We start from the raw sequence: 287,664 nt of genomic DNA, 5'->3' as shown, positions 1-287,664 counted from the left end.
CACCACTGGAGCTTCATTGTTAATTGTCTTTTTTAGGGGCACAAATATACAGCCTTTCCTTTCAAATTCAGGATGCCTCTGTTTATTTATGCTGCTGAATGCAAACTCTTTGGAGGAGGCATCCCTGGAGCACTGGGAGGAGGTGCAGGGCTCTTCTGGATACCATGAGAGCCCACCAGGCATTTTTGGGGCTCCCAGCAAAGGGCTGCTCCCTCCAGGAGAAGGGAGGGAGAAGAGGAGGAGAAGGAGGAGAAGGAACACGTGCACCCCAAACCTCCTGAGGCAGAGGAGCTGAGCCAACATGCAGATGAGGGACAGCACAGCACGAGAGGGATTTTCACTGCCCTGTGTGTCCCTGTGTGGCGCAAGAGGAATTCTGGAGGAGTAAGTCACAGCTGCTCTGTCTGAGCTGCAATGCAGCCCTGCCACATACCTGCCTCCTCACATTCCCCCTCCACGCTCCAAACCTCGGCATTTTTAGCATCTTGTTCCCCCTCTTTGTTGTCCCCAGTGAGAAGATGGTGTGCAGGCAGCAGTGAAGCCTTTCCCTGACCATCAGCTGCTGCCCTTCAGCCCTGCAGCTGCTCAGATCAGAAATATGGGGCCAAATAATCCCCTTGGACAGCCATCCATTGCCAGGTACTTCAAAATAATCTAAATGGCTCCTTTACCTAAATTCATTACAAGAAAGTAACTCTTCTGCTTATTTCTGAGGCACTGTTGCAGAGAAAGGCAGCAAAAACAGAACTCACTTTCAGCATAGGTCCCCATTAAAACAAAAAAATTGTGATCAAGAAGGACTGAAAAAAAGTCTTAACTATGTAGATTACCACAGAAAAGAGAACTTTGCAATGTTTCTTTCTTTATCAGTTTTTTTTTTCCTTTTCCCTTCCTAGCTACTTCACTCTTGAGCACCACAGCTAGTTTTCCTCCACTCCTACAAAAAACCAAAAAACAAACAAAACAAAACAAAAAAACCTGAAAATATCAGAAAAAAATATCTCAGACGATTGCAGCTAGATGCTGATTCAATTATCCTTAAATTGATACCTAACTCCCCCTTTTGTCTCTGGCTCACCGTGTGCCAAAACACACAGGAATAAAACCACAGAAAATTGTGAGGACGGACAATTCCTAAAATAGAACCAAACACACGGGCACAAAACAAAAACCAAGCCAAACCTATTTTTTTCCTTTTTCTCTATGAGTTAATGATGTGACAGTTTGGAAATGAGCCATGCAGAGGGGACAGAGAATTAAAGAGGAACTTGGACTGCAGAGGAAAGTTTCAGCTCTGTGCTCTGACCTGCTGGGCTTTGGCCACTCCAGATCAGAGACTCCCCCAGGTGAAGCTTTCACTCACACTGGGAATATTCATTCCCAAATGTCGAATTGGCATTTTCCCTGCTGCCTCTGTGCACCTCTGGAGGAGCCTGGCTCTCCCTTTGCTCCAACCTCCCATTAAGGAGTTGAAATTAGCAATGAGATTCCCCATTAGCCTGCTTTTCTCCAAACTAATGAAACCCAGCTCCCCCAGCCCCTCCTCATACATCATCCAGCCCACTGAGCACAAACCACTTCTAATGAAGTCTATTTCTACACTAACAATAAGTAAAATTTAATGAACTTAAATACTCTTACATAAGAAGAACTGCTCTAAAAATACAACCTTTCAATAGAGCAAAATGTGGCCAGGTTAACAATTTTGCTCTGGGTCCCAGAATGTTAATTTAGCAAGAAATAAATAACTCCCAGCCTTTCATCTTATCTTTCTGACAGATGTTTCCCCTATAAAAAGGGTGTCATAATTGTTTTTGTCAGTGTTATAATTAAAATTGCTATGCAGCTGACATACAGTTTTTAATGGTTTCCCCTAGGATTATAGCAGATGTTGCCTTATTAGATCAGGGCTCTCCTGGAGTAAGAAATGTCATTGGCATAATCAAGACACATCTTTAAGCCTCTCAAAGTAGACTGTCACAATTTTCCCAGTAACATTTGACCCTAAGGGATGAAATATATCCTGCTTTTCTACGGAGAAAGTTTTCTGAGGAGTTTGAAAGAAACACTGAAAAAAAATCCAGTTTTTTCTACAGCCAGAAATAGCTGGAAGATACAGGAGGGAGCCCTGACAGCTGCACCAGCAAGGCCAAAGAAACTGTGGCTTTTTAATGGCAAAAATATTCACAGGCAAAGGTAAAGAATCAGCTGAAATCTGGTGAGGAGCTGCAAAATAGCAGTTAGTGGGCTCTTATTATAGGAAAAGTTACAACCCAATGACACAAGTGTTTTTAAATAAAGCAAGGTGGAAGAGCAAGCTTGATTCTAAAGGCAGTTTGGATCCCTGGTGTTCACTGCAAATCCAGGGAAGTCAAGGGGGAAGCAAGAGGAAAGGGTGGCTCCAATGGTCAGCCAGCTGGGAAGGGCACATGGGTCCCTTGTCTGCAGGCACACAAAGTGTTTAATATCATAAAATAAATAAATAATATAATAAATAAATAGTATCATAAATAAATAATACCATAAACAAATAATTTGTAGGTGATTTCGCAAGAGAATCAGGCAAGTTAGGTGGTTCCAAACTAAAAAAAGCCACCCAGTCCTGCTTGTCCACAAAATCAGGGGGAACTCACTTGGACAAAATAAATCCAGCAGAAAGTAACTTTACATTTTGGTGTCACCGAGCTCCTTGCAACTTTCCAAGGGCCACCAAATTTTATTTTTTTTTCCCCAAGGTGTGAGGAACGCCAACTCTGTTTCACAGGCTGCAGCGTCAGGATTCGCAGGCTGCGGCTTCGCCGTGCCGCATCCCGTTTTATATTAAGAACTCCCCAAAATAATTGCGGAAGGTGCGACATGACATAATCCCTGAAGTTCCACAGCACCCAGTGTCGCAGTTTGCTGAGGAAAATCACAGAATCAGGGTGGAAAAGATGGCTTGAGAGCATCGAGTCCAACTTTTGACAGTGCACCAAACCGTGGCACCGAGTGCTGAGCACCTCCAGGGATGGTGACTCCACCATCGAATGCCTTAATCAACCTTTCTGTGAAGAAATTCATTCTTCAAGAAATTGTACAAATAGACTATTTCCATTTGTAATTTTAGGGGTTAACGCTCCTAATCTCACCCATCTCGACCAGAGGCGTTAATTAAAAAACAAGCATGGAAAAAGTCCAGCATGAATTAACTCACGTATAGCCAGGGAGTGGGGAGGAAACAAAATTAAAAAACCAACATCCGTCTGTCGGAATGACATAAAACACCTTTTTCTTTTCCCCCCACTTTTCCTCCCCGAGCCGCTCTCAGCATCCCCGGCGCTGGCGGAGCGCGGCTGTGCCGGTACCAGCGACGACAACAAGCGGAGGGGCCGGGCTTGAGGGAGGCGGGTCCGGCCGCCTCCCCCCGCCCGCTGAAGAGCGCCTGCGAGGGCGGCCGGGCGGCACAGCGCGGAGCGGAGCCGGGAGGCGGCAGAACCAGCGCGGAACCAGCGCAGCATCACCGCGGGCCGCCCGCGCCCACACACCGCGGGCACCCGCCTGCCTTTCCCCGCCGCATCCCGCCCCTTGTGTGCCCCCCTGCTTTGGCCGGGACTCTCCGCCGGGATCAGCGTTGCTGCTGCTGCTGCTGTTGTTGTTGTTGGCCGGCGCGGCCGCATCGAGGATATTTTGGCTCGCCCAGAGGCAGCGGCGCCTCGATCCCTTGGACGCCGCGTGTGGGGCCGGGGCCGCCGCCGGGGAGGGAGCGCAGGAGCGCCGGCATCGGTGGCCAGGTGAGGCGGGGGAACGGAGTGGGGGAAAAGGGTTCATCGGGGTTCCAGGAGCCCTCCTGCTCCCCTCGTCGCTGCTGCTTCCGACCCGTGGGCCCCGCGGGTTCTCCCCGGGGATGGCGATCAGAGCCCCGGCCTTCCCCGGGTGCCGTGAGGGGTTGAGGGGAGCGGCCCCGGGCTCATTCCCCGGGGGATGCCGCGGCCCCGGCAGGAAGGGGTTAATGGGCAGCGCGCTCTGGATTTGGTTAGGAGTTTAAAGGGACTTAAAAAAAAAAAGAAAAAAGCGAAACGCTGGGCTGTGTGATCTGCCCACCGAAGTTTTTTATACGTGGGCGAAGCGTGTGTCATGTGTGTGAGGAGCCGCGCTGGCTCCCGGCGGAGCTCGGGGGCTGTACGGGGCACGCCGCTCTCTCCTACACTCTTCCTAAGGAGGCTACTTTTTCCTCTGAAAAAAAATTTGCCATTTAAAAGAAAAGCAACAACCAGCCATCGTATCCTCCTGCCCGCTATCCCCCTTAAAAAATTCCCTCAAAAAGCCAAGGAGGAATAATACTGGAGCGACATCAGATCCCTCAACGCGCTTCCCTTGTCCATGTGGATGCTGCCCAGCTGTGCCCAGCTGTGGGCAGGCACCTGGCTGCTGCTGCTGCTGCTGAAAAGAAGGCGATCAGAATTCAGGAGTATTAGTTAATAAGTGCCTGATCCTGTTGACCCTGTTCTGGTTCACCCACTCAGCTATGCGGGGGTGTTGAGGAAGGTGTCCTGCCAGTTAAACCAATTATAGCTGGCAAGTCGCAGTCATCAGCATTAGTGGAGGAGTTGGAGGTGAGGCCCAGTCACACCGTGTTGGGCCGTAGTGGCTTTTCTGAATTAAAAAAAAAAAAAGACAGTTTTCTAAGTCCAGCAGAAAGGCAGGTTTAACCCTCTGTGCCAATCCGCGTTGCCTTTCCAGCTCTGTTTGTCTGTAAGGGTTTCGTATCTCAGGGCTGGAAATTTGTGCTGCTCATGGGGAGAGAGCTGATGTGGGATGAGCAGAGGGTCTAGAAATTCCTCGGCTTGAGATATTCCACTGGAGTGTTGCAAAACATGCTGAGGATCTCCATGTGTTTTTCAGCCAGAGCTCGGGGTCTCATTTTTCCAAAGCTTTCCTTTAGAACAAACCCAGCGTGGAGAAAAACGGGCTTGGGTTAATGAGCAATGCCGTGTAATCAACACTTGGTATAAACCTTTTGTCTTAGGGCCCTAAACGACTCTAAAGAAACAAAAAAAAAAAAAAAAAGGCAGGAAGGAGAGAATCCTTTTTAGTGGATGGGGAAGTGCCTAACAGGATTTGTGGAGAGGTCAGAATTGCACACAAGTGCCAGGAATCTTATTTGTACTCCTAACCAGGGATCAGACCTCAACTTACAGAATATTCACAGAATATTTCCTCAAACACTCAAATCCCCAAGCCAGATATCCCTGGCCACCAGAGCAGAATTCAAAGGCAAAACAAAGGGTGTTGGAAATTGCCATATAGTTTTTAAAAAGCCCAGCCAAATGCAAGGATAAACAGTTGTTTAAACTGTGGCAAATTTAATGAACAGATTAGGATGCTTGCTGAGTGAGACTCACGCTGTGTGAAATTCTTTGCTGCTCAATGAGATGTGTAATTTAGATCAAATATTTGTACGTGCTGTTTGAGGTAAAAAACATCATTCAGTAGATTGCGCTTTTTGAGTAACATTAATGAATATTCTTTTCAGTGTCAGTTGATTTATTTTGTTTCAATTAGAAGGCCCAGTCAAGTTGAAATAGGCCTTTCATGTTAAGGACTCTTGCTATTTTTTATTTTTTTTTTTACTTTTATTTTTAAGTGATCAGCTATTTAAAAGGATGAAAGGGTTCCTTGTCTTTGGCTGTTAGATGTTTTTATTTTCCTCTCTGGTTATATGGACAGCTTTTGAATGTGTTGCCATTTTCAACAAGCTGGGCTTATTTTAAGATCCTAATTTACGATTTTTTTTTAATTTTGAAGTGATTTTTTTCCCTTGTGTTAACAGGGTGAGTGAGAGATTTGGCTTGTAGTAAGTGACCACAGTTTTTGGAAATCTTGATAGTGTCCTCTGTGATTTAAGTACAAGTGCATGTTTTCAGGCAGTTGCTGTGGAGCAAGGGAATTCACCCAATGCTGTGAAAAAAGGGAAGGAAAATTAAGAGTGTAGCTTGATAAGGTATCATTCACTGACACCTGCATTGCTGCATCACGATAAACCTAAACAATGGCCATAAAAGTGGCTTTATTCCTTATGTTTGATCTTTCCCATTGGATATGAATCTTATCACTCTTCTCCCTAAGTGATATATAGGGGGAAAGTCACACAGGCCTCACACAACTCTGTTCCTGGTGATAAAGGCAATATGATAAAGGTTTGACTTTAATGGCATGAACATATTGGTAGTGGTCCCATTATCAGCCCTTTAAAAAGGGTATTTCACTGCACAAACCCCTTTTCAATTGAAACTTAAGCCCTCTAAAGCTTTATAAATGCTTTAATCCCGTGTTTAGAAAATGTACAAGATAATGTGGTTTGGAGTAAAGGAGTCAAGGCCCGAGGTTGGGGACACTGGGAATTGACTTCTCTGATTATTCGTGAGGGGGTGAAGGTGTATCACAGTGTCACTCTGTCACTGCTCTTCCTCTGAAAGCCAAAGTCTGAGGTGAATCATGGCCTGTGAGAGGGCACAAAAAGAACACGAAACTGATTTCTTCAGATAATGGGTGAAAAGTTGGAGCACAGCCCAAAGAGACAGGTACTCAGTGAGCAAGGGGTTTTCTGTGGGCTTTGCAGGCAAACACAAATTCTGTCAAAGCTCTCCCAGCTGAAAAACAAGGTGGGAGCTGCCCTGTGTGCTTGGGAGGTTGGAAAAGCTTTCCCTGTATCTCACTGCCAGAGCTGGGTCTGGTAACATCTGGTAACATCTGCTTCCCCCTCCTTTGGCTGTGCATTTAATGGCACCCCTCTCCTTTTTCAGATGAGTGACTTTGGGGTCAGGAACATGGATCAGGTGGCTCCAGTGTCCAGCATGTACAGAGGAATGCTCAAGGTGAGTACCCTGGAGCTGGCAGCTCCAAACCCAGCTGGGGCAGCTCCCAGCAGTGCTCCTGTTGTGTTCCTGCAGTGCTGGAACAGGAATTGGACAAGAAGTGAGCACAGGTTTCATTGCTCCCCTCTGATCTTCTGCCAGAGCGTTCCCACTGAGTTCCACAGAAAAAGCAGGGCTGAAATGGGAAGGTGCAAATCTTGAACCCCCAGCCCTCTCCCCCAACAAGGCTTCCTCTCTCCATTCCCTAAATTTAAAAGAGGTAGCAAGAACTGAGCTCAGATTTGCTGGTGTTGGTGGAACTTGTGCCAAAATAAAGGTTAAAGGATGGGCAGCAGGAGATCTTTAATTTGATGAGGCTGGCAGAGGGCTGTCCTGATAGGACTGATCAGGTTTGGTACCTTCCTGAACCTTGTTTGGATTAAAACTAGGTTGTTCACTTCCAGCTGTTATTAATGGAAGCCAAATACATTGTAACAACTCCAAAAATCATTGAATTTATTTTATCTTTACAAAGGCTTGTGTCTGTTACCTTGTTTTGAAAGGAATTTACAAACTGAGGTTTGTAAATTTACAGTCTCTTACGACCGTAAATTTACAAACAGTATTTTGCAGAAATTTACAATTTAAATTCTTACAGAATTTACAAACTGAGGTTTTTAAATTTACAGTCTCTTAAGACTGAGCCTTTAGAGTACCTGTAAAGGCTCAGTTTGAAGTCCCCCTACCTATTCTTGCAAGTTGCTCTTTAATCCCAGTATCAGTTTTTTACCCGGCATCGATCAGTGTAAAGGTTAGGGAGACCCTTTCTGTTCTCAGTAGCTTTGAGGAATGGCCATGCTTTGAAGAATCAGTGAGGCTCTGGGATGCTCACTGCTCTGATGCATTATCTCCCTTCTTAACCTTTTCTTCTCTTCACAAAAAAATCCAAGAGATCCCCAACTTAGCATCTGTGTGCCCTTAGCACAGTGGTTGATCTAAGCTGTTCAGTTGTCACAGAATTAAGTCAGAGATTTGTGTTGTGCTCTGCTGTGGCTGTTCACATTCCATTTATTTCACCCTGCAATAATTACATGTATTGGAAAGCCAAGCAAAGTAGTTGTGAAACTGATAGGACGAGCAGGATTCATCCTGCATTGTGTTTTGCCTCTTTTACTACTATGAAATGAAGAACATGCTTGCGCATTAATTTTCTCCCTTTTGAAATCTGAAACCAGCACGGTATGGATTTTACTCATTCACATGCCACAGCATTTTTTCCAGTGACTCAGGAGAAGGGTCATTTACACAAAATGCAGGAGTTTCCAGATTGTGTTGAAAGAACTTGCCCTTTCTTTTAGGTACTAGAGATGAGTCAGAGCTTTTATCTAGTAATGTATAAAGAATCTTTTACCAGCAGATTTGGTAGATGTTAACTTTTTTTTATTCAGACATGAGCCTTTCCAAGGCTGCCTTTGACTTAGAGAGTATCTGAAACAGAGCTCCACAATTTGTCCCTGCTGTCCAGGAGATTTTTTCATGTAAAAATCAGGGAATGAGAGGGAAAATTAACCCTAATTTGCTGTTCCAGGAACATAGTTTAGGTTGCTTTTTTTTATTGCACATGAATACTGCCCTGAAAAATCCTTGCCTTGTCCTCAGCTAAATCCACTCCTTTGGCACAAGCTGGCAAATGAGTGTTTGCCTAAACCAAACATTTGCAAGTTGCCTTTGTCTCCAGCCATGGGCCAGCTGCAGCTTTCCAGAGCAATGTTCTATCCTCAGGTGCCTTGAAAAAAATCTCAGGGGCAACTTTTATCCATCTTTGCCTCAAGATGTTGCAGATAGGGTTTCCCTGTGACTGACAAGCAAGTTTCATAAGTTGTTTTTGAAGTTATTTCCTCCTCTGCTCACATTCCTTCTGCCCCCCAAAGACTGAAGTGGTTGGGGGGAATTTAGTAATTTCATACCAGTATTTCTGGCATATTCAATTGGCTCAAGTCAAGTTTGAAAGGAATTAGGTTTTCAAAATATAACAATATTTCTTGAATGTCAGTATATCAGTAGAAACCACTTTTATCTGGAACATTTTTATCAGTCTTGTTTATCCTTTGCTACAAAATGAAAGTAGAAGTGTTTCACTGAGCATCTGAGCACTTGAAAGACTTCAAATTGTGGTTGCTGGCAAATCCAGTAAGGCAGAAGTGTAAAAGTTGCTGTAACATCCTTCCTCAAGTCCTATAAAGCTGGCTGTGTAGCTTCAGTTGATGTGGTTCAGATGAGTTTTATCCTTTAGAAGAAAAAAACAAATTCATAAATCTACTGTAGGTTTTGTACTGGCATTTTCCCCATAATTTACTGATCTGCCATCAAATCCTCATCGAGTGAATAATCAATTTAAAGGGTTAAGGAAATGAGGATTTCTTGAAAATGCACCTGGAAATAAATATGTATTTATACACACATGAGCATTGTCTATTGTTAAAAGCCTCAATTACAGGAAATAAACCCAAGAATATCTTGATTTGGCTTTACTGTAAGCTGCAGCACATCCCCCACCTCGAGGGCCCTCATCGGTGGCTTTTATTCACGTAGCAGAAGCCGTGCCCTCATTGTGGTTGCATTTCAAAGCTGCCTCATTCAAGGTAGTGGTTGTGCATGATCTCCAGATCTAGGAAACCAAACCCAGACACTTCCTAGCAGAGGAGTTCACAGCTCTGCAGCAGAATGCTGACGTGGTTCTGTGTTTATTCTGTTCCCCTGCAGCGTCAGCCAGCGTTTGACACCTTTGACAGCTCCAACTCGCTTTTTGCTGGATATTTTTGCTCACTCAGTGAAGACCAAACGCTTCAGGAAGTGCCAACAGGATTTGACTCCACTTCTTATGGTAAATCTTCACTTTGCTCCTTAGTCCACTTGGTAGAGCAGAAATTTTTGGGGTCTAACATTTCCTGGGTGGTTTAATACACAGACTTCTGTGTACGTGCTTGGTTTTGTTCATGTGAGTTTCTTTGTGGATAGTTGTTGTTTTCTGTACTGGAAAGAAATAGGAACTGGGATGCAGTAGCCTAATAGTCTGATTTTTCATGGAAGAAGCCTTAGGAGTTTAAGCAGAGCTAAGAGTTTAAAAATCTTTAAAATGAGGATTTTATGTGTTTAAATTTGCAACATCTCAACCATAATTCAAGTGCACATATTCTGAAAGCTTTTTGATTCTCTGGTGTTAAATCTCAGTATGTTTTATTCCATACTTTAAAAAATAAGGTAGGGATGCTTTAAGATTTTTTTTTAATTATTTGTGTGTGTGTAGGTCAGTATCCCACCAAGAGTGCCCTACATATCCTTGCCAAAAACCCCTGACAAAATGTAGATATTTTACCTGATGCTGCTTTTATCTCCCCTTAGGGAAAGGAAAAAAAACCTCAAGCCCTCAAACCCAGAAAACCACAGGTCCTTTGTTCTAGTGTGATTCTAATCAGTCACCTGCTCTGGTCAGCAAAGCAAGTGCTTGCAGATATTAGGGAGGGTGTGGTAACAGCAGAAGTGAAGCACAAGTGCAGCCTGTAGATAGTCTGGGAGAGCAAGAGGAGCTGCACAGCTCTGAACGGGCTTGGAATCTGCCAGGAGTGACTGGGACAGTGGGAGGTGTCCCTGCCCATGGCAGGGGTGACACTGGATGGGCTTTAAGGTTCCCTCCCAGCCCAAACCATTCTGTGACATCATCCTGTGATAAAATGAGGCATCTTCTGGTAAAAATTGACCAATAAGAAAAGCTGAGTGGGAGCTGAATTTATCCTTAAAATAGAATCTTCTTGCAAATTTGAAAGCCAGTGAAGTAGATCAGTGATTTTTACTGACATATAATGGTGCCAGCTTTGTGGTTGGATGCATTATTCACCCCCAGCTTGTTACAAGTCACACTTGTTTGGTCCAGATGATGGAATAATCCATTGCACCATGTGCCTGGGTGATGAGATGTGATAAGGTCTGAAATGCAGTGTTGAGTAGTGCAAGCTGGCTCTTCACAACCCTGCTGTCAGTTACTTAGCTCTCAAATTAAATAAAGATTGTCTGGAGTTGCAAAGAAGTCTCAGGGCAAATTATAGGTGGTAAAAGAGGAATAAGCAGTCTCATTTCCCTTAAAAAAATAATCAAGCTTCCCTGCAACAAAGGCACTTTATGTAACTACTGAGAGTAAATAAGGATCTATGCATGGAAAGCTGCAAAGCTTTAATTAGTGATGCAATCTTATCAAACGAGTAGCACAGAGATTTTAGAGCATGGTGATCTCTGTTTTTAAACCACCAACTTTTTAGCATTTTTTTTTTAATTCTTCAAACAGTAAAAGCCAATCAGTCCTTTCAGTGCCCTGAAGTTAATGTGTCTTCTTCCTCCCCTCCACCCCTTTTCTTTTCTTGCAGAGTCGAACAACTGTGAATTGCCTCTGTTAACCCCGTGCAGCAAGGCTGTGATGAGTCAGGCCCTGAAAGATACTTTCAGTGGTTTCACAAAGGAACAGTGTCGGCTGGGTATCCCAAATAGTAAGTGTTTGCTATTTATAAGCTCTTTTTTTTTTTTTTCCTTTTAATGCTAAGGAGGAGGCTGAATAGCTGCTCTTTGAAAAGGAAAGAATGATGTCAGTAGGAAATACAAGAATGGATCCTATGTGAATCTGGCACAGCTTGCCTTGGAGAGGCCAGACTTGCTGGTGTTAAAAATGGGTGCATGGAGAGCTCATGCTTTGGCAGCAGGAGAGAGTCAAGCAAACTGAGGGCATCTCTGGTTGAAAGTGAATGCAGAAAGAAAAGAGAGAACTGAGTTGTTTGGGTTTTTTAGAAATTCAAGAATACATTCATTCTGAATTCATTCAGGACTCAATAACTTGGCTAAACAATTTTAGGTTTTTTTTTTAATTTACTGTTTTTTAAGGAAGATATTTGACAAGGGCCAGGAGTTATCTCTAAACGTTGGATCCTTCCTGTCTTGCAGATCCCTGGCTGTGGACTGAACAACAAGTTTGCCAGTGGCTTTCATGGGCTACCAATGAGTTCAGCTTGGCAAATGTGAATTTCCATCAGTTTCTTATGAGTGGCCAAGATTTGTGCAACCTGGGCAAGGAGCGTTTCCTGGAACTGGCACCTGACTATGTGGGTGATATTCTGTGGGAACACCTGGAGCAGATGATAAAAGGTAGTTAGAGAGCCAGAAAAAACTTTTGGTTTAGGGCTCTCCTGACAGAAATAGAAATGGGACTCAATTTCAACACTGGTTTCACTATGAAGGGTTTTATTGCATATGAGAACTCGAAATAAACTTTAAAACTTGCTTAATAACAGCATTATCAGCACTGTCAGTACATCCTTGGTATGCCAAGCACAGATGCAGATGGCTGCAGACATTCTGTGTGCAGGCTGAGTAGATCTGTGGGCAGGTTTTATTTGGGAAAATCACTGGGATAAGTGAAATCGGGGTACGGCCACTGTAAATACCCCATAAATAAAACAGCTAACCCCATAAATACAAAGTTAACCAACAGCTGGACCTTAAAGCACATTGCAGTTATTGTTGGTTTTAAGTTTAATGGGAAAATTCAATTGGTGGGATGGTTTTTAAAGCCTGTTGGGTTTTGGTTTTTTTTTTATGATTTCTGTCATGAGAGAGAATGCAATACAAATAGAGCATGGTACTAAAATTTTTGTGAATTTACCAAAATACTCCCAAGAGTCAGGAGCTTTCCATGGCATACAGGTTGGATCTTTAAAACTATAAAGCCAATTTTTTTCTTTTTCTCCTCTCCTCAGACAGCCAAGAGAAAACACAGGATCAGTATGTGGAGAACTCTCACCTCACCTCAGTTCCTCACTGGGTCAATAATAATTCCTTAAGTAAGTGTTTTTAAAAATTCATATTTTGCATCTCTCAGTTTATTCTAAGCACGTCACAGATTCAGGGTAGAAACAAAAAGCACCAGAATAGTTACTGTGCTTGAGGAGAACATTTGACTTCAGCTGCTCCAGCCTTTCCTTGTATTGTTTGATTGTCACCTGATTTATATCGGAAATCGTTTGAAGAGCAAAGGCTTTGAGAAAATGAAATTTCCTCTTGCTATGCCAAGCCCTCCATGTGTGGAGCACAATGACCACTCCCATCTCTAGCAAAAAGAGGCAAAAACTGAGAGGCAGCAAGAATTCTGTTTAGGCCTTTTTAAAGGCTCTGAGAGTGTGCTAGAGCTGTTGGGAGTGTGTGGGATGCAGTGCTGGCTCCCTCAGATTGTTTGATTGATGGTGTGTTTTATTCTACCACAGTCAGCCTTCAGCTCAGCCTGATTACACCACTTAATAGGGAGAGCCTTGCTCAAAACCACTTAAAACTTCCCCAGTTTTTTCTGTAGTTTCCTTGAAGAATGAACAATGGGCATTTGTGGCTGGCAAGTTAGAGGGGGATTTGCAGAATCTGATTTGGTGTATTTAGTGTATTAGTTTGTTTAAGGGTCTCCAGGGGAAAAATCATCTAATTCTTTGGTTTCTTTTTTCAGCTGTTAACGTAGATCAGAATTCCTATGGAATGCAAATGCCTGGATACCCTAAACCCCTCAGTTATCCCAAACCCAATCTCCTGACTGACGTCTGTCAGACTTCCACGGCACCGAATCTCCTCAACCCAGAACAAGACTTCCCATTGTTCCCTAAAACCCAAGCAGATGCTGTTGGTGTGAACTACTGTGCAGTAAACCAAGATTTCCCAAGGAACAATCTCAATTTGCTGATGGATAACTCTGGTGAGTCGTTATCTGCATGATAACCATGGGGACCAAGGCCGTGATCTGAACGCCTCTTCCTCCTTTGCATGATTTATATGGACAGGCTGGATTGAGGGAAAGAAACCATCAACACTGTCTTCTATTAATTGTTATTTTATTGTTGGATATTTTCATCCATATTTTCATCCATATTTTCATCCATATTTTCATCCATATTTTCATCCATATTTTCATCCATATTTTCATCCATATTTTCATCCATATTTTCATCCATATTTTCATCCATATTTTCATCCATATTTTCATCCATATTTTCATCCATATTTTCATCCATATTTTCATCCATATTTTCATCCATATTTTCATCCATATTTTCATCCATATTTTCATCCATATTTTCATCCATATTTTCATCCATATTTTCATCCATATTTTCATCCATATTGTCTATATATTTTCATCCATATTTTCATCCATATTGTCTATATATTTTCATCCATATTGTCTATATATTTTCATCCATATTTTCATCCATATTGTCTATATATTTTCATCCATATTTTCATCCATATTGTCTATATATTTTCATCCATATTGTCTATATATTTTCTTCCATATTGTCTATATATTTTCATCCATATTGTCTATATATTTTCATCCATATTGTCTATATATTTTCATCCATATTGTCTATATATTCTTGTATTTGTATTTATATTTATTGGTTTTATTTGATGCAGGCAAGCTGAGAGAGCACGAATCCAGTGACAGTGGTGCTGAGAGCTATGAGAGCTCAGATTCCATGCTGCAGTCCTGGAACAGCCAGTCCTCCCTGGTGGATTTGCAGCGTGTGCCATCCTATGAGAGCTTTGAGGATGACTGCAGCCAGTCCCTGTGCCTGAGCAAACCTACCATGTCCTTCAAAGACTACATTCAAGAGAGGAGTGATCCTGTGGAGCAAGGGAAACCAGTTATACCAGCAGCCATCCTGGCTGGCTTTACTGGTGAGTGCTGAGGCAAAATGGTCACTCCTATTTTTTATGTAACATCAGTGTTCCCTCCGAGCGTGTGCCATGGAGGTAGAGACCACTAGTCACAAATAATTTTAATTTTATCTGTTACTAAACAAAGTCTCAGGGATTATCCACCCAAAGCAAGAACAGGCAGGCACATGAGATCAAGAAAAAGCCAAATGCACTTTTGATCTGTTTGAAAAAGAGGGGAGCTTGGACAAAATCTCCCAGATTTGGAAATTCCCACAGGTGTTGTTAAGGCCTTGTTGCTGTAGTCCTTGCTGAAATAGGTTTTTTCCTGTAGGATCTTTGCCAATCCAAAGACTTCAGGACAAGCCCTGGAGCTCAAAATGCAGCTGTTTGGGAGGTGGGAGTGAGGGTTAAAGGATCCATATGAGAGGGAAAGCCATAACTTTTGTCAAATCCTTTGTTTCCATGAAAAACATGACTTCATTTTCCCATGGGTAATAGCAGGTTTGTGCTATAGAGTAAAACCTTAGGTTTCTTTCTGATCTATAAAAAAGATAAATCAGATTAATTACCAGGTCTGTGATACATGTCTGGTCACATACATTGCTTGTGGTTAGAGCTGGCAGAGGTATTAATTTGTGGTTTTTCTGTCTCCTCTTTCCCAACAGGCAGTGGACCTATCCAGCTGTGGCAATTCCTTCTGGAGTTACTGACTGACAAGTCCTGTCAGTCATTCATTAGCTGGACAGGAGATGGATGGGAATTTAAACTTGCTGACCCAGATGAGGTATGTGGCTAATGGGGGTGAAAACAAAGATTTTGGAGTCTGATCTGACCTCTGTGGGCTCAGTCTTGGATATAATGTTTGTTTAGCTGCGCATCAAATGTGGTAGTGCTGCTTTTGAAGTATTTTGGGAACTTCATTTTTTAATAGTGATGCATTTTCACTTTCTGATACTGTTGCCAGTAGGAAAATTATTGTATTAAGAGATAAAAAGTCCAGTGAAACTTTTAGATTTAAGAAAAAAGAGGGGAGAGGAATAATGAACTGCAAGGAGCTTCATAGCATTGAACTTCCAGTAAAGAGTTGTCCCCTGCTGCCTGGTAAAACTGTTTTTTTGAGAGAGCAGATTGAGCCAGAGCTCCAGGAGTGTTTGGACAAAACTCTCAGGCACGGGGTGGGATTGTTGGGGTGTCAGTGCAGGGCCAGGAGCTGGGCTTGGATCCCTGGGGTCCCTTCCAGCTCAGGATATTCTGTGATTCCTGGGCTTGCCCTGTGCAGGGCCAGGAGCTGCACTGGTGGTGGAGTCACTGTCCCTGGGGGTGTTCAAGGATTAAAGACTGGATGTGGCACTCAGTGCCATGGTCTGGATGACAAGATGGTGTTGGGTCTTAGCTTGGGCTTCATCTCAAAGGCCTTTCCCAGCCTGGTTGATTTTGTGACTCCTTCCAGCTGAGGATATTCTGTGTTTCTTGGGGTGGTCCAGTGCAGGGCCAGGAATTAGACTTTGGTCCCTATGGGACACTGCCAGCTCAGGATATTCTGTGATTTCTCCCTAAACCTGACCTCCTTAAGCATGTTTTGGCCCATCCCCTACAAACTGGTGTCTGTCACAGTGAGGGTGGCTGTGACAAACCTCTCTGGTTCCCTGACTTCAGTGTGAGGGTGGCAAAAATGAGAAGGAGCAGATTTGATGGGGTTGCCCAAAGGGAACTTTAATAAAGGGTGAAAACAACAAATGTGGAGCACAGTATGAGGGGGCAGGATCCCCAGACCTGAGATAAAGGGGAAGCAACAATATAGACACTTGGGGGTAGAACATTCTAGAACAATAACCATAGAGAGGAAACACGTAAGGGGAGCAGAAACCTGGACAAAATCCAGTAGGGGAGCAGAACATGGACAACTTAGCATAACAACATCAAAGGCTTCTGGGGGAACTCTCAAGCTCACCCTAAGTTAAACAAATGATTCCCAGGGCTTGAAACTCAAACCTGGGTGTTTTGGAGAAAAATCTGTCTGACTCTGGTCCAACTACCACTTTGCTGTCAGCCACCTCATCGTGGAGCTGCTGTTGGGGTCTCTGGTGGGATCAGTCACCAGCTCTTCTCTTGCGAAGTTGGGCCATCCAAAGCAAATAAAACGCTCTGACCGAGAAAGGGTTTTGTTTAATCAGCCACTAAGAAGAAGATGAATGGAACAAATTCTGAATGAATTTTGCTTTCTGGCAGGTGGCACGGCGCTGGGGGAGGAGGAAGAACAAGCCCAAGATGAACTACGAGAAGCTGAGCCGGGGCCTGCGCTACTACTACGACAAGAACATCATCCACAAGACGTCGGGCAAGCGCTACGTGTACCGCTTCGTGTGCGACCTGCACAACCTGCTGGGCTACACCCCCGAGGAGCTGCACGCCATGCTGGGCGTGCAGCCCGACACCGAGGACTGATCCCAGAGCCTGGGAGTCCATCTGGAGTCACCAGTGGTGGGGACAATGGCCGGGAGCCACGGCAGCCAGGCCCGCCGCGCTCGGGGGAGGCAGAGCGGGAGCTTCATCCGTGTTGGCAGCGGCCGGTGGGGCTCTGGGGAGGGGGCACAGCCCTGGATGCTCCTGGGGGCAGCGTTCCAGCTGCCTGCCCTGCCCCACACAGCGCTTTGACACTGCCCTGGAAGGATGGGTTGGCTGTGGAACCAAAGGTTGGCTGTGAGAAAACCCAGCAGAGCTCTGGCTGGGATGTTTTTGAAACACCGCCGTCCTCATGCAGTTTATTTAAAAACAAACACAAGCTAATTTATTTGAAATGAGCAGTAAGGAGAACTGGTATTACTTTTGTTTTAAAGCACGTTTTGTTATTGTTATTATTATTGTTACTACTCCGGAAATTTGCTGCATAGGTACATAACCAGATGTAGCAACTGTTAACATAAAAAAACCCCACCCTTTAAAAGAAGGGAAGGAAAATCATACCATTTCAATATTCAATTTGTATATATTCTGTGATTCCTTTGGAAACTCTGATGTTCCTATTTAACAGATACTGTATAGTGTAAATTAAACTAATTGTATGTGTGCTTTGAAATAGGATGAATGTAAACTCATCAAATGTGGGGTGGGAGGGGGTTTCATGTTTGTCTGGGATCTACAACCTTCTGCAAATATTGAATTGGCCTGAGAGACAGCAGAAGTTGTATGCTCAGTGTGCATGCATTGGGGGGGCAGGGAGGGAGGTCAGGCTCAGGATTTTGCCAGGACTGAAGCTGGCAAATTTTTGTGCATTTTGGCATTTTTACAGGAAACTAATGTTGTATTCTGGGACATAAAAGGGCCTGTTTGTGGTTTCTTCTGTAACTGAAAAATAAAAATATTAATATGGGTAAAATTACCTTTTTTTCTTTATAAATGGCATATGTTTTTCAACTTCTATGCATGTACTTTTAAAAAAAAAGTTTATATACAAGCCTTATTTTTTCAGTTCACTTGTCTCTTCCTGCAGTTTATTCTGTATGATTAAAATATGAATTCTATTTTTGGAAATAACTGTGACTCCTTTTCAAAGATCAGGAGGGTTTTATGTAGCAGCTATTTTTACTGCAAAAAAAAAAAAAAAAAAGAAAAAAAATCACTGGAAAAACGTACTTTGTAAGAAAGCTTTATTTTTTATCTGAGCTTGATGTACAGTTAAATGTGTTGTACAGTGTGAGAGGTTTCAAAATATGACTCTTCATTAAAACCTCTTGAAAAGAGAATTTTGTGTGTGCTTTTTGATCTGGAAAGTTTCAGAGTTCCTTCTTTGTTTGTTTGTTGGTTCAATTCTTATCCATCCTTCACCACCCTCAACAGCTGCAGGATGAAAAAAAGTAACCCAAAAAAAGAAAATAACCAGCCAGGCTTGGGGCTTAATGGAGAAAATACTGCAAGAATGTGGAGGCTGGATGGATGCAACCGCTCTCTCTGGATAGAAATTCGAGTTAACACCTTTGTGTTGTGCCTCTGAAAGAAAACTGGCAGCTCTGTGGTGTGAAAGAGCTGGGGGAAGATATGGAAAAACACAGGTGGGAAGACAACTTTAGCCTGAACTGTTCCCACCCTGTGCAAAGGAACCCTGCTGCCTCCATCATCCTCTTCTTCATCCCTCCACCTTCCAGACAAGCAGGAAATGCAGAAACATTTCCACACATTTAAAAAGTGAAAAATACAGATATTAAATAATGCTGGCCCTAAGCCTCTTGATCTTTTCACCAAGCTGTGTCTTGCTGTTGCTTTTGATGTAGTCACCCTGTGAAAAACCATGGGCTTGGGGTTTTTGGGGAATGGGCCTTTCTAAATGGGAGGAGTTCACAGGGTAAGCCCTAAACAGCTGCAAACTTATTTTTCCTTGTCCTTCAGCCTCAGTTTTCCTTGTCCCTGGAAAAAATTTAAAAAAAAAAAAAGAGTAAAGGAATTATAAAGGAATAAAAGGAATGAAAAAGGAAAAGAATCATAGAATGGTTTGGGTTAGAAGGGACCTTCAAGATCATCCCCTTCCAGCCCCTTGCTCTGGACAGGGGTAGTGCTACGTGTGGTCCTGATCCTGAAGGAATTATTTATTTTGTGTGAAAATAAAGTATGGGCTGTCAGGATGAATGTGAAATTTTTTTTTCCCTTTCTCTCACCATGGCTGCAGAGCACTAATTGTCTTCTCAACCTGGTCAAGTCCCACTTGCAGCCTTTTTTTCCCTGAACACGGAATTATTTCTTTATTTAGACTGAAACCATGGTTGCCTCTTGCGTGGGTGATCATTGAAGGCTCCAAATTAGAGGCTCAAGGAAAGTTGTTTATTTTCCTCCCCCAGTAGAAAAAAGAAATTTCATGGTAGTAGAAGTATCCTGATCCATGCAACCCACACTAGGGTGTTTGGAAGAAGTAAAAATATTCAAGAAAAACATTGGGACTGCCCGGGGGGGTGGTGGAGTCCCCATCCCTGGAGGTGGCACTCAGTTCTCTGTGCTGGGGAGAAGGTGAGCATGGGGCACAGCTTGGATTTGATGATTTTGGAGATCTTTTCCAACCTCAGTGGTTCTGTGTGATCCATTCCATGAAAATCTGCCCTCCTGCACTGGATTGGGTCCACACAGGGGTTCAAGTGTAGCCCAGGGTGACCCAGAAGACAATCATTAAAGGATATTTTGTCCCAGCACACACAGAAAGCCCTGCTCTGTGTTCTCAGCCACCCAGCATCAAAGAGGCTGTTGAAAGGAGTCTGGCTGAATTCTTCACCTTCTTCAGGACATGCCTCCCTGGGCTCCCAGCTGCCAGCTTTCCTCATGAGACTGCAGTCAAAATAAAGTCTTGCAGTTGGCACCTGCCCATGGCTGGCATATCACCTCTAATAACAGAGTTTGACTTCAAAGCTTTTGCCTTTTTTAAATTAAAAACAAAACAAAACAAAAAAAAAAAGAAAAATGTAGAATGCCATCCCAAGTAAAACATCACCTGTGGGTTGGGAAATCTCTGAGCTACAAATGCTCAGTGTCCAGGGGACTTTTCTGGGAAACATCTGTCAGCTGCTCCTCATTCTCACACTCACCCTGGGTCTGAGGGCCACACAGGTGAGGAGTGAGGATGGGGCAGATGATGGATCACTTATCCCAGTGCTTTATCCTTTATCTGGAGGCAGGAGGACTGAGCAAACCTGGCCACTCCCTGCTGGTGGTTCCCCAAGTGAGCCCCCATCCCCTCACAGTGCTCAGCTTCTTGGAAGGGACACCCTGCCTGTTTCTTTTCCTTCTAACTTTGGGATTTCTCACCTTGGCCAGCCTAAAAGGAAGAAGCCCCTTGGCCACTCTCTGCTGACTTGTCCTCAAGCACTGGAGGCCAGCAGCTCACCCAGGCTCTGAGGTGAGGGCACACCAATGTTGTGCTCAGCAGCAGAACAAAGCTGTTGTAGCTGTACCCTGATGCTTTTTTTGGCTTTTTGGCAGTCCCTGCACACTGAGCTGATGATTTCAGAGAGTTGTCAGCAATCCATCTCCTGGTAGCTACCCTTTCCAAGTTCAGCATCACATACACTCAGCTTGGGTTACTTTTCCTTGGGTGGATTTCTTTAAACCAACCTACACTGATGCTCACCTGCCACCTTTCTGTGTGCTGTGAGGTCCTTCTGGAGTTCCTCACCAGCACTCTGGCATTTGGCTACTGAAAATACTCAGCATTGTCTGCAAACCTGGAGGTTTCTCAACCCTGAACTTTTGGCCCTGCTGGCTGTTCATATGCCAAGGACCAAAGGGATGGATGCAGGATTTTGCCCTTCTTCTGTTTCTAGTTCCCATCTCTTCCATGGCTCTTTTGATGTCCTTTCCAAGGCTGACCTAAATTTTGATGAGGTAAAGAATTGCCAGACCTTGGCCATGTGATGGATGCAGGATTTTGCCCTTTTTCTCTTTCTAGTTCCCATCACTTGGCCATGTGATGGATGCAGGATTTTGCTCTTCTTCTATTTCTACTTCCCATCTCTTCCATGGCTCTTTTGATGCCCTTGCCAAGGATGACCCAAATTTTGATGGGGTAAAGAATTGCCAGACCTTGGCCATGTGATGGATGCAGGATTTTGCTCTTCTCCTCTTTCTTGTTCCCATCACTTGGCCATGTGATGGTTGCAGGATTTTCCTTTCTTCTATTTCTAGTTCCCATCTCTTCCATGCCCTTTTGATGCCCTTTCCAAGGTTGCCCCAAATTTTGACAGGGTAAAGAATTGCCAGACCTTGGCCATGTGAGTTTATCTTGTGTCTCATGTTTCTCTTTGTTTCTCTGTGTGAAGTGGAGCACAAGTTGAGCCCCCTGTGTTCCCAGCACCCCGTGACTGCAGCAAAGTTCATATGCCAGACACGTGAATGCTCAAAAGGCTAAAGAGGGAATAAAAGGTGTCCCTGTGAGCCAGAAGAATGAAAAAGTCACTCCAGGGCTCACAGCCCTTGGGAAAGGTAGCCAGGAACTCATGTCCAACGTTTGCCATGTGATGTGCCCTCTGCAGCCACACAATCAGTGAAGTTATTAAAAATAAATAAGATTTGCTGGTCAGTAACAGCTTAATTTGCTCTGTGCAAATTGAGATTTTCAAGTGATAAGGTTTTGGGTATGAATAAAGGAGTTATTAAGTAATTCTGTGCTTTGGGGAAGGAGCATCAGAGCTTGACATTTTTCTTCCTTCTGGCTCTACCTCTCTTGGCATTTACAACGAGGTGAATGATGAACTCAACAAAATATGAGTAGCAAGTATAACAAATGTAATGAAACCTCTGCACATGCAAAATGTGGGGGTGTTGGAAGATATTTTTCCCAGCTGCTGTGTAGATAGCTAGAAAAATTGTCCAAAAATCCCATATATAGAATGTTTACCATGGTTATCTGCATCATGATGTAAAATGAGGGAGCAAATGCAAAATACAATTCCTCTAAAGCCTGCATACCCAAAACCTATTTGCTCTTTATTGTCTTTCACTATGAGCAGAGCCAGAAGGGAAAACAGGTTTGTCTGTGCATTCCTTGGGCTGTGGAGGGAAATCCAGAGCTCAGAGGGAGGTGGGCAAGCTAAGCCAAAATCGTGTGGTTTGAGAATGGAGGGAGATCCCACCACGAGTGTGTGTGGGGCTGGCTCACCCCTGGGCTTCCCTCCCAGGGGCCAAAGGCAATAAACAGAGGGGTAAAACCTGCAAACCCTCTGGAAATGTGGGGCCATGTCCTTCCTTCTGGAAGAGCAGGGTTGGACTCATCCTCCTGAGGCCAAGGGGGACAGCTCCTGACCTTCTCCATGTACAACTCACCTGCATGGTCTGGGGTGGGATTGCTCTGCCACAAGAGGGTTTCCAGAGCCCTTCTCCCACCTTTAACCATCTAAGTGAAGTGCAGAAAGGAAAGTGTTTTCCATGGAATATTTGCAGGTTGAAAGTCTGGTGCAGTGAGCATAATTCCCCTTCTCCTTCATTTCAGTGAGCATAATTCCCCTTCTCCTTCATCTGGATGTTCAAGCCTGGGACAGTGGAAGGTGTCCCTGCCCATGCAGGGGTTGGAACTGGATGAGCTTTAAGGTCCCTTCACACCCAAATCATTCCATGATTCTGAAGCTAAATAAATAAATTTAAATAAATAAACTCATTCCTGCTTGGCTGCCTGTTTTTGGCCTGCTGTATCTTGAATCAAACTTCATTTCTTTGTGTTTCAGCAGATGCAGTTCTCCCATTTAGCTTCCTGCCATTCCCAGGCAGCTCTCCTTCTCTTGCAGGGTGCTTTTTTTTTTTTTTTTTTTTTTTTTGCTCTGTGGAAGGAGAAGAGCTCTTCCAAGAGAAATATCATTCCTCCCACAAGCCTCTGAACAGACCTGTTTGTTTGTTTTCCCCATCCTGAGTGCCAGCCCTGGGAGATGCCAGGAACACACATCTTGCTGAAGCCAGGAGTGGGTCCCAAATCCCCTTCTCCCACACTGCCCAGTCCTCCCTGGAGCCACTGCTGAGCCAGCAGGGACATCTCTGCCTAAGGATGGTTTGGAACAGTTCCCCCAGTGTCCTGTGCACAGCACTCCTTTTCTTCCTCATCAGGGCTCCATGCCTGCTGGCATCCCCTTTTTTATTTTTTTTTCCTTTTTTTAAACACATACAACCATTGTTGTTTATGTAGGGAAAATTCCACTTTCTCCTCAAGGGGCTTTGCCAGGTTTCAAAGGCTTGGGGTGTATCTTTCCCACAGGCAGTGCCTTCCAGAATTCACAGATCTCTCCTCTTTTTCGTGCACATGAACATGGTTTGGGTTTTTATTCCCTGTTTTTAAGCACTGTCTCAGCTAAGCCCAGTGCTGAGATTGAGTCCTCATCCCACAGCTGTGACAGGGAAGGAGATTCCTGCTGGTGAGGAGTGGACAATGAGGGTGATCCCTGTTTCCCTTCCCTCTCTTGAGTATCTCCAGCCTGCAGCAGCTCACAAATGGGGGATTTTCCATCCCCGCTGCAGGATCCCAGTGCAGACCTCACCCAGGTCACTCAGTCAGTGCTGCTTTGTCTCATGGTGGCTTCCATGAGGCCACTTCTCCAGGGGTCAGCACAGCCAGGTCTCACTGCTGGCCTTGCCCTCACCTGGGTGTTTTCCAGACCTTGAGGACTCCCAGTGCCAAACTGCAGCTGAGGGAGCAGACTTTCCTCCTCCACTCTGCTCTTGTGAGGCCCCACAGCACTTCTGCATCCTGGTCTAGGTCTAGGCCTGCTCTAGGTGTAGGCCTGGCCTAGGTCTAGGCCTGGTCTAGGAATGTTGGAATGAGGGTGGAGGAGGCCACCAAGATGATACCAGGGCTGGATCCTTTGCTCTGGAGCCAGGCTGGGAGAGCTGGGGGTGCTCACCTGGAGAGGAGAAGGCTCCAGGGAGAGCTCAGAGCCCTTCCAGGGCCTGAAGGAGCTCCAGGGAGAGCTTAGAGCCCCTGACAGGGCCTGAAGGCGCTCCAGGAGAGCTCAGATGGACTGAGAACGAGGCCTAGAGGGACAGGACTCGGGAGAATGGCCTTAAGCTGAAGGAGGACAAGGTTAGATGGGATAGTAGGACAAAAATTCTTCCCTAGGAGGGTGGGCCGGGGCTGGCACAGGGTGCCCAGAGCAGCTGTGGCTGCCCCTGGATCCCTGGCAGTCCCCAAGGCCAGGTTGGACATTGGGGCTTGGAGCAGCCTGGGACAGTGGAAGGTGACCCTGCCATGGCAGGGGTGGCACTGGATGATTTTAGGATCCCTTCCACCCCAACCCATTCCATGATTCTACTCAATAACCCTGCCAGGGGTAATTCCAGCACTTTGACCATCATTGTGTGACTTTACCCAGCTCAGCCGTGTGCTGTGACTCATTCAAAAAAACCAAAAACCCATCAGTGGAGAGCACAGAGGTCCATCTCTGCTCTATCCTCCCATCCTAAGTGAGCAAAGCCTTCCACTAGCAGCAGAGAGATGTTTATGGGAAGCAGGATGGTGCTTCCAGCTCTCTGCAGAGCACAGCAACCGGAAAAGCCAGCACGGAACAGCCTCTCAGGGAAGAGCTTTCCACTGCACTGAGATTGGGCCCGAGATGTTCATGTTTTATTACATCCATTTTTCTCCAAGAAATATTAAAATGCTCTCACTCTTTGAAGGGAGGGGGGAAATAAAGCACAGGAGGTGCCGAGCTGTCCCTAAGCAACGTATCAAATAAAACAATAAACTGCTCGCAGGCAGAATGGCTGTAAAAGGACCCACAGCACTTGCAGGCTGTCAGGGGAAGAATAGGAATGGAAATGATTCTGAAAATTATTAGTAATACCTTAACAACAGCCCCTTAATAACTCCCACAGAATCTTCTGTCACCAGCACAGCCGAGCTGCTGCTCCATGCCAATTACTGTCCCTGCATTTCCCTCTGCTCCAGAGGGAACTGCAGAGGATCCAGCTGAGACCTGAGTGAGATTCTGCTGCTCTTGCAAGTCCCCACTGCAGCAGCAGAGGTGGTGTTGGGTGGAAGCTCCCCCAGGTCCCCAGAAATAAGAATTTAAACGTGAATCAGAAAAGGAACTCGGCCCTGCAGTTTCAATCCTGCAGTTCCGTCACTGTAGGGACTTCCCTTGCAGGAGCATGGAGTGACAGGACAGGGGGCATGGCTTCAAATTGAAAGAAAGTAGAGTTAGATTGAGTATTAGCAAACAAATCTTCCCTGTGAGGGTGGGCAGGCCCTTGCACAGCTGTGGCTGCCCCTGGATCGCTGGCAGTGCCCAAGGCCAGTTAGACACTGAGGCTTGGAGCAGCCTGGGACAGTGGAAAGTGTCCCTGCCATGGCAGGGGTGGCACTGGATGATTTTAAGGTCCCTTCCAACCCAAACCATCATGATTTTACGATTCTGCAACTCTCACATTGCTCACAGAGGCTCTTTTTGCTTTGATTTTACATCCCAGACTCTTCCAGTCGCGGATCTGCAAACACTAAAGGCAGGGAGCAGGGAGAACAGAATGTGGAAGCTTTTTTGAGTGGCTTCTGCCTTGTCACTGCAGCCTGGCAAAGCCTTTCCCTGCCCTGTGGCCACCACTTGACTCCTCATTTCCTACAATGCTTTTTTCTCCCATTTCTGGACAGCCTGGGCGGGGTTGGGAATACGAGTGGAAAGAGGGTCATGATCTTCATTGTTCCTTGTTCCTGTGTGTGGGAGGCAGGAGAAATAAAGAGATCTGGTCCTTAGCTGTAAATCAGAGCAGCTCCATCCAGGAAATACCCAGAGCACCTTATCAGTCCCTGACAGCCAACCCAGCTCCCTCCTGCCCTTCCTGGCCTGCACAGGGGGACAAGAGGGGACAGGGACGGCCTTGGCTGCTCCAGGTCCCAGAGCTCTTGGAGAGCTGTGCAGAGCCTTTGTCTGCAGAGAGGGAAACAATCAGGTCCTAAACAGGGCTCAGGCATCAAGTGGGACCTGCATCCTGGAGGAACTCTGCTCCTAGGATGGGATAAACAACGCCAGGGGATGCTACAGGGAATATTGCACTGTCACATTCACATTCTCTGAAAAATTCCTTCACCCTGGATTTTTCTCCTGGGAAGCTGAGAAGCCTCAGAGAAAAAGGAAAACAATAATTATCTCATTTGATTCTCCTGTGTTTTGCTTATCTGGAATGTGTTTGGAGATTGTTCACCCACAGGTGATTGTTTCACTGGATTCTGCTGTGAGTTGTTTTCACTCTTTAGCCAATCAGGGCCAAGATGTGTCAGGACTCTGGAGAGAGTCAGGAGTTTTCATTATTCTTTTTTTAGCATTCAGGGAGTATCCTTTCTGTATTCTTTACTACAGTTTAGTATAGCATTCTTTAATGTAATATGGTACCATAAAATAATAAATTAGCCTTCTGAGAACATGGAGTCAGATTCATCATTCCTTCCTGCCATGGGGATCCCCACAAATACAATATTGCACTGCTGCTTTTCTGATTCATTCTCCCACCTAGAAAAGCCCAAAGTAAAAATAGCTCCAGCTTTCCTTTTGGGCCTGGAATAGGAGGGAGCAGGGAGCATGAACTGCACAGAAAGTGTCCTTGGGGACACTTTTCCCTGCTCTGTTTTATCTGTGGATGGGACAACCCTGCATCCCCTTGGATTTCAGGGCTATCAAGCCACCATCCCTGCAAACGGAGAAGAGCAGAGCTGCTCACCCTGTCCCCAGAAATAAATAGAGGAACAGAACGTGGTGCCTGGGTGAAGTCATGGCTGCGAACACAGAGTTCTCCACCAGGTTATGAAATCCCAGCTGAGCTGCTAGGAAAGGGGCTCAGCATTGCAGCACGGCCTCTCCACACTCCACACTGCTGCTTTACTATTAAAAACCGAGGAAGTTTGCAACAGAAAACCACATTTGCAAAATGTGGGACAAGATTACATCACTGTATTGTGAATGTCCTCACTCTTCTGGCTGTGGCAGGCCTGCATGTCAGGAACAAGTGCTCAGCTCTTGAGCAACCATGTGTGTCAGCACACAGAAAACCTGGCTAGGCATTCAACAGTCACAAGGAGAAGCTAATTATAACATTTTAAGGTTTTTTAGAATTGTTTTAAGGCTGCTTTTTTCTTACCTGTAGTGTCAGGCTCTTAAGTTTAGGTGTTTTTAAATGCAGCACCCCCAGGGAAGATGCTTTGTGAGCAGGAGATCTGTCTTGGTTGAATATTTATCTGTCAAAAAATGCATGTGAAACCAGTTTAGATTATTCAGATTTGTGCCAGACTTGTCTGTTGCTATAGGACACAAAATAAAACACTGTCATTTCCAAGGTAAAAAGAAGGAAGTTTAATTTCTGACTTCAACATTTATAGACTTTCAAAAGTGTCAGTGGATTAGAGGATGACAGTGCCACCTCTCCAATGACACTGGACAAACCAACAGCCCATCAAATTTCTCCTCCTCCAGTAAAGAATGCAAAACAGTAAGTATTTACAGAAAAATGCCTGAAAATTTTCATTACAAGAATGTAAACATCAAAAAACTTTTAAAAACTTAAAAAAAAAAAAACAAAAAAAACAACACTAGTCCCTGGTTCAGCTGGGAAAAAAAAAAAAAAAACTAAAAAAACCAAACCATATAGGATGTATTTGTAGACTTATATTTCAAAATGTTCTACTGAAAGATCTGCTTTTTCATCCCAACATTTCTGTCCCTCCCTGATTTTGCCCAAAATGAGAACTGAAACCAGAACATCCCATCCTTTACTTTATGAATGAAAGGTTTAACTGGTCAAAAGGAAACTGTGTGTCTGGGGGTGGGGGGGAAAGCCATCAAAACAAAAAAAAAAAAAAAAGAAAAGAAAAAAAGTTTTAATTCTTGTGTTTTAAACTTAGAATGTTTGATGTTTATCAGACTCTCATTTGAATGACTTAGGAGTGCATGAAAACCAAGATAAGGTGGTTTACATATTTCCCTTGCTGGAGATGGGCTGTTTGTGCTTGCAATGTACAAAGCACTTTAAGCTTTACATTTTAATGTGACATATTTATGGGAAATAAAGAAACAAACTACTTGCATCATCATGTCTTCGATTCTAATGCAAATTTCCTTTCCTACTGATGGAAAAGACAAATAAAACCAAGGCTCAGCCCATGGAAGTCTTAACAGCATCTTCCTTCCTTGGCTGTGTTCATCTTTCTCTTCTCTCAGGATATAAAATCAGTCCTTGTTACAAGCCCCAAGTCTGGCCAAGGCCTGAATTTCTATGGAGAAAGACAAACAAACACTGAAAAATTTCATTTAGGGAAGTAGTCTGTTCCTTGGTTGTTTGCTTATTCAAAAGGAAATAAACAACTGTGTAGCAATTCGTGAGCAAATCTCAACAGATAGCAGGAGGATTTTAATTGGGTTTTCCCCTTAGATCTGCAGAGTGCTAAATCTGCTTTTTAGCTTGGTGAGTCAGGTTTGTGATTATTTTATTATTGGTGTCTTTCTATTTGAAGCTTCAGGTGGAAAAATAAAAAAATCCTATTATTATCCATGAATTCAATCCCACTACACAAAGCATTGCCAACAGGAAAACTGTCTGGATTTGGATTCAAAGGCAAGGGTAAACTCTCAATTACAAACATTTCGAGTGTTTTCCAGGCCTGGAAAGTTTATCAGCTTGGAAAACATCCCATTCCTGAAACGAAACACAGCGTGACCAAACAGGAGCAATTCTCAGAAACATTTGTGACATTTGTGTTCCAGCCTGGAACTCAAACTTCTGGATATGGCAGGAGAGGGCACCTCAGGGAGTGCCCAAAGCTCCCAAGAGACATCCAAGGTGCTCCCTGGGGAACTTCTGAACACCTCCAGGGATGGGGACTCCCTGGGCAGCCCCTTCCAGCGCTGGACCAGCTCTTTCAGTGAAGAAATTCTTCCTGAAATTTCTCTCCTGGGAGGGAAACGAGTCTGGTGCAGAAAACTCAGCCTTGTGGATCATTTCTGAGAGCTGCTGATCATCAGGGAGGGGGACAGAGGGGACAAATTCCTGATACAGGGACAAATTCCTGATACAGGGACAGATGGAAGCTGAACTCCATAAACTCAAGACAACTGAGTGTAAAATCACAAAACTTGGGAAGAAAATTGGGCAAGGGAAGAAGAAACTTTGACCGTGATTATGTTTCTTTCTAGAATAGGTGTGCATAATTCTAGAATCATGGAAGAGTTTGGGTTGGAAAAGGCTTCAAAGATCATCCAGTTCCAACAGCCCAGGCTGCTCTGGGTCATCCATCCTGGCTTTGAACACTCCTAGGAGCAGCCACAGCTTCTTGGGACAACCAGTGCCAGGGCCTCACCACCCTCAGAGGGAAAAGCTCCTTCCTAAAATCCAATCTAACCCTGCTCTCTGTCAGTTTGAAGCCATTCTCCCTCATCCTGTCACTCCAGGCTCTTGGAAATAGCCTCTGCTCACAGGATGAACTCCCCATAAACACTCCTGAGCCATATGGCACAGAGTATCACTAGAAAATGCAAATCTGATGATGGAGTAGCTGATAAAGATTCAACAAAACTCAGTGTCTAAAAATTAAAGCCAGATATGAGTGTTCTGGGGAAAAATAAGCACACTTGTCATAACCAATGGAAACAAAACTTCATGTTGTGTGCTGGATTCTTCACCTCTAGAAATGCCATCATCATTTCAGGAAGGGGTTTTTTCAGCTGATGTGCTCAGGATCAGATGAGAATCAGTTCAAGGAAAATTCAGTTCAAGGAAATCCAAGAGATGACGTGGTGGGTCTGATATCAGATTGTGAGATCAGGTTTGGCCCCTGCTTCTCTTTGAGCAGGAAAGGCAGCCCTGGGACTGTCTCAGAGGAGTGACAATGACAGAACCTACAACCCCACAACAAGAACCTGAATTTATGGAGCATTGCACCAAAAAGTGAGGCAGAAACTCCCCCTCACCCTTTCTTTTGCTGTCCTCTCCCCACACCCAGCACAGCTTCTCTGATTCCCCTAAATTCTCCCTGCTTTTCTCACCAAACAGAGGCCTCAGCTTGGAATGCAATTTGATGGAGCTTTGTTTGTGCAAATGCCTGGACAGACCTTCCACAAACTGTTCCTCCCAAACATCCCCAGCAATGCCCAAACACGCAGAAGCTCCCGCTCTTGCTCAAGACCTTCTGACGTCTCATTAAAGAGACACCGCTGCTTAATCCTCATTTGTTCCATGCCTTGAAAAGCAGTGACATTTCAAGAAAAAAGGGGGGCAGGTTTTGTTTCTGGAAGTGTCTGTACTCTTTCAGTTTCCTGTTGTGTTTCACGGTAATCTCACCCTTAATAGGTGCAATTTTTGAGGCTGCGCAACTCCGCCTGCAGCGCTGGATTTTTGTGTTTGGGGCGTGTTTGACACAATTGCAGCTCCAGCACAGCCACCACTGGCCAGGGGAGTCCTCCTGACAGCCTGCCAGGCTGAGACCACACGTGTAGTAGCTCTTCTTTCAATATCCAGCTGCCTGATCAGCTCAGAACAAGCTGCAGGGCTCACAGTTTTGTGGACAAAATTGTAAGTGGGATAATGCAAACTCCTGGCTCTAAACCAAAATCAGAGCTCCAGCAGCCAAGCTCAGCTCTTGGGGCTGGATGGGAATAAGCAGCTGGGTTTGGTGCTCCAGCCTGGCAGGAGGTACCCCTGTGAGCTCAGGGATGGATGGAGATTTTTTGGGAAGCAGTGGAGTTGTCAAGGGACTCAAAGCTGCCACAGAGGATGATCAGGGGCAGTCACCAACCATGTGAAATTCAGCAAGGGAAAATGCCAGATTCTGCACAAAATGAGATGTTGGAGTCCTGGATGCTGAGGATTTGAGACTTTCTGTGCTGCCAGGCACTGACCCCCAAGAGAACACTGCATTGACCTGAAGCCCTGGAGAAGCTTCCAAAACGGAATGACAGAACTGGGATTGTGGATGTGGAGTTTGAATAGAAGTGTGTGATATCACAGGGTGGGAAACTCAGACTTTAAGAGTTTAGAATACAGTAATAGATATAAAACAAGATAGAGGTTTTAAAGTGGTAGCTAGTTATTCTTCTTCACCTTCTTCTCCATGGGTTTGGGTGGTATTTTCTAATTAGACAAAAAAGTCAGCATCACGTGACACCAAAAATTAATTATTAGGTTAAAAGTAAAAATAATTTAAGTGTCATTTCTTAATTAGGTAGTTTAGCCTTAAAAGACCTTATAAAGAAAGACAGTGAGCCATTTTGTGCCTTGCTAGTGAAATACTGCCGAACTCACACCTTGTCTGTGATATAGATAAGAAATAATAAACACCTGAGTCTGAACATTAAATATTGTCTGCAATGCTTCAATCCCAACCTTGACAGAGGCAGAAAAGAAGCCAAAACCCAGCACTGGGGAATGAGATGCTGAAGAGCAGTACCATGGAAAGGGACCTGGGGGTCCTGGTTGATGGCAAGTTGGGTGTGAGTGATCCCTGGGAGCCAGGAGGGACATCCATTGTCCCCAGGCCCAGCATCACTGCCTGGGACAGGGAAGGATTGTCCCACTCTGCTCTGGGCTGGGGACGCCTCACCTTGGCATTGTGAGCAGTTTTGGCCACCAAAAAATAAAGAAGACATTGAATTATTCCAGAGTGTCCAAAGAAGGGCAGTGAAGGTGGTGGAAGGCCTTGGGGGAAGCTGTGTGAAGGGCACTTGGTGTGTTCAGCCTGGAGAAGAGGAGGCTGAGGGGAGACCCCACTGCAGTCTGCAACTTCCTTGTGAGGGGAAAAGGAGGAGTCTGGGGGGTCTCTGTGGTCAGGATGACCCCGAGATGTGTCAGAGTCTCTTTTCCCAGCCCAGGAAGGAGTCAGGATTGTTCTGTTGTTGTTCTCAAGGTTGTTTATTTGCTGTTATCTATCACATTCTTTCCCTGGCCTGCTGAGGTCAGTCTGGCAGGTCAGTCCATGGCACACTGCCCACCTTCAGGGTGGTGTTGTCTTTTAATACTAAAAACTACACGTACTTTATTTACAATTACAATAATTTTATTTACTACATGTGCTTTATTTACAATAATTCTCCAATACCTATCACCTATGTTAGACAGTCTGTCTTAAACCTTAAACCAATCCAGAAGTGCCACCATCACCCAGAAGGTGGAGGCTAAGAAGAAGGAGAAAGAAGGACAAGGCACACCCAGATTCCTCCATCTTAGGACCCTGAGCCCCCATTCTAAAAACCGCAAAATTCTACTTTTCACCCCGTGACAAACAAACTATCTTTCTACTTAAACTTTCGTGGCTTGTAAATCCTCATATAAGATTGATAATTTTTTCCATGGGTCAGAATCCCTAGCTCAGGGGTCCTGGGCTCTGTGCCAGGGTTTCTGATCCCCCTGGGCAGGGGCTGGAGCCCTCCAGGACAGACAGAGGGATGTCCTGGATTCCAACAGAGGGGCAGGCACTGATCTCTGCTCTGTGGTGACAGGGAACAGCTTGAAGCTGAGTCAGGGCAGGTTTAGGTTGGATATCAGGAAAAAGTTCCTCACCCAGAGGGTGGCTGGGCTCTGGAACAGGGTCCCCAGGACAGTGATGACAGCAGCAAGGCTGACAGAGCTCAGGTTTGAGCTCTCAGGCACAGTGACAGAGCTCAGGTTTGAGCTCTCAGGCACAGACTGTGACTGCTGGGGATGGAGCAGGATCTGGACTCGATGATCCCTGTGGGTCCTTTCCAACCCAGCCTGTTCTGTGATTCTGGAATGGATGGAAACCCCCATCTCCATCCAGCCCTGGGAATTACTCACCCTGCAGACACTCAGGGAATTTGCAGGTGCTGCAAGGAGCAGGCAGCGTGCCAGCTCCAGACACTTGGCCATGGCACCACTGCCCAACTGGAGAGCAGCCTCACCTGAACAGGCAATATGAAGACAAATAAGATATCTAATCACAGATCAAGCCCTCTGCTTTACTGATAGTGGGGACAAGAGGAGAAATACCAGCAGAGGTGGCACTGCCAGGTGAGCACAGTTTGCACATTCCTTGTGCTGGGGCCCACCTGGACAGGGCACAGCAGCCAGCAGGAGCCACAACACACAGGGCAGAAATGCTCTTTGCTTCCATTCTTGCATTAGTTTCCAAACCTGGGGCAGCAAAACAAACAGCAGGAGCATCTGTGCTGCACTTTGAATCCAATCCCTGTGTCAGTAGGGTCCTGCATCATTTCTGTCACAAGACTGAAGGGTGCAGCAAGGTAACAGGATCCCACGTCCCATAAAAATCTGCTTTTCTCAGAAATGAGCCGTGTGTGTCAACATCATTCTCTGAATCAGGCCTAGACAGCCACTGTTATCCATCACCCACAGACCCCTGTCAGCCAGGGATTCCAGAGGCTGACAAATCCCTCATGATAAGGGGATAAATGGTAATCAGCTGTGGTGGTGAAGGTTGGGCACACATTTATTGCAGATGCATCTGCTGGGGCAGCTCACGACACGCCATGAGCTCTTGGAGTGCTGCAGCCCTGTTCCCTCTGAGGAAAATGGAGAGGACAAGGAAATTAAAAATAAAAAGCAGCTTGTGGTTTGCATGGTCTGTTTCATTCCAGTTAAGGATCACAAATCAAATGGATTCTTGAGTCACAAACATTTCCTACAAAGCAAAAAGCAAAGGCAGATTTGCATTGAATCTCATTTCAGAGCTTTGTCACTGTTGGAGGGAGACACTCCTGTGCTCCTATCTTGGCTGCCCAGCTGAGGGGTTCAGCACAAGGAACTTGGCAGAAACGCTGCTGAAGACAAGTAACAGGTCATTTCAAGCCCTGTGTGTTAAAACCTTGTGAAACAGGAGTACTTCAGTAGGAAATAGCAAAGAAACTGCCCAGGGCTGGGCCATAAATGTGATGTCTCAAGGAAAGTTACACAAATGGTTTGAACTTCAATAAGGAAAAAAAAGACCCAACCACACACAAACTCTTTAGGAAATTCACCTTTTTCCTGTCTCTGTGTCCCTCATGAGGAGTACTAATCCTCTTCTACGCCCACAAGCCACACTCTTTAACCTGTGGGGGATTAGGGTGGCTTTCTTTGTCTAACTCATTTCTCACTGTGATACCCAAGAGCAACAAAAACCCTCCAGACAAGGGACTTTTCTTTGAAACCTGCCCTCAGGTGAAACCAGGCTGTGACTCACCCCTCAGGTAGCCAGCTTAGGTGGAAGCCAAGAACATCTGAGGTGTCAACCAGAGGTGACCAGAAACCCAAGGTCATAAAAATACCAGAAACTATTTTTTGTCATGGAAATAAAACCAAAAAGATCTCCTGAGCTTTTCAAAAGCTACCTAGGAGTCTGCTTCCCAAAAGGATTCCTGGCACAAACAAATCCAGCTGGATCAGCCTCTCTGACCCTGGAAAACTCCTTCCACTTTCTTCCAAGCACCTCCCTCTGAGAGTCCTTGCATGGGCACAGAGGAGGACAAAGCTGAAACTCTTCCCAGACTGCCTGAGAGAAGAAATACTCACTCAAGAAAAGCCATTTAAAAATGTCAAGCAGTGGGGCGTGCAGGCAAGGGGCAGAGCAACAATAAGAGCCAATGCTTTTATAGTTTTTTCCCTGCATGTAGTTTGTGAGAATTGATCTTACTGGGAGCTGCTTCCACGTAGTGTGATGTGACCTTACAGAAATGAATGATTTTAGGAGGCAAATGCTGTTTTGTTCTGTTGTTTCTTCTTTTTTCATTTTTTTTAATCAAAAGGTTACTCCAGAAGTAAAAGAATCTTACATAACTCAAAAAAAAAAATTCTGTGAAAATAATGAAATCTAAAGCAAAAGAGGCAGACTTCTTTCTACTGCAGACCTCATGGTACTTTCACAGACCCAAGCAGAAGTGAGGAAAAATGTTCCTACATTTTTAGTGCTCGGTGGATTCTGTTGACACAGAGTTAGGGGTAAAATGTGCTGTGCAGTTCAGCTGCAGATGTGATACCAAACTGTCATGGGGCAGGGTTGAAATCCCGGTCAGGACATCCTATTTTGCTTCTGATTAACTTCTGGTTTTGCTTTTCATGTGATGCCCATTAAACTGTTTGGTTTGCTGACTGAAGCAGGGTTTTCAGCTGCTGAGTCCTTCCAGCAGCTATTTAGTAAAACCCTTGACATTCCCAGTTGGATTATCCTGATGCCAAGAAATCCAGAAAATAGTTCAGGACACATTTCCAAGCCTTTCATCTCTGGGTTGCCAGCAGGAATGTATGACTTGAGATCTGTGGACTGCTTGGTATATGCTCCCTTACTAGAATTTCAAATAATATCCCTTAGAAACAATAATAAACTCAACTCAGAAACCATCCAGGGCTGGAAAGAAGTTGTCCCAGTACTCCTGCTGAAAATTGCCTTTGGATCTCAGTGTTTTGATGGAGCAGAAGTGCATTGTTTCCTGGCTAAATTAAATAAAAGCAAGTCTGTGTGCATTCATTCCTGTGCCCACGCTCACTTCCCTTCAGTCCCTCACTCCCTGAGGGGATCAGGAGGACAGGAGGACGTGCTGCTCTCTGCTCCAAATTATTTATTTTCTACTGTAGAGAATCATTTGGAGCATGCAAAGCCCCATGTAGAGCCCAGTGGGTCCTTCTGGTGACCCCTGGGTTTATGATGGTGCTGCAGGGTGATGGAGGAGCAAATCAGAAGCAAATTACTTGAGAGTCTCTTTTGCACTCATTCCACAAAAATATCAGTGAGATAAAACTTCTGGGGATAAACTTCTGCCTCTGAGTAAGTGGCTACCACAGAACAGCAATTTCTTTTGCAGGGGCCAGGGGAAATGTTGTTTCATCGGGGAATTCCAGTAATACCAATTTTTCCATTGCAGCTCACCCTGAGTGATGCCCCTGGAGATACAACAGCTTCTCTTTCACACAGACTTTGTGAATTCCAAGTGTTTCAGCTTTCCAGATGGAGGAGATTTTGTGATGTGATGTTGTGCCCATGCTGGCAGCACTCCAGGCAGCACCAGTTCCTGCACAATGCACTGACAGAAGTCTGGGTAAATGGGTGTGGAAAATTGGGTTAAATTCCCTACATGCCGCCCTTAAATCAGCTGAAGATTTCATCCCTGTACTGGTCAGAAGATGCAAAGTTAAGACAGGGCTCATAAGTATTATCAGGCCCTGCAATGAGATCTCTTATGTTGGTAAAGAGATGCTCCTGACCTAAATTTGGTGCTGCTGCCAGCACTAACCCTAAATATCTTTGGGGCATGATTTGGCAGTGAGAGCATGTCTAGATGTGGAAAGCCAGGTGTCTGCTAAGGAAGGCAGGAGCCTCCCCTGAAATGGAAAAATGCAAACCCCCTCCCTCTGAATTGCTATAAATTTTAAATTAAAGGGCTCTCGGGTAAAAAAAATATGGGAGAAGGAATAATAGTTCTTTATTAGGAAAGATAATAAAAGGATAAAATAAACAATGCAGTAAACTCAAACAACGCTGACAGAGTCAGAACCCAACCTGACACCCTGTGGGTCAGGGTGTTGGCAGCAGCCCCATTGGAATTGTGGCTCAGCCCTCCTGCAGTGTCAGGGGTGGCTCTGCTGGAGCAAGGGGGATCTGTAGAGAAGGATGTATTCTTCCTCTGAAGATTCAGTGGCAGAGGCAGCTGCTGTTCCTGTGGGGAATCCAGTGCAGAAGCCGTGCTGGTGTTCCAGAATCTCCAGATTATATCCAGGCAGGAATGCTTGGCTCCTCCCACTGGGCTCACATCTCCCAATGGGATGCTACGGTTCTTATCAGCCATGCAGTGACATTCAGTAGCTGTTATCAGCAGATGTCCCCCCAGAGGGAGGGTTGGGTGTGGAAGAGATGAGGAAAACTGCCCACTTGATAAAAGACAACTGCCACACAGATGGCAAAGAGAATACAATTTGCTTGGCAATCCAGGACAGAACGTTTCAGGGACTGTTCCCAAAGGGTGGATTGCACACAAAGCCACCTTGTTTTGGGTGGTGAGCCAGTTCAGCAGCACAGACATGGGTTGGTCTGTGCCTTGTGCTCTCAGGAATATCCCTGGTCACATTTAATTTACCACTATAGGCCCAGCCTGTGCTGCTGCTTTGTTAAAACAGGTTTAGAAGTGAGTTCAGTTCTTCCACCCATTTGGTGCCAGTGTGGATCATGGAGCACCCTGTGGTCCTGGAGGGAGAAGAGATAAATGTTTGTGGCAGCTGAGTTGGCACAGTTAATTCCTCAAGCAAAATCTCAGCCAATACACTGAAAAAAAAGTTTCCATGTTGGTTAAAAAAAAAGTAATTTGGCACTGAAAACCCTCCAACTTACAAGGTCCTACAATACAGGGATAACTTCTTCCTCTCTGTTGTTTGTTTGTTTTTTTAATTGAAATCAGACTTTTTTTCATTGAAGTGTGTAGGGGGGAGTAAACACAAAGACTGAATGTTTAACAAGCATGCCTTGGAAAAAAATTAGAGAGAGAATGTATGAATATACGTAAATATGATCAACTTTTACATTTATGTATGGCTCATTGTGACCATTCAGTACCTGAAGGGAACCTGCAAGAGAGATGCAGAGAGACAATTTCCAGGGGATGGAGGGACAGGACACAGGGAATGGCTCCCACTGCCAGAGGGCAGGGCTGTGTGGGATCTTGGGAATTAGGAATTGTTCCCTGGCAGGGTGGGCAGGGGCTGGGATGGAATTCCCAGAGCAGCTGTGGCTGCCCCTGGATCCCTGGCAGTGCCCAATGCCAGGTTGGACACTGGGGCTGGGAGCAGCCTGGCACAGTGGAAGGTGTCCATGCCATGGCAGGGGTGGGAGTGGATGATTTTTAAGTTCTCTTCTACCCCAAACCCAACATTCTTTGTAAAGAAAGGCACCCCAGGATCTGGGAGCCCCCAGCCATGGGAGCACAGGGCTGCCTGCTGCACACCTGGAGCCAGAGTCTGGGCCAAGTGAGGCTCCCCCAGAGCCAAAGGAACCGTGGAAGCCCCAGGGAGATGGCAGAGGAGCAGCCATGCCCCTGCCATGGAGTTTGAACCTGCCCTGCAGCAGGTAGATAATGTTTAGGACTTAATAGCAGCCAATAACCTTTTATTGTCTGCAAAGTGTTTTCAGAAGAAGCTGGGTTTGAGGGAGTGTAATCTTTCCGAGAAAAGCAAGCCTGTTCCACTAATTATCTTTGACAGTTACATCAGCCTTCAGCTTGTTTGAAAGGGATGATGGAGGAACAAGCCTTTGCAAGCTGAAGCCTCTCTGGAGCACGAAAACTCTTCCTTGCCCTCTAAGAATAGCATCCATCTCTCCCAGTCAGCATTCCCTGGAGACTCAGAGCATGCACAGAGACCTGCAGGAGCAGTGTCTGTGTGTGCTTGTGCATCTTTGCCAGCCCTTCTGCTCAGCTAAGACCTGGAAGGTCATCAAAACCTGAAAAGACTTGTTACATGCTGCTTATAACATCCAGAAATGTTTTGGGTTTTTTTAATTTGCAGTGGGGAAGGGGAGGCAGGAGCTCAGCAAGGAAGATGTCCACACCTAAGTTCCTGCAGTGACCACTCTCAAGAGCTGGCCAGGCCAAAAGTGACCCCTTGGGCACCAGGGGTGTTTTCCCCTCTCCTGTTGCCCCCGTGGGCAAAAACTTGTTACAGGCTGCTTATAAGGTCCACAAATGTTTTGTTGGTTTGTTTTTTTGGTTTTTTGTTTTTTTTTTTTTTTTTTAATTTGCAGTGGGGAAGGGGAAGCAGGAGCTCAGCGAGGAGCCAGGCTAGGCCTAAGCTTCTGTAGTGACCACTGCTAAGGGGAGGCCTGACCAAAACCTGACAGAACTTGTTACAGGCTGCTTAAAATGTCCAGAAATGTTTTATCTTCTTCTAATTTGCAGTGGGAAAGGGACGGAATGAGAGGAAGGAGCTCAGCAAGGAAGATGGCCAGGCCTAAGTTCCTGCAGTGACCACTGCCAAGAGGTGGCCTGGCCAAAAGTGACTCCTTGAGCACCAGGGTGGTTTTCCCTCTCCTGCTGCCCCCATAGGCAAAAACGTGTTACAGGCTGCTTACAATATCCAGAAATGTTTTGGTTTTTTTAATTTGTAGTGGGGAAGGGGAAGCAGGAGCTCAACAAGGAAGATAGCCAGGCCTAAGCTCCTGCAGTGACCACTGTCAAGAGCTGGCCTGGCCAAAACCTGACAAAACTTGTTACAGGCTGCTTATAATATCCAGAAATATTTTGTTTTGGTTTGTTTGTTTTTTTTTTTTTAATTTGCAGTGGGGAAGGGGAGGCAGGAGCTCAGCAAGGAGCTAGGCCAGGCCTAAGCTCCTGCAGTAACCACTGCCAAAAGCTGGCCTGGCCAAAGTGACCCCTTGGGTTTCCTCTCTCCTGCTGCCCCCCTGGCCTGGGGACTGAGCATCAGCTGCTCCAGCCTGCAGGTATTCTCCTCCTGCCCTGCAGTGCCAGAAAACAGCATGGAGGGGCACAAAGCTGGAGAAAACTTCCACTGCCCACAGGAAACCCTCCGGAGTCACCAGAGTGGGATCTTTGCCCTCTGAGCATCTCCTGTGGTAATACCCACGGGTCATATACTGAAAAAGATGTCAGCAAGGATGAAGGCACCCAAACAAACCTGGCCTTCCAAATGAACCTGGCCTTCACCTCCAGTTTTGGAGGCTGAGAGCTCCCTGGGAAAGTCTAGGACCGGCCAGAGTTTGGGAGAAGGACTGACACCACGAGGTCACTCCAGCTGAGCTGCTCCCTGACATGTTCCAAAACAACCCAGAGAAGGTGACTAAGCCTGGTTGGTCTGAGGAGCACAATTTGATACTCTTGGTCTTGTTGGCCTTGCTGCAGGACTCTGCAGCCCACCCAAACCCGGCCTGGTGTTAAATCCCATTTGTGCTCCCCATAGCTGGAACAGGCACAGCTCCTGGGGGAGGGAAGTTTCTCTTGCTGCCAGGGCACTGAGGGGATGCTCATGGGGACCACCCCTGCCAGGGGGAGCAGGGGACAGGCAGAGGGTGGCAGCTGGGGCCAGACGCCTTCACAAGGCAGCAACTCCCCAGGCAGCTCCTTCTTGCAGGTGCAGAAAGTAAAGGCCAAGGGTGTGCCAACTTTTACAGCACTCCCTGGCTTTCATAAATCTGCTTTATGAGCCACCTCAGAAGTGAGGCTTAACACCTGAGGTCCTGACCTGTGAGTAAAGCCAGGACAGGGAGCAGCCTTGTCCTCAGAGCTGCCTGGGAGCACAGCCCACGTCAGCTTTCCATTTATCTGTCTGCAGGAGCAAAGGTTTGAGCAGAGGGAGAGGGAGCAGCCCTCATTCATCACCTGAACCGTACATACCCCACCTGAATCACTGTCTGGGCCTTATCTGCAGCCACTTGTGTACAGCCAGCTTTGAACTCTCCTCCTCACCATCACCTGGGCACACCTGGGAGCTCCAGGCTGGAGCAGGTGTAGGGAGAGGCTGGGCCATCCCCTCTGAGGCAGGATCTTGTCAGAACCCAGGAAATTCCTCTGGCTGCCCTGGAGGACTCAAGCCCCTGCCCAGGGGACTCAGAGACCTTGGCACAGAGCCCCAGACCCCTGTACCTTTGATTTAGCCCTTGGAAAAAACAATTACCAACCTTTATATGAAGAATTACAAGCCATGGCAGTTTAAGTAGAATGATAGTGACAGGGTAAAAAATAGATTTTTTGGGTTTTTAGAATAGGGGCTCAGGGGGCAAGATGGAGGGATCTGGGCATGTTCAGCCTTTCTCTTTCTTCTTCTTCTTGGCCTCCATCTTCTGCTGTGATGGTGGCACTTTTAGATTGGTGTAGAGTAGAAGCTCACTGTCTAACATAGGTGATAGGTATTGGGAAGTAATTGTAAATATTGTACATGTAGATTTTTGTATAAAAAGATAACACTACCCCAGGGGCAGGCAGAGTTCCTTGGACTGTTTTGTTGAGTGGACCTCGGCAGGACAGGAGAAAAAATTTTATAGCTAAGATACAATAACAACCTTGAGAACAAGAACTGAAGAGCTCTGACTCCTTCTTTGACTGCTGGGCTGGGAAAAGAGACTTTGCAACTTTTCTTGGGGTCACTCTGACCTGCTAAAGACCCCAAGAGGATCTGGGCAAAGAGAGGGACTGAGCAGAGACAGTGGGGTCCCAGAGCTGCACAGTCCCTTTCTGCCCATCCTGGGACTTCCAGGACCAGCAGCAGTGCAGCAATGCATGAATTCTGCTAAGGTGTGGAGGGCATTGCAGAAAGCAGCACAAGAGCTGCCCAAGCCAGCATTGAGCTGCTGTCAGCACCTGTGTGATGTTTTATAGTGAAGGATTAACAGCTATCATTACAGCTTTGGCTTTTCTAGATGTTTATTTACAAGCTGGAGAAGGCTTTTTAAGGCAGTCAGGATGGATGTGGGTAAGCTTCTTGCTGAGGGAAAAAAAAAAAAAGAGTAAGAATGAGATCTAGCAGCAAAATGGAACGGCAGTCAAGAAAAAGAGGAAGAGAGGGGTTGGACAAAAGAGAAATCCCACAATCCAGAGGAGCCCCATGCCATCAGAAGCTGATTTCTTTCCTGCTGGTGCTGAGGGCTCCGCAGTGTGTGGGTGCAGCTCCTGGCTGAGTGCCCACAGCGTGGGAGGTGTGCTCAGTGCCAGGGTTCAGGGCTGCCAGCCCAGCCGTGTCACCTGCCCCGGGGACTTTGTCCTTTCAGCCACGAGCTGCTCTGCTCACCTCCCTGGAGCACACAGGGTGCCCTGGCTGAGCCCTCACCGAGCACAATCCGGGAATCTGCTGGCACAGCTCACCCTGACGTGTAGTGATGTCACTCTCAGGACAGAGGTGCCCCAGGGTGCCCAGGAGGGCTCAGGGGTTGTCAGAACCCAGGACATTCCTCTGGACTCGAGACCCTGGCAAGGGGCTCAGAGACCTTGGCACAGAGTCAAAAACACCTGTGCCTTCCGTTTTAGTCCATAGAAAAAAATTACCAAGGCATTAAAGTTTGAGTAGAATAATAGTTAATTTGTCACAAAGTGAAAATGTAGAATTTTGAAGTTTTAGAATGGGGGTTCAAGAAGAAAGATAGAAGAATCTAAGCGTGTCCTGTCCCTCTTCCTCTTCCCCTTGTCCTCATTCTTCAGCTGTGATGGTGGCACTTTTACATTAGTTGAGAATAAAGACAGACTGTCTAACATAGGTAATAGGTATTAGAAAATTATTGTAAATAAAGTACACATAGTTCTTAGTATAAAAAGCTAACACCACCCCAAGAGCAGTCAGTGTGCCTCAATCCAACCTGCTGGACAGACCTCAGCAGGTCAGAGAAAGAATGTAACAGATAAAAAAAAAAAATAAACAACCTTGAAAAACAAAACTGACGAATCTCAACTTCTTCTTCTGTCACAGAGCTAAAAGAAAAAGACTTTCTAATACCTCAGAAACCATTTCAACCACAAAAACCCAAAAAGGGGTGGCAACGGAAAGTGGCTGCAGAAGAGGGACAGAAATTTTGGGAGTGAAGTGCAGCGGAATTCACACCCAGCACAGCAATGCTCACCAGCAGCACATTTACAAAGGCCCGGCACATAACCTTGGCCTGAGCTGGTGGGACAGGAGCCAGCACAGCTCCAAGCCCTCCCTCCTTGGCTGTCCAGCTGCTCAGGGCAGCGCTGCAGCCCTTGGGCTGGGCTGGAGGCAATCCTGCAGCCCAGGAGGGGCTGTGGGCTCAGTGCTCACTGGGATGCAGCCAGGGAAGATGAGCCAAGAGCTCCTTGTCAGAACCTCCAAAATCTCCTTGTCAGAACCTCCAGGAGCTCCTTGTCAGAACCTCCAAAATCTCCTTGTCAGAACCTCCAAGAGCTCGTTGTCAGGACCTCCAAAATCTCCTTGTCAGAACCTCCAGGAGCTCCTTGTCAGAATCTCCAAGAGCTCCTTGTCAGGACCTCCAAAATCTCCTTGTCAGAACCTCCAAGAGCTCCTTGTCAGGACCTCCAAGGGCTCCTTGTTAGAACCTCCAAGAGCTCCTTGTCAGAGCCTCCAAAATCTCCTTGTCAGAGCCTCTAGGAGCTCCTTGTTAGAACATCCAAGGGCTCCTTGTCAGACCCTCCAGGAGCTCCTTGTCAGAGCTTCCAGGAACTCCTTGTCAGAGCCTCTGGGAGCTCCTTCTCAGAGGCAGGGAAGATGAGCCAAGAGCTCCCTGTCAGAGCCTCCAAAATCTCCTTGCCAGAGCCTCGAAGAGCTCCTTGTTAGAACCTCCAAAATCTCCTTGTTAGAACCTCCAGGAGCTCCTTGTCAAGAGCCTCCAGGAGCTCCTTGTTAGAACCTCCAAGAGCTCCTTGTTAGAATCTCCAAGAGCTCCTTGTTAGAATCTCCAAGAGCTCCTTCTCAGAACTTCCAAGAGCTCCTTGTCAGAGCCTCCAAGAACTCCTTGTCAGAGCCTCCAGGAGCTCCTTGTCAGAGCCTCCAAGTCTCTTTCTGGTGTTCTATACCAAAGCTGATGGTGCATATCTCCTGCTGTTGGGAATGTGGGATGAGAAACTGAAGAAACAGCTCTTTTAGCCCAGTGGCAGTATACCCTGAGTGAGGACCTTTGCAGAAAAAGATTGAGGCCTTTTCAGAAAGCCAGTTTTCTCTAAAAAAATACAGATCTAGAATAGAGTGTCCCTTATGAGCTACACACATGGCTGCTGCAGGGATAACTCTTCCTATCTGTACAGCCTTCAGGAGCAATGCAGCAGCTTCAGACATTCTTCTTTCCAGGGCCTATTTAAAAAATATTTTTAAAAAATTATCAAAGAGCAAAGTATCAAGCATGACAATTTAGCCACAGGTTACTTGAAGGCACCCCTGAGCTGCAGCATCTCCCAGGAGCTCTCTTGGTGTTCATCAGGACAATGGAACTGCACAGACACCAAAAGCTACCACTGAGACCAAGGAGTTTTTAGTTTCTAGTTTAGTTTTTAGTTTTCAGTTTTAGTGTTGTGACACTTCCCAAGAATTTAAGCTTCCTTCAGGACAGAATAAGAGAGTGGCAACTTCTCTTTTATTTCTTTTTCACCCTGAAAGGAGAGAGGTTTGAGGTGTTTTTGAGGGTCCCTCCTGCCCAGTCCAAATTTCACAGAATCACAGAATGCTTTGGGTTGCACAGGACCTAAAGATTATCTTGTTCCAACAGAATTGGACATGGTGAGGTCACACCAACAGGTCACAGAGTGCTGCTGCACCATTCAGGGTTTGCTGGGGACACACACCCTGTCACCTCTGTCACGAAGAAAACTGAGCTCAGATGTCACTGGCTGTGACAAGGATTACAGAAATGCCTTTTCTGGATCTGAAGGAGGTGAAACTGTGACCTAACATGTTCTGCACGTGTCCCAGGGGCTGCGTCCTGCCATTCATTCATCTCTGGTGAGTCACAGGGAGCCTGGGGAAATGCTCAGGGCTCTCTACACGTGGCCAAGCAAAGCCTCTCACCAGAGCCAAGGCAGCGCTTTCAGCTGCCCAAGCCAGATTTTATTCGTGTAACATCCAAGCCCAGGAGATGCAAAACAGATGTAAAAGGATCATCAAACACCTTATCCACAGGTGGGAAAGCACTGGGAAGGGAAGGAGTTAAATCTCCCTGCAGCTGGCTGAGGTTGCTCATCAAAGAGTCAGAGAATCATGGAATGGTTTGGGTTGGAAGGGACCAAAGGTCCTGCCCATGTCCAATTCTGTTGGAACAAGATAATATTTAGGTCCTGTGCAACCCAAAGCATTCTGTGATTCTGTGAAATTTGGACTGGGCAGGAGGGACCCTCAAAAACACCTCAAACCTCTCTCCTCTCAGGGTGAAAAAGAAATAAAAGAGAAGTTGCCATCTCTTATTCTGTCCTGAAGGAAACTTAAATTCTTGGGAAGTGTGTCACAGCACTGAAACTAAAAACTCCTTGGTCTCAGTGGTAGCTTTTGGTGTCTGTGCAGTTCCATTGTCCTGATGAACACCAAGAGAGCTCCTGGAAGATGCTGCAGCTCAGAGATGCCTTCAAGTAACCTGTGGCTAAATTGTCATGCTTGATACTTTGCTCTTTGATAATTTTTTAAAAATATTTTTAAAATAGGCCCTGGAAAGAAGAATGAAACTGCTGCATTGCTCGTGAAGGCTGTGGAGATAGGAAGAATTATCCCTGCATGTGTGTAGCTCATAAGGGACACTCTATTCTAGATCTGGGGTTTGTTTTGTTTTGTTTTGGTTTATTTTTTAAGAGAAAACTGGCTTTCTGAAAAGGCCACAATCCTTTTCTGCAAAAGTCCTCACTCAGGGTGTACTGCCACTGGGCTAAAAGAGCTGTTTCTTCAGTTTCTCATCCCACATTCCCAACAGCAGGAGATATTTCACACACCAGGATTTCAATATTTGCAGTTAAAAATGGGGCTTGTGCTTCTAAGTTAGGGAAAGCACTGGTAAATATGTAGATTTTCAGATGTGTGTTTTCGGATTTTCTGCAGCCATCTCCTCCTCCTCCCCAGAGCTGAGCTCCCAAATCCTTAAGCAGCAGATCATCAGCCCTGGCCCTGATTTTCAAACATGTCCACAAAAGGCCAAGGCAAGCCTGACATCTTCCTTGAGCTGCTGCAAGGAGCTTAACTTAAACACTCCATTTAAAAATTAAAAATAAAAGTGCTGGCCTCCCAAACCTCCCCTGCTCTAAGAGTTTGCCAGCACTCCTCAGCCGCATTCCTGGGAACATTTAATGACAGTTTGCTTTGCTCTACATGCATGGGTAATATATAATCCTTGTGCCACCACTTGCTTTGAGTGTTCTTCATGACTGGAGGCTTTTTTTAAATTTTTTTTTTTCCTTCTTGCTTTTGATCTCAGGGAGACTGTTATTCCTGTAGTAGCAAAGCTATTTGTCCTTTTAAGTAAGCATGTGGTAATCCACAAAATCCATGATTCATAATGAAATTGGCTTCAGTCTGCAGGAGTTTAATGGTTGTCTCAACCCAGGACAACTGGAAATTTTGGCACAGAGCTCTGCAGTCCCTCCTTGAAGTAATAACCTCTGAAGTGTTGGACAAACTGGGTAGCTGATGATAACCAGCATAAAACATGATATATGGCATAGCTCTGGGTAAATTAGAGAGTGCTTTAATTTGAGCTTGTGCAACCATGTTTAACAGCAGTGCTTGTTTTGACTGTGTTAGTTGTAAAATTTATATTACAATTGGGCCTGACTCTTAAAGATCTTTGAAGACCACCAGCCATGCTGTGCTCTCCACTAGGCCAAGGCATATGGAAAAAAGCAGTGTATTTTGAATACATATAATTATATAGACATATAACTATAACTAACATACAGGTAACATATAACAATAAATATAGATATAAATATAGATATAAATATACCTATAAATATAGATATAAATATACCTATAAATATAAATATAAATATAAATATAAATATAAATATATGATATTTCGACTTTTGCTCTTGAATTACAGAACTAAAGGTTCTATAATTCTGTTCTGTTCACACCAAGGCTGCACAGGGAGCTGTAACATTTTTAAACCGTCTTTGGGGTTTTTTTTAAGTGACATGTATGTTCCTCTTGTCCCATATACTTGCTGTGCAATATATTTATGTCTTTGTATTTAAATAGAAAGCCATGCTGGCACTAGAGAAGTTAGGCTGACGCCCTTTTAGGAGAACACAACCCCTTCATCATGCACAACCTTAAATGCACTTGCTGTGCCCTCAGCACTCTGCTGAAATGCACATTTAAATGCCATTCCAGAGTATTTCACTGAACCTGCCACCTGATCTGCACCAAAAACCTGTCCCCTGCTTCAAAAACCATTATAAATCTAAATCATACAATAAATATCTTATTTATAATATATTATTTATAAATGATAGGTGGTCCAAGACATTCTTTTAACTTGCAGGAGGAAAGAAATGTCTGTCTGTAGCTGTGGCTGAGCACACACAGCCTGCTGGCTTTGGTGAGTGAAGCTGAGCCAGTCCTTTGTTTCTTTTGATCCATTAAAGCCTGGGCCCGTTTCCTTCTGTCACAGCAACATCACAAGCAGCAGCATTCAAAGCAATGTTTGTTTTCTCACCCCTTGTTTATGCTCTGGCTTTCTCAAGGATGTTCCTGTTGGTTTGAAATTTCCCAGGATTAATTTTAGCTCGCAAGTGATTTTTTTGTCCTTTTTTTTTTTTGGGGTTTTTCTTGGAAAGCCAAACCCAGCGAGCGCCTGAACTGAACAGGGACTCATGGCACTCTAAGAACAGACACTGTGTCCTTTTAAAAGCAAAAAAAATGACAAGTGGTCTTTGTCTTCTGCTGCCCCAGGAGGAAAAAATAGCCTGTCCTTAAATAAGCTTGGAGGAAATCAAAAAAGATCCACCAGATGGGAGACCTGAGAGGAAGAGGAGAAAGAACATGGGTGTTGAAAATATCCTTGCACCAAGAGTTTCATGTTTTGGGTGCTTATCTACATTTTTGGTGCTTATCTACATTCTTGGGTGCTTATCTACATTTTCTCACATTTAGCTAAAGTTGGAGGGAGCAAATCAGTAAATTATGTGTGCAGCACAACACAAAATCAGCTCTTCTGGTGGTTCTTCTCCTGAGCAGTGCAAGCTTGGCTCAGAGGTGGAAATGGCCGTATGCATCTCCTTGAGGCTTTGAAAACACCCACAAAACCTGAAAGCAAACACATAGATTTACCCAAACACTGCCATTTTTTGGCATTTTCAGCTTCCTGCAAAGCACCTTTCATCTGAATAGCCCTGAGCGGTCCATGCCTGCGCTAGACCCAGAAATCATTTTTGTTGCCAGTTGCAAATTCACCACCAAAATTAAGGAGAAATGTCAGAGTTTCCAGGAGCCACTGGGAGACCTCTCATCACCAGGAGCATCCCAGGTGTTCCTGGCTGTCCCTGTCCAGGCTGAGTGTCACCCACAGCACCGCCTGGGTGATGTTTTCCTTTCAGGATCAAGGATTTTTCTGGGTGGAATTGCCTTTCTTCTCTTCATCTGGAGCACTGAGCTCAAAGTAAACCTTCACCATTGGGGAGCCAGCAAGGGTGGGGTTTTAGGTCGTCATATTTTGGATATTTTGTAAATATTTGTCTCCCTGCAGCAGCCCCAGCTCCTCCCTGTGCTGGCCCCAGAGCTGGGGCAGCTCTGCAGGTGGGAAATCACCTGAATGGGACAGAGGGACAGAACTCTCTCTCCTGGCCTGCTGGCCCCACTTCTCCCACCCTTTTTTCCCAGCTCAGGTGAGCAATCAGCAAAAAGCAGCAGAGCTTCACCTTCCCTTCTCTTGGATGGTGCAATGCTCCAACCCCACATCCCCATGGCTTTCTAGCAAGGGAGTGTGGTGAAAAAAATGACAAATGCACTGCCTTTTCCAGGTCATTCCCACTGTTTCCCATGAAACCCTGATTTCCCATGAAAACCTGTGGTTCCTGGGTCTTGGCCCCTTTTCCCTGGGTCTTGGCCCCTGTATGGGCATCCAGACCCCAATCCAGGGAGGAGATGTCCCTGCTGGGGCACCCTGGCTCTCCTGCACCCCTGTGGGAAGTGGGCACAGCTCCCTGCCAGGTAATCAGAGCCTTTAATCCCAAAGATTCTGTATTTCAGCCCTCTGTGGAGGGGAGGAAGCTCTTCTTCCTCCCAGCACCCCACCCAGGAGCAGTTAATCTCCATCCAGAGCGGGCTGGAGAGGCACTTGAGCCTTGTGTAAACGTGAGCAGATCAGATAAAGGTGATTTAAGGCAGAGGGAGGCACAAAAATTGCCTCAGCCCAGGGTTAAAAAGGTCTCCTGAGCCACTGGACACGGCCACATCTTCTGGAGATCTTTCAAAAAACACTCCCAGCAAATGCTGCTCAAAAATCCGGGCTGAGCAGATGATGCTGATACAACAAATATGTTATGACATAACTTTTTTTTTTTTTAATTTACTCAGGCACATAAATAGCTTTGTTAATTGCCATTCCTTTTGAAACATTGGAATATGTAAGCAGTGTCTGCCAGAAGAGTGGGGAAATATTTCTGAATTTCTGTGGTAACAAGGGGGACCATGTTTGCAAACACCACTTAGAGTTCTACAGTGGAAAATCATCTGGAATTGGCTTCATTTTTTTACAACTTGATCTTACCATGAGCTCTCAGGTCCACAAAAAGTACCATTACCTCTTGTGGTTTTGTGGTTGAAATTACTTTTGAGGTATTAGAATGTATTTTTTTTTTAGCTTTGAGACTAAAGAAGAAGTTGAAATTCATTGGTTTTGCTTTTCAAGGTTGTTTATTTTTTTTTATTTATTACATTTTTTCTTTGGCTTGTTGAGATTTGTTTGGTGGGTTGGGTTGTGGCACACTGGTTTTGGGGTGGTGTTAGCCTTTTGTACTAAGAATTACGTGCATTTTATTTATAATAATTTTCTAATATTTAATATTTACGTTCGACAGTTTGTTTCTATTATAAATTAATTACAAAGTGTTACTATTACAGCAGAAGATGGAGGATAAGAAGAAGGAGAAGAAGGATAGGACACGCTTAGATTGTTACATTTTGTTATTTGAACTTCTATTTTAAAATTTCAAAATTCTACTTTTTCACTTTGTGACAAATTAACTATTATTCTACTCAAACTTTTGTGGCTTGTAAATCTGCACACAAAGTTGGTAATTTTTTTCTATGGACCAAAATGGAAGGCAGAGGTGTTTTTGACTCTGTGTCAAGGTCTCTGAGCCCCTTGCCAGGGTCTGGAGTCCTCCAGGGCAGCCAGAGGAATCTCCTGGGTTCTGACACATACCCAAGTCCAAGAATTCTGGGGAAGCAGAAGAATGGAAGATTTTGTTTAAAACAAAAAGACAGCATGGGGAGAAGCAAAATTTGGTTTCACGTAAGGGCTCCAGGAACAAAAACTCAAACCAAACTGCAGCAGAGGCAGGAGATGGGGATGGGGTGGGGGTTTCAGCAGGGGATGTTCTATCCCTTCAGTGTCACCCTGGTTTTTTAAGATTTTCTAAGCCTTCTGATGTTGACGTTCTTGTAGTGAACTTTCTCACACACTTTCTGTAAATAACTCATTGTTTTGCATTCTTTTATGGAGGAGGAGAAATTTGATGGACTGTTGGTTTGTCCAGTGTCATTGGAGAGGTGGCACTGTCACCCTCCAATCCACTGGCACTCTTGGAAAACTCCAGCTATAAATGTTGGAGTTTGAAAATAAACCTCCCTTTTTTCTTCACCTTGAGAACAGTGGTGTGAGCTTGTGTTCTTTCTCGTCCTATAGCGACACTACAGAAACTACTGAGGAGTTCCCACCTGAATTTCAGGTGCTGGTGCCAAAGGATCAGCCCGGTGCTGCCACCATCACAGGGTCTGTCCCGTGAGGAATGCCTGCGCACCACAGGGCTCTGCTCTGGCTCTGGGGGAGGATGACCAGAATACCCCAGAGGTCCCTTCCAGCCTGAAAGCCCACCCAGCCCAGCCTCACCACCCCTGCTGCAGCAAGGGCAAGCCCACACAGCCCCAGAGACCCTCTGCTGCCTTCCTCCACCCTTCAGCACATCCTCTTTGCTGCCAAACCCACAGCCCTTTCCCACCTGGAGCTGCAGTCCTGGGATGCTGCTCCCAGTGAAGCCACACAGGGCTCCCGGGGTGTGGCCAGCTGCTCCCTGGCTTTTTCCCTCCTTAGATTACTTTGTTCCTGCCCGTGGATGATGGCCATGAGTAAGGCTGCAGCTGCAATCCGTGGGGATTGCACACAACACCCCTCACAGATATGCATTTTCCCCGCTCAGTGTACACACGTCTGTCCAAACTACAGGGTTGGTTTGTGAGTCAGCACCGGGGGGCAGAGGTCACCTCCAGCTCATGCTGTAAATCCTCACCTGCCTCCAGCACCTATTCCTCCTGGAGTCTGATCTCCCCACCTCCTTTTCCTACTGACATCACCTCCTGTGTGCCACAGACACCACCAGCAGCACCGCTCTGACCTCTGCCACCCTGGTGCCAACCCTGAGTTTCCCACTCTTTCTGGGTTTTTTTTTTTTCCTGTTATTTTTCATAGTAAATTAAATCAAACTTTCTGGAATCAGTAAGAAGTTTAGATTGGTGTTAGAACATTGGTTGCCCAAAGAAACTGTGAACTCCTCATCCCTGGAGGTGTTCAGGACCTGGCTGGATGGGACTCAGTAATCTGGACTAGTGGAAGGTGTCCCTGCCCACGGCAGGGGATGGAAAGAGATGATCTTTAAGGTCCCTTCCAACCCAAACTATTCCATGATTTCATGTTGCTAAGCCATGAAAGGAATCTAAGTTTGAGAGATTTCATGTTTCATGTTTGTAAGCCATAAAATAAGTTTCAGAGATTTCATGTTTCTAAGCCATGAAACTAATCTAAGCTTCAGAGATTTCATGTTTCTAAATATTCAGTGATTTCATGTTTCTAAGCCATGAAACAAATCTGAAGTTTCAGAGATTTCTTGTTGCTAAACTATTCAATTATTTCATGTTTCTAAGCCATGAAATTAGTCTAAGTTTCAGAGATTTCATGTTTCCAAACTATTCAACGATTTCACATTTCTAGGCCATGAAACAAATCTTAAGCTTCAGAGATTTCATGTTTCCAAACTATTCAATGATTTCTACACCATGAAACGAATCTTAAGTTTCAGAGGTTTCATGTTTCTAAACTATTCAATGATTTCATGTTTCTAAGCCATGAAACAAATCTTAAGCTTCAGAGATTTCATGTTTCCAAACTATTCAATGATTTCTAAGCCATGAAACAAATATTAGGTTTCAGAGATTTCATGTTTCTAAGCCATGAAACAAATCTAAGTTTCAGAAATTTCATGTTTCTAAACTATTCAATGATTTCATGTTTCTAATCTTTCACAGCCTGAAAAAAAAGTCTTCACTCATTAATCTGTGCCTCACCTCTGCCAAATGAAGAAGTGGAGAATAAATGCATTTTCCAGTCTGACAATATGAAATCTACCCACTTCTCCTGTATGTCAAACAGCTGAATTTGAAAAACACAGTGATTCACAGTGTCAAAAAATAAGTTATCAGAATCAGAGATTGGGCTAGGAGAGGACATGCTGCATCAGGCTCCTCCCTGAGTCACTCAGAGCTCAGCTCCTGGCATTGCTGTGTCTCTGCTATCGCTGCCATCTCTGAGACATTTCAGGTCTTGCCCAACACCCACCTGGGGCCCAACCTGTCCCTGCCACCCTTTGGCCAAAGCTCCTTCTTGTGCTTCTCATCTGCCTTGTTTTGTGTTTCTCTCCCTCTATTTCTGCTTAGACCTTCAGTTTTCACAGAATCCCTGAGGCTGGAAAAGCCCTCCCAGCCCATGGAGTGCCAGCTGTGCCCATGCCCAAATTATCAAATATTAGGCGCAAGAGACTGAGGAAAGGAGCAAGACTTGAAGCAGGCTGGTCTCATGGTTGGTAAAACTTGGACCATCAGAGGAATGGAAAGGAGTCAAAAAAATATACGATTGAAAAGACACATTTTCATAGAGATTGGTGATGTGATTTTGGTTATCAGCTTGCTTTCTGCCCACAGCAGCTGTGGCTGGAAATGTCCAAGGCCAGGCTGGGGCTTGGAGCAGCCTGGGACAGTGGAAGGTGTCCCTGTCCATGGCAGGGGTGGGACTGGATGAGCTGTAAGATCTTTTTGAATTTAGTCCTAATTGTAGAATCATTTAGGCTGGCACAGCCCTGCCAGCCCATGCAGTGCCAGCTGTGCCCCATGGGCACCCTGTCCCAGCCCAGAGCACTCAGTGCCACCTCCAGGGGACACCTGCAGGGATGGGCACTGCAAAGCTCCCTGGGCAGCCCCTGCCAAGGCCTGAGCTCCCTTTCCGTGGGCAAATTGCTGCTGCTGTCCCAGCTGAGCCTGCCCTGGCCCAGCCTGAGGCCGCTCCCTCTGCTCCTGTCCCTGTTCCCTGGCAGCAGAGCCCGACCCCCCCGGCTGTGCCCTCCTGGCAGGGACTTGTGCAGAGCCACGAGGGCCCCTGAGCCCCCTTTGCTCCAGCCTCAGCCCCTTCCAGCTCCCTCAGCCCCTCCTGGGGCTCCAGCCCCTGCCCAGCTCCCTCAGCTGCTCCTCCTCACAGGGTGTGATTCACCCTTTAGACCCTTCCCCAGCTTTTGGACTTACCCTTACTCACATCAATCATTTTTTCTCTCTGCATTTCCTGGCTTCAGGTTTGTTTGTCCATAGTGGTGTGTTGGAATTATTATTATTTCTTGCTTGCTGCCACAACTGGAAAACCCTACACTATCCTACAATTTTAAACTTGGGCTACTGCAAATTCCTGCTTTATTTTTATGATCCTACTTCTGCCAGAACCTCAAGGAATCCAAATTATTCATACTAATTAGGCATCATTAAATCTAATTTTAACTAATTTTCTTCCTTTTTGTTCAGACTTGCAGAGGAGATGCACAGAAAAGTTACCTATGCAAACCAGTTTCTGTTTAGTCACAGGTGTGTACAGTGTGCCACAATTTGAATCTCAACCAACCATGCTTGTCCTGTGGGTGGATTACAACTTACAAAAACTGTCTTTTAAAGGAGGTTGAGTAAAGGCACCAAGTCACCATAATGAATAAACAAATACACCTTGAAATTCCACTCAAGGGGACTTTGTAAGGGAAAATTCCTTTCCTGAGTCACGTTCTGATCAAAGGAAACCCAGGAAATCTTTCTGACAGCAGGTACCGTGTTCTCCTCACTGATGATGCTGGACAAGGGAATCCCATAGAAATGCATTTCAGTAAAATTGTCTTTTAACAGAGAGAGGCAGATCCTGGATTCAGGAAAACATTTTTTTCAGCTAAATATGACAAGGGACATTTGGTGGATGCTTTTTGATGGCATTTCACAGGTGTTTCTGGCTGCTGGCTGGTGGTTCAAGTTGAGTGACCCATCCAGCAAATGGAATGGAGCAAATCTTGCCCTGTAGGAGGACGTGGCCTCCTTCCATTGCTTTTGGAGTGGATGAGCTGGACACTCCCATGGTGTGAATGTCTGAATCTTCCCTCTTCTCTTAAAACAGATGGCCATAAAGGCCTTGGAACAGGTTGCCCAGAGAAATTGTGGCTGCTCCATCCCTGGAAGTGTTCAAGGCCAGCTGGGACAGGGCTTGGAGCAACCCGGGATAGTGGGAGGTGTCCCTGCCCACAGTTTGGAACTGGATGGTCTTTAAGGTCTTTTCCTACCCAAACCATTCTGTGATTCCACAGGAGAAAGACTTGAATGCACATTTTTTTGTGTGTTAGTTACTATTTTCCCTCTGTTAGTCACGTATTTGCTCATTTCAGGAAGACAGGACTGCAATCAAGGCCTGTTATTTTTCGACTGCAGGCACCAAAGGCAGCCTGAAGCTCTCCTCTTCTCAGAGTAAATATTTCCAGCACATGGAGGGAGAGGCTGCCAAGGGAAGGGAGCAATAGCTGAGCTGCCTCTCTGAACGGGCTGACAGATCCCTCCAGTCCCTCATTGCTCAGCTCCCGGGGCTGGCTCTGGCAGCCTCCACTCCAGAGCAATCCCGAAGCCAAGGGAAGCACGTGCTGGGCTAAGGTGAGCCCAAGGTTGGCTCTGTCAGTCAGGGAGCAGGAGCACCGTGCCAGCAGCACTCACACAATTCTCTGGCTCGGGTTTTGAAACCTCTGCTCAACCGTGATGATTCAGCAGCTGATTGCTGTTCATTTACTGGAAACTGCTTCTCATCACTCAGAAGGGAAAAACAACTGGAAAGAGTTTCTATCGCTCAGTTTTACAGTAGGCAAGACAACTATGGTTGACTGCAAACTTAAAAAAAAAAGAGAAGCATGAACTGGAAAGCTCCAAACTCAAAACATTTTTTTTTACCTTCAGCAACCATTGGATTTTCATATTAATATAACATTCCTTTTATTTGCTTTCTGGTTTTTGACCTTCTGGGTGCACAGTTCCCATTTTTCTCTGATCTCATCAAGGCCAGAAACTTCACAGTACATATAGCCCACCCCCACAGTTACAAACACACACAAAATTTCTTCCTACAACCTCGAACTGAGCACTACAAAGGAAAAAAAAAGCACTTTTGCAAGATCCTAGAGAATTCTCAAGAGTTCCTGTTGTACCTGTCATCCCAGCCAGCGTGTCAAGGACTAATTTGAGACCCTCCAGAGCAAAACCACGAGTGGCTGGCACCTGTGGAAACAATTTTTAACAGCAGCTGCCACACACAGCCCATGGGAATGCAGGAATATGCAAAGTCCAGTGCTGAGTTTGACTAAATCACTTTGTAATTCCAGATGGTCACATCCCTGGTGTCACATCAGTGGTGTCCAGTCCTGGAATTGCCACACTGAAGAGCAGTGGCTTGATCTGGTACCTTCACTGCAATATTTGGATGCATCACCTGTCCACTGAAAGCCTGGCTCCTGCCAGGAGAGTTCTGCCCACAGCTTTGACAGAGTTTGCTCTTTGGGGACTTAACCAGTGGTTGGGAGATCAGGGTGTCATTTTACAGGAGCATTTTACAGTGATGGATTTTCACAGTTCTGTGTTGCTGCCCAGTTGCTGCCCAACACAGTTCTGTGTTGACTTCAAAGCCCAATGTGGTGTTGTGAGGTCCCCAGGACGAGGTGAGAGAGGAGAGTTTGGCTCCATGTTCTCAGAAGGCTGATTTATATTATATTATATTATATTATATTATATTATATTATATTATATTACATTACATTACATTACATTACATTACATTACATTACATTACATTATATTATATTATATTATATTATATTATATTATATTACTAAAGAAAGAGAAAGGATACATCAGAAAGCTAGAAAAGAATGAATAATAAAAACCCATGACAGACTGAGAGAGTCCAACACAGCTGGCTGTGATTGGTTGTTAAATTAAAACAATTGACATGCTGGGTCAACAATTCTCCAAATCACATTCCAAAGCAGCAAAACAGGGAGAAGCTGAAGCTTCCCAGGAGAAGAAATCCTGGTGAAGGGATTTTTCATAAAATATCACAGTGATAGCCCAAAGCCCATTTGCTAACTCAGACACAAAAGTGTAGAAAATATTTGTGAAAAATCCTGTTTCTTCAAGTCTTTCTGGCCAGGTCATCTGAATTGAAGTGCCAGCTACCAGGTACAAACATCTTTTGCTGTAGTTGGGAAAAATGACACCAGCTACCCCAGCCTCACCCTGCTTGCTCTGTCACCAGCCCAGCCATGTCCTGTGTAACCACATTTCTCTTCACAGAGAAAAGCAGGGCACAACTCCCCAAGGATATTCTGAGATTCACATTCTCTGAACCTCGGAAAAAGGAAAAACAATTCTTATCTCATTTGCTGTGCCCATGTTTGGGCAAAAGTAGAATGCAATGTGGAGATTGTTTTCCCAAAGTGATGGTGGTTTATGTGTAGACTGTTGGCCAGCAAACAGTCACAAAATTCTGTGCAGCTGTGTGCAGTTGAGTGCTTGGCAGATTCAGTTTAGATGTAATGTAATATAGATGTAATATAATATAGAATAATATGGTATGATAAAGTAATAATTAGCCTTCTGATATCAATGGAGTCCTCCTCATCATTCTCCCAGGACATGGGGCAAAAATGTCACTGATAGTCCTGGAGCATGACACAATGCCAAGGAGGGCCCAGCCACTGCAGCTGATTGAAATCCACATTCCCAGGGCAGGTGTCTTGTTGCTTGGCTTGGTTTTGCTCCCCTCCCGTGCTCACATTTACATTTCCATGGCACAGCAAGGCCAGTGGTGCTGCTCACCACAACATCCTGCTGCACACAGTGGCCTCATCACGTCACCTGTGCCACCCCAGCAGTGCAGCCTGCCAGCCAAGGCTGGACAGGCACTGCAGCATTTTTCCAGGGCAAGCACGTGCCTAAAAACCTTCCACTCCACAGGGGTTGTTCCATGCAAGCTGCCTGGCTCGGTGACACTTCAGGCCACATCCTGCTAAGGGCAGAGTGAGATGTTTTTATCAGGTGTGTAATGGTTGCTAATGAAGAATTAACAATTAAGCAGTGGGAGTTGCAGCAGACCATCCCACTTAGGTGATAGCATCTTGGCACAGGGAGCATCCCAGAGGGATCACTCACTGCCACTCTTTCAGTCTCTGTCACCAAGACACAAAACTCTGCTCAGCTCACTCCTTCCAGGCTGAGGGAAGCTTGGTCACCTGTTCTATAGTTTGTCACTGTAAAAATACTTTGTCACCTGTGGCAGGTGGAGTGGGCAGCCCTGAGGATCCTCTGAGGCTGTAGCATCTCTGATATAAGAGTTTCTTTGAGCCAGGTCTTATAAGTTCTTGGAGGTTTATATCACACCCAAGAGAGCTCAGCTACTTTTGGAGGCATAAAATCAGCAGGATGGCTTCTGTTGAAGTGTTGGAAACAAAAAGGTTTAATAAAAGGCAAAATAACAAACAGGGAAAAACTGAGCCAGGTGCAAGAGGGTTTTGCTCTTGGTAAAACACTTCACAAAAGCCAATAGTTTCTTTGTTCACGTTTTTCCTAATAAATTGCCCAAACAAAACTTTTTGGCTCCTGTCTAATTAGCTGTCCTTAAGTTTGAAATCTCCTATGCCTATGAAATGCCTTTTCACCGAATCAAAGAAAGAAACTTCTAAGCTTCTTTCCTTTTTAAGAAATCAAAAAATAGTTTTGTCACTCCATGAACAAAAAGCAAATTCCTACACATCTCCATGGGTTCAGTCATGGATCCCACAGCTTCAGACCCATCCCTGGCTGCCACAACATCTTTCACACATTCCTTTAAAAAATGTGGATTCATCAATGTACATAACAAATCCCTGAAAATTTTTTTCTTTTTTTTTTTTTTTCTCCATGTGATTTATATCTGGAAATATTGCCACATATTCAATAATAGGAGCAATGACAACAGTGGTTTGTGCCTGAATCCTCATCTGCCTTTCCATATTTCTCCCAGTGTCTTCACAACTGCTGAACTCCTCTCTGGCCAGATGTATCCCACCTCCATAAAAATTAATTAAATTGGAGAGGTGTTTTTAAAAATTACCTGTTTTCTCGTGATGGGCAGAGTGGTCTTTGTATCCCTTTATGAATTTTCTTTATATTCCTTTATATATTATGTTTATATCTATTATTCCTGATAAATTTTGAACCTCTTGGAAATCTGTTTGCATCCTCTCAGTGGATTCTCCTCGTGCAAGCTCAGGATCCAGGTGGGTTTTGGGTTGCAGTTTGTGAGTTCCCAGAGCTCCTGAAGAGAACTTTTATTTATGGGGCACATTTAGACACCCCAGTCCTGGGTGTGGGAAAAGCCCAGCCCAGCATTCCCCCTCCTGCTCTCAGCCCTGCACACACCTGAGGCTTCATTCCACCCTCCCTCTTGTGGGAAATGTATAAAATTTTTGTAGATTGTAGAAAATTTTTAAAACTTATAGAAAATTTTAAAAAATTGATAGAGGGTTTATATAGTTTATATTTGTATGTAGTATGTATTTGTATTTTTATTATAATTTGTTGAGATGACAGTTAGAAAAACTGAAAGTTTAAGAATTTTATTATTGGTTTTGTTTATAATTAGAAAGTTTTGGTTTTGTTCTGAAGTACTAGTAACTTTTCCAGGCATGTAATTATGGTAAAGTTCTTTTTTTAAATACATTAATTTGGAAGTTTTTAGCTTATATTGTGTTTTTAGGGGTAATAAGTTGGGATTGTTTGGGAGATGGTTGGTGATTGTATATATTGTATTTGGCTTAGGTTTTTTGGGTACTTTTTATATTTAATTGGTATGGTAAGTAACTTTTATAAGGTGAAGTAAAGTCTTTATTTTGTAGGACTTTACATCTTATTTTAGTCTAATTAGTTTTTAAAATTTTTTTAATTATAAGAAGGTATAATAGGCGGGTTTTTTTTTGGTTTTTTTTTTTTGTGGGACTAGTATGTAATGGCTTAACTTTTTCTTTAGAACTATTAGAATCTTTACTCTTTTTTTTCTTTTACAGACATGTAAATTACAGGTTATCTCACCCTTGTATGTATTGTCTCAATTTTCAAACGAGGCTTAAATGGAATAAAAGTTTTTAAAACACCTCTCAGTTGCCCCATCTCTGGGTTAAAAAAAGCTTAATCTAGGTTAAGAAAGGGTTTAATCTGGATTTAAAAAGGACACCTCTCCCTCAGGTTCTCCATTCTGTTGGTTTCTCCAGGTCTGGATTGAAGGCGCTTGAGATGATATTTCTTGTTTGGACTCAGGTGTTTATTGTTTCTTATCAGTGTAACAGCCTCACAACCATGAGTTCTGCAGCTTTTCATTAGCAAGGCACAAAATGGCCAACTATCTCTTGTTACAGGGTCTTTTAAGGCTAAACTATCTAACTAAGAAATGACATTTAGATCATTTTCCCTTTTAACCGAATAACTGATCCTTCCAAGCCTGCAATGCAGATCTCTCTATCCAATTACAAAACATCACCCAAACCCCATGAAGAAGAAGGAAGAAGGTGGAGAAGGAAGAAGAAGGTGAAGAAGAGCAAGTTCCCTCTGCCCTAAAACCTCCATCTTGCTTCATATTTATTACTATATTCTGAAACTCCAAATTTTAAGTCTTCCACCCTGTGATATTACACACTTCTAACTAACTACCCACTTATATTCTTAGTGCTATTAATTAATTTTGGAAGCCTTTTCCATAGGAAGCCTTTTCCATAGTCTCAGGTCAGTTGCGGTGTTCTCTTGTGAGTCTGCCTTTCAGCACAGAAAGTTTAAAATTCTCAGCATCCAGAATTCCAACCACTCTTCTCAAAAATCACCCTTGCCACCATCTCCCCTAATCTCTGACCTGCTGCTGCACCTGCTTCCAGAGTTAACCCTTCCCTCCCATCACTGCCTTGCAATCTCTTTCCTCTCTTATCCTATTTTCCTTGCCTCACTCACCCAGGCTGTAATTACATTACTCACAGTGGGTCAAGCAAATGTGATGTCATAGGTTGGTAAAAACACTGGCCAAATTTACCCCTTGCTGAGCCAGTAGGATCTGAATTTTGGCCCCAACCCCATGAGCAGGCACATACCAGTTTAATTGCACCCCTGAGTCTGGTGTGACCTGCTCTGGGACCGTGCCCATGTGTGAAGGGCAGCACGTGTCACACACAGGGCCCCAAAAAGACCCTTTGCAGAAAGATCCTCTCCAGCTGAGCCTGGCTCTGGAGCTCTGTTCCATCCCACATCAGGCTCTGCTCTCACACACAGGGAGAACAGGAAAGGGTCTTGTGGCCCCAAACCCTGAGCATGCTCATGGAACCTCAAAATGAGAAAGAAGCAGAGAGCACAGACAAAATAAATATAAAATAATCTGGTGGAAGGCTCCCTGTCCATAGCAAAGGGGTGGAACTAGGTGGGCTTTAAGGTCCCTTCCAACCCAAACCACCCCATGACCCTGTGAAAATCCAGCAGCCAGAGTTCTCTCAGTCCCAAAGGCACAAAAATTGAATCCCAGTGCATGTCCCTGTGCCTTAACATTCATTCATCCATCACCACAGTTATTAGCCAGGCCTGAGCTGTAACACTTTATGGCTTTTAGGACCTCTCACTTAACGGTATCTCCTGTGAACTCATCCACTCAGCAACAAACTGTTAATATTGTGATAAACTCTGCAGGCAGGGAGCACCAGGTTTACACACAAACCATGGGGAAACTGAGGCAGGGTTAAAAACTGCTCAGGGCAGGTGCCTCACTGAGCCCTGAGACAGCAGAGTGAGGCCCAAGTGAGAGCCAAAGCATCCAACAGAACCTTTCCCCTTTTTCCTTCCCTTCTCCTCATCCCAAAGCACGGCTCTTGCCATTTCTACAAAGAGTTTCGTAGATTTTTGATTTTGTAGGAATTCAGTCCAATTCTGGTCTGCTAAATCAAAGATGTTCCACGGGTGAAATAAGCCTTGGATCAAGCCTCAGGAGAAGGGATTTTTGTGGATTATTTATTTTTTTGATCCTTTTGTATGTGGACCACAATTAAAAAAAAAAAAAAGTAATACAGGAATAGTACACCAGAGATGGTATCTCCCTAGAAAAGGACCCAGCATTTTTATTTTGGAGCAAAGATTCAGAAGTTCTCCAGCAGGTAAAAATGGCTTTTCCAAGAAAAAGCTTGTCAGATTCAGATCATTTAGCCATATGCCCGATTTTTTTTCTTGTTTTTTTTGGTACACTTTGTTTTTAACTGAAGTAAAGCCATGAATGCATGCCAGCCCTTTATCTTTCCAAAAAAGGGGGAGAAACTTAGTCCCAATATATCCATCATTCCCAATTCCTCTAACAGCCTGGAAACATCAAGGAAAAGGCCCAGTGTAATGAAAGAAAAAAAAAGGGGGGGGCAACTTTATTTGGAAAAAAATAGTAAGTCAAACAAGCTTCCATATGTTTACCATAAAAATAACCTAGACTCCACCTTGGGGTGTATAAAAATACAGGCTACAGATTGTGTATTTTGGCATTAGTTAAAAAATGCCTTTGTAAACATGCCCTATTAAAATTTAACTGCAGCTTTTATCATTGACTCAAGTAACATATGAAAGGGCTTGAACACTTATCACAAAAGCAGTTGTTTTATCAGGGCTTAGTAATAGCAGTGATGGATTGTGCAATTTGCAGGGCATGCCTGGTTTACAATTGCAGATGTGCTGGTAAGTACTATCATATACATCTGTAAAGTCTCCTTTAAAGTGTATCCAGAAACATTAACACCTATTAAAAAAAAAAAAAAAAAAAAAAAAAAAAAAAAAAAAAAAAAAAAAAACAGGTTATAGGAGCAGCAGACTTTTCAATCCTGCAGATAAGACTTAAATTAACACAAGAGGCTTGTGTCCAGATTTTTGGCCAAGAGAGGGACAGTGCAGGTGGTGCTTTTTAGTGGTTGCTGGGATTAAATTAGGACAAATATCCCCAGATAGTTTCGGATTGAGGCTCGGTGTCACTTCTTGGCTGTGGTTTTTACAGTATCAAAATAAATGTTGTAAGAGCCCATCCGACTCATCGAGCTGTCGTGTCTGGGCTCTCCCCACTCGGTTTGGATTTTAATGAGCCAGAGAGGCTTGATCTTCTTAAGAAGTAGCTTATATGACTCACTAATTTTGCATTAGGCCAGAAATTGCCTGGCTAAGCACTCGTGCCACCCACGGGCCTGTGGCAAATCCTTGGCATCCCTCAGTGCCAGTGACAACCCGAGATCAAGCGAGAGCAGCAATGAGCTCACTTGGACCCTGCACTGCTACCAGAAATTCCTTCAGCAGACACATTCTAAGCCTTACAAAGTAGTCACTGTTCCTGCCCCAAAAAGAGGGAGAGTTTTGATGAAAGGGTGACATTAAATCATCACTGCTGCCAAAGAACAGATGAGGAACTGCCTGGTTGCTCTGATGGGGCAGCAGGAGCTGAGTGAGCCCCACACACCTTGGGTTTGAGGAGCTCACAGAGGATCAGACTGGTGTGAGAATGATGCCTTGGGAGGAGACTAGACAGAATTAAAGAATAAAGCAGGGATTTATTCACAGCATCTCCTCCATGGATGCACCTTGGGCAGCACCAGAGCCCAGCCAGGGCTGCACCCAGGATGAACCAAAATGGCCCCAAAATGCACGGCCGGGCACGGGCTCTGTCCCTGGGATCAGTTCTGCTCCATTTGCACCTTGCAGTTCATTGTCCCATTCCAGCTTTAGCCCTGCAGTCCCACCCTGCTTGTTTTTCTCTCTCCAGCCCACGGGGTTTGTGCTCCTGGGCTGAGATTTGGGTCATTTGTCCTTGGTGCCCAGCTGGAGCAGGAATTGTTTTGTCTCCCTGCTCTGTGCACAGAGCTCACCATCCCTCAATGTGAACCCAGACCCACACACTAAAGCAGCACAGAATGTGAAAAATAGAAAAGCCCAAACCTGAGGCATCAAGAACAGGGTGGCAGGGTGGCAGGAGGGACTTACAGCCAGTGTCACATCAGGGGTCACCTTGCAGCAGCAGCATCATGGTGTATTTACACAGGCACAAGACACCAAAGGGTGCAGCCACCAAGAGGTTTCCTCCTTCAGCTTTTTGGAACTTGCTCTGTTATGTTAAAAAAAAAAAAATAAGGGGCTGCTACTTATTTTTAAAATTGAAGGCTTTCTGTATTTTGACTGTATTGCCTGGAAATTCCTCATAGGAAGGTCTGCAATTGCACATAAAAACAATAAATGCCTTTTTTTTGCTTTTGAGTGGAAAAGCTTTCATGATCACAAAGGAGAAGAAAGCAGGAGGAAAGTTCAGAAGATCTGCAGGTGGACAGCACAAAACCTCCTTTGACTGAGGGGCAAAGACAGTTGCTCAATAAACACTCCACTGTTTTTCTTTTTTTGGGGAAGGGGGTTTGGTGGGCTTTTTTAAAAATGAGTGTGAGATTGGGAATTCAAAGGATTATATTCAGCACAGTTTAGTCTCAGTAGAACACATATTCCAAGACCTGCACACGTTGCCAAATGTTCCAGTCCATTTCACAGAACTCGAATATATCACTTCTGTTGTTGTTTCTGTTGCAGGAAAAAAATCCCCTGGATGCAGGACAATGTTTGATTTTGCATCAAAGCAGATACTGGCACTATGTGGATTAACTAATTACCTCCGTTTACATAAGGAGAAGTTTATTTTGGTGGGGGATGAAAATGACTGGAAAATACGAGTCAGATATTTCATCTCTTCTTTTCCCAAGTGCCAGGCACACGTGCTAACAATATCCCCCAGCCATTCATCACACCTTCTGTTTGCTGTGCCTTAACCCCATGGAAGGAGTGCCAAGCTGGGAATATGAATTCTAGACATTTCTGATCCCAAAGAGTATGTTTGGGTTTGGGATTTTTTCCCCTTCTTTTCTTGGAGAATGGAAAAACAAGGCGGTGTGTTCATGCCAGATTATTTTTGGAGGTCATTAATGCACCAATGGGTTCAAAGTGAAAGGATGGAAATTTCAGTGAGATATACAAAAGGAATTGTTCCCTGGGTTTCCACAGGGTGCCCAGAGCAGCTGTGGCTGCCCCTGGATCCCTGGCAGTGCCCAAGGCCAGGCTGGAGCAGCCTGGGACAGTGGAAGGTGTCCCTGCCATGGCATGGGATGGGCTTTAAGGCCTTTTCCAACCCAAACCATTCTATGGTTCCATGATTCTGGGAAAGGGAATAATATCCAGCAGGCCATGCTGATGAAAAGCTTTCAAGTGGCAAAGAGCCAGTGGGATGTCTCAGCTCTGTGATTGCAGGAGGGTGTCTCCAGTCAGCTCAACGTCACCAAATCCTTGCCAGAGTGGCCCCACAAGGCCACTTGGGGTAACTAACCTGTGTTTGCACTTTAACATCTGCTCTGCTTTATCAGTGCATTTTACAGCCACTGCTGGTAACTGAGTTGTATCACTGCCCTGAGGTACCTCTGAACTCCAAGGCTGTTGCCATGCACAAAAAAAATTCCCTGAGGCAGGTGGGAGAGGAGGCACGGGGAGGAGTCTGGAGTAATTCTGATTATAGGATCATTCTGAAGAACACCCCGGGTAGAGCAGCCTGCTCAGGGGTGCAAGGAACAAACCCCAGTGACAGCCTTAACCAGTCCACAGGGCTGTCCCCTCATTCTCCAGGTGACACAGAGGGAATTTTGAGGGGCATCTTTTTCCCCATCAGCAGTGAGGGGCACTCAGGAATTGCAGGCCATGCCTGTGAAGACCTGGCCCTCAGCAGTGCCCTGGGGGCTCTCTCCTCATGCTCAGGCACAGCAGAAACAAGGCAACCCTGATTTGCAAGGCTGCAGGGGAGAGAGCTGAGCTGTGCAAGCAGAGGTTTCACCCTCAGCACTGCCAAATGAGAACTGATTTTTTTTTTTTTTTTTTTTTCTGCTGCTGCTGCAGGTTTGACTTCCAGCAAAACTTAAATCTTGCTGTGGTCTGGTCTATTCTCCTGGCATTATTCATTTGGGTATCACCTTCAATGTTTCCTCTGTGCCAAAGCACCAGCACCCTCAGCAGGGGCATGTTTCAGGGGGTTTTCTTTTCTCAAAGAGCATTTTGGGGAGCATTTGGGCACACTTTTGCATGAGAGATGCTGTAAATTCAAGGAGCAAACAATACATATTCATAAAGCACTGATGACTGCAGTGAAGATCTGAGACATCCATGCTTTCCTCTTCTCCCATGGCCGTGGAGAGGACCTGCTGGCTTTGCTGGGAGCAGACAGGTCCCTCCCCAAGGGCATTATGCAGTCAGTTGGTGGCCAAAAATCCAGTTTCAGCTGTGTGCTTACACAGATTCAGGGGAAAAGGTGTTTTCCAGCATGGGCATGCTGGTCCTGAGTCTCCTTATGTTCCCTACCACTTTTTATCCCAGATGCAGGCAGGGTCCCAGCCTTTATCTCTCTTCCTGAGTTTGCATTTTTAAGCTGGGGATTATGAACATTGTGGGGGTTGTGAACAGGTAACAGGAGGGGATCTCTTGTACCACACATCACAGAGGGAAAGTGGTGACATAGGTGCACAGAGCGACCATTTCTCCTCAAATCAGCCCAATTCCTGCTGCAAACCCCTGGGGAGATCCCCCCTGCCCATGTGGGGTCTGGAAAAATGCAGAAATTCCTCATACCACCAGCAAGCCCATTGTCTGGGCAGCATTTAAAGGCTGGGATGAATAATTGCTGAATTGTGGTGAGCTGAACAAGGAGAACACCCACAAGAGCACGGAACGTGCCATCTATGGTTCTGTGGGTGACCACAGCCATTCCTCCATCCTCCCTGCAAACAAATTGTCCAGCAAAGCCACACACACAGCTCCAGATGGGTTTGTTCTGAGGGTGGCACTGAAATATCACCAAATAATTCCTGGGGGATATTCCTTTCCTCTGTGCACAGCTCTGGGTTTTGGGGAGAACCTGGCACGTTAAATTCCAGCTGGCACAAGCTCCCTGGAGACGATGGGCACACCTCAGGGTGGGTGGTGGGGCTCAGCATGGCTGCTGATGTTTGTCCACATCGCCGCTCCCAATTTATGGAGCTTTGGAAGCATCTTTCTGGTCACTGGCACAGTGAACACCCAAAAATGCTGTGTCCATCTGGCGCCTGTCCAACCGCCCTGTGTGGTTTTCCTGCACGTCATGTTTAGATCACAAACTCTGGAAATATTTTATCTTCAGAAGGAGCATCCTATCACTGGGAGGGGTGTATCCTTGCTAATTCATAATTGTGATATTGCCAAGGAACTTATGGAAGTCTGGGTTGCTCTAATTATCTAGACATTTTCCTGAGTTTTTGTAAGCCATATTTTAGCAAATTGCAGTATTTTTGCATCTCAACCCTTTAAGGAAAAATTTAAAGTTCTGCAAATTACAATTTTAACTCCTTTATTCTATTTCCATTTTTTCTCTATCCAAAGATAACCTGCAAATAAATAGCAGAGACATAATATAAAAAATTGCAGTGAAATATTGAAGAGGGAGGAGATAATGAGTTTGCTACAAAAACTAATAATTAATGGCTTAATATAGCCCAAACCTACTTGAAAATGAGAGTTGCAAATTTGGAGAAAAAACATGGTTAATGTTATAAAACAGAGGTTAGGATGAGCTTGTTTCATGTTTAATAAATGGATTTTTTTCCTAGTACCTGATCTAAACCTTGCCCTCTGTCAGTGTAAAGCCACTATCCTTTTCCTTAGCACTCCATACCTTTATTAAAAGTCCCTCTCCAGCTCTCTTGGAGCCCCTATGGGTGCTGGAAGGTGCTGGAAGGTCTTTCCAGAGCCTTCTCCAGGCTGCACAACCCCAACTCTCACCAATAACCACATGTATTCTATTAGGGACCAATAGGGAAAAGTGCCCAGCAAAGGAACAGCCTTTAAATCCTCCCATTTGGTGTGTGCAGCACTCTGGTGTCACTGTCACAGCCTGGCAGATCTGTCCCTGGGAATGTCCATAAAGGTGTTTAGGGACAGGGTTTGGTGGTGTGTCACCATCACATTTTCTGGAAAAATCCCTCAGTCTAGGATTTCTCTCCTGGGAAGCTGAGAAGCCTCAGAGAAAAAGGAAAACAATAATAATCTGATTTGCTTCTCCTGTGTTTTGCTGCTTTGGAATGTGTTTGGAGATTGTTTACCCACAGGTGATTGTTTCATTGGTTTCTGCTGTGAATTGTTTTGACTTAATGGCCAACTGGGGCCAAGATGTGTTGGGACTCTGGAAAGAGTCACAAGTTTTCTTTGGTATCTTCTAGCTTTCTGTCTGTATCCTTTCTGTATTCTTTAGTGTAGTTTAGTACAGTATTCTTTAATATAATATAGATCATAAAATAGTAAATTAGCCTTCTGAGAACATGGAGTCAGATTCATCATTCCTGCCTTTGATGGGGTCCCAGAAAATACAACAGTGGTGGGTCCATAGAATCCCAGAATCCCTGGGGTGGAAGAGACCTCCAAGACCATCGAGTCCAGCCCAGCCCCAACTGAACCCTGGCCCCCAGTGCCACATCCAGGCTTTGTTAAACACACCCAGGCATGGGGACTCCACCACCTCCCCGGGCAGCCATTCCAGAACTTTCTCACCCTTGCTGGAAAAACCTTTTCCCTGCTCTCCACCCTGTGTTTCCCTTGGTGCAGCTCGAGGCTGTGTGCTCTGGGTGTGTCAGTGCTGCTGCAGACAGAGCCCAGCCCCAGGTGAGCACAGGCACCTTTCAGGAGCTGTGCAGAGTGATGGGGGCAGCCCTGAGTCTCCTTTTCTGCAGGCCGAGCACCCCCAGCTCCCTCAGGGCTTCCTCACAGGGTTTGTGTTCCCAGCCCCTCTCCAGCCTCGTTGTCCCCTCTGGATGTGCTCAGTGTCCCAAGGCCCTTCCCAAACTGAGGGGCCAGAGCTGGGCCCAGCACTCCAGGTGTGCCCTCAGCAGTGCAGGGGCAGAATGAGCTCCCTGCTCCTGGGACAGCCAGGGACAGACACAGGGACAGGCACAGGGACAGACACAAGGACAGACACAGGGACAGAATGACCTCCCTGCTCCTGCTGGCCACACCATTCCTGATCCAGGCCAGGGTCAATGGTCAGAGTTGAAGATATTAAAGGACTTTTCCCACCCAAACAATCCCATGATCACCAGCTGTGTAAATCAGTGAATTTTCCTCCTGCCACCAGAGCCACACTGGTTCACATTGCCAGCTCAAGGCACATGAAATCATTTCAAATTAAAGCACAGGGGAGTGGGAGGGAGGGCAGAAGCAGGACACAGGTTTAGTTTTTATAAGGACTGGTCAGGCTGCTCTAAATTTAGGCTGACTGCCTTCCCAAGCCCTGCCAGCACCATCCCAGCCATGGGAAAGGGCTGCAAACAAATCCCACAGAATGAATGAAGAGGCAGGTGAGTGCAGGGGAGAGGCAGGAAGGTGTTCTGGAAATGGCTCAGCTGTCTGTGGCCTCTCCTGTGAGAAAGCTGAATGAGCCTGCTGGCCCCAAAAGAGATCATTTGACCCCTTTCTGTTTCCTGAACAGTGTTTCCATACCCACAGCTGGAGGATTATTTGGGATATCACACTGTTTATGCTGCCTGTGGCCTTGGTATGAGGTGAAAATCAGGATAGTTCACTGCCTAAGTGACAGGAGATGTGCTCTGATAAGCCAATGATGGTCCCCAAGCCCCTTCTGAATCCTCAGCCATTACCCACCTTCAAAATTGTGAATTTTTGAAGCCATTACCACCTTGTAAATCCTCAACCATTACCCACCTTAAAAATATGAATTTTGGAAGCATTACCACCTTCTAAATCCTCAACCATTGTCCACCTTAAAAATGTGAGTTTTTGAAGCCATTACTCACCTTAAAATTATGAATTTTTGAAGCCATTACCACCTTCTGAACCCTCAGCCATCACCTACCCTCACACACATCCTCCATGTCCTCCCTCAGCTAAAACTGAGCACTTCCAGTTACCCTGAAGGGTCTCAGAAAAGGTAATTCAAGGGAAATTGCTGTGGCAAAGCAAAACCAGAATTTCTCAGCTGAGAAGCCACCATTTCTCTGAGGACAGGCTGACACTTCACTGAGCCCTGCTGTGTGAAAACGTGGCAGTTTCACCTTGTGGAAATCTCTATTTGTACCTTCTTGGCAGCTGAGCACCTCCTAAGGCTTGGCATATGGTATCATCTGAAGCACAAAATAAAAATATTGCATCCATCTGTACTTCTACTTGTTTTGGAGAGCCAATTTCTACACTCAGAAAAGCAGGTTGGTTTAAGACTGCATTAAAAAAATATTAAAAACTCATTGCAATGTCACAAAAACATTTTCATTAAGTATTTGATCAGAAGAAACACTTCCAGAGAGAATCACATTTACTCTTGGGCTGTTATCCAAGTTGTTGGTAGGATGAATGGGCCCTAACGTGGAATTAAATGCAATTAATGCCTATGGCAAGGTTCCTTTGAATTCCTGTGAAATAAAGGAGAATTCATTCCTCATGTATTAAGTCTATTCACAACCATTAAGTGCATTAGTTACTAATACTCTTACTCCTGCAGCATTTGTCAGCCCTTTTAATGTCTAGAGTCCAGGCCAATTAGAAAATAAGACTGGAACAACTGGAGATAAAGTGCCTTTGAAATTCTCAGTTTCTCTCTGCTCTTGCCTTAATGTCAAAAAGTGCTTTACTGGGGCAGGCACGCAGCCAAATCGTGCCTGGGGAAATTCCCTGCCTCCAAGTTATCTATTTAATTCCAGGGGCATTATTCTCTAATGGCCCTTCCTGGTACTTTCTCTTTGCTTCTCCATTTAGCTGCGCTGCAAAAGTGCTGCCTTTTCTTGTTTGGATTTCATGTCCTAGGGGATTTTTTTCCCCTAAATCACTGGGCAGCCCCCCAGACTTGGAAAACTCTGGGTTATTTCTGGATGTGTCCCTAATTTCTAGGGAAGGCTTATCTTGCCAGCTCCAACCCCTTTTCCCTACCTGACCCCCTCAAGAACAAGACGTATCGGCTGCTCATAATTCACGCAAAACGTCCAAAGTTTCAGGGCAAAGAGAAACAAGCTGAGTTATTTTTATCTCCTCTCCCGGAATAAATCCCCCCACAGTTCATTTCCAGGCATCCATCACCTCACACCAGAGGCAGGGCTTTGGGAATGAAGCGAGATCTAAGCAGAGAGGCCTCCGGAGCATTAACCTGCTCCGAGTGGGATAGAGGCAAAGCAGGACCACATTCCACCTCCAGAAGTCAAAACCTTGGTACCTTTAAAGCAAAAAAAAAAATTTACCAACACATGCATGCACCGTTCACTTAATTAAAAACCATCACAACCAGCTTTGTTCTCTGCTCTGGGTCTGTCCGCAAGTGTTGGATACCAAGGACAGATAGGAAACACAGCACACACTGAGGAGAGCTTTGGGAATAATCTGAAAACAAATATTGAAACCACAATAAATCCTGCCCCAGGATGACCACAAGCTGAACTGCAAATTTTGCTGCAGCTTATCTCGTTTTATATCACTTATCCCTGCATCAAATGATTCTTGGTCTGTGAATTATGTAAATTCATGTAAATTACAGCAACCCCGTCTGTGTGCACCAGCCCTTGGCAGGAAGTCATGTGTTATTGTTCCAGCTCTCTGAGATGAAAGTGTAAACTCTTAAATGCTTCAAGAAAGTGTATATAAAAATAAATAAAAAAATAAAAATTTCTTTCCTTGCTGTAGAGCCAGTTTTCAATATTTGGCATCCTTGCAGGGGACATTCCTGCTTATCTGGCTCATCTTTGTGTGGGCCATTAGCATGAGTCAGGGACTTAAAAATTATCAAATATTAGGCCCAAGAGACTGAGGAAAGGAGCAAGACTTGAAGCAGGCTGGGCTCATGGTTGGTAAAACTTGGACCATCAGAGGAGTGGAAAGGAGTCAAAACATATCCTATTGAAAATACACCTTTTCATAGAGATTGGTGATGTGCTTTTGGTTATCAGCTTGCTTTCTGCCCACAGCAGCTGTGGCTGGAAATGTCCAAGGCCAGGCTGGGGCTTGGAGCAGCCTGGGACAGAGGAAGGTGTCCCTGTCCATGGCAGGGGTGGGACTGGATGAGCTGTAAGATCTTTTTGAATTTAGTCCTAATTGTAGAATCATTTAGGTTGGCAAAGCCCTCCCAGCCCATGGAGTGCCAGCTGTGCCCCATGGGCACCTTGTCCCCAGCCCAGAGCACTCAGTGCCACCTCCAGGGGACACCTGCAGGGATGGGCACTGCAAAGCTCCCTGGGCAGCCCCTGCCAAGGCCTGAGCTCCCTTTCCATGGGCAAATTGCTGCTGCTGTCCCAGCTGAGCCTGCCCTGGCCCAGCCTGAGGCCGCTCCCTCTGCTCCTGTCCCTGTTCCCTGGCAGCAGAGCCTGACCCCCACCTTGCTACAACCTCCTCTCAGGTAGAAACCTTCACTTTTTTTGCTCCTGCAGTCATGGAAATGCTGATTTTCAAGAAAAAGCCGTGGCACAAGAGCTCCCAGGCTCCCTGTGCTGAGCTGGGTTCAGCATTGGCTCTGAGAGCAGAGCTGGCGGCAGGTTTGCTCCCAGCCACAGCTCCCCATCATCCTGGCAGCCACTTACGAAGTCCTCGCTGTACTCGGCCTCCCAGCTGCTGTTATTTATTTCATTAGTAAACAGCATGTTTGCAGTGCTTTCAGAAAGTAAATTTCCAGTTTCTGGGAAATAGGAATGAAGCTAAATTAAATGAAAACTTTCACAATGTTTCCCATGGAATAGAGGCTGTGCTGGCTTGGCATTTTTGCCAGTAGTTCAGGAAAAAAAAAAAACTACAAAACAGGCCTTCTGTGCTGAGCTTGAGTGTGATTGCACTTGAAAATTTAGTTTTAGGTTTGAATTTCTCTCTGAATCACTCCACCTTCTTAAATATCATACATGGATTTTATAAGAATGAAAACTCAAGCTTCACAGGCCTTTTAGACCTTTAATGTGCATTTTTAAAGCAGCACATAAATATCTTGAATTTGTGCGAATTCATCCTTCCACCTGTCCAAGTGTCTGCAAGGGACTTTGGAGCTTAGTGCAGAGAATTATGGCATTTATTCCCTGGGGACAACCCCTGTTCCTCAAATACAGAATTTGTAAAATTCTGTGGAAATACAAGAGAAAGAGAGAGAGAGAGAAAGGGAAAGGGAAAGGGAAAGGGAAAGGGAAAGGGAAAAAGCTGCATTCATACCAGAGAACCCATCTAGAGAGGAAATGCAACTCCCTAACACCACCCCAACCTATTAACTTCTCTCATATCCCATTTTTTCCTATTTTTTTTTTGTTTGGTTTGGCTTTTTGTAAGTTTTGGGGGTTTTTTATTTGTTTCTTTTGGGTTTTGGTTTTTTTTTATTTTTATTTGAGTCAAAAAGTCATGGCATCTGGCAGAAAAAAAGGTGTGTGAGAAAAATGCTAGCCTGGTATATTGCCTCTTTCTCTCTAATAGTCAGGAATATGTTTCCAGATTCATAAAAGGAAGAAGGAAAATCAGATAAGAAATCAGCAAACCAAGTGCAGGAAGCAAGAGAGGAAGGGAACAGCAACATCATTGTGTGAAGGGTGAGTGAAGCCAAAGAAGCTTCACCCAAAGCCATGGAGGTGTTCCCAATCCAGCAGCAAACCTGAAGGCAAATATCCCAAAAAAGGAGAGGAAGGAAGAGGAAATATCCCCCAGCATGGGGAAACCATTGGGTGAGGAGTCAAGGAAAGATTTTTAAATGCTGGCTGTATTTCATATCAAACCATAAAAAAACCCTGCGGTAATGAGAAGAGCTGGCTGAGACCTCTCCCATAAATCAATTGTCTTGGGGAAGGGGGGAAGAAAAAAAGCCCCCCCCCCCCCACAAAGAAACACAAAAACAACAAGAGATCAAGATTTTTCCCACACTTCATACTGTTTTACACAGTTACAATAAAGGATCTCCAGGGAGTGCAGCTGCTTTGTAGAGCCAAGACATGAACTTGGAAAAAAAAACCCAGCTAAATTGTAATAGAGCTCTAGATGTTGTACTCTGGGAAAAAATCCCACAAATATATATATATATATATATATATAATTTTTGTGTATATACATATATATATATATAGCTTTTAAAGAAACACTCCTTTAAAGAAAGAATGAGGAAAAACAAACAGAAAGGAAATGCATTTTCAAGCATCAATGCCAACCTGCTGAGAAGGCTGCTACAGAATTAACTTAGTTATTTAGATTACTGTTTAGTTCAAAGAGCTGTAGGTCTTCGTGGAGGAACTTATTTGGTGAAATATATCAAATTTTATCCAGGAAAGAAGGAGAAAATATTACATGACTGGGCAAGGCTCCTTGTGCAGACATGCCTGTAGTGGATGGAGCTGAGAAGAAACTGTGACAATCAGAGGCAGCTCCAGATTTCAGAAGTTTATACCAGTCCAAGCAAAGACTTAAATTTAGGTCCCTAAATGTTAATCACAGCTCTGAGAAGCAACTGACTGCTTGAGTAAATCAGATTTCAGCTTTACAGGTGTTTAAGGCATAATTGTGGTTAATAAAATCTGAATTAAAGCAGAACTGGGATTTTCCTTCCAGTTCCTGGCTGACACAGACTTTTTGAGTAAGCACGGCCTCAGAGGCCTGCTTCACTCTGCTGAAATGGTGATAATAAAGTTTCTTTTGTCTGTTTAGCTCTTAACCTTTTTCTGCAAGTGCTTTCTCCATGTGACACCCCCGTGACACCAGGCTCTGCAAATACAGACTCACCAACGGTGTGGAATCCTTATGACTAATAGCAACTCATTAAATGCACTCCAGGCACATTCTGCACTGTTATTTAGGCATTAAACAATAATATTAACCATCAAGAGGCAGCCTGGAAGCGTTCAGGGCCAGGCTGGATGAGGATCTGGGTTCTGGTGGACAAAGCTGAAGCTCAGGAGAGTTGTCCCAACATCCCTCCATGGCCACAGGAGAAGCATGGGGAGGAGCCAGGGGCTATCCCACACCAGCTGAAGCATTCAGAAAGACAACTCAGCACTCCTTCCACTTCAGCTGAAGAGCAAACAGACACCTGGGCTGAACTTTGAGCCCCTGCCCTGGTTTCTAAAGCTGGGAGTGGAAGCTGGGTTTGAGCTGCACTCTGTAATTGTGTTTAATGGCAGAGCACCTTGCAGACACTCCAGAAGAGGGGAATTGCATCCTATTTGCATTTGTTTCTGTGCTGTAAAAGGGATTAAGGGTGACTGGCTCAGAGGAATCCTGCCTGATAAGTCTCCTGGTGCTGCTCCCTGGAAACATGGCCCACCCTCCTTCTGCAAAATAATTACCAGGTTATTGACTCTATGAGAGAAGATAATTTAAATTAAAAAAAAAAAAAAAAAACACCAAAGCACAGCACCCTGACTTACACAGTGCTAGGATGTGATGTCTTGATCTCTAATTTCTATTTCTGAGACACCAGGAGAACACTGAGTCACAGCACACATGGGAAACTTCGCTCTGGGTTGCGAAACTCCTCTGCTCTCCTGCATGGAGGGAAACTCAGAAGTGTCATTAAACTGAACCAACATTGTATGGCTGAAAGGCCATCTTATACTATGTAAACAAACAGCTTTTAGTCCCAGAACAAGAGGTCATTGTGCAAGATTGTGCATCATCACTGCATGCCTCAGACACCACTGGCCTGGTGTGACTGAGAAAGAAGCAAAGTCCTGATAGCACTGGTTCATGTTAAAGTAAAAAGTAAATTAACCTGACTTGGACAGAGATCTCTATTGCTGGTGCAATGTGAGATCCTGTAGTCTTTCCTAGAGGTGGGCCATGAGAAAGAGATTCAGGTTTGAAACACTTCCCATCCCTTCAGCTGCTGGACACCAATCCCCTGGCCTTGGCTCACACCTTGGTGCGCTCATATGCTGTGAACTCCAGCCAAGTTCTACCCATTTTCAGAGGGATGCTTTGGTTTATCCTTTAAACAGGGCTTTGGTTTATCCTTTAAAGGGGCCTTTGGTTTATCCTTTAAATGGGCATTTTTTGTAGGAGTGAGCTGCTACTCCTCAGAATGAACTGGGGGAGAGAGGTGATGGCACGGATGCTCACCCTGAGAGTGACAGTGCCAATGACGTGCTGCAGCTTTCCTGGAGGCAGGAGGAGAAGAGCTGCAGCTTCCTCAGGCTTCCCACAGAGCCCCTGGCACAGGCTGTGCAGGAACACCTGCCAAGGAAGTGTCACCCTCTGGGTGTCCCTGCCAGCTCTCTCCACCTCGGGGGCTGCAGCTCAGCTCCTGGGCACAGCCAAATAAAGGTTGCTCCAGGTGCCAGCAGATTCCAGGCAATGAACACAGCCTGTACAGAGGGCTGCCTTCACCCACCAGCTGGAGAGAAACACAGCAGCCATTGAAACTTATTTTAAAATATGTAGAATTTACCCAGAAATCCTTTATGGCCTTTTTGCTCAAACACTTGTGCTATTTGGGCTCAGGATAATGCACAGAGAGATACAGGTCCCTCAAGACTTGTGCATAATTTAAAGTTGCTGGCTTGGATTTTTCTTTCTAATACACAGAAGTCCCCTGATTCACCTTGGGGACAAGTGTCTGGGCTTTGAGCACAAAAAGCAAATTGTCTTTTAGTCTCCAGCAGCAGCACCTGGCACTGCTGCCAGATGAACAGGGGGCTGGCTGTGCCCACTGGAGAGGCTTCCAGTTGGGAATTCAGAACTTCAGAGGCTGGTTAGGTTCTGGGGAGGAAGACAGAGGAGCTGAGGGACATTTATTGAGGATGAGAGATTTCAGAACTGCAGATGAACAGCCCAGAATGTACTCATTGCCAGGCCCCTCATGGTTCCCTTCAGCTCTCTCCAGAAATGCAGCTCTGCACACTGGTCCTCTTGTTTTCACTCTCATTCCAGAGGTTACATCCCCACTCCTTCATCCCTCACCCTTGTTCCAGTCCTGGCCCTCCATCTGCATCCTGCTCTGTCTCCTTCATGTCCCATCACCCTCACCCTGCTGCTGGCTGTGCTCTCCCATTTGCCCCAAGGCTGGTCACTCCACTTTGCCCTTTCCCATCCCTCTCCCCAGATCACAACTTTCCATCTGTTTCCCACTTGCTTTGTGCATCATCTCTCAATCCTTGTCTTCACACCCAGTCACTGTACATATGTGTTTTTACACTTCCCAGCCTGTCACCAATGACTACTTTTGTTTTGCTGGGACCCACTCCGAGCTCCTTCCTCGCTGTAACTCAGTGGCACAGCTCTGATTCCTTCTCACATGCCTCCAAATCCCTCCTGCTGCCTCCTGCTTCCCAACACAAGGTCTGCCCTGGCCACTGGCAGCCCTTGGCACATCTGACACTTCTTTTGTCCCTTCCTTACACTACTGATGCCTTTTGTTCCATGACTGCACTGACCTCCCTCCATCCTTACCCTGTCCCACTTTCCAGCTGTCCTGAGGGATTCCTACCCAGGAATCTACTCTGGATCCTGTATGAGAAAGCCCAGCTTCCTTCTCATCACCTCTGACTCATCACTACACTCTTCCATCTGTCTCCACTTCTCCAGAGGGAAGTTTCCCAGTTCCACATGGCAGAAGATGAACCAGGAGCCCACAGACCCTTCTGTCACTTTTGGTCCCTCTTCCTCTGTGACAGCACAGTGAGATTGAGCACAAAGGAGAGGAGATTTGTTGGTGGCTTATCTGCACATGATCCCCCTCTTAAATTGTCTGCTGATTTCCCTTGGAAGGAACAGCCCTGCCTCTTCCAACATTTTTCTTTTCATATTATAATTGCACTTGATTCTTTCTGATACTACTTATTTTTTTAAAACCCTCTCCAGCTGTAGACTGGTCTCTTTTTTTTCTTCTATCTTCAAGTCCATTCACCATTTTCAGTGGTTCCTTTCTTCTTTTCTCATTCTAGGCCCTCTTCTAACAATTTCCTGCCATGGGGACACACTGGAAACACTCTCAGTCTCATTAAATAAGCTCATTAAATGAGTTTATTAAATGAGCCTTTCCAAATCTTCGCCCAGCCAACGTTTTTACTTGTACTGCCCTTTACCCTGAGCTGCAGTTGTCTGCTGATTCTGTCCCTAGATTTGAAACTTATTTTAGCACATGAAAGCAGGACCCATCCCATGTGTAACCTGGCCTTTAATCCTTCATGTTAATTCTTGTGGGCAACCTCCTCTTCAGGGAGGATCTTCAGGGCTGGGAGAGACTTCATGGGGATGCCAGGCCCATCCCAGGGAGCTGGGCAAGCTGGGCAGGCCCAGCCATCCTTTATGAACCATTTTTGGCTACCTAGGTTTAAATAACCTCCAGTGACAGAGACTGCAGAGCTTCTCCAGCCACTTTAAACCTGATTTTGCTATTTAGACTGGTAGAAAGTTGTTTTTTTTTTTCTTGATGTCTGACTTATTCCTGCCATAAATTAAGCCTGGGACTTCTTGCCTTTATGACCACAGAGAAGGAGAATGGATTCATCTTGGCAGCATCCTTTTATATTACAATATTGTGTCCCATTCCTCACTTTTCTAGACCAAACCATCCCAGTTCCTACACAACCATGCCCATCAAATCTCTGTTCTCCTTACTTCCCATTCCAGCTGTGGATCTTTCCTGGAGCACAGTTCATTCACATCCTTATTAATGCTCACTACAGCAAACAGATTAGTTCAAATCTCCTGCAGACTCTTTTGCTCCACATAGCCCAGAGTTGAAAATTGTTTTTTTCCTGAAGAAATTCCAGGGAGCAGGCAAAGCTACATGGTTGTTTTCTTCTCAGCTAAGCCCAGTACTTTACATAAGACCTTGTTGAACAAAATCCCATTTTTCACCTGGTTTTTCTGACACCTTTATATCATTTGGGATTTAACCAGTAAGATCAAAGGTCCCTGTGGTTGCTTTGTCCAGCTTACACAAACTCCCTCTGTCATCTCTCTAAATTATGTGGTCTCCCACCCATCCAGGCAGCTAAAAATCCCCTCTGTGGCCTTTCAATCCCTTACATCTGTGCTCAGACAGCACATTTTTTTTCTTTAGCCTTAATAAATAAAAGCTCCTTCTGCTTCCACACATCTCAAATACTGCAAAGAGATGGTTTCCCTCACCTTGGCACACCCTGTCCATGGGGAATTTCCCTCACTCTCACAACAACATCAAACCATCAGCATCTCATCATGGCTTCACACACCATCCCTCCTGGATGCTGGGCTTGCAGCCTGCACCATGTTTGGCCAGCAGTGCACCTTCCATCTTCAGTTTGCCAATTCCCAAGCACCTCTGGGTTTTCTCGCAGGTTCCCCCTACATTCCACGGCAGATTTGTGGAAAGAACTCTCAGGAACTTCATTACCTTCTTTAAAGTCTTCTTAAAACCTTTGTTTTTGCCAGGAAAGCTGCAATAAATAAATGCAGGAAGAAGTACAACAGTGAATGCTGAGCAAACCCAATTTCCTTCTGATTATTGTCCCCTGATAGCACTCCTTCACATGCTGCCCTGCACTTCTAATCCTAAATTTTTTTGAAAAGGAGCTTCTCTCTCTCCAATATCTGACTGTACTAGAGCCAGTCCAATGGTGTCCCAGTTTCTGACTGATGCTCTAGACAGAACCTAACAACAGATACCCCAAAGCCATGGCAGACCATGCTGGAAAGTTCAATTTGATAGAGTGGTTGCAAGTGGTTTGCAGTTGACCACAACCTGGCCCTTCCTGGATTGTCAGGGTGATGATATCAGCTCATTTCCCAGCAAGAGAAGATGTTAAGAAGACACCAAAATTAGCTTCAAAGTAAGCTTGATGTCATTTTCTGCATGGCCCTCATGTGAAAAGAAAATTCATCTTCTAAGGTGGCCCCTTTGGTTTGAAAGTAAAATACCCATGGAGGGCAGTGGAGGGAAAGGAGCACTCTTGTGATAAAGATTTCAAGGAATAAAGAGAAAATTTCAGTTTTCAAAGCCCTTGGACATGGTGCTGCTAAGCAGAAAGCCCATAAGGAAATCCAGCAGTAAATAAAACATCATTCTTTCCTGGTTTCAGCCTGAAACAGCCCACACTAGTCTGTGTCCCAGACTGCAAGGCAAGATGTATTCTATTTGCCATCTGTATGGCAGTTGTCTTTTGTCAAGTGGGCAGTTTGCCATATCTCTTCCACAATCACTTCTCCCTCCAGGGAGATATCTGCTGATAACAGCTATTGGATGTCCCTGCATGGCTGATAAGAACCGCAGCATCCCATTGGGAGATGTGAGCCCAGAGGGAGGAGCCAAGCATTCCTGCCTGGATATAATCTGGAGATTCTGGAACACCAGCACGGCTTCTGCACTGGATTCCCCACAGGAACAGCAGCTGCCTCTTCTTCCCCTGGATCTTCAGAGGAAGATGCACCTTTCTCCAGGATCCCTGCTCCAGCAGAGCCACCCCGGACACTGCAGGAGGGCTGAGCCACAATTCCAATGGGGCTGCTGCCAACAGCCTGACCCACAGGGTGTCAGGGTGTGTTCTGACTCTGTCAGTGTTGTTTTAGTTTACTGCATTGTTTATTTTATAATTTTTATTTTCTTTCCTATTAAAGAACTGTTATTTCCTGCTCCCATATTTGCTGCCTGAGAGCCCCTAATTTAAATTTTACAGCAATTCAGAGGGAGGGGTTTTACATTTTCCATTTCAGGGGAGGCTCCTGCCTTCCTCAGCAGGCACCTGTCTTTCCAAACCAAGACAGTCAGCGACTTTAAAAGGTCAGAAAGTGTGAGCACCTCCCCTTGTTTTGCAGGAGCTGCACTGGCCCGGCAGACCTGTGCCTGTAAATAAAGGACAAAAAGCAGCTCGGAAGGAGGACAGAGGCACTAAGAAAAAGCCCTCTGTGTGTAGCAGCAGTAGCAGCACTGGAGCTGCTCAGAAGGCAGTGCTCTGTATTTGTGTTTACATATTGATTGTTTTGAAGCCTCTTTCAGTTCCAGGAATGGGAGACTATAAAAAATGATATATATATTTGTGGTTTGGCACCCAAAGAGAGCTTCAACTCATGCATCATCACTGTCTGCCAACATCTGCAAATTATTACATGTTGGTTTGGTTTGGGGGAATTTTTTTTAAGCCTCAAACTACGAAACTAACGTCACTCGGTGGTTGCACCTACTGCCGAGGAACAGGGTGGGACTTTGGGAAGTGATTTTCACCAGGGCAGGTCACTGAGTTTACTAATAAACAGGATTTTATGGTAATGCCTGCTGCACTAGGGAGCAAATTCTAGCTAAATAAAACTCTGACAGAAACTTTAGTTGGCTGTCAAGAATGACTGCTGAGCGAAGACATGGAGGTTTACTTCTGAAACCACCTTCCAGTGAAAAACGTAACTGCAGTATGGCATGAGGACACCTCAGCCTGTCAGAGGAGGGAAATGATCTGCACAGAGGGTTTTGGAACCATCTGTGTGAGCAGTGGGGAGCTGGCAGAGCCTGGAGCCCCAAACACTTGGCAGCGATCCGTGCGCAGAAAAAGCCGATGCCAGAAGAGCTCACCACAGGCTTACACAAGCCCAGCAGATCCCGTGACCGGCACACAGCAGAGCAGATGTTGTGCACAGGGAACCATCCCTAACCAGAATCTGCCTCAGGCACAACTAGGGAAGGAAGCACCATCCTGGAAAATTAAGCCACAGCTGCCAGGCAGCAGCAAATTCTTGCTCGGAATGGATCAGGTGGCATTGAGATGTCAAAGTCAAACCTCGTCAACCTCAGTGAACTTAGCAAAATTGTTTGGTTTTTTTTTTTTTTTGCTATGAACAAGCAGTGATAGGCAAACAAGAACATTGTGACATGAACTTCTTGCAGGTCTAATTTCAAGATCACAGCAGCCAACCCCACCTCTGCATGGAAAAATGGTGCTTTGTGAGGCTGGGTGTGTGTTTGCACAGAGAACAGGCTTGGTCATAGCACAGATGGGTAGCCAGAGCTTATTTGGATTGGAGTAGAAAAGGAGATCTAAAAACTAGGATGATAGAAAAGGAGATCTAAAACTAGGATGATAGAAAAGGAGATCTAAAAACTTGAGATTAAAAACTCAAGTTAAGTCTCTTTTTCTTTAACTACATTTCAGGCTTCGTTGTCTTCATTGCCATTTTAGCTTTACTTCAAATGGAATCTGTCTGCAGCATGGTCTCAGTGTTAGCCTGGCATGAAACTAAATTCATCCCCTGGTTGAGCTTGCTTTCCAGGATAATTTTATCCTAAACTTTCATCAGGCCCACAGCACTGAAGGTTACTGCTCTGCTTGCTGCAGGCCCATGGGAAACACCCAAGCCACAACAAAAGGTCTGTGAAGAGAAAAATTAGAAATGCAAGTTTGCAAAGCCCACGCTCTGTAAGCCACAGTGAAACAGCTGAATCTGCTGTAGGGGAAGATGTAAAGGCCAGAAACAGATATTTCTGCATGGACATGACTCCACCAGCAGGAGCCATAAAAGGTTTAAACAGATTTCCCAGAGAAGCTGTGGCTGCCCCATCCCTGGAAGTGCCCAAGGCCAGGTTGGACAGGGCTCTGAGCAACCTGGGATAGTGGAAGATGTCTCTTCCCATGGCATGGGGTAGAATTGGATGATCTTTAAGGTTCTTTCCAACCCAAACCGTTCCATGATTCTATGACAAAACATCAAGAAGCAGCTCTCCTCATCAGGAATATTAATTAATTAAACCTAGACCAGGACAGTGATCCTCCCCTCACTTGAGCTGGACTGAAATTTTGTCCATCCAGTTTCAGCAAGGTTTCCTCTCTCACTCACAAGATGAATCCCAGCTCAGCACAAATAGTCAGACACCTTCAAATCCCCCAGGTTCTGGCTGCTCTTTTTACAATCAAACACAATAATTTTTCCATGCCAAACCATGGGAACGCAAGCTACTTTCCCCTGCTCCTGCTGAAGGTGAGGAGGTTTTCCTTAGTCCACAAGTCACCATGTAAATGGCCAGGTTTCCAATTGTCACCCCTGTAACAGAGCATGGCAAGCAAGTGCTGCCTCTCAGCTGTCACAGCTCAAAGTCCAGATTATTATTTAATACATAATCTTGAATGGGTGAGTCATAAACCAGCCTGCTTTTCTGCTAAGGGAATAGTAACTTTTGGGGAAGGAGCAAGCAACTTTTCAGCCTCCTGCAGCAGGGCTGGATGGAGCCCTTCACATTTTAAACCCTGAAATCCCATGTGGGATGTGCTGAGGGCACTGTATGACTCCAATCATCTCACTCCCTTCAAAGAGAAATCAGAAGAAAATGAAAATATCTCAGACTTGCTTTATCACTCATGTTTCTCAATGCACTTGCCCATCTTCTGCAGCCTTGGGGTTCTTATCCCTTTTTTTGAGTTCTCCCTGAGATCTGCAATCTCAGCTTTAAAAGTCACAGGAATTTCACCTCCCCATACCACCTTAAATCTCCCCATTGTTTAAATTCTCCCTCCCACACAACCTGACTGTAAACAGATGGTAAAATTCTGTGTGATGCTGTGTACAGTAAAATCACCTGTTTGCTGCCCGGGCATTATCAGTGATTTTCCACAGGACTCCCATGCAATCCAGCCTGGGTTTGCTGTGTGGCAGCAGGGACAGAGCCTGGCTGGGCAGGGCACTGGGACACAGGGTGAGCACAAGCAGTGATGGGTGACAATCCTGGCCAAAGGGGAATGGGGAGGGCTGGGGGAGAATCCCTGCATGGCCATGGGGTGAGTAGAGGGTGTTGTGGCTGCCCTGAGCATGGAACTGCTCCTCAGGATGGTGGAGAGGGAGTCTGGGCAAGACCTGGCTCTGCTCACTGGCTTTTCTGCCCAGGTCAGGGGTGATGCTTCTGTCTTTCAAGCAGAGACTGGGAGGGAAAAGTATCTGGAAAGTATCTGGAAAGCCCAGCTGAGACAGCCAAATCAGGAAAATCCTGATTCCCCTGCTGAGACAGCTTGGAGATGGGTCAGGATGCTCCCAAAGACAAAGCAGAAAGAAGCAAATGAAGAGTTAAGCAAAGCTAAACAGGAGATGAACAAAAATAGTCCCGAACGTCTGATACCCCATAAATCCTGTTCTTCAGTGAAACATGAGTGCTTTGCAAGTCTGAACCATCTGTTAAGACCTTTCCCCAGTCAGATCTGGAGGCCAGGCTTGCTCACACAGCGTCCATGAGGATAAAACCCCTCCCAATCTGTGTCACTGGAGCCTGGGCACAAGGAAGGAGCCCAAACCCACGTCCCCAAGCTCTGCAGGGTGCAGGCAAGCACTGACCCAGGTCACAGCAGCACCCACACAGTGACCTGGCTCCCTGACACCTCATGAGGGCCAAGCTGTAATTTAGACAAAGCTGGTGATTTTCTATCGGCTCCAGCAAGCTGAAGGGGTTGAACCCATGAGCTCACACGGCTTGGCGTCATCTAACTCAGCTGGCAGCACCAAGGGGATGAACTGCTGGTGCCCTGTACCTCAGCCATGGCAAAGAAAGCTTGAGAAATAGCTCAGCAGCCCTGTCCTGTGGGCAGGGTGGGGGACAGCCTCTTTTCCCAAAAGGAAATGGGCTCAGGTTCCACCAGGGAAGGTCCAGGTTGAAAAACAGGAGGAATTTCTTCAGTGAAAGAGTTGTCAAGCATTGGAAGGAGCTACCCAGGGAGGTGTTCAAGAAACAAATGGACCAGTGTTCCAATTTTGTTGAAAAGGTGGTGATCCATGAAGGCTTGCACAAGATAATTTTGGAGTCTTTTCTAATTTTAACCATTTTTGGAATATTTTCCAATTTTAACCATTCTATGAGTCTGTGTTTCCTGGTCAACAAAGGTGCTGCTGGGACCAGGTAGGACAATCCTGTTCCCAGATCTGTCTCTGCCAGATGTGCCCACTCTCATTCTCCAGTTCAGTGCATCTCCTCCAAGCCAGCACAAAAAAATACAAAATTCCAATTTTCCTCCATGCTGCTTTTACACTCACACTCCATTCCACACTTCCCATGGGGCATTTCTCACTGGATGTACTCTGTTGTAAACTCCAACAGATGCTTGCCAAAAATAATTACATCCAAGACAAACAAACAAAATAGCCCCAACAGCATGGCTGGAGTTGGTGTGGTACAATCGTTGTGCGTTGTGGTTCGCTGACCGCTCCATCGCTCCCCTGTCATTACTGGTAAATTATTCAATCTTTTATCAAGGAAAATGCTTTAAACATGCAATCATCTATTGTTTGTCTTGTGCTCTGAAAGTGTGTGTGGCTGTGCCAGATATGTCCTAAATTCTTTGGTTTTATCTGCCCAGTTGTACACAGACGCCAACGTAAATAAGTACCAGGTACACACACACACACACCTACGAGTAAGGTAATGGATCCAACCCTCTTCTGATCTTTCTCTTTCATCTCCACGGAAAGAGAAGGGCAAAAAAACACTGTTCCACCTCCACTCTGCTCACACAATCCCATCACCACCAGCTTGCCCTGCTCCAGTTCCAGTGGGGATTTTCCTGAGCAGTGTGGGACTGGGATGTTTTTTAGCACAGATTTACCGAGCGACCTTAATGACCAAATGGCATCAAGGCTTTGAGGGGTGAGTTCCCAGCTGGGAAGGTCTGCAAGGGAATTATGTGTATAACTGGAAAACAAGAGGTGTGGGCATCTTGGAGCTGAACATGTGTTGGAGATGGGGATTCCTGGCTGGAGTAAAACCAGTTTTCTACTGGTTACTCAGGAGGGCAGAGCAGTTGGCACTGACTCTCTGTGTCAGGCTGGTTCTCCCCATTTCTGCCTGCCTGTCCAGGAGTGATGTCTCCTGGAGCAGCTCCCAAACACCCCAGCAGCTGGAATCACCACCCTGCTTGCAGAGGTTAATGGGACAGGCAGATTTCCAAGTGGGAAGCTTTGCCCAGAAGTGGGTTAGCAAGAGGGCGGGGAGGAGACAGGCCCTTGCAAAAACAAAAATTCACTTACCCAGCAATTGTGACTGGGCAAGGCCACTCGGAGTGTGACAGAGGCAAAGCCCAGCGTGACAGATGTTATCTAATATGGGGAAGTGGAGCAGGTCACTCATCTCCAGGGAGGATCTGCTGCCCTGGAATGGTGCTGGTGGGAATCCTGCACTGAGGGGTGTCCAGCTCAGGCTGGGTGCTGTACTGAGGAGCAAGACTGTCCCCCAAACAGGAACATGAAATCATAGCATGGTTTGGGTTGGAAAGGACCATAAAGATAATCCAGTTCCAAGCTGTAGGCAGGGACATCTTCCACTTGAACAGGTTGTTCCAAGTCCCATCCAACCTGGCCCAGCTGCTCTGGGCAACCTGTGCCAGGGCCTCACCACCCTCACAGGGAGCAATTCCATCCTAATATCCCATTTAATGCTATTCTCTGTCAGTGTGAAGCCATTCCCTGTGTGCTGTCCCTGCATCCCCTGGCAATTGTCTCTCTCCAGCTTTCCTGGGGCTCCTCCAGGCCCTGCAAGGCCACCCTGAGCTCAGCCCAAAGCTTCTCCTGTGCAGGTGAACAATGCCAGCTGTGCCAGCCTTTCCTGCCAGCAGAGCTGCTCCATCCTCTGCCCATCCTGGAGCCTCCTCTGGGCTCTCTGCAGCAGCTCCAGCTCCTCCCTGCGCTGGGCCAGGGCTGGGGCAGCTCTGCAGGTGGGAAATCACCTGAGGGGAAACAGGGGCACAATCCCAATCCCAATCCTTTTCCTGCTGGTCACGTTGTGGGATCAGGCCAGGGCACATTTGGTTTCTGATCCCAGCACACACAGACAGGGCACATCCAGCTCTCACCCACCAGCACCCCAAGCCCATCTTTTCTGCAGTCCAAATGCCAGGGCTCAACTTTGATTTATGCCTGGTGTGAATAAAGTCACCTCATCTACTTCCATCCCATTCCTAATTGTGCTTCCCCACCCCAAGACACCTTCCCACAACCCCTTTTATCCCTTCTGACTCAAGTTCATCAGAACACAGAGGATGGGGAAGCACCACCACGACCTCTCTGCAGGCCACTCACACCAAGAGAAGGGGAAAAAATCCCCCACCAGTTCCTGGCAAACAAGGACTGAAACTTCTCTTCCAACACTGACACTGAACATAAAATGAAACACAAAGTGCTTTTCTCTCCCCTGACAAACACTGCTGTTCATGTCTGCTCACATCTATTTCAGGCATCTCTGCTTATTCCAGGCAAATCTCAGCTCTGTGTAGGTGGGGCAGGGATGATTCAGCAGAGGAACCTGCATGGCTAGAAATGCTCTATGCCTATGGAAAACAGAAATTTTGTGGACCCCTTGCTGGCCAGGTGACAGAAATGTCCCTTTTTGTCCTCACAAGGTGGTTCTGCTGTCAGCAGCTGCTCCTCCCAGCAGTGCAGGATTAAATAAAAAGTGGATTAAATAAAAAACGGTCTGAATGAAATAAAAAGTGCCACATGACATGACAATACCGATGCCTATGTGGTGTTTTACTTGTTTTTTTTTTTTTTTACTTTTATGGGACAGCACTGAAGTTTTCCATACCTACCAGTCAGGGATCACAGCACTTTGGTGATAGATCCATCATGTTTCTTTAGGTGTATCCATATATTTACACAAACAATATTTAATAGAAGTAGGAAAACCTACTTATTTAATGCCTTTTGTACCAGGAAGCCAATTTATGAGTTTGATCAATCTGTTAGATTTTTACAGCTTGATTATTAAACCAAATTAACTGCCACTGTTACACACAGTTCTTGCATGAGACATATCACACACACCCACAGATATACAAATATTTACTCCTGAGAAGAGCTGACCTCTATTAATGCACAAAGATTCTGTACTAGTCTGATTTAAATGTCATACTGTGAAAAAAAAAAAAAAAGTCATGGGAAAACATCCTGCAAATAGCCATTATGTCCATGAAAACATCTCATTATCCAAAATGGAGTTATGTTTAAAAGTGTCTTGTTTATTTAAAGCTCAAGTCCTAGAAATAAATTCCACACTTCTCATTCTCTTCAGATAAATATTCAATTACTTAGCATGTTTATGGCACTGGAATGAATACTGGAGTGTTCTGTTGTTTTTAAAAAATAAAAATATTTTTTTTAAAAAGTGTTGCAATGACAAGCAAAGATTTAGTAGCCATTTTATTTGCTTGAATTGACCTCATAGGATGTGATCTTGGAGAAAGACAGGCTTTTTGCAGGGCAGTGATTTAAGACATGGAATTCATTGCAAGATAAATAAGCAGGAGCCACACTATTTTCAAATCTCTCTATTTGTGCCTATGTGAGGTCTCCAGAAGGAATAAAATGACATGGATCAAGAGGCATGCAGCTGACTTGTCACAGGGCTCTGGAGGAGAAGCTCTCCCCCAGCTCAGCTCTCATTAGCTGTGAAGGGCTGATGCCTGCAGTTTTTGGATGGAGTTGCAAAAGAGAGATGCTTTTGCCATTGATGTCACGGGGTCCAGATGTGAGGAGATGAGGAGCAGGCTCCTCACCACACTGCAGCTCTGGCAGAGGCTTCCAGCTGACAAAAAGCCTGAAAGCACAGGGTGATGCTTCCAGCAGTTCAGGAATTCCACCCAAGTGTTCTGAGGGTCCTCTGGCCACACTGGCAGGGAAGTTGTTCCTGTGTTTTCCACCAGATCCTTTTCTGCAGCACTTTGTCAGGGTTAGAAAAGTGATTCTCCCCTGACTTAGATACTGACATGCTGTAGCTATTTACCTTCCATAACAAAGATCAGACAATCAGAGGATCCTGGAATCCCCAAGGAGGGAAAAGCCCATCAAGTCCAAGCTGTGCCCCATGGGCACCTCGTCCCCAGCCCAGAGCACTCAGTGCCACCTCCAGGGGACACCTGCAGGGATGGGCACTGCAAAGCTCCCTGGGCAGCCCCTGCCAAGGCCTGAGCTCCCTTTCCATGGGCAAATTGCTGCTGCTGTCCCAGCTGAGCCTGCCCTGGCCCAGCCTGAGGCCGCTCCCTCTGCTCCTGTCCCTGTTCCCTGGCAGCAGAGCCCGACCCCCCCGGCTGTGCCCTCCTGGCAGGGACTTGTGCAGAGCCACGAGGGCCCCTGAGCCTCCTTTGCTCCAGCCTCAGCCCCTTCCAGCTCCCTCAGCCCCTCCTGGGGCTCCAGCCCCTGCCCAGCTCCGTTCCAGCCCCTCCTTGTCTGATCCCCTCTAAATATCTAAATAGATCCAGCACTTCCCCTCAGGGAATCACAGAGCTGGGGATCAAACACACCTGTGCCAACCTGGGCTCTGAAGCAGAGCATTCCCAAAATCACTGAGGTCTTTGAAGCCCCTTCTATGGCTCCTGCCTAAATATGATGCCAAATTCTCTGGGAAAATACTACTATGAAATGGTGGTGGTTTTGTGAACTCACTTTAAAAAAACCAAGGTGGGCAAAATCAAATTAAAGAAAAACAACAATAAAATGATTTCTTCTTAGCCTCACACTCTCAAGACATCAACAGCAGCCCTAAAAATGTGTCCAGAGGACAGGGCATCAGAAGAGCCATGGTTGGCCATGTCCCCACAGCTGCTGGAGGAAGCAGCCAGCGAGCACAAACGCTCTGCTCTCCAGTCAGCCCTTCCCCTCACTTAAAATTCCAGAATAATGAACACTTCGCACAGAAGGGAAAATTTTCAGCTCTGACTCACGGGATTATTGCTTTTTGTTTATAAGACACACCCACTAATTTGACGTTGGATGCACGAGGGATCCATCAGGAACCGCGGGCGCGTGACGAGCGCCGGGAGCTGCGCAGAGCACAGCTGGATTCACCCATCCTGCCTTTCCCTGAGCACAGCTGGATTCACCCATCCTGCCTTTCCTTGGAGTCTCCTTGGAGCTCAGGGACAGACCCTTGGCGTGCCATCAGACTGTTCCTCGCAGCTGGCAGCACATGCAACAGGAAGTGCAACCACATTTCTCTTCACAGAGAAAAGCAAGGCACAATTCTTTCCAAGAATATTGGGGTATTCACATTCTCTAAACCTCAGAGAAAGGAGAAACAATTCTTATTTTATTTGCTGTGCCTGTGTTTGTGCAAAAGCAGAATTCAATATGGAGATTGTTTACCCAAAGTGATGGGGTTTTGTTTCCTTGGCCTATCAAGGCCTATCAGTGTGTGTGTGTGTTTGGACTGAGGGTGACAATCACGAGATTCTGTGCAGTGGAGTGCTTGGCAGATTCAATTTAGATGTAATGTAACATAATATAGTGAAATAAAGTAATTAATTAGCCTTCTGATAAGATGGAGTCAGATGCATCATTATTCTCTCTCCCCTCGTTGGGGATGCCCTGCAAATTCGATAATGAAGCACAGGGAAGTTTAAGTTTTGCAAGAGCCCCAACACAGGAACTGCAAAATCCACTCCTGCACTGGAGCTGCTCCTGCTCAGGCCCAAGGCTCCACCTCGGACTGCAGAATTAAATCCCAGCTGACATTTTGCTCCTGGTTTTCCATGCAGCAGGGTCACAAAGGGTGCTGCAAGCTGACTCAAACCAGAGGAATTGTGTAACAGCCCCATGCAATGATGGGGATGGCTCCCTCCTGCATCCAAATCCTCCTTCCAACACTCAGGAAGAAGAAAAGGACCCTCAAGTGGGTGTGAAGCTTTGTGCTGCCAGAGTGTAAATGAGAATCAGGCCTGACAGCCTTTAAACAGCACACAGCAGTGCAGAACCAGAGGAGAAGGCTGTCGAACTGAAATACCAGGGATTTAGGCAACCAGAAATTTGGAAGCAACAAAACAACCAGTGGGACTGAGGTGAGGATTGATGCTAGCATATCTGCCAGCCCCAAAAATAAGCAGTAATGAAAATGCAAAATGAAAAAACCATGACCCACAGTTGAAACCCTGAATTTCTAAACCTTAATCCTGACCAGTTAATTTGGTTTATTAACTCTGCAGGCATATTCTGAAGACTAGCTTGAGCTTTGCCCCAAAAATATGAGATCTAGGACCAGGCTTTGCTGGAACCGGGGACTCCTGGGCAGTCAGTCCCCTCCCTGAGGGGACATTTTAGGAGCCAACCATGGCTCCCAGGATGACCAGGACAGTTGGGTCTCCTTTGTGGGAATAAGATTCTTCTAGGAAGCCACTCCCACTTTCCAACCCCACTTCCCAATTTCCCATCTGCACTCAGAGGGCAGAATGCCACCTAGTGAGCTCCTCTTCCTCCTCCTCTTCCCTGCAGCCCCCAAGCCTCCCAACCCTGCCCCACTACAAGGGGACCCACAGCAACCACCCTGCTCCTCATTTCTGTCTCAGTTCTGGCAGCACCTCCCAAATTTTCCTGCTCCCTTCCAGGCTTCCGTCACTGCAGGAGTCACTGCTGTTCCCACCCCACGATGCCCATTTTGGATCAGTTTGTGCCACAGACCAGGGCACCTCACAGATCCAGGGCACAGGCCAGGGCAGCAGGTACAATGGGAACCCTTTAAAGCTGCATCCCTGCTGATCCCATTTCCATAGGAGGTTTTGGCAGGGAGAAACAAGATTATGGAAGAGACATGAGCTGTTTTGTGAGGCCTCATCTGATGTAACCACTGCATTCTTGGTATGGATTTTTGGTGTTAATCATAGGAAGAGAGGTTTTCCCACTCTCCCCAAAACCAAATTTCTGCAGGCATGTCAGGAATATCCCTATTTTCCTTTTCCTTTTCTTTTTTTCCCCCCAAAACCCAACATAAAGAGAACAGGTCTCACTGCATTTTATTTCTGGAAGCTGGAGAGATTATTGAAGCCATCCTTCACAAGGAAGAAGCAAGCTCAGCCAAATTCTAGGGATCCCTCCTCTCCTGAGAGGCCCAAGTGTAACAGAGATGCAAAAAATGCCTCAGTGAACATGTCTGCAAATAACAAACATTTCTAACCAGACATTCACCCTTGGCCATGATATGGCATCATAATGGAGCACCAGGGGAGTAAAACCAGCACTTAACAGGGTTTTATTCCCAGGAAATCTGCTGGGCAAGCAGGGAAAAGAGGCAGGGTAGAAGATGCTTGGAAACCCAAACAAAGCCAAGGCAGCAGATCCAGGCTCAGCTGAGCTTGGTGTTGTTGTAAAATAGGAATGACACCTTGCACAGGTAATTACAGCCACTTAAACCCTCATCTGCATTCCACACAATGCAGCCAGGGAATAAACATCATCACCTCCTTGTCTGGAGCTGCTGCCCGGGTTAACCTCCCACCAGCCCCAGTTAAAACGATTAATATTTAAAAGCCTTAAATCCACTGCTTAATCCAGGGTTTAGCAACTCCCCAGTGGATCCCCACCATGCCCAGTTTTGTTGTGGAGGACCAGCAAAACATCCCACAGCCCAAACATCCAAACAATCAAATTTACAAGAGCGTGTAGGACACAGGACAAAGGAGAATGGCTTCAAACTGACAGAGAGTAGGGTGAGAGTGGGTATTAGGAAAAATTTTTTATTTTGAGGGTGGTGGGACCCTGGCACAGGTTGCCCAGAGATGTTGTGGCTGCCCCATCCCTGCAAATGTCCAAGGCCAGATTGGATGGGGCTCTGAGCAGCCTGGGATAGTGGAAGGTGTCCCTGTCCACGGACATCCTTTAAGGTCCTTTCCAACCCAAACCATTCTGGGATTCTATGAAAAGGGGGGGTTAAACCAGGAGCAAAGCAAGGATAAAAAAAAAAGAAAAAAAAATCGATATAAGAGAAAGCTTCCTGGGAGGAAGCCAACCTGTATCTTCTGTTGACCAAGAAAAAGGGAGTTTTGCAATTTGTTTGGGATAATTCTCTGACTGTTTCTAAGTCCAGCCAGGACTGATGTCCAGCAAGAGCCCAGCCGGCAGTGGCTGGGACAGAGCAAAGCACTGGGAACTTTTCATCCCATGACTTTCTTGTGCTGATGCAAGTTGGTGCAAGACCACTGGAGCTGGTGGAGGTTGTGTCTATTAATATCCCTGGAGGATGAATCAGGCAGATGGAAAATACTGCCTCACTGGGAAAATCCCACTGCCAGTGACACAAAACCTCAATGGTGAGGGAAAAGAGCTCCGTTCCAGCTCCAGAGCAAATTCACTTCAAATTAGGTGGGGCCCTGTTCCCTCAACAATGAGAGCTCACTCCAGCCCCTCTTGGGCTGCTCAGATCAATTGAGGCTGTCAAAACATTTCTTATGGGGTCTTTCCTACCGGTGTTTCTTTTCTCTGTGCCTCTCCTTCCTCCAGGCTCTTATCTGCCTGCACATGTTCTGCCTCACGAGAGAAGGGCCACAACAAACCCTGATTTATGGTCCTCTGACGTCCAGGGCTCCCTCTGAATTCCTTCACGTTTGCAAAGTTTAGATGTTGTCCCAGGAGCTGCCAAGGAGTCCAGAGCAGGAAGTCAGCAGGAAAAAAAAAAAAAAAAAAAAAGGAAGATAAGGGGGCTGCTGGGGCTGGGATAAATCCCCAACCATGTGTTTTGTTTTTATGCTTTCTCAGGGTTTAAAACTGGAGCAGAAAGGCTCTTATTCAGCTTCTTGTTCTTTTCCTTATCCCAAAAAAGGCAGCCTCAAGCAGAAATGATTGCTTTCTTAATGAAAATTAGGCTAAGGGAAGGAAGGCACCTGAAGCACAGTTTGCATCTGGGATAATTCTCTGACTGGATATTGTCTGTTTTTTAATTAAGTTGGTAATGATTCCAGAGCCCTGGTTACATCACATTCCCAACCAGGCTGAAAAATCCCAGGGACTGGGAACTGCATCTTCCTTTGCACAGGTGAGGTGCAGTGGGGACCTTTGGGGAAATCAGCCCTGCACACAATTCCTCCTTCCCCACATGGGGCACCTGCACCCCACAGATCCCCCCAGCCCTGCCTCTCCAGGCCAGGAGAAACATCCTTTGGATTCACCACAAAATAATATCAGGGTGATGAGATCAGCTCATTCCCCAGAAGCAAAGCTCTTAGAAAGACACCAAAATTAGCTCTGAAAGTAAATTTCGTGGAATTTATTGCGTGACCCTCATGTGATAGGAAAACTCTTCTTTTGTCACTATTTTGCACTCAAATAGCAAAACTGCAGCTCTGCTCTCAGCAGTAATTTAGTCTGGGCTGCTTTGCCAGGCTGGGACAGTCAAGTGTCTCTGCTTTCAGCTGGTGGTTGCGGATTTTTAGCAAACCTTCCTTTTTGGAAGGTGGTGGAGTCTTTTTTGAGAACACTGTGTGGACACTGGGCCTTCTCCCAAGGCAAGCCAAATGATAACTTGACCTGGAGCTGGCATACACAGTGCACTCATACTGAGGCATTTATGTCTCTTTGAGCAGAGCATAAAACATAGAATTTCCCCATTTCCCTGTTCTCCCAGCCCTGCAGGGCCACAGCCTCTGCCCCACTCACCTCACCAGGAGCAAACCCCGAGGGCAGAGATCTCTCAGGACAATGTAGCAAGAAAAATTAATGGATCCCCCAGGGAAGCACCCTGTGGCTGAGGCTCAAGAGCTGTTGATGCCTTTTTGGGCTACTTAAAACCAGAGGCCAGACGAAAAAAGGGAGTAAAGCAGTTATATTTATTGAAGGGCCTTCAGGTACAGATGAAGCCGCCCCAGGTGTGGACCCAAAATGGTGGACCCAAAATGGACATGGGTTTTCCCACTTTTATTTTTTTTAAGTTTGTTCCATTTGCATATTGGGGGGGTTAATCTTCCATTTACAGCTTCAGGTAATAAAGTAATTTACCCCAAGTTTGCTCCCCTAAACGCACTTTTGTTTACATTTCTCAGGGCCTGAGGCAGTGAGGTGTCCTTGATCTCCAGGCCTGGAGAGGAATTGTGTTGTCTGACCAAAGTGGGAAAGCAGCAGCTCACACTGGATATGGAGTTTAGAGTTTTACACTAAAGAATTGCAGGATTACAAATGTATAAAAAATAAAAAAGCTAAAATCCTGAAGCATCATTGGTGGCACCCACTGTCACACATACTTGGTGGCCACCAGAAGTACGCAGACAGATACTGGTCTCAAGAAGTTTTCCCCTCAGAAAATTAAGAGGGAAGTATTAAAAAAAAAAAAAAAAAAAAAAAAAAAAAAAAAAAAAAAAAGTGAAGCACGAAGCTCTTTGTGGTACAAAGTTTTCTTTGGAGAGCAGATTGTTTGCAGAGAGATGAAAAGAGCATGGCAAACACGCTGACAATTTGTGAATATGCATCCGTACACATATTTGCAGCCGTGCTCACGCTGCCTTCCCTTCCAGCTCCCTTGCAGGTCTGATGAATCACAGGCTGCAAACAGCCCCACTCAGGCAATAGTCACGCTGAGTGGCTCATGACTAAGCCCCGAGCAGGAGTTTATTCACAAAGTCTATGCAAATAGCAAACACATCTGTAAGCAGGGCAGCAGCACTTTACTCCAGGATCATTTGCAAACAAGAGAAGGGGTTAAGTCTGTCACGCTGATTGCTTACAGAAAGTAGATCACTCAGCCTTAGTCATTTGCATCTCTTTCTGGATTGCAAATCCTCCTGGCAGAGAATACAGCAGGCCCTTTCATTTGTTTTCCTGCTCCTCGTCCTCCAGATGTTCAAGTCAGACTTGTTTTCTGCAGTTGTTGGGGTTTTTCTTATTTTTTTAGGGCTTCTCAGCCAGATAATGAAACCTACTACAGTCAGTACTTAGTACATTATTCAGTCAGTACTACAGTACAATATTCAAGCTCTGAAAACTCAAATATATACTTGATTTATTACTTCCAGTGGCCAATCACATAAATGCATTAAGCTTTTACAAAGAAGAAATTCACAGAAACATATCATAGAATGGCTTGGACTGGAAGGGACCTTAAAAATCATCTCGTTTCACTCCTTCCACTATCCCAGGTTGCTCCAAGCTCCATCCAGCCTGACCTTGAACACTTTCACAAATTGGGCATCCACAGTTTCCCTGGACATCTTGACCAATCCCCGTAGTAAAGCATTTCATCCTAATTTCTAATTTAAATCTACCCTTTTTTATTTGAGATTGTCACATGAATATTCTGCTTCAGCAGCAACACTGGGTAAATACTGGAATCCATCTGCAGAATGAAACAACAAAGTAAATTATTTGTTTCTCAGCAGCGCAATTATTCAACACATGTTGAATAATGTTCAGGTGGCCCTGTGAAAAGGCCTATGCTCAGATTTTGAAAAAGCAGCTATACCCCGAAAAACCTTCCAACAGGTCACAATCAAAACTAAAAACATCCATCTCCAATACCCCTTGAGTGAATAAGTGTTTAAATATCTTATTTGATGCACTATTGCCCATAGCACTCCATCACTGGACCCCCAAATTTCAGAACCACCAGTTCTAATGTCACCTCACTCAAAGGCAACCTCTTCAAGCTCCTTTCCTTTGGGTCTGGCATGGCAACAGCTGCAGTGCATCAATAATGGGTTGATTTAGGCAGGGATTTAACTCAGCTGCTCTGCTGAGCTCCTGGAAAACAGAAAGTGTGGTAGGAGGAGCCTCCACACCCAGCAGGAGCAGGTGAGTGAACAACAGACACTAAATCTGTGCTAGGTGTGGGTAAAATTGATGTCACAGGCTGAGTGCATCCCCAATCCTTTGGCTGCCTCTCCTCACTGCTGAGCTGCCACCTCTTGTTTTACAGCTTATGCAACATCTTTAGATTCTGTCAGATGGTGTCTGACTGCTGAGCCTGCTCCTGCTGCTGCTCCATGACACCTTTCCCAATGTTTTCCCAGTGCTTGACTTCAGCATTGTGGAATTGCAGGCTCCCTGTGCATGTGCTATCCAAATTCAGTCTCTGTGTTCTCCTGTACTATGAAAAGCGCATTTTTATGAGCACATTTGCACTTTACTCTTTGCTTGAAATCTGCTTTCCAGAACATCTGTAGACAAAGAATGCCTCTACACGCTGCTGTCCATCCCATGATTTATTTTGCAGGAAGCTGCCCCTTTCCCTGGATTTGGGATGTTACCAGGAACAAGAAGTGTGCCACTCTTTAGAGTTGCTGTGAATATTTTGTACATCTTTCAATTCAAGCCCCTCGCCTTGCCAATGTCACAAATGAATAGCTGTGAGCTTCCTTGGATGCTGACTTGGTTAACAATCCCAAAAGTTGAGTGGGATAAATAATTCTAATATCATTCCCATCACATCTTACCCCATCCTCACCATTGAAACTGGTGCCTTGGGAAGGCTGACCTAGAGCAGAGCTCCAGAATAAAGCAGGGATTTATTCACAGCATCTCCTCCATGGATGCACCTTGGGCAGCACCAGAGCCCAGCCAGGGCTGCACCCAGGATGAACCAAAATGGCCCCAAAATGCACGGCCAGGCACGGGGTCTGTCCCTGGGATCAGTTCTGCTCCATTTGCACCTTGCAGTTCATTGTCCCATTCCAGCTTTAGCCCTGCAGTCCCACCCTGCTTGTTTTTCTCTCTCCAGCCCACGGTGTTTGTGCTCCTGGGCTGAGATTTGGGTCATTTGTCCTTGGTGCCCAGCTGGAGCAGGAATTGTTTTGTCTCCCTGCTCTGTGCAGAGAACTCACCACCCCCTAAAATGAAGCCCAGACCCACACACTAAAGCAGCACAGAATCTGAAAAATAGAAAAGCTCAAACCTGAGGCATCACAAAGGCTTGGAGTCACAGAGGATGAGGTTTCCAGGTAGAAGAAGATCATGGCAAGCCTGTGCTCCTGATCCCCCCACTGGATTCCATTTCAGAGATTTGGGAACAGTAGGTTAATGTCTGGCACCTACAGCAGCCAGCTGGCAGTTTTTCTGGCTTTAGGGAGCAGGGATAAAAGGCTACATCCAACTTTCAGGATGCCCTAAAAATGTTCAGGCTGGTGTGAGGAAGAGCTGCTGCCTCACCTCCTGACCCTTCCCTAGTAGCATCTTAAAAAAATAAGCAATTGTGCTCCAGGGGAGCTGCCTTCTCCTCAAAGAAAGACTCACTTTTAATTGTCAAGTCCTAAATAAAGCCATTTTCACTCATTTCAGCCACCAGAACGTGTAGATAATGTGACACATACTCATAAATAACCTGGCAAAGGAGACACAAGGAGAGGGTGATGCTGAATGTAGACATGTGTGTATTCCTTTAAAAGGATGCTACATCCTTACCATGAGGTAAAAACTACATTATGTGGATCAAAAGTGGCAATAGAAGGATTGTATATGTACTGAACCTTTTGTGTATGACAGGTTTATAAAAAATCAGTAGTTATGTGAGCAGGGTGTTTATTTTCTGCTTCTCCAAAAACCTAACTGTTGATATTCCTGCTCCACTGACATAAACAACTTTTCCTACTGCTCTTCATTCCTGACTGGTTTGAGTATTTGGAAATTATTTTGGAATTGTGTGATGTAACCAGTCAGACCTGATGATTTCATCACTTGTTCTTCTCTGTCCTTCTTCCTAACTAGAATCAAACAACACAGAACATCCAGAGCCACCCCGGCCATGGCAGGGACACCTTCCACTGTCCCAGGCTGCTCCAACCCCAGTGTCCAACCTGGCCTTGGGCATGCCAGGGATCCAGGGGCAGCCACAGCTGCTCTGGGAATTCTATTCCAGGGCCTGCACAACCTGCCAGGGAGGAAATTTCCCCTAATATCTGATCTAAACCTGTAATTTTTCAGTGTGGAGCCATTCCCTGTGTGCTGTCCCTGCATCCCCTGGCAATTGTCTCTCTCCAGCTTTCCTGGGGCTCCTCCAGGCCCTGCAAGGCCACCCTGAGCTCAGCCCAAAGCTGAGGATCCACATGAAATCCTTACTCAGAGGGAAGGCTGCAGCCATGCCATGTGTCCAGGGTGATGCTGTGGACATGGGATGGAAAATGCAGGACCCAACAACTCCAAAGCTCCCTGAGGTCTCTGCCAGCCTCTGTGTGCCAGCGAATTTGCTGGAGCACCATGGGGACACTGCCAGAGCCCTGGGCTCTGCTCTGCATCTGCTGCTGCAGACAAACAGCCTGGGACTGTCACCGGGCAACGGGAGATGCCGGTAATTTAGGAAATGAGCAATTTGTGTGTGTGCTGCAGGCTGGAGGAGCATCCGGGAAAGGCTCAGTCTGCCTCTGCAGCAGCTCTAAAAACCAGGAGGGAACTGGAGCTGGGTGAGGTGCTGCAAGGAGACCCTGTGCTCCTGCTGTGCTCCAAAGATGCTGTGGAGTTTTAACTGTTTTTTTTTTTTCTCCCTAGGGTTGGGGTTAAACGTACAAGAGGGTACTTCTTGTTTGGACTCAGATGTTTACTAGTTCTTATTTATATTACAGTCTCACAAAGCATGAGTTCTACAGCACTTTAACAAACTAAAAATGGAGCCATCTCTCTCTCTACAAGGCCTTTTAAAGATAAACTGTCTAATTGAGAAATGACACTTAAATTATATTTATTTTTAACTTAATAATCAACTACCCGTGGTTTGTAATGTAGACTTTTTAATCCAATTACACAAAACCACCCAAACCCATGAAGAAGGTGAAGAAGTAGGACCAGCTTCTGCTTTAAAACTTTTATATTGTTTTTTATATATTCTATATTCTATATTATATTTCCGATTTTCTATTTTCTCTATTCTATGGCTTTAAACTCTTAAGTTTTCTATTATGGCATATTACACACTCCTATTCAAACTATACACTTGTAATCCTAGTTCTATTCAATTTTGGAAGCTTTTTCTATGGCTTCAGCTCAAATGCAGTGTTCTCTTGAGAATCACACAAGAAGTCTAAAATTCTCAGCAGCCAAAGTTGTGACAAGATTCTGCTATGTAAAATCTCGTGTCATATCCTGCCATGCACCTATCATGCTACAGTAAAGTCTGCAGGCTGGGTTTTGTTTGTTTGTTTTTTGGGGGTTTTTTTGGGTTTTTAAAATTTAAAAATTTTAAAATCAAAATAATTCTGAAAGTAAATCTCTTTAAATTCCTCACTTGATGGCTTGTTTGGCAGTTGATACAGAAGTAGAGCACCACACTTGATGCTACCTGAAAGAGTGGTGGCTCTCCATTTTATGTGTGTTCAGGGGCAGAACTGGCAGTCACTCATCTCATGCTTGTTTTTGAAAGGAAAAACATCATCTCTGACCTGAAGTTTTCCTCAAAGACCTCATCAGTGAGGGGGAAGTGATGCAGCTTGTGCTGTTTCAGACACCAGAAAAGCACAGTTGATACAAGCACTGCTTAAACCCTGGTTCTGTTCCCACTGGAATTCCCTGCACACCCATCTAGCCAGGGATGGAGATGATGGAGTTGGAGCATTAAACAGCTGAAGTCTTTCTGGAGGGCAGGGAAAAGGGATTTGTGCAGCTGCAGGGCAGGATCTCTGTGTGACCACAGCCCAGAACAGAGCCAAGCTCACACCTGGGCTGTTCCCCAGCTAAAAATACATTAAAATATTACATAATATACTAATATAATATAATGTAATGTAATGTAATGTAATATAATATAATATAATGTAATATAATATAATGTAATGTAATGTAATGTAATGTAATATAATATAATATAATATAATATAATATAATATAATATAATATAATACAATACAATATAATATAATATAATATAATATAATATAATATAATATAATATAATATAATATAATATAATATAATATAATATAATATAATATAATATTTGGGTATATTATATATTGGGTGTATATATATTGGGTATAATGGGTATATTATGATATATATCACATAATATACATATATATTATATATATGCATAATATATATGTATATATATCACATAACATATATATTATACATATATGTATCACATAATATACATATTTTGTATATATCACATAATATGTATATTTTGTAATGTGTATATTTTATATATATATATATATATATATATATATATCACATAATATACACATTACAAAATATACACAAATATACGCATAAATTTTCCCCAGGTAAAAATACACATCTGTCCAGCTGTGAGCCTGCTGGACTCACCTCCTTGCAATAAAGGAGGAAATAAAACGTGCAGCTGAAGGAGGTGGATGAGGCAAGATGCAAGACAGGTTCACCACGGGGCAGATTGTTCTTGTCAAACCTGGTATCTGATTTTCTACAGATCAGATCTGCGATAAAGTTTTCCTCTCTCAGTTCCAAAAACGCCGCAGGGCAGGGAATGGGTTTACCTGGAGAAGGAGGAGGCTGAGATGGGCAAAACTGAAGGGATGGGCCCTCAGGCACTGGGAGAAGAGTCAGAGGCTCCTTCTCCAGGACTGATTCCAAGGCTGATCTGACTCAATAATTTTCCTCATAGCCTCGGCTCAGAACGTCAGCATGTGCTAATAAAATTTGCTGATGTCACAAAACTTGGAAGCAGCTTCAATTCAGAATATTAGAGCATGTTACAGTAAAACTCATGATCCAAAATAGCAGAAAAGGGAGGAAATTCAGTAGTGCAGGGTCATGCATTTGGGAATTACTGATTTTTTTTTTCCTCCAAGCAAGAAATTCATCACTTGGCAGCAACAGAGCTTTTTCCCCTTGAGGAAAGGGCAGTTAGGAATGATAACATGATGCAGATGTGAGGAGGGAACTTCAGCCTTAAAATGCTTCCAAAGAGGTGCCTCTGTTAGGGATGCCCTAGGGAGGGTTGAAGCAATGCCACTGCACAATTCTGGCTCCCAGCATGAACTCCCAAGGGGCATAAAACTGGTGTGGAGAAGAGTTATCAGGATAATCAGAAGAGAAAAGGCTGCATCACCAGGATACTTTTGCTAAAAGCTTTGCCTTGGGAAAAGAGCAGAATAAAAACTGGTTTGGGGTGAATTTAGGGAAAGGTTCTTCCCCAGAGGGTGCTGGCACTGCCCAGGCTCCTGAGGCTGCCAGAGCTCCTTGGGACAGCACTGCCAGGGATGCCCAGGGTGGGATTTTGGGGGGTCTGGGCAGGGCCAGGGGTGAGATTCAATTCCTTGTGGTCCCTTCCAGCTCAGGATATTCTGTGATCCTGTTATTCTATAAGTTAGGTGTTCCCTACAAACACTTGGGAAGAGCTGCCAGGATAATTTCCTCCTAAGAACATGTGGATACCCACTGGGCACCCATTTATTTAGGCTGTAAATTAGATGGAATGTCTAAATCACTGGGATAACCAGATTTAAGAAAAGGCTTCCTATGGGATCACAGAGTCAAATAATCCACCTACTCTTTGATAAGTTAGAAAAAGGAAGGCTAAACCTGCACAAGGTGATGCAACAATTATTTTTTAATCCCTTCTCCTGTCCTAGCTGACTCTTCCTCAGAGCTATCCATCAATAATATAAGTGATAAAACATGGGGCTTTGAAGTTCCAACTTTTTCTCTGCTTTCAAAAGATAATTGGAGGCATTTGCAAGCCTTACCCTGCCTGCAGAGGATTGCAGAGTGTGGACTCAGGTTTCTGAGTATAAATTAGCACACAGAGTATGAAAGTGAGATTTCAAAACAGGTCCAAACCATTTATACTGAAGAAAAAAAAATCTGACTACAGCAAAGTCTTTAAAAAACCCTATTGAAAGAACTGAGAGTAGTAAAGACTTCAAATACTTTTATTTTGCATGCTGTCCTTGGTCTTTTTCCACAACAAATTTTGACCACAACAGATTTTTCCCATTCACCACTGAGTCACCTGCAAGAGGCTCAGGAGTTGTTTCCCATCTGTCTGGTTGCATTGCTGTGGTTCCACAGAGCTCTACAGGTGTAAGGTGGTGATAATAGTTATATAAACCATTTCTAGAAATTTTTCCCCATGGCCTCACAAAAACTTGAGTGTCTTGGCCTGGCAGGTTTGGCAGGAAAGGCATTTTTCCTTGTGCAGCATTCATTTTTTTGATGCCTACAGCACTGTCCAACAGGAGGGAATTGCACCGTTTTTCATTCTTTGGAAATGTTCTATTTAAACTAATTACACTCAATTATTATCACTCAACAACTGGGACTTCCTGCCCTAAAAGCTCTTTGTTTGGAAGTCATCACCCACCTCTCTATTAGTGAATTCTCCAGTAATCCAATGTATTTGAGGACTACATGGAATGGCATGATTAATGGCTCCTGCTCATGTTTTCCCACTTTCCTGGTAAATCAGGAACAAGCAGCAGCCACAGCATCTCCACCTAAGCACTGTCCAGCTCAGGGCTCTTTTATTTTTTAATCCTATTTTCTGCATCCAGCCCCACCCAGCCCCTCTGGAGTCTTGTGAAAATTGAAAAGGAGCCAATTTCAGTTTTCCTTCCCTCCCCCAAAATTCCCTCTCTTTCATCCTGGGCTGAGTCATCTCTAGAGACTTTCCTACACCCCTCCAGCAGCCTCCAGGCTCGCTCTCCTCACACCTTGCCAACCCTCCAGCACTCCAGGCAGCCTTTGAATGGATAATCCAGTGACTCCTTGCAGCACATTCCCATTCCTGCTCCCCTGGCAGCAAGCCCTGATTTTGCAGCTGGAGATCAGAGCCCAGAACCAGAAGCAGTTACCAAAGTCCCCAGGGAACACCTCAGGTTCCTTACATCACCTCCCAGCAAGCTCACACACGTTCCTGACTCCAATTCCAAGCTCAAAGCCAAGCTTTCCCAAAAAGTTTTAATTCAGAATTAATTTTTTGTTGTTGTTATTTCTGCTCCTCATCAACATCACATGCAACCCCCACTTTGTTGGTAGTGTTGATTTTATGGGGAACAAAAAAAGAAAAGTTGTTTTATGTTATGCTGTAGGGCTTGTGTGGGTAGGCAGACAGAGGGACCCGTCACTTCCCTGGTATTAAACCACTTTTTCCTACTTCTTCCAGTGCTCCACAGTGCTGCAACCAAGTCCTTGCTGCTTTTCTCCCTCTGAAATGTGTCTGTGTGTCCCTGCCACTGAAGTCAAGAGGATTTAGCCCCAGGTAGAGCAGCCAGCAGAGCAGGAGTGCAGTGCCAGTGCCAACAGGAACATGGCCAGAGGGGTGAAGTTGTCTCATCCTTTGTGTTCCTCAGCACAGACAGCTTTTGAGGCAGCAAAACAACACTTCCAGTGTCCCTGAAGTGGTGTGGAGAGGGTGGAGGGCTCCCACACCCTCCTTCTTCAAGGACTTTTCTTCAAGGGTTCTTCGGCTGCCCTTTGAAGGAGAACTGTCTTATTAATATTTTCCTTCAATGCTCTGCAGCAACACTGAAAAAAGCCCCACTTTTTATTCCACACATAGCTGCCTTCAAAGAAAGATGGTTTGTGGAAAGAGGAAATGGCTTTTCTTAGGTTCCCTAACACAGCTGGAAAACACAGGTGAGGTTTTGGGCACAGAGCCCTTTTTATGGCTTCTTCCTCCCATAATTGCTTTAGGATGTGTAACGGATGTACAGCACACCTACAACCAAAAAAGAAAAAATTCCCTTTGAGAATATCAGTGTGGCTGGGAGCTTTTCAGCAGGACCACCCTTTCCATTTCTCTGAAATTAGGAACTGTTGAATTACAGCCTGCTGGGGTGGTGCAGGTCAGCTGAACAGTGCCAGGGAGTGCAGGCACTGCCCCAGCCTGGCCTACAAATCAAAGAGTAATGGGCACAAAAGGATGATTTCCCCCATCCAACCACCTCAGCCTCTTTATGGACTCTTTAGGATGAAGTCATTAACAAATCATTCTCAGACACCTCTTACAATGCAAACAAAGAGGCCTCAAAACCTTCCAGAGGTGGTTCCCAATGCAAGCAGAGAAAGAGAATTAACATCTTGGCTTTCTCCTGGAATGTTTCACGAGAAATATTCTGAAAACAAGTAAATCTGCTGAATTAAGCTGAGGAATCCAACACACTGAAGCCCTTCAAAAACACTCTGGGGAAACAATGGCACTTGCAGTGACTTTCCTCCAGCACATCAAGGAGGAGAGAACAAAGGGCCAGTTTGAAGAAGAATGAGCTTATTGTTCCTTGATTTCCTACACATCCCCACCCAAACAGGACCGAGCCCTTCCTCCAAACAGCACCAGGCCGTGGATGTCTCAGCTGATGTGTCTGTGCCACCAGGCAGGAACACAGAGTGCTTTACCCCATTGCTCAACAAGCCCTGAGCCAGGGCTGCAACCCCTTGGCAAACACACGGGGATGGGGGGGGGGGGTTGAGCCAAATTTGCATTTAGGCGTAAAGACGTGGCTCTAACTTGTCTCCACCTTTGAAACCTCATTAATTTTCCTTTTGATTCATTCACTCCGTTGCCTGTTAGCATGTACCTGGCTGCATGCTGAAACTTGACCTCCAGGGGTGTTCAAAGCCCAGACAGGAGTGCTGGTTTGATCAACATCTCCTCAAACAACAAATTTCCAGTAAGAAGGGAGATTTCTGCCAGATGACTGTGGCAGGAGCTGCTCTGGTGTTCCCCAGTGATGGCTGCACAACTTGGCCATAAATCACCACCCCACAAAGGCTCCTTTCCAGCTCAGGGCTTCACCTCTGGCCCCAGTGGCTGGTCAGTGCATCTGCTCCATCCTCCAGGAGTTTCCAGGAGGAAAACATCAAACGTGTGATCAGCACCAGCAAGTGCTGCTGCTGTTGTGATGGATTGGGACAGGAACTGTCTGCGTGCTGCCTGACACACTGGTGGCCTAAGCCAAACCCACCCCATCACAAACTGCAGCTGCAGCTCCAGGAATCCTGGACAGGCCGTGGATTCCAGCCTGCTGGGTAAATCTGGTGGAAAAGTAAAAGTAAATGAAGGCAGAAAAAAGACAGCTACATCTGAAGGAATTCCTTCACTTCCCTCCATGCTCTTGAGATTTGCTTGAGACTCTTCCCACCAAAACGCTCAAAGAACCTTTTAACAGGAAAATCAGATTAATAGGAGGGAGCATTGGCTTCCTCACAGCTGGCCTTTGGTTTCTGAGCCACTGATTTGTCTTCTCTTCACAGTGAAATGAAAAATAAGTTGTCACAACTCAGAGATCCCTACAGCAGCATGAGGGATCCCTCCCTTTCTTGCAGCATGAGCAAAGCCAACTGAGGTTATGTTTGCCCGGGCTAGGGGAGGGCACATGGGCAGCTGACACTCAGTAAGTGACTTGGCATGGCCATTCATCAGCCCAATTGATCTGAGCTGATGTCCCTTAGCAGCCAACAGAAAGGAGGAGGGAAATCCAGAGGAATTCACCTTGCCCTGAGACAGAAAGCAAAATGAGGCCAGTTGACTCATGCCCAAAACACACCCATTTCTCCTGCTGCCAGGAAAGGGAGCCTTGGGTGATGGAGACAGCCCAGGCAGGTGAGTCAAATCCACCCCCACCTGGGAGCCCTCAGCCACCAGAGCCTGCTCCAACCCCTGCCCCGAGCTGGCTGGGAAAGGAGAACGTTCTCATCCTTCTCATCCTTGTTCTCATCCCTCTTCCCATCCCTTCTCATCCTTCTCATCCCTGTTCCCATCCCTTCTCATCCTTCTCTTCCCTGTTCCCATCCCTTCCCACACTCATGAAGAGCTGCAGAGGGTCTCCACTTCCCAAAGAGAACATTCCCACACCTCCAGGAATTGTGTGGAGAGATTTCTTACCCAGCTAAGATGTAAGATGTCCCCCCAGGGATTCTGGTGCCTTCCAGCAGGAACTGGGCACCTCAATGCCTTTGAGGACCTAAGCTGAGTAAAATGAGAGCAAGGTAATGGTAAATAATATTTTTAGGGAATTAAGAGGTCACTTTGGCCCATCGTTATTCCAGCCTTTTTCAATGTGAGAAATTTGACTTTGGCTGCTACCAAAAAAGGCAATTGCTGATTTTTTTTAATATAGGCATATTTAATTAATATTTAATTAATAGCCATATTTAATTTTTTAAATAGGCATATTTAAATAATAATAGTATCAACAAATAAGAAAAGTCTAAATATCAGGCATAAATATCAATCAACTCATCAAAGAAATACAGTAGTTGAAAATAGTTGAAAATGACCCAAGGCTGTAGCCGCTGTGTTAAAAAAAAAAAAAGTCCAAGGGATAAAAAGTTAAATTAACTCATTGAAAAAGCGGCTGATTCTTTCAGTTGACAAAGCAAGAAAGAAAAAGTCCAAGAGATAAAAAGTTAAATTAACTCCTCGAAAAAGGGGCTGATTCTTTCAGTTGACAAAGCAAGAAAGAAGCAAGCATGATTAAAAGGAAAAAAAAATGAGCAAAATCTTTTTGTTTTTGCAATTTATAAGGTGCCAAGAGAAATAAAACAAATTTTTTTTTGTTTTCTCCCCTGCCACCCCCACTGCCTGTGCCCAAGCTTGGCCACTGGGAGAAGCCTCCAAGGAGCAGAAATGTCCAAGGTGGCACCTGGAGCCACTTGGGTCCCCTGCAGGCTGGCAAGCTGTCCCCAGCCCTTGGAGGGATGTCACAATCCAGAGAGGGTGTCCACACTCACTGCATGCAGGTCCCAGCTCTGCCAGGGGGATGTTTGGGTGTGCACACGTGATGGTGTTCACTGGGGTCTGAGGATGAGGGAAGAGACGAGGATGTGACTCCATGTTTCAGAAGGCTGATTTATTATTTTATTATATATATTTTATTATATATTATATTAAAATGATATTAAAACTATATACTAAAATAATAGAGGAAAGGATTTAATCAGAAGGCTAGCTAAGAATAGGAAAAGAAAGAATGATAAAAACTTCTGTCTCAGACAGAGAGTCGGAGACACCTGGACTGTGATTGGCCATTAATTAGAAACAACCACATGAGACCAATCCCAGATGCGCCTGTTGCATTCCACAGCAGCAGATAATCATTGTTTACATTTTGTTCCTGAGGCCTCCCAGCTTCTCAGGAGAAAAAATCCAAAGAAAAGATTTTTCATAAAAGACGTCTGTGACGTGCACATCACACTACGAATTATTGTCAGGAAACAAACACTGTGCATGAGCCAGGGACCCACAGACGTGAAACTTTTCAGACAAAGAGCTGAGACTTCAGCTCAGAGCAAGCAGGGGAAGGAGGGGGGATATCACCCAGCACACCACCGTGACCACTCAGCACGGAAAAGGAAAAAATAAAAATAGCTGCTGCTGCTGCGTGGTTCGGAAATGTAAAAATAGTTTGGCTTTTCCCTTCCCCTTCCCCTTCAGTCATCACTTCAGGTTTGTTTGTCTCTGTTGCTATGGGGAGGCTCTGGCTGCCAGGCCCTGCTGGGGAGCAGTGTCCTGCAGGCCCCTGAGCCCAGGGACGTGGCTCTGTGACAGCCCAGGGACGTGGCTCTGTGACAGCCCCAGGTCTGGCTGTCTCCATCAGCACATCTCTTCTTCCCTCAAAGCATTTTCTGCCCTTTTAGGAAAGCTGTGGTTCCTGGGGACAAGTTTGGGCTGCCTCTTGCCAGGAGTGCCACTGTGAGAGATAGCTACTCCCTTTTCATAGTTTAGGAAGGTTTATTAAACGTTATCAAAAGTACAGCAGAAGATTGAATAAAGAAAAAAGGTTATGGCGCTGGGAGCAAAATATTTTCTCTGCCATGTGCTCAGTGTGGGAATCCATAAAATCAGAGGGTTTTGGGAAAGCTGCAAAAGGCAGGCCTCAGAGACAGCAGAACTGTGATTAGAGCTAATGGAGTTTTATTCCCGTTTTTAACTCTTTAACTCCTCCCAAAATTTTGTTCATCAACTCCTTCCTCACTGTCCAGTGGTGGAGATCTCAATTCCTGACTGGAGGTCAGGTGTTCCATAGTGACAAGCCAGCCCTCCCAGATGTCCCAACCCCAGCTGTCCCTTGAAAACCACATGAGGGGGTAAAACATAACTATAAATCTATAAAACTTTTCTTAACCTATATACAGGATATTTGTCCATCATTTGTGAGAGTCAATCATGGCATTACTCATCCATCACACCACCCACCCCATGAAATCCCTGTCACCATCTCAGAATTCATGGAAGAACCTGCACATGGCCATGTCCAGCTGGGTACCTACCCTGGGAAACAACCTGGAGCAAACTGTGCAGCCTCAGGCTGAGTGTGCTGGGACAGGGACCCTGCAGAGCCAGGAAAGCAGAGCAGGGAATGGCTCCTGTCCCCTTCCTCACAGAATCCCTGGGTTGGAAGAGACCTTCAAGACCATGGAGTCCAGCCCAGCCCAGCCCCAACAGCCCAACTGAACCCTGGCCCCCAGTGCCACATCCAGGCTTTGTTAAACACACCCAGGCATGGGGACTCCACCACCTCCCCGGGCAGCCATTCCAGAACTTCCTCACCTTTTCTGTAAAAAACTTTTTCCTAATTTTCCAGCCTGTATTTCCCTTGGTGCAGCTTGAGGCTGTGTGCTCTGGGTGTGTCAGTGCTGCTGAAGAAAGAGCCCAGCCCCAGCTGAGCACAGGCAGCTTTCAGGGAGTTTAGAGAGTGATGAGGGCACACTCAGGAGGCTCAGCACAGCAGCCAGCATGTCCCTAGGAGCAGTGCCAGCTCTGGAGTGGTGGCACTTGCAGCCCTCAGCAGCCCTGCAGGGGCACAGACATCTCTCACACGTCCCTGATAATGAGGGTCTGCAGCCAAGGGCTTGTGGCACCCACTCCTCTGCTCAGAGGTGACTCCTAGGACACATCAGCCTCCTCTCCACACTCCCTCAGCCCTGCCCAGCCCCCTGGCAGGGTGACAGATGTGACAGCCCGCTCTCCCAGCCATCCAGCTCTGCCCCAGTGCCACTGGTCAGCAGGGCTGTGCTTTATGGAGTGCCTGCAGTCCATCACCTCCTCATAAACCCCCCTGTGTTTGTGAGTTTAAACATTCCTGCCTGCAATAAACCTGTCGTGCTCACCCCACAAGTGTCTGAGCACCCTATTTCCCTTTCCTGCAACGTTCAAACGTGCTGCTGGGAACCCGGAGGCTCCACATTTTTCTAGCACCTTCTATGTTTGCAGCTCTGTGCAGACATTCATTGCCATCTCCCAACAGCCCAGCCAGGGAGGTGAGCAAATATTATTCTCTTTTCTTGGGTGGGAAAGACTGAAACAAAGTGAAAGCAGCTTGTCTGGGACCACAGGGCTGAACCTGGTAGCTCCTGAGCCTCCTTTCCCTTTATGAGAGCAGAGTGTTTGCCCATAACCCACAGAGCCTCACACCTGCAGCCCATCCCTGCTGCTGGCAGAGCTGTTTGCTCTCCATCAGCTTGGCTGCAGAGTAACTTTTGAGTAGAGCATGAGTAAGGAATGTTTCCTGCCAGGGACTTTGGGTTAGGGCTAATTTTTCACAAGCCATGGTGTGGAAACAGCCAGCTTTGAGAGCAGCCTGGACCTCGTCTGCTGGCTGGGCTGGGAGTGCTGGAGCTCAGCTCTACAAACAGTGAAAAAAGGGGAGAGGACTCTGCAGAGCTCCTGGGTGGTTTGAGGGGCAGGAGGGGGGATTTACAACCTCCCCATCTCCAGTCCTGTGTTCTTCCAACCCTCAAGTGGATCTAGCCCCAAAGTGGGTCCAGCCTCAAGTGGATCTAGCCCCAAAATCCAGCTCTTTGCTTGCTCTGTCACAGAATAAATGGTGTTTTGCATGTTGAGTTGCCTGCCCATTTGAATTTTTAATTGACACTGCCTAAGGATAAAGTGCCAGCTGACTCAAGGAAAGAAGAAATCTGCAGTTGCTGTCCCAGCTCTTCTTACACACTTGCAGTCATTTCTGAGCTCTGTGATCTCAGACACCAAAGCCTGAGTGTCTCCAGCTTGGCAGAGCTGTGCTGATAAGGAAGGTGGCCATCAAAGGGAGGCCTGGCTGTAAAAGGACTGCTCTGACTTTGCCTAATGGCTCCCAGGCAGGAAAAAAGAACAATTTCATTGTTTTTCTGTCAGGAACAGCATTTATACAAGCTGGCAAAAGACCTGAGCTCCCATTCCTGCCAACCCCCGTGGCACAGGTGAGCAGAGCCCAGCTGGCACAAGGTGTGCCCAAAGCTTCCCTAAAGCCAGGCTCAGAATTCCAAGCACTTTACAGCTGGAAACTCTGAACACTTCCATGGCTTTCTAGGTATTTTTTGTCTTCACTCATTTCCAATTCAAAAGTTTGGTTTGAATGCATGCTCAAGGGACATTTAATTTATTTTTAATGAGCAGCAATCTCACTTCTCCTCATGTCACTCTCTTGTAGCTCCCGCCCAGGTGTCAGACACAGGGTTTGGACACATGGCTGCAGCCCTGCCCATAAAAACCAAGCAGAGGATAATACACCCAAGTGCACCAGAAAGTTTTTCAGGAATTCTGGTGGATCAGCAGAAATTTCACTGCATATCTGTGCCACAGGTATCAAATGTACCTGTGCTGGAGTTCAGGGTTTCAGATTCTAGGGCACATTATCTAGGCTGGGGCACTGGTTCAAGTTCTTGCTTTTACAGCCTGCCTGTAACTGTGGAGAGCAATTTAAATAATTACATCCTCGCCACAAAGAGCTGGGAAACTCAGGTGGCTGAGAGAAAGGGGAATGGGGAGGTGTGACAACACTCCTGGAAAAGAGATTAACTGGGGAAATGGGCCAGAAGTGACTGGGAGACACCCTTGGCTGCTCAGGGATCTTTGCTGAACCTCAGATTCCTCTCCCTGGGCAAGCTCAGCACTGAGAGGGCACTGAGGCTGTGCTGCCCATCCTTGATCCCTTTTCCCACCTGGTTCCTCTCTGGGAATTGTTGTGGTGGATGCTCAGGCAGGGCTCTGTCCATTTTTCCATAAATTGCTTAATGCTTGTCAAATCCCCCTCCAAGGCTGAGACTTGACAAGCATTAAGCTATTTATGGAAAAATGGGCAAAGAAGTTAAAGATCTGGATTAAAAAAAAAAAAAAAAAAAAAAAAAGGGAAGTGTGTTGAAGAAACCTGGGGTAAAACCTAGCTAAGGTGGCACTGTCCACTGTGGCAGTGTTCACAGGGGTCTTAGGATGAGTTAGGATGAGGGAAGAGATGAGGATCTGACTCCATGTTTCAGAAGGCTGATTTATTATTTTATGATATATATTACATTAAAACTATACTAAAAGAATAAAGAAAGGATTTCATCAGAAGGCTGGCTAAGAATAGAATAGCAAGGAATGATAACAAAGGTTTGTGGCTCGGGCTCTCTGTCCAAACTAGCTAGGCTGTGATTGGCCATTAATTATAAACATCTAACATGGGCTAATCAAAGATCTACTTGTTGCATTCCACAGCAGCAGATAATCAATGTTTACATTTTGTTCCTGAGGCCTCACAGCTTCTCAAAAGGAAAAATCTTAAAGAAAAGATTTTTCATAAAAGATGTCTGCAACAGTCCACAGGCTGGGGGGAAGCCTCAGAGAGCTCTGAGCCCTTCCCCTCTCTCTTTCCAGTCTCTCCAGCTGGATGGATGAAGCTCCTGCTCTGCACCATTTGCTTTCCCAAAAAGCCCCAGGAGCACACCCCAGCCAGCCCCCACAGGCACCATCCACTGGGAACCCACTGGGCAGGGAGGGGAGCAGTGAATAACCCATGGAGAGAAGTGGTTGGCATTGCAGTGTGCTGTGCCAGGCCAGGAGAGCTTTCCTAGCCTGGCCATTCGTTTCCCCTGCAGTGGCAGGGATGGCAGGGAGGGGACACTGGCCTGGCCAAGGTCACAGCTCTGGGCAGTGCCAGCCCCTCATCTGCCAAGAGAAAGGCACCAGGCCCATTCAGTGAGGGTTTATAGGAGAAATCTCTGTTTAGGGCAGCATTAGTCATCTGCTGTGGGTGTGATTCAAGGCCAAAATTAGCTGACCAAATTCCCTATATAGTCAAGAGAGAGACCAGGAGGGAGGGTGGTGTGATCCAGGCTGCCTCTGTTACACACCTCAAGGCAAACAGAGTCAATCCTGCCTTTGTGGACAGAGTGGTATTTTAGTTTCTGGCTGCAGTAAGGATTTGATTTTTTTTTTTTTTTTGTGGAATCTGTAAAAGTAAACCAACCTTTTAAGAGTTCAAAGTGGTTTTCCCTTTTTCAGCCACCAGCAGGAGGTACCACACGTGCTTTGCTGGTATGCACTGCCCCACCAATAAACTGCACTATTTTGGCTACACTTGCCAGGTGCTCTTGAAGGTTTCATTGAGAATCAGTCCAAAAAACACCTTAGGAGCAGCATTTCTGTCCCCCACCTCCAAGGCAGGGCTGGCAAGGAGTGCTGCAGGGCAGATCACAGAGAAAGGTTTTTCAAAGGCCTGAGAAATCCAATGGAAATACTCAGAAATTAAAGAAGTGGAGTGAGGAGAGAGGAAAAACAGCACAAGAGCCCTCTAAGAATTCAGGGCATGGCAAACTCTTGGAATGAGGGAAACCCTGGGCAGTCACAGTCACTGCACAGGTGAAGGGAGCCAGAGGCTGGGAGATAACAGGAATTAGGATTAGTGAAACACAAATGATGGAATAACTGAACCAAAAATATATCTGAAGGCACTGGGGTCATTCACTGCCAGCTGCCAAGGAACTGTGAAGGAAAGAGCTCCTATCTTTAGTCCCCCATCATCTGAGGAGGCAGAGAAAAGGATGCAGTGAGGCAGCAGGGCTGGGGAAGAGTAAACACCACAAAAAGTTAAAAGTTCATCCCTGAGAGAAAAGGGACAGGCCAGCTGTCCTCACACTGGTGAGACAACAGGTTATCCAAACCCTGAGCACTTCTACACTTAAAAAGAGCTCAGCCAGAGGTGTGATGCTGATGCCAGTTTTCTTACCAGATTTCCAAATTGTTTTGTTTCCCCATCAATCACTTTGCCTTCACAGCTGTTGGAACCCAGGACATTCCTCTGGCTGCCCTGGGGGACTCCAGACCCTGGCAGGGGGCTCAGAGACTTTGGCACAGAGTCAAAAACACCTGTGCCTTTGATTTTAACCCTTGGAAAAAACAATTACCAACCTTATACGAGGATTCACAACACACAAAAGTTTAAGTAGAATAATAGTTGATTTGTTACAAGATAGAAAAGTAGGATTTTGAGGTTTTGGAATGGGGGTTCAGAAGCCAAGATGGAGGAATTTGGGCGTGCCTTGTCCTTCTTCTTTCTTCTTCTTAGCCTCCATCTTCTGGGTTATGTTGGCACTTTTGGATTGGTTTTAGGGTAGAGACAGACTGTCTAACATAGGTGATGGGTATTGGAAAATTATTGTAAATAAAGTACATGTAGTTTTTAGTATAAAAAGATAATACCAGCCTGAAGGCAGTCAGTGTGCCTCAACCCAACCTGCTGGACAGACCTCAGTGGGTCAGAGAAAGAATGGATTAGATAAGAGAAAATAAACAACCTTGAGAGCCAGAACAGAAGAGTCCTGACTCCTTTCTCAGCTGCTGGGCTGGGAAAAGAGACTCTGACACATCTCGGGGTCATCTCAATCACAGAAGCCCCAAGACACAGTATCCTTCCAGTTCTGATTTTGCCTTCTTATCCTTCAAATTCTGATTTTCCTTCCCTCCACACCACCATTAACCCCACTTCCCGCCCAGCTGAAGGTGTTTGCCTGTTTATGTCAGCTAAAGCAGTGACACCATGACTTTCTATCCTTGGAATGACCAACAGCAGGTCTATTTCCATCCGCGCTTTCGTGACTCAAAGTGATGCAATCTCCACTCAGCATCCATCAATTGTTCTCCTGCTGTTCCCTGGGAATATTTGCTGTTGGCAACGAAGTTTTGCTGGTCACATAAAGTTGTGTGCCATTGTTTCCATTTCCTGGCTGGAGGAAAAGGCGAATAGACCCAGTGCTAATATTAATAGTGATTTTTCCATTTGTTTTTGCAGACATTGGCACCTGCAGTGTTGGTGGCATTGTGGCTCAGCTGGCCAAACTCATGACTGGCACATGCAAATAAAAGGCAAGAACTGACCAGCAAATTTCCTTAATTAAATGCACAAATATGAGTGGATTTTTGGTTTAATTCTCTTTATCCAGTTTCCTATCATAACTGTTAACCAGTTTTCCTGTATTTGTGTTCTCTTTTTTTGTCCAGCTTCATTTTGTGGTGCTTTCCTTTCCTTCCCATATTCCCAAGATCTCCTCTATTCATTCTGCTACCTAGTGAGCTTTTCTCCTTCCTGACATGATTTATCCTTGGCAGCCCTTAGAGTAAATACTCTCCATTATAAACTCTGTTACTACTTGAAATCTAATCTCCTGTTCAGCGAAGTTTATTTAGGATGGGTCTGGCTTTTCCCTCGGGATTTGTTTTGCACACTTTTGTTTTAGCAAAACATTTTAACCATTTGGGAAAGACCTCAGCTGAAAATTCACTCCAAAACAGGGACAGCAGCTAGGTTAATGAAATCAGAGGTTGCAAAGGAGGGAAATTGTTGTCAAAAGGAGGAAAGCAAAAGTGTGTCACTATCCATTCTGCTTTTGCATCAGAAGGGATGTCTGGTGTGGAATGGAACCATCCTGATTAAGCTGGTAAAATGTGAATATTTTCCTGGACATTCTCTATAAAAATTGTGAAGGGGAATCTTAGGAGTTAAAATCACTATAGAGGAAGTGTCTCCTTCTTTTAGGGGAAGAGGAGTGACTTGCAGCACGAATGCCCTTCAGATAAACACCTTGGGATGATCAGCGTGCCCATTCCTTCCTGCCATGCCCCACCTGGCACAGTTACATTTTCTGCCTGCTCAACAAGTGAGAGCTTGTGGCATCCTCTTCCTCGTTCCACTGAGACACTCTCCGAACAACCTGGGCAGGCAAACAAAGCCCTGGTGTTGTGGTACAGAGGAGAAAGGTCTGCACGCACCCCAGTAAAGAACCAGTTGTGAAATACCCCGTGTTGACACAGAGCAGCTGAAGAAACACACAACCACCAAGCGGAAGGAAATCAAAGTGGAATTACCCAACACTGGCATCTCCCTGTTCATTCAGCCGTGTTCCTACCCAATTTTTTCCCAATTCATTACTCAGTGCAGATATGTAGTTTAGTTATAGCTCCTTTCTGGATTTTAGAGCTTGATGAAATGGATATATTAAAATAATAGTCTGGTTTAAGCACAGCTTTCATACCCTTATTGCACAGTTACATTAAAATAATGTCTGGGGATATAATAAAAGATGTCTTTACATCTTTTATTACCTCTTACTATGGCAAATTCAACACACAGAGATAATAGACCTAATAATAGAAATCAGGAACTTGAGGCAGCAATGCAAATCCCCGAGCTCAGTAACGCAACAGGCACTTAGAAAATGCAAATTTGCTTAGTTATTATTATTTATTATTATTTATTATCATTATTGGCAGTCTGCCCATCAGCAGGGAGGCAGGCCAGGGCTGCCAGACCCACACCAACATTCCCAGTCCAACCACAGCTTCCTGCATGGTCTTGCTGCAGTCACTCAATCCCGTGGATGTGTTTACAGTGGGTAAAAGGAGAGCACATGCTTTCCCTATGGCAGGGTGAGGGTGAAGGCACAATCCCTCAATTGCTGTCAGCAATGGGAAGGCTTGGAGGGCTCTGACAACCTCTCACTGGATTTTAAACACTTATTTCACTCCTGTGTCTGCAGGAGTGGGATGGATGGACAGGCTGGTGGTCAGGGCATGGTCAGACACGCTGCTGTTACAGATGGATGAGATGACTTGGTCTTGCAATTAAGAGATAACTATTGCGTGAATATTAATAAAAGCTTTAGTGATGCATATTTATGTTATTGTGGTTTAGATGCCCTCTGTTCTCCCCACAGTTCCCTTTCCCCCTGTATTGTTGCCATCACACAGCCTGGGCTCTCCAAGACAGGTACAAAGAAGCTGCACAGGTGTCCCTTGCATGGGGCAGCTGGGAATGGAAAAGCTTGGGGGTGCTCAGGGGGTGAGCACGGCAACACCTGACCCCCAATCCAGTGACAAGAAAGCAGTTTGCACTGATAAATGGCACAGAAGAGCTGAGTGACAGCCTTTGGGAGGGGCCAGGGCTGGCTGATGCAGCCCCCAGGGGTATAAAAGACTGAGCATCCATCCTGAAGATGAACTGGCTGTGTGGTATCCATGAGGGCACTTCCCAACACTGTGAATTTTTCCTTATGTAGTCCTTTTGTTGTATTTTTGTCAAGGTTTAATAAACCTTTTTAAATTTTCGAAGTGAGCAGTTGTTTCTGACACTGCTCTGGCTGGACCTGCTGTGGATTTAGAGGTGACCTTGCAACTTACCAACCTGGGCAAGTTGTGCCTTGTTGGTTTTTGGCTTCTTTTTTCTACCTCTGTTGAGGTCAGGGTTGAAGGCACTTCAGACCATGCGGTTTCCCACCCTGTGGTATCACACACTTCTATTCAAACTCCACACCCACAATCCCAGTTCTGTCATTCCATTTTGGAAGCTTCTCCAGGGCCTCAGGTCAATGCAGTGTTCTCTTGGGGTCAGTGCCTGGCAGCACAGAAAGTCTGAAATTCTCAGCATCCAGGACTCCAACAGTGCCAAGGAGAGCAGCTGGGAGAGTTTGGGATGCTGGAATCAGCAGTGATTAGTGAATCTGTTGCGCCATCTATGCTCAGCCAGGCTCGTGTTCACAGCGTGCTGCCTCAGCCCCACGGCACAGGGAGAAATTTCCCCATCACAGCTCAGTCCTCAGCCAGAGCTGTCCCTGCACAGACCCCAGCCATGGAGAGTGGGGGGTGACACCCGTGTGGGGCCCTTCACTGAATCAAACAGTCCCAGAATCATTTATGTGGGAAAAGATCCCCAAGATCATCACATCCAAACTGACCAATCCCCACCCTGTCCCCAGCCCAGAGCACTCAGTGCCACCTCCAGGGGACACCTGCAGGGATGGGCACTGCAAAGCTCCCTGGGCAGCCCCTGCCAAGGCCTGAGCTCCCTTTCCATGGGCAAATTGCTGCTGCTGTCCCAGCTGAGCCTGCCCTGGCCCAGCCTGAGGCCGCTCCCTCTGCTCCTGTCCCTGTTCCCTGGCAGCAGAGCCCGACCCCCCCGGCTGTGCCCTCCTGGCAGGGACTTGTGCAGAGCCACGAGGGCCCCTGAGCCTCCTTTGCTCCAGCCTCAGCCCCTTCCAGCTCCCTCAGCCCCTCCTGGGGCTCCAGCCCCTGCCCAGCTCCCTCAGCCTCTCCAGGGCTCTCCTGCAGGCCCAGAACTGGGCCCAGCCTGGGAGGTGCAGCTTTCCTGGCACTTGGGCTGTGCTCATGTTTGGGCTGGGAACCTTGCAAGTCACATTAATGCCGTGATTGCCATTCCAGTGCCTCAGCCAACATCAGGGAAGATCCATGAGGCCTCGTGTGTGACCACCTGCAAGAGGGAAGGAACACACCTTGGTCCATGGAGGTGAAGCTCAGAATAAACAGCCGGAGCTGGCAGGAGAATCAGCCTCTCATTCCTCAAAACCAAGAGACACCCAGGAGCTTTTTTTTCTCACACCACTGCCCTTCTCACCACTTGCTTTTTAAAGTACTGTGGTTTTGTGTTCTCTTTCCTAAAATTCCAGGCTCTGCAGGACCAGGTGTCTCTATTTTGGAAGCCCTGACTTCCTCCTCACTGTCTTCCTCACAGCTGAACTCAGATCACTGCAATAAAAGGGTCTGACACAAGAATCACTGCCTGTGCTGCTTTTGGCCAGAGCAGGGTTAATTTTCTTTGCAGTAGCTGTTGTGGGGCTGTGGTTTGGATTTGTGCTGGAATCAGTGTTGATAATTCAGGGATGTTCTGGTTATTGCTGAGGAGAAATGAGACTTTTTCTGCCTCTCACCCCAATGATGAGTGGGCTGGGGGTGCACATGGATTTGGGAGGGGACACAGCCAGCACAGCTGACCCCAAATGTCCCAAGGGATGTCCCACACCACATGGCATCAGAGTCTGGAGATGGGAGCAGAAGAAGGAAGATGGGGTGTTTGTGGTGATGGCATTTGTCTCCCCAAGTCACTGTTAAATGGGATGGATCCCAGCTTTTTTGGGAATGGCTGGACACCTGCCCTGGGGAAGTGGGGAATGGATTCCAAGATTTGTTTTGCTTGCTAATGTGGCTTTTGCTGTACCCATTAAACTGTCTTCATCTCAACTCACAAGTTTCTTACTTTTGCTTTTCCAAGTGTCTCCCAAATCCCACCAGCGGGGCTCAGGTGCTGACTGGTACATACTGTCCTTGTTAAAGGGGTTCCAGCAGAAGCATTTCAGATATTTTCTCCGTTGGAAAGCTCTCCACTGGGTTTTCATCCTGAAAAAAGAGATGGTTCAGGTCATGCCACCTGTCAATGCCTCATTTAAAATGTGGACAGAGCCTCTCCCAGGCACACCCCACCCAGTGCCAAGGAAACCACTTGCAAACACACTCAGCAGAGTAACCCCTGGTCTCAGGGCTCAGAAGTGCCTGTAAATCCCATTCATGGAACTAACAACCCCTTTACCTTCAGGTGGGCAGGCTGGGTGTGGAGCTGGCTCTGAATTCAGAGATTCTTTCTCTCTGCCTGTGACCTTGAGCTTTCAGCTCTCTGCCCTTTGTCCCACTCACTCCCTGAGCAGTGACAGCTCCTCCTGGGAGCTCACATGGAGCTCTTTGTGCCACCAGGGAAGGACATCCCCCTCCCTACCAACCAATCAGAGAGTTTTTGAGAGCAGACAAAAAGCAGAAATGGGATAATAACCCAAACTGGGTGCAGTGTGCTCACTGCTACAGTGCAGCCTTTTCTCAGCTGTAAGAGCCTAAATGAGAGATGTGGGACTCCAGGCAGCTCTCCAAAATGCAGTTTATTCCATCCAAGAGGTTACAGCAGCCCAGGGGGGTGGGTGACAGAGCTGTGCCCACAGCTGTCAGCTCCAGCTGCAGGCAGGCCTGGAGACCCTTTGGTTTTGGTTACAATGCATTATTTACTTTTCTTTGCTGAGCATCTTAACACAGTAGAACCAATCTATACCTGAACTATTATCTATAGCCTATCATAGCTACTATAATTACCATATTCATGTTACTGTTCTCCAATCACTAAAAGTTAGTACATTACAGTTTAAGCTAGAAGTTGTTTTTCAGTTTTCTTGCAGTGGAAAATTCTGAGACCTTTTCTACTTGCAGCTTTGCTAACTTGTTTGCCTGTGCTCTCTTTCTGCTTGGTAAAAACATCTTCTTGTTTGGGGTGGGTTTATCCTTTGCTCTAAGCCATAAAACCCCCTTCTATCTAACACACCCTTTGCCTCCTTGGTTACCCAGTCAGACTGGCTTAGCAATTCTTTTCCTCTATATCAAAACCTGCTTCCATCTCTATTCTTTCATCAGACCCTACATTCAAAAATCTTTCTGCCAAGCATCCATACCTGTGAGACTTTCTTGTCAAACTTTCATCCTTCCCAACACACAGCTAGTGTTCAACACAGGCTCCTCCTGGAAGAGCAGAACTGAACCACTCATCCATCACCCTCCTGCTCCAGGAAGAGCTTTTTGCTCTCCTTTTTGCTCTTTATCTTGATTTCCAGCCACTTTTGCAAACACCTTGATCTCACTTCTCCTCCCTTCTCCATGTCCCCAGGGTAGCAGAACCACACAGATGAAGGAACCCCTACTCCCAGAGCTCAGCATCCCTCCATTTTCCATGCAACAACCCCTGGATAAAATCCAGAGGAACGATCTGGGTCAGCACAGAGATCCCTGGGCCAGGGGCAAGCAGCAGCAGCTCCTGTCCCACTGTCCTGCTGTCCCGCTCTCCCACTGTCCCACTGTCCCATGTCCCATGTGAGTGGAGCACACCAGGTGCCTCCAGGCTGAGGCTGAACAGACATCCCCATGTCAGAACCCAGGACACTCCTCTGGCTGCCCTGGAGGACTCAAGACCCTGGCAGGGGGCTCAGAGACCTTGGCACAGAGTCAAAGACACCTGTGCCTTCCATTTTAGCCCTTGGAAAAAATTACCAACTTTGTGTGAGGAGTTACAAGCCACAAGGGTTTGAGTAGAATGATAGTTAATTTATCACAGGGTGAAAAAGTAGAATTTTGGGGTTTTAGAATGGGGGTTCAAGAGGCAAGATGGAGGAATCTGGGCGTGTCCTGCCTTCTTCCTTCTTCCTTTTCTTTTTCTTCCTTTTCTTCTTATTCGTCTTCTTCTTCCTTTTCTCCTTCTCCTTCTCCTTCTCCTTCTCCTTCTCCTCCTTCTCCTTCTCCTTCTTCTCCTCCTTCTCCTTCTTCTCCTTTGGTGACACTTCTGGATTGTTTTAGAGACAGACTAACAGGTGATAAGTATTGGGAAATTATTGTAAATAAAGTACATGTAGTTTTTAGTATAAAAAGATAACACCTACCCCAAGGGCAGTGGCTGTGCCACAACACAACCTGCAGGACAGACCTCAGCAGGTCAGAGAAAGAATGGAATAAATAAGAGAAAATAAACAACCTTGAAAAGCAGAACTCATGAATCTCGACTTCTTCTTAGCTTGTGGGGCTGGGAGAAAAGATTTTCTAACACCTCAGGAGTCATTTCAGCCACAGAAACCCGAGAATTTCCAAGGCTACAGCTTCCAACTGAGCTTGGATGGATCTTGTCCTTGTGTTTGTCCCCCTGTTTCAGGGCAGTGCCAAAGCAGTGCCCCTGCAGCTGAGCTGGAGGTGAACACAAGGCAGATTTTCCATGGAATTTCCTCGGGGCTCCCAGCTCTGCCCATTGCCAAACGTGGCGCATTGCAGGGCATCTCTCAAAGGAGGGGATTGTCCTGGGAAGGCACTGAGTTGTTAATTATTTTGTTAATTATTTAACAGCGGCTGCAGTGGGCAGGGAGGGTTTGTAATCCATTAATGACTGAGGAATCACTCAGCAGCAGCACATCCAAAGCAGCCTGGGAGATATATAAGGTGTTTAGGAAAACTGTTTTTTATTGTGGAAAGTGTCAAAGGCATCCTTTAAGCTGCTCCTCCTTGGAAGGTTTTATTAGCAATTCATTTCTGTCACACCTCGGGTCAAGCTACTGTAGATCTTGCAGAGATTTTTTTGGGGTTTCTAGATGTCTTTATTTAATTGCTGTCTCAAAAATTGCTTTGAATCCTGAGTGTGCCCTGTGAGGGGCTGTCTGGGTCCTCTTCCAAGCTGAACTCCTCAGTGAAGCCTGAAACTTAACTGTGTTTCCCTTTGCTAAAGGACCACTGCCACACTCTGGCAAACTTTGAAATACATATTTTCCTAAAGTCCTGCTGATGCTTTGAGGCTTTTTTTTCCCATCCATCATTTCTTCTTTCCAAGGGACTTGTCTGCAAACGAAATTTCTTTATTTCCTTAACCAGATTTATCCCTCTGCTGGATTCTACCAGGTGTGCTGCACAATTCAGCAGGTGACACCACCACAAAAGCTCCTGGTAGGGGGACAAGTCTGACATGACAAACTGAGAGTTTACACAGAAAAAAAAAAAAAAGAAAGAACCCAGGACAGCCACAAAGGGAACTCTGTGACTGCTCTGTCTTTATGAAAATCTCTGCGTGAGCAGCCGAGTGTTCTCCATGTCCCACCAGCTTCTGAGAAAGTCCTGGTGCATTTCCACACAGTTCAAGGGTAGGGCTGGTACAGAAACCTCCTGCAGGCTCTCAGAGCTGTCTCAGCTCCTGGGAACATGACTGAATCTGTCTGAGAGGAGGAGATGTTAACTCAGCTTGGCAAGGAAAGCATCACTCAGGCTTCGGGTCCAGCCTGGGCTGACACCTCTCAGGCCAAATCCTGCTCTGATCACAGCAGCAGATGGATGAGGCTGGAATTTTCCCTCTGCATCTCAGCTCCATCATTATTTTCCTTCTTCCAGCTGGACACTCAGTGGCTCTGTGGTCTAAAACACAGATCTGAAGGCACAATTCTGTTCTCTCTTTTACTACCTTGAGTAAATGCCCACCAGTCACAATCACAGAATTTTGGGTTGTGTTTTATACACTGGTATATTCTATTTACTAGTGACTATTCTGCTTTCTGTGTTTTCTAGCTGGGCTTTTTTCTTCTGTGGAACTGAAATTCGCCACTTTCTGTGTATTTTGGAAGAATTTCTTGTAGCTGTGTGCTGGGTCTTGTGGTCTGAAGTAAAAGCTTAGCCCATAGCTATTGGAACTTAACACCACATGAGCTTTTTATCCATTTTGAAATGTTACCACTTCAACATCTACTTTAAAGTGTTTTCAGGTGTATTCTGGAGTTATTTTATTCTCCTCAGGCAATCTCTTCGAGGCTGGAGCCTCAAAATGGCTCGAGCCATTTCTTTGCCCTGCTTGGAAGAAACTTCACCTGATTTTCTGAAGAATTTATAAGCTGCAGCTCTTCTCTCTTTCTGTACAGAGACCAAACAGCTCTGATTAGGGCAGTGCCCCAAGCCTGATTAAATACCTCTCTAAATATTTCTTTTTCTGTGGAAGTGTGGTAATAAATGTTCAAGGCTGTTACCAATAAGGGGGAAAACTGATGAGAAATGTGGTTTCAGTGTTAATTATGTCCCAACAACTGCAGCCTGGCAGAGTGAGAGGTGGAGAGAGCCCCTCCATGCCTGAGTCTTCCTGATTCAGTACAAGATACACCCAGTAAAAAAATGGAATAAGCTGTGGAGTTTTAACTTCTTTTTGTTAGGGTTGGGATTAAATATGTGAGATGGTATTTTTTTTGATTGGACTTAGATGTTTATTAGTTTTTATCTATATTATAGTCCCACAAACTGTGAGTTCTACAGCACTTCACTCTAACAAACTAAAATATGGAGCTGTATCTCTCTCTCTCCAAGGCTTTTTAAGGATAAACTGTCCAATTAAGAAATGACACCTAAATTATTTTTACTTTTAACCCAATAACCAACCACCCATGCCTGCAATGGGGACTTTTTTATCCAATTACACAAAACCACCCAAAGCTATGGAGAAGAAGAGGAAGGAGGAGGAGAAGAAGAAGAAGAAGGAAGAAAAAGAAGAAGAAGAAGAAGAAGAAGAAGAAGAAGAAGAAGAAGAAGAAGAAGAAGAAGAAGAAGAAGAAGAAGGAGAAGCCTCCACCCTAAAACCTCCATCTTGCTTTCTATCTGTTCCTGTATTCTAAACACTTAAACTCTGAGTTTCCCACCCCGTGATATCCCACACTTCTATTCAAACTCCACACCCACAATCCCAGTTCTGTCATTCCATTTTGGAAGCTTCTCCAGGGCCTCAGGTCAATGCAGTGTTCTCTTGGGGGTCAGTGCCTGGCAGCACAGAGAGTCTGAAATTCTCAGTAATTTTTCTCCGAAATTCCAACAATAAGCTTCTAAAAATAGGAGGTAAGGTTTCTAAAGACTTGGAATGGTAAAGGTATCTTTTATTTCACTAAAAATCATCATTCCATCCTTTCTTCTCCTTTTTCATGTCTCTCACATCAAACCCTTGAGCTGCTCTGCCTTGCAACTCACCTGCCACAACTCCTTCACAAGCACATCCCAAAACTGATGCTCAGGCTGTGAGACATGAGGGGTTTTTAGAACTAGATGGCCACATAAATCTTTTGCCTAATAATTTTGGTCAGCTTTAGCTGATGGGATTTTGTTGCTGTTGTTGTTACATTTTTATGACAGCAAAAGCTTTAATATAGAAGCAACCATTCAAGCACACAGAGGATTTACTTTTGTGCATCCTGGTCACCGTATCTGCACATGCACAGGGCTGACCAAGGCAGAATTTTTATTTCTAAGTGATCCCCAAACCCTCAGATCCCAAAATCATTTGGACTCAGCAGATCTCACATGCTTGAACCCTGAATTCCTGCAAAACTCCTGGAAACGGAGCAGACTGGAGGCTTCTTTTACCCTCTGGACTTAGTGATTTCATTTGGATATTCAGTATTTCTCTGCAGCATGTACAGAAGGCAAACTGCACTCTTCTGCTGAAAACTGTCAGTTTTCCTGCTTGTTTTTCCCATTTTTTGCTACCTCTTGTTTGTGCCTTGGTTTCCTAGGACCTCCCTTTCCTTTTGTACTGAAGGACTTTATCCCTTATTTTTTTAGATGAGTTTTAGTTGAAATATTTTTTATTTTTCACCAGATTGGGATAATAGATGTTTGTGCTGGCTTAATAGTTGATTAGAGCTGCTTATTAATTTAAGCAGACAATATATGGAAAGCTCATTTTTCTTGAAAACCCCTTTCACCAAAAAAGCCAAATCAAGGAGCAGATTTTTGTGCAGCATCAGCATGATGGGGACCAAAATTCCTTCAGCAGCACACCTGGGGTAGAAGAGAAAATATCACTGAGACATAGCAACCAAACCAAGAGCTGCTGAAGTAGGAAATCATTATTTTCTTATCTTGATTTTCTTATCTTGGAGCAAAAAGAGGGAAAAAAGGAACTACAGAGGGTGAAATAACCACCCTCTCCAGGATCCATTCCTTCCAGAATCAACAGCAGCAAACAGCAGGGACTATTGACACAAAGAGGTTTTCCATTAGTGACAACACTGAATTTCCACTCAGAGCAGTCAGGATGCCAATGAGAGATGGGCATAAAAATACTCCCAGACCAAGCCCAAGCAGACCGGGCTGTTTTGCAGGTCCTGGTCACAGAAATGGTTTTTTTTACACATAGCATCAGTTTCTTTGCAGCATCACATTTCTGCTCAGCTTGCTGCACTCCACCTGACACACCAGTGCACTGCTGAGCATCCTTCCCTCACTCCTGTTGCTCTGTTCCATTCATGCTCAGCAGGAATGTGCAGGCACAGCTCTCCAAAATCCTCTCAGCTTCCCCCAGCCACGTGGCAGGAATAATCTCCTGCTTGTCTGCCCACAGAAGGAGCTGATCCTTTTAGGTCAGGACGACACATCTTTTTTACAATGCTTTACTGGGTAACTGGTGCCAGAGCCCTGTGCCCACTGGGTGAGATGGGAGGCTGTGAAACCCACCCAGCACGGGCAATTTTCCCATGTCCTGTGTAAATTTTCCCATATCCTTCTCCCCTGTAGGGAGAAGAAGGTGCTGGAATAAATGTTTCAACCTGCAATGTCCTGCCACAACACCATTATTGAATTTAGCACTGGGTAAATCCAGCTCCGTGTTGTGTCTATGCTGTCCCCCTCACCTGCTGGGATAATTTCTAGTCCTTTTTGTCATTTAATCCTTTTTACACATCAGAAATGCTGCAACAATGCTCAGAAATCCTCCTGTCTCTCTGTGCAGGAGGTACCAAAATGCCAAATACCAAACTGTTGTGCTGTGCCATGCCAGGACCATCCCTGGCATTTCCTGAGGCATTTTTTTATGTCTGACTTTTAATTTACTACACTGAAAGCTGCCTGAAGCAGAAAGAATGTTTTCCCTTGTTTCTTAGCCTGGAACCCAGCAGAGCACGAGGCCTTTTTATCCACGAGGGGCTGTGTGTGGTGGGAGCTGGATTTCCCACCTGGTTTTGCAGAGTGTGGATCTCCATATATTGCTCTCCCCACAAGTGATGTCTTAGGACTTCAGCTTTTCTATTTTTCATGTATTTGTAATCCTGAAATTCTTTAGTGTATAACTCTAAACTCCATATAGAGTGTGAGCTGCTGCTTTCCCAGTTTGGTCAGACAACACAATTCCTCTCTAGGCCTGGAGAGGACACCTCACTGTCTCAGGCCCTGAAAGATGGAAACAAAACTGAGTTTTGGGGAAGCAAATTTGGGGTAAATTACTTCATTACCTGAAGCTGTAATTGGAAAATTAACCCCCAATATGCAAATGGACCAAACTTATAAAAGTATGAAAACCCCTGACCCATCATCCATTTTGGGTGCAGCCCCTGGGGAGCTTTGTCTGTTCCTAAAGGCCCTTCAATAAATAGAACCACTTTTTATTCCCTTATTTATGTATATATATTTTATATTTATATATATATATATATATATATATATATATACACACACAAAAATATTATATCTAAATATATATATTGTATAATATGTATAAAATATATATTATATATATAAATAGATACATAATATATATTTATATAAAATATAGATATTTGGGAATAATATATATAAGATATATATTATTCCTTTATTTATATATATTTTTATATAAAATATTATTTATATTTTGTATAAAAATATATATAAATAAGGGAATTTTATATATATATATAATTCCCTTATATAAATTCCCTTATATAGATAAGGAAATATATATAAATAAAAATATAAATTTATATATATTTTTATATTTTATAATATATATTTATATTAGTCTGTCCTCTGTTTTTAGGTAGCCCAGAAAGCCATCACAAGTACAACCCAGCAGGGGAGATGGCATTTCCATGGATCTCTTCTTTGGAAGGATTTCAGCAGGATTTTTTCAATCCTGCTCTGCAGTGAGGTGTGTTTTTCACTAGGGCAGCGTGACCCACCTTTCATCCCAACCCTTGTGCAATGCTTGGAAGAGCCTCCTGCTTTTATGAGTCTGCTCTTCATAACTCATCTGCCAAAGAGAGCTCGGCACAGCCAAGCCCAATAGGAAATATCCCCCTGGGGAAACAGAAGCATTCTCCAGGCTTTGGGTATATTTACAGCAGGCAGATGAAATGCATAAATTCAAAGGGTAGGTGGAGGCTCTGAGGAGCTGAAGGCAGCCAGGGTACTCAGACACTAGGCACATTTATTAAGGATGGGGTTTGGGGTTTTTTTTTTCACAGGGAATGTTAGTGTTCCACGTCTGACTTTCCCAGCTGTAGTAAAACACACGGTGGCATTTTGAAAGCGCCGTGAGTCCCCTCGCTTGGAGTGCTTCCCTGCTAGGAGACCTTGGCAGAGGCAAAATCCTGGAACAGACCAAGAGCTGAAAGCAGGCACAGCTAAAAAGCACAGGATTTGAGTGCTATGAATGGTGAGTTTGTCTCCAAGAGAGGCACAAAGGCTTTGCCCAAAGGAGAAGATAGCGTGGAAGCAGTGGGGATGTTCGGGATCTTCATCCCCTTTTGCCAGCACAAAGCTACTTTCTGCCCCCAGTGAGCACCGTGGGTGCAGGCTGGAGGCTGATCAAAGCAAAGGAACAAACAAATAAATAAATAAATGAGCAGTGCCTGTCAATCCCAGCCCTCTGAGGGCCCAGCAGCCCAGGAGCCAGCCGTGGTTCCACACACAGCCCGCGGGCGAAATGGAAACCAGACGGGAACCTCTCCAGCCCCACTGGGCTCGCCTTCCACCCGGTCTGCAATTAATTAAAAGCTGGAGGGGAGGCTTTGAATAACCCCTTTGTGGAACAAAATACACGCAGTCAAAAAGCCCAGCTGACAAACACAACAAAACTGACTTCATGGTTTCTTATGAGAAAACCATTAATGGCCGGAGAAATGAAGAAACACTTTGTTCGAGTCACTGGTGTGAGTGCAGCATATTCAGATTACAAAGCAGTCTTGCCCTGCTGTAATAAATATCCTATGGCTTTATCCATGGCTAACCAGGTGTGTAAAAGCCAGGAATAACACATGAGGTTTTTAGTTAGCATACAGTACCTACTATTGCACGTTCCCAGAGTTCACTCACAAGGAGCCAGTGCTTCAATGCCTCTGATGCAGCAAGAAACGATGGGGCAGCCACCTGACCCCCCTGCCATGGCTCTGGCTTGATTTCAGCTCTTTATCCATGCCCTCTTCTCGTGTCAGCACCCAAAGGAGAGCAGGGCTGTGTGCTAAACTCTTTATAAATCTTCTTTACCTCGGTGGCGCGTCGCCTTCTTCTCCACAGTGCTGATGAGCTGTGGCAGGTTGCTCTGTCAGGCAGGCAGGAAGAAGTAGGGATAAACAAATCATATTTGGGGAAAATATTTACAGTCTCCAGCCCTCAGCTGGGTGGCATTTAGCAGTCTGTGATGTGGCAGGTCAGAGAAAAGGCTGTGACAAGTTTCCCTCCTTGTACGGGTGGTGAAAGCAATATTCACCCTTTGTTTTACTGCCAGCACCCAAAAGCAGCTCAGGAATGTCCAAGTCTGGCTGATCCCTCTTGCAGTGGCTGGTCATCCTCTCTCTGTGATGTTTGTGAACCCACCACCCATGAGTCAGGGAGAGTCAGTCCATGAAGCACAGACCCAAGAGGTCCTGGTCTGGTCTTCTGTCACGTTCTCCCTTTGGGCACTTGAAATCCCTGAAATCCCTTTTTGCCTGCACCAGCCCCTCAGCTCTGTCTGGAGGCTGCTATCCTAACCTGCAAAATTCATTTCTCTTCCAGACCTAATCCAGCCCAGGATCCCGAGTTCCTTGTGGGAAAAGGCAACCACCATGCCAAGTCAGCATTCAGTCACAAACCTGGATTATTTTTGGCAATACCATTGTTACCATCGAGAAACACGGTCATTTTTAAGCTTGGATTCCTAAAATGAGAGGAATTCTGACCAACAGACTGTATTTTCATCAGGTTTTCAGATAAACCAGCAGAGCACTGTGTGATCTCCGTGGTTTGACAAGAGCTGTAATTGACTGTCCACATTTGTCTCCATCACTAGGAATGCTTTCATGCCCTAAGCATGCCAGGGGGGATAACAAACCACTGGCTCACTTCTAGAACATGGAAAGAGTCCACTGGAACAGGAATGAGAAAACACTGTTCCTACACCTTCACCAGCCCTCAGAAACCTGAAAGATCCAACTTACTGAGGAGGCAAGTGTGCAAATTCAGCACCAGTTTCTTTGAGCTGTTTTCTGAGTATTTTCCTACTTCACAGTGAGTCATCTTTACACATTTATGACCTGGAGCCAAGGCTAATCCAATCCCAGGTGAAACCCAAATCATTTCCTGCATGAAGCTGGTCCTGCCTCTTCACCTTGTCCTGCCTGGTACCAGACTAATTCCCTTCAGATCCCTGAAATTTGAGATGATGGAACCATCCTCTGGGCAAGCATGATGTGCTGAAAGCAACCACGACCATAAGGCTTCCAATCCCAAGAAACTGACTCAAAATCTCATTTCATATCTGCCCACTGAAATCAGACCATGCCACAGCTCTCCCAGACCTTTGCTGTCTTTTCTAATGCACACACAGAGATGCTCTGTGCCTCACCTGCCCCCTGACAGAGGGATGATGAGGAAGATGATGAAGGCAAAGACGAAGATGAAGATGATGAAGACAAAGAATTTGACAAAGACAATGAAGACGTGGAAGAAGATGAAGATGGAGTCAAAGACAACGAAGAGGAAGAAGAACTTAAAGATACATAGTAGAATAAGTGTAGTGACAGGAATAAGAATTTAGCACACATAGAAGAAGAGGAATAGGAGTAAGAATTTTAAAACCCATAGGAGAGGAACAAGAATTTAAAAAGCCATAGAAGAAGAATAGTAATAAGAATAATAGTTTTAGAATCCACAGAAGAAGAGAAATAAGAATAAGAATTTTATAACCCACAGGAGAAGAGGAATAATGATAAGTAGAATGTGAAAATATGTAGAAGAAGAAAAGAAGCAGCAGAATAGTGAGAATAAGGAGACTATGAAGAATGATTTAGAATTCCATAAATGAAGCTAAAGTCTAGTAAATAAGTGAAATGAGGAAATAATTTCTATTTTCCAATGAAATTTGTGATGCACAAGGACAGAGTCTCCAGATTTCCTTTCTCCTCTCTCTGAGCCATTGATGGATTTCCCACTTCAGTCCCAAGAAATGCCCTGGGAGCAGCACCTGCTCAGCCCCAGCCCCTGTGGGAACCCAGAAAGGTTGGAGCCAGCTGGGATGGGGTTCTGCTCCCAAGGAATGAGGGATGGCCTGAGAGGGAGAGGCCTCCAGCTGTGCCAGGCAAAGGAACTGGGAACAATCCGTGCCTGGAAAGCACAGATTTTCCAGCCCAGGGCAGGAGTGGTGTCCCCATTCCTGAAGGGATTTCAAATCCATGTGAATTTGGAGGGACCTGGATCAGGGGTGGCCCTGGAAGTGCTGGGAATAACTGGGGTGCATCTCCAAGGGCTTTTCCAGCCTAAATGATTCTGTGATTCCATCAGCCCCCACCTGCAGAGCTGCATCCAGCATCTGGATCAATATCAGGAAATGGAACTGCTGGAGCAATCCCAGAGAAATCATGGAGATGCTTTGATACACATTGCTTTCCTAAAGTGCACTATTTATTCAACAGAAATTGTATCTATTATTGAAATGGAGAAGCACCTGCTGTTGTTTCTGCTTGTGTAACACATGCAGGTAATAAAAAAATGATCAGTGATAAACCAAGAGATTATGAGACTTGGTATTAAATTCAAGGTAGCTGAGGACAGTCCAAGAAGTTGTTTTTATTTGTGTTGTTATCAATCAATGTAGGACAGGTTGTTCCCCATGCCTTGAGTCTTAAAATCATGGGAGGATGAGATGCAAAGCTGCAGGGCCTCAGCTCCTTCACCCTGGTGGTCACCATGGCCTATAGAGGAATCTCACCTCCAGCACCCTGAGCTCCTCCTGCCCCTCCTTCTCCACTGACCCTGCTGTCCCCACATTGTTTCCCTCACATGTTCTCACCTCCTCCTCTTCTCTGGCTAGGAAAAGACTGTGCGTGCTTATTGAAGTGAAGGGGAGACGACCATCCTGTGATGCATCGAACTCCGATTTATTGATCGATCAGTCACTTTAAATAACAGTGTTAATTAACTTCATGCATATTCCAAAATCCAGGTCCACGATAGGCTAACAGAGAAAACTCTAACCACTCCTTTTGTTTTACAATACCTATAATTGTTTATTAAAAACAAAACCAGTGTTCCCACTGTGATATGAAAAGTTCCCAAAACTTCCATATCTGTTCCCAGGGCACCATCTTTTCCCAGAGAGAGTGTTTTGCTTGTTATGGGAAGACTGTCTGAGAACCTTATTGTTTATAAAGTGATGCCTGAGAGAGTCTAATTGTTTATAGTAATCAGCCTGGGAACTGCTTTTGGAACTGCTTCGCAACTACCTGTTACTGTTCTCTCAACTGTATGCCTTCATGGCCTTTTTCTTTAAGCCATGCTTGAACTAAACTCTCCACATGTGCTCCACTTTGCATTGATTTTGTTCTTCAGTACCTTATAACAGAGGAGTTCCCCAACACTGTCATTGGCCCAGCCTTGGCCAGCAGCTTGTCCATCTCCAGAGCCACCTTCAGAGTCCGGCTCTGCTGGACTTGGTGGAAGCTTCCAGCAGCTCCTCACAGCAGCCTCCTCTGTGGGGCCCCCACTATCAAAAACCAGGCCCTGAGAAACCAAAACAGTTATTTAGAAGCAGGAGCAGGTCTGCTGGGGCTGGGGTTGCCAGCAGACTTGCTCCTGGTTCTAGACTGTTTTCTTGTTTGCTATAAATAGATAAATTAAGAAGTTTTGTGTCTACATCTGTGGGGAGGTCAGACACAAACTCTGGCCAAGAATGAAGTCAGACCTCCTCTTTAACACTTAAGAGGTGATTTTGGAGGGTTTATCCCAACAAATTTGGAGGATTTGGTAAAACCAGGACACACATCAGAGTTCAGCCCGATTCTCTGTGGCAAAAAGAGCCAGAAAATTCCTTGTTTTAGCAAACCCATTCCCTCTCCCTCCCCGAGGCTCTCGGAGCCCCTGCAGCCAGCTGTGAGCAGCCAGGTGAGGAGGAGGAGGATGGCAGCACACGTGTGCTGGCACCATCCAGAGCAGGAATGCTCTCCCTGGGGAGGCAGAGCCAGCTGAGCTCAGGGTAAAGCAATCCCCAGGCTGCTGCAGCCAGACAAAAACCCTTCCTAATTGGCATCCTGGCAACCCCAACCCCAGCAGAGCTCGGCTGCAGCAGCGACTGTGACCCCAAATGCCCTGGAATTCCCAAAGCGTTTCTGCATCTGGGAAGGTTCAGGTCTGGTTTCCCATCAGTTGTTTCTTCCTTTAAGAGGCCCTGCAACAGACACACATCCAGAGATGTGCTGTTTTGGCCTCCCCTGATAAATGAAGAAGACAATATTTGTATTTTTACTGGGATATTACAATAGATCATGTGCTGGTTTCCACCTGTCCATAATCTGCTCACTAGTAAATCAAATTCACCTCAGACACACAAAAGTAAAGAATGATTGCTCTCCCACAAGGCCTTAAATGTGGAAATATGGGTAAGTAATTTTAGGTTTCAACACAATTAATGTCATGGCTTCCTTGCTGTTAGAAATTCAGAATAACAAAATGGGTTGGGTTGGAAGGACCTGAAAAAAACCCAGTTCCAGCCCCCCTACCATGGGCTGGGAATCACTCTGGAAGTTTCTGTCTCTCACCATTGAGTAGACAGGGGGTTTCATGTGAGGCATCACAGCAGCCTTTTGCTGTGACAGCACAGTCCCATTGCAGACATTACCAAAATTCCTGTTTAATGTGGTGATCAGAGAGGGTTTCCCCCAGTGTTGCCACGGAGAACATGGGTTTATGCCACAAGCAGTCCAAGATGAGGGTGGGACGGGTGATTTCTTCAGGATCTCCTGTGGGGCTCCAGCTGAGTCAGAGCTGCTCATCAGGCAGTTCCTGATGGCCATGGAGGCACTTTGCTCATCCTTTTTTGGGTAAAATCTGCACTTCCCACCCCACTCTGCCCAGAACTTCCTCTCAGGGCAGGCCGTGTGGTGCTCACACCACCCATGAGCTCAGCTGGGTTTTGGCAGGGAGGGAAGGGACAGAAATGCCAACCAAGAGAGCTCCTCCATCCTTGGGTAGAGATCCTGAGGGAAGAAAAGCAAGAGGAGCACAAGAAATGCTTGCTGCACTCACACAGCTTGGACTTGCTGCCTTTTTCAGGCAGACAGGGCTGTAGCTGACCACAACAACTGTGCAGGTGTTGGAAGCCTGGTTATTGAGAATTTGAGATTTTCTGTGCTGCCAGGCACTGACCCCCAAGAGAACACTGCATTGACCTGAGGCCCTGGAGAAGCTTCCAAAATTCAATAATAATACTGAGATTATAGGTGAGCAATTTGAATAGAAGTGTGTGATATCACAGGGTGGGAAACTCAGAGTTTAAGGGTTTAGAATACAGGAATAGATAGAAAGCAAGATGGAGGTTTTAGGGTGGAGGCTGTCCGTTCTTCTTCTCCTTCTTCTTCTTCTTCTCCACCTTCTTCTTCTTCTTCTTCTTCTCCTTCTTCACCTTCTTCTCCATGGGCTTGGGTGGTTTTGTGGAATTGGATAAAAAAGTCCCCATTGCAGGCACGGGTGGTTGGTTATTGGGTTAAAAGTAAAAATAATTTAGGTGTAATTTCTTAATTGGACAGTTTATCCTTAAAAGGCCTTGTAGAAAGAGACAGGGCTCCATTTTTAGTTTGTTAAAGGGCTGCAGAACTCAGGGTTTGTGAGACATTGACAGAGATAAGAACTGATAAATATCTGAGTCCCAACAAGAAATACCTTCTCACACATTTAATCCCAACCTTAGCAAGAAAGAAGCAAAGAATCAGCAAGCAGGAATCCCAATTTCTTCTGGAGAGACACCCCTCCCTCTGGCAGTGGGAAAATTCCAGCAGGAGCAGATATTCCAGGTGCCTGGGCTCGGCTGCTCAGCAGAAGGCTCTGCTTTGTGTTCAGGGACAAAATCCAAACAACAACAGCAAAGAAAGGACATTTTCAAACAGAAACACCTGTTTCCCACAGAACCACAAAAATCTCCAGGGCTGCTCTTCTCACTGGAGCTGCAACTCATTAGCAGGGACAGCCTGGCAGAGAACATTTGCAAACAGATGAGCTGATGTATGAGCAGGCTGCTAAGGTGGTTGAAAACACCCCCAGAAAGGTGCTGGTTATTTGAGATTGCTCACAAAGAGAAAAGTAATTTCACTGCTGAAGCCCATGAGCTTCTATGAGCTTGGCAAACACAATCCTGTGCCTCCTGCAGGTGCACTCTGAGGGGAAAATCAGTGTGCAGGGAAGCACAAACCTTCATTCTCCTCTCCTTTGGCAGCAGAGAGGGAGTGCAGAGGCAGGGAAGGAGAGGGGAGACAGCAAAAACTTCTCATATTCTGCTCCAAATTCAGCCAGAAAGCAACGGCTGGCAGCACCTGTCTTGAACCATAGTTTATTTTGTTGTGGGGTTTTTTGTTTCGTTTTGGTTTGGGTTTTTGGTTTTGTTTTGTTGTTGGTGGTGTTTTTTTGGGGTTTTTCTTTTTTTGGTTTTTGTTTTGGGTTTTTTTTTTGTTCTGTTTTGGTTTTTGTTTATTTTATTGGCTTTTTAAAGACAGCTGTCACAGGTACCTCAGCAGAGCTCAGGCTCCCCCACAACCAAAGCAGTGGCACCTCAGAGGGATTTCCTTGGGACAGTAATGGATTCTGGTGGGAAAATGACCCTTCCCAGTGCTGGTGTGGGGGGAACCATCACCCAGCTCAGCTCTCCCTGGCAGTTCAGTCCCTCACTCCATGTGGTGCACACGGGGAAGGTGACCCACCTTTGTCCCTCCCAGAAACAGAGCAGGGTTGTCACTGTCACATTTTCTGAAAAATCCCTTTGCCAGGATTTTTCTCCTGGGAAGCTGAAAAACCTCAGAGAAAAATGAAAACAATATTATCTCATTTGCTTCTCCTGTGTTTTGCTGCTTTGGAATGTGTTTGGAGATTGTTTACCAACAGGTCATTGTTTTATTGGTTTCATGTGAATTGTTTTAACTTAATGATCAATCACAGCCCAGCTGTGTTGAGGCTCTGGAAAGAGTAATGAGTTTTCATTAGTATCTTTTAGCCTTCTGTCTGTATCCCTTCTGTATTCTTTAGTGTAGTTTTGTGTAGCATAATAAATTAATATAATATAATATAATATAATATAATATAATATAATATAATATAATAATAATTATGTTTTATTTATATTATAATTATACTTTCTATTATAATTTATTTATATTTATATCATATTTATATTATAATTTATAGTGATATTATAGTTAATAATTATATATATTATTACTATATTAATAATATATTAATAATAATAAAATAGCCTTCCAAGAACATGGAGTCAGATTCATCATTCCTCCCAACAACAGGGGACCCCAAAAATACCACACCGGGAGCCCTTTTGGGGAGCCCTTTTCCCTCCTCACCCTGAACCCCCAAAGCTCCTGAGCCCACCCCACAGTGGGATTTCCCACTACCTTGCCCCAGGATAATGGATTTTCCCTGGCACATCCCTGACCAGCTCTGCTGCCCTCCTGCAAAGCTTCATTAAGGAAATCACAAAATAGCACAGACCCTGCCCTGGGGTGCCCTAGCATTGATCCCCCTTCTCTGGGATGCAGCATCCACCTTGGATGATGAAAATTCCTGTGTTTTGATGGCCTGTGGAGGCACTGACCTGCAAACAAGCAGTGCCAGGTGCTCATCCTGCAGGGGAAAACCCTAAAAATGCCACCTCTAGGGGATCTACCTGGATAGTTCATTAAATATTCAAGGATTGAGGGTTTTTTTTAATACTTTGAGGAATTACATTGCTCTGTAACCCTGCCCCAGCCCCCTGAATAGTTTATTTTTGTCTTGACATCATATTATCCTTTGGGGAACTGCTCACTTCCAGGAAGATTGTCCTTAAAGGGGAAAAATGTGCAGTGAAAAAGACCAGATCAGGACCCACCTGTAAAAGAACATCATCCCCACCACTTCATCAGCTTTTAAAAGCCACACATGAATGAAACAAAAAGTAAGAGCTGCTTCTTTTTTGAGAGCTGAGGACCCACAAGGATTATTGAGTCCCACTCCTGCCCTACACAGGACAGACCCAAAACCCCCAAAATTCTGTGCCTGACAGCATTGTCTAAACTGTTCTTGAGCTCTGGCAGCCTTGGGGGTGCAACCATTTCCCTGCAGTGAGATTATGGGAATGACATGAATGGCATCTGATGCCAATTTGGCCTCCAAACTGGTGAGTGTGGATAAGAAGTCACACAGAACCCCTTCCACTTCCCCCACTGTGCTTCTCTGGTTGCTGTTGTGTCCTCCACAATGAAAAAAACAAGATTTTTTTCCTATTTTTGTCCAGCTGTGGACAGCACAAAGCTTTCCAAGGAGATATTTGGGAGAGAGGAATCCCATAACCTCGTTTGCTTTGTTCAAGGCCCTGTGTGGCAGTGTTTGTGGGAGGGAAGAGATGAGAATCTTGACTTTATGTTTCAGAAGGTTGATTTATTTTATTATATATTATATTATTTATGATATATTTTATATTAAAAATATATTTTTAATATTTTAATATAAAATAAAAGTATATTATTTTATTATATATATTACCATAAAATTATAGAAAATATTTTTATATATTATTATATATGATATATTATATGATATAAGGAAAATATTTTTATATATTATTTTTATTAAATATATTATATAAAAAGAAAATGATAGATTAAAACTATACTAAAGAATAGAGAAAGGAGACATCAGAAGGCTAACAAAGAAAGGAATGGAATGAATAATAAAAATCTTGTGACTGACCAGAGAGTCTGACACAGCTGGACTGTGATTGGCCATCAAGTAGAAACAATTCACATGAGATTAATCCAAGATGCACCTGTTGGTAAACTCTCTCTAGATCACATTCCACAGCAGCAGATAATGAATGTTTACATTTCATTTCTGAGGCCTCTCAGCTTCTCAGGAGAAAAATCCTAGCAAAAGGATCCCTGCCTAAATAATACATGCACAACTTTTTTAATTGGTTAAAAGGAGTTAAATGGAAAAAAAAAAATAAAAGCAGGAAAAACCCACCCCAAAACCCTGGGTGAAATTTAAGGAAGATGAAGACGTGCATGTCTCTGCTCTGAGCTGCTTGAACCTGGATCTGTTGGGTTCCATGGATTACTGCAGCACCCAAATTTTTCCAGAAATTTCAGACAAGTTTACCACAGCAATTAAGCCGTCTGCCATCTGCTAAAGATTTGCCCAAGAGTTTCCCTAATGTTTTTTTCCCCCCCTCCCTGAAATACATTTAACTTAATTCTTTCAACGTTTTGCCCATCATTCAAGCCCATGTGCATTAAGCACCGTGGAGCTGGCTGGATTTTTGAGGGCAGCTTTCCCTTCTAAGGATTAGTTGTGCGCTGGTGCACTGAAATTTTATATATGGAGTAACACTCTGAATATGAATTATTTCTCGTGGAACACTGCTCCTATTCTTGGGGAGAGGAGAAGTAAAAACTTTACTGGGAGTTCCAGCCAAGGAGCTGAGATTAACACCCTTTATTCTCCTCCCAAATGGTGAGTTATTTTCAGAATACTGGCCCAGGCTCCAGCTTGATGTCTCCATCACACTGTATAAAAGTGCCCTGCGAGTAAATACGTGCACTCAGCCAGTGACAATGAAAGACATGGATCTGAATCCTCCAGCACAAAAATTTCCAGCTTTCCCAGGAACATTCAGCCTGCCTTGTGGTCCAAGGAAAACAGTGGTTAGAAAAACTGAAGGGTGTTCTTTATGTTTCTCCTGCTTGCACATAAAATGGTTGTTCCTAACTGCCTAACACTGGTGGGTGTTCTCACTTTTCACTATGGAAACTATATTTTTTTTTTATGGAGCTCTCTAAATACAGATTTGCTTGTGTGACAAATAACCAGCCAGTCTGCAGCACGTTATTTTCTCTCTCCCTCAGCGTTTGTGCTTGCACGGCAAATTCTGTTCTTCCAGCCTGTACCCAAACACTGAGTCTCCTAAAATAACACCCAAGAAGTGATTTGTTAACAATTAAAAGGCAGAACGATTGGTGGCACAACCTCTCCCTTTTGGAGACTGATTTTTGACAGAATTTGGGACAATTTTAGGGTGGGCAAACATTGGCAGGGGCTGCCCAGGGAGGTTTGGTCTCCCCATCCCTGGAGGTGTCACCTGGAGGTGACACTGAGTGCTCTGGGCTGGGGATAAGGTGGAGATCAAAGTTTGGACGTGATGATCTTGGGGATCTTTTCCTACATAAATGATTCTGGGACTCCATGGGCTGGGAGGGCTTTTCCAACCTAAATTATTCTGTATTTTGTGAATTTTATGCTGTTTCTATGACTTTGCAGAAGCACAAGACAACATCAGGCCTTAGAAGAATTGAGAATTAGAACTGGAATTTTCACAAAGCCAAATAAAATACTACATAACTGAGAAAAATTGGCAATTTTTAAAAGAAATAACTCAATCCCTCACGTGGGTTCAGTGTAGAGCCTTTGCTATCCTTGACGGACAAGATACATTGGGGAAATATAAAACTTTGCCCTTGAAAGCAAAGTTTTTTCTTATGTTCTCTTTCTTATGGTGTGTGTTTTCCTATTTCTGGGTGATGAAGCCCTTTGGACATCTTGTCCATTTCCCAGAATCCCAGAATGGTTTGGGATGGAAGGGATCTTAAAATTCCAATCCCTTCCTACAGGCAGGGACATCTTCCACTATCCTAGGCTGCTCAGAGCCTCATCCAGCCTGGCCTTGGACACTTGCAGGGATGGGGCATCCACAATTTTTTTAGAAAAGTAACAAAAAGCTCAGAAATGTGATCACAGATGAGTAGTGATCTGCATGACCAGTCCCACTACCACAACACTGAGGCAGCAAAACACTGTGCAGAGTCCCCAGATTGGGTTTCAGCCAGCAGCAGCACTCACAAACTGCCTTCCTTGTGTCCTCCTGTCCATCCACATCCTCCTGTCCAAACCTCACTGCAAAGCACTTCCCATCCTCCACAGCTGCAAGGTGGAGCTGTTTGTTCTTCTTTCTATAGAGAAAGTCAAATTTGCTGCACTAAAACAAGGTGTGTCCCCACCCTACTTTACACACACTTTCAAAAATACCACTGCTATTCAAAGCACTGGATAGGCACCAAAAAATAATAACCAGCAGTGTGGAACACGTTATTTCTGTGATATTTTTTTACAGCACACGGGCCCAGTGCTGGTCACACCAAAAAGAATGCACACACAAAAATACAGCAAAGCCATCAGAGAGGCTGTGAGCTCCTGCAGAGGAGCCAGAGCTCCAATCCCTGGCATGGCAGGGACACCTTCCACTGTCCCAGGCTGCTCCATCCCCAATGCCCAACCTGGCCTGGGACATTCCAGGGATCCAGGGGCAACCACAGCTGCTCTGGGCATTAATTGTTGGCATGGTCCTCATGGGAAAGAGACACAGAATTTGCGTTTTATTTCAGGGTGCAGAACAAGGAAGTGTTGGAATGTTGGGGGACACAAGACAGGTGATGGACTTTGGAGCTGGTTAACATCAGGGATTTGATAACAGGATGCCTTGGCAAAAGCAAAGGGAACTTTGAAAATAAGACCTGGATTGCAAGAAGATTCAATCAGACAGGTTTACTGGAAAATCCCATTAAACTCTGCAAGCAAGAGATGTTGTTATATGCATAAGTTTGTGTGTGTGATTGTAACCTAATCATTGTAGTACAGATTACTAGTCTCCCTAAAATAGAATATGTTTGTATCCCACAATAAAATCAGATTCTGATCACCAGCAGTCTCCCCATCTCTCTCCATCACTGACAAGGAAGGGCTGCTGCCTTGGTTTGGAAAGCCAGGTGTCTGCTAAGGAAGGCAGGAGCCTCCCCTGAAATGGAAAATGTAAACCCCCTCCCTCTGAATTATTGTAATTTTGAAATTAAGGGGCTCTCAGGAAAAGATGCGGGAGCAGGAATAACAGATCTGTATTAGGGAAGAAAATAAAACATTTAAAAAAAATGCAGTAGTACAAACCAACACTGCCAGAGTCAGGCCATGCCCTGCCCCCTGTGTGCCAGGGCGGTGTCCCAGCCCCATCCCATGGGGGCTCAGCCCTCCTGCAGTGGCAGCTGTGGCTCTGCTGCAGCAGGGATCCTGCACAAGGGGGGAGTTTTCCTCTGCAGCTCCAGGGCTGCTGCAGATGGGCCTGGGCTCCCTCTGGCCATGCAGGGCAGCAGAAAGCTGCTCCTCTGGCAATGCAGGGGGCAAAGGCTGCTGTGCTGTGCCAGCACCTCAGATTGGATCCAGGCAGGAATGCTTGGCTCCTCCCCTGGGCGGAGCATCTCCCCATGGGATGCTGGGATTGGATCAGCCCTGCAGGGACACTCAGGGGAGGCGCCCGTCATCTCCAGCAGGACAAGGTCCCAGCTCAGGGAAGGGTTCAGACTGTGCTTACATCAGACAGCAGCCAAGGGGGAAGGGGAACCTTGGGGAATGAGGAATGGTGGGGTGACCACAGACACTGAGACCTTAAAACCTGTGGAACACAAGCAGAGGAAAATGAACAGTCTTGGCTGAGGGCCTGTGGGGAAAGGCAGTGCCTGCAGCACAAAGAGTGAATTACAGAACTAAGAATCATCAGGGTTGGAAAAGACCTTCAAGCTCACTCAGCCCCACCAGCATCACCCCAATCCCTGTCCCCAAGGCCACACCCAGACTGCTCTGGGACAATTCAGTGACTCCTAACCTCCCTGGGCAGCTCAGCCCAAGGACTGACCGCTCTGCCAGGGAAATTTTCTTTCCCAATCTCCAACCTGAGCCTGCCCTGGTGCCATTTGTGGCCATTTCCTCTCCTCCTTTCCCTTGGGACAGGCAGCAGAGCCTGAACCCCTCTCACTGCCCCTCCTGTCAGGAGCTGTGCAGAGCAACAGGGTCCCCACTGAGCCTCCTTTGCTCCAGCCTCAGCCCCTTCCCAGCTCCCTCAGCCATTCCCCATAACTCACACATTCCAGACCCTTCCCCAGCTCCATTACCTTCTCTGGACACTCTTCATCACCCCTGCCCTTCCCACTGCTCCTTCTTCTGCCTTGAAATTATCCTGCCCAGAAAATCTCCATCCAAAATGTCCCTCCCAACCTACAGATTGATTCTGTGATTCTGTGAAATCCAGCTGCTGTGCTGCCTCTCCCCCTCTCTCCCCTGCTCTGTCTGCACCCTGGGGTTTTAATGGACCTCTGTTCTCTCTCAGTATCCTGTGGATAAATTTCCCAGTTCCTCAGACAGTTTTATTCTGCCACAGCCCTGGCTGCCAGGGCAGTCACTCCAAACCCCTCACCACACCTGCAAAAGCAGCCACAGCCACAAGCCCTGAGCTCAGGCAGAGCCTGGAGGTGCCAACACCAAAACCTGGTGCTGAAAATCATCACCTTTTGCCACTTCAGTCCCGAGTTCATTCTTCATGCCCACCACAAAATTCCCTCAGCAGGTGCAGGGCTGGTCTGCCTGTGTGGTGTGAGGAAATTACAGCCAGGTCCATGGGGTCTCTGAGTGCCCAAGCCCAGATCATTGGGGCGAACAGAAATTCTTCCTGATTTCACCAGCACTGAGGGGAATTGAGGCAGGAAGACAGCAATAACAATAATTTCGAATATTGGCTCTCTGTTTCTCTAGGAAGTGAATCATTTTAAAATTGACACTTTGCAGCCAGCAAAGAAATAACAAAATAATTCAATAAATCAGTTTAATATGCCTTGGCATAGCAGGTATGTGCTTAGGTATGTGTCTGCACACGGGCTGGAGGTCTGCTAGCTGAATTCATATATTATTTTTAAAGTGAGCTAAAATGCTGTCACTGAACAGCAGGTTATTTATTTTTTCTCCCCAAATGAAACCTCTGGCAAAAGCATATAAACAAAGTTGATCAGATTCTATTTCACATGTATTTTCTGCATGAAATCATCCCTGGAAGTGCCCAAGGCCAGGCTGGACGGGGCTTGGAGCAACGTGGTCTAGTGGAAAGTGTCCCTGTCCATGGCAGGGGGTCAGAATGAGGTGATTTTTAAGGTTCATTCCAAGCTAAACTGTTCTGGGATTCTGTGGAATTCATTTTGGGAACAACAGGAAAGAGCACACTCATGGTAACAGCAGCGTCGCTCAAAAGCGTAATTTGTAAAATGAAGAATACAATCTGAACAAAATTATTGGTTAAATAATAATAATTGTACTAGAGACAAAACCAATTTATATTATATTATATCATATTACATTACATTACATTATATTATATTATATTATATTATATTATATTATATTATATTATATTATATTATATTATATTATATTATATTATATTGTATTATATTATATTATATTATACTATATTATACTATATTGCATTATACTATATTATATTATATTATATTATATTATATTATATTATATTATATTATATTATATTATATTATATTATATTATATTATATTATATTATATTATATTATATTATATTATATTATTAATATAACAACAATAATAATATTTGTACTAGAGACAAAACCAAAATACACCTCTGCTGCCAGAAAGAAAAGCTTTGAGTCGTGGAGGTGAGCTATAAACCACGATTTTATTTCACAAAGATCCCAGCAGGGATTTGAGGGAGCACTGGGGCTTTGCTCCGTGGTGTCCCCATCTCAGGGCTCTGAGGGGTTTAAAGTGGAGCAGCAAAACCAGAGCAGTGAAATTCAAATGCAGAGCACTGAAATTCCGATGCAGAGCACCGAAACTCCAATCCAGAGCACTGAAACTCAAATGCAGAGCACTGAAACTCGTTCAGCGTGGCAACACTGCCCTCCTGCTTCCAAGACATCCCTGCCCTCTGCTCTGCTCAACACACGGTACTGAGATATGTCCCAGAAGCTTCCCCCATCACATAAGTGTCAGGGATTTGCTCTGTGTTTCCTTCAATCTGTTCAAATCAACTTGTGCAGGCAGTACAGACACGGATCCTCAGGGAAAAGAGAGTGATAAAAGCTCAAACCTTAATTTGTGTGGTTTTCTCAGGGGGAAAACGCACAGCTGTGAAAATCACCTCAAAATCCACTGTTTGATTTCTGGGTTCAGCTTCAGGCTTTATAACTGGGCTTAGGACTTTATAAGTGAATTAATGACAAAAAGTACCTAAAAATTAAATAATAATTATTATTGTTACTACTACTACTATCATTATTATTATTATTATTATTATTAAGCACAGAATCCCAGAATCACCAAGGTGGGAAGAGCCCCCCAGGATCACCCAGTGCCATCACCCCAATCCCTGTCCCCAAGGCCACATCCAGACTGCTCTGGGACAATTCAGTGACTCCAAACCTCCCTGGGCAGCTCAGCCCAAGCTTTGACCACTCTCTCAGTGAATTTTTTATTTCAATATTTCAATATCTGGACCTTTTCAGGTGCAATTTGAGGCCATTTCCTCTCCTCCTTTCCTTTGAGACACAGCAGAGGAGATTGACACCTCTCCTCCCCAACAAAAATTTAAAAAAAAGGTTTCTGTCTTTTCTTCAGGTTAAACATAATGGAAAAAATTAAAAATATAGGTGAAATGGATTCTTGGATTAGACTAATCTTGTTCTTTCTGCCTTCTGTTTTTTGGGAATGGCAGGGAGGGAAAGATGCAATACACTAACCCTGGCCAGATTAAAATCTAAATTAACATAATGTAAATTTTAAAATAAATCAGAATTAAATTAACATATGAATCCCTATGACCTGTTCCAACCTACTCCTATTGAAATACTTGTTCTGGGCCAACAAAGCTACTGAGGAAAGTGAGGAAGAGAAGAGAGGACACCTCTTGCTCCCTGTACACCCCTGAGCACAGGATGACTCAGAGGGTTAATTTAAACATCCGATGAAGAAGTTAATTACTGATTCACCTGGTCTAATGGGACATGTCCCTGCCCATGGCTGGGGGTGGAATGAGATGAGCTTTAAGGTCCCTTCCAACCCAAAGCATTCTGTGATTCTGTGGTTTCTGATGCTGCAAAGGAAGATGATGATGGAAGCCTTTGATTCTGTGTAACACTTAACCTGAGCCTCTGTGGTTTTCTCCTTCCAGAAAGAAAAGCAATCTGAGATGTGCAAATAAACCAGGAAAACTGGAGGGAAGGAAGGAGCAGCTTGCAAGGCAATTGAGAAAAACAAACAACAGCAGTAATGAGGAAGGGACAGAAAAAAACTCCACAAAGAGAGGACGTGGGCCAGGATTTAGAAAACATTGGAAAGACTCAAAAGGTGCAGAAAAGAAAAAAAAGCTTGAAAAGGCTTATTGAACCCAGGAGGTGAACAAGACTGAGTAACAAAATGAGAAAAAAAGGAAGTTTACAAGGAAATAAATCCCTTTGTTTCCAAGTTCCCATAAATCAGGCTCTGGGTACTGCTGCTGACAATCCCAAGTCCCAGGTGCTCTTGTGTCCCAAACTTCCCTGGAATTCTGTCCTCCTTTGAAAATTGTCCCATACACCTTCATACTTCAAAGGTAAAGTTTTTACCAGTTTTCCTGGTAAAAACTGCCTGTGTGCTCTGTGTGCTGATCATTTAGAAAGGAAGTTTCCTCTTCCAAAGGAAGAAAAATAATTAGTAACAGCAGCTACAGGCATTAGCCCCAAAGCCCTTATGGCTTTCTGATCTGAACCCAAATCATTACCAATTTGTGGATCCCCAGACTGCCAACTCCGCCTTATATTTCCTTCAGTCTCCCTCATCTCTGACCAGACCCAGAGCTTTTTTTGGTCAGGAACCAGCACAGATCCCATGGGCTCCTCCTTGCCCACCTTCCAGGTGTGTCACCACTGACAGCTCCAGCACCATCCTCCTGTCCATCTCCCATCTCCCATCTCCCAGCATCTCCCATATCCCATCATCTCCCGTCAGGAAAGCTGTGTGTGCAGCACCCTGTTTCCCTTCCAGAGGCACCAGGAAGGGGAGCAAGGTCTGGGAGAGCTGACAGCTGCAGGCAGGCCTGGAGACCCTTAGTTTAGGTTACAAATGCATAATAGACTTAGTTTAGGTTACAAATGCATTATAGACTTTTCTTTGCTGAGCATCTCAGTACAGCAGAACCAATCTATACCTGAACTATTATCTATAGCCTATCATAACTACTGTAATTACCATATCCATGTTACTGTTCTCCAATCACTACAAGTCAGTACATTACAGTTTAAGCTAAAAGTTGTTTTTCAGTTTTCTTGTAGTGGAAAATTCTGAGACCTTTTTTCTACTTGCAACATTTGCTGACTTGTTTGCCAGTGCTCTCCTTCTTCTTATTTGAGGTGGGTTTATCCTTTGCTCTAAGCCATAAAACCCCCTTCTAACTAACACACCCTTTGCCTCCTTGGTTATCCAGTCAGACTGGCTCAGCAATTCTTTTCTTCTACATCAAAACTTGCTGCCATCTCTATTCCTTCATCAGACTCTACATTCAAGAATCTTTCTGCCAAGCACACACATCTCTGAGACTTTCTTGTCAAACTTTCATCCTTCCTGTTCCACACTGCAAGGCAAGATGTATTCTATTACCATTTCTATGGCAGTTGTCTTTTATCAAGTGGCAGTTTGCTTTATCTCTCTGAGTGATCACAGTCACTCCTCCCTCAGGAGGGGACATCTGCTGATAACAGCTATTGAATGTCACTGCATGGCTGATAAGAACCACAGCATCCCATTGGGAGATGTGAGCCCAGAGGGAGGAGCCAAGCATTCCTGCCTGGGTATAATCTGGAGATTCTGGAACACCAGCACGGCTTCTGCACAGGATTCCCAGAGGAACAGCAGCTGCCTCTGCCACTGGATCTTCAAGGAAGAGACTGCACCTTTCTCCAGGATCCCTGCTCCAGCAGAGCCACCCCTGACACTGCAGGAGGGCTGAGCCACAATTCCAATGGGGCTGCTGCCAACACCCTGACCCACAGGGTGTCAGGTTGTGTTCTGACTCTGTCAGTGTTGTTCTAGTACTGCATTGTTCATTTTATCCTTTTACTTTTTTCCTTTCCCTATTAAAGAACTGTTATTTCCTGCTCCATATTTTTGCCTGAGAGCCCCTTAATTTAAAGTTTACAGCAATTCAGAGAGGTGAGGAGGGTTCACATTCTCCATTTCAGGGGAGGCTCCTGCCTTCCTTAGCAGACTCCTGTCTTTCCAAACCAAGACACTTCCCAACATGTGTGATCTGGGAGTTTTGCTGGTCTGGTGCTTCCCCCACACTTGGCCAAATTTTGCATCAGATCCACAGCAGAATGGTCACACATCTCTTTTCACTGGAATATTCCTGTGTGGGAAATATTAAAGGTAAGGAGACTTCCAGAAAGCTGTAAAAGCAGGCTTTAGAAACAGAAAGAACAGAAAACTTGGAGCTAGCTGCAGCTGCAAAGTCTGAAAGTAGAAAAGTTACAATAGAACAGCAAGCAAGGACATGAAACAATAGCTTGAGTTTTAAGACAGACTTTAAGACTGCAGAAAAATATGCTCAACAAGACAGTAGACGGTTTTAAGCTTAATAATGAAGTATTGTGTATTGTTTATAGAAAGAAGACAAGCAAACATTGTGTGCAGCAGGTGTAGGTGTGCTTTTAGTGACTGGCTTGAACGTTTATCTGTAAGCTTTAGCAATATGCTGTTGGCTAGAATGTTTTTCAAATGCTCTGTAACAAAGAAATCTTGGGCTGCTGTTGCCATCCTCCAATTGTCCCAGCCATGTAATGAGGCTGATGCTGCAGTAAAGCTCAAGGAACATCCCAGCAGTCCTGTCCTATGGGGGAAAAATTCCCAACACATTCCTGCTCCCTTCCCCAGCACTGATCTGCACATTTGCCCCATGCTGGCTGTCACCTTCCAGCCTTCCCATACCTGTTGGCTTTTCCTGACCTGTGGCCTTGCTGTGATGCCCTGCAGCTTGGCTTTGTTCTGCACTCCCAGGTGTGACTGTGGTCACAGGGGTCTCAGGATGAGGGAAGAGATGAGGATCTGACTCCATGTTTCAGAAGGCTTGATTTATTATTTTATTTTATATATATATTAAAACTATACTAAAAGAATAGAAGAACGGATTTCATCAGAAAGCTAGTTAAGAATAGAAAAAAAAAGAATGATAACAAAAGGTTGTGTCTCGGACAGAGAGTCTGAGCCGGCTGATTGTGATTGGCCATTAATTAGAAACAACCAACATGGGCCAATCACAGATGCACCTGTTGCATCCCACAGCAGCAGATAATCATTGTTAACATTTTGTTCCTGAGGCCTCCCAGCTTCTCAGGAGGAAAAATCCTAAGGAAAGGATTTTCATAAAAGACGTCTGTGACACCCAGGTCACTCAGAGAGATATTTTCAAAGCATCCTTCAAGCCTGACAATGATAAATCTCAGTTTATTGCCCGTCCTAAGGCCTCACAGTGTTCCCTCAGACATCCTGGTGGTGCTTTCAAATCCATCACCCTCCAAAGCAGATGTGAAGTAACCGTGGAAAGCTGTACACAGCCATCAAACCATACGAAGGATTTTATAACTCCTGGCAACCCACTGGATGTTAAATATTGGATTAACCTTCAGCAGCTCTGCTGGTGCTTCCTGCACTTTGGCAGAGAGCTCTCCCCACATGGAATGCTCAGGGAATGGGCTGCAACTCCCACTAAAAAATCTGAAAATGGATCCCTTTGTTCTGCTCTCAACACGCAGCCAGAGGGAAATGGAGCAGCACAACAGGATCACAGGCTGGGGGATGAGGCTGCTGCTGCTTTCCAACCTCTGGGAAATGAGTTTGTAACTCTTGACTCGCATGGCTGGCCCAGGGAAAAACATGTGCTCAACCCAAACCTGTTCTCTCATGAGTTTTGGTTTCCTTTCCTCCCAGCACTCCCCTCCGTGAGAGCTGTGATCCCTTTGGGATCAGGACTGGTTTTCCTGCGTGCAGGATGATTTTGCTTTACCTTACAGGGTTCACTTGACCTTTTCTCCCATAACATGAGTGCTTCTCCAAGCAGGAATAATTTCCTCTGAGAGTCAGCTCCAGGTCTCAGCACTCCAGATATTCAAGCACAAGTCCCAACACCACCTTGCACCTCCTGCCAGCTTTCCATCAAGGAGTTTCCTCAGCTCTGCATCCCTCCTTGCAGGGTCAGGAGCCTCATGTAGGACCAAAACCATCTCTGGGGAGAGGAGCTGCAAGACCACGGGCACCAACAGGACCCTGTCACAGCTTCACCTCTGTGGGGCACAGACAGAGGAGATGCCATGAGTGTGACAATCCTGCCCAGACACCCCAGCACTGCAGTTGTCAGCTGCCAAATCTTAGCCCAGATCAGGGCAAAATAAATAGACCCAGCTCAAAGGGGCTGCTCCTTCCCTGGACGTGCTCAAGGACAGGATGGATGGAGCTCTGAGCAACCTGGGATCCTGGAAGGTTCCTTGCCTAAAGCAGGGAGTGGAATGAGAGGATCTTTTCTTAGCTGCTCACAGTGACCCCAAGATACATTAGAAAGTCTCTTTTCCCAGCCCAGCAGTCAAAGAAGGAGTCAGGGCACTTCAGTGCTCAGTCTCGAGGTTGTTTATTGTTCCTTATCTATAAAATTCTTTCTCCTGTCCAGCCGAGGTCCACTCAGCAGGACAGTCCAGGCACTCTGCCTGCCCCTGGGGAGGTGTTATCTTTTTATACAAAAAACTACATGTACAATATTTACAATAACTTCCCAATACCTATCACCTATGTTAGACAGCGAGCTTCTACTCTAAACCAATCTAAAAGTGCCAACATCACCCAGAAGATGGAGGCCAAGAAGAAGGAGAAAGGCTGGACACACCCAGTTCCCTCCATCTTGCCCCCTGAACTCCCATTCTAAAAACCCCAAAAGTCTATTTTTCACCCTGTGACAAATTCACTATCATTCTACTTAAACTGTCGTGACTTGTAATTCTTCATATAAAGGTTGGTAATTGTTTTTTCCAAGGGCTAAATCAAAGGCACAGGGGTCTTGGGCTCTGTGCCAAGGTCAGAGTCTCGAGCCCTCCAGGGCAGCCAGAGGAATTTCCTGGGTTCCAACAATCTTTAAGGTCCTTTCCAACCCAAACTATTCTGTGGTACTGTGATTCTATGAAAGGCACAGGGAGAAACCTGATCCCAGAGGATTCCAGGCAGCCCTGCTGGAGAAACTCCTTCATCACATTTCCTCCTGACTCGTGTTGTACACTCAGACACAGGCTGCAGCAGTCTCAGAGGTAGAACGAGCCTGATTGATGGACTTGTGATAGATGAGTAATGCCATGATTGACTCTCACAATCAATGGACAAATATCATCTGTATAGGTTAAGAAAAGTTTATAGATTTATAGTTCTGTTGTACCTCCTCATGTGGTTATCAAGGGACATCTGTGAGGGCTGGCTTGTCACTGTGGTGACCTCCAGTCAGGAATTGAGGAAGAGATCTCCACCACTGGACAGCCAAGAAGGGGTTGATGGACAGAACTTTGGGAGGGGTGAAAGGGTTAAAAAGGGTAAAACCTCCATTGTGAGGGAACTGAGCACATGGTAGGGAAGATCTTTTGCTCTCGGCACCGTAATCTTTTATCTTTATTCAGTCTCCTGTTGTATTTTTGATAAGGTTTGATAAACCTTCCTAAACTATGAAAAGTGAGTAGCTATTTCTCACAGGCTCCAGCACACAGCCCTGCAGAACACACCAGCATGACAGGGCTAATCACCACGTCCCAAACACCATTTACAGAAAGGCAACCTGTCAACTTTGCTTACATTTTGAGGCTCAGCCCCGGAGGACTCCAGCGAATTTCCAACACATCGAGCTAATTGCAGTTTACATTCGCTTCACTCTCCATCAGAGCTGCTCCACTTTCCAGGAAAGCTAATTGGATCCACAGAGCTTGGGTTTTGTGCAGGAAACCCGAGCAGGGCTCTGGGTACCAGGCAGAGGGAAATGTGCACACGTTCTGTGGCGTGTTCCCCTCAGCCCAAACCAGCCCCAGCTTCCTCCACCCTGCTGGAAATAAAACACACGGAGTTAGCACGGCCGCTGATTGGATTTTGATTGCTCTGAAACGCTGCCAAGTTTAAAGTGGGGAGCGTGGCCTGAAAGGAAAAACAGTAGACAGCAGACAATTTATTTGTTTCAGAGCAGGGCCCTGGCTAACCAGAGCAGCATGTTCCCATATGGAAAGCAGATGGCGGCGGGATCGGGCGGGATCCGCGAGCGCGGCACCGGCGGCAGCGGGGAAGGCAGAGCTTCACTTTCCCCCTGAATGAAACCTGGGCCAAACACAACAGCAAACTGCTGGGAAATGGCTGCCAGGGAGAACATTCCAGAAGGGTCAGGGTGGTGTGGGAGGCGGGGAGGGAAAACACACCCAGAGACAGGGAAGTGATGGTCGTTGTTGTCAATGTTGTCATCGTTGTCATGGGCAGAGCTGTCCCAGCTCAGCCTGGCAGCTGGTCCCATGGATCTGAGGGATTATAAAACCCTGGAAAAGGGATAACAAATCCCCCAGTGCCACACCCCTCAGAGCTCCGCCCACCCAGCCCCACCCAGGTCATTCAGCCCCGCCCACAAGTGACACCGCCCAGGAGAGGCTGTGGCACGTAATCACACAGGAATGAAGCCAACAGAATTCCCTGAATTCCCAGATTTAGCACAAATTTATCCATTGTCTTGATGGAAGAACAAGGATACCAACCTTCTCCTCCCACTTTTTGGGTGTTTTAGACTGGAATGTGACACCACCCAGGAGAGGCTGTGGCACGTAATCACACAGGAATGAAGTCAACAGAATTCCCTCAATTCCCAGATTTAGCACAAATTTATCTATTGTGTTGATGGAAGAACAAGAGATATCAACCTTCTCTCCCCACTTTTTGGGTGTTTTAGACTGGAATGCTCTCACACACCTTTGTATTTCTAATTTTTTTTAAACAGCGGGGTTTTCATGATGGCGAACAAAAAATTAAGGACAAGTTTGTCTGGATTTAAAAAATGAAATTAAAAGAAAACCAAACTCAACCAATTTGGAAAATGAACTCTTAGTCTGAATACAAATTAAACTTCTCAGTCATTTAAAAAACAACAACAACAACAACAACAACAACAAAAAACCCACAAACCCTTATAGTTCCATTTTTCCTTTTTATTTTGTTGAGAATTTTTGTCACGTTTTCCCAGACCCAGAATAGCCATTTTTCTGAGGCTGCTTTGCTTCAGCCAGTGAAGGGGAAAATAAAATAAAAAACACTGTTTCAACTCTGAGGGCAGAAAAAGAAGGAAACAATTGGCCATGTCAAAGCACAGCCTATCCAGCAACCTGACAGTGACCACAGCCACGTTCCCCACTGCTCATTAGCTGCTGAAATGCTTCCAGAACAGGAGCATTTTGTGGAACAGCAGCATCCACAGAGTCAGAGCCCATGACTAAACAAAGGTTATGCTGCTATGATCTGTTTTCTCACCTCAGGAGCTACTGACTTCATTTCTTGATTTTATGACTTGAAAGAAACAGGGAACAGGGTTTCTAAGCCGTTGTTCGTGGAAAAGGCATCAGCTTTCCCATGTTACCTGCTCAGGATTTACAGCTTTCCCAGTGGTGGGTGACAGTGTGGGAAATGTTTCATTGCAGTTCTCCACGTTCACTGCACGTCCTCAGTCATGGTGAGACCAAAGCAGTGATTCTGTGTTTATTGAATTCATGCTTGATTTGTGCACAAGGGGGGCTGTTCCAAAGCCCACAGAAATCAACAGTGCTTACAGAGATTCTGAGGAAAACCCTCTTGGGACAGGAATATATTGAATGGCAGCTCTGAGCAGCCCCAAACTGAGACTTGGGTCAGAAGAGTCCAGGGTGCTCCTACCCCACATCCTGCCTGGTTCTATTCCTGGTGCTCCTAGAAATACAAAGTTCCTGAAAACACCATCCTTACCCAGAGCTGACTCTTGGAGAATTTCATGGCCTGTCCTTTTGGACCCGTGATTGCCTGGACACACATGTCTATGAGTGCTCTGCTTGGAGGGTTTGAGCACCAAATCCAGACTATTTAAGGGAAAACAGAGTAGAAGGGAGAAGAGAGATGGGCAGAGAAACCCAAACTAGCCACACACCTATCAGAGATGGAGCAACTCCTGAATGCTGGCAGAAGCCAAGGGGCTCCTGGGTCATGGAATGGTCTTTGGAGTCATGGTTTGGATTGGATTGGAAGGGACCTCAAAGCCCATCCAGTGCCACCAATGGGCAGGGACACCTTCCACTGTCCCAGGCTGCTCCAGCCCCAGTGTCCAACCTGGCCTTGGGCACTGCCAGGGATGCAGGGGCAGCCACAGCTGCTCTGGGAATTCCATCCCAGCCCTGCCCACCCTCACAGGGAGGAATTCCTTTCCAAAATCCCATCCCATCCTTGCCCTCTGTCAGTTTGAAGCCATTCCCCCTTTTCCTGCCACTTCAGATCCCTGGAAAAAGTCCCTCTCCATCTTTCTTGTCATCTCCTTCAGATTGTGGAAGGCCAAAGTTGGGTGTTCCCAAAGCCTTTTCTTCTTCAGGAATCTTCAATGCCAAATCCTAAGAAATAACTGTAATGCTGAGCTATATAGCCAGGAAATCAAAGTAGACACCTCAGTCATTGCTTGTGATGCAGCTAAACAAACCAGCCTTCAAATGAAAAATAACACTTATTTCACCAAAAGATCAGAAGCTGTCTGTGTTCAAAACGATCTCAGCAACTCAGTAAATCAATATTTGCCTGTCAAAAATCTCTGAGAGGTTATGTAAGTCCACATGTACACATACAACCATCATTTGGAACAAAACTGAAAAGCCGTTGGGATGAGTTTTAGCTTATTTCAGGATAAAGCAGTGGGCACCACTTATTTCAATAGCACCTCATGCTCCACAAAGCTACAGGATGATCACTTTTATTCTAATCATCACAAAAGCTTTGCATTGATTTATGATAAAAGAGGAGAATGAGGACAGGACCCCATCCCTGTCTCCAGCTGCAGATATTTTTTTCCCTGCTGAACTCCCATGATCTGTTCTCCTGCAGAAACAGAGAGGTCACATCCAGGCTGACACTGCACCTGCAGCTGGAAAAGCCAACCAGGTGTGTCTTTATGAGCTCCAGCAGCAGAGGAACTCAGACTTTTCACTCCCTAAACCAATTTTTCAATGGCAACCCCTAAACACAGCAGGCAGGAGCTCCCTGAGCAATGCTCCTCATTTGTGCTCAGAAAATGTGACAAAACTCCTCGTTTTAATCAGTCCAGAATATTCCAGTCTGTTCTTTAAGGAAAACACAACTCTGGGCCAAGGCTTTCACTTCCCACTGCTGGTTTAGTTCACAGAATCACAGAATATTCAGGGTTGGAAGGGACCCACTGCAACCATCCAATGCAGTTCCTCAGGCTGAGGCAGGTGAGAGCCAGGCGGGCCACAAGTTATCACCAAAGTGTTTTTGGAGAAATAAAATTGAAGCCCCTATAACCAGCGGTTTGTTGAAAATTTGGTGACTTTGGGAAGAAATTCCTCCCTGGCAGGGTGGGCAAGGCTGGGATGGAATTCCACCCCTGGATCCCTGGCAGTGCCCAAGGCCAGGTTGGACACTGGGGCTGGAGCAGCCTGGGACAGTGGGAGGTGTCCCTGCCATGGCAGGGGAATGGGAGTAAATGATCTTTAACATCCCTTCCAACCCAAACCATTCCGAGACTGTGACTCTATGGCTTTGCCAGAACTTTTCATCACAAAAAAAAATCCAGTCCTCATAGTTACAGGGTAAATAAAAACCTCAGGAGGTAACTAAAACTATCTCAAATCATACTCAATTTTTAAAAATTGATTTTAAAATCAACTCACAGCTACCTACACTTGGAGCTACCTCCAGCAATGGAGACTATATTTTTATAGTATACATATATATGTATATAACATATATATAATACTATGATATGATATTATATGATATTATAGCATTATATATATTTTTTTTTTCATTTTCTTGCCAGCAATGTTTTCATCTTTAAAAGCTCTCTAAAAGCTCATTCACTTGGCTGCTTAAAGAGATTTGCTGCCCAGTCACATCAGAGGAGGACTTTCGCCTCTTTCCAGCAGGTTTTGCATTTCTGGCTCTCAAGCTCTGACCAAAAGGGCAATTTTTCAATCATTACAGAACAGGTTTGGCACTTAGGATTTAGTGCCCTGTAATGACATTTTTAAAGCTGGAGAGTTACAGTGTACTAAAATAAAAAATAATAAAAATAAGAAAGCTGGGCCAGAAAAATAACAGCTGAGAAACTTACTGGAACAAAGTGTATATAATAAAAGGCTTTTTATCTTTTAAACACTCGAATAATTTTGTCCAACTGTAGTAAAAACCAAAACATTTTTTTAATCCTCTCACTTGGAGCACACCTTTAAAACAAACCACAACAATGGATGGAGCTTCCTGCATCCCCTTCCTGCTATGACCCACTGTAATTCTTTGAAATAAAAATGTTTGGGGTTATTTTGGTAAGGGCAATGTTTAGTGTCTGTCCCCCAGTGTGTAAATGTGTAGAATACACCAAAGATTTAACATCTGCTATAAATAATTTTACAGAGGGTCTCAAGTTCTCCTAAGGTTATTAGGATATTGTACAGGTGGCCAAATTATTAAAATATGGTTTCAATCCAACACTGAGACGTTTTCATAACGTGCATTGGATTTGAGGGTCTGGAAGCCACATGTCAGCACCAGGCTGGCTCCCTGCAGGTCCCAAAATCAAAGGCACTTCCCAAACATCCCAGCCCAGGCAGCTGCAGCCACAGCACCCCCAGGGAGGCTGGAGGGGATGGAAAAGCCAGGGCAGGCTGCTCTCCTCTCAGACAAGTGACCTTTTCTATCAGCATTACAGCATTACTTTCTCTGCCCCACGCTGATTGAGTCAAGTCCTCCTCCAAGGGAGCTGAATTTTAACATCTGGCTGTGAGCAGTGCAGAGTGGAGGCTGAGGCACGCAGAGCCAAACAGCTGGGGCTGTGTCTTTGTTCAAAAGGTGAAAATTAAATGAGGGAAAATTAAATAAAAATGATATTTAAAAGCTCTGCTTGCTCTTTACTGGTAACACTCAGTATTTATTCCGGTTTTGAAATGCTTGATCAGGAATGCAGGGGAGCCTCTTGTCTGCAGTGCTCAGTTGTAGCCATGATATTCTCTGAAAATTCATTTCCTTAGGATTTTTTCTCCTGAGAAGCTGGGAGGCCTCAGGAACAAAATGTAAACAATGATTATCTGCTGCTGTGGAATGCAACAGGTGCATCTGGGATTGGTCTCATGTGGTTGTTTCTAATTAATGGACAATCACAGTCAGCTGGCTTGGACTGTCTGCCCTTGTTATTCATTCCTTCTTTTTCTATTCTTAGCCAGCCTTCTGATGAAATCTTCTCTTCTATTCTTTCAGTATAGTTTTAATATCATATATATAATAAAATAATAAATCAGCCTTCTGAAAGATGGAGTCAGATCCTCATCTCTTCCCTCATCCTCAGACCCCTGTGAACGCTGTCACACTCAGTGGTGCAGAGCTCTGGGAATTTGGGTCCCAGCTGGAAGGAAGGACGTGGACAGACAGCAGGAAAACCCATTTCTGCAGCCTGTGGTTCTGCTGGGCTGCTCTGGAGAGCACAGAAAGTGGATTTAGCAGAGAAATTCTTTATTATTTAAGGGAAGCACTCACTGTGTGCTGCAAGGGAGAAGTTCCTGCAGCAATTCCCTCTGTCCCATGGAATTGAGGGGGGTGCCACTACCTCAAGAAGCACCTAAAGCATCACCTGAGCCCCTGAGGTCTGAGGAGGCTCCAGGATGAGCAGAGGATGGAGCAGCTCTGCTGGCAGGAAAGGCTGGCACAGCTGGCATTGTTCACCTGCACAGGAGAAGCTTTGGGCTGAGCTCAGGGTGGCCTTGCAGGGCCTGGAGGAGCCCCAGGAAAGCTGGAGAGAGACAATTGCCAGGGGATGCAGGGACAGCACACAGGGAATGGCTCCACACTGAAAAATTACAGGTTTAGATCAGATAGTAGGGAAAATTTCCTCCCTGGCAGGGTGGGCAGGGCTGGGATGGAATTCCACCCCTGGATCCCTGGCAGTGCCCAAGGCCAGGTTGGACACTTGGAGCAGCCTGGGACAGTGGGAGGTGTCCCTGCCATGGCAGGGGTGGCACTGGGTGATTTTTTGGGTCCCCCCCAGCCCAAACCTGGCTTGGGCTTCGCCTCTGTACAGCCCTGCTCTCACAGCTGTGGCCTGCACTGCACAGATTCCAACAGCTCCCAAGGCAAGAGCAAAGGAGCCTCCATAAAATGCACCTTAAATCCTTTTAGGTCAGGCACATCACCAAGGAGTCAGAGCCTTCAGGAATGGAAATCACCTCTGCCCACCAAATAAACTCTGCAGTGTGACAAAGCAGAGTGCACTTGGGAAGAGCCCTTGGTCTGGAAGGCATTCAGCAGAAGACAGATCAATCTTATCTAAAAAAAGGTAATAAGTGGCTTAAATGACTTTTAAAAGTGGGATAAAAACCCCTCTTCCAGTCTCACAGTTCACTCTGGTTTCACAATTTGCATTTAGCAAATACCTCAGCAAACCAAGTCTCACACAATCTCATTTCAAACCTCTCCCCCCAAAGCTCTGAAGCCATGTGCCACATTTGACAGCTCTGAAGTTTGTGAACTCCTTCAAGGATTACACCCAGCACCTGGGAGGAAACAAGAAAACCTCACTGCAGGCTCTGGGTGGATACTGGAGCACAGAAGGGAAAATAAAAAACAGGCAGCAACATTCAAATATGGAAAAAATCTTCAGTCAACACTCTCATGTTATGAGAGACACAGCTCATCATTAGTTCTGAGGCTTACAGAATATTTAAGGGGTGAATATGAACTGGTGCCTACATTAAATTATGGGAAAAGGCAGAATTTTAAATTAAAATCTCTTATTTCACTGGCCTATAGCACTTCCCCACTACATCCTACCCAAACATTTCCTGCTATGGAGAGCTTTCAAACTTTCAGTTTTGAGGAATTCTGCCAGAACAGCAGGTTTCAGTCAGATTTCATCTCCCAAATTTGCCATTTTTATTCAAGGTGTTTAGGAGCATCTCACACCTCAGCATAAAGCCAAGTAGTAAAAACTGAATTAAATATAATGTAATAACTGTTTTAAAACATTGCAAACTGCCTGGGTGACCACACCAATACCAGGAATACATTCACAATTCTTCTAAGAGTCTGCATAATTTACTATTAAAGAGATTTCTTGTTATCTGCTTTATTTATTAAGAACCAAACATGTAAAAGTAAGAAAATGGTGCAGCCAACTTTCAAAATAACAGAATTCTCAGCTCAGATCACACATAAAACCAATTTATGAATTTAAAAGATGGACAGAAATGGGTGAAAAAAAAAACCAACAAAAAAGCTTCAGAATTTGTTCCAAAATCCAATTCCAAAATCCAGCACCACTTTAGGCAAGATGTGCTCATCTGTAATTACCTGAACTGAAATGTAAACCAGTGACAGTTCTGAGCAGGAAAACACTGCTCAGAAATACCCACTGAGCATCCAGTGTAAATCAAAGCTGCACCCAGCAGAGAACAGAATTACAAATTAAAACTCTAACACCATTTTCTTAAACAAAATGTTAAATTAAACAGAGTACAACTCAGAACTGCACCTCAATCCTACTTAGTACTTGAAATAAACTGCTGAAATTGTTATCAGCTTCCAGAGAATTTTCTGAGACACTTTAAATCCTTTTACTTTCTTCTAGAAATCACATTCTCTGCCTAAGAGATCTTTTATTATTTCTACAATTGCCAAAATTCTGGTGGTTTAAAGTGAATTAAATCAGTTTGCCCTGGCAAATCCAGCTGAAGCAGCCTGAGATCCTGCCAGCCCCTTTGACCAGGAGAGGTTATTTTTCACTGGCATTTACCGCACTTGAATTACTGCATTTTGTATCAATATATACATTAAAAAGGGCATGTGGAGCCATAAATAAACACAAGCAAAATTCTCTGTGGATGGGAAAGGACAGAAAATGCATTTTCTTGATCACAGACAAATCTTTTGAAGAGCATCAAATATTAGAAAAACCTTCAGATCTCAAAATAAAGTAAAAAATGGAGAGGTCTTGTTAAATACAGACAAAATTCCTTATCTGCATTTTCCTCTTTGAAATATAAAAGGAATACTTTTAGGTAAAACAATCCCTTCAGGAGGAAAAAAAGGAGTAGATTTTCATATCCAAAATCTTTCCTAAAATCACTCCAGAAGAATCTTCCAAACCATGCAGAAGGGTGTTCAGTGATGAAGTTAAAAGCAACAAAAATGAGCGGGAAAGTAAAAAAATCTACTGGAATTTATTCTACTATAAAGGAAAAAAAATAAAATCCCAGAAGTCCTCAAGAGAAGAAACTGGAGTTTACAAAAGTGCAGCACAACTGTCCTTGTCAGATGTAGATGTTATTGTGAGTTTCACTGGCTGTCAGGAACTTCTTCAGGATCTTTGTGCTTTCAGAGGCATCCTGGGGAAAGGAGGAGAGGATCAGCATCAGCCACAGAGTGGGACAAAGCAAGAGCTCCCCTGGCCCCATTTTCATTACTCTGAACAGCACTTTTATTAAGATATTAACTGAATTTTATTAGATATTATATTATAATTATATTATAATATAATTATATATAATTATATATAATTATATATATAATTATAATTATAATTATATATAATTATAATTATAATAATATAATTATAATTATAATTATAATTATAATATAATATAATATAATTATATATAATTATATTATAATTATATAGTTATACATTATTTATTTAGATTAATTAAAGATATAAATACCGCATATTATATCATACTATATTATATATATTAGTATATATAATAATATATACACTAATATATATAATATAGTATATATTATATATTAGTATAGTATAATATATATAATATAATATAATATAATATATACTATATAATACTATATAATATAGTATATAATATATTATATATTATATACTATAATATATAATAATATAGATTATATTATATATTATAGTATATATTATATATAATATATATAATACAGTACTATATATTATATAGTACTATATTATATATTATACTATATATATTATATTATACTATATATATTATGTTATGTTATGTTATGTTATGTTATGTTATATTATATTATATTATATTATATTATATTATATTATATTATATTATATTATATTATATTATATTATATTATTATATTACATACTACATTACAATATATAATATATAATATATAATATATAATATATAATATATAATATATAATATATAATATATAATATATAATATATAATATATAATATATAATATATAATATTAATACTATATTTTTACTACATTATATTATACTATACTATATTATCTATTATACTATATTACAATATATAATAATAGAACAGAATATATAATAATAGAACAGAATATATAATAATAGAATAGAATATAGTAATGTAATGTAATGTAACGTAACATAACATAACATTACATTTATATTATATTACATTATATCATATCAATATTAACTGAGCAAAACTCAGGTTTTCTGAATGAATTTATCCACAGGAATGTGCAGTGCAGCAAGAAAATGGATTTATTATTTTGCATTCCTCCTTGCTTGGACATGAGGGGAAGGTTCTCTGTCATTGTTCTTCAGAGTTTAAATATTTATGTGTTACTCAGAGTTATTCAGCAGAACAGAATGAGCTGCACTGAAAACTGATTTTAGGACTGAAATAAACACCTCAGTACACACAGACCTCTTTGGGCATTGAAATCTGGGTTCAAAGTGTTCTCAACCAACTAGAAGTCAATTAAAAACATTTCAGAAAGAGGAAAACATTCATTTTAGGGGCTGCAATGGGAATTTATGGGAGCAATGGGATTCACTGTGAGGGTGGTGGCACACAGGAATTGGGGCTGCCCCATCCCTGGAAGTGTTCAAGGCCAGGCTGGATTAGTGTAAAAATTTCTTCAGAAATTTGGCTTTTTAGCTCCAAAATGAAGTTATAGGTCAAAATGGGTTATTTTAAGAAGCTTTCCTGTATGCCAGAAGAGAGGCATATACAGAGCTAGAGCAGAGCCATCTGATATATGAATATAAAATGTACAAATAATAAAAAAACACACAACAAAAAGCTTTAAATGAGGCAACTCCAAAGCAAACTGCAGCTTACACAAGCACAAAAACCCTTCCCTTATACATTCATACATTAGCAGAGCCTGAAAATCCAACATGAAGTTCTGAAGGAAGCTGCAGAGTGCAATCTCCACAGGGGAACAAACCCAGCAGAATGCAAGAGATGAAAACAGACAGAAACTCCCATTAATTATAAAAATGGAATTTTACCTTGGCTAAACTCTTCAGGAGCTCAGAAGAGAGCAGAGGCTTGAAGGCTTCAATGGTGACTGTGTCCAGCTTGATGACATCAGTGTAGCACTGGTAGAGCACTGCAGGGATGTCCCACACCTGGCAGTAACTCAGCACTGACACAGGGAAAGGAAATCTGTTAAACTCAGCACAAAGGGATCTCTGCTCTGCCTGGAAAAATCAGAATTTTAAACCCATGGGAGTTCCATTACCAGCTCAGGATGCTGACTGCTGGAGCAGCCACTCATCCCCCAGCTATACAAGGAAAATTAGTTAAAATCAAAAATTAGTTAAATGGAGGTGTTTATTCCTGGCACATACCCTACCTGGAAACTGTACATAAAAATAAATATATGATATGATATATGATATGATATGATATGATATGATATGATATGATATAATATAATATAATATAATATAATATAATATAATATAATATAATTTATGACATGATATGATATAATATGATACAATATATTATATGATATAATATAATATAATATAATATAATATAATATAATATAATATAATATAATATTTAAAATTAAAATTAAAATTAAAATAATAAATAAAAACAATAAAATATTTTATCGAATATTTAATAAATAAATAAAGATAAGAGAAGAAATAAAAATGTAGGACATCCAGGGAATGAAAATAATAAATAAAACCAGTAAAATATTTTATCACATATTTAATAAATAAATAAAAATAAGAAAAGAAATAAAAATGTAGGACATCCAGGGAATGAAAATAATAAATAAAACCAGTGAAATATTTTATCAAATGTTTAATAAATAAAAATAAGAAAAGAAATAAAAATAATAGCAACATCTGCAAAAAACCCAAACAACCCCCCCAAAAAAAAACCCAACCAGAAAACCCATAAAAAGGAATGTGAACAAGAGAAAATCATCCACTTTTAGCTCCTGCCAGACAAGCTTTTCCTCATGCTGCTACCATTAGGGATTCTAGAATGCAAAAATTCAAGGTTTTTATTAAATTACATAAAAAAACTGAACTTAATTTTTCCATGAGGTTGATCAGTGGATCTGTGCAAGCTTCATGACCTGTTATATACAGAAAGGACTTTATGACGTTTTATTTTGGGTGCTCAGATGAAAATAATTCCTAATAAAATTTATTTAATTACTAAGTAAAATTCCTAAAAAACCCCACTGTACAAAATGCTTTGTAAGGCTGTACTGGAGAATTTCCCAGTACTTCTGTCCCACACATAACTGGGAAAATGATTTATGGCTGGTTTGGAAAATTGTCCCTATTCTCCAGGGCAATATGTAAGATGTGAATCTGTCAGTAATTAATTTTTAAAAAGCTGAATTTTCAGCCAGTTCCCACAATTAAGCAAAAATTCTAATTGCAGAGGGATGTTCCTCAGGGGGAATTGTGTAAATAAGTGGAATTGCAAAGTACCAGCAGCAGGAAGGTCCCTCACAATGTTGGGCTGCTCCAGCAGTGGGCAGCAGACCTGCTCCTGGAATTCTTTGGTCTTCAAGGCTTTCAGGAATGGAGACACAAGGGTCAGAGTGGATTCCTGAGTTTTATAATCAGCTACAGGACACGTGGAAAGGATGGTGACTTGCAAGCCTTTCTTCTGCATGGAGCCAAAAACCTGTAATACAAAAAAAACACATCAGGAAAAATTCTCATAATAAAAGCAGAGGAACCTCAAGGATTCATTTCAATTTCAGATTCATTTCAAATTCAGATTCATTTATCTTGAACTCAGGTTTGCAGGACCAAAACCAGTCTGAATCACAACCTTCAGGTAGAAATTTTCCAGGCATTGCTCCTAGGCTAGAGATAAAAACCCCAAAATAACAGCTGATATATTTACTAAGTCTAGTGATCTTCTGGAGAGGTTTTATGTTTTCAGCACTTTGTATTCAATATATTAAGATTTACTGCTTTAATTAATGGTGATTGTAAAAAAAAAAGAAAAATAGGATTCCAAATAAAAACAAGCAGTTCACTGAGCTGCTTAACATCTGAAATGAAAATTGTGCTCCCTGGATGCCCTACAATATTGTAAAACAATTTATTTTAGATACACTGATTTTATTTCATTCTATTCAAGTTGAATTGAGAAAGAAAATTTAGGCTTCTCTTTCTCATATTCAAAGAACAAAGTTTTGAAGCACAGAACCTTCAGAACATTACAAAATACCAACAAGGGAAAAGGAAATAGAGAATTTGGAAACTGTGACAGAAAGTTGCTTACACAGGTTTCTGTCTGTGTACCAGTCCCAGGAGGGAAGCTGTGCCCTCCCATCACTGTCACTGTGTCCCCAATGTGACAGAAATCTGACAGGAAGATTCAGAAGCCCACAGATTTTCCACTTGCTTTGCTGGGAACACAGGCTGGAATCTATGGCTGCAAAATCCAACCTGTGTGTTCTGGTTTGTCAGTGATCCTTACAGAGAAAACCCACCCAGAGGTAAAGATCTGACCTGTGCAGATGGGAGATGCTCAGGAAATCAGGATTTCCACACAGAACAGGGCTGCCACTCACATGAAAAGAAAAAGGATTGGCAGCACGTTGTTTCTTCTGCACATTTAAAAATACCAACAACCACAAAATGTAAAAATACTCAGGAACTTGGACTTGGTACAACCACACTCCTGCTGTTCAGGAACACCCACAAATGGGGAAGACAACAACCCCCAGCCATCTCTCTTCTGCAATCCCACTTCAAATGAAGTGCAGGAATGTGTGGAATACAGCAAAAATCTGAGGTCTGAGGGTTTTTAAACTTGCAAATGAGCTGTGATCCCCCAGCAAAGCTGTACTGATCTCTAAGCCCAGCTTCAGAATCCCTGCTGCTGCATCAGCTCAGCACAGATTTAAAGGCAGGCAGGGAGCAGACAGACAGCAAGACAAAATCAGCCACACTTCCTGCAGGCAAAGCAGTGACCCAAATCCATCAGGAAAATCAACAGGAGGAACATTCACCCCTTGGCTTTATCTTGTTAAAATCAAAATGATGACATTTGGAGGGACTTCCCTGAGCCAGCAGGGCTCCTGTACCTGGATAATGCTGGGGTGAGGCCCTGGGAATGTTAAATGTGGGAAGAAATGGGACAAATTCTGCTTGGGAGGCACCTTTATCTCCAGCTGCCCCCTGGGAAAGGCACAGAACACACCCAGCAGCTCCACAACTGGTTTGGCTGGGGATCCTTTGGCAGCTGGACAAATTGCTGTTGGTTTTTTTTTTTTTTTTTTGAAGGAAGAATTCTCCCAGAGGTGAAATGCAGCTGAAATAAGGCATGGGAAATGAAAAGCAAGCAGGAAAAATGTTTGGGAAGTGGTTAAGGGCCAACAAAAGTGAAACTGTCCAAAACCACTCAGCTGGGAGCTGACAGCAGATACAGCTGGCAGCACAGAAAGGGATTCCACTGATCCTGCAGAGAGTAAATTGATCTATTTTTGGATATTTAATAAAAGAAAACCACATGGGAAACTTATTTAACACTGTCATGGTTAAAGTATCAGAGAAAAGATCCCCATCCTAATAAACAGAGGATTTTATTACTCCATTTATTTCCTTGCCAGTTTTACCTTCTCAAGCCACTGGAACTGTTGATCCTCAGCCACATAGCAACTACACTGGCACAATAAAACCTAAAAAAAGGTAAAAATTTGTGTAAGCAAGTGGTTTAAAGGGCACAGCAGCAGCTCAGCATCACCTGTAAGGGTGATGTGGCTGCAGACAATAAATTGTTCAGTTATTTTGGGTTTGGCTCTGTTTCAATGAGGATTTTTTGTTCACAAATGCAGTGAAGCCACGAGGCTGTGACATTCTGTGCTGAACTTCACACAGTTTTAGTTTTAACCCTTCAGATCATTTATGAGATTAACCCATGATCCTGCAGTGCCCTGTTTGGGGGTGGATGAAGTTTCTCCTTTTCAGAAAGCCAAACCACAGAGGAATTAATGCTCAAGTCACTCACTGTGGGGTCGGATATCAATCTGTAGAACAAACAGAAAGAGTCTGTGGGGAGGACATTTGTGCTGCTGGATGTTCTGCACCACTCATTCCACAGCTTCACAACTCCAATCACTTCCCAGCACACAGAGTCCAGGATAAAAGATGACAGGAAAGCTGCAAAACCCATTAAAAATAGTGTTAATTTATAAAGAATAAAACCTCTGTTTTACAAATAAATAGCTGGACTAAATTAGGTTATTCCTTTGCAATCTGAAGGAAGAATAACTCATTTTTATCAGTTTATTTACCAAATCTAAGAAACATCAGCAATGTGATAACCCTGCTGTACTCAAATTTAAAAAGATGAAGAGGTGTTCAACACATACAGATCCCTAACATAAAAATCACTTGTTCTGAGGAATTACAGCATTACAATCAACTTCAATTTCTTTAGTATTAATTAAGATTGTGAAATATTAGGTCTCTAATACCTTCTGACATAACAGACATAGCAGATTAAAACCAAAACTCACTGAAGCAGCAAGGCAGAACTATTACACTGATTTTAGAAAAAACAAAGGCAAGAGTGTGGCAAACATGTTAATAAATCAAACTCCTGTCAAAAGCTACAGAAGACAGATCCAAAATATCTATTACCATTTTTCAAGGAAAAACTTGAACAAAACCCAAACAAATTAGCAAAGTTAACTTTGATAAAATCTAAAAGACATCTAAATGTCACTTCAATGCAAGCAAGACTTGTGGGTACTATCAGATCAAAACTTTTGCCAATTAATAAACAATCCCAGAGAATTTACCAAACAAAAACCAGATAAAGGAAAAGAGGGATTGTCCTAACTGAAATCCCAAACTAAAACATACTTCACTTTTTGTATTCAACTGAAAATACATCAATTTCCAAGAGGAATAAGCACCTGTAATAATAACAACTGTGTTTTACATGCACAGAGGAACTTCAGCTTTCTCTGGGACAACTCAGCTGCCTCCAGGTTTAACCTCTGCTTCTGCTAAAGGAGGAGCTGCACATTCAGTAAATAGAGGGGTGTAGTGAAAGCTGGAGAGGGATTTTTCAAAAGGTAACGGGATGACAGGACAAGGGGGAACGAGGTGAACTCAAGGAGGGCAGGGTTGGATGAGAGTTTGGGAGGGAATTGTTCCCTGGGAGGGTGGAGATGCCCAGAGGAGCTGTGGCTGCTCCTGGACCCTTGGAAATGCCCAAGGCCAGGTTGGACACTGGGGCTTGGGAATGTCTGGGCACATTTACAACCCCAGTTGGGGCTTGGAGCGGGGAGTGTCCTGGCACATTTACAACCCCAGCTGGGGCTTGGAGCGGGGAGTGTCCTGGCACATTTACAACCCCAGTTGGGGCTTGGAGCGGGTAATGTCCTGGCACATTTCCACCTCCCTGCCACCTTCTGCCTCCCCAGTTTATCCCCAGCCCAGCAGCTGAGGTTCCGCACGCACCCGCAGCGTTCCTGCCGATGGCCACGATGAATCTGGAGCACACCAGGGACTCCTCAGCACAGCTCCACAGCACTTGGATCTCCCTGGGAAAACAACACAGAACAGCCCGGGCTGGGTGGGACTCACAAGAACCATCCAAACCCAGCTCTTTGCCCTGTACAGACCCCAACAACCCCACCATGGGCATCCCGGGAGCTCTGGCAGCCTCGGGGCCATGCCCATTGCCTGCGGAGCCTGGGCAGTGCCAGCACCCTCTCAGGGAAGAACCTTTCCCTGATCTCCCCGCGCTGCCGGTACCTTTTCTTCTCGATCTCCCTGCGGATCTCGCGGTCCTCGGGCGTCTCCTCCCGCGCCTCCTCCTCCTCGTCCAGGCCGGCCCGGGACGGGGCCACCACCACCTCCCCGAAGAAAGTCGCCATGGCCGCCTCGCGCCTGCGCGGCCCCGCCCTCAGCGCCGGAGCAGGCGCGGGAGGCGCCGGGGGCTCTGAGGGGAGAGGCGGCGGCAGCAGCGCCTGGTGCCTTCGGTACCTCCGAACCTCGCACCAAAGGCCACGTCCGGGCGGGTCTGGAGGGCTCGCAGAGATGGTGACTCCATCGCATCCCTGGGCAACTTCTTCCAAGGATTAACCGTCCTTTCAGTGAAGAAAATCATCCAGATATCTCATGTAAACCTGCCCCGCCTGACCTCGATGCCGTTCTGTCCTGTCACTGTTCCCTGGAGCACAGCCCGACCCCCCCGGCTGTGACAGCTCCCAAAAGAGGATGGAGGTGAAAGGGACAGGAACAAACCTCAGGAAATCCCAGAGTCCCAAAATCCCTGGAGGGGCTGGCAAAGCCCTCCAAGGTCACCAAGTCCCAGCTGTGCGTGCCCCATGGGCACCTCGTCCCCAGCCCAGAGCACTCGGTGCCACCTCCAGGGGACACCTGCAGGGATGGGCACTGCAAAGCTCCCTGGGCAGCCCCTGCCAAGGCCTGAGCTCCCTTTCCATGGGCAAATTGCTGCTGCTGTCCCAGCTGAGCCTGCCCTGGCCCAGCCTGAGGCCGCTCCCTCTGCTCCTGTCCCTGTTCCCTGGCAGCAGAGCCCGACCCCCCCGGCTGTGCCCTCCTGGCAGGGACTTGTGCAGAGCCACGAGGGCCCCTGAGCCTCCTTTGCTCCAGCCTCAGCCCCTTCCAGCTCCCTCAGCCCCTCCCGGGGCTCCAGCCCCTGCCCAGCTCCGTTCCCTGCCCTGGACACGCTCCAGCCCCTCCAGGGCTCTCCTGCAGGAGCAGAACTGGGCCCAGCCCTGGAGGGGCCTCTCAGAGCCAGCACAGAGGGACAATCCCTGCCCTGCTCCTGCTGCACACACAATTCCCCATCCAGCCCAGCTGCCAGGGGCCTCCTGCCCCCCTGGGCACCCCTGGGCTCGTGCCCAGCCCTGTCACAGCACCCCCAGGGCCTTTCCAGCTCTCCAGCCCCACGGGGTTGTTGTCCCTTAGCCTGGCTGAACCAAGTAAGAGCACAGTGACATCCTGTTGGAATCCTGGATGCTGAGAATTTTAAACTTTCTGTGCTGAAAGGCACAGACTCACAAGAGAACACTGCATTTGACCTGAGGCTGTGGAGAAGACTTCCAAAATTGATTGATAGCACTGGGATTATGGGCGTGTAGTTGGTTAGAAGTGTGTAATACCACAGGGTGGAGAACTTAAAGGTTGGGGTTTTAGAATACAGTAATAAATATGAAGCAAGATGGAGATTTGAGGGCCAAGGCAGGTTGTTCTTCACCTTCTTCTTGCTTACTCTTCATGGGTTTGGGTGGTATTTTGTAATTGGACAGAATAGTCTGCATTGAGGGCTTTGAGGGATGTTATTGGGTTAAAAGGGAAAATAATCTAAGTATAATTTCTTAATTGGACAGTTTAGTCTTAAAAGACCTTGTAACAAGAGATTGTTGGCCATTTTGTGCCTTGTAATGAAAGACTGCTGAACTCATGGTTGTGAGGTTGTTACACTGATAAGAAATAATAAATGCTTGAGTCCAAACATGAAATACCATCTCAAGTGCCTTCAATCCCAACCCTGGCAGAAGCAGAAAATACAAAGAGAGAATCCACACATCCCAGGTGTATGTACAGCTTTACTTTGGTCACTAACACATGTACATCATCAAAGCCTGGAACATGAATGAATTTGATTCCTTTACGATTCTGTCCTGCACTTCAATGCTTCCCTCTGTTCATGCTGCCTGATCACCATCACACACTCGGGTCCTGCTCTAAACAAACCAAAACACCCCCCAAAAGTCACATTAAATAAAGATCCTACTTTTAAAGGATTACTACTTTACTTCCCTGAGTACAGCTAGACAAAACCAAAAATGCTCACTTCAAGGAAGGTGAACGGACTGCCAGTCCCACAAGAGCCACCATGCTCCTTTAATAAATTAAAAATAAATAAACTCTTAAAGGGTGAAAGACTCAAAATACTTTTCCAGTTTAATAATTTCTCTTCCCACTATGTGTATAAAATTAGGAAATACAGACCAGCACATGCTTTGCCTAGAAAATGAAGTGTCAGGGTCCTTAAGGCAGTGACTCCTGTGGGATCTGCAGCCCCAAGGCCAGAACCTTCTCCAGCTTTCAGGGACATGAACCTGTGTGTGCAGTGACAGAACACAGCCCCTGAAAGAAATCCAGCTTTGAAAATCTAAGCCTAGACTAGAAATACAAACCCACCAGCCAAATTTTAGCTGTTCAAACTGAAAATTAACAAAAACTTTTATGTTTAATTCAATTATTCCCAAATTAGAGATTGCACTCCAGAAAACACAGAATAATCAGCTGCTAAATAATCAAGTTTATGGAAAATATAAAAAAATTAGTGGACTTCCTATCTTATAACAAAGTTTGCTCCTCGAAGAAAACACAAAGCCACCTTCAAGTTTTATCACTAAACACAACTGTGTTTGTATTTCAGAAACCAAACAAAGAATCCAGATAAACATTTATCTTGAATTTACAGAATTCTGCTGTATCCTATTAAAGACTACGCTCTAAATAAAACTTCCTGGGGCAAGAACAATTTAAATTATTTTTGAACTTCACATGAAGTGAAGGAAGAAAAAAAAGAGTATTTCTCTGTGCTGAGATAACATCTGGCATAGCAGAAGTGATGGTAAATGCAAACAATGTCAGTGAGGGTGTTGGAGAAGTGGCTCTCACTGCTGGAAGCCTCATTTTTCCACGATGATTTCCATTTGTAAAAATTCTGTCATTATTCACCAGCACTGTGCAGTTGCACTGATTTTTTTACCCCCAAACCCTTCTGGATCCCACTACCAGTCCAACCTGCTGGAAAACCAATCCCCAAACTTGCTATTTCAGTTCACATGAGCTAGGTTAGGGTAAATCTGATACTCTGCCACATTTTCTATTGAATGACAGAATGACCAAGTTTTTAATTTTTATTTTCAAAGAATGACCAAGTTTTCCAAAGTGTGAGAAAGGGAAGCTGCAGAGAAAACAAGGAACCCTGGAGTGGGAAGGAGCAGAGATTCCCTGGTTTTGGGCTGGGGGCAGCCATTGTGGGGCTCCCACCAGCACAATTCCAGGGAAAACTAAAAATTCAGAGCTGCTGTGTGATTTTGTTATTGCCATGTGTTCAACCAGGGACTTCCACATATTTTCCTGGAGAAATTTTCCTTCTTGTCAACGAGAGCTACCTCAAACATTGTGAAAACAGGAGATATACTGCAAAGCTCAGAAACTGGTAAGGTTTAATCAATGGGAAATCCAACATTCAAACACTTTAAATATGGAGAAACAACAGAAAAGTAGCAAAAAAAGGTCTGGAATGTCGGAATCCTGCACCTCAAGCTTTCCACGCATAAAGAAAACAGAACAAGTGTTTTGTTTGTTTTTCTATTTTATAAAGAAAACACACAAAAACCCTTTTAGGCCCAAGAGTTCACCTGCATTTCATAATCTTAAAAGTTTACAGTATAGAAGTCACATTAATGATGTACTACCTGTCAGCAGAACCAAAGCCTCTGGAAGTGGCAAATAAACTTCTCCACTGGTAACTGCTTGTACAGAGCACTGAACAGCTGCACTGAACCCAGCCGTGAAGTTTTCAGCCTTTTCATTCCTCTTTGGAAGCAATGTTTGCATCCACCAGGTTTTTAGAGTGTGTACTATTATTTAGAAGCCTGTTACTGTTGTAGATGATTTCATACAGCATTAGAGATGTTTGAAATCTGTTCTTGAATGTTGCATGACCTAGGTAGTATTTCATTGCAGCACCCATAACAATAATACTCAACATACTGCTATTAACCTGTTTGCAGTGTTTTAACATTTTTTTTAACTCTTGTTTATATGTAATAAAATACCAGTAAAGACAAAAAAATTGCCCCTATAATGAGGCACATTTTGGCATCTGTGCTAAATGCTGCTACATGGGCAGGCAAGTGCAAGTCAAAATATGAAAAAGGAGAAAGTCATCATCTAATCACATTCATAACTTTTTCATAGAAAAATATAAATATATTCCCTGAAATGTAGGACAAAGAAGAGCCAGCACCCATCACGAGTTCTAGTGCTATTACCATTAAAAAAAAAAAAAAAGAAAACAATAAAAGAAAAACAAACAAACAAAGAGATGGGCTGGCTATCCTTTAGTTAAGGTTACGTTTCACAGGCGGCCTCCTCGAGGGCTCTGTCGTCGTCGTCGTCGTGGTAGCGCACGGTGCGCCGGCCGCCGCTGCGCGTGCGGATCTTGGAGCGCCGCGGCCGCCGCCGGGCCCGGCCCAACTCCAGCTCCTCCGAGTCCTGCTCCTGGCTGCCTTTCCGCCGCTTCCTGCGCTGCGGCCGCCGCCGGCACGGCCGCAGAGAGTCGTGGCTCAGGCTCTCCTTCCCGCCCGCTTTGCATTTCCTCTTGCGCTTCCTGGTGTCCGCGGCGTCGCTGCAGATGGTGCTGTCGGTCCCAGAGTCCGAGGAGAAACACGGGAAGGTGGTTTTGGAGCTTCCTGCAGTCCCAGGTGCTTCCACATCCTCAGAGACAGAGCTTCTCTCCTCTCTTCTTTCCTCTCTTCTCTCCTCTCTTTTCCCTCCTATTTCAGATTCTCCTTCCTTTAAGTCATCCACCCGTTTTAATCTCTTGAAAGAAGCTCTAGGTTTTTTATTTGCTGCTACTCTGGTATTTTTAGTTTCAAGTTTAGCCAAGTCAGAATCTACCTCCTCTTCGGAGTTACTCGTACAATGGTTGTGGGCTGAAGCTGCCTGCCTAGAAATTCCCCAGTTTCCCCCATTTTCTACCCCGTGGTTTGTGGAATTCTCCTCTGAGGAGTCGTAGTCAAAGTTATTCAGAGCTGCAGCACAGAGGGGTTTCTGTGGCTGCACGTGGTTATCACTCTGCTTCTGAGTCTCTGTCTCCGAGTCAGTCCTTTCATTCTCAGACTCAATAATATATTTCCTTTTAGAAACAGAAGATTCAGAGCAGGAAGCTTTTTTCCTACCACAAACCTGCTCACTCTCATTTTCAGACTTGGAACAAGCGTCCACCTCGGAGCTGTTGAACAGCTTCTTCCTGCAGGCTGAGGACACGCTGCCCTGCAGCTGCTTGCGGTTTTTCCTGGCTGGGTAAACACTTTCTGAGCTGGATAATTCCTCCTTTGCATCACTCATGATCTTGATCTTGCTGGCTGCCAGCGTGGCACACCTGCGGGGGTTCTTCTTCTCCCCCACGCTGCACACCCTGATGTGCTTTTTGTAGTTGATGATGCACGTCCTGTTCCTCAGCACCTTGGCACCACTCTGGCTGGCTTCCTCTGATGTTTGCTCTACAAAAGCAAGATGGAAAAGTTCTTTTTAGTGTCTTACATTCCTGAAATTATTAGTTTATTATGGCCAAACGCTGCCACTTTTAATGAAATTCACAAATATTGAATTTCAACTGTTAAGTGCAATTTATCTCAATTCTTTACTAAAAATACCAGCAGTATCCCAGGGACACTTTTAACTCTTGAGATTGTCACTTTTAAAACTTTTCATGGTCTCTAAAGAGCTTTCTCTAGCATCATCCTGTTAATTAGTTAATAAATTACAAATTCTCTCACTTACCAAACAAATGCTGTCATATTACTAATACTTGTATCATTAAAAGCTGTATTTTTCTTACTAGAGGTAGATAGAAGGTAGATACAATGTCTACATAAAAAGGTAGATAGAAGACTAGATAAGAGGTCTAAAATATGTAATTAACATTGCAACTTTTACTAGAATAGAAGTTGCAATGTTAATTACATATTTTACACCTTTTATCCTAAAAAAAGAAACTGTAATATTTCATGTGGATGCAAATTTCATGTGGATTTCAAATTTCAATTTTAGATGGCTTCAGGTGGAGAACATTGAAACCCTTCAGCTCCTTATGACTTTAACAATCAAATTGCTGCTAACAGTGAATCTTCAATTCACTATCTTTAAAATTAATATAGAACTTCCTAATGCTGCGTTTTAAAACAAATATTCCATGTGTAAATCATATACTACCAGTGTTTCCCTTCTAAATAAGACAATTCATACATGTGATTAAAAAAAAAAAATCAAAAGTTCTTGAAGTAAATTAAAAAATATAAACAGAGGGAAAAATTATGAGGCATAAACTCAAATGTCCAGCTTGAGTACCAATATTAACAATCTCTTAATATACCAAATCTGGTCCTTATTTAAATGTAGATCCTTTTATGTACTACTCCAGCATATTCCTATTTTTATATTTTCAAAGGATAATTAATTTCTTTTCTTTGTTACAAGCTTCCAGAAATGATACATGAATATTACTGCTTGTAGTAGTTGTGTTGTGTGATTTTATGGCCAAAGCACAACACTTCTGCTGCACACTGCAAAATCCTGTATAAAAGGTGAATTAATCCACAGACTAAAAAGAAGAGTTAGATCTTATATTATACACTGTCCTCCAATATTATTAAGTAGCTGGACCATAAAGCTAAAGAATAAAGTCCAGCCTTCCTGCAACACTGCCAGAATATTGAAATTATACTTTGTATACAAGATCCTAAATCTGGAACAAATCTATAATAAAAAGTATTGAAATTTTCCCCTGAACATCCAGGAATAAAAGCTGCAAAGCTACAAGCAAGTGGCACAGGCAGAAGGAGGGAGCATTACACCAAGTACCCCCAGAAACTGGAGGAGCTTTTAAAAGCTTTTAAAAGATGTCAAAATTTGGTTGATCAGGGTGTCCTGGAGCTCAGGCCAAACTCCAAACCTGGAATACTGGGCAGGAAAATCCAGCCTGAGCTCCAACCAGCTCAGCTGCAGGGGGCACTACAGCCCACAAGGCATTGGCACAATTTACCTGAAAACTCTGCTTTCAGTCTTTTCTGATATACAAAATCCCATGCTAAACACTCCATACCTGTAATATATATTATATATAACATAATATACATTACAGAACTACATACTGACTGTATGTATGTATATATACACTATATATGTATGTATACAGTATATATATATATACTATTTTACATATCAAAATAGATTTTGTATTATTTATATTATATATATATATATTATATTAAAAATAACTAAAGCAAAGCTTCCACATAAATTGTTTAGCTGGCTAATTGAGCAGTGTGTTATATATACAGTTACAGTTATATATATATATATACATATATATATATATACACATATATATACACATATATATATACATATATATATATACACACATATATATATACATATATATATACACACACACACACATATATATATATATATATAGGAACTCTACAACTATGCCCCTATAAATGTATTAAATATAAGATCTTGGGACAAAACAAGTAAATATTTCTTGTGGAAAATGGTCAAGACAGAGTCATCTTAACAGACATAGTAATTAATTAAAAAACCAATCATTTTCTTAAGATTTTTAAAGCATATTGACAGGATTGGAAGGATTGCACCAAACACCAACCTCTGAATAGTCTTTCAAATTCCAAATCAGGACTAATTTCCTGATTATATGAAGGTACAGTGTACATGACAAAAAAACCCCAAACCAATCCAACTCTCTAAATCATTATCAGCCACCACACAAAGGTCTGACTGATAGATAAAATTACAGAATAAAACACAAAAATAAAGGAATTTCACTTTCTGTAACAAGTGGAATATAAATCTTACTTGTGCCAAGTGCCTGTTTGTGTTAAGGACTCTACACATCATTAACAAAATAAAATGTCAAATCAAGTTTCAGGTTCTGGTGCACACTACGGATGTGAGAATAATTTAAACACCTTTCAATCAAATTTATTTTGGAAAATGATCAATAAATTTACTTCAAACTGAAACTAATAGTTGTAAATCTGCTGTAGCAGAGAAAATCTCAACAGGAAATTAAGGCAAGGTAGCAGAACTGCAAACCAGAGGGTTTGGTTATCTCAAAAGAAGGAGCTGAACAAAGAGAGAGAACACTGCTCTACTGGAGATTTCCTCTGTCCTCTACTCAGTATTAAGAAATAGAGAAATTAACTTTAAAAATGTTACCTTTTCTAACTACTTTTGTTTTTCCTTTCCTCTTCCTCATCTTTGCTTTTGCAGAAGTTTCACAGAAATTGCTGTTATTGGAATCACTCTCCGAGTCCGAATCCGAAGAGCGATGGAAGCCGGAGGCAGCTCCAGATTTGGAACCCCTCACAATCTTAGTGGGCACCAAGCTCTCCCACACAAAACTCTTCTCCTCCTCTCTGGTTTCTGCTTCAGACTCTGCTGTGTCCTCTAAATCACTCAAGACTTTTGCTTTTTTTAAAGGAGGAGACAGCTGCAGCCCAGAGGCTTTCCTGCCATTCCACCTGTCCGGCTCAGAGTCCGCCTCATCCTCAGAGTTGCTCACTGCAGGCTTGTGATGTGCAAGTGTTGACGGCTCAGAAACCTTTTGGCTGCCCCCATCCTCAGAATTATGGCTTTTGGAGTCCTCCTCTGACAAGTCTAAGGTGGGACTTTTCCCTTTGGGAGACAGAGAGCACACAGAGCCCCTGAGCTTGTGCCCGTTGCTCTGCCAGCTCTTCTGCTTGCTCTGCGTGTCAGGCTCAGAATCCGAACTTCCATTCTCAGACTCGCTGACAAATTTCCTTCGTGGAGCAGAACAACCAGGCTGAGAAAGAGTTTTCCTCTTGGTGAGCTGCTCTCCTATTTCTTTGTCACTCTCAGACTTGAGGCCCGCCTCATCCTCTGAGCCTTCCAGCAGCATTCTCCTGGCGGCGGCCGAGGCGTTGCGGTGCGGCAGCTTCCTGTTCCTGCAGAGCCCGATGCTCTCCGAGCTCGACACCTCCTCCTCCACATCACTCATCAGCCTCAGCTTGTTGGCAGCCACAGCAGCACTCCTGCGTGGGATCTTCCTGTGCCTGCCCTTGCTGTTCCTGAGGGACTCGGATGTCATTGCTGAAGTATTTTCAGAGTCACTTCCATATAACTTTTTCCTGACTGTTTTCCTTGTGTTCCCATTCTCCTGAAGAAGTGTTCCTGTAAAGGAAAGTAGAGATTAATATCTTACATATGGAACAGCAGCTTTGAAACCTTGCCAAAACAGGGACAGGTTCAACCCACAGACATGCATGAAATATAAGCCCTAGTGACAGTCAGGTGCTTTTGCTGTCATAAATTTCAGATTCATGTGGTTGCACATTCTGGTTTTGTTTTTTTCTTAAGATATGTTGCAAGTCATTCCCTCTCACCCAGCTCTGGGTTTCTGCCCTTTCCCTAGTCATGAAAAAATCTTTTAAGAAGTTGAAGGTAGTTATCTGAGAGCTTCAAAATTAGCACCAGTGTGGCCATTATATTTTCTGAAAAATCCTTTCCTTAGGATTTTTCCTCCTGAGAAGCTGGGAGGCCTCAGGAACAAAATGTAAACAATGATTATCTGCTGCTGTGGAATGCAACAGGTGCATCTGGGATTGGTCTCATGTGGTTGTTTCTAATTAATGGACAATCACAGTCAGCTGTCTTCGACTCTGAGACACAAGCCTTTGTTATTCATTCCTTCTTTTTCTATTCTTAGCTAGCCTTCTGATGAAATCCTTTCTTCTATTCTTTTAGTATAGTTTTAATATAATATATATCATAAAATAATAAAATAATAAATCAGCCTTCTGAAACATGGAGTCAGATCCTCGTCTCCTCCCTCATCCTCGGACCCCTGTGAACACTGTCACACATCAGTAAAAAAAGAAGAGTATCTTACACATAAAACAATTTAAAAAATGCTAGCTCCACTCAGTTATTTTTTATAAATATAAATAAAATAATTAGGATTTTTCTTGCTGTTGACAAGGCACTCCTGGCCCCACCTGTCTGTTTCCTCTGAGCAGCTCGGTTGCGGGTCAGCCTGCGGCTGCTGTTCCTCCTGCACACCCCGTTGGGCAGGGGAGAGGGGGACACAGGAGCCCCAGCACAGCCTTTGCTGTCTTCTGAGCTGCTTGAGGAGGATGAAGATGAAGAGGAAGAAGATGAAGAAACCCCAGAACCTTCTATTTCACTCTCTGTTAAAAAAAAAAGCAATTGGCAGTTAGAATTCTAAACAGCTTCCAGTTAAGAGTTACATTTTGCTGATCCTGGAATCTTCAGAATTTTCTCACATTATCTTAAAATGCATTCTCCTGCCTGAATATCAAACTGATATCTCAACAAAATCCATATTCATACAGTGTTCAGTGACAGGAAGCTTCTTAAACCTGTATTAAAACTTCAATTAAAATAAAACAGCTCTTTTCTAACACCAGATTTAAGTGAAAAGCATGTTTACAAAAAACCCCAAAGCACAGAACATTTTCTAACAGATTTTACCAGAACTTGCATTCTTATTCTTTGAAATAAGCTGAATTTTTTCAAGGTGAGGTGTAGGGGAAAAGGGAAAGCTTTAAAGTGTCAGGGAATTTCTGTCATTTGCTAATTGTGGATAAGAAGTTTTATATAACATATATATAAATATATGGGCATATAACCTGTATTTTATATAATGGCAATTATCAAATACTCTGTAAGAAGTTTTATGTAATAGAAATATACATATATGGGCATACAACCTGTATTTTATATAGTGTCAATTATCAAATACTCTATAAGAAGTTTTATATTACATATATTAAAAAATATATATAGGTATATATATATATATATTTCATATATATACATATATGGGCATACCTATATTTTATATAGAATCAATTATCAAATACTCTATAAAATGTTTTATATAACATATATAAAACATATATACATAGGTATATATATTATATATACATATATGGGCATACCTTTATTTTATATAGAATCAATTATCAAATACTCTATAAAACGTTTTATATAATATAAATATACATATATGGGCATACAACCTGTATTTTATATAGAATCAATTATCAAATACTGTATAAGAAGTTTTATATAACATATATAATATATATATAGGTATATAATTTTTTTTATATATATATATATGGGCATACCTATATTTTATATAGAATCCATTATCAAATACTCTATAAGAAGTTTAATATAACATATATAAAAAATATATATAGGTATATATATTTATTTTATATATATACATATATGGGCATACAACCTGTATTTTATATAGAATCAATTATCAAATACTCTGTAAGAAGTTTAATATAATATATATATACACATACATATATGGGCATACCTATATTTTATATCGAATCAATTATCAAATACTCTATTAAAAGTTTTATATAATATAAATATACATATATGGGCATACAACAGCAATCATCAAACACTCTATGCTCTTCTGTTGACACATTTCTTCATTAATAAAAGTAAATTTACTACATACTATTTCAAATAGTATATATAGTAAATATACTATTTCAAAGCAAAAAAAAAAAAATATATAGTACACAAATACTTTTATAACATTCATTGTAAATAATCTAAGTGTCCAAAATCCAGTAAAACACAAAACTGTGCCTCACACAAAAACCCTCAACCTTGTGGAAAAAAATTCACATTAAAAACACAAAGCTCGTATTGCAGCAATTGTAAATGCTGACCTGATGACAAAGCAGAACAATTGGCCAGAGGTGTGGATCTGGCTTTCCCATTCCTCTCAAAGGATGCCAGGCAGGCAGAGTCTGAGGATTCTCCTGAGGAGCTGTGCTGGTAGGAGCCAGGGTTGGGTTTATGGCTTGTGACACAGGCAGCTCTGCTTGAGGTAGGCTGAGCAAAAGCATCTTCCTGCTCAGATTCAAGTTTGGCCTGAGACTTGAGTGGCTTCTGCTTCAGATTTCTAGAGAGTGGAAGTAGGAGAGAGAAGACAACAACATTTAATTCACTTTTTTATTTCTAGGAAGGCTTTTTATGAGCTAATGTGGTGTGGGACAGTTTTACCTCTGGCAAGGATAAACATGAACATTTACTAAACATTAAAAACATTTACTTTGATTAAATAACAGTCTGCAGTCCTAGGCAGTCACACAAGAGGAGACAATCTCTGTCTGCTCTGAGAAACAGAATTTAATGGTGGATGTCCCCCAGACAATTCATGTTCTCTCATTTCCACTGCAGCAGCCTCAATTCCTGCTGGACTCCCAGCCTCTGGTTAGGTGCACATGAGCCTCCAACTAAATGCTATACAGGCAAATTATTATTATTATTATTACTATTATTACTATTATTACTATTATTACTATTGTTGTTGTTATTATTATTCCAAATAAACCAAGTTCCCAACACACACAGAAGGTGGAACCCTACAGTTCACGATTTAAAATAAAGAAAATTTCACTAAACTGATCCTTCCTTATCTCCACAGCCTGAGTGCTGCCTGCCATCCTGCTCAATCCATTATTTTCACCCACAGAACTGGTTTTTTGTCAGTTTTTTCTTTACATTGCAGGTTTTCAGACATTCATCCAGGTGCACAAGGTAATTTCTGTTATCCCAAACCTCACTTCTGCTGTGCCCCACTGAACAATCCCACACAATTCTCCAGATGTGAGCACAAATGAGATTCAAAAGACAACTTCTGCCTGTCCTGGTGGGTGGTTATTTTAAAATATAAAAGTAATCCCATGAAATTAGGTTTGGGGGTTTTAAAATTAAGTTTGGGGTGGTTTTTTTGTTTGTTTGGGGTTTTTTCTGGTTTTTAAAATTTTTTTAAAATTAAAACTCTTCTCTTGCCCTTTCCCTGCCAGAGAAGGAAGGCTGGACAGCAGCAGAAGGGAGAAGTTCAGTGTCAGTAATTTACCACATTTAGCTTTTGTATTCTGTTCCACATGCAAATTAGGAAAATGAGTTAATCATGTCAAACAGCAATTGTGTCAAAAGCTTGGTTTGCCTTCAAGAGAAAAGGCAAATCTGGCTCCTAACTGAAAGCTACAGCAAGTGACAATTTCTAGAAATTCCATAGGACTGACTGTATTCTGTATGTAACAAAATATGTAATTAATGCAGATTTTCATGTTTGTAATATATCCAGAAAGTAATCTTTGTTTCACTCCTCATTATTTTAGCTAAATATTGATTTTCTGATTCAAATATTAAAGAAAAACTCACCCTTTTCTATCCTTCTGTCTCCAGGTATTTCTCAGTTTTACACTATAAAAAGTCCCTGTTTTTTTAACATATTCTTTCTACTGCATGAAAATTATAAATAGTTTCACTGGGGTTATAAATCATTTAAAAAAATCAGTTGTTCTTCTCTTCACAGACTAAATGTGAGAGTCCATATGAGTATCAGTCAGCTGAGATAGATCTTTATACCTTTATGATTTGATTACCTGAGCATTTTGGTGGGCTGCTGCACTGAGCTTTGATTATTGAATCTTCTGCTGTACCTCTGGTTTCTCCTTAGCTTCTCATTCTGTTTCTGCCCATTTTTGAAATCTGAAACAATCCTTCGGATTTTCTCTTCAAACAGTGCTGACAATCTCAAGGTCATACTGTAAATCTGGGTAAGGAAGTGCTTTCTATTAAAAACAGAGCCTTTGATCCAAGATTAATATTTGTAATATTAAAAACTGCATAAAAAAGCAATAGGAAAAGCACAAACAGTTGTGTGTAACACCAAATAAACAGAAAATTACATATTAAATATTTTTCTTCTATTTCTCCCCACTATTTACCCAGCCAGCAGCTTTATCAAAAGTACTGATAAACAAATTGCAAAATAAGATTTATTTCATTCACAAACCCCCAGATAGTGACAGCTACCTTTGACTTTTTGTTTGGAGTATAAGATTTTGCATTACTGAATATCAGTCTGATATCTTTGCACAGTTCCATTGGAGTGTCATAATTCCCAGCTTCCAGGGTTTCCTTCACTGTACCAAAATCCATTGGAGTGTCTATAATATGTCTGTAATCCTATAAAAAATATGAAAAAAAAAATCTGTGATAGTATCAAGGAAAAAAAATCTTTTGAATTTCATTTGGCATTTTGGAGTAGCTAAAATTACACAATTATCTTCAGCAGCAGTGAAAAAGGAAGCACCACAGCAGAAAGAAACACTTTTGCTGAGACAGTTTGATTTAAAATCTCCTTTTTCATTATCCCATGAATTTTACTGTGAGAAACAACAGATCTATTATAAAAAACAGCAAAAAAAAAAAAAATCCCCAAAACACAACCACCACACAAAAACCCCCAAATCAATCCCCATCAAAACACCTCAAGCTCTCTTTCTCTCACATTCTTGTTTTTTAGAGAACCTCAAGATGTTTTTAAACCCTGAAGTGAGACTTAAAATATGGAGTTACCAGGAGAAGTTATGTGCTGTAAAGAATTTCTTTTTTCCTTTAGATTAAATTTGTTGGGTTTTTAGAGGGAGAAAGAGATTGAGGGGGTAGTAAGATTACCATGAACAGCTAAAAAAAGAGGGAAAAAATCAAATTCATAGCTCAGGCTCAGGAAACAGATTTTAGACCTTCAAGATACTCATTTTAATTAAGAAAAGACAGATTTTTCTAAAATAATCCCCTTACAAGGCACAGCAAGAAAAGAAGAATCTATTAAGGTTATCAAGTACAACTTACAGGATATTGATCCAAATCAACTGGCTGCCTGAAAGGTTCAGAATCCTCACACTGGAAAATTAAATTCACCAGCTCCATGCACTGCTTCTTCCAGCAGTTTTCATCATAGCCACTTTTCAGGTTTTTCCCTTTTTTTAAGCCCCGTCCCTTGAGGGGGAAAAGAAGTTAGGGAAAATATTACTGGAATACAGCAAGAAAAAATTCAACCTGATTTGGGTTATAAGGTAAAGATTGGCCAACTCACTTTTCTTCTTCTGTATGATGTTCTTGGAACACATTTTTCATCATCCTGCACAAAATAAAATCAATTATCTTAAAGTGATATAGGTAAAAAAGAGGTGATGGAGGTTAAAACTGTCATTAGATTTGAAACTGTGGTAAAATTAAATTTTCTTCTTAATTCAAAAGATGAGGATAAAAAATACACCACAGCATCTGGGAGATTTGGAAAGCAATATCCTAGATAAGGACAAGAGCTGGAGTCTGGAATCTTCAGTGGTTTGAGAAAAGGAAAAACCACCATCAGAAATTGCAATTAGAAGTTACTCAACAGCTTTGAACTTCAGTCACTAAATATTACCAGCAATGCAATTCACTAATAAATGACATAAAATAACAATATATATTATTAATATAATATAATATAATATAATATAATATAATATAATATAATATAATATAATATAATATAATATAATATAATATAATATAATATAATATAATATAATATAATATAATATAATATAATATAATGACATTAAACAGTCATAAAAATTCCTAATATAGCCCATGTTTGTATTAGCTATGTATATAACTCAGCAATTTTACCAACAATATTTGAAGGTTGTTGGTATTTTCTTACCACCATAAATTACTGGAATTTTCCACAAAAAACCCACAACTTACCAGATCAGCATCATGACAATCTTGCTCATCATCTGTTGTGCTACATAATTCAAAAATATTTGTACAGTCCTGGTCACTGCAATGCAATTAAATCTCTGTTATTGGAATAGCAGAAATGTTGTTATTTCCTAAATTCAACTCAGCCACAACCAAGTGGTCCATATTAAAGGGAAGACAGGAACTGAGCATTAAGCAGAATATAAAAAATCAGGATTAGGGATTTGAAAGGGGCCTGCCCAGCTGCAGGAAGGCTGCCCAAACTTATTTCTAAATAAACCTCTCAGTTTATTTTAACTTTTCAATTAAGTCAGACAAGCTCCAACAGGAACTTGTACACAGGACAGCACAGAAATCACATTTTACAGGCTGAGCTACTTAACACACTCAATCTCAAGTGACACTTTGGGTCTGTAACTCCAGGAAAAAAGGTAAAATGCCTCCAAGCTAAACATGCTAGTGTTTAAGGTAACACTCAGAATGAGACACCTGTCCTCCCAAGTGCACTGAAAATCAAAGCTCACCACACAGGGATCCTGAGCTGTTTTTACATTCCTCTCTTCAAAAGCACCAGGATTCAAGCATTATTTAGATTAAAATGCCACTTACTTGATAAACTTCAGGAGCTGGGTGGTGATTTTTTTTGCAGCTCTGGCAATAGCACTCCCAGGCTCGTTGAAGGTTCTGGCATTGCTTTCAATGTATCTCACTTCCCAAACCAATGCTGAAATTCTCCTTCAAATTAGAAAATATTGCACCTTTAATACTACAGAAAAGCTTAAAACCAGCAAAAATTATAATCTCTGTAGTTTTCTCTCCATTTAGATTTAGATGTCCTCTGTTTTATGGCCCTTCAGGGCAGTCTCAAACTTCTTTCCATGGAAAACCCAAGGAAGCAGAACCAGCAATGCACAGCTTTCATCACTCATTTCCCAACTCATTATTAATCATGAGTTGGGCAGTTTGGCACATAAAAACTCAGTTAATGCAGCTGGCCAAGTAAGCACCAGCATTTGTTACCCCTAAATCACAAAATATCACTGAAATCATCCCAAGGACTGTGGATTTCCTGGATTCTTTAAAAAACACAATCATTTTAAAAAGCTTACGTTTGATTTATTCAAAAGGAGGGGGGAAAATATAATTTAATCACTACTCTAAATGATCACATTTCTTCTGGAAATATCAGAAGCTGCTTGTTACAAAGGCCTGAGAAATGGAACACAAGTTGAGACATATCTGAGGAACTTTTAATGTATAAATGCAAAGCACAAGCAATTAAAAAGGAGTGACAAGAGCTTTGTCCAATTACATTTTTAAGATATGATGTTTCTTTCTGTGTTCCCTTAAAGACCTTGCTTTGAGGCCAACTGACCACTGAAAACAGTGCCCCCTGTAAAATGACAGATGTAAAATCTTAAAAATAAGATTTGAGAAACTGCTACAAATTGAAATTACAACTTGGTAGAAATGAGCTGCCACAAACGTGTAATTTCATTTTTACAACTCATTTTCCCACTTCTTTATACCTCTGAAGCAGAGATACCCCGAGTCTGCAGTTCTTCACCTACAGAAGTTCCAATTATTTCCCAAAATATTTTTTCCATCTTATACAGGAGGAAAATCACTATTAATGCCTCTTCAGACACACAGACACACTGAATGCAGGTCTAGATGAAGAATATACTTAGATCTATATTCAAGCTATGGCTGACCAGCACATCCAGCAAACCACAGCTTTGCCATCATTACACTCTTCCCTCTATCTCCTCTGTAAGTTTTTATCATTTAAAATGCTGCTGTTTATATTTAACATTTCACCTCTTGTGTTTAAGCTCATTTCTGAAAATAGCAACAGCTTAACCTTCTTCACGTTCAACGTAACTCAAGGACAGCACTTCAAAATCTGAATTTAAAGTAACTGCAGGGAGTTTTTTCCCATTGGGTGGTTTGAAATGGTGGATTGCTCAGAGCAGGGGTGCCAGCTTGCTGGAATTCAGCACTCAGCTGTAGAAGCTGGAATTCAGCACTCAGCTGTAGAAGCTGGAATTCAGCACTCAGCTGTAGAAGCTGGAATTCAGCACTCAGCTGTAGAAGCTGGAATTCAGCACTCAGCTGTAGAAGCTGGAATTCAGCACTCAGCTGTAGAAGCTGGAATTCAGCACTCACTGCAGAAGCTGGAATTCAGCACTCACTGCAGAAGCTGGAATTCAGCACTCACTGCAGAAGCTGGAATTCAGCACTCACTGCAGAAGCTGGAATTCAGCACTCACTGCAGAAGCTGGAATTCAGCACTCACTGCAGAAGCTGCAATTCAGCACTCACCTGCAGAAGCTGGAATTCAGCACTCACTGCAGAAGCTGGAATTCAGCACTCACCTGTAGAAGCTGGAATTCAGCACTCACTGCAGAAGCTGGAATTCAGCACTCACTGCAGAAGCTGGAATTCAGCACTCACCTGTAGAAGCGGTTGGCCAGGCGGGTGCGGATGGTGGTCAGGTCCGTGGGGTACGCGATCACCGTGCAGTACTTGGGGTACGTGCACAGGTCCACAGGGCCAGCAAAGGCTGCTGAGATGTCTGGTGAAAAACAGCAACAACAGCAACATTTTACTGTTTGACTTCATTTCTGGCCTTGCAGGGCCTGAAGGAGCTGATAGGAAAGAGACAATTTCCAGGGGATGGAGGGACAGCACAGGGAACGGCTTCAAACTGACAGAGAGCAGGGCTGGATGGGAGACTGAGAATGAGGAATTGTTCCTGGGAGGGTGGACAGGGCCGGGATGGAATTCCATCCCTGCATTCCTGGCAGTGCCCAAGGCCAGGTTGGGCACTGGGGCTGGAGCAGCCTGGGACAGTGGGAAGTGTCCCTGCCATGGCTGGGGTGGCACTGGATGGGATTTAAGATTCTTTCAACTCAATCCATTCCATGATTCTACAACTCTCCTGGCCTTGGCTACTCTTTTTAGTGCAGGAAGAGGTGCAATTTCTCTTTTTTGTGTTTTCCCTTTTTCTTCCTTCTCCTTTTGATTACCTCCCTAAACCTTTGTGAGGGAAAGCCTTGGTAACATTTTCATTTCATTCCCTTGTGGCACAACACACTGCCAAAGTTATAAAGCACTATGAGGGCACTTTTGGATTCAGCAAAGTTCATGATCCTCTTCCTGATGATTCTTAGGATCATCCTTGATTTCTGCAATATGCCAGCACTCCACATCTCCCATTTCTGATGCCATTTCTGAGGATAATGACCTAGAAAACTGTTTCATATCAAGATGTGGCTTCAGATTTGGAGTTGAATAAGCATATTGAAAAGAAGAAAAATAAAAGAAGAAAAATCAAAGAGAGATTAATATTCCTGCCCATGGCAGGAACTGGACTGGTTTTCAGGTTCCTCCCAACCCAAGCCATTCTGGGATTTTATTTCAAAGCCTGCAGGTCCATGACAAATGAGATGGATGTTAAAAACCAATGATGCACAAAATCAGAGATCTCAGTACAAACACCAAGAGCTGCACAGAAGAACATTTTCTCATTAAAATACTTTATGACTTTATGAATTTTTAAAGGATGCCATGGATATTCCAGGCTGTTTATAAATGTACCATGAGGAGAAAAGCAGCTGATGCTCAGCTCACACTCACCAAGGGTCATGAGCTGATCAATGCCGCGGATAATCCGCTCACAGGCCTCGTCCCGGGACTTCATCCCCCACTCCCCCTCCTGGGGCTTGTACAGGAGCTTCTCCACCTCCTCCAGGGTCACTGACACACTTGCTCCCAATTCCTCAGGCTGATCAACTGCAGACAGCAAATGGGGAAGGAGTGAGAACAAGATAAATTGTTGAGCACTCACAGTTATTAAATTATTGTGTGCGTGCAACTGACGAAAAAATTCTTGCCTTGAAATAGAGTTTAATGCTAAGGCTGTGGGGAAAAAAATTATACAAAATGGATACAAACAGTAAAATGTTTAAAATACTGTTTTTCTGCAGTTTTGAATTAAGTTTATTACCTTTCTGACAGCTTATTCAGTAACTACTTCCTCAGTATCTCCCAAACATTCCTCCCCCCTCCCAGCTGGTACTGACAAGTACTGGAAAAGTGAAACATTAAGACAAACCACAAATTCCACTCTTTTATTTACAGATAATCTGGATTTGACCAGCAAACTTTATAAATTGTTGGTTTTAAACTATGTGCAGTAAGGGTTTGCTGACTGGAAATGATTTTATTTATTGTCTTCTTACATCCCCCTTGTATTATGGTACACTACAACAAATTCCTAGTTTGAAACTTGAGATGTTTTCTGAAATCTGCCATTTGGAAGTAGCAGGTTTATTCCATAAGTCAGAGCTACACATTTAAAGTACTTTTTTAAAAATTGCTCTGAAGATGCAAAAGGAAAAAAATATAGGTGTATTCAAATTATTTCACTAAATCTGAATCAATATTGTCTTTAAGACAGAAGTCATCTGCATGAAACAAAGAAACTGGAAAGAGAGAGAAGCATATTAAGCTTTATTTAAAAAACTTTTATAAAACTTACTAAAATTAAGTTTTATTAAGGGGTTTTTACCTACCATTATCAGGGACTGGTTCCATGTCCCACGGGCTCAGCTTTTCAATTTCACCATTGTCCCATCTGTTCACCAAGTAAAAAAATATACAAAATTTACTTTGACTGCAAACATACTTGAATTTTAGCTATAAGCATTGTATTTAAATTACAGCTATTTGTAGGCATTGACAAATACTCTGTATAAACATGTACAGAAACAAAGGCATTGGTTTGCAATCAGCAAAAATTGATTCTTCATAATCAATTTCAGGTTAAAATTGTGCTCCTGATTTTGATGCATGCAACTTACCCAATACATAAATCAATTTTACAAAGCCTGTATCAAGAAGATGAAGAAAAATAAGCTGCACATTTGGAAAAGTGAGATAACATCAAGGGGAATATTTGAGAAAAAACACAGGAGATTTTTTTGCTGATCATGGCAGGAGTTGTGCAAGTCCATGGATGAGGGAAGAACAGGAAGTGAGACATTTCATGTTAGCACTTCCATTTATGAGGCAGAGGGCAGTAAGACAAAGAAAAGAATAAATATAAAATGAAGAAACTGAAGTTAATTAAGGTTCAAGAAAAACCAAAAGTAAGACAGGTGCTCTTGATAGATCTGGTATTCACTGTGAGACTGAACTACAAGGTGTGTGATCATTCTGAGAACTCTCCAAATCCCACCACATTTGGGCAGATTTTTACATGTTTTTAAAAAGACATAAAATGCCAATAAATTTTGCTATGTCCAAGGCAAGAAATGTCTGACAGGATCAGCCTCACACCTCACTGATGCAGACAGGCAGAAGTGCCCTGTACAGATGGAGTGCTGGATCCTTCCTACAGCTGGGTTAATCCTTTCTCTCCCTTTTTTATTTCTTATTACAAGCACATCCCAGATATCAATAGATCAGACTGCACTTCACCAATTTCCCTCCAGAGCTTTGCCAGCAGTTTCCTGTCAGAGCTCTCCAAATTCCTAAGTCTACTTCTGATGCATTAATAAACTCAGATATTTGCTCTAATGCCTCCTGTGCATTTATTTCAAACCAACTGCAAACTGCAATGATCATGCTCAGAGTATTCTGTAACTAAACCTCTGCTCTGGCCAGAGCAGCTCTCCATTGCTTTGGATCTCCCAATGCTTTGGAACACTTGGATCATTCAGTCTGTTGGATTTTTATAAATTAAGAGTCCTAAAGGTTGATCAGTTCTCCTCCCCAGTTACTGTACAATACTTCACAAGCTGTTGATATTCACAAATGGAAATATTAATTCATCATTTTGCATGTAAGACTTTATCAAGAGTTCAGCACAGCTTAAGCCCCACTTAGTTCTGCTTAAGTTCCACTCATCCAGGTAATGCAACTTTATAATAAATGAAACTGCTTCTACACCAACACCTATTATTGTCTTGCCAATTAAATAACAAAAAAAATTAAAATTATCTTCAATTCATTTCTTTTCCATACAAAACTAACAGTGATAAACTGAAGTAAGTGTGACAAAAACAGCAACAGATCCAGCCAAGTCACAAAATCTATATATAACTGCCAAACACTCCAGATATTTTCATAGACATATCCTAGGATTCTGCTCAAGAAGAGCCAGACAGAATTAAGTCCTTTTGGGAAAGGATCTTAAGGAACACAGCATTCCTTCCTTCAAAGCAGCTCTAGACTTTTCTGGTAAAGGCTGGTGCATTAAAATATTGAAATATCCTTTAGGTCTCACAGGAGAAAGGAGCTCAGGAAATTGGCACCAGGCTTTTGTTCATGACTGGAAACTGGATTTGGAACTGGCCAAGAAAAATCCAAAGCCCACCTGAACTTGCTCCTAAGGAACATCTGTGGCACAACAAAACACAGGGAATGGATGGAGTATGGAAGGGAAGGTTAACAGCAAGAATTTCAGTCTGGGAGTTACTTCAACCTTCCCACCAAGGAAAATCATTGAGAGAGAAGACAAAGTAGATGAGACAAGGAACCAAAACATGTAACACAGCCCTGGCAGTCTCAGTGGATTGTCTATTAGCTGTAAAATTTCACTTCTTTGTGGCGAGCAACAGGTTCAAAAGCCTTTGAGTGAAAAAACAATTAAGAAGTCCTCCAACAATTAAACTGTGACATGGGAATTATCTCTGGGCATGATGGAAATAGGAATATTGAATATTCACTGTTTATTCTCCTTACAGTCCCTCCCTTGCTGGGAGAAACCAAACCAAGCAAAATCCCAGATTTATCCTTTCAGTGCACAAAGGAGGTGACAAGAAGGCTGGAGAGAGATGTTCACAATGGAGTGAAGGACAAGGGGGAATGGCCTTAAGCTGTAGGAGGGAAGGGTTAGATTAGAAACTGCAGAGGAACTCTTGACTCTGAGGGTGGCGAGGCACTGACACAGGCTGCCCACAGCTGTGGCTCCCTCATCCCTGAAGTGTCCAAGGCCAGGCTGTTTGGAGCTCTGAGTAACCTGGGAGAGCAGAGGGTGTCCCTGCCTATGGCAAGGGGGTGAGACAAGACTGTCTTCAGGGTCCCTTCCAACCCAAACCATTCTGTGAATTCCAGACAGTTTGGACAGGGCAGGTCAAGGTCAGTATCCTGAGTCTGAGCACTGAAGTCCAGAGATATCTTTGTTTACCCTTCCCCTCCTTTGTGTCAAGGCCTGTTTGTTGATATGAAAAGGGGGCACAATGTGAAAGACAAAGTGTGAGGACTTGAGGCATTAAGGATGTCAGCAGCCACAGAGGAGATTCAGCATCCCCAAATCAACTATCAGTGCAGACCAATAATTAAAAGTCCACAGAAAACTGCACTGCTTGCTTTGTGGAAGGGACACACAACTACTCAGTACAGGAAATGTGAAGGGGTCAACAACTGCTTTTACTGAATTCCTACTCATTAACAAGCTGCCACAAGCTATTACATATCCACACTGTGCTACAGCAGCAACTTAAAACCATTCAAAAGTGACAATACCAGGAGTAAAATAACTGAAGTGAACAATTTATACATTGCCATAGCAATGAGGCAGTTGTGTGACAGCAAATGCACTCTAATAACACTGCAAATCCAATCTCTGTGTACTCACTTGACACTGTAGCACTGGAAGTGGCTGTCTGGATACTGAGGCTGGTAAGGTTCCTGACCCAGCACTGTCCCAAACCACCAGGCATCGTCAATAATGGAGCGGAACCTGTCGGCTGCAGCAAACACAGACACTCTGCTGAGAGCAGCATTTCACTCTGGGGCTGCCACAGGCCGTCACAAAAACTTCTGATAACTGTACTGCTTGATTCCTCTCCATAATTAAAGTTCTAGACTCACTGACATGTAAATCTTTTATTTAGCTTTAAAATAATAAAGCGAACAGAACAGTCTGGATACATAAATACAGGGATTGCCTTTATTTACATCTACTGCAGTCCCTCCAAGGTTCAAATTTCTGCCTCTTGACCCTACAAACAGCACACGCAGCAATTAGCTAAGGACACATTTGTGGTTTCTAAACTGTTCAGTCCAGCACCCAGCAAACACTTACAGGCCTGCCAGTTCCTCTGCCGGGCTTCGTCGTAGAACTGACGCAGGATGAGGAAGTCGATGACATCGGGCATGTCGTGGTATCTGGATAGAAAAAATCATCACTCACGTGTGCCTCAGGGCTTTAGGATGAAGAGAAACATTCTTAACCACTTTTCATGGAAATAAAACTGCACATACCTGATGGAAAATGATTTGTCTGTGTGTTTCCCAGTGGCGTGATCGATAAAGGCAAGCTTGAGGCAACACAACGTGGGAGGACCGACCTCGTATCTGATTCCAACAATTTTTACCAATTCCTGATCCTACAGGTAACAGCAAACAGCTTCAGCAAGTTCTGTCTCAGGGACCATGCACAGAACTGTTAGTTTAACATGAATTAAGCAACTGTACCCACATGCAAAACGAGATTTGAGATTTCAGTGGAAGGCAGTGGGACAGCCTTAGGATTTTAACACAGATCTTTCATTTGGCTTCCCACAGAGAATTCTGCAGACAATCTGATAATTGCACACACTTTCTCCATAGGGATACATCAGTACCCTCCCAAATCCATGTTTTGCAAACAGAATGACAAAACTCCTCAGTCACAGGCTCTGTTACACACCCACAGAACCCTCAGTGCAGACCTACCCTAAGCACCACTTTTCTCCAAGGCTCCTTGTGTGGATTCAGCTCATAAATGTTATTTCTCCTCACTGCTTCAATGTAAGCCTCGTGCCCTTGTCGGAAATATATCACCTAAAAAACACCCCAACCAGCCCAAACAGTGAATGTTTGCCTGAATTTAGCAATCAGAACAATCACAAGCACTGGAAGGTTTTAATCCTTGCTCCTACCTCGTCCCCCATCTGAGGGACAAAGGGGGACCTTCGCAGAGCCGTGTCTGTGATCCACACTGGAGGGTGCCAGTCATAGGACAGCTCCAAGTTCAGTGGTTGTGCTGCAGCATCAGCCTTCAAAAATCAGACAGGATGGACATAATTCTAAACAAATCATTCCATTTTGGTTTGGCAGACAACAGATTAACTTATAAAGGACTAATCTACAGTATTTCCAAACAGCATTAGCAGAATTCCTCCAAGGCTTTGTTTGAGTTGTAGCTGTATTTGTAATTCTAATATTAAACATTCCTTTCCTATCTGGAGATTTGAGTGAGCAAGTCATTATTATGCAGGCCTTAGCAGAAAGTTTTATAATTTGTATGACAGTCTCAGTACCCAATTAAAAATTATTCAAGCTGCAAGAAACTGATTCTACTTAGAAGTGAAAGGATAGAGAGAAAAACAGAACAAATGCATCAAAATTACCCCAGGCTTAAAAAAAGAATTTGTTTGCTCCTTTATGACAGAAAAAGCTAACAGTACTTATTGTAACTGAAGGTAATTAATTTAAATTAACTTTAAAATATCAGTAGGTTAAAATAGAGTAATTATTGTAACTTATGAAAAAATTCAATAAATTAAAGCTAAGTATAAATTGCTACAGGCAATGTGACTGTGTCCCCTATGCATTAGACAGGTAAGTTATAGAGTCACAGAATGGTTTGGATTGGAAGAGATCTCAAAACCATCTTGTTCCATGCCCTGCCACAAGCATGGACTCTTTCCTTTATCCCAGGCTCCTCCAAGCCCTGTCCAAGCTGCCCTTGGATATTTCCAGGGACATGGCAACATGTGGAAAACACAACCCAATACCTCATCACCCTCAGAGTCAAGAATTCCTCCCTAATCCAATCCAACCTAACTCTGCCCTCCTTCAGTTTAAAGCCTCCCCCTTGTTCTATCCCTTGGGAGAAGTTTGATATTCTGTACTGATATATATTAAACTCTTTTCCCCTTTAACACCATCAACCTTGAGAACCCTTTTCACTGGGAAAATGAAAGCACTTTCACTGGGAATGCAGATCCTTCCCTACAAATCAGCAGATCCCTCACACTGGGAATGGTCTCAAACCAATCCCAGGTTCCCTGTGTGTGCTGACAGAAGGATCCTTGGCTGATGGCAGTAACAATTATTTTAGCAGTTCCTAAGGAAGACACCTAACCCCTAAGAGAGAAATGAAGATTGTGCAGAAAAAGAAGTGTGGAAGCTCTGTGTCAGGACCTAGGACACCCCTCTGGCTGTCCTGAGCAGCCCAGACCCTGCCATGGGGCTCAGAGACCCTGGCACAGAGCCCAAAATGCCCCTGTGGTTTTGATTATGACCTGTGGAGCAAATTACCAACCTCAGATGAAGATCTGCAAGCCATGACAAATTAAGTAGAATGACAGTGAAGTTATCACAAGGTAAAAAAGTAGATTTTGGGGATTTTAGACTGGGGATTCAGGGGACAAGATGGAGGGATCTGGGCATGTCCTGCCTTTCTCCTTTTTCTTCCTGGCCTCCATCCTCTGCTGTGATGTTGGCACTTTTAGATTGGTTTAGAGTAGAAGCTCACTGTCTAATATAGGTGATAGGTATTGGAAAGTAACTGTAAATATTGTACACATAGTTTTTAGTATAAAAAGATAACACTGCCCCAGGGGCAGGCAGAGTGTCTGGACTGTCTTGCTGAGAGGACCTCAGCTGGACAGGAGAAAGAATTTTATAGATAAGGAACAATAAACAACCTTGAGACTGAGAGATGAAGAGCTCTGACTCCTTCAACTGCCAGGCTGGGAAAAGAGACTTTCCAACTTTTCTTGGGGTCACTCTGACAAGCTAGAGGCCCCGATAGCCCTGGGGGCATCTCCTAAGCTACACTCCACTGGCTCCTTCCCCTGTTCCTATGTGTGAACAGAGGTGCTCCTGAGCCAGTCCCTCACCTTTGTACTGCCCCTGGAGAGAAAGCTGGACCCTGAACGTGTGTGTGTGCCTTGGCCCTGAACCACACGGCCGAATTAAACATCTGTGCATATCATACAAAAACCCTTTTTGCTTCCTTACCCTGCACTTCACCAGCACCTACTCAGGCTGCAACAAAAAGAAAATTATACCTCCTCCTGCTTTTTAGGTTTGGGTTTTTTCCTCCTCTTCCTCCTCCTCCTCTTGGGAGGAGAGGATTTCTCAGCAGACACGTCGTCCTCGGAGGAGCTGCAGTAGCGCAGCGCGTTCCTGCGCGAGCTGCGCACCGGCGGCTGCAGGTTGATGCCGGCGTCCGCGATCCAGTCCGAGTACCTGCTCGAGGAGTCGCTGTGCACAGGGCAGGGAAACACAAACACAGCCTGTTGTGGTGTGCTGTAATGTCCCATTTTGGCCTTCCAGGTCACTGCCCCAGGTGTGCCTATACCTCTCTCCCTTCCCCCTTGCCCCCATGCTGAGTGAGTCCTGTCAATCAGGCTGAACATTCCAGCAAGGCATCGTGTGGTTGGTCAAAGGATGCCCCTCTGGCCTGGGGGTCATTGGCCTGTCTGGGTGTCATCTTCCCCTGAGACCCTGCCCCTCTCACCTGCTTGGTGGCTCACCTGTCCCTCCCCTCCCCCTGTCCCTGAGCTTAAAAGGTGATCAGACCATGCGGTCCTGGTTCTGTTGGAGCAGTTGCTCACGTTCAGACCTCCGTAACCATGGAATAAACCTCTGGACATTAAACCCTCCAGCAGAATCCTCTCCTTTTTCTCTTCACCATCGCCTGAAGCCATTCCTCCTGAGGTAAACGGGGTTCCTAACAAGCCTGGACTTGTTCAGTGCCCAGCTGCAACCTCCAGCAAGCCAAGGTATCTCTGGGGTGACACACCGCAGTTGCTGCCTTTGGCCCAGCAGCGAGGGTCAGACTGGCCCAGGCACAATCTAACTGGGAATATTGGGATTCATATTCCAGTAACAGCCCAGCTCTCACTGCTGCACAACGCTCAATTCACTCAGCAAAACAGCAGGCAGCAAGAGTTGTTGACAACAACTTCAAAATCACTTTGCCTCTCTTGTAACTATTACTTCACTCGGAGCTTAACGTGAATTTTTGGGAGAATCCAGTAATTCAAAGTGTATTTCTTGAAACAACTAAAATCTGGTGAATTCTAAAATCAGTAATTTTAGTCAAAAAAGTTGTGCAGTGGAATTCTGGACTTATTAGGAGCTCTCCCTAAAAAAAACATGAACCAAATGCTGCTTAAATTCTTCACACTTACTCAAATCTCAGCTACACATCCAGAGTGGATCTCTGAGTACCAGCATTCTCTCTGAGTATTTTTTATTTCTAGACTAAAGAACAGTAAAAGAGTATCTAAAATAGCCACAAGGAAATGATTAAAACTTATCGGTAACAGTTCTATATAAAACCAAAAACTTTTAAAAATTTAGATTTTTCAAAAAAAAAAAAAATTAAGAGCAAGAAAAAAAAAACCAAAAAATTCCCCAAATAAAATTGGGGGAAAAATTTCCAAAGTGAAATCTTTCATCCCTCCAAAACCAGACCAAAACACACTACAGAAATATTCCAGACTCTTATCCCTCTTTGCCATACAGCAAACAACCAGAGAGACTTAGAGTTACATTAAAAATATAAATATTTTGGTGAAATGGAACAGTAAATAACAATATAATGTGTCAGTGAAGTATACAAATTCTGCCTTATATGATTATTATTATTAAATGATCACCTCAGAAGCACAACAGAGCTTTTATACAACTCTTAATTTGTCAAAATTCAAGTAAAACTCATTATGGCATATGATTCTTCACTTTACCTAGAACTATTACTGTTGCTTTTCTTGTCACTTCTCCACTCTTCCTCTTCATCAGAAGAACCAGAGCCCTCACTTTCTTCAGCTTCCTAAATTTAAAAATACAAACTCAAGCCAAATCCACGTTTTAAGGGTCTGGAACTTAAAAACATGTTGTCCATATTATCAAATTTTAAGAAGTTTGGTAAAAAGTTGTTAAAATGGAAATAAAAGTAATCAGGCCATGCAAAGTTCATAATAAAATCTGACAGGGAAGAATTTATATTACAAAAGGAACAGATCAAGAAAAACAATCACATCTTCTCTCCACACACAACAACGGCATGTTCTGTCACTATGATTTCTTTTCTATAATTTTTTTATTAGTTCTGCAAGTTGAGGAGGTTTGTTCACCCCCTCCTTTTAGCATCAAATGATTGGCCAAGTACTAATTAGAGTATTCATGCATGTATTTAAATGCCACAGTAGAGATACACCAAAATACATTATGACTTTACTAATTTCTTGATTGTTGCTCATCAACTATTTGCATGAATACAATGTTTTAAATGTGTTTTTCATAACTGAGTTAGTATGATAAAATGCTCATGTGTCAAGTTGTATTTTGCCAAGCAAAAAAAAATAAAAATAGGAGAGAAAATCCCATGAGATTCCAATTGTAATGTTTGAATTAGTCCAACTGATTGTCATTTTCAGAGTAACAAAGCTGAGAGTCCTCTCACTAAAATCTGCTCATACCCTGTGCAATGATACACTACAATATCAAAGTGCAATACTCACTGAACTTTACAGTCAATTTAAGGGATTTATTGTTTTTATACAATGAAATTCTTTATTAAGAGGAAAGGAAAGGAGAGCCCATTTCCAAGGAAAATCAGTCCTCATCTTATTTGCAAGATTTCCTCATCTCCTGAACATGTTCCTTTTGTTCACTGCTCCTCCTTAACAAAGTGACATCTCCAACAAGTCTGAGCTTCTCTGCTCCTTCTACTTGTCCTTTGCCAGTTTAAAATTATTTCCTTGTGGGCAAGGCAAGACAAGGGCAGTCCTATCACCCATTTACAGTCTGATAACACATCAGACACAACAAAAAGCTCCTGCTATCCACAAAGCCCTGTGTCACCTCAGGTCAGAGCAACAGACCCTGTAGAGGAATCACATTTGCAAGAATCTTCAAAATTTCCATAGAAAAACATTAAAACCACATCTAAACTCCAAATGTCACCTGGAGCCAACCAACTGTCCATCAGATTTTTGAACATGGGCAGTGGATTTGGTTTAGAACATTCTCAGCAAAACCAGTTGAGCCATTTATAAACTGACAGGAAATATTGTCTTGATTAATGCAACACAATGATGATGCTTAAAGAAATACTTTTCCTGGAAAAAGGAGGAGTGGAGGTTTTTGCTTGCTTGTTGAACAGAGAAAAGGCACATCTACATGAAATTTCATTTATTGAGCAACTCAAGATCAAAAATCCAAACTCAGAGGAGAACTCACCAGCTCTATCAAGCCCAAGCAGTTGTCCATCTCCTCCTCAGAAGACTCCAGCTGCTCAATGTTTTTCCTTGTTCTGTAGTTGGAATATTTCCGTCTGTGCAGTCGACGTTTGGATTGGATCAATGAAGATTCAGAGTCACTCTGATTTATAAGAAGGGAAAGGACAGGAGTTTAATAAAAATATATTTTAATAAAGAAATATTTTGCTGAATGCAAAAATTGAAACAGCATGATGAAGTTAAAACTCTCTTTCACAAGAAATAACTTGCAGGTAAGCCCAAAGTTTAACATTTGCTGTTACAAATTTAGGATTTATTAGTTGTTCTAAGAAATTCTTCTTTTTTTTTATAAACTACTGTGACAGCTTCATTCACATCACTTGATAAATGTATTTACAGGATCAAGACATAACTGCCTACAATGTACAATTATAAAAACAGAGAGTGGCTTGGGTTGGAAGGGACCTTAAAGATCATTTTGTTTCAAACCCCAGCTCCCCTCAGTAAAGGGGATCCTGCAGTTGAATTCTTGTGTCAAATTGTTTTGTACTCTAAGACACAGCAAATCAGGCAACAAGCTTATAAAAACAGCACAATAACCAATGTTTCCTTCTTGCCAATCTCTCCCACAAAACCAAAACAAGTGATAAAAAATGCACTTAAAAGGAGGGAGGTCTGAAGAAGTTTCCCCACACACAAAATATCGTTATCTAAAATAAAATGACAAGGAACAGCAAGATAACCTGTGATTCCTCAAGCACAGGACCTTGAATGCTCTCAGTGTTTCAGCAGGACTTGCAGTAACTGAGTAACTGCAGCCAAACCAGAACAGCCTGAAAGCCACCCTGCCTGCAAAAATTACTCCCAGATACCTCACATAGAGGCAGGCAAGACTGAAAGCAAAAAGAATTCCAGGTATCCATAAAAATAAACCAAGCCTTGTCCTGCAGTAACTGGGAGCTGAATCATCAGAGTCCTTGGAAGACCATTCAGAACCCTCTGCTTTCATTTTCCACACCACCACTTGTCCTTGGGCACAGAGTGCTCACTTTTCCAGAAGCTGCCACGTACCTTTTCCAGTGACTCAAGTGACTTTTTATTCTCTGTTGCATAAAGATCTCTCTCTTCTTCTCCTTTTGCAATCCGATATTCTTCCTGTTTCCTACAAGAAAGACATGAAAATCGAATTCTGCACCTGTTTTGACAATGCTGGTCTCTTTGAGGATTCTCTCTCACATCCAATTCCATTTAATTTTTCATTTCAGATGTTATTGGTGCTCAATTAACTCTAAACCATCCTAAACCAGTAAAAAATATGGGTGCTAAGAAAGTCTTCCTTCCAAACATCAAAATATAATTTACATTTTCAACCTTGTTTTTAATTCACATTTTTCCATTTGCAATCACTCTACCTCCCAACACTGGGAATGCTTCTTAAAACCCTCAGAGATGTGGCAGCACCAATGGCTGCAGCTTTAAACAGAAATGTTTAGCTACTAATTCTCCTTTTCAGAGATCAATATTGACAGTATGTTGTGGTGTGTGCAATAGTATTTTTGAAAGCAACTGGTTTAGCATTTCAAGGGGTTACATCTCATCACCTCCAAAAGTCTCACAGAGAGCACAATCCCACCCAACTCTTCCATGGAAATGATTTCAACCTGTATCTTTTATTTTGGAGGAAGCAAGAATCTAGGTGACCTAGCTGGCCTGGAGATGACTTAAAATATTGAAATAAGGGACAATCATTCAACTGGACAACTTCCTTTTCTTCTCATTGAATGGACTTAACAATTATGAGTTTTTAGCACATCTGCCCACAACACTGAACTATTCCAACAGCATCCATTCTACCTTTGATGTAACAGCACTTAATTTAGACAATCAAGCTGCTGTGCTGTCCCTAGTGCTGCTTTAAGTTGTAGCTTTTATATTTTACAGATTCCATACTGGATTAGTGCATAACTCTGAATTCTATATAGAATGCTAGTTAGCTCTCTTCAATTTTGGTCAGAATAAACAATCCTCCTGGGCCTGGAAACCAAGGTCACACCAGATGTCTCAGGCCCTATACAGTATAAACAAAAGTGAATTTGGGGCAGAAGCAAACTAGTGGGATAGGACTTCATTACTTGAAGCTGTAATTGGACAATTAATCTCTGATATGCAAATAGACCAAAGTTGTATCTGCCCAAAAACTTGTGACCATCATCCATTGTGGATGTAACCTCTGCCAGGCTCTTGCACTGCCCAAAAGCAGCTGGAGGTTGAACAAAAGTATAAACAAAAATGAACTGGGGGGAGAAGCAAACTAAGGGGATATGACTTCATTACCTGAAGATGTAATTGGACAATTAACCTCTGATATGCAATCAGACCAAAGTTTTATCTCCCCAAAAAACTTCATGACCATCATCCATTGTGGACATAGCCTTTGCCAGGCTCTTGCACTGTCCAAGAGCAGTTGGGGGTTGAACAAAAGTATAAACAAAAATTAATTGAGGGAAAAGCAAACTAGGGGAATATGACTTCATTACCTGAAGCCTTAATTGAAAAATTAACCTCTGATATGCAAATAGACCAAGCTTTTATCTGCCAAAAAAACTTGTGACCATCCTCCATGATGGACATAGCCTTTGCCAGGCTCTTGCATTGCCCAAGAGCAGCTGGTATAAACAAAAAGTGAGTTGTGGGGAGAAGCAAACTAGGGGGATATGATTTCATTACCTAAAGCTGTAATTGGACAATTAACCTCTGATATGTAAATAGACCAAAGTTATATCTGCCAAAAAATCTCGTGACCATTGTCCATGGTGGCCGTAGCCTCTGTGAGGCTCTTGCACTGCCCGGCTCTTGCACTCTGCCTGGCCTCTGCTCTGGGCACCCTCTGCAGGCATCCCCTGCAGGCTGCAGACAGACCTGAGCAAGCTGGGGGGGATCTCTGGCACCACCACCCTGCGCCTCCAGGCCTGCAGGTCCCTCTCGGTGGCCATCTGGCTGCGGGGGGCGTTCTGGTGCATCTGCCGCACGCCCTCCACCTGCCCGCTGCGCCGCAAACCGATGTTGGGCGGGGACTGGATGTCCAGGCTCGGCCTTCTGAAAGCTGAAACACACAAATTGTGGGAATCTATAAAATCAGAGGGTTAGCATCTTTCCATTATCATAATCATGTAGTGAGATTGATGCTGAAAAAATAAATAGCCCCTAACACTTTCCATAGCAGCCCCGTCCTGTCTGCGTCTGTAAATAAATTGTCGGCACCAACAAATCAAAATGGTTTTTGTCATGCTGAAGGGAACTGGAAGATTCTTGCTAAAAGATAAAAAAAAATTAAAAAGAATAATGGATGTATTTTTATTTCTAAGTATGTGACTTGGAGCCTTCAGTGATGCTTTAAGTTTTGAGCTTTTCTATTTTTCAGGTTCTGTGCTGCTTCAGTGTGTGGGTCTGGGTTCACATTCAGGGATGGTGAGCTCTGTGCACAGAGCAGGGAGACAAAACAATTCCTGCTCCAGCTGGGCACCAAGGACAAATGACCCAAATCTCAGCCCAGGAGCACAAACACCGTGGGCTGGAGAGAGAAAAACAAGCAGGGTGGGACTGCAGGGCTAAAGCTGGAATGGGACAATGAACTGCAAGGTGCAAATGGAGCAGAACTGATCCCAGGGACAGAGCCCGTGCCCGGCCGTGCATTTTGGGGCCATTTTGGTTCATCTTGGGTGCAGCCCTGGCTGGGCTCTGGTGCTGCCCAAGGTGCATCCATGGAGGAGATGCTGTGAATAAATCCCTGCTTTATTCTGGAGCTCTGTCCAGCCTCTGCTCTGGGGCAGCCTGCACAAGGCATCAATTCTGGAGGCTTATGTGTCTTGTAGAAAACACAGAGATTACACAAAGTACTTTAAAAATGGTTATTTCTGATTGACAGAATCACAGAGTCATTCAGGCTCCAAAAGACCTCCAAGATCCAGCATCTGACCAATGCTGGATCAACCAGACCAGAGCACTGAGTGCCACATTCCAGTGGTTTCCCTAACACTTCCCAGTGGAAGGGTTGTGATGTGATAAAAGGTCTCTTCTGAACTATTTCAGACAGCTCTGAGGCTGCTGAGGCTCTAAAAAGCACTTTTCCTAGAGCTGAGCACATATAATAAATATATAATTATGTAAGAAAATATGTATTTTTAAATCTATATTATATATCTACATAATTAAAACTACAAAGACAGAGCTTGGGAAAGTATCTTGTTTCAATCTCTAAAGAAGGGACAAGGGAAAGCAGCTTGAATAATGGCACAATGCTTACTCTGCAGAAAGTAAGGAATGCAAAAATAACTTACATTGACAAACATTTGCAAAAAAATCTATTGTATACATTTTTCATGTTATTAATGACCTTTTCCTTTTAAAGTGAAAGGCTTTGTAATTAAATCCCAGGAGCAGCAGTGTTTTAATGAATAAAAATAACCAGGCATCACAATGTTAAGGGAATCTCAGTCCCCAGAATTATAAAGAAGTTCAAACCTGTTTCAGTATTTCACACAGCACAATAAAAACAGAGACAGAACAATTAGTGAAGAATTTGTCAGCAGTTCTAACCTCTCCTGGGTGTTCCCTCCCCGTTCTGGGGGCCACTTGGAGCAGATTCTTGATCAGCTGCAGTTCTCTGATCCTGTTCCAGCTGCAGCTGTCTGATCATCCCATCCAGAATGCTGGGCTCCAGGCCTGGCTCATCCTGGTCCACTGTCTGCTGGCCAATCACCTGCTCCACAACTTCTCCATCACCTGTGAAACAGATCAAATCAATGACCTTATTCCAATTATTGATTCCAAATATGACATTTATGGAATGTACAATTAAATGGTTTGTGAACATCACTGCCTACAGAAAAGAACTGAAAGTCCATTTGAACAACTGATTTTTTCTTTTGCTTTTTCAAATTGTGTTCACTGTAGGACCTTCCAGCATCTTTAGTGAACATAAATACAAAATATTAAGTGAAAAAAAGATTATTTTTAAATTGATGCTGCCCCCTTAGAAACTAGTGAATAACCTACTTCTGAATGTGGAGCTTCAGTGACATTTTTACTTGTTGCTACATATCCAAGCTGAGGAATCAAATGTTCAATGACCTTATTCCAATTATTGATTCCAAGTAAGACATTTATGGAATGTACAATCAAATGGTCTGTGAACATCACTGCCCACAGAAAAGAACTGCAACATCCATTTGAAAAACTAATTTTTTTTTTGCTTGTTTAAATTGTATTCACTGTAGGACCTTCCAGCATCTTTAGTGAACATAAATACAAAATATCAAGGAAAAAAAGAGTCTTTTAAAATTATTGATCTCCCCTTAGGAACTAGAGCACAACTTAATTCTGGATGCAGACCTTTAGTGACATTCTTACTTGTTGCTACATATCCAAGCTGAGGAATCAAATGTTCATCTGCACAATTCTCTCTTCCTGGCACCAATCTTTGATATTTTGTGGGATGAGGGTTTCCATCCACATCCACTAAGAAGGGAGGGGGCATGAGGTGAGGGGCCTGCTGGGTCTGCTCATCCAGCACGTAGTTGTTGGAGTCCCGGATCAGCGGCCGGTAGTCAGTGTGGAAGAACATCTGATCAGGAATCTAAAAGGAAATTGGATTTTTATGTCAGCAATTTGGGAAAAAAATATGCTAAAGAACAAAGAACAAGCACTAAAGTCCCTAAAATCTACTTAAAAGTAGAAGAAAGGGCAACTTGTCAATTAGAAAGAAGATTTATGTGTAACTTCAGTTAACCTGGATGGGTTTTCAGTACTGTAACTTTTGATTGTGGTTCTTGCAGGCAACAAAATTCTTTCAGAAAACAAAAAGCTGAAGTAACTTGATGCAAAAGGACTGTTTTACACTTAAAAATAATTATCTCCATTCTGCATTTTCCCCTACAATTATCAGAATCACAGAGTTGGAAGGGACCCACAAGGATCACCAAGTCCAGCTCATGAGTGGCCCCAAAGTTTCCTTGCAAGGAAATCTTTGGCTAAAGCTCAACACCAGCTCAAATTAAAGTTTTCCTAACCATGATTTCATTCTTTATCTATATCCACCTGAAGTTTTTTCTACAACTGGAAGTCCATGAGGCTGAAGGAAAATGGTTACATAACTATTAGATCACAGTCAGAATGTTTGCTTCCAGCAGTGATGGCAAAGATGAAGGGAACAAGTTTCAATTTCAGCTGAGAATGCAGAGCAAGGAAAAAATAATTCTTTAAAATGACACACATGGAACTAGAAATGCAACCCCCAAAAAATGGAGGGGAAGTGAAGAAAAGAAGAAATGTGTATTTATCAAAACAAAAAGGAAGCAGGCTGATAAATTCAAAAATTTAGGATAGGTTAAATTGTTGGATCAATAATTTATTTTTGCTTAATTTAATCAACTACAGTGAATTTGGGCTTGAGTGAGGAAAGGCCTAAAGAACTGCAAGATAAACCAGGGGAAATGAGAAACAGAAGCATTTTTGAGGTTGAACAATGAAAGTGAATTAGCTGTGTCCAAGATGAAAATGTGTTCCAGGAACATTCTTGGGAGTACTCCCATGGCAATGTTGAGACTTGGGGTTTTTTCTGCTCTGCCAGGATCATATAAGCAAGACAATTTACAGACACCAAGGAATCCATTACAATTACATCTTCTAACCACACAAATAAATTTTTACATATAAACTTTTAAATTAATTAATGTAATAATGTAATTTTAGTTAGCAACTCCATACAGAGATGTGATAAAAAGCTGAAATTACCTTTTCATAAGGCCTGCTACAGCCAAAGCCAAATATCAGCAGATGTCCATGAGAATCTGTGCATGCAAAATGCTGACCATCTGGTGAAAACTTACAGTCAAAAACAGCTCCATGTCCCTGGCCCTCAATCTGGATTGAAGGAAAAAAATTCAAGATTATTTGACCATTTTTTCAGAGCAAACCATAAGCATAAAAAATTAATTACTCCACGCATTTCCCTAAACACTTCCAATTAAGGCCCAAATAATTTTGTTACTTCAGTATATTTCTTCCCCTTGAATTTAAGTCCTGAACCAATTCTAAAATATGCACTAGAAGCTATGAAAAGTTACTATTCAGAGAATAAAATAAAGAAATAAACATGTTTTAGTGAGGCTTTTTAGCTGTCAGCACAGTGCTTGAAATAAAGTGGAGCTAATATAGACTGGCTTTGTCAAACAACTTTCTAGACAAGAAAAAGAACTTAAGAATAAAAGAAGTAATTCTTTATTTTAAGGACTTAAAAAAAAAAGCTCTTTGCTGTTGACAGACCAGGGAAAAAGGATAAAAAATTTATATGAACATTAGATCAGAACCTGAGTCTCAGAGAAAATAACCTAATTTAAAGTATTAATGATGAGCTGTCAAATGGAGCCCTCAAGCACTGCGCCAATGGATATTAAGATTATTATTTTTAATCCCGTGGAAAATAAAAGTGTCTTGAAACAATGGCCTGAAACAGAACCTTTTAGATGGCATCTCACCTCAGCTCAGGAAAACAATTAATATGAATGAAGTGTACAAGGATCTTCAGTAAAAAGAGAATGTAAAATCTGTAATAATCAGGAAACTCTAAGGTAAAAAGCTCTAAGGAAAAAATTAATTAATAAATTTTGCTGGTTAAGGTTTTCCTGTTTGGTTGGGGTTATTTTTCCCCTAAAGATGCAAAGACGTGAACGTTGGTGGCAGTTCCTTAAGCTGGTAGTGAACACACTGCTGTGAATAAATGATGTTTAAAGAGGCTCCTACCATTATCTTACCATTATCTTACCATTATCTTACCATGTTAAAATAATGTTTTGTTTTGGTGCCCTTGGTGATGTCCCAGATGAAGATGTTGCCATCATGGCCTGCAGAGAGCATTATCCTGCAGTCAAAGGGATGGGTCTCCAGCACAAACACTTCATCTGCATGGCCCTGCAAAGGGAAACTGCACAGCTCAGGGAAAAAGGGAAATCCACAGCAACAGGATGTTCACAACAGAGCCCAAAGCCTCTCTGGGAAATTAAACCCCAGGCAGCCACAAAGATTTCAACATTCCAAAGGTAAAAATTTTCTACATTCAAGCAAGAGCTGTAGAAATATGAAGCTCTGCCAAAGGACGGTGAATTATTCAATGGGTGAGTTACTGCACAAGAATTTTATTTATTCCACATTTATTTGTTCTTTTATTGACAGGGAAAGTCCAAATCTGGAAGAAGCAGCAAATTTTGGTTAAAAGAATTCCAAGGAACACTTCCCTTGCTGTACCATCCATACAGAGCTTTCAAGATCAATCAGCTCTAATTCTAAATTCAGCATGCACATGGCACTGCAACTCCAGGAAAATCTTCCAAAAGAAGGAAAATCCCATACCACCAAGTCATGGAGCAGCTGCCCTGTGCTGGAATTCCAGACTTTCAGCAGGTGATTATTCACAGCTGTAACAACATAGTTGTCATTTTGGTTCCAGGCTATCATGGTTACTTTAGGCTTCATGAATTTGTCTTCTTCTGCACAAGTGTCACTGTTTGAGAAAAGTCAGACAGGTCAGAGATGTGTTTTGTATTTTATTTAGCCCATTTCTACATCAAAACACAATAATCAGACAACAGAAAGGAAGTGAAGAATTAAATCTGGGTTGAAATTTTTGTCTGCAAAATCCTTCATTTAAAGCAAATCTGGATTTTTAAATTTTAAAGGACTTGATAATCTCTTTCCCATTTGAGATGCAAGGCAAAAAGGTTTTCCTTTTTCATGGAATCTTGGCTCCTCTACAATCAGAGTCCAAACATAAATCCTGCAAAATTTTGGACTTTTTACAGTCAGCTTTTCCAACTCACTGATTCCCAAGCCAACCTCTACATTAGCTAAGCAGTTTTTAATGAGTCCCAACAGAAACACAGGAAAGATAACATTGTGTTTTAACCTCAGTCTATTTCCTTATTCCCTCCCTAAAATACATTTATAGGTTCTGTAACACTGCCCCTCAGCCCTTTTCCAGTCAATCCAAGGAATAAGTTTTTCTTAAAACACCTTCACATGGGATTATCTTTATTCATTTACAAAGACTCTGAACTACACAGCCACAGTGAAATCTCAACTATTAATAACTCCTCCTTTGTAAAATCAGGTTTCTTTCATGGTCTTTGTCATCACAGGAAAAGCCTGAAATCATCCTCCAGTCAAATGGTGCATCCAAGGTTTGGCTTTTTATTTAATCACCTACAAATCATTTAATCAAAATCTCATTTAATCACCTACAAATGCATTTCTGTTCCGTGTCTGTGGAAGTTTACTGAGCTTCTGTACTCCTGTAAATCATTTCCCCTTCAGGTTTACCCAACACCATAAAATAATCTGATTTTTATCTGTAATAACATTATTCAGACTGGGTGCCACCAGCATTTCATTCATTCACTTCTTTAAAAGCAGAAAATGGGGACAGTCAGGAAGATCAGTCCTTGAGGAAAGCCACCTATTCCGTGTCATGACCTCTCCTGCAAATAGGTCACCACCTACTTTATTTGTACTAACCTAAAAATATTTCTCCCCTGACACACCAGGTGTCAGACTAAACCCAGAGAGAGAAGTTAGATTCTTTCTGTCACTTTTTTCCCCTGAAAAGAGGCAACAAAATTAACTTGGTAAATCTGAGAGCTTTCTGAACACTTAGGAATTTATGGAAGCACTCAAACTCAGCAATTATTACAGAATCACAGAAATTCAAGGCTGGAAGAGACCTGTAAGATCACCAAGTCCAACCCATGTTCTAACACCTCAACTAGATCATGGCAGCAAGTGCCACATCCAGTCTTTTTTTGAACTCTTCGAGGGATGGTGACTCTACCACCTCACTGGGTAGATGATTCCAGTATCTGACCACTCTTTCTGTGAAAAACTCCCTCCTTAATTCTAGCCTGTGTCTCCCTTGGTGCAGCTTGAGATGTGTCCTCTTGTTCTGTCTGTTGTTGCCCAGAGAAAGAGACCCCAGCTCAGCACAGGCACCCTTCAGGAGAGACCGACCCCAGCTGAGCACAGGCACCCTTCAGGAGAGACTGACCCCAGCTCAGCATGGCCACCCTTCAGGAGAGACTGACCCCAGCTCACCATGGCCACCCTTCAGGACAGACCGACCCCAGCTCACCATGGCCACCCTTCAGGAAGTTGTAGAGAGTGATGAGGTCACCCCTGAGTCTCCTTTTCTCCAGGCTGAACAACCCCAGCTCCCTCAGTCGTTCCTGACACAGCTTGTGCTCCAAGCCCCTCACCAGCCTCACTGCTCTCCTCTGGACACTCTCAAGCATCTCAAGGTCCCTCCTGAAGTGAGGGGCCAGAACTGGATGCAATACTCCAGGTGAGGCCTCACCAGTGCTGAGTACAGGGGGCAGAGTGACCTCCCTGCTCCTGCTGGCCACTCCATTCCTGACACTGGCCAGGAGCCATTGGCCCTCTTGGCCCCTGGGCACACTGCTGGCTCATGTTCAATCGATTACACCACCAGAACACTCAATTCACCCCTCCCAAGACCACAGAACTCGAGCAGAATTCTGCCCTCACTCTCACATGTGAGTAATTGAGTTTTTCAATCTGAATTTCCACAAAGGAAACCATGGGATGAACAGTGAACACTTCACCTACCCCAGCAGTCGATCAGACATGTCCAACAGGATGCTCCTCCACTCTGCCTGCTCGAAACGCCAGATCCGAGCTGTGCCATCCCTGCTGCCACTGATGAACCTGAACAAGGGTTAAAAATTCACTCATTTATCCTCCAAACAATCTGCCTTAAAGCAGGTTTAGATTTAGACAACACCACAACATAGATTTTGTAGTGGAAGAGTGATAGAAGTGAAATCTTATTTGTGTTCAAGAGAATTCTTTCCATTAAGTTTTTCCAGGAAAGCAGGAAAGAGTTTTTCTGAACTGGAAAACTGAATCAAGTTGTCAAAATATGAAGAACAGAGAAACAAGTTCCAAAGTTTAACTCAATTCACAAATTCATCCTCAACTCCTCCTCAGTACAGGATTTTAATATATTTTAATTGCAGAGTTTCAGATACTGAAGTAGAGGCAATAACAAATCAGATGAAAAGGTTGAAATTTATTTTTTACTATTTTCACTGATTTTTCCTATTTCCTATACAATACTCAGGGAAATTGAAAGGAAAGGAGGAGATCAGATGAAAAGGTTGTAATTTATTTTTGACTATTTTCACTGCATTATTTCTATTTCCTATACAAAACTCAGTGAATTTAAAAGGAAAGGAGGAGGAAAAGGAGATTTATAAGGCCACAAACACATTGGGTACATTAAAAAGTGGAGAAATTTCTCCAGGTAAATAAAACCCAAGCCAGGCAAAAAATGCCACCTAACACAGATCAACAGAAACTGAAGCTTAATTATGCTCCTGCATCAGTGCAAAATTCCCCTTCTCAGTTCTAAATAAGATTTTTCTTTACTGGGAACATCCAGTAACAGATTCTTAATTCCAAAATTAAATTTTTTTTGGCCATATTTCAGCATTTTTCAACATACCTGTCCCCACCATTAGAAAACTGAATGCTGTCAACTTTGTCCTGTAAGAAAAAGTAGAGTTTGTTAGCAATTTTATTTTTTAAATAGGAAATATATTTTTTTGATAATTGTGAGTTTAGTAAAATCTGAAATAATGAAAAAAAAATGTTGTGTTATTTTAAAGAGTTTTAACTGCACAGCAAACCAAGTCCAAACACTGTCCAGAATTCACTAACCATTAATGTATCTAAAATGCAGCTTTTAAAACCTGCCTGAAATAAACATGAAGGATTAAAATATTAAATAGCCTGGTTGACAAGTGAATCATATTTAAATATATTTCCAGTACCATAAGTCAACTACAATGGTGACAAGTCTGTTGTTCCTACTCCTACTTACATTTTCTTTAAAATAATAAACAATAATTCACTTTTATCACAATAAAAACTGCAGGAAAAACATATATCACACTTTGTCTTAGAGAGAAAAAGTACAAAATTAAATACTGATCAAGCCTTATCAATGCAACAAAAATAAAGTCAGATTTTGTAGGAGAGGAAACATTAAGGCAAATAAAATTAATTAAGAGCATTGCTAAAAACCCACTCATAAAATCATCTTGTGATTTCAATATTGCTTCAAATGACTAATTAACTAATTACTTACAGCATGACTTTCCAATTCTGCTATTTTCTCAGGTGTTTCAGAGCCAAAAAAATACATCCTGATGACGTGGTCAGTGCTGCCAGTTGCTAAAAACATCCCACCTGTGAAAATCAAGCAATAATTAATCTGCTGTGGAAGAAATGGAAACAGGTCACCACCACTGCTCAGAGACCTGGTTTAAATTAAAAAAAAACCCCACAACTATTTGGAGAATGGCACATTTTTTATGCTCTTCCACTGACACACATATGTGGAAGGAAATCCCTTTGTTGCCCCAGAAAGTGTTCTCAGCCATAGTAAAAATCAATGGGTGTTACAAAGGTTTTGAAATAAATCTTTAGGGCAAGAGTGGAACTTTTAACATGAAACTGCACTGAGGAGCCTTCAGTGGTGGGGAATATGGCTCTGGGTAATCAGAATGATGTAGATGACTCTCATTGTAGTCTGGGCCTCAGTTGTGCCAGTGAACTGCATCAAAATTAGGCTGAAACGTGAGTAAATCAGTCAAGTGAATCACACAGGGTGAGCACACCAGGATTTAGCTGAGGGGGCAGAAATTCCAACATCTGCCTATAAGTGCTGTCAAAAAAACAAAAACAAACAAACAAAAAAAAAAAAACACAAAAAAAAACCTCCCACCAAACAAGCAAAATGTCAAAAACAACCTCCCAACACAATCCAGGGGTCTGTCCTGACAATGCTAACAAGCTACACTTTGATTGCCTTTTATTTCTGAAAATTTGCTTTTTATTTCTGAAAATGTTCAGATTCTGTGAATCTGAAATTCCCATGAACTGAGTGAAAGGAAACTGCAAGGCAGGAGTGAAGCACATTAAAGATCCAGTTCTGGATCCTTAAGAGGGGAAGATCTTTAGGAGAAGATCTTCCTTTAGGAGAAGATCTCTCTTCAGGAGAACATCTCTCTTCAGGAGAACATCTCTCTTCAGGAGAACATCTTTCTTCAGGAGAACATCTTTCTTCAGGAGAACATCTTTCTTCAGGAGAACATCTTTCTTCAGGAGAACATCTTTCTTCAGGAGAACATCTTTCTTCAGGAGAACATCTTTCTTCAGGAGAACATCTTTCTTCAGGAGAACATCTTTCTTCAGGAGAACATCTTTCTTCAGGAGAACATCTTTCTTCAGGAGAACATCTTTCTTCAGGAGAACATCTTTCTTCAGGAGAACATCTTTCTTCAGGAGAACATCTTTCTTCAGGAGAACATCTTTCTTCAGGAGAACATCTTTCTTCAGGAGAACATCTTTCTTCAGGAGAACATCTTTCTTCAGGAGAACATCTTTCTTCAGGAGAACATCTTTCTTCAGGAGAACATCTTTCTTCAGGAGAACATCTTTCTTCAGGAGAACATCTTTCTTCAGGAGAACATCTTTCTTCAGGAGAACATCTTTCTTCAGGAGAACATCTTTCTTCAGGAGAACATCTTTCTTCAGGAGAACATCTTTCTTCAGGAGAACATCTTTCTTCAGGAGAACATCTTTCTTCAGGAGAACATCTTTCTTCAGGAGAACATCTTTCTTCAGGAGAACATCTTTCTTCAGGAGAACATCTTTCTTCAGGAGAACATCTTTATCCCTGGCTCTGGGTCAGGAGCTGCTGCTGGCAGGACCCACCTCCACTGCTGCTGTGGGGTGTCAGAAAACCCATTTTGCCAATCCTTGATATTGCATGAGGGAATTAAACAAAAATAAAAACTCCACTAAAGATGGATAGAAAAAGCCAGACATGAGGTGGCTTTTACCTCTGTGAAATCACCAATGTCTTCAACAGTTTTTTACTGTTAGCTAAGGGAATCCTCCTGATTTAATTATGGCACAGCTAACAGGGCACAACTGTGCAATTATTTCCTCACCACTGCAGGATTTCTCCATGTTAAAGCTGCCACAATCAGGTGTTACAAGAAAGGAAAGAAGAAATCCCAAGGCTGAATCCACCTGACTTACCCACACTGAAGGAAGAACAAAGCATCTGAACCCCTGGCCTGGGCTTCTCTGTGAACTTCACTGGCTTGGTGCTGGAAAAGAAAAGATGTTTGAAATAGGTCCCAGCACCCAAAACTTGGCTTTTAGCAACATTTCAAAGCATAAAGGGATGTTTCTTTAAACATGGATCACTTTATACCATGATGGGGCAAAACACCAGACACACACTGAGCTCTTCCTGGCAGTAATTAATTTTTGGGGTACAAACAAAGAGTAATCACAAATGAACATTTCCAACTATCCTGCATGCAAGTTCTGTAAGAAACATCCTAAAACTACAGGAGTGCTGGAAAACCAACAGCACCACCAAGTTTTATTATATTTTCCAACATATTTAATTTCCAGCCAGTCCTGCTGTCCTACTTTTGTACTTTTACTGAAGAAAGAAATTCTTGCATTTCCCAACTAATCTCTCAACTCCATGGAACAACATTAATTTGTAAAGGATACAGTTGGTGATGCTGCTTTAAAATAACCATTGAATACATGATTTGCACAGCATTTTTATAACTCAGTGGAGTCAAAACCACCTGATTTGTTTAACTCAAGCCCCAGAATGGCATAAAGGTTAACAACAAACCATTCACATACTTGAATTTCATGGAATCTGTATCCCACTGCCAGAAGCAAACAGTTCCATCTGCCCCAGTGGAGACCATGTACCTCAGGGAGCCTTTCACCATGGGGCTGAACTGCAGGGAGAGAAGCAAAACCACACACACAAACTGAGATTTAACAATTAATCATCAACTTCTTCAAAAAGTTCATGTAAAAGCTTGATTTAGTTTGGATTTTTCCCCTCAGACTGCTGGAGCAGTTGTTGGTAAATCATTTTTAGTGTTTACAAAGAATATCTCCCCTAATTTAAGGTAAGTTTGTGGTCTGTGTTTCAATTACTGTGTTAAAAAATCCCAGTTCCTTCAGTGGTTTGGGTTTGATGTTTCCACTGACCACAATCATGCACTGAAAATCCTGTCAGTGAATGAAATAATGAGCACAGCAGACTGAAAAAAGGGAAGTTGGAATAGACAGGTGTAGTTTAAAAATAATTCAGCAGAGCATGAGATGCAAGATGGTTTGAATGTGTAATTTAGCATTAGATGTAATTTTATAGGAATTTTATGGGAATTCCTCAGAAAAAATCCTTTATGACATGGATTTATTGCTATGCACAGAGCTGCCCTTCAGAAAACTTTACAGACACAATTTGTTGAAATTGTTCATCAATTACTGCATTGGAAAGTCATATAAATTGTACATAGTACAATTATGGTATTACTAAGAAAGCCTAAATTAAAAAATCCACAAACTGCAATAAAAGAAGTACCATAAATATTTAGATATTTAAAATCCAAACTAAAAATGCAATGAATGCCACAGAAAGTGCAGGTATGAAGATTACTCTCTGAGGCAGCATTTTTGAGAAAAATTTAAAATTATTTGTTTGTACTGAGCTCCACAAGCCACTCTTCACCTGCTGGTCTCACTGGAAAACACCCCAAACCTGGATAATGAGTTCCTAATTTCTGTGTTAATTAAGGAATTTAAACTCAGACTGAATCCAAAGGACACCAAGAGCACATCATGTATCAAACCACCTTCAAATTTAAATACACACATTACAACTTCTGAAATAACTCCTGTGTTGGAGATTAAAACAAATACCAACATCCCAAAAATTGTAGGAATAATATACAGGATCAGAACACATTCACACAGAACAGCAAATCATGTCTCCAGTGAGAGACAACAGGAGGACAGGAGATTTCTCAGAAATTCCCTTTTGTTCCAACAACTCAAGTATTATCAAGTATTATTTCACATCAAGATCAACACAGTGATCTTGATGTGAAAAAGAATTCCTGTCATTAATTTCAGTTAAATATTTAAAAATTCCAAAGAGACAAGGAATTTACTTGTTTTCAAGCAGGTTTATCCTGTGATTTGACATGAATATTTACACATTCAGATTTCACTACTCCCATAGGCAGCCCCAGAGAAAGAATTTCAGTTTTTAACATGCAGGAACACTTCAAAAGCCCCATACCTGCAGGGAGGTAATGGAGCCTGTGTGCCCATGGAGGACAGCAACTGGAGCACAGGTCCTCAGACACCACACCCTGATCATCTTGTCACAGCTGCCAGCTGCAATCATGGTGTTCTCATAGTTCACAGCCATGTCAGAGATCTCTGCTGAGTGTCCTCGTAAGGTGGCGAACAATCTGCCATTGTGGGTGGACCAGATCTTCACCAGACAGTCATCTGAGCCCTGAAGAGAAATATTCATTAGGGACAACTTCTGACATGCTTCTGACCTTTAATTACAGCAAACTGTTCCACTCCAGCAGAGTGAGAGCTGCATTTTACCAGCATTGATATTTATCTCCACAACTTCCAGCACAACACCCATTTCCAAGCTCTTTTCCTTGCATCATCTAAAAATATATTCAGAGGTGGATTTATTTCATCAACTTACAGTAAATATTCTGTGTCCAGTCCTGTCAAATGCCACACAATAGACAGAAGAGAGATGGCCAAGGATCCTCCTGTGCATCTTGACATGCTGGTACATACTCCCTGGGAATGAGGTGCTGAACTTGGCATATCCAGTTAACTGCTTTGCTCGATGCACCTCCACTGGAACACAGGAAACATCAGGTTTCAAACATGTCTGTTCTAAAATTTGGGTTTATTCAATTGCCATTAATATTAAAAAATTAATTTCATAAAGTCAGGTTTTGTGGTATCTGTTGGTTTTATTTGTTTGGTACATACTCCCTGGGAATGAGGTGCTGAACTTGGCATATCCAGTTAATTGCTTTGCTCGATGCACCTCCACTGGAACACAGGAATCACATCATGTTTCAAACATGTCTGCTCTAAAACCTGGGTTTATTCAATTGTCATTAATATTAAAAAGCTCTAGAAATTACTGTCAGATTCACAAAGTCAGGTTTGTGGTATCTGTAATTTTTATATTTTAGGTATTTTAGGTGTGCTCAGCAGCAGGGGGAGAGGTGAGAGGAGCTTACCAAGGCTGGAATCACATCATGTTTCAAACATGTCTGCTCTAAAATTTGGGTTTATTCAATTGTCATTAATATTAAAAAGCTCTAGAAATTATAGTCAGATTTCATAAAGTCAGGTTTTGTGGTATCTGTAATTTTATATCAGTGTTTTAGGTGTGCTCAGCAGCAGGGGGAGAGGTGAGAGGAGCTTAGCAAGGCTGGAATCACATCATGTTTCAAACATGTCTGCTCTAAAACCTAGGTTTATTCAATTGCCATTAATATTAAAAAATTAATTCCATAAAGTCAGGTTTGTGGTATCTGTAATATTTATATTTTAGGTATTTTAGGTGTGCTCAGCAGCAGTGGAGAGGTGAGAGGAGCTTACCAAGGTTGGGGGGGGTGCCATAGTTCACAGGCATTTCAGGGGGTCTGCCTCGATGCAGGGCAGCAAATGCAGAGCCCTTCCAAACTGTGCTCCTGCAATCTGCAACAACAGTTGAAATTCATCATAAATATTTGTTAAAAATGCCAAGAGAGCTGGAGTTCCAAAACACAGCAAGAGCCCATCTAGCCTGGTCTCAAACACAGGATTGAACCCACTGAAAAACCAGGCACCAACTGCCCCAAAACTTCTCACAAACAATGAAGAGTTAAAGAGAAAAATCTATTTAATAGTAATAGAAGGAGAAAAAAACCAACACAACCAACCAGCAAACTGTGAAATTACTCCTAAATGATGGTACCCCTGCAGTTCACATGACACAAAACTAAAATTCCAACTGATTTTGAACATTTTCCTGAATATTTCTACAGGAATGCAATGAGTAGTTAATAATGTGAAGTTATTGCATGAGATGATCTCAAGAACCTTTCAGTAACTGAAGGGGATTTACAAGAAAGCTGGAGAGGAATTTTTCACAAAGGCTTGGAGAGAAAGGACAAGGGGGAAGGAGGACAAGTTGAGATGGGATGTGAGGAAAAATCCTTCCCTGGGAGGGTGGGGAAGGCACAGCTGGGGCTGCCCCTGGATCCCTGGCAGTGCCCAAGGGCAGGCTGGACAGTGGGAGGTGTCCCTGGGACAGTGGGAGGTGTCCCTGCCCATGGCAGGGGTGGAATGGGATGAGATGAGATTTAAGTTCCCTTCCAACCCAAACCATTCTGGGATTTTCTGGGATTTCCCTTGCACAGCATCAGCCCTGCCTTTCTCACAGCACTCCCCAAACCTGTACCCATGCCATGACTCACCCCCTTTTCACACAAAGAACACTTCCTACCTTTTGCTGTCCTTAGCAAGGACTGTCTCCCTGCCCCAAGCAAGGAATTCACTCTGGAAATGCTGGGTGGGATCTCCTTATCCAGGATGGGGCCAATACGTTTGCAAATCTGTAATAAATGATCTGGAGCCACATGTTTGTTGGACAGCACCTGACAGAAATTTAAGGTTTAAAAGTTAGGATGGTACACCCAGAACTGATGGATCTAAAAGCATCAATAGGCACAGGTATATTTGATATTTTTGATAATTTTTTTTAAGTTCAACTTAGAGAGAAAATCAATTCTGTTAAGCTGTGATCTAGTAAATTCAGTGGGTACTCTGCTGTAGTAAAAATAACTGGAGTAAAGCGACTCCTGCACATCAGTATTTTATTACTTGAAGCTTGCAGGAATCCCCCCTGTGGCACCCACTTGTGAGGCACCCTACACTGAGTGGCTTTGCCCAATTCACCCTGGGATTTGTACTAAAAACAAGAAATAAAACACAAACCCTCAGAACTGAAGATCACGCACAAGAATTTATGCAGCTACCACTGGTACCTGTTCAGTGAAGTGCAAACCAGCAGGTTTGAGTACAACCTCTCTGGAAAGAGTTTCCTTGAAGAACCAGTCCCACACAACCTAAGCCTGCCCTACTTCCTTAAACCAGGGCTCAAACCATTCCTCCCTACACTCAGCAATGATCCCACACTATCTGCATCAAGCAACCTAAAAAAAAAAAAATCCACCCCCACCCACACTGAGATGTCTCAGACAAGAACAGATGTGTGAGGGTTTTGCTGATTTTTCCCCCTTTTAATCTAAAAAAATCCTTATTCTTATCAAGACAATAATGTAGAAATTAAAGACACAAAGTCAGAGTTTAAACAGCTTTGAGTGGAGCAAACTGTCAGAACCATGAACTGAAGGAGCTGGGATTGCCAGCCCCACAGTCCCTGCAGTGTCAGCTGGCCATGACCAAACCAGTCACCCCAGCAGCTCCTGCAGCAGCCCCAGAACTCCCAGGCCACCCCAGCTCAGGTATGTGGCTCCTGCCCAGCTCCCCCAGAGCACAGGCAGAACGAGCTCCTGCTGCTGATGCTGCTCCCTTGAAGGGCTGCTGATCACCCAACAGGGCTGATCTGCTCACACCACACTGGGAATTAAAATAAAATTAAAAATTAAATACCACACGCTCCCAGAAAGTTGCCCAAATGCACACAGAGCATTCAGAAAGCACAATTTAAGTCACATCCTAGCACTTGTTGTTAATAATAAAATGCAGGTATAAAGCTTGTGGGGCACAGGTTGTGCTCCTGGCAGGGTGGGAGGAGATAACATCACAAAAAAGTTCCCATTACCCCACAGGCAAACCTGTCCAAGCAAATCAGCCCATCAGATGCTTAAGGCTGATGATAAGAAACATATCTGGTAGCCCAAAGACTACAAAATGCAGCTTGACAGAATTTCTTTATCAATTTTGACTCTTGAATTGCTACAGAGCAGTGCCAGCCACAACACCCAGGACAGAAAGGTCAGCCTGCTTTCTGCCAAACACTAAAACCCTTTTTGTTCGCCTGCAATCAGCAATAAATATATTTTCTAATATATTTTCTAAATGCAACCCCTTGCAATTCCTTTCTTTTTGAAGTAGTTTTGCTGGGATTTTGGAAGGAACAGTTATTCTAAAGATTTGCAATTCCATGCTGAGCAAAGTGGAATAGAAAAAATTGCAGCACATGACTGATTTGTCTGTGGTGGTTCCCAGAGCCCCTCAAAAACCAAAAACTAAAACTCTGAGAATATTAATTTAGATGTTCTGAAACACTGCTGCCCTGAGTAGAGATTTCATTTAAATTGTGCAGGAAAAAAAGAAGTAGAGGCAGCACATGTTGAAGAATTAGTTTGACAATTGTGTATTCAGAATAATCAGAGTTAAAAAGCAGCCCTGAAATCAGGAAAACACACACATGGGATCTCCCAACACTCTGCTTTCTGCCAGAAGAAATGGGACAAGAAATCAACAATGAAGCAACTAAAAAAAAACCTCCCAACAATTCTTTCTAAGCCTAATCCTACTTTCATCTTGCCTAAATTCAAGTCAGAGCTTGAAAATATTCCTGTTTAGCAAGGCCAGGCTTCTTAGTGACTTAAAAACACTGATCTAAAACCTTCCTTGCTCAACTGACCACAACAAATAGAGGAAATGGAATCACACTTATCATGTCAAGCAATGCTGAAATCATTAAGAAAGTGTTTTAAACAACACTTCATTCCTTCTCTATGCAAACATGAGCCTGAGATCTTTAAGTGCTTCACAAGAGGGAGTTCACAGCAACAATCAGTCAATTAACCCAGAATGCCTGAACCTCAGGTGGGAAAAAGCAAGGATAAACAATTCTTGAAAGGAAACACCATCAAATACAATAAATCAGGATAAAAACCACACAGGGCAGGGCAGGCACCACCAGGCCCTCAAACTCTTTGCCACTTAAGAAACAGCAAAATTAAGCCCCAAAACACAGCTCTGCCTTCTGTAAAAAACAATTCAGAACACACCACACCAGATGTGGAAGGGAAGAAAGTAAATTCTGCGGAGAGATCACCCCCCATCCTTGCAGCACTTTAGAAACAAAGCCACGGGCAGCGAGGAGCCGGCGATGTGAGCACACTCACAGCCACCACAAGTGCCAACCCTCGCTTTCTGAACAGCGATTTCATTTCCTAATCTGTTGGAGGGGGCTGAAAGAAACCAACCAGAAAATAAATACCGACAAATCACAACGTGCCTCACAAGCTGGTGCCCGAAACTCCGAAATGAAACCTCGCTGGAGATTGGCTCCTGCCTGCATGTAGGCAGTGGCATGTACCACTGCACAACGCCAAGCTCCACCTCTGCTATGTAAACAATATCCTCAATTTAAACCACCGCTTGTGTTTTTGTTAGTCTGATGTGAAGAAATTAAAGGCCCTTTCTAAAGGAATTCCAGTGTTCAGAGGCAGGACGGTACAGGGAGGTGAAGATTTGGGCCTACTCTTAAGGGTAGAGGGGTCTAACATCAATGTCATCACCGTAAATAAAAAAGGGTTTTTTTAAAAGAGAAAAGTCTCACCAATTCTTCATAACTTCTATAATGCTCGTTTCCTTGCCAATCCAACCTTTTGGGAAGCAACTAAATAAAGGAAAAACAAACAGAAAAACCGTGAGCGGTGAAAGGGGAAAGGAGGGATTACCGACCGCATCCAAAACAATGTGTGTCGAGGGGGGGAAAAGTTGAGACAGCGGCAGAAACTTGAATGACTTGCAAAGGAAACTTTTGACTACAGCAAGATTTCATCAGAGCCCACACAGACCTGGTGCTGCTCCAGCTCCTGCACCAGCACCTGCAGAGGGAACGGGAAAAACACAAAGTCAGGGACAAGGCACGATCGGGCTCCCCCGGAGCGGGGGGCGCGGCTGCTCCCACCTCCCCCGGCCCTCAGGGGCAGCACGGGGTGCCCGCGCCCCGGCGAGCCCCGCACTTACCTTCAGCGCTCTCCGGCAGGGCCCGGTGCTCAGGAACCGGGCGATGAGGAAGTAAAGCTCTGTAAGAGACACGGCAAGAGACACGGGGGTTGAGCCGGGGGGCGGCCGTGACCCATCCTGAGGGGGGGGCAGGAAGATGGCGGCACCTCCGGCACCTCCTCACCCCGGCCCGCGGTGTTACCTGATTCAATGAGCGGCAGCGACGCGCCGGAGCTGGAAGAGGCCGCAGGCTCGGCCATGGCGGGCTGAGGGCGGCGGGCCCGGCTCGGCACGGCGCTGTCAGCGCCTCCCCTCCTCCCTCCCTCCCCTCACGGCCGCCCCCCCGCTCCCCTCAGCGCTCCCTCCCTCCCTCTCCCCCCTCAGCGCAGCCTCGGCGGCGCCGCCGCCATCGCCGCCGCACCACCCGCCACGGAGCCGCCGTCGACACCTCCGCCAGGAGCGCCCGCGGGGGGGCGGCGGAAAATAGTTCCCGCAGTACCGGGCGCTTCGAGCGCGCCGAGGGAACAGCGGTGAAGGCGTGTGGCCGCGGGGATATACACGAAGGGAAGCGGGGTGGGTGGCGGGGGAGATGGTGGGGAAGGCGGCGGGTGAGGAGAAGGGGAGGCGGAGGCGCGGAAGGATCGCGCGAGGAAGGCGGCGGTGACGCGCACCGGGGGCGGGGCTGAGCGCGGCGAGGCGGCAGCGCTGAGGGGTGGCGGCGGAGAGGCGGCGGCGGCTGCGGGGCTGCTCCGGTCGGCCCCGGGAACAGCGGTGCTGCCGCCGCTGCTCGGCCTCCCCAGCCCGGGACAGCCCTCCCGGGACCGGCGAGGCACCGACAGCCGTTTCCAGGGGGGGATGCGGTGACGGAGCGGACGCCGTGTGCCGCCAGGCCAGGGCCTTTGCCTCGTGTGCCGTGTCCGGCTCTGGGCTCCTCACTGCGAGGATATCGAGGGGTTGCAGCTTATCCACAGAAGGAAACAGAGCTGGAAAGGGCTGGAGAATCCCTGAGGGAGCTGGGAAGGGGCTGAGGCTGGAGCAAAGGAGGCTCAGGGGCCCTCGTGGCTCTGCACAAGTCCCTGCCAGGAGGGCACAGCCGGGGGGGTCGGGCTCTGCTGCCAGGGAACAGGGACAGGAGCAGAGGGAGCGGCCTCGGGCTGGGCCAGGGCAGGCTCAGCTGGGACACAGGGCGAATTTTTTCGCTGAAAGTTTGATTAAACATTGGAATGCTCTGCCCAGGGAGGTGTTGAAGTCCCCATTCCTGGAGGAGTTCAAGGAACGACTGGAAGTGGGTCGTTGACAAGGGGTTGATCAAAGGTTGGACTCGATGATCTCAGAAGTGTTTCCAAAGCAAAATGATTTTGTGATAATGTGATTCAAAGTGCACTGTGCCGCGTGGTGCCCAGTGTGCGCCGTGGCTGCAGGGATTGGGGAGCATCAACGCTGTGTCCGTGTCAGAGCTCAGGGCTGGCCCAGCCTCTGCTGTGACAGCAGAGCCCCGTGCGGGATGCCGGGGGCACCTGGGGGTCCCCAAACACCACCTTGGGGAGGGGCATTTCCCACACACAGCACTGCTCCCCTGGCATCACTGACCCAAAAAGAAACCAGCTCTGCCCCCATGCCTGTGCCACCTCGAGCCTGGCTCCTGGAGGCAGCATTTTGGGAGCCAGGACATGGGGCTGTGAGGAGGCTCCAGGATGGGCAGAGGATGGAGCAGCTCTGCCGGCAGGAAAGGCTGGCACAGCTGGCATTGTTCACCTGCACAGGAGAAGCTTTGGGCTGAGCTCAGGGTGGCCTTGCAGGGCCTGGAGGAGCCCCAGGAAAGCTGGAGAGAGACAATTGCCAGGGGATGCAGGGACAGCACACAGGGAATGGCTTCAAACTGAAAAATTACAAGTTTCTATCAGATAATTAGGAAATTTTTTTCTCTGGCAGGGTGGGCAGGGGCTGGGATAGAATTCCCAGAGCAGCTGTGGCTGCCCCTGGATCCCTGGCAGTGCCCAAGGCCAGGTTGGACACTGGGTTGGAGCAGCCTGGGGCAGTGGAAGTTGTCCCTGCCATGGCAGGGAGTGGGAATAGATAATTTTTAAGTTCCCTTCCACCCCAAACCATTCTTCATCTTTTTTTCTTTCCCACCGTTGTTTCCCAGCCATGCCCAGCCTGAACACTGATAAAACCTGCAATGGCTGTACTTGTGTTATATTTTAAATCCCAGGTCTTTGCCTATTTAATTCCCCACCTCTGGTACCTTAAAATGCATTTTTAGAACCTTGAAGTAAATTACTTCTATGTCTCATTCCCTTAACCCAAACTGCTAGGACTATACAAATACAACAGAGTATGTTCCAACAAAGAAGTTTTGTTCTCCTGCTGTTGTATTTTGGATCACATTGTGCTCCACTGGATTCAAATCTGCATCAGCTCTCACTCCAATCCTTAGCTGAAGAGTAAATTTGGTATCACAGGACAGAGTAATATTGAGAAGTTCCAATAAATGAACCAGTAGGTGATAGATGTGAGGGAAATGCTGAAAGTGCACAGAATCACAGCACCAGAGACCCAAAACAAATGAAAAACAGACACTCTGTAAAAGCAGGGATGAGTGGTTATTTTAGGGGATTTACCTGCAAGTTTAGTACTTATTTAACTGGTAGGTTGAGCTTGCCAAAACCAGAGAGTAAGTAATATCATAGAGCTAGATTTTGTTACTATTAAATTAAACCAACAAATATGAGGGGGATGTTGGGGGAAGTGAGTGATAAAAGTGGCATCAATTTCCAGTTTTGAAATATCCAAAAACTTGAAGCCAAAGCCGAGTGTGCTGTGTGAGGAACATTCCTGTGATGGAATGGAACAGGAGCAGGTTGTGCTCTAAGGTTGGGAGACTTCCTATAGAAAAGTGAAAGATTTCTAAAGTATTGAAGAGATAAAAATGGTAAAATTCTTCTTGAATTGAGAGTATTGATGAAGAAAGCAAATCAGAGGTGAAACTGAAGTGGCTTTTTTTAGAAATAACTGCAACAATTTGAAAAAGGCACTACAAATGTACAGGAAGCAGGTACTGGGCTTGCAGGTGTTACCTAGGAGCATAAACAAATTCTGGGCTAAGAGGAAAAAACACCCAACAAAGAACAAAGGTTTCTGTTTGAGCCTGGCTCCTCCCAGCACAAGGTGACAGTTTCTGGCTGCCATCTGACACTCTCTCATTATTGACTTTTTTAAAGCAAACAGCAGCAGCACAAAGCTCTCACTTCCCAACTGCAAGTTTAGACTCACACTGCAATTCTCCACTCCTGAACTGCCACCCATCTCTTTAAGGTCCAGTTTTGGCACTCTGAAGGACACAGTTACAAATCCAAACCACAGCACTCAGACTCTGAGTTCACACTCAATACAGGAGCTATGGAAACATCCTTTCATAATCAAGATTTATTTGGCTTTTGTTTGGTGATCACAAACACTATCAACAATTTTACAATTGTTTTTATTCACAGAGCTTTTTTTTAATCTAAAAACTAATTCTGTTTTTTTTTTTCCTAGCACTATTTCAAATATTTTTCACTCAATCTTTGTAGACAAGCTGTCCTTGAAAACTAGATGTGAAGTTCCAGTATCTCAAATATTGACATAACAAGTTCCATCTGCCAAGCAGAAACTTTTACTTAAGACAGTATTTAAAGATATAAAATAAAAGTTTCCAATCTTTTTGCATCACGGCTACAAAGTTGTTGGAAAAAAATAAAGCTGCAACTACCAAAAATAACTTTGTCACTGATATACATCACTCAGCAGGGAATCCACCACTAGGGAGCAGTTTTATTAGATAAGCAATTCTACTGATGGTACAACCACAGAGAAAGATAAAGAACTAAAATGTTAAGACATTCTCAACACATCATTATGAATTCCAAAGTCTGATCTGTGTTATGCTTCATTTTATAGGATAGAAAACTGTCCCTTGGAGTCTGTGGAATGTGAGGCTTAATCAAGGCCTCAATGCCCTCTCCTTAATTAACACACTGTTAATTTCTGGTTTCATAGAAAACAGACAACCAGTACATGATTTTACCACTTAAAAAAAGCATTTACACTTATCTAAATATGTAAAAAAATGGGTTGAGTCGGGATTCTCTCCTTTTTAAAAACGTGTTTTCTAGAACTACTAAAAAACTTGCATTTACAAAATAGTTGATAAAAATATTCCTCTGAATTGTACAAGAAGAAAGGTTTAAGGACCACCAGTTACAGATGTGGGAGCAGGTGTCACTCAGACTTCACTTCTTTCTCTGCAGCTGCATCAGGTGCTGGGGTCTGGAAAGGGGAAAAAACCAGAACAATTCAGTGCAGGAAGTTTTTAGTGGCTCTGATTAGTTTGGAGTTTTAATGCACCTTAAACCCTGCACAGAATAACCCTGACTTGTTCCTGCAGATTTCTTTTGCATCTGCTAAACCAAGCTTCACAAAAAGGCTCTTGGATCCACCAGGATGGATTGCAGGATGTTGATTTGTTACTAAACACACACTGCAAGGGGTTTTAATTTTAACTGGATCACTGCCTTTGTGACAGAAACAACTCCAGCTGTTACACAGCTACAATTACATATGAGGTGTTTAGAAAATCCATGAGGTAACACTTCATGCCTTTCAATTTCAGTGCCACACTTCAAATATCCTTCAAATCTTAACCCTATTTTAATTCTTAGCAAACAATAGCATCCAACAGGACAGACTGTGCCTCTTTGGCATAAAATTACACCTGGGATTTTGGGTGCTGTGAGCAATCATCATCCATTCCTTGTACATTTACATAATCTCTGCAGTGAACTAAAGGGACCCCAGATGGGAATGCTGCCAAATTTGGTTCCACTGCTGAAGCTTTACAAGCACAAATTAAAAGACTGCAATAATGCCAAAAATGAGTCAGCTGAAGAACTTGCAGTTGGAGCACAACTTTTTCACACTGCAGGCTTGACAATGACAAACTGTTACCCCAGAGCTCACTGAAGTACCATCCTGTACCTTCCCAAACAAAAACCAAAATATTTCACTGAACCAAAACTAAACCAAAATACTCCACTGAACTGAAAATGTCACAGAAACCTGACACCAACTCCAGGCCCATAATTACCACACTTGTATTTCATCCCTGAAAATCTTGGCCTAAATTTGTAACAATGTCTGCATGCAGGAGTGTAATACAGAGTGGAGGATGCTGAAAGTGACCTGATCCATGACTCCAAAAAGTTCAGGCACTCTGGCACTGTGGTGCAGCCAAGACTCACCTGGCACAGCAATAACTCATTAATTTTTGTACTTTGTCCCTGCACCAACCTGTCCCTTCTCCCAGCAAGGTCTGGCACCTCAACTTTGCCCAGATCACCTCTGGGTTTCACTCAAGACTCTTTTCCAGGCCCAAGAAAAAGAATATTTCATTTGTCCACAAACTTTTGTAGCAAAAAACCCACCCCAACTTCTCAGTAACAGCAAAACCCAAACCCAGCACTCCAAACTTCACCTCCTCAGTTTTAGCTTCCCCATTCTCTGCAGGCAGGTTGTCCTTTGTCTGCTGCTCTTGGTTTGTCTCTTCTGTCTGTTTTCCTTTAGGCCCCTTCTTCCCCTTTGATGGAGCTTTCTTGTCCTCAGATTTATCCTGCAATGAAATACATTGCCAGTAAGTGAATTGTTATGATCTTCCAGCTAAACCTTGAAAACAATAAAAAACACACCAAAAAAGATAGATTTGCTAAGCTACCAACAACCCCTGATCACTCATTATAAAATATTTCAGAATTACATAATTGCAACACACTGACTTCTATACTTCAAATGCCAAAATATATTTTTCTTCATTAGTATTTTTTTAAAGCCCACTAAGTAACTCCATAATGAGCAAACTTCTCACAACTAGAAAAAATACTGAGGATTGCTTTAAAAACTGAGGAAGGTTTAAGAACTGATAAAGTTGATGCAAAAAAGGGTGGGGTTTTTTTTTGATGAATCAAATAAAAAAATCTTTGACTGTTAATTAATAGCTTGAAGTAGTTTTAAGCGGAAAATCCAACATCAATAAGCAGCAGTAAGTGCAGATGCATCACACACTGCAAAAAAAAAAAAGGAAATTACATCTTGGTAGCATTGGAAAGCTTCCCCAAATTCTTCAGGCTTACAGCCCTGAGAGTGGGAACACACTGATAGCCAGACCACTGGAATGAAGGTGGGCTCCTGGTCAGGAACTGCTCAATAGGATTAATGCAATGAAAATATCAGAAAGTCTAAAAGATGATGAGTTTATCTGAAATTAGAGAATCACAGAACAGTTTGGGCTGAGAGGAATCTTAAAGATCATCTCATCCAACCCCCAACACCTCCCACTGTCCCAGGCTGCTCCAAGCCCAGTGTCCAACCTGGCCTTGGGCACTGCCAGGGATGCAGGGGTGGAATTCCATCCCAGCCCTGCCCACCCTGCCAGGGAACAATTCCTCATTGCCAATGTCCCATCCAGCCCTGCCCTCTAGCACTTAGAAGCCTTTCCCTGTCACTCCATCCCTAGGAAATTATCTCTCTTCACCTTTCTTATCAACTCCCTCCAGGTACTGAAAGGTCACGATGAGCTCACCCCAAAGCTTTTAACACATCACTAAGAAAAGCTTAAGATGACAAAGGAACACTTAACAACGCAAACAGCAGCGAGCCAACAGACACAAGGCCTTTTTTAATTCTCCCCAAAACCAAACAATTTTACACCTCACTTATTTTCACTGTGAAAGCTGTGCTGAAAAATTCAAAGATCACACAAAGCCACTTTCTTACACACAAGCACCTGAAAGTTTGACCACATGAATGGAAGCTCATATGGTTTTTAAGTGGCTAATACATTTTTTGCCTGTCCTAAGACACTGCTCTAAAACATCAGTAGGTGTGCTTTATCCCCTCTTGTTACGCAGATGAAATACAACGCTATGCACAGAATCATTGGGTTTGGAAAAATCCTCCAAGATACTCCAACTTTAACTGAGCACCACCCTGTCAACCAGAGCAGAGCAAACCAGATCCTAGCCTATCCTTGGACACCTCCAGGGATGGTGACTTCACGCCCTCCCTGGGCAGCTTTTCCAATGCCTGCCCAGCCTTTCTGTGAAGAAATCCCTCCTGATGTCCTAACGCAGCTGCTTTGACAGTCAGGTAGTTCCACCCAATATAACACGCATGGATCCGTGCCCACGCTTCCGTGCAATGCCTGGAGCTTAACAAGGCTCTACAGCCACAGCGATGGAATGTACCTGTAAATACTGGCAGAAGCACATCAAAACAACGCTTCAGCCAAGTTCCCACAAGGAACAAAACCATTCCAGCACGGTGCCCCCAAGCACTCCCACCTCCTCTCCCTTCCCTTTTCCAATTCACTCTCACCTTCGCCGGCAACTTTTTAGGTTTCGGCTCCGCTTTGGCAGGCGCGGGTTTCTGAGGAGAGAGAATAAATCAGGCAGGGATCCAGTCTGGGCACGGCGTCCCGCCCATCCCGGCAGGGCCCCGCCGCTCGGCACTTACCGCGGAGAGCCGCGCCGATCGCCGCTTGGGCTGCGGGGAGACACGGACACACACAGGGACACAGAGAGAGAGAGAGAAGGGCGTGAGGGGCGGGCAGCCCTGGGCAGCCCCGCCTGCCCCGCCGCCCTGCCCGCTCCTTACCTCCTCGGGGGCGTCCCCGTCCGCCACCGTCACCTGCAACACACAGAGCGCGTCAGCGAGCGGGGCGGCCCCGGCCCCGGCCCCCGCCCGCCCCTTCCCGGACCGCGAGCCCCACCGAGCTCCCCCGAGCCTCCCTCCCACACCCGCAGCCCCGTCCCCGGCACAAGGGGAAGGCGCCGGCCCTCGGTACCGCCCGCCGCACCGGAGCCCGCGGCGCGGCCGCTTCCCGCCGAGCCCGCTCCCCACACACTCCCGGCCGTCCCCTCCCCGCGGCTCCGCTCGCTGCCGCCCGCCTTCACCTTCCTCTTGGGCATCTCGACGCTCCCGGCCGCGACCCCCGCGGCTGCGGCTGCTCCTGCTGCTGTGGCGCGGCTGCTGCTGCGAGCGAGCGCTGCTGCTGCGGCCGCCTGCGCGCCCCAGCCCGGCTGCGCAGCGGAGCCGCCGCCCCCCTCCCCATCCCAGCAGCGCCAGCGGCGCCGCAACAGGATCCAGCCGGATCGGCGCGCGCCCCGCCCCGCCCGAGCGCACCGCCTCCCCATTGGCCCGCCCGCGTCACGTGCCCCCCGCGCGCGCGGCTCCGCCTGCCCTCAGGCGGGCGCTGTGAGGAGGAGGCGGCGGCGGCGCGGGGCCCATGGCGGAGAGCGGCGCCTGGCTGCTGGTGCTCAGCGCCGTGTTCCTCTGCAACGCGCTCAAAATCCTGCTGCCCTCCTGCTCCTCCCTCGTGAGTGATGGCGCCCGTGGGGAGGCGGGAGGATGGTTGGCAGGGGACCCCAGGGAGCCGGCGGGGCGTTACGGGGTTCTCCCAGCCCATGGGGAGCGCTCCCGCGGCCCCGGCGGGGACGGGCAGAGTCTGCTCCTGCTGCCGACCTTGCTGAGGAGAGGCTGGGGCTGGAGATGGTGGAGCTCAGCCCCGCTTTCTGCGGGATGAGTTACCTGTGTTATCGTTGGTGCTCCTGAGCCTCCAGTCCCTGGGATGCATCACGGAATCGTGGAAAGGTTTGGGCTGGAAGGAACCCTAAGGTTCCTTTCCTAAGGATGATCCGCTCCCACCCCCCTGCCGTGGGCAGGGATCCTTGCAGCGGGCCTGGGTGCTCAGAGCCCCGTCCAGGCTGCTCCTGAACTCCTCCCGGGATGGGGCAGCCACAGCTTCCCAGTTTTCGGGGTAGGAAGGATCACTTTGCTCGGTCCTGCGTGTTTTCAACAGATGGACGTGCCCATTGTTGAGATAGGAGATCAGTGGATACGGAGATGAAGGAGTTAAGTCATGATAGGAATAAATCTCAATAATCTGATCAGGGTGCTCCTCTTCTGATCTGAAGCATTGCTGTGGAAGCGTGGATAATGGAATTCAAGACAAATAAACTCTGTGGCTGCCAGATAAGCTCACATATGTACAAAGATGCTGAAATCCCTGTCATTCTGCTCTACCATAGAAATAACTTCACTGGCTCAGAGATCAGTGTGCACTGTTAAAAATGGACAAAAGTCCTTTAAACCTTAAGTCACCCTCAGCAGTTTGGGAAGCTGAACTCAGTGTTGCTAGAGATGAGTGATCAAAGAGCCCTTTGTGGAGAGGCTGAGGGCATTTGGTTCCTTCAGGCTGGAGGAGGCTGAGATTGGGTCTGCAGCTCCTCCCAAGGGACAGTTCTGAGCTCTGGCACAGGGACAGCACCCAGGGAGGGCTGGAGCTGGGCTGGAGGGATTTAGGTTGGATTTTAGGGAAAGGTTCTCCCCCAGAGGGTGCTGGCACTGCCCAGGGAATGGGCACAGCCCCGAGGCTGCCACAGCTCCAGGAGCCTTTGGGATGCCCAGGGTGGGATTTTGGGGGTTTGGGCAGGGACAGGGCTGGGACTCAATTCCTTGTGAGTCCTTTCCAACTCAGGATATTCTGAGATTCTCTGAAGATTTCTGCTCAGCTTTCTGCTGTGGTTTGAGGCTGAAGATGGTGTTAATGCCCTCACTGTGTGCAGGCCTGAGAACAGCATCCATGGGGAAATAAATTACATGTGTCTTGGGGAAGCTGGGAGATTTGTTAAGGAACAGCAATAAAAAGATTTTGTGTCCTTTTGTGCCTGGCAGAGTTCGTGAACTGACAAGCAGGTGGTGCCTCAAGAAAAGAAATCAGGAGAGTAAAAGGAAGGGAGGAAATGTTGGAATACTTGGCTGCTGGAGCTGGAAATGATCACAGAATCATTTAAATTGGAAAAAAACTTCAAGATCATGGAGTCCAGCTTGAGGCTGTTTCATCTTGTCACCCAAGGATCTCCTGCATCTCACTGAAAGGCCCTTTGTTATGGGAGCCTTTTGAGATCATACTTTATGCACACTACAGCAAATCAGTGGAATTCTGGAGCAGGAATTGATCATTTCCTTCACTTCTCAGATATCCAGGCTGTTGCAGAAGGATGCAGAGCAGGAGGCCCAGATGAGAGCAGAGATCCAGACCATGAAGCAGGAGCTTGCCACCATCAGCATGATGGACGAGTTCGCCCGATACGCGCGGCTGGAGAGGAAGATCAACAAAATGACTGACAAGCTCAAAACCCACGGTACAGTGCTGGGCCTGCTCCTGCTCCTCGAGGAAAAACATTTTCTGTTGCTGAAAAGCTGATTCAGCTTTAAGTATTTGTCCTTCAAACTTGACTTCACATTTCCATTTCCCTTTCCCTTTCCATTTCCCTTTCCATTTCCCTTTCCATTTCCCTTTCCATTTCCCTTTCCATTTCCCTTTCCATTTCCCTTTCCATTTCCCTTTCCCTTTCCCTTTCCATTTCCCTTTCCATTTCCCTTTCCATTTCCCTTTCCATTTCCCTTTCCTTTCCTGAAATTTCCTTTCCTGAAATTTCCTTTCCTGAAATTTCCTTGAAATTTCCTTTCCTTTCCTTGAAATTTCCTTTCCTTGAAATTTCCTTTCCTTTTTCATCTCCTCTCCTCCTCCCCTTTTCTCTTTCTTTCTCTCTCTCATTTTTTTCCCCTCTTTAAACTATTTGAAAATCTTACCTGTGTCTTTCCAGGAATTTCCTGGGCTTCACTCTGTAATTATTTATTCTTTCTCACTGATGCCCATCACTGAATCCTGTTTTCAGTAAGTCAAGATAGAAATTACAGTGTGATACAGAGCTGGCAGTTTGTTGTAGAAGAGTCTTTTTAATACAGCTATAAGTCATGTGGAAAGAGATTTTTAACAGGGTCATGTCCAGCCTTAAAGAGTGAAATATTAAAAGATTACTAATTTAATGTAATTATAATTCATAATTATAAGCAATGGAAACTAATATTTTCTTTTTCTTTAACAGTGAAAGCACGAACTGCCCAATTAGCCAAAATAAAGTGGGTCATAAATATTGTATTCTACATAGTGCAGGTAAGTCAGTATTTTTTTATGGATACAACTTCACCCAAACCCTCAGCAGTGTCACAATTCTCTCCTGGTTTATTGGTCCATGTCTGGTCACTCAGGGCTCCCCCAGCCAGGGAGGAGCTGGAGCTGCTGCAGAGAGCCCAGAGGAGGCTCCAGGATGGGCAGAGGGATGGAGCAGCTCTGCTGGCAGGAAAGGCTGGCACAGCTGGCATTGTTCACCTGCACAGGAGAAGCTTTGGGCTGAGCTCAGGGTGGCCTTGCAGGGCCTGGAGGAGCCCCAGGAAAGCTGGAGAGAGACAATTGCCAGGGGATGCAGGGACAGCACACAGGGAATTGATGAGTCTGTGAGGGTCTCCAGGAAGAGGGAAGAGATGAGAATCTGACTCCATGTTCTCAGAAGGCTGATTTATTCTTTTATGATATTATATTAAAAGAATACTATACTAAAACTGTATTAAAGAAAGAGAAAGGATACAGACAGAAGGCTCAACAAAAATGATAATGAAAAATTCGTGACTGACTCCTCACAGCTGATGGTGATTGGTCATGAAGTAAAAACAATTCACATGAAACCAATCAAACCTGTTGGTAAACAATCTCCAGCCACATTCCAAAGCAGCAAAACAGGGAGAAGCAAATAAGACAATATTGTTTTTTCTCTGAGGCTTCTCATCTTCCCAGGAGAAGAAATCCTGGGCAAGGGGATTTTTCCAGAAAATGTGGCAGTGACAGGGAATGGCTGCCAGTGCCAGAGGGCAGGGCTGGGTGGGATCCTGGGAATGAGGAATTGTTCCCTGGCAGGGTGAGCAGGAGCTGGGATGGAATTCCATCCCTGGATCCCTGGCAGTGCCCAAGGCCAGGTTGGACACTGGGGCTGGAGCAGCCTGGGACAGTGGGAGGTGTCCCTGCCATGGCACTGGAGGAGCTTTAAATTCCTTCCAGCCCAAACCATTCTGGGATTCCAAGGACACAGAGCTTGGCAGACACAAAGAATTTCTGCAACTGGAAGGGAAAGGATGATAAGATCTGGTCGTTGAGGATGGAAGGAGTCTGACTTTTGTCTCAACTCTGTTGCTGGTTTTGAGGGACAAGATTGGGGTTTGTCTTAGCTCTTTAATCACTGGGGATTTTTTATATATGGCCCCAAATCCAGGAAAGTTCTGCTACATGTGAATATAATTCTGGCTATGAAACCCAAATATATTTCTGCTGAGGATGCAAATCTCCACCTACAGCTGCCACACATTTCCCCACAGTGCCTCATCAGATTGTCTGAGTAGTTCTGACTGATGCCAGAGAATTTGCTAAGGAGGATGGCAGTGGTCAGCATGAAGATTTCCTTAGGGGATTGTTAAAGTGAGTTGTACTCCTTGTAGGCAAAAATTCAGGCTAAAAAGGGTCATCAGAATTTTAACAAATGCTATGACTGTGTGGATTGAAGAGAGGGTCTTGAAAGAAACCTCCTATTATTGTGTATAAATTTCAGGTCACATAAAATCTAAAAACATGTTGAATAAGCTAAAATAACAAAGAAACAATTCCAGATAGCACCGGGAATGCATTTGGTGTGTGTTGTGATCCAAACTAATAAAAAATGCCCACTGCAGGCTGCCCTGATGGTGTCTCTGATCTGGAAGTACTACTCTGAGCCCGTCACCGTGCTCCCCAGCAAGTGGCTGGCTCCCCTGGAGCGCCTGGTGGCCTTCCCCACAGGAGTGGCAGGTGAGCAACAGGGCAGGGCCCAGCCCCAGGGCTTGCAGGGATTCACAGCAGCTGCACAGGGCTCAGGGATTTCAGCACCTCTTCCCTGTGTGGTTCTGGTTTCTTGAAGTGCTCGTGAATTTTGTCAGTTTTGTTTCCACCCAGACAGAGCGTTGCCCTTCTCTGTATTGAATAGACCCTGGGGAAGAGTTAAATTAGAAAATCAGAAAATCACCCAAAAGGGAGTTTTCTGCACAGGTGTATTATGAATAGCTATGTACTTGCAAAACAACTGATTTCAATTTCAGAGGAAATTTATTTTTTACCTCTCTCAAATCCTAAATTCAGGTTCAACCAAAGCATTCTGCGAGGCCTTAAACTGAGATATTTTCTCTTGGGTCTGTAGCTGATGGTTTTAGCTCTGGGGTGCACTCACCACACTTTATTTGTGTATTTGGTGCTCTTTTCCCAAGACAATCCAGAATTTTTTGGGACCAGCATTGATTTGTTTCCCATCTCTTGTATCTCCCTTTTGTATATAAAAAGTTTAGTTCCTGTTGGCCTCACGAATTTTGAATTTAATTTTTTACACCTCCAAGGTTGTTTGCAGCTGCACAGGTCCCTCAGAGTTATTGATCCAACAATTTTAATTGTGTTTTCTCCCTCTTTTCCAGGAGGAGTGGGAATCACCTGCTGGCTCGTGGTCTGCAATAAAGTTGTGGCCATCATGCTGCACCCCTTCAGCTGAAGGAACCCCAGCAAGCCATGGACTCCCCAGCTGCATTTACATAATCACTGTTTTAAATTAATTAAAAAAAAAAAGAAGGAACAGTTATCTTTGATGAGACAAGGGCTGAGACAATCCTTGGTACTCCATTTGGGTATCTGTCAGTCCTTTGGATTATTTTGATGTCACTTCCCAGAGTTTGTCTTTCATTTTGGAAAGAGCAGCACTGCTGGTTATAAAACCTCATTTTGGGCTTAGTCATGGCAGAACCAGAAGGTTTTGTCATGGCCTGTTGTCACAGTGTTGGATTTGTGGTTTTAAATTGGAAATGTGCTGGCTTTAGGAATTCATTTGGGAGCTTGGCTGTTTCTTTCTATAAAATATGGATTGGCTGTTTCTTTCTATAAAATATGGAAGCTTCACCCTGAGGTGGGATCATGTTGGGTGGTGCAGAGGGAGGCTGTTTGCTTGGCTTGGGGCAAAACAATTTCCTTGTCATTTTTTACCCTCAAATCAAAATATTCTTGAACTCTCCTAAAAAACTAGACGAGTTAAATCAAGATTTTTATCTCTTAAGAGGTTTTTCCAGCTGCCAAGCACAGGTTGGTGTCAGTGAAGCAGAAGACAGTGCTGTTCCTGCAGGGAATGCTGATTGAGCCTCCCACTCTGGAATTCCCACAGGAATGATCCCTCTGCTATTCCAGGGCCTTTTCCTCCCTGCAGGAAGGGAAGGAAGGGGCCAGGACCCCTCCAAAATTGGCACTGCCTTCAAAAACAGTTCAAAAGGTCAGGTTGTGTTGTGTGTATATGTATGTGGATTAAACGGTTTTGTTTGTTTATTTGTTTTAATATTAATTTAAAATTTTGGATTTTATATTAGGAATTGCATTTAGCCTACTTGAAAATAAATATCAAGAAAAGGTGTGATTGAATGTTATGTAAAATTGTGGTTTTATTAAGGAAATAAAGCTTTTCAACCCATCTTAGGTTTTTTTCATCTCTTTTTTAATGTTAACTGCAGTTTTGCTACACAACCCACAAAAACCCCAAATAAACAAACCCAGAATGGCAAAACAAACCCCAAACTCACCAAAATCCAAGCCAAAACAAGAGCCCCTGTCTTTGTGCATAAGGAAATATTGTTTGAAGCAATTCAACTAAATAATTTTTTTAATTATTTGAAATGTTGCTGCAACAGGTTCAGCTCTGAATGCCTTTGTCATCATTAAAAACTTTTGTAGTGTAATTTTGGACGTTTTTTAAAGTGCAACTGCCTTTAAAAATTAACAGAATGCCCCAATTTTTCCCAACTTCACATGAATTTAGCAAGTATTTAATAAATCAGTGTGAGGAACAAACCACAATCCTCCTCCCCTGGCTTACATAACCTTAAACAAGGATTTTTAGAGGCTTTTTGGGGACTGGCTATGCCTGACTTGTCCAAAACAATGCTTTCCTCTTGCACATTCATCTCTGCATGTCAGCTGGGGAAGTTACCAGGCAAACTGCTTTGATAAGTTCCAACAGAGGGAAAGAATGAGGCTTTAGAGGTTCCTAATGCTCGTGAAAACAATGTAGGAGAAAATTATTTTTATTATCTGTGAATTCTGGAAGCTGTTTGGGGAGTGCAGGAACTAAAAAAGTGTTTTCTTTTATGGCATTGTTGGTGCTCACCCAGCAGTGAACCTTATGAAAGCTGGGTGCTCATGTCAGCAACCAACAAACACCCAGCTCCCAAATCCCAGCTCCTTGGGAATGCAAAAACCTGGAAGTTCCTAAACAAGGACTGAATTTTACCTGGTAACAGGTAAAAATGATAAGGAATTCTTAATGTATGTATGTGGGAAAAGATCAAGCACACAACGTGGTTTTTGTGACAGCTGATTGGATTGCTTTGGAAAAAAATCATAGAGAGCAATTGCCAGCGCTTGTAAGGTTTAATAAACATTGAATGAAAGGAAAACATTTGGTTTGTAACAATGGGAATGTTTAAACTCTCTAAAGGCAAGCTGATGTCCTGAACTATCAGCAGTAAGTGTGGAGTAACTCAGGAGCTGTTTCTAACAAGGAGAGCTGGAGCCTGGCAGGGAGTTTGGGCTTTGCCTTGCCCCCCTCGCTGCTCTGCCCTCACCCTTGTGCTGCTGGAGCTCCGGGAGTTTTCTCCTGGCACCCATTCCTCCCCAGAGAGCTCCTCCATCGGGTGCCTCCTCCCCTGCAGAGGAGCTGTGCTGCCAGCCCAGGGGGGTGTGCCCAAAGGAAGGCTCATAAGCCCCAAAGGACATTTTCCCCCTGGGCACAGCAGTGGCATCACTGCAGCCCTGCCCTGCCTGTCCCTGGCTGCTCAGGCAGCTTTTCCCAAATCCTGCTTTGCTTTTGGCACCTGAAGTGTGGAGCCTCTGGTGGAAATTCTCAACAGCCCCTGAGAAAATGTATTTTTTCTTCAGCCTGGTGGGGTCTTTGCTTGGACTTGGACCTTCACTCTTGGCTTTCTTCTTTAGCTGCTCATGGGGGTTTTTCTCTTCTTTTTCAACTTCTTCCACTGCCTCTCTCTCTTGATTGTTCTTTTTTACTCTTTGAGGACTTTGTTCAGATTTCATCAGCGTTTTCAACTCCTGTTTAAGAACCTCTGTCTCTTTTTCCATTTCTTTAATAAATTCTGAAAATTTGCATTCTTCCATCAGCAGTTTGCCCCCTAAAATATTGCAGGGTTTAAGAACATGAGGAGTTATGAAGCTTTAAAAAGAGCAAGTATCACATCCTTATTTCACTGCTTCAGTTGTTATTGATGGTATTTCCAATACCATCTGTAATAAAATAACATAATTCTGCCACTGAATCCAGGTTCATATCTTTATTTTTGTTTTTTTTTTTTCATAGTGTTGAATTTAGTTAAATGGATTTAGCTGCCATTATGTACAGCAATGGCTAAATGCAGTGCCAGAAAAATCATGTCCAATGCAACAGAGAAACCAGGTGAGATCTGAACTCTTAATTTTCACATTCTGGCTTTTAAGTAGATCTTAGAGATATGCAGGATTTCCTTTCCCTTAATTCACAACAGAGGTGCTTGTGTGGAGCAGAATATTCAGCAACTCTCTCACGTGGGAATGAGGGGGCTCCACTTTTCAGCAGGAAAAGGAACATATGTGCAGAAATGCCATTTATCTGTGCAGGGAATGACTTGTAATGGGTCCTGTGCTCTGCAGAGACTCACAGAGTACCCCAGAAATGAAACATAATCCAAGCTTAAAGGGGAAAGAAGAAGTTGCAGGAACTAAAGAAGCCAAGTAAGGCTTCAATAAAAGTCTGCTATCAGTGAGAGAAACTCAGATTTCACAGATTTTTCAGAGGAAGCATTGTAAGACCTGTGTTTTCTGTCAGTTTTAAGAGGGCATTTTAAAGCCAAGTGCTGATTTTGGTTGTCTGGAAGGGCTGAGAAGGCAGAGCCCAAACCTCAGGAGTTCACACGTGCCAGGTTACAGGGATGGGACCTGGCACCACCTGTTCCACCTGGGCAAATGTGGGACCTGGAGGTCTCCTGCCACTTGAGACATGTTTAGAATGGTGGCATTCTGACATTTTCTTTTCCTAAAAGCCTTAAAGGAAGTAACAGGAATGTTTCTAGAAAGAAAATCGTGAATGAGGAAACAGCAGTGGCTTTTTCTCTCCTCTGTTCTATAGAATTTCTTCAGAATAAAGCTGTTTACAGATGAGTCCCTTGCATGTAACTTTTCCATGAGGACACAGTGGCTGAGATTTCCATAAAATCTCTTTCCAGGGATCACTAATGAGGAACTGCTCCCAGCCCTCACACTCCTTTTCCTTTTCCATGGAAATAGGCTCACATCAGTGAGAGAAGAAGATTCCCAACTTTGAGATCAGGGTTTGATTAGTGTGGATTAACACTGTTAATTGTCCTGTTACAGACAGAACACTGAGTTTTTACCAGCCTGAGCTTTGGGAGAACAGCAGGGTGGAGATGCCCTATCCTGCAGAGCAGCTCTGGCAGTGCAGCACCAGCAGCAGCTGCATTTTCCAACCCAGACAATTCTGTGTTTTCAGTGACACCTCATTCATCATTTGGAACCAGTTCCTGTCAGCCAGCTGCCAGTGAAGGGCTGTCAGAACCACATAAATCACCAAAACTTCTGGTAACTTGCAAAGATCAGGGGAATTTCTGAGAGAAACATTAAACCTACCTCTGTGTGTCCTGTTTGAAGTTTCTGGCACTTTCTTGGTTGCTTGCTTTTCCTTTTTACCTCGGGCATGTGAGCACACTTCCTTTGCTTTACCTTCTCCACCTTCATCTTTGTTCTCCTAAAATTGGCAATTAAAGGTAAAAATAATGAGGGAATGCTTGTCTAGTGACTTTTAAAAGAACTCAATCAGTGCAATACTTAAGAAAAGATCAGTAATTTCTATTGCTGTTATATTATATTTTGCATCACAGAATTATTTCTGTCCTGTAATCACACCCATGCAAAATCCTCATCCTAGATGAAGGATCAGGCTATCCAGGCACATTACTGCAACTTAGGGAATAAAATACACCTTAGCTGAGAGTTTAAACAGGGAATTGGATTTGGATCCAGATCTTTCCCACCTTTTTTTGCTGGATTGGATTTTGTTCTGTTTCCTGGTGCTGAGACAGCAGCAGTTCTCTAAAACTCTCTTTATCTACTTGTACTGATCTGTTTACTCTCAGACCTGTTGAATAGGACAAACATTAGTAATACAGTTATTTCTGGAATTAGGTTGGTGATATAAATAAAATAAATCTCTGACAACTGACAATACTGGTATGTGACCAAGAATTTCAACTTTTTTTTTTTAAGGCATATCTTAATGCCCTTTAAATAAGAAGTAATTTTTTTCTGCTGAATCTATAAATGCTGAAACTGAACACAAACCTGGATTTATGAGCCTTGTACATCAGTGCATCCTAAACATAAGTATATATATAAATATATAAATAAAAATATATTACTAAGTATATTTTCAGATAGAACATGTAAAGTCAGACAAGTGTGTGCCCCAGAGCCCACATGGGCTTAATTCTTGGTTCCATTCTAGTGTAAATTTGAGAGGTCTGCTATGAAGCCTCAGAGTTCAGTTTCCTAAATTTGGATCTTTATGGAACCCAGCTCAGGGGGAATGCTCCACACTGTTTGAAATATCAGTGATCTTTGGAGGAGATTCTCTTAGGAAAATGAATGCATAAACACCAGAGGTTTATGTCTAAAAAGGAGACAGAGGAGTCCTTTTTGGCTTTATTGGAATAAAGGGAGAGGCCATGGGGCATTCCCCTGCGATCTCTCCAATTTTTGGAGGACACAGCCTCCTTTTTATCCCAATTTCCCTGGCTGCTTTTCCCTTCTCTCTTTCTCCCTTGGCTGAGGTACTTGAGAGGTTCAGACTTCCCAAAACACCTGAAACCAAAGATTTCCCTCTAATGCATAGCCCTCACTTTTAATTTTTAATTCTTATGCAATTCAGAGGCTTGTCTTCCTCATTGTTTCATCTTTCAATGTCCAATTTCATTTATCAGCAAACCTAAAGTTTATTTGTTGAAGCAAAGATCTTTTTCCATTCATCAATCAGTGGAATCCTTCCCATTGTTTCTTTTATCTCCCATTGCTGGTTTTATCTCCCAGCAAACCCACAGCTTGTTTGGAAAGACAAATCCACTACTCCTCTCAATTCCAAAGGAGTGACTGAACGAGATGTCCAGAGAAATATGGATATAAGACAGACAAGATGAGTATATTCTTCCTTAATTAGTAGAATAATTTTAACACAAGCAGCTGAGAAAGTTGCTGCTACCAGAGCAGCAAAAATGGGATCTTATTCCAAGTTTTGAGCTCAGAAATGAAAGGATAAAACGCATAAAACCGCACAAAAATGGAGCCCTCGGGGTGCTGGCAGCAGGGCGGTGAAGGGGATGCTGGTGACCGGCCTGGAGTGACTCTGGAGGAATTAATTTGGGTTCCAGGAGCTCCGGGAGCTTTTCCAGCCGGGAGTTCCCCGGCACCGGGACCAGGGGGCGCTGCCCCCCCAGGTGAGCGGCAATCCATCCAAAAAATCCATTCCAGCCAGTGCGCAGAGCTCTCCGGGCACCCAGGGAATCCTCCCTGCAGCCATTGATCAGCACCGCTAAAAAACCCACCTCTAAATTTCCTGCTGGCTAAAAAAAGCTTTTGTGCATATCAACTAGAAAAGAATGACCTGAACAGGCAACTCTTCAGAAATCTGCTAAAGGAAAATTCAAGTCAATAGTGAGAAGGAAAATAAATTGTCAGCAATTCCAGCTCTGGGTTTCCAAATCCATTAACTGGCAGAGAGTTAATTTTCTCTTAAAATTTTAAGAAATTTTTCCTAAAATTCCAGAGGATCGTGCAACTTTACTTGCAAGTTTTTCATTACAAAATAAAATTACTCTCTCCAACTAAGCTCCCTTATCTTGCTTAAAGGAAAGAAGAAATTAATTAATAACAGTGGTTTAAGTACCATAATTGAATAGCTATATTCAATTTCTATTGAATACAAGGCCATATGTGAGTAAAAAAATAATAATAATTAAAAAAAAAGGTAGTTATGTGGTGTAACTAAACCAGGAATTCAGAGTTGTGTCTGACTTGGGATGAGAACCAGGGATTTGTGTTTTTCTTAATTTTACACCTTGAATTGCCACTCTTTTCCCTGTAGCTCACTGGTGGTTTAGGCAGAGTTAATGGTTTGCAAAGGCAATGAAGAGGAAAGAAATAAACAACTGAGTGTGATAAGATTTTGTATTTCTGCCATGATTTGAGGAATTCTGTGGGGAGCATTTCCAGCAGACAGGTTTGCCAAGGGCTCTTTGGTACCCACATGAACAAAATCCTGATTTCTGCTTCCCCTTAGGAGCAGCAATACCCGATCAGTGTTTCAAGAGGTGCCTCAGCAACGAGGGAAGTCCATGTTTAGACCATCCCATCCCAAATTCTGGGTGTAGGGGAGGCAAACTGGGGCATCTCAGACAGCTCTGGTTGGGTTTAATCAGCTGGATCCCACTCCAGGCAGCTGCCCTTGGAATGTTGGACAGCCAAGACTGCACGGAACAGATATTTCTTCCCAATATCTATGTGCATCAATGTAAAAGAAATATTCTTTACTCAAGAGCTCTTTCTTCCTTGGTAGAACTTAATTAATATTGCTCTTTTCTATCATTCAAGCCTTTAAGCTTCCTGAACCTTTTCACCTTTTCAGCCCACACAAAAGCTCTACTTTGGCATTTAATTTGGAATAAACCTCCCATTCTAAAAGAGTGAAAGTGTCACTTAACTAAACAAGAGAAGGAGATGATTACAGACATACTTTGGTCATCAGGAACCCAATCACTTCTGTCCCTCAGGGCTTTTGGCATCCGATTTGCATAAATGTTCTGGACATAGAGCTGCCGATCCTTTTCCTAAGAAGAAATAAACACTATTAAGCTTCTAAAATGCATTAAAAATTACTTTTTACCTGCTTAATTTTCCCATGCTGGGTGAAACCCATCAAAGGTTTCACCTTTTGCCAGACCCATGTGGTCTCTGTCATTTACATTTTTCCAGAATAAATACATTTTGCTTTTACTTCCTCTCTTTTGTTGATTTAAAAAAAAATAAAAATTACTCAGTGCCCTTGTCATATGCTCAGTTGCTTCACAACCTGTTGCTCTGGTGGCAACATGAACTCCCGAGGCACATTTTGACATTTATTTAGCAACATTCCTCTTTCCTCAGTGAAATCTTCCTTAAACACAGAAGCCAGATCTCAGTTACACTCTCACCACTCAGTCCCTCTGACTCAGTCCCACTCCCATTATTTTTTTTCAGAGGAAAAAAAAGAGGAGCTTCATTTATTTTTTTGGGAAAATTACAAGTTATCCTGGAAGTGGAACGGCCTGAAATAAGACAGGTGCATAAAACTATGGATTTGTAAGGATAAACTCTGTTCTGGCACAGAAATAAGGTTGATGATCGTGTCTGGTTTTCTTTGTGGTAAATCAATATAAGATTTTCAATAGAAATCAATGGAATAAATAGAAAATTCATATTTTCAATAGAATTCAATAGAATCAGTAGAAAATTCAGAGACCTGGACACACAGAAAACTGTGTGGAAAAGAGATGAAACAGAACTATTTTAGAGAAGAGTTAAGGGGAGAATAATTTGGAATAATTTGCATTTTGGGACAGTTTTATATTAGTGTTTCTGAGGTTATTATTGTTCCCATCTCCCAGATCTGCCTGTCCAGGAGGAGATCAGGCTCTGACAGGGAAAAAAGCTCAGCCAAGTACCAGGAGGAAATTTCTGCACCTGCTACAGGGAAGAGGGATGAATAACACCCCTGTGCAGAAATCCCAACCTCCAGGAACTCTCTGGAATTGCCTGTCCTGCCCTTCCCAATGGCTGGGAAATCTCCCCTCAACATCTTCCACAGAAATTTGATTCCATTTAGGAAGAGAAAGCTCCCCAATGGGATCACCTTGACACAGAAATATAGAAATAAGTGTATTTTAACTGTGTTACAAACACAGTTATGAAAAAGCAACAAGGGCTTCCAGGTTTTCTGGAATGTGTAAAGGTTTTCTTCATTACAACTCAGGTGGCATCCCATTCCTGGCAGTTTTGGCTTTAAATCCATTTAGTTTTTCTGTATGTTTTGTTTACAAGCATTACAAAAAGTGCTGAACTGGACCTATTTATCCCAAAATCGTTTGTCTAAAAATGAAACTGGAATTTAAGCAAACTCTTGAAACATTTCTATGGCTCTTCTTGTTAAACTGTAGTTTTGCAAGTTTTGATATTTGGCTCATTTTGACTGGTTTCTGTGAGGGAGCTCATTAAAAATGAGTAGATGAATATATCTGACCCAAATCTGGCAAAATGTTGACCAAATTGTGGATTTTGGTTACATTTCTGATGCATTAATCTCTGTTTCAATTCATTATTGACCTACTTCTAACAAATAGACCCACAATGATGAAGAATTTGACATTTCTGGCTTTTTTAGTAGATTGTAGCTGAAGCAGGAAAACAAATTCTATTAGTAAATACTGTAAAAGAAGCAAAAAAAAAAAAAAAAAACCCAAGAAAAATAAAAGCAAAAGAAGAAAACCAAAGGAAAAAAAAAAAAAAAAAAAAGAAAGAAGGAATAGGTAACATTAAATATTTGAATTTTCCGAATTTTCCTGTGGAGACAGAAATCTGGACAAAACCTGGAATACCTTAATTTTTTGGTGAGCAGTGTTAATTTCCATTAGCAACTTCTTTGTGGTCATTGTAGCTTCCAGGAGTTTTCTGCTCTCATTTGCCAGCTGACGACTAAAGGTGCTGCTGTTCATCTTCAGCTGCATCTCCAGACTCTTAAAAAAGGCACAGATTTTACCATTCTCACTGTGACAACTGGAAAACTTCAGTTCCTGACTGATTTAAAATAAAAGTGTGCTAATATAAGGAAATTTAAGCTCCTAATTATGTATAATAGTTATTAGCTTCTAATTATACCAATAGAAATAATATTATAGTACTATATAGTATATAATAGTAACATAATAGTATTTATTTATTTCTAGTAATACAAATAATACATACAGTAATATAAATAATATTATAAAGTATTGTATGTATTGTAAACAATATTCATGTATTGTAAACAAGACATGAAACTATACTGAAGTATCTGAAAAATTGATTTCAAAGTAAGAAAAAAAGGTTTTAAACCTATTTTCAGTAGACAAAATAAAAGCTTTTGGCATTCAATCATAAAAATAAGGCTGTACATTACCTTTCTGATGGATTAATTAATATAACTATCTTTGAGAAATGTTAAGGCTTTCTATTCACACAGACCTATGAACTGTAGCAGAATAAGGAGGATTAGTGAAATGAAAATTTGGTGATTTATTGAGTTCTTTGTCTTCAGAACCCAGGGCCATGCACTGAAATTCCAGTTCCTAAAACTATCAAGTGGACACCCAACTCTGTGTGATTTTATAGCCCCTCACTCCTGGAAACATAAAGTTTTTAAAAGAGAGTCTGAATTCAGCTGTTCATATTTACAGATTCTTTTAAGAATTCCGGGCTCTTTATTTAATTCTATGCATAACAGAGGAAATAGAAATGAATTTCTGGAGGAAATTCATAGGAAATAGAAATGAATTCCTGGAGGAAATTCATAGGAAATAGAAATGAATTCCTGGAGGACCATGGAAAATTCACTCTTCCAGTTTTGTAGTAAAAATTGTGTTCCTATCTTTTTTGTGCTGGGGTCAGTGAGACTAAAGAAACATGAGACACTAAAAGGAGATGAATTATCTCCTCTTGAACTTCCTTACACTAATGAGAGCACTGGATTAAACAGCATCCAGTGTTACAGGATTATGTCAGAATCATTCATCTGATAAGAAGCAGCCAAAACTTTTCCACTATTCCTGCACTGAAACTTCTCCTGTTTAATGATCCTTGTGATTCCCTCCCAATTTAGGAATTCTATGATTCCCTGCATTCCACAAACACAACAATTTGCAGGCACTACCTGTATCCTCTCATCCTTTGCCTCCAAAGTTTCATTAAGCACCGACAACCTGCGACTCAGCTCCTCCTTCTCTGCCAGAGCTTTGTCCCCCGACAGCACAGCCAAAGCCTTCAGATCACCTTCAGTTCTCCTCAGCTCCGCTTCCACCTTTTTCAGCTCCCTGGCCGTGTTCCTCTCGGCCTCCTGGGACATTTTCAGGAGGCTCCTGAGGTGCCGCACGTCGCTGCGATGCTCGGCCAGCATCTCCTGCAGGTGGCTCTCCGTGTTGCCGTACCGCTCCATGGCCTTGCTGTGCCGCCGGTTCAGCTCCCTCAGAGCCAGGTTCTCGAAGCTCCACGTCTCGATTTTCTTTCGCAGGTCGAATATTTCGTTCTTCAGCTCTTTGATCTTGTGGATCCTGGCCGAGGATATTCGCTGGGCGGTTGGGGTTTTTTCCGGGTGACCCGCCCCGCTCTGCAGGGGCGAGGAGGAGGAGTTCAGGTTGGAGGGGTTTGGTCCTTTCTTCCCTCCTGCATTGAGATCAGGGAGAATTGGCGTTGAGAGACAGAAATTATTGGAGACAAATCAATCACTGTGTGCTTTTTCTGCTCACGTAAACTCCTACTACTAATTAACTGCTACTCCTAAACTGCTCATCCAACTACAGAATTGTGGTTTCTTCACAAAATGCCCCAAAATTCTGATGTTCAATGAGCAGCCTGGTCTAGGGGAAGGTTCCCTGCCCATGGCACAGGGTGGAACAAGATGATCTTAAAGGTCCCTTCCAACCCAAACCATTCCAGGATTGTGTGATTCAAATGATTCACAGATAAATTCATTAAATATTTCATATCTCTGTGTCTTTTTGTGGCTGCAGCAGACCACAGCTAGCAGCCAATGGAAATAAAAGGAAATAAATCAACAGGAATCAATTTTCAATCCACGGAAATCAATTTTCTTCCTGTAAATCATGAACTTAAGTAATGTAGCCACAATTTGATGAACACAATTCAACCCATCAGAGTCTACACCTTGAATAGGTGCATGATAAAAAACAAAACAAAAAATAACAGAGTAATTTACAGGTCTGGAAGAACTCAAACACCAAGATGCTCCCAACAGCTCATGGTTGAAATCCCTGCAGCTGGGATATCTAACCTGTTTTCTACACCTTTCCAGTCAGCTTTGAATTAAACTACATTTTAAAACAAACCTTAAATGCTCATTGCACAGAACAGGTGTGCAATTGTCTACGTGGCTTCTAAACAGCAATTAAAAATACATTAATGTGCTACTTCTCAGTGTGTTGCTGTCATTTGCCTCTCGTTATGGCCAGGATTCTGGCTGAATTACCCTCATTTGCCTCTCCTCAAGCAGGATTAGAATTTAAAAACATAAAAGACTGTAAATCTGAGTGTGTTCCCCTTTTTCAGGCACACATTCAGTTTCACTACAGTTCTCATGGCATTTCAGGCAGTATTTTGATTTAAAGTTTATTATAATTTATGATCATCTCATATTTTATGGGTAAAACAGGGAAGGTCCTGACTTAAAAAACCCACCAGAATAAAAGAACAGATATTTCCAAGAATTTCTGTTGAATCCAATATTTCCTGCAACACAATCCCACTGCAGGAAAACTACAATAAAACCACAAATATTGTCACACAAGTATTTGCAAAATTACATTATCTTACTATTTTATTTTGCCAGAAAGGACTGAGAGGATGGAAAAAAAGGGCAAATACCTTTCTGCAAAAGCTGTCAGAAGTACTGTAAAATGTATTTCATTTCTGCTAGTCATAGACAAGCAAAAAGAAACACTTTATCCAAATGACATATAACATCTACAAATATATACAATAAATTATTCTCCATAGGGAGCGGTCAATAATGGTTTTTTGCTGACTAGATATAAAAAATGACATTATTTTTTGTGTTCTCCTACTTTCATGCAAGTATAGCTTCTTGGCAGCGGCATATAATGGCAGAGATTATAACAGAGACAATTAGTGCTTCTTCTGGTCGTTTTGGATTGATTTCCATCCTGTAGCTTTGGTAAATCAAGATGAAATTTTGAAGCTCAGCTGGAAAAGGGTTGCTGGTTTTCTGCTCATTTTTGTGATATAGGACTAAAGGATTTAAGAAAGGATGGGTTGAGATGGTAAAAGATGCAGACATGGAGAGATTGCTGACTGTTAACAGTGGCATAAATTCCATGTACATTTCCATCTCCCTTCTCTATGCTCATTCCATTTTCCACAAGCTCATTTCACAGGATACACCACAACACAGCTGGCCACAAAACAGCTGTTTTCTGGGCAAAACTGACATTTTTGTGTATTATTTTTCCCCATTTTCCTCAAGAAAAGCTTTTTCAGACTGGCTGGTGATGCATGGTCAGATACCAAAATGTGGCAGAGCCACTGTCAAGTCCTTGGGTTAAAGCTGAGGAATGAGGATTGCCAAGGGCTCCCACATCCCAGGGGATTCCCCCTCTGGATCACTGACAGTTGTGGGATAACACAGCAGGGAATCTCTCCTTCTCTTCCCTCCTCTTACTGGTGTTTCAAATAGAATTTATTATATATATTAAAAAAAATTTATATATATATATATATAATATAATATATAAAAATTAATTTATATAACATAATAAAATAAATGTAATTTACATATAATATAAAAATATATAATATAATATAATATAATATAATATAATATAATATAATATAATATAATATAATATAATATAATACATATAATATACTATATATTTAATATTTACATATTTTATATTATATATTTTCTATAAATATATATATTATTTATATATACAAAATTATTATATATATTTTATATAGCATTTTTAGAGTATTATACATAAGATAAGATAAGATAAGATAAGATAAGATAAGATAAGATAAGATAAAATAAGATAAGATAAGATAAAATAAAATAAATTTATTGGATTATAGGCTATAGATTAGATATAAAATATATTACATGTAATATATATATTATATTATATTATATTATATTATATTATATTATATTATATTATATTATATTATATCATCATATCATATCATATCATCATATTATATTATATTATATTATATTATATTATATTATATTATATTATATTATATTATATTATATTATATTATATTATATTATATTATATTATATTATATTATATTATATTATATTATATTATATTATATTATATTATATTATATTATATTATATATTATACCAATCCTCTCACTGAAAAACTGTTGCCTTGCTAATTATCAAAAAAAGCCAAAGAAAGGAAGCAATGATATTTCTTAAGAGAGTCTCATACTACCAGAAATATACTACCAGAAAACAAATTTACCTTTTTTATCCCCTTGGGCATAGAGATACAGTCCATATTTCTTTCTCTCCTTTCTTGTCTTGTCCTTTTTCTGGGTTTCCCTCTCTTCAGTTCCTGGTGTTCCCAAAGGTTTGCGTCCTCTGACTCTTTCAAGGGCAGCCACTGAAAAAGCTCTTGGAATCATCACTGGGAGAATGTTCACTCGTGTCTTCTCCAACAGTTCACCACCCTACCTGGGATTTATAGTATTTCAGGTGATAAAAATATCAGTAATCACATTTTTCAAGAATTAGACAGCAAAACAGATCACAAAATTAACTAATCCCTTAAAAACAGCACAAAAGCAACCTGAGCTTCCAGATGCATACTCTAAGCAGAGGATAGAGAAGAACCTAAAACTATTCTAATATGCTTGTAAAAAGTATATATTTAGCATAAAATAAATAATTCTAAGTAATTTTCTAGGTCTTTCTGAATAAATGTTATGCTTCTTTTTTATTTTCGTTGTTTCCCCCATTTTTTTCTTTTTTTGGCCCTTGCAGAGGCTACTGGAAAGTTCAAGAACAGATTAGTTTATTCTCCTGGCAGAATTATTTAAACACTGTAGTTCTGGTAAAAATAATTTTTTAGGATATGGCTTGATGCCAATTCAATTTTCTTATTATGTTCCAATCCACTTCAGGTGAGGAGAGGCAAGTTTTGCCTTGAGCCACAATTGTGAAAAGGAATTAGGTTCTAAACATATCTGAAAACGAGATTAAAACACAAAAGAGGTTAAATGTTGGGACCCAGAGTGATAATTCAACCTTTATTTCTTGCATAAAAGAGGAAAAAAATAGAAAAGTAGGAAAATATTTGCTAATAGAGGGTTTTGAGAGGGGCAATGTCACATTCATCTCATAGCAACAACAGGGCCACAGAGAAATTTATCTTTGCTCCCTTAAAATTCATTTATAAACAAAGAATCTTACACAGTAGAAGTATAAATTGTATAATTTTGGGGGCTAAAAGGAGCATGGCAGCTGTGGAAAGGAAATTTGAGGGGGGTTAAAATGATGTTTTAGTTCACATGGGTTTTAACATGTCCCCTTCACTAACAAAATATAAAACTATTTTCTTAGACCCTTCTAATTCCTTTGTTGGTTTTTTTGCTTGGTGCTGGCATTTCATTTTAAATAAAATTTCTTAAATGGGAGAGGGGAATCACATAGCTCCCAAAGAAAATTAAAAAACGTAATTCAGGATTGCACAGGATGTTTTAGGCTGAATCACAACAATTTCATTACTCTCAATTCCTTTGCATGAACAGTTTTTCCTTGTGGAATACTGAGGAACGCCACAGTCCTGCTACATCTCAGGCAGTGCAATAACCCACAGGAGATGAGAAATCATATTTTGAGCATTAGGCAAAGCCCAGGTTGATTCACAGATCTGTATTTGTGTTAAAATTTGATTTGGCACAGCCAACACCTTCTAGGCAAATTGTCTTTAAAGCAAATTACCTAAATGAAACTTAAAACTACTGCTTTAATTTGTTTAGATGAGAAGTGTGGCCTGAATCTGCTCATCCAGAGCAGCTGTTGAGAAGTAAATAAAATAGAAAAGGAGAAGACAGGAAAACAAAAGGTGAAGCAGAAGAAACAGACATGAAATGAAAGACACTGCAATAGAATTAAAGAAGCAGGGGCTGGAATGGACAAACTCCAGGAGAATTCATGATGAAAAAATACAGGAATAAAAATAATTAGGGCCAAATTCCTGTGTTGATGATGAAAATGTCCTTGCACCCTGTCAGTGTCCACCTTGACTCACAACGCCAAACCAGCCCCATGTCCTGGCAGCTCCCTCAATGTCCCACAGCTCCACACCACTCCCTGTTCTGGGAATCCCCTCAATGTCCCAAAACCCCATACCCAGCCCCATGACCCAGAAATTTCCTCAGTGTCCCAAAACCCCACATCCAGCCCCATATCCTGGCAGCTCCCTCAATGTCCCACAACCCCACATCAAGCTCCATGTTCCAGAAATTCCCTCAGTGTCCCAAAACCCCACATCCAGCCCCATGTCCTGAAAATCCCTCAGTGTCCACTTGGACACACAATCCCACATCCAGCCACATGTCTTGGAAATCCTCTTAGTGTCCCAAAATACCACATGCACCTCCATGTCCTGGCAGTCCCTTCAGTGTCCCCAAGCCCCACACCCAGCCCCATGTCCTGGCACCCCCTCAATGTCCCCAAGCCCCACACCCAGCCCCATGTCTTGGCATCCCTTCAAGGTGCACCTGGACACACAACCCCAAACCAGTTCCATGTCCTGGCAGTCCCCTAAGTGTCCCAAAATCCAGAACCCAGTCACATGTCCTGGTACCCCCTCAGTGTCCCAAAATCCCACACTCAGCCCAATGTCCTGGCACCACTTCAGTGTCCACCTGGACACACAACCCCAAACCAGCCCCATGTCCTGGCAGTCTCCTCAATGTCCCTGCTGGACACACAACCCCAAACCAGCCCCATGTCCTGGCAGTCTCCTCAATGTCCCTGCTGGACACACAACCCCAAACCAGCCCCATGTCCTGGCACCCCCTCACCGTCCCAAAACCTCACATCCAGCCCCATGTCCTGGAACCCCCTCAATGTCCCATAACCTCACATCCAGCCCTATATCCTGATAGTCCCCTCAATGTCCCACAACCCCACACCCAGCCCCATGTCCTGGCACCCCCTCAATGTCCCACTGGACACACAGGCCCACATCCAGCCCCATGTCCTCCCTTCACCCCTCTCTGTTCTCCTTGTCCCCCTGGCCCCCAGAGGTGAAGGATCCCACCTTGTCCCATGTCCTCCCTGGGGATCTCTCCCTGCTCCCACCCCAGTGTGTGCTGTCCCCTCACAGCCTCACCAGCCGCCATCACGGTCCTCCATCCCTGCTGCTGTGGGAAATGGCGGCAGCACCCTGGCAGCGGGGTCTCGCCCTCTTCCTCCCTCTTCCCTCCCTCTTCCCTCACCCCAGACCCAGCAGAGGTGCCTGTGTGTATATTTCCACCCCCATATTTCAGTACCATTCCAGGGTTTTAATGGGAATTTGGAGATGTGGGTCCTGCTGGGCCATGGCCATAGAGGTGTCTCAAGGCCTGGACGCGCCCTCAGAGTGCACAGGCCTGACCCAGCAGGCTCCAAACTCGGCGTTAAACTCAACATTCTTAAGTTGAAAAAGGGGGAAAATCCTTTCAGAATGTAGTCATGCTTTCCTTGGAGGCTGCACACAATGGGAGTTGTGACCCAAAGCCCTCGCAAATGGCATTTCCATGTGCGGCTCAGTGAGGGTTTCACGTATGAAGCCAAACAAGAGTGAGAGTTCATTGGCAATTCTGTCCCAGAATTTAATCATGAACATTTGATGGTGCAAATATTTTCTGCTTTGACTTTGACTTTTGTGACTCTTGTGGATGGTCCTGTGCAGGGCCACCAGTTGGACATAAAAATCCTTGTAGATCCCTTCCAACTCAGCTTATTCTGTGATTCTCTGATAAATTTTTAACATCATTATCACAAGGCTGATCAAATGCTGTGAAGCCCAGGACCATTTCACCCTTTGGCTGTACTTCTTCAGGGCGCAGAAAACCAAATAATTTGGAAACATTCTATTTCAAATGGCCAGTTCTTTTCCCAGGCTACACTCACATATAAAATCTCCTGGGAAACAAGCATGTGTAATGACTTCAGGCTACAATTAATGTTTTCTCACTGGGGTTTTTTTCATGGTTGTTGTTCTTTTTCAGGAAAATACTCTGAAAATATCTACTTCTAATAGGCCTGTTGCTGGACCTCGTGTTACCCCTCAAAAGTAAAAAAGAAATGACAGATGGTGAGCCACACTAAACTACCATACTGTTATTTTTAGTTTTCAGCGCAGTTTTTCAGGATCCCAGTTCCATACATGGAGTACTGCATTTCCAGCTTAGGATACTGATTAACACAGACAAAAAACTTGCTTTCAACAGCATTTTTACTCTTTATAACTATAAAGAGTAAAATTTTTACTCTTTTAAAAACTCAACAGCATTTTTACTCTTTATGTAATAGTGTATTTAGCCCTATCTAATAAATTCTGGAAATAAACTATTATAATCCATTTTAAGTGTTTTCAGGATCAGACCCATTGCTACATTCAATATTAACACTGAGCAACTTCCCAGAATAAGGTGGTCAGGGCAGATATTACTACATTCAATCTAAACATGTGAAATATGTTTTTCTAAAACCTAGTCCAGTTTCACCTCTGGCACAGGGTCAGCTTTACTAAGCTCATGTTGCTCAGAGCACAAACAGACTCGGCCCCTTAAAATTTGAAAAAAAATCTGTGACCATTTAACATTCTTCAAATGCCTCTCATGCCCAGCGACCTCCTTCAGCAAGTATGTGCAGGCAGGCACTGAATTGTGGTGATTTCTGGGGTAGAAGGTGACAACCAGATGGAAAAAAGGAGGATAACGCAAAAAAAAGGTGGATAACACAGGAGAATGGGAATATTTTTTGCTGAGTAAACTGGACTACTTCTTAAATCTTCTTTGATGCAAAAAGGAGAAAATGCACCAATAGGTTCTGGGTACATTGAGTCAGGCAAATCAGTATTAGGCAGTGTCAGACACACATTTTTGTCAGGAGAGTCCCTGAGCCTGCAGTGTAGGTGATGATCTGAATTCTTTAGAGCTGAGAGTGTTTGTAACCAAGGCTTATTTCAATCTGATCTCTGCTATAATTACTGCTGCATCTTTGCTCCTCTTTGCTTTCCCCTTCCCCTGAAATTTCCAGCTACAACTCCAAACTCTTTCCCATAGCTTTGGGATTGTCCCCAGCACGAAGTCGCCAGCTCCCCGTCCCTTCTCCCTTCTCAGCTGTCCCTTCCCCCTCTCCCAAATATTTCTCCAGCCCTGTCTCATTGGTGCACTACTCTCCCTTGCCTTTTTTGGGCTGCCTCCCTGTCAATCTCACGCAATAAGGCCAGGGGCAGGTGCAAACCCCCTGCTCTGGCTCCTCTTACTGCCCAATCCTGGTCCCAAAATACCCCAAGAGCCAATGGAGTGGGAAAACCCGGGACCCCGAGGAGAGGGAGAGAGGGCAAAGCAGCCGGGCTGCAAGGGGGAGGGAGCATCCATTTAGCACCCGGCTTAGCCCAGGAGCTCAGGGACATTTTGGATTCCTCCAGGGATCGTGGTGACTCGTGGGTAGCAGGGCTGCTCTGCTGATTCACTCCCGCCGCTGCCAGCATGGTGATCAAAGTGTTTGTGGCCACATCTTCGGGCTCTACAGCGGTAGGTGACACCTTTAACATCCTCCTGGGATCAGGGTGGGGAATTAGCCCAGGAAATGCCAGGAAAGAGCCTGCCTGTGATGAAAAACCCACTGGAATTCTTAGCATTTTATTATTTTTATTCTGCCCTGGCCAGTTTATTCTTGAAGGTTGCTCGAGGTGTAGAGAATTCCTGTCTGTGTGAGCTTTTACAACATTTTCATCTAAATTACCTGTCATTTCATAGATCTACTGCTGTTTGGGAAATTATTTGCAATATATATAAACTGAAGAAGGAAACAGTGGGTATTGTGTTTGTGCAAAAGCGACGCTGGACTGTTTACAGAAGAAAATTAAGTGTTTGTTTTTAAAAGAGACTTTGGGACACTGCTCCTGCAAAGGGGGAACTCTGCCTAAGAAAGAACCTGGAGCTGGATAAAGTTAAAAAAACTTATTTCCCAAGCTCCTTCTTTTCCTGGTTTTTGGGAGGTATTTTGTTTCCTTGGTGTCTTCTTTTTGGTTTTGTTTGTTTGTGTTTATTTGTTTGGGTTTTTCTGGGTTTTTTCTTGTTTGGCTTTTTGGGGATGGTTTAAATATTTATGTTTGTTTGGGTTTTTGGGTTTTGTTTGTTTGTTGGTGTTTGGGTTTTTTTACTTGGTTTTTTTTTTTTTTTTTTTTTTTTGGTGTGTGTGTGTCTGTTGAAATGCTATACTGATGATTTTTAGCATTGAGATCTACTGCTGTAGCTGTCAGCAGAGAGTATCAGCTGAAGGGAAGGGCATGTGAATAGTAGGGAGGTTGGAAGTCCGTGGGAGGTGGGAACCGGGGAAGGACTGTTTCCTTTTATATCCAGTTCCCAGATGAGCTCAGGTTGCAGTTTTCCTTTGGCACTGCCTCCCTCTCCCTCCCAGTGACACGGCTAAACAAACTGCCTGGGGCTTGCACAGAGCTCCAGCTACATCTCTATCTCCCTGACACCAGCTGCATTTCTTTAAGAAGATTCCAGAGTGGAAAAGCTCCAAAAAACACCCCCCATTTATGGGACCATCATCTGTAGGAAATGAACCAAGGGTCCTTTACCAAAGTTCATTTCCTTCCTTGCTGAGGAAATTTGCAGTTCTCTCACCAGCCTGTTCCTAAGCCTTACATTCTAAAATTACTATTGATATTTAGCATTCTTTTAAATTTTTAAAAATTTTTAATAATAAACTTCAGATACAAGAGGAAAAAAAAGGAAGAGAAAGTTGGGATTTTCAGGTTTGGTAGCTCGCAATTTGTAATGAAACATTCATTTTATAAATTGCCATGTGCTTTGCATGAGCACTCTTCTTGCTCCTATTTGGCCTGTTTTGATCTAGAGATTCCAAAATAAAATTAAGGAATCTTCACAGGGTGATATTCCTCTGTATTTGCTCCTTTCTGCTGTGATGGGTGTGTGTATATCTGTAGCAATCTCAGCATGGGTTCAGATCACTAATTCTGAACTGCAATGCCAAGTACATCTGGAGTAGTTTTCCACATTTTCTGATGAGTATGGATGGAAGGTATCTTTCAACAAACCTTTAATGAGTTCTGGTATATATAAAATAAAATAAAATAAAATAAAATAAAATAAAATAAAATAAAATAAAATAAAATAAAATAAAATAAAATAAAATAAAATAAATTCACTCACACAGGGAGTTAGCACAAACCTCAATATATCACCAAAATCCTATTCTATTAAATAGAAATGTTGTATCAAGCATGTACAGCTTTTCCTGAGGGGAATTAATTTAATCCCTAAACAGTTTAAATTGGAAGTTTAAATTGTCCTATTAGTACTGGTGAACTCTTCAAATTTGGTGGCTGATCCCATCAAATGCATGGTGTTGATTTTGAATTCAGGATAAGATGGGCCAAGCCTCTGGTGTAAATCAGCAGAGGATCACTGGCAAAGAATGAAAAATTCTCTATTTTATGTACTACATGGTCACCCTAGCCACTGCAAGTGGTTTTCATGTTAATAAATACTTTGTGCAAGGGAATGCAGTGAACCCAGTGACATTCTGGTGCTGTGGATCAGATGCAGGAGTGTTATAATTCACTGTGGCTCTGGGGCAAATCTGCAGTCTGTATTTTTCCCCTTGATGCTTCAAAAATTTATTTTAAATATCTCCAGCTTTATTATCTTTCTGCTCCAGACTTAGCTGATATTGAACTATTCATTAAGGCAGGCAGAAGTGGAGACATTTATTTATAGCACTAAAAAGCACTAAATGCTTGGCTTGGAGCAAGCAATAAAAAAATAAAATAATGTTGCTGCTAGTCACAGGGGTGTTTAAAATTTAGAATCCTGCAAGATTCTAGCTTGTGGGAGAAAGAGGATTCATGTCTCAAAGAGGACTTCTTAGAGTCTTGCTTTCTGCTGCTTGTGGTTATGACACCTCTAAAATACTTCTATTTCCTGTGCTTTTGGTGACATTTAATGAACTTTTCCCCCTTCAAATCATCATCAAAAGCAGCATAACCAGCAGGGCAAGGGATGGGATTGTGTCCCTGTGCCCTGCTCAGGTGATTTCCCACCTGCAGAGCTGCCCCAGCCAGGGAGGAGCTGGAGCTGCTGCAGAGCCCAGAGGAGGCTCCAGGATGGGCAGAGGATGGAGCAGCTCTGCTGGCAGGAAAGGCTGGCACAGCTGGCATTGTTCACCTGCACAGGAGAAGCTTTGGGCTGAGCTCAGGGTGGCCTTGCAGGGCCTGGAGGAGCCCCAGGAAAGCTGGAGAGAGACAATTGCCAGGGGATGCAGGGACAGCACACAGGGAATGGCCTTAAAATGAAGGAATAAAGGGTTAGATTAAATATTGAGGTTAAATTTTTCCTTGTGAGTGTGATAAGGCCCTGGCACAGGTTTCCCAGGGACTCTGTGGCTGCGTCTGGATCCCTGGAAATGGAAGATTGGATGGGGCTTGGAGCAGCCTGGGACAGTGGAAGGTGTCCCTGCCCATGCAGGGAGTTGCAGTGAAATGATCTTTAAGGTCCCTTCCAACCCAAACCATTCTGTGATTCTGTCAGCCAGCCTGGCCCTGAACACTTCCAGGGATGCAAAGTCCACAGCCTCTCTGGCAATTCTTACACTCTAGCTGGATAACATTTATTTAAAACAAAATTTTATATTATGCTTTTAAGGAACTAGTAGCTAGGGGTGGTGCAACTCAAGCTTTGCTGAAAGAAAAACTGGCATTGCTGAAATAATATCCTGCTCATCACCACTTTCCAAGTAATCTATGCCCAAGTAATTTGAATTCTTCCCATGCCACCAGACAAGGGAGGGCACAAACAAGCCCCTGCATCTCATTTATTCTGGGAAAGCCTTTGCATGTCCTTTGTGTTGTTACACCCTAAATTTCCCTCTGTCAGTGCTGCTTCCTGGAGAGATTTTTTTGGTTGCCCACTTAGTGCCACCCACAACAAAGGTTTGCTTTGTGGTTTCACACTTGGTTGAGTCCCAAGTCTTTTGCTCTGCCTAAACCCCAGTGATGGTGAGCCCTAAGGCACAGCACATCCTCTTGTGAAAAATGTGTATTTTATCATTGGCTTTTCACAAATATTCAAATGAATATTCTATGTGTTGTGTTATAAAGTTATGCTGTATTAATTCTCTTAAGTAGTGTGTTAAATATAGTTTTAGGTTATAAAAAATGTTAAAATAGAAACTGTGCTATGTAGGATACATTTTTTAAAGAAAGGACTGGCAGCGAGGTAGCAGCCACAGAACACCTGAATCTTTCAGAGAAAGAGAATTTATTCCCCATTATCAGAAGAACCAAATTTCTTCCCACCTCGAAGGCACTGTCAGGATTCAGAGGAAGAAGCTGAAACTGCCCAGACAGAATCCTGTGTTTGAATGGAATTTATGCACCATGTGTGAGCTGTATGAATATGCAACAGGCTGTTGCTTTTAAGGGTTAATCCTCTGTTAAGGTGGGTCCTTTCTTGGACTTGTGCTGCCCAGGAAAAGGTATCTGGACTGTCTGTAACTCTTTGTTTCTATTGTCTCATATTGTCCTAATCCAAATTGTCCAAATTATTATTACTCTAATTGTATTACTCTTTTGATAACCATTTTATTACTGTTAAACTTTTAAAATTTTAAATTTAGTAAATTAAATTGGTAAAAACAAGTGATTGGCGTCTTTCGCACTCTGCTCTCATTGTCATAGTCAGAAGCTCCTTGCCTTTTCCTTAAGCAGCATAACTCCATGAAACTTCACTGCTTTACCTCAGCATTCATTTTTTTCAGGCAATTTTTTGCTTTCAGGCCTGGTGCTGCCCGTGCATTATGAAGCTCAGGCTGAAGAGAAATTAAGCCAAGTTTAAAAGTGAGAGCTTTCATGAGCAGGGGAGCACAGGATCTCTGGCTCCATGTCCATTATCTCCTCAGAGGCAGCGTCTGTCTGGAGCAGCAGTTATTCCAGGAGCCCCATCTCCTGCAGTGCCTGTGTCCAGAGGGACAGGCTGACCCTGCCCTTGCAGCTGCCAGCACTTGAGTGGCCTGGCTCTCAGAGCATGTGATGTTATCCTGCTGCTGGCTCCTGCAGATTTTATTAACCATTTACACAAGCATTATCCTGCCATTTTCTCCAGTGAAATGTCCCTTGAGCAATCTTTTCTGCTGCCTGAATGTGTTCTGCAAATAACTCTGCCGCTAAATGGGCAGTAATGAGATTGTTTCTGTTTAAAAAGAGAAAATAAGAATAGAAATAAGCAGCTTTGAACTCTGTCAGCTGAATGGCTTTTGACCACTTTGGATTAGTGTTTTCATTCAAAGTGATGCACTTTCTTTAGCTCACTGCAAACCTCTGTTGTTGTCACAAAAATGTACAGAATTTTATGTTTGTTATTTTTTATTAGCAAGCCTGTGTATAGACAGATGCTTCTTTGTTTGTATAAGGAAAAGAAATTTTATCTACTCATGAGAATTCATCTTTCCAGGATAATAGGCTATCACTCTACTTCAGCTCTTCTGTTTTATTAGATTATGGAAATACATAATCCCTGACTTACTTCTCATCTCATTGCCTGTCCCTCTGATTTACACTAGCTTGGTGTCACTTTAATTTCAGGTGTTCAGATGTCTGACATCTGGAGGATGTGGTTTCAAATCACAAGATATAAAAATTACCTTGATGCCTCATTCCAGCTGTGTCTGGTGGCAAGTTATTTAAAAGCTGCATTCCTTTAGTAGGGAAAGTCAATGAGTGTTACATTTCCAGAGTAAATGGATGGGTTATAAGCTCAGTGCCTGCGCAGAACCAGCATCAGAGGGAATAAAAGGGCCATGAGTGAATTTCAGGTGTCACAGAAGCTGTGTGTAACAAGATTTATTTGTACATAATATGTTCTTCCTGGTCCAACTGTAATGTCGTTCTGTAATTGGGGATTTATTTAAGCACAGGAGCTCAGTTGTGCTGGATTTTCTTGAGCCTTAACTCATATTAATATATTATATCTCAGGGAGCAATGGCCATAAACTAAAACCCAAGAAGTTCCACCTCCATGTGAGGAAGAACTTTTTACACTGAGGGTGAAAAAGCCCTGGAACAGCTGCCCAGGGAGAACAAGGATTCCCCTTCTCTGCAGACATTCCAAACTCACCTGGACACGTTCTGTGTCACCTGCTCCAGGTGACCCTGCCTTGGAAGATCCCTTCCAATCCCAACTACTGTGTGATTCTGATTCTGTGGAATTTATTTATGCCTAACCTTAAAGAACAGAGACAAGAGAAATGTGGCTCACAGAAAGCTGAATGTCACTTAGGTTGGAGGAAGAAGGAGGCTGTACCATGCTGAGGAAAATTTGTACATTTTCTGACCTTTGCTGGCTTGAGGCAGGATCACCATGGGTATCTGTACAGCACATTCCCAGATCTGGGAACACAGTAGGAGGCTTCCTGCCGAGCCTCATTTCTCAGCTGGAGCTGTCACTGCATCCAGGGAGGAAACAAGGGGCTGGGGGGTGGCTGTGTGGTGGGAGGGATGGAGTGGCAGCACTCTGGGTGCTGACAGAAAGTGTTGAATCTCAGCTTCAAAAGGTTTGAGGGCTACTGGAAAAGTGAATCCCACTTCAGGAGCTTCCAACTTTAAGGAAGATTTTTTTTCCATGGAAAAAGAATTGGAACAGGCTGCCAGGGAGGTTTAGATCCCCATCCCTGGAGGTGCCCAAGGAATAACTGGATGTCACACTCAGAACTCTGGGCTGGGGACAAGGGGGGGTTTGGCCAAAGATTGCACTCAATGATCTTGGAGCCTTTTCCAACCTAAAACTTCTCTAAACTTGACAAACTTGCCTGAATTCTTATAACAGCAGTTGCTCTTAAAAAACCATTTTCATTTTAAAGAAGGAATGTTGTTCTCCCTCTCTCCTACCCAGATAAAAAAGAAGCAGCAAGAAGTCGTGGGCTTTTTAGAGGCCAACAAGATTGACTTCCAGCAAATGGACATAGCAGGAGATGAGGACAACAGGAAATGGATGAGAGAGAATGTCCCAGGTGAAAAAAAGCCTCAGAATGGAATTCCCCTCCCTCCACAGATCTTCAACGAGGAGCGGTACTGTGGGGTAAGAAGCTGTTGGGAAATTTAAATATTCCAGAGAGTGGTTTCTCACAGAAAGGGACTCTTTTCCATTAATAGGAAGTGTCAAACCAACTCCTTAAAACAATTTGAGATTCACTGTGAAAGAACAATTCTCAGGAAACAGTTTTGAAGCACAGAAAAGCAACAAAACAGATTTTTTATTTTTGAAAGCAAAATATGAATGGAGGGAAAACTGCCTGGAGAAAGTTCTTGAAGTTCCAGTTAATTTTGATGAAGAGTATTGATATTTTGTTTGTTTGGACTTATCAAGGACATCAAGTAGATATCTGAGGTATACCCAAAGCTGGGAATAGGAATCTTCTTTTTCCATTATATTATACAAATAAATAGGAATGTTTGTTTACTGGAATAGTTCTAGAATGTGGTTTGAATTAGTGGCATTATATTGCTTATTCAATAAACATCCAGGCCTCCATAACAGCAACTGTAGCACTCATCAGATGCTTTTATATTTTCATATGTGCTTATAACAGGTTCTTTCTCTTGAGACAGTTTGTTCAAAGCACAGAAAGATAATAATGTTCCAGCATGAATATTAGGACTGTGAATCAAAAGAGATAATCTGACACCTTTTATTTTCTCCCAGTCTGGGTGGAAATGCCCAGTGTGGAAAGTGCTGAGATCTGCTGGCTGGAATGGACCTGCAAAGTGCTCTGGAATGCAGGGAACACAGTGAGCCTGGTTTGGAGTTACTGCACAAATCCAGTGTGAACTCCTGCAAGGTTGTACTGGGATTTTCATGCCACTGAGTTTTCAGAATTAACTTCAGTGCTCTCAAAGCAAAAGTTCATAATATGAATATTGGAGTGCAGCTGTTTCCTTGTTTTCTCATAGAATTCCTAAAAGAGAAGTTGGTGTGTTGGAGCTCATGTGCATTTCAGCATCCAATCTGCACCAATAAAAAGTATAATTTGATATATCTTACTCTGGGTTTTGTGGCAGCCAGTGCTGCAATAAATATTTCTGATGTTCCTTGGAGAAGTATATAAGGAATTAAAGAATAATTGCCTTATAAAGTGTTGCAACTGGTCAGTCTTGACAGTAAATGATAAATAGACAGTTTTTCCTGCATGTCTGAAGCTATTTCAGGAAGCCAAATAATCTACATATTGAAATAAATTCAAGTGAAGAAATACTCCTTTGCAAAAACACCTCCATGGGGAAAGAAGTTGCAGCTACTGATTTAAAAACTGAATCAAATTTACAATTAGTCTAAAAGTCTCCAGAATTCTCATGTGCCCAGCTCTCAAAGCTCAGAGCTAATGATCCCAGTGGGTGCATAACCAAGCCTAATTTATGGCATCATTATTTCCAAATAAATAAGGTAATGAGACTCCTGTCAGTGCATGAGCCTTCCCCTTCTCCCCAGGGGAAGGTGCCTCGAGGGAGCTGCACAGGGAGTGTGATGTGGGCTGAGAACATGGCCAGGGGCTGCCAAACTGCTGCAAAATCCTCCCAAGTGACATGTTCTGCAATCAAACCCTGGGGATTTGCATTCTGCCAGCAGAGCCATCCAGAAATCCAGAATTGTTTCAGGCTGCTTAATGTGTGTCTGATGCATCTTCCCCTGTGTCCCACTCCTTTGGCCTCAGTCATTTTATTAAAAATATCCCTGAGGATTGCAAGGGTCTGTGTGACTCCAGTGCAGTATCCTGAATTCATGAAAGTCTTTGTAAAATATATTGCTCTCATCAGTTTTTAAGGGCTTCACTCTTGTGGCACCTAAAAACCTTTGGATTTGTAGCCTGGCTAAATGCAGGCAGTTCATTCCCATCTCCTGCTATGCCCAAATCACCCTTTAGCTTCAACAGCCCAATCCAGTATATTTGTAAATGGGGACTGTATCCTCTATTAATCTTCATTTTGCTGAGCTAAACAAGTCAAGCTCTTTACACCTCTCATTTTTTTTGTAAGATATTTTCCCTTTCTCCTTCCTGCTAATTTTTATTTTCTCTGTTCACAGTCAGTCTTTTTTTTTAGATCAAATCTGTTACATTTCATTTTCCCCCATTCCTCTTTCTGGGTTCACTATTTTCCCACATTTCCCTTCTTATCAATGGTCTTATCAGTTGCTCTTATCAATGTTTGGTTACCATTCACACATGTGCACTGTGTACACACATTACATCATGATGGCCTGGGAGATGTGGCCTTGGGAGAAAAAAACCAAGATTAAATATTTCCTTTCTTAATCTGAGAAAGAGAGGTTTGGAGAGAGACATGACAACTTTCAACTATTTTAAGGGCTGTGGCAAAAAGTGAATTATTGGTCTGAGTTCAGTATTGACCCTGCTTTGAGCTGGAGGTTGGTCTAGGTGGTCTCCTGAGGTTTCTTCCCACCTGAATTATCTAGGATTTTGTAAAATATGTTTTTGTAAAATGTGTTCTGCTCTGCATCCACTGGAGGTGGGATGAGCTGTAAGGGAAGAAAATAACAGCAAAGAAAGTTCAAGTCAGACATCAGAAAATACATTATTTTCAGGAGATCACCTCATTACCTCATTTAAAGGAGAGTCAGAACCAGTGGATCAGAGTGAGGCAATGGTTCCTGCCTTGGAGGAATGGTCCTTTGGGACATTGTCCAGTGTCCTCTTCTGCAGTTCAGTGAAATTTTTGGAGTGGTGGAAAGCAAAGGGGGACAGGTGGGGAGTCTTCTGTTTGTGCTAGAATAGAATGACAGGATAAAAAAGCAAAACCCTCTGCACATCTGCTTTCCTGCTGTTACATTTTCTGTATCTTCATTTTCTGGGTGACCATGAAGAGCTGCTCCACTCCACAGCTTGTACTGCAAAGTGGAGGATTCTTACAGATGGATTTTTATAAAGATATATTGCCTGGGAGCAGCATTTCCATGAGGTCAGAGAAGCATAAAACTATAAAATAGCTGATAAAATAACTCAGATCTTACTTTTCTCCTAGATCTTTGGTATTGCCACTTGAAGAAATAGATTAGAAATTGATTCATTTTGTGAGCCTGGCTACAGCACCAATTTCAAGTATCCATTCTAATCCAGCAGTGCTGGCAATTATGTCCTCATTTGATCTTTTTCTTAAGCTGCTTCTTTGCTCATGTCTAGACAGACGTCGGCATCTGTGTCACTTGCTAAATATACTGAGCACTCTGTTGCTCTTGTCCTTTCTTTTGCTTGACAAAAACCCTTAGAAAACTAAGAAAGAAAGGAGATGTAAACTTCTGGTTTCCTTTGTAAGCTGAAATCTCTGCTTTCTTCTGTAAACTGAAATTTGTAGAATAAAGTACCCTTGTGTGCACTTTAAAAAACATCTCTGAATTATTAGGTAAGGCTTTTATTTGATGTTGGAATGTGCATTTGCAGCCCAGAGACCAACTGTGTCCTTGGCTGCATCCAGAGCAGTGTGGGCAGAGGTGAGAGGAGGATTTTGTCCCTGTGTCCTGCTCAGGTGATTCCCCACCTGCAGAGCTGCCCCAGCACAGGGAGGAGCTGGAGCTGCTGCAGAGCCCAGAGGAGGCTCCAGGATGGGCAGAGGGATGGAGCAGCTCTGCTGGCAGGAAAGGCTGGCACAGCTGGCATTGTTCACCTGCACAGGAGAAGCTTTGGGCTGAGCTCAGGGTGGCCTTGCAGGGCCTGGAGGAGCCCCAGGAAAGCTGGAGAGAGACAATTGCCAGGGGATGCAGGGACAGCACACAGGGAATGGCTTCACACTGAAGAGAGGAAGATGAGATTAGATATTAGGAAGGAATTCCTTCCTGTGAGGGTAGTGATGCCTTAGAAAAGGTTGTCCAGAGAAGTTTTAGCTGCCCCTGGATCCCTGGCAGTGCCCAAGGCCAGGTTGGATGTTGGGGCTTGGAGCAGCCTGGGACAGTGGGAGGTGTCCCTGCCCAGGCTGGAATGAGATGATCTTTTGGTCCTGTCCCAACTCAGGCCATTTTATGATTCTATCATTTATGTAACTGCTGAAGTCAAATTTATGAAAACACAGGGACCTCTGGAGGTTTGTAGTCCTGCCTGCTACTCAGAGCAGGTTAGCTTTAAAGTTAGCTTATATTGCCTGGGGCTTTGGCCTTCTGAATTCCAAAAGACTCCAAGGATGGTGTTTCCATGCTCTCTCTCTGTGCTCTGACCTGTTGCTGTTCCTAGCACTGGGGGAAGAATTTTCTGCTGCTGTCCACTTGACGAATTGCACCACTTAGACCATTTATGTCTTTTCATCCAGATAAAATATAATTTCTTACCTGAAGTAAATTGCTCCTGCTTATTTTTCTTACTGCCTGCCATGGGAACAGTTATCTTTAGTCATTCAGCAAATGGAGATGTGAACAAGTCACCATTAGTAAAGCATGGCTGCAGAAACACCATAAAAAACTATTCCATGATCACTGTGGGCTTTCCTTTATCTCTTATTTAATACATGATAGCTTTCTCCTCAATGTAAGGAAATAAGTGACCTTCCATTTACTGTGGGATGTCATTGCACACTCCCTGTTGCCAAGGAGCCCCTGATATCATAGATTATTCCCACTTCTGATAAGGACTTGTCTGGTCATTCATACATTTTACTTGTGTCCTCAGGTCTGCTTATCTACAAGGCTTTGTGTTTCTGGAGGATTTTAGTACACTTGCCATGGGCTACTTTTCCTCAAAAAGTCCTATAAAATATCAAGTCCACTTCATGGCTTTTCCTTGTTGTTGTCTTCTCTTTGCTCCCCAGCTCTTGCCATGTCTTGTCAAGGTTGGCTCAGGCTGCTTTGAGTAGGGAAATTTCCTGTGTTTGTGTGGCCATATCAAATTCCAGCCCTTCAAATTGCAGAAAATCCTCATTTTCTTGTTTGCTGAAAAAAAATCCACGATCCAATCCTAAATCCATGAGCCAGATGCAGACAGTGCCTGGCTTGGATGAGAGGATGGTCTGAGAAATGGGTGCCCTGGAGCAGCAGCAAGATGTGCTCCAGGGCTTCTCCCAGACAGAGCACTTCCCCCTGGGTGTGACTGTGTGAAAGCCAATCTGTCCCTCTGATAAATCACTGAATTGGGCTGTCATTTGTCCTGTCTGTAAAGCTCTTCCAAACTGCACTGAAATGTCATCAATTCCACTCTTGTTGGCATTAAAGTCACTTCAAAACCATCCACTCCAGCCTTTCCAATAATTTATACTGTGGAAATACTAAAACAGCTCAATAAAACAGCTCAGCTCCTACCCTGGCTTTACAAACAAGTCTCAAGGATGATTCAGCACCTTATTATTTACAGGCTTCTATTCCTGGAGGTATTTGGGATTAGAGGAAGGATGATAACATGATCAAGGCAGCAGGATAGGACTCAGCAGGACATGTTCAGTCTCCTGTCTCAGAGCTGGCTGGGATGCTGGGCCAGTCACTCTAACTGGAGATTCTGCTGGAACTTAAATATTTCTTGATTTTACCTGTGTAAGATGTGAGCTGTGAAGTTCCCAGTGATAGTAGTGATAGCAAAACTTCCTTAATTGATAAGAGTGCTGTACAGGTGAAAGCAGTAAAGGGCATGCAAGCTGTAGCTGGCAGGATGGGAGGCATCTCTGATCTTCTCAGTTCCATCTCCACTGAAAACAGGCATTTAATGTAATGATTTATAATTTCATTTCACCAGTGCACAAGACATTTTGGCTGGTACATGGATATCAGAGAGAACAGCACAACCCTTCCCTAAGTTAGTCTGAAAATAACATCATTTTCTAACCAGACTGCCTTTCTCTAAAATGAAGTTTCCTTGTTACCATTTCACTCGAGCTATCATGTTGACTGTTGCCTTTATTCGCCATAAAGAAGTTCCAGGGTATTTTGTGTCCTTACTCACAGCAAGTTTTATTTTAACATTTCAAAGAATAGCTTTGCCTTGGAGTGTACAGCTGAGGCACGTTAAAATGAGACACTTAATTTTATCTGATTCTGCCATGGATGGGATATAATTAAAGTGTAAGTCTCTGGAGAGATTTGCTCATTTCTTCATTTTACCACTCTGTGTGAAACTCCCTTTATCTGTGTTTTCTTCCTGGGGCTTGGATAATGCAGACAATTGTACAAATGCATGGTCATTCTCATCTAGGTAGGATTTGCCTGGGCTGGGGATAACAAACCTTCCTTAATTTGCCTCTTCTCCTGTGCTTTTTGTTTGATTTTTGATACCAATTCTCTGTTGTTTGTTTGTTCCTTTCTTAGGATTTTGAATCCTTTTTCTCTGCCAAGGAAGAAAATATCATTTATTCGTTCCTGGGCCTTGCTCCTCCTCCAGGCACAAAGGTATGTACTTCTGCCTTCCATGGGCATCATTTATTTGATTTTAATAAAAGATGAACACTGGCAGTGACTCAGCATGTCGCTTAAGAGGCAGTGGCAAGCAATATGTTAGATGTTGGAGCAGCAAAGTGTTCTTAGGGGGGGAAAAAGTGGCTGCTTCAGTAAATAGTAGAAAATACTTCTTTCTTGCCTTCTTTCACTGCAGGCTCGTTACCATGGCTCCAGCTGATGGGTTTGTTGTTGTTGTTGACACAAAGAGTGTTTTATTATGTTCAGCTTTTAAGTGTTGCAGGCTCCCTCACACAATTTCTAGGTGGTGTTGCTTACAAGAAACCTCTTGCCCCTGACCACATTGGGCAGGGCCAGTCCTGGTCCCCACCACAGGGTTGGGATCAGACCCATCCCATCCTTCACTGGCACCATGGAACTCTCTCCCTCTCTCTGCAGGAGGAAAGGGCTCACCCAGCCCTTCTCCAAGTCCCTTTGGCAACTCTGCCTGTGGTTCTCCATCACATTTTGACAATGTTCTAATACACTTCTGGCAAAAAACCCCCTCCATTTTCTTTTTTATTTTTTTTCCCCCTAGTGTTGTTTTTTACAGAAACCAATGTGTTTTTTCTTTATTACAATCTTCTTCTAATTAGAAGTTTTATAACTGTTACAGCTCTGCTACCCTGAGCTCATGAAATATTACCATCTTTAACGTGGGTGAGCCAACAAAAGGAATTAATCAAGAGAGTGACGAGCCAGAGCCACAGGAGAGCTCTGCTGCATTGTGGTGACCTGGCTGGGAGGTGCCTTGGAGCAGGAGGTCTGCCTTGGTCCAACTGCAGCAGCTTTGAGTGAAAAACACCATTGGAGATATTTCTTTATCCTCTTCTGTAAAAGCAGAGGGAAAAAAAAAAAAAAAGAGCCTTTGCTAAATGCTTTGAGAGCCACAGCTGAAAACGCACTCAGGGGTGTTTTAAATATCCCAGTTGTTATAGATGTCTTTGCCACTGAGTCCCTGCATGATAAGGAGAGTGATTTAAACTTTCTGCTTTAGCTGAGCCATCTCCCACCCAGGGAAATAAAAATGACTTGCCTACCTCACAAGGGTCTTGTGAGAATTCATTTAATTAACATCCACAAAGCCATGAAAGGCTTAAAGGACTGCAGGTATTACATATTATAGGCATTATAAAAGATATGTGGAGAATCAGTGAGATAAAGAAAATTGCATTTTTCCACCTTCCCACTCCACAGATTATCGGCTTCTTCATGTAAGGTCCTGGTAGATTCCATATCTGTGCAGCAAAGTAACAATTTCTCAGAATTCATTCGTTCCCAGCTGTCAGCAGAGGCTATTACTGTTTCTACTTCGTGACAGCCTTGGAAATGTTGAAAATAATATGTTTGGTACATTCTGCTGGGCAGATTTGTTTGTCAGTGCCTTTGGTAGCAGGCAAGTCTTGTTTACAGTGATTAACTGCTGCCTTGGTGGTGGCTTCAGGCCAGAGAGCACAAATAAGTGAGAGTGTTTGTAAAGTCCCTGTGAAATGTGGAATTCTGACAGTCTCCCTCTCAGTCTATTCCTGTTTGTGAGAGACACACACATTTCTTGCAGAGGTGTTTCTCAGCATCTTCACTGCAGCAGAGGCTGTCTGCTTTGTCAAGAAAAGAATTCTCCTGCTCTGCTTCTGCTGCTCTTTCTGCTGCCCCCTCATTCTCTGCCAGCTCCACCTCAGATAAGCACAATGCATGGCTCGTGACACTGATTTCCAGCAGCATAAATCTGGAATTATAAATCAGACGTGGAAGAGATGGTGATGCTGACACATATGACAAGGCTTCCTAATAATCCCTTCTTAAAAAAATGTGTGGGTTTTGGGTTTTTGCTTTTCTGGAATGAAGAAGCAAACTATGAAGCATGGAATCACCACAAGGCAGTGAGCATTTTCTTTCTAGAGATTTTTACTGTGCTGAGACATGACAAAGATTAATATGAAGCTGATACCTGTTTGATACTCTTGTCTTAAAACATTCTATTTCTTTTTCCATCCATCTTTTGTCTCATACTGCACCGAGACTGGAGAAGTTCTTTACTGGCCATGGTGCTGTTTCACAGCACAATCCAACAGCATCTTGACCAGGACTGTTTTGAGCTTATTTCCTTCCATCTGAGGAAGCAGATGAACCTTTTGGGGCTCCCTCAACAAATTATAACTTCCCAACAAAATACTTGTAGTTAAATTTATTGCCAATTCATTGCCATTGCTGAGTGCAAAATACACATTCAATTCTGCAGATTCTCTTGATCTGTTGTTTCTATAAATTAGTGTATTCTGTATATTAGAGTGCTTCATCCAGCCCTGCCCCAGCACAGGGAGGAGCTGGAGCTGCTGCAGAGAGCCCAGAGGAGGCTCCAGGATGGGCAGAGGGATGGAGCAGCTCTGCTGGCAGGAAAGGCTGGCACAGCTGGCATTGTTCACCTGCACAGGAGAAGCTTTGGGCTGAGCTCAGGGTGGCCTTGCAGGGCCTGGAGGAGCCCCAGGAAAGCTGGAGAGAGACAATTGCCAGGGGATGCAGGGACAGCGCACAGGGAGTGGATTCAAGCAGAAAATTTACAGGTTCAGATCAGATTTTAGGAAAAAAATTACACCTTGTGAGGGTGGGGAGGGCCTGGCCCAGGGTGCCCAGAGCAGCTGTGGCTGCCCCTGGATCCCTGGAAATGTCCAAAGCCAGGCTGGATGGAGCTCTGAGCACCCTGGGATAGTGAAGGTGTCCCTGCCCATGAAACAAGATGATCTTTAAGGTCCCTTCCAACCCAAATAATTCAGTGATTCTGTGATTTTATCATACCAAGTACATCTATTGCCTTAAAGGGTGCAATGTGCCCATAAAATTGAGTGATTTTACAGGAAACAAATCCATATTTGTGGTGCTTCAGCAAGTGTCTGTTAGCTCCCATCACACTCTCTCCTGTTCCCTCCTGACCACAATGGTTTTTGTGTTTTCTAAAGCACCATTTAGCAGGGCTGAGCAGAACAATTTTCTGTGCCTGAGAGAAGCAGCAGATGTAGTGTTTGTGTTAATAAGTAATTTAATCTGTTAATACCAAATACCTCCTCACCTGAAGGAGCACCTGGTCTGGATTAGTTCCAAACATGGTTCAGGGCAGGCTGAGATTTTAAGACCCAAAGATCACTCAAATCTGTGACAGATTTCTCAGAGGTCCTGTTTAATCTTGGATTATTGGCCTGAGTAGTGATGTCCCAATAGGATACACGTGTAGATCTAAGCTATAATTTGTGTAGTTTTTATGTTTGGGGTCAGGTGTGTCAGTCTCAAAAGCTGGGTGCATTTTTTTAAAGCTAGCACCACTTTTATGCTTAGTCTGACTCAGTGAACTCAGTGATTCATGTGATTTCAGGGTCTGTTTTCAAATACTGTGCATGCTTGAAGCCTTAATCCCACTATTCTTGATCTTAATATCCAGAATCTTGATATCCCCAAATCTGTAGATACTCAAGCTTAAGTTAGTGGAAAAAGGCTTCTCCTAAATCTGCTTTGAATTACAAATTTGTGCTGTGTGCAATTTATTTAAAGAGAAAATGACATGTCAGCCAATCTTTAGAAATGGTACTTCATTTTGAATTCGCTGAAAATGAAATTCTGTGTTTCTATGGAGAGCCAGTGTGGCAATGCTGTTCTGAATGTCAGAGTTCTCCATATAATTAACAAGAAGTCTGTGTGTGTGTGTGTGTGTGTGTTCTGGCTGATAACATGCTGCTTCTAGAGTTTATTTCTCTCAGCTACAACTCTTTTTTGTGCCTTATGATCTAAGTATGTGATTCATCTGAGATGGATTCACACAAAAGGGTCATTTTAATCAGGGTGCTCTCTGTGGTTCTTATGTATTTTATGTCCCAGCCAAAAATCCTGAGTGTATGGATTTTAATGAAATGTTAATATTTGTGCTGAAAATAAATATTCAATCTATTTCAAGAGCAGGTTGGATGGGGCTCTGAATAACCAGGTCTGGTGTCCCTGCCCATGGCAAGGAGGTTGGAAAGAGATGATCTTAAAGGTCCCTTTCAACCCACATCATGGTCAGTGATTCTATTAATTTAATTTTCATTAACACTGTCCTTTTCATTTGAGGAACTTCTGCAAAGAAAGTACCTCTAGGTAGTTTCCATTTCCTTAAGAAAATAACGTATTAACACAATGTTGCACAAGAGAATTTCAGTGTATGTTTGTGTTACTACATATTTCAATCTTCAAACACTTTTTGGCTTCTGGGAAAAAAAAATAAACAACAAACCAAGCCAAACGAATGTCTCTGTAGATCTGTAGATTTTTAATAACAATGCCACCAGCACCAGAGTGCAGTGAGTCCCCAGTTTTATGTGCACTTGAAATGAGACGATATTGCCAGAAAAAGAAATTCTCTTTTCTCCCTCCTCCTTCCTCTGGCTCCTTCTGCTCCCCTACAGCTGCTCATCCCTCTCCCCAGCATCTCCCACGTGCTGGCAGCAACCCTTGTGCAGCTGTGGGACAGAGTGTGAAAGTGCTGTGAGCTAGGAAAGTTTTGCTTTTTAAAGCTTTTTCATCTTGATCACCTCCTGTTCCACTTCCAGAGGAAGGAGAGCTTAGGGACCTTTGTGCCCACTCTCCTTTCACTGCAAGGAACTTGGGTGTAAAACTGACTTTGGATGTAAAACTGACTTTCCACAACTCAGGAGACAATTGCCAAAAGAGCACCAAGCCTTACAGGCAGTCAGGTTTCAGCAAAAACATCAAACTGCTGTGAAATCTGCTTCCTAACATTGCTGAGCTCCTTTCTGTCATTTCTGTCCCCATCCAGCAGAGATGTCATCAGGAGCCCATCTCTTATGTCCCACAGCACATCCTGGACAAAGATCCCTCAGCCAGCAGCTCTGGGGATAAAAGCCAGCCAGCCATGCCCTGTTCTGCAGAACGAGAGCACTGGCTGAGGAAATCATCATGGGGACACTGGAGGAGGATTGTGAAGTTTAAAGGACAGGGGAACATGAATGAGGGCTTCTGTTGAACTGTGGAGACAAATGAAATGATGGAAAAGCAGCAAACCCCAAAGCAAGCAGGGGGCTGAGCTGTAAGAGCTGGGTCACAGGGATGGGGAAGCAGTTTGTGCCCCCTCAGGGAGGTGCTGCTCTTCCCAAAGCCTGTGGGACTCAGGATGGCACAGGACAGGAGCTCCCCTGAGTGCCAGAGGAACCCACCCCAGATAACACCCATCAGAGGGGGTCAAATTTCCTTTTAATGAGTAAGGTCCTTTACCTCTCTACTACAGATCCCTTCTGAAATCTCCCACTGATGATGATTAGAACTTTTCCTCACAGCCAGTTTGTACTCACTTTGCATCTCCCTCGGCACTCCTCCCTGTCCTATCCCTGTCTGATGTTTACTCTGATCTATTTTGGGAGTGCCACCATATCCCCTCACAGCATCACTTCCAACAGATGAAAGCAATGAACTTTTTTTGTCCCCCTTTCATAAGACAGGCTCTCCACTCCCTCAGATGTTCCTGGAGCCCTCTCTGCACCTGCTCCAGGCTGAGTTTCTCCTTTTTGAGCCTGAGTGACTGGGATGGCACAGAGCAATCTGAGGAGGCTCATGCATGTGAGGATCACATTTTTTACCTCTTTTATTGTCACATCACCCTCATGGCTCAGTTATCCCATGCTTACTTAAATACATCCATCTTTTTGTTCCTTGATGATCATTAACTGACAAGCTCTTAAAGTGCAATAGAAAAATCACTTTCTAATGTCTGATCCAGAACTGCCTGTCCCCAAATAAGGTGACTTTGCACTTCATGCTCTTGCATTTCATCATATTTCTGCTGTGCCACTCGAGGCCTCCTTTTGTCTGACACAGTGTGGGAGCCACTGTGACCTTTCAGAGCCACCTGGCTGAAAGGACACCAGGATTTTTGTCAAACAAAGAACTTCCCAGGAGGTGCTTGGTTATGGTGCTGGAATAAATGGGCTTGAGTGACTGATGTGGGAAGAGTTTCCTGGTGTTTTTAAGCAAGAAAGTTAAGAGACTAAATGTGAAATCCTTTATTACTTCTGTTTTCCTGGAGCTTTTGGATGATGTTTAATTGGAATTCATGCTGGTGGGAAAAGGGTTTTTTGCCCTGAAACTCAAATGTGTCATCAGCGTGAACTTTGGTTTTTGTTGAACTTTGCAGAGGAAGATTAGAGAACCTGCTATGCTGAGAAGTGCTTGAATTCATGTTTTCCCCACACAGATCCCACCTGGTCAGCATGCCAGCAAGTGTTCTTTTCACAGGATAAATACACCCTAAAAGGAGGTATTTTCATTTGAGAGCTGAAGCAAAAATAGAAAAACACTTTCCCAAAAACAAGAAACTCAAGAATTTTATAGAAATGAATTGTTGATTATGTGCCCTGAAGCTGACCATGAGTTCCCCTTTGCTGCCAGGAAACTGAAAAGTCTGATGCCACAGAGGAAAAGTCAGAAGCCACAGAGGAGAAGTCAGAAGCCACAGAAGATAAATCTGATTCCAAGGATGAACATTCTGATGCCACAAAGGAAACTGAGGCACACACAGAAGACAAGGCAGAAGAAGGAGCTCCTGAAGAGGCTCAGCCTGACCAGACACCACCAGAAGGTCAACAGGTAATTTCTCCTTTCTCTTTGTGATCTGAGGGTTTTAGCTGTGCTAAGCACATGGAACATAAACCCTCAAGGCCTCCTGGTATGCCCCAGGGTGACTGATTGCAGAATGTCTTTTGGATGTGTTTTCTTTGATATCAGGATGATATCATACCTGGATAAAACTTTGCTCTGATTCTTGAATATCAGCAGCTGCCTTTTGCCACTTGTTACCACAAGCTTTTCATTTCATTTTGATGGTTATTGGGAACCAGAGTCTAGTTATGGAGGGTAATTTAGGACTAGACATCTGAGTCCTGCCTGGATAAAAAAACAAATTGCTGCTCTCAATGGCCAGCAAGTGCAGCGCTCATAAATCTGCCTGTAAATGTTTGCTGCAGATCTGACAGTGACTTCTCCAGGCCTTGCAGAATCCCCTGGAGGAAAGGAGAAAGGGAGAAAGGGAGGCCAGTGTTTTCCTTGCTGTCTGCTCCTGCCCTGGTACTCCAGATCTCAAAGTGCAGCTCAGGGTGTCCTTTAAGGGTGGCTTTATTTGGGTGCTGACTCTTCCCAGGGAGCCAGGCCTGCTTCTCAGGTTCTTCTGTGTTTGGAGATCAGATGGTCCCTGGGGAATATCCAGCACAAATGCATCATCTCTTACATCAAAGATCAGAATAAATGGAGTTTGGGTGGTTTTTTTTTTCATCTAGCTGCAATATTTCTCCAGAGAAAACATCTCTCTCTAGGCCTTTCCCACTGCCCTTTTTGATAGTGACTGATCTGGCCACTGCTGGGCTGGAAAAGCCCCTTTTACACAGCCTTTTACACAGCCTCAGGCACATCTCAGCCACTGGGAAGTCCCACTCATAATTTCAAAACAGTGATGAGGACAGACAGTCCTCAGTGGGAACTAAATTCCTCCTTAAGGAAAATTATATCCAAGCACTTTTCATGTTGCTGTGAATTTCAGCTGGCAGGTGAGTGCCATCAAACTCCTTTTTTTGGCTCATAAGAGGAGCCAAAAATGCTGCCTGGCTTGGGTGCCTTGCCCTTCTGGCTGGCATTCTGCTTTAATGCTTTTCAAATGGGAGCAGAATGTTGGAATTTATCTGCAAATGTGTCGGGCAGCTGTGGAGGAGAGGCTTTGCACTGACATCATGCAGCACCACTCCTATGCAACCAGCACCTTGCTCCACTTCTCACAGAAAGGATCGGAGTTAAAAGTGGAAAATACAGATTTCTTTGTAGCTTTTCAGGGAGGGGAGAGGCAGAGGAGAGAGCACAGAAAACACTTTTTGCCCTGTTCCACCACCCACCTCTCGTGTCACCCAGGACAAATCACTTCAGTGCTGTGGCATCTGCCTGCCTTGCTATAGTTCATCCCAATTATCACTTCTGTTGGGATGGCATGAATCATTCTGTAGGAATTCTGCTATTCTCACTCACTACAGACAGCACACAGAGGACAGGGTTAGATGAGAAGAGCAGCTCTGAGGCAGCTACAGCGAGATGAATTCCACCTTTTGTCTCTGTATCTCATTTTTTGCTTGTAAAAGAAAGTAAAAATACCATTTCCAAACCTGAGCAGGGTTTGATGAAAGCAAAGATGCTCAAAGACTGCCAGGTTCCATCAGACTATCTCCCCTGGATGTTAACTCCTAAAGGATAGAGGTATTTTCAACACAAACATTTGAAAGATGGCAGTTTTATGTTCCATGGCTGAATTAATATTCCAGTGGGAATTCAGTGCTGGAATTTTGGCTTATTTACTTATTTTGGAGGGGGTTTGCTCCAAACCCCCTCCAAAATGACTCCCATTTGTGGGGTGTAACCAAGCCAGCTTTTCTCCAGTGGCTTTGCAGGAGAAATATCAGCGCTGTGGAAAATTCTGGAAGTCACCTCAGCCTTCAGCAGTGAGAAACCAGAACAAACTGGGGCTGGCTCAGCCCTGGGGCTGCAGGGAGGCTCCAGGTTTCAGGAGGCTCCAGAGCTCAGCATCAGGGGATGTTCATGCAGAGGTTGCAGCTCTCTCCAAATCCTGCTGCTGCTCCTGGGAGATGCAGAAATGCAGAAGTTCCAGGGTTTTTTTTTGCCTGCATGGATGCAGTGCCTCCCATTCCTGCTTTGTCTCCTTTGGTTTTGAGTTTCCTGAAGAGAAGACTGAGCTCCAGCTCACATGGAGCCTGCTGGTCACTCCATGTGCTGGTGATAAATTTTCTGTGGTATCAGTGTCTGATTTTGACTTCAGATTTAAGCTTGGAGGTTCGGGTATTTTTTAAGTGCTGTCCCAGTTAAATCAGTTTTCAGTACAGGCTCCCTTCAGGGCAAAATTATTTTAGAAACATGTTCAAAAATCATGTTATAATGCAAGTCTGTATCCTGTCTCAGCAATTCCCCAGGCCATATTTAAACCCTGGCACTGCAGCTCACTCCCTTAAGTCATTCCATGAGAACTCAAATTAACCCCTCAGCCTTCTGTGTGGCACTGTGACATTTGCCTCTTGTCTTTGGGGTTTTGTGTAGGATCAGCTCTTTCCCCCATAGCCAGCTTAGCATCTAACATTAAATTCTATTCAAAATTTTTTTTTCTTTTTTCTCTCTCTCATCACTTCTGCTCAATCTACAGTCTAAAACCAGCTTGTATTATTTTTTATTCCCTGTTGAGCCAAGGCATCTGTTGCAGCCTACAACACTTAGCAGAATCACAAGCCAGATTCTGAATGATGATATATAGCATAGATAAGACACTATAATTCTGATTTACTTGCATTTTGTCAACCAGCTAATTACCAAAAAAACCCATAGAAACTCCACCTGAACAAGGAAACAAAACCCAGCTCCAAATCTTTGCTTGCCAATGAAGCAGTTTTGATTGGAAGTAACTGAGGAAAAGGGAGCTCAATTTAATGATTTCATAGTCCTTTTCTAATATAAAAGTTAAGCTTGAATGTGCTTTGTGAGTTAATTTGGAGGACAGTATCTCCAAATGAATCCAGTGAATTCCACATAATTTTCCTAAATTCAGTGTTTAACTTCTGCTGTGTTTACCCTGACTCATTTCTGATATTCTTTCTTTAATTTATTTTTTCAATGTTTTCTTTTGTATCTCTTCTGTAGGAAGGAGAGGAAGAGCATGCAGCAACAGGGGTATAGTACACCTGGATGTTTTATAATCATCTTTTGTTTGTGTGTATTTAATTCCTTTTCAGTCCTTTTGCTTCACTCAAAAGCTGGGAAATTCTTATTCATGACAGTAAACTCACCACAGTCATATTCTGCTAGAGATAATGATTGGTCCTATTGTGGTGTTGCTGTCTGGGAACAGAGATGGGCCTTTAATCATTAAAAGCTGTAAATGGAAGGGAAATTGTCTGTCACAGAGCCTTCAATAAAATTTGCCAAGGACTCCCATGACAAGTCCATCTTTGATAATCACTGGCTGACACCATGCTGTGATTGCATTTTCAGTGTGAAAACTCATCTTGACAATTTAGGCAGCTCTGCCCATAAAGGAGATATTTCCCTCGTGAGAATTTCTAACAGCCAGGTGCAAATCCTCAAACACTTCTCTGCTCTGCCCAAACCTCCAGGATCACCCAGTGCCATCACCCCAATCCCTGTCCCCAGGGCCACATCCAGACTGCTCTGGGACAATTCAGGGACTCCAAACCTCCCTGGGCAGCTCAGCCCAAGGCCTGACCACTCTGCCAGGGAAATTTTCTGTGCCAATCTCCAACCTGAGCCTGCCCTGGTGCCATCTGAGGCCGTTTCTTCTCATTTTTTCCCCTGCTCCTCCTGGCAGGAGCTGTGCAGAGCACTGAGGTCCCCCCTGATCCCCTTTTCTCCAGGCTGAACCTCCCCAGCTCCCTCAGCTGCTCCTCCTCCTCCCAGGATTTGTTTTCCTTACCCCAAAGCTCCTGGAGCCCCATCAGCAGAGTGCAGAGAGGCTGCTGAGGGTCACCAAGCCTGGTTAGTGTTACCCTGGCACCACCAACTAAAGCTTCAAGCAAGAGAAAGAACCAATTTTTCCCCCTGTAAAAGTTAATTGATTTGAATTTTGGATGGAAGTTGGTAATATCTGAAAGATGTGGCTTGTGTGTGTGCTCTCCGGGCCCTGTGTCAGAGTTCTCATGAGATAAAAAAGACACCTTTCCAGGGGGAAAATGCCCAGAGAGGCAATACTCCTTTGCCATAAGAACTTCTCATCCACAGATGTTTGTATTGCATTTCTGGTTTTGCAGAATGATTCCTTAGTGCAATGTTTTTCCCTGAAAAACAGCTGAAACCAGGAATCTGCTTCCAACAGCTCCATTCCCAAGCAGGCATTTAAGCAGGATTTCACCTCAGCACCTCAGGTGTGACTCCTGCACAGACAGGAGGTGCCTGGGAGGAAAACCAAAAATCTGTGCTTGTGTATGACCTGCAGTCCTGGCTGAAAGCTCATTATTGATTCTTTGATTGGTTATTTGATCATGCCAGGAAGAAATTCACATCACTTCTGCAGTCCAAGCAGTTTGTGAAGGGGTGGCAGCTTGAGATAAATTGATTTATGCACCTGGGAGTGCCTTTGGACAGGAGATGGCTGGAAGAGGAGCAGAGGAGCCCTCAAAGCAATTTCCAGCTCTTTTTCAGAGTAGAGCTTCATTTACTCTAGAAAAAGAATAAGCAGAGATTGTTGTCTGTGTTACACAAATTCCAGCTTTCAGATAAGTGTTGATTGAAGCAAAGGGCTGTTGTCTTTCAATTGTGTCATTTCTGCTGCATAAAAGAGAGAAATAAGAACTTCAGAGATAGAAAGCAGGCTATTTTATCTGGTTCCAGGTGATTTTTAGATCATCCAGGAGTCTAGTCCCGATGGCATGAATCTTTAGTTGTTTACTGCTTCGGCAAAGTGTATATAGTTAAAAATACTAAATTTTTATCATATTTACACATATTTCATATTCTTATTTTGATTTTGAGCCCCTATTTGCAGCTTAACCATGTGTTCTAACCTAAGAAGAGGGTTTTTATATTCCAGCTCTATACATTAATTCTGTTTTTGAATCTCAAATGCATTTACTAGAAAGAGAACAGTTGTAAAAGCAGAGCTTTGCATTTCAAGACTGTTTTTTTTTTTCTTTCAATTCCTATATGGTAACTACAAATATTTTCTATTTAAAAAAATAGGAAGAAGAAGAAAAGCAAGGAGAGGGAGAAGAAAAGGAAGAGGTGGAGGAGCAGGAAGAGTCTTAGTACAGCTCCCTATGGCACAATATTTCTTGAACAGGTTTTCAGGTAAATATTGAGAGATCAAGCACAGTTTCTAAATACCCTTAAAGTAACATAAATCAGCAATTTTTTTAATTGTTGTTGTGGATGGGTGAAGTTTCCATGCACAAAGTACCCAGCTGATGACTCAAAAGCAGATTTAGCTGTTGTAGCTTGTACTTCACATGGAATAAGATTTCATCCCTCTCCTCTCTTACTCAGCTACTGATCCCACTGCAGCTTTTAGGAGCTCTATGCCTCACATGAATTCCTCTCTCAAATTTAGTTGAAAACTTAAAATATTGGTATGAAAGAGGAACCTGAGGAGAAATATGACTCAGTATAAAATTACTGAAAATAGTCCAAACTTACAACCTCAAAAGAGGAAGCACCTGGCAGGGTTTGTCCTGTATAGATGTGTGAACACACCAGCACTGCTCAAGTTCTGTCAGCATGTGCTTTCTAATTTTAATTTTCAGGTTTTGAGGTTTTCTCCTTCCTCTGTCCCTCCTCCCCTGCACTGAAATAGAGATGAGAAAATCACTTTGTTGCAGAATGAGCTATTTGTCGGGTGCAGGGAAAACTTGAGACGATCAATATGAGATCAGCAAGCTTCGTTTATTGAAGAGAGCATCAGACACTTATATAGCAAGTAATAAGCTCATGAATATTCTGTAATTTACACTGTCTATTGGCTACACTACAACATCAGCTCTTCTCTATTCCTTAGAAGTTACATCTCTCTTTTCTCATGTCTCTTTCACTATTTGTTATCATGCTATAGCTAAGCCCAAAGACACGCTATCTTGTAGGTACAAGACTCAGAATTAGCTACAGCCTTGTACTTTTCCAATTCCTAGCTACTCTCCCAACATCACTTAGTGGGGAGAAACTCAAACTTAAAAGAGAGTTGGAATTTCCAGCAGATTTTCCATTGGGTGATGGGACTTTGCCTGATCACAGACACAAAATGCTCTTTTAGGATCCATAGACTCATGGAATGGTTTGGGTTGGGAAGGACTCTAAAGATGATCCAGTTCCACCCCCTGCCATGGGAAGGGACACCTTCCACTGTCCCAGGCTGCTCCAAGCCCCATCCAGCCTGTCCTGGGCTGGGTTCCCAGCTGACTCACACTCTGAGGTAGCTGCCAAAGGTTTCACCAGCCAGGTGCAGGTGGGATTTCCCAGCACCTCAGCAGGGCAGGAAATCCATCACTTCTTTCATGCTGCCTCTCCCAAATCCGGCTTCATCTGCTGCAGGGGGATTAATTCATCACAGCCTTGTCCAGAGTTCAGATCTGTGACTTCACAGAAGTGCTGAGTTCTAATTGAATTTTCTTTGTTTTTGTTCAGGAAGCACCAGCTGGAGCCACCCCACCAAAGAAAAGAAAATCCCTTTCTCAAGCAAAGCACCGCCACCTTTAGTGCCTGTGTGAACACAAAAACACAAACAGAGCACAGCCACCACTCTGTCCCACCTGTAACCTTTATATATATATTTGGTATTCCAGTTGCTTGTTGAAATGGATCTGCTGTCTGACAGCTGCTATTTCAGTCAATTGTTGTGTGTTGGGATAGTTTTGTCCATGTCACATTTAGATTGTGAGCTCTCCAGGGCAGGAACCACGTCTGTCTCCATGTCCAAACACTGCCAAGCACCTTGCTGCCACTCAGCAGCACTCACACCCCTGTGACTTCAGAGGAAAAGAAATTCAGCACTGAAAACTGCAAAGAGGCTTCCTGTACACAAGCCATGTGAGTCACTTCTCCCTCAGCTGGCTTTTGAAAATGATTGAGATTCCCATTGTGCAGCAGTTGAAATAAATGTGTTTTCTGTTGTATCTGCTCTTTGTCTGCAAAAGCATTGATTTCACTCTGCTGCAGATGTTTTCTCCATCTTTAGGGTTGTGGGCTCTACAAAACCATGGAATCATAGAATCATGGAAGGGTTTGGGTTGGAAGGGCCCTAAAGATCATCCACTTTCCACTATCTGAGGTTATTCAGAGTTCCATCCAACCTGGCCTTGGACATTTCCAGGGATCCAGGAACATTTGACTTTAGCAGTTGCATAAATGATAGAATCATTAAATGGCCTGAATTGAAATGGGACCATAAAGATCATCTCATTCCAGCATGGGCAGGGACACCTTCCACTGTGCCAGGCTGCTCCAAGCCCCAACATCCAACCTGGCCTTGGACATTTCCAGGGATCCAGGGGCAGCCAGAACTTCTCTGGACAAACTCTGCCAGGGCCTCAGCACTCTAACAGAGAAAAATTTCCTCCTGATACCTAATCTAACCCTGCCCTCTGTCAGTTTGAAGCCATTTCCTGTGTGCTGTCCCTGCATCCCCTGGCAATTGTCTCTCTCCAGCTTTCCTGGGGCTCCTCCAGGCCCTGCAAGGCCACCCTGAGCTCAGCCCAAAGCTTCTCCTGTGCAGGTGAACAATGCCAGCTGTGCCAGCCTTTCCTGCCAGCAGAGCTGCTCCATCCCTCTGCCCATCCTGGAGCCTCCTCTGGGCTCTCTGCAGCAGCTCCAGCTCCTTCCAAAATCATCAGCCCAAGGGGCAGCAGTGGCCAAGACCCAGGGAAATGCTCTGTCAGCAGGATGGCAGGGCTTTGCAGCCATACAGACCTGGCTGTGTTGAACAGGCTGTGCAGTCTGGTCTCAGGGAAGACCTGGGGATGTGAGAAATACAGATAGAACAGCAGCTGGAGGGGAGGAAACAGCTGCTCCATGAGGAGGCTGAAAAGACTTTTCAAGTTGGAGAGGAAGCCAAGGAAGCTACCAAAAAAAATCATAAAGATGAATGCAGAAGAGTGAGTCAGAAAATCCTGCAACTCCATAATGAAAATTAGCAGACACAATGAAATTAATAGATGGGCTTGAAAGAGAAAAGAGAGAGAATTTTTTTACGGAGTGAGCCAGGAAATGTTGGAATTTGTCATCACAGGATGTTATGGAAGCTGACAATGGCAATGTGAAGGGATTGGGCAATGTCAGGAACAGCAGGGTTATAAATGGATCCTACAGCCTGGGATGTGTCCACAACAAATTCTCAAATCCAGATGGATCCTACAGCCTGGGATGTGTCCAGTCCACAACATCCCAAATCCAGATGGATCCTACAGCCTGGGATGTGTCCAGTCCACAACATCCCAAATCCAAGGAGTCACAGATGCAGGTGACTGGCAGCAAAAGGATTTAAATATTGCTATTCCTAAACAGTTTTTCCTGTTTCCATTTTCAAAGACTGAGTACCAGCTTGGGTGAGCCACTGATTTTAGCATTTCTTACATTCCTGCAGGTAGTTTCTCTTCCTGGGGGAAATTTTCCCCATCTCACCAGCAGCCAAACCAGGACAGCAATCACTCATTGCTGCAGAGGTTTGGAGCAGAAGGACTTTGGGGAGCATGGTGGACAACACAAACACAGAACTGTTAACCACTCTGGAAATGTGGTAAATCCAATGTGTGATGTGCCTTGATGGAAATGTGGTAAATCCAATGTGTGATGTGCCTTCCCAGGCTGCCTGAGCTCCCTGTGCCTGCTGAACCACAAGTTCCACTTTTCCCCTCAGAACAAAATCCCTGAGAGCACTCAGGACACCAGGCAGGGCTGCAGCCTTTGGGTTTGAGACAAAGCCCACCACACTTTGCCTGTTCTTGTTAAGGCAGAAATACAGCAGGGATCTTCTGGACAGGGTCTAATCTGGGAAGGCTGGGAGGGAATGTGAGGAATGCTGAGCCTCCCACGTGGGAGGGACGCGCTGCCCTGGTCTTCAGCTGGTGCCTGGGGTGAGACAGCAAACGGGACAGCAAAGATCCTGCAGCCAGCACAGAAATTTGGGATGTTCCTTGGGATCAGCACAGGCTGGCCATCCTTCCTGCCAGGAGAAAAGGGGGCTGTGAGTATGCCAAGGATAAACTGGGGCCGGCTGCTGCTCGGTGGTTTTAGCCATAATGTTAATTCTGATTACATAAGCTTAATACTTTCTGCAGTAATTCAGTGCAAAGAATTCAATCTTTTCTAAACTGCAGCTGAATGAAAATCAGTAGCACGAATTTGTGAGCTATTGGCTTAAATGCCCTTGGAGGAATACTGCCTGCATGTATATATTCCTGTTTTACTGGGAGAAGGCAACTGCAGCTGGTTAGCACAGAGTACACAGCATTTCACAGGCTTCAGGAATCCATGGATGCAAAATCCTCCCAGTGCACCCCAGTTACACACAAACCAGCAGGCTGTACTCTTTTGTTTGGTGTTTTTTTTTTTTTTTTTTAGTGACACTTTGGTATGTAAAGCATTTTCCTTGGATGATTGATGCTTGAAACTTCTCGTATCCTAAAACAAGCTAAAATTAGAAAGGCTTCAAGCTATGCTTCCTACAGATCCATATATGTCATAGGATGTGGCTGTTGGCACTTGGGGATGATTGATTGTCAACTTTCACAGGCTGCTGAAGTGTCAAAGACGTGATTTTGAGTACCATGGCAAGAACAGAGTGGATAGAGTTAGTCGATTGTTTGTTTTGTGGGAAAATAAATATGAGGTGCTGCACTGTGTGGCTAATAAAGGGTTTGGAATGGCAGGTCCAGAAGGGAACTTGGGCCATGGGTGAGAGCACTTCTGAGCCCACAAACTGTGTGAGTGATTTTCTCCTAAGAAAGGAGAAAATTTTCTCTTTGTGAAATTCATTGGAGAGAAATTAAACTGTTCAGGAGTTTTGAAATGAAAATGAAAATTTTCTCTTTGTGAAATTCACTGGAGAGAAATTAAACTGTTCAGGAGCTTTGCCAGGGCAGTCCCAGCCCCCAGTCAGGGTTTCTGGCCACTTTTCCAGCCACCACATCCATTCATCCACCTTCCAAGTAATAAAACTTGCTTACAGTCCTCTCTTTAATGTCAGGAGATAAGTCTGTCTGTCTGTCTGCATCCTTTGGCAGCTTTGGGAGGCTGGAAATATGCTTGACATATCATCTGGGAAGCTGAGAACTCAAGACAGTCATTCCTTCAGGAAGCAGATTGTGAGTTTTAGGTTTGATGTCAGATATTCTGAAGGATGCTTGTTGTTCCCATCATTGCCAAGCAAGAAGCACGGGGAGGGAGCAACAAATCTCAGCTGAGACTCATCTTCATGAGTTTCTGTCTCCATTTAGCTCAGGGGAAAGGAACTCACTGGTTACTGGAGTGCAGAGTTGGGTGACACAAATCAAGGGCATAGGAGTCCAAATTAGATGTGGAGCACCATGGTGATGCCTTTCTGTCACTGAGAATTTGGGATCATTTAGGTGGGAAAAGACCCTTGAGATCCCTGAATCCAACCATAAACTTAACACTGCCAACCCAACCACTAAAAAATCTTCCTTAAGGGTCACATCTTCACTTTGAAATACCTCCAGGGGTAAAAGTAGGAAGGAACTGTGGAGAGATGAAGGATGAATCTCTGAGAACACCTGGGACTGCTTTAGAGACCACAGTTTCTTTGAGGCACTGTACCTTTCTCTGTCAGGATGTTTGATTTGTGAGGAATAACTCTGTCACTGGATTTAAGAGAAGCTGAGTTTTGATGCCAGCTTGTCCAAGCTCATTTTTGACCATAGACTGCTGTCTGGGCTTGAACAGACAGGTGTCTGCTAAGGAAGGCAGGAGACTCCCTTGAAATGGAAAATGTAAACCCCTTTTCTCTGTATTATTATAAATTTGATATTAAAAGGCTCTCAGGCAAAGATATGAGAATAAGAATAACAGTTCTTTACTAGGAAGATTAAAAATAAAAATGCCATAGTACAAACAAAAAATCCAAAACCTTGACAGAGTCAGAGCATGCCTGGCCCCCTGTGTGTCAGGGCGGTGTCCCAGCCCCATCCCATGGGGGCTCAGCCCTCCTGCAGTGCCAGCTGTGGCTCTGCTGCAGCAGGGATCCTGCACAAGGGGGGAGTTTTCCTCTGCAGCTCCAGTGGAAGAGGCAGTTGCTCCTCTGGCAATGCAGGGGGCAAAGGCTGCTCTGCTGTCCCAGCACCTCAGATTGGATCCAGGCAGGAATGCTTGGCTCCTCCCCTGGGCGGAGCATCTCCCCATGGGATGCTGGGATTGGATCAGCCCTGCAGGGACACTCAGTGGCCATGGACAGCAGAGATCTCCTGCAGGGAGGGTTGGCCGTGGGAGAGAGAAAGGAAACACTGCCCCAGGAACAGCAGAGAACTGCCCCAGCTCTGACAAATTGCAAATAGAGCACACACCCAGCTAAACCTGAGAAAATTACCCAGTTAACTTCCTTTCACCTTTATGAGAAAAGGGAGAAAAGAATTTGTGGGAATAAAATCAAAGTATCAATGCACTGATGAAGAGATGAAAGCAGAACTGCACCTTTTTCCTTTGGTAAGATTATTTGCCTCTGAGTTGTCCATTCTCCTTGAAAAGTGATCACTTTTTTCCCCCCATCATATTGATATGTGACAGCTATCAAACCTTCTCCTTCTCGTGGTGTTTTCACTGCTTTCTCACCAAACTCTCCTGTTAAGCAGCCTGCAGGAGAAATGGCTGAGAATACACTCACATTTCACTCCTTTTTGCTCACTGGATGGCCATGAAGGTCTCCTCCACCCTTGCTGTTTCTGTGATTTTGTGACATTTTGAAGCAGAACAGAACTTATCTGTGTTTCCTACTTCACTGGAAAAGTCTGGAGCATATTTCTGAGGCTGCAGAGGCCCCTTCCTCGCGTGTGCAGAGGAAGATGTCACACAGAGTGCCTTCCTGCCAGCTAGCTGGGGTTTGCTGAGAGGTGTGGGAAGAACCTGTTAGCGCCTCTCCTTCCCCAGCAGTGCAATCCTCAGGAGAACCCAGCCCCAGAAAAAGAACCATTGCACAAAGCAATGCAAGAACCTAGAAGAACGGATTTTTTTAAAGTTTTTTTTTTTTTTTTTTCCATAACTGTGTAGCACCAGAGTGGAGCTCAGTGGATCAAAGAGAAACCAAATCCCAAAGAAGGGATCTTCTCCCTCTCCATAAATCCCTAACAGGAAAGTGGGGCCAGGTGGTGGTCAGGCTCTGCTCCTCGGTAACAAGGGACAGGAAAGGAAAGTTCAGGAAAGTTGCACGAGAGTGGAAAGTGAAAGGAGAGGAAAGGAAAGAGGAAACAAAGAAAAAAAAAAAAAACCAAAGGAAAGGAAAGGGGGAAAAAAAAGGAAAGGAAATTTCAAGGAAAGGACATTTCAAGGAAAGGAAAGGAAATTTGGAAATTTCAAGGGAAGGGAAGGGAAGGGAAGGGAAGGGAAGGGAAGGGAAGGGAAGGGAAGGGAAGGGAAGGGAAGGGAAGGGAAGGGAAGGGAAGGGAAGGGAAGGGAAGGGAAGGGAAGGAAAGGAAAAGGAAAAGGAAAAGGAAAAGGAAAAGGAAAAGGAAAAGGAAAAGGAAAAGAAGCCTCAATTTGCACTAAGGGAAGTTTAGATGGGATATGAGGAAAAAATAGTGCAAGGAAAGGGTTGTTGAACATTGGGATGAGCTTCTCAGGACAGTGCTGGATCTCCATTCCTGTAGGGATTTAAAAGCTCTGCAGATGTGGCATTTGGGGACATGGGGCACTGGTGGCCTTGGTTTGCTGGGGGAATGGTTGGGTGTGATGATCTTAAAGGCCTTTTCCAACTTAAATGGCTCTGTGATTCCAAGACAGACACCAGGACACATCAGAGCTCAGAGTGCACAGAGAGAGGGTGAGGTGGCTGTGGGATCCTGACCCTGGGCTGTGGGACTGGGCTCAAGGCACGGTGATTTCTGCTCTGCTGAGCTCCAGTGTCACAGACATCTTTTATGAAAAGTCCTTTCCTTAGGATTTTTCCTCCTGAGAAGCTGAGAGGCCTCAGGAACAAAAGGTAAACAATGATTATCTGCTGCTGTGGAATGCAACAGGTGCATCAGGGATTGGCCCATGATGGTTGTTTCTAATTAATGGCCAATCACAGTCAGCTGTCTTCAACTCTGTCTGAGACACAAACCTTTGTTATCATTCTTTCTTTTTCTATTCTTAGCTAGTCTTCTGATGAAATCCTTTCTTCTATTCTTTTAATATAGTTTTAATATAATATATATCATAAAATAATAAATCAAGCCTTCTGAAACATGGAGTCAGATCCTCATCTCTTCCCTCATCCTCAGACCCCTGTGAACACGGTCACACTCCAGGATGGGGTCCTGGCTGGATGCCACTGTCCTGTCAGCTCCAATTTGCAGTCCCTGCCCTGGTGGGGCCCAGCAGGGGCTGCAGGTGAGCTGGAGCCCTTTGCTGAGCAGTGCTGAGCCTGCCTGTTGCCTGCCTGAGCCTTCAAAATCACATTACCCTGATGAAATTTGCAGCACCAAGCACAGGAGCTGCCTTCTTCCCCAATGCCCAGCCTGTATTTCCCTTACCACCATGGGAGGATTTTTTTTTGTTTGTTTAATATTTTATTCTGACAAAAGCCAAGCACTTCCACAATAGTCTCAAAATAAATAAATCAAACAGGCACATTCTCTTCCAGCTCCCCTCTGGCCAGGGAGGTGACAGTTTTGGCATGGCACTGCACAGGAGTGATTCTCAGCAGCCAGTCATGGAGCAGGAATATTGGCTTCCTGTGGCCTCCAGTACTTTTCCATCTGCATTTGAGTCTTACTGGGCTTTAATGATGGGTCATCCAGTTGAAATGGGTTGGATACTGGTGTCTGTGTGGCCTTAATCAGATAAATCACTCTAAGAAAATTATATTCAGCTTCTGGCCAGCCTCAGGCTGATTTGGGGGGAGTTTTCAGTGTGGCAAATCCAGAGACAAATACAGGATGTGGAAGAAGCAGCTCTTGGAGGGCCAGAATTCGGGTGGGGAGTTGTGGGAATCCATAAAATCAGAGGGCTTTGGGAAAGCTGCAAAAGGCAGAACTCAGAGGCAGCAGAACTGGAATTAGAGCTAAGCAGTAGCCATGAGATTGGTCAGCAAAAAATTATGTAAGAAGTAGAAAAGCAAGAACAAATAGAACAATAGTTTGTGTGTTAATGCTTGCCTGGTTAGCAGAACATTCCATCAAGCCTTGAAAGTAGCCCATGTAACACTGAAATACTCACTGGAGTAACACCTACTGCCAAAGCAGTAGGTCTTATTATAGTGAGCATTTTTAAGAAAAATTATAGTGAGTTATTTTAGTATTTTAAAGAAAAAACAGAGTATTTTTTAAGTATTAAGTATTATTATAGTGAATATTTTTAAGAAAAAAAAGTATTTTTAAAGAAAAAACATAGGAAAACAAGATCTGCTCATCAGTATGATGAAAACTGTAAAAAGTTATTTCATGCCTTGGAATGCTGCGAAAAAAGTTTCAGCAGGTTTGTTTTTACCCCAGCTGGCTTCAGCAATGGCTTTGAAAGAACTAGATCAAGTTAGGTGTTAGTTAAGTAAACAAATGTTCCAGACTGCAAGGCAAGATGTATTCTATCACCATCTGTATGGCAGTTGTCTTTTGTCAAGTGGGCAGTTTGCCTTATCTCTTGCACAGTCACTCTTCCCTCTGAGGGGACACCTGCTGATAACAGCCATTGAATGTCACTGCATGGCTGATAAGAACCACAGCATCCCATTGGGAGATGTGAGCCCAGGGGGAGGAGCCAAGCATTCCTGCCTGGATATAATCTGGAGATTCTGGAACACCAGCACGGCTTCTCCACTGGATTCCCAGAGGAACAGCAGCTGCCTCTTCTTCCACTGGATCTTCAGAGGAAGATGCACCTTTCTCCAGGATCCCTGCTCCAGCAGAGCCACCCCTGACACTGCAGGAGGGCTGAGCCACAATTCCAATGGGGCTGCTGCCAACACCCTGACCCACAGGGTGTCAGGTTGGGTTCTGACTCTGGCAGTGTTGTTTTGCTGTACTGCATTGTTTATTTTATCCTTTTATTTTTCTTCCCTAATACAGAACTGTTATTTCCTGCTCCCATATTTTTTGCCTGAGATCCCCTTAATTTAAAATTTATAGCAATTCTGAGGGGTGGGGAAGGTTTACATTCTCCATTTCAGGGGAGGCTCCTGCCTTACTTAGCAGACTCCTGGCTTTCCAAACCAAAACAACAAACTAATGCCACACCCACTGCAATCAGTGATATATTAACAAATGTTAACAGTGTTAGACCCTTCAAAATAAAACAATTAATTTTCTTTTACTAGCACGTAGAGACAGTTGTGAAAAATGTGAAAGGCTGTGTTATATGAGCTTGTCTGATGATTCTAAATCCATCCACAGGGAGTCACAGCTGTGCTGTGGGGAGGACACCCCCACCTGATCCCCAGCACTGGGGAGGCTGTGGGGAAGGAGGAGGGAGGAAAAACATCCAAGGATGGGTCCTGGGACTGGGTTTAACTCCAGCCCCAGCTCAGGCTGCCTGTGCCAAAAAATGAGAATGGGCAGGGAGCTGAGGAGCATTGCCAGAGTGGAGGAAACCAGGACAGCATCCCAGAAAGAAGAGAAAGATCCCCAAGTTCAGATATCAAAATTTGGACTCCAAAATTTGGAGGCATGGAGTCCCAGCATCACTTGCTTTGGGGGCTAATAAGAATTTCTGCTAGAAACTGGGGTCCTGTCCTCCCAGGATTGGAGGCAGAATTTTGTGTGCACAGGTTTGTCTCCAGGCTGTGGGGAGCTGTAATGTGATGCAGCCGTGGCAAAGAGGAATGTGATGAGTAGCTGTCCCAAGGAGTTATTTTCAGAAGTACAGGGGATATCTGGTCACACTGCAAAGCTCTGCCCTGGCACCTCCTTTGGGACAGGTCCCGTGCTTTAATCCTGACTAAAAAGGTTCAACCCACACTGAAGAGATAACAGAGAAGAAATTTCAGTAATTACTGTAATTATAAAAAATTAACTGGGGAGAAGAAATTCCAGTAATCCAGGTCTGGCACTGTCCAGTTTATGAGAGGAGGCAACAGGACCTTGGTTGGTGTAGAACAGCAACATTTCCAAATTGGAAATTAAAAAAAAATTAAAATAGTGGATAATAAAAGATGTTTCATACTCAGGAACAGAGAAAGCATAAAGCTGGGGAAGGAATTTATTCCAGAGGAAGAGGCAATAACATCTCTGTGCACATGTCAGGAGGAACATGGGATGTAAAAAACAAGGAGGGACAGTAAATACTGGTTGTGCAGGACCTGTAGTGTGCCAGAGACACCTGGAAAAAGTTAATTCAGCCTGTGCTGAATGTCCTTAGCAAATGATGTCCTTAGCAAATGATCCTGCACTTCTGTTCTTATTCTTAACCCGGGGTGATCTTTGGCTGACTGTTCCTGTTCCAAACCTCACCATCAGCCTCTTGGAGAGAGGAAGAGCTCTAAGAGGTTTTAGCTCTAAGAGGAAGAGCTAAAAGCACAGATATTTTGGTGCCTGCTGTCTGAAGGGAGCTGTGTTGAAGTCGTGTCTGCTCCAAGTGGAAGATCAGAGAGCTGGGCTGACACTTGATCCCTGCCTGGGATAATCCTGGGAGCTGCTGGAGCCTCCTTAGGATAGGGACAGAGCCCAGCCCACAGTGCCCAGGCTGGCAGCAGGGCTTGGGGACATGGCACACATGAAGGTCAGAGCTCCTGCAGGGTTCTGCTGTGTCACGATGGATTTTGGGGCTCCAAATTAGACACTGAGCTGGCGGCACGAACTCAGGAAGTTCTGCCTTGCTTGGGGCCACCACCTGTGGGATTGTGTCCTGTGGGATTGTGTCCCTGTGTCCCCTCAGGTGATTTCCCACCTGCAGAGCTCCCCCAGCGCAGGGAGGAGCTGGAGCTGCTGCAGAGAGCCCAGAGGAGGCTCCAGGATGAGCAGAGGGATGGAGCAGCTCTGCTGGCAGGAAAGGCTGGCACAGCTGGCATTGTTCACCTGCACAGGAGAAGCTTTGGGCTGAGCTCAGGGTGGCCTTGCAGGGCCTGGAGGAGCCCCAGGAAAGCTGGAGAGAGACAATTGCCAGGGGATGCAGGGACAGCACACAGGGAATGGCTCCCAGTGCCAGAGAGTAGTGTTAGATTAGATATCAGGAAGCAATTTTTCCCTGTTAGGGTCGAAGGCACTAGAACAGGTTTCCTAGAGAAATTTTGGTTGCCCCTGGATCCCTAGAAGCATTTCTCAGTGTCATTCTCAGTTTTCTTTCTTTCTTGCAAAAAGAAAACCCAACCAGCTGCCTTTTGGTCAAAAACTGACTCCAAGCAGGAGTCTTTATTTTCCTGTGGTTTGGATGAGCTTTTTGTACAAGGCATTTCCTCTAAAGGAGTTTGATTAAAACAGAAAGGTTCCACAAAAGCAAATGTCAGTGATCCTGCTATACTTTGCCTGATTTTTTTTTAATGAAGTGTTTCTCCTCTTTCTTTGTGTTCAGGGGCTGGGAGACACCCTTTGTGTTGAGAAGATGCCAAAAAGAGAATTCTGATTCCTGTAGCCCCTGCCCCTGCTGCCAAAGCTCAGCCTTGTAAACCCAATAAAAGACTCCAGAGTTTCCAATTGCTTCAAGAGTTGATGGTTTAATATCAGAAGCCCGACTCTGACTGACTCCAGCTGATTTAGTGGGCTGAAGGAAACAAGGACAGGTATATTTACTGCTCCTCTATGTTTTACTGCCCTGTATGAAAGATTAATGAGCCCTGAACTTGTGGGCAGCCAATGTT

General features: G+C 43.7%; 7 protein-coding genes across 7 annotated transcripts; 3 read left to right on the top strand and 4 right to left on the bottom strand.

The window, feature by feature from the left end:
* Positions 1-3,425: 3,425 nt before the first annotated feature.
* On the top strand, positions 3,426-18,346 carry ETS2 (ETS proto-oncogene 2, transcription factor). Its single transcript, XM_058018787.1, has 10 exons — positions 3,426-3,770; positions 6,783-6,854; positions 9,597-9,717; positions 11,252-11,371; positions 11,820-12,020; positions 12,632-12,715; positions 13,366-13,608; positions 14,331-14,594; positions 15,242-15,360; positions 16,806-18,346. The coding sequence occupies exons 2-10, from the start codon at positions 6,783-6,785 to the stop codon at positions 17,019-17,021; spliced, it is 1,440 nt and encodes a 479-aa protein (XP_057874770.1). The 5' UTR covers positions 3,426-3,770; the 3' UTR covers positions 17,022-18,346.
* A 139,029-nt stretch (positions 18,347-157,375) lies between these two features.
* Positions 157,376-165,769, bottom strand: PSMG1 (proteasome assembly chaperone 1). Its single transcript, XM_058045366.1, has 7 exons — positions 165,636-165,769; positions 165,339-165,421; positions 163,876-164,027; positions 163,484-163,546; positions 161,337-161,535; positions 159,879-160,015; positions 157,376-157,978 (listed from the first exon to the last, which is right to left on the bottom strand). The coding sequence occupies exons 1-7, from the start codon at positions 165,755-165,757 to the stop codon at positions 157,904-157,906; spliced, it is 831 nt and encodes a 276-aa protein (XP_057901349.1). The 5' UTR covers positions 165,758-165,769; the 3' UTR covers positions 157,376-157,903.
* Positions 165,770-169,224: 3,455 nt separating this feature from the next.
* BRWD1 (bromodomain and WD repeat domain containing 1) lies at positions 169,225-217,852 on the bottom strand. The gene is made up of 41 exons (XM_058045070.1): positions 217,761-217,852; positions 217,580-217,638; positions 217,408-217,437; positions 217,167-217,226; positions 214,074-214,224; positions 213,185-213,283; positions 212,265-212,425; positions 211,836-212,057; positions 210,380-210,480; positions 209,750-209,820; positions 207,789-207,889; positions 207,144-207,184; positions 206,246-206,344; positions 203,981-204,131; positions 203,408-203,542; positions 202,367-202,495; positions 200,984-201,209; positions 200,171-200,356; positions 198,494-198,677; positions 196,646-196,736; positions 195,576-195,716; positions 194,078-194,163; positions 192,392-192,587; positions 190,253-190,369; positions 190,047-190,154; positions 189,594-189,718; positions 189,415-189,497; positions 188,965-189,076; positions 185,897-185,958; positions 184,959-185,114; positions 183,774-183,894; positions 181,926-182,051; positions 181,320-181,395; positions 180,658-180,702; positions 180,414-180,560; positions 179,592-179,744; positions 179,159-179,328; positions 177,431-177,666; positions 175,700-175,891; positions 173,901-174,875; positions 169,225-171,157 (listed from the first exon to the last, which is right to left on the bottom strand). The coding sequence occupies exons 1-41, from the start codon at positions 217,816-217,818 to the stop codon at positions 170,004-170,006; spliced, it is 6,936 nt and encodes a 2,311-aa protein (XP_057901053.1). The 5' UTR covers positions 217,819-217,852; the 3' UTR covers positions 169,225-170,003.
* Positions 217,853-220,969: 3,117 nt separating this feature from the next.
* Positions 220,970-225,658, bottom strand: HMGN1 (high mobility group nucleosome binding domain 1). Its single transcript, XM_058045310.1, has 6 exons — positions 225,544-225,658; positions 225,245-225,277; positions 225,104-225,133; positions 224,966-225,016; positions 223,071-223,205; positions 220,970-221,866 (listed from the first exon to the last, which is right to left on the bottom strand). The coding sequence occupies exons 1-6, from the start codon at positions 225,556-225,558 to the stop codon at positions 221,819-221,821; spliced, it is 312 nt and encodes a 103-aa protein (XP_057901293.1). The 5' UTR covers positions 225,559-225,658; the 3' UTR covers positions 220,970-221,818.
* Positions 225,659-225,829: 171 nt separating this feature from the next.
* GET1 (guided entry of tail-anchored proteins factor 1) lies at positions 225,830-232,008 on the top strand. The gene is made up of 5 exons (XM_058018761.1): positions 225,830-225,965; positions 227,628-227,793; positions 228,541-228,608; positions 230,213-230,327; positions 230,981-232,008. The coding sequence occupies exons 1-5, from the start codon at positions 225,876-225,878 to the stop codon at positions 231,052-231,054; spliced, it is 513 nt and encodes a 170-aa protein (XP_057874744.1). The 5' UTR covers positions 225,830-225,875; the 3' UTR covers positions 231,055-232,008.
* LCA5L (lebercilin LCA5 like) lies at positions 231,729-247,844 on the bottom strand. The gene is made up of 8 exons (XM_058045595.1): positions 247,835-247,844; positions 241,594-242,102; positions 240,284-240,421; positions 238,387-238,480; positions 235,637-235,740; positions 235,233-235,350; positions 233,414-233,725; positions 231,729-231,799 (listed from the first exon to the last, which is right to left on the bottom strand). The coding sequence occupies exons 1-8, from the start codon at positions 247,842-247,844 to the stop codon at positions 231,729-231,731; spliced, it is 1,356 nt and encodes a 451-aa protein (XP_057901578.1).
* A 2,245-nt stretch (positions 247,845-250,089) lies between these two features.
* On the top strand, positions 250,090-276,847 carry SH3BGR (SH3 domain binding glutamate rich protein). The gene is made up of 7 exons (XM_058018760.1): positions 250,090-250,247; positions 256,635-256,820; positions 263,031-263,111; positions 269,583-269,780; positions 272,874-272,903; positions 274,926-275,033; positions 276,360-276,847. The coding sequence occupies exons 1-6, from the start codon at positions 250,203-250,205 to the stop codon at positions 274,989-274,991; spliced, it is 606 nt and encodes a 201-aa protein (XP_057874743.1). The 5' UTR covers positions 250,090-250,202; the 3' UTR covers positions 274,992-275,033; positions 276,360-276,847.
* The last annotated feature ends 10,817 nt before the right edge of the window (positions 276,848-287,664 follow it).

The sequence above is a fragment of the Melospiza georgiana genome, chromosome 2 (assembly GCF_028018845.1).
Source record: "Melospiza georgiana isolate bMelGeo1 chromosome 2, bMelGeo1.pri, whole genome shotgun sequence".
Taxonomy (NCBI): domain Eukaryota; kingdom Metazoa; phylum Chordata; class Aves; order Passeriformes; family Passerellidae; genus Melospiza; species Melospiza georgiana.
This window is presented reverse-complemented; position numbering and strand designations above follow the sequence as displayed.

Coding starts and splice junctions, on each gene's coding strand:
- HMGN1 (XM_058045310.1), bottom strand. Junction 225,017..225,103: donor GATCGGCGCGGCTCTCCGCG/GTAAGTGCCGAG, acceptor CTCTCTCCTCAG/AAACCCGCGCCTGCCAAAGC. Junction 221,867..223,070: donor GGGAAGCTAAAACTGAGGAG/GTGAAGTTTGGA, acceptor TCCCCTTTCCAG/ACCCCAGCACCTGATGCAGC.
- BRWD1 (XM_058045070.1), bottom strand. CDS start 217,818: ATGGCCGAGCCTGCGGCCTCTTCCAGCTCCGGCGCGTCGCTGCCGCTC. Junction 207,890..209,749: donor TTGTTCTTCCTTCAGTGTGG/GTAAGTCAGGTG, acceptor TGATTTTCACAG/GTGGGATGTTTTTAGCAACT. Junction 190,370..192,391: donor AACCTAAAAAGCAGGAGGAG/GTATAATTTTCT, acceptor TGATTTTTGAAG/GCTGATGCTGCAGCACAACC.
- LCA5L (XM_058045595.1), bottom strand. Junction 235,741..238,386: donor TTGGGTTCCTGATGACCAAA/GTATGTCTGTAA, acceptor CCTATTCAACAG/GTCTGAGAGTAAACAGATCA. Junction 235,351..235,636: donor ATCCAATCCAGCAAAAAAAG/GTGGGAAAGATC, acceptor TGCCAATTTTAG/GAGAACAAAGATGAAGGTGG.
- SH3BGR (XM_058018760.1), top strand. CDS start 250,203: ATGGTGATCAAAGTGTTTGTGGCCACATCTTCGGGCTCTACAGCG. Junction 250,248..256,634: donor CATCTTCGGGCTCTACAGCG/GTAGGTGACACC, acceptor TCTCCTACCCAG/ATAAAAAAGAAGCAGCAAGA. Junction 272,904..274,925: donor AAGAGCATGCAGCAACAGGG/GTATAGTACACC, acceptor TTAAAAAAATAG/GAAGAAGAAGAAAAGCAAGG.
- PSMG1 (XM_058045366.1), bottom strand. CDS start 165,757: ATGGCGACTTTCTTCGGGGAGGTGGTGGTGGCCCCGTCCCGGGCCGGC. Junction 164,028..165,338: donor CATCGGCAGGAACGCTGCGG/GTGCGTGCGGAA, acceptor TGGGTTTTGCAG/CTTTCCTGTCATCTTTTATC. Junction 157,979..159,878: donor TCCTGAAGAGTTTAGCCAAG/GTAAAATTCCAT, acceptor TCCTTTCCCCAG/GATGCCTCTGAAAGCACAAA.
- ETS2 (XM_058018787.1), top strand. CDS start 6,783: ATGAGTGACTTTGGGGTCAGGAACATGGATCAGGTGGCTCCAGTGTCC. Junction 9,718..11,251: donor ATTTGACTCCACTTCTTATG/GTAAATCTTCAC, acceptor CTTTTCTTGCAG/AGTCGAACAACTGTGAATTG. Junction 15,361..16,805: donor AACTTGCTGACCCAGATGAG/GTATGTGGCTAA, acceptor GCTTTCTGGCAG/GTGGCACGGCGCTGGGGGAG.
- GET1 (XM_058018761.1), top strand. CDS start 225,876: ATGGCGGAGAGCGGCGCCTGGCTGCTGGTGCTCAGCGCCGTGTTCCTC. Junction 225,966..227,627: donor TGCCCTCCTGCTCCTCCCTC/GTGAGTGATGGC, acceptor TTCACTTCTCAG/ATATCCAGGCTGTTGCAGAA. Junction 230,328..230,980: donor CTTCCCCACAGGAGTGGCAG/GTGAGCAACAGG, acceptor CCTCTTTTCCAG/GAGGAGTGGGAATCACCTGC.